General features: G+C 54.8%; 75 protein-coding genes and 1 non-coding gene across 76 annotated transcripts in view; 40 read left to right on the top strand and 36 right to left on the bottom strand.

Annotated features, from left to right (window-relative positions):
• The window catches only part of N0V96_007731 (uncharacterized protein), a gene marked incomplete at both ends in the record, with an annotated part of 1,424 nt that extends 417 nt beyond the window's left edge, over positions 1–1,007 (bottom strand). Inside the window, 2 exons of the mRNA XM_053194619.1 lie at positions 1–829; positions 898–1,007. The exon at positions 1–829 is cut by the window's left edge and continues 417 nt beyond it. Coding sequence (XP_053048115.1) covers positions 1–829; positions 898–1,007 — 939 coding nt within the window. The remainder of the gene's footprint in view (positions 830–897) is intronic.
• Positions 1,008–2,052: 1,045 nt separating this feature from the next.
• Positions 2,053–3,716, top strand: ALG8 (glycosyl transferase; the record flags this gene model as incomplete). Its single annotated transcript, XM_053194618.2, has 4 exons — positions 2,053–2,129; positions 2,182–2,454; positions 2,504–2,997; positions 3,049–3,716. The coding sequence occupies 4 exons, from the start codon at positions 2,053–2,055 to the stop codon at positions 3,714–3,716; spliced, it is 1,512 nt and encodes a 503-aa protein (XP_053048114.1).
• Positions 3,717–5,100: 1,384 nt separating this feature from the next.
• Positions 5,101–8,511, top strand: N0V96_007729 (uncharacterized protein; the record flags this gene model as incomplete). Its single annotated transcript, XM_065758115.1, has 7 exons — positions 5,101–5,103; positions 5,158–5,223; positions 5,278–5,336; positions 5,404–5,422; positions 5,475–5,540; positions 5,592–7,327; positions 7,377–8,511. 7 exons carry the CDS (start codon positions 5,101–5,103, stop codon positions 8,509–8,511), a joined length of 3,084 nt encoding a protein of 1,027 aa, XP_065613257.1.
• An 801-nt stretch (positions 8,512–9,312) lies between these two features.
• Positions 9,313–10,536, bottom strand: N0V96_007728 (uncharacterized protein; the record flags this gene model as incomplete). Its single annotated transcript, XM_053194616.2, has 1 exon — positions 9,313–10,536. The coding sequence occupies one exon, from the start codon at positions 10,534–10,536 to the stop codon at positions 9,313–9,315; it is 1,224 nt and encodes a 407-aa protein (XP_053048112.2).
• Positions 10,537–11,679: 1,143 nt separating this feature from the next.
• On the top strand, positions 11,680–12,642 carry N0V96_007727 (uncharacterized protein; the record flags this gene model as incomplete). The annotated part of the gene is made up of 1 exon (XM_053194615.2): positions 11,680–12,642. One exon carries the CDS (start codon positions 11,680–11,682, stop codon positions 12,640–12,642), a length of 963 nt encoding a protein of 320 aa, XP_053048111.2.
• A 946-nt stretch (positions 12,643–13,588) lies between these two features.
• N0V96_007726 (uncharacterized protein) lies at positions 13,589–16,025 on the bottom strand (the record flags this gene model as incomplete). The annotated part of the gene is made up of 2 exons (XM_053194614.2): positions 13,589–15,513; positions 15,566–16,025. The coding sequence occupies 2 exons, from the start codon at positions 16,023–16,025 to the stop codon at positions 13,589–13,591; spliced, it is 2,385 nt and encodes a 794-aa protein (XP_053048110.2).
• Positions 16,026–16,442: 417 nt separating this feature from the next.
• N0V96_007725 (uncharacterized protein) lies at positions 16,443–17,663 on the bottom strand (the record flags this gene model as incomplete). The annotated part of the gene is made up of 1 exon (XM_053194613.1): positions 16,443–17,663. The coding sequence occupies one exon, from the start codon at positions 17,661–17,663 to the stop codon at positions 16,443–16,445; it is 1,221 nt and encodes a 406-aa protein (XP_053048109.1).
• A 1,297-nt stretch (positions 17,664–18,960) lies between these two features.
• N0V96_007724 (uncharacterized protein) lies at positions 18,961–22,135 on the top strand (the record flags this gene model as incomplete). Its single annotated transcript, XM_053194612.2, has 5 exons — positions 18,961–20,213; positions 20,262–21,465; positions 21,505–21,594; positions 21,645–21,816; positions 21,873–22,135. The coding sequence occupies 5 exons, from the start codon at positions 18,961–18,963 to the stop codon at positions 22,133–22,135; spliced, it is 2,982 nt and encodes a 993-aa protein (XP_053048108.2).
• A 4,893-nt stretch (positions 22,136–27,028) lies between these two features.
• On the top strand, positions 27,029–28,657 carry N0V96_007723 (uncharacterized protein; the record flags this gene model as incomplete). The annotated part of the gene is made up of 2 exons (XM_053194611.2): positions 27,029–27,381; positions 27,430–28,657. 2 exons carry the CDS (start codon positions 27,029–27,031, stop codon positions 28,655–28,657), a joined length of 1,581 nt encoding a protein of 526 aa, XP_053048107.2.
• Positions 28,658–29,523: 866 nt separating this feature from the next.
• N0V96_007722 (uncharacterized protein) lies at positions 29,524–31,289 on the top strand (the record flags this gene model as incomplete). Its single annotated transcript, XM_053194610.2, has 2 exons — positions 29,524–29,724; positions 29,772–31,289. The coding sequence occupies 2 exons, from the start codon at positions 29,524–29,526 to the stop codon at positions 31,287–31,289; spliced, it is 1,719 nt and encodes a 572-aa protein (XP_053048106.1).
• Positions 31,290–32,406: 1,117 nt separating this feature from the next.
• On the top strand, positions 32,407–34,748 carry N0V96_007721 (uncharacterized protein; the record flags this gene model as incomplete). The annotated part of the gene is made up of 7 exons (XM_065758114.1): positions 32,407–32,644; positions 32,702–32,991; positions 33,056–33,122; positions 33,584–33,591; positions 33,647–33,840; positions 33,889–34,243; positions 34,293–34,748. The coding sequence occupies 7 exons, from the start codon at positions 32,407–32,409 to the stop codon at positions 34,746–34,748; spliced, it is 1,608 nt and encodes a 535-aa protein (XP_065613256.1).
• Positions 34,749–34,982: 234 nt separating this feature from the next.
• On the bottom strand, positions 34,983–36,776 carry N0V96_007720 (uncharacterized protein; the record flags this gene model as incomplete). The annotated part of the gene is made up of 2 exons (XM_053194607.2): positions 34,983–36,067; positions 36,116–36,776. The coding sequence occupies 2 exons, from the start codon at positions 36,774–36,776 to the stop codon at positions 34,983–34,985; spliced, it is 1,746 nt and encodes a 581-aa protein (XP_053048103.1).
• A 1,923-nt stretch (positions 36,777–38,699) lies between these two features.
• On the bottom strand, positions 38,700–39,714 carry N0V96_007719 (uncharacterized protein; the record flags this gene model as incomplete). The annotated part of the gene is made up of 2 exons (XM_053194606.1): positions 38,700–39,004; positions 39,051–39,714. The coding sequence occupies 2 exons, from the start codon at positions 39,712–39,714 to the stop codon at positions 38,700–38,702; spliced, it is 969 nt and encodes a 322-aa protein (XP_053048102.1).
• Positions 39,715–40,941: 1,227 nt separating this feature from the next.
• On the bottom strand, positions 40,942–42,237 carry N0V96_007718 (uncharacterized protein; the record flags this gene model as incomplete). The annotated part of the gene is made up of 1 exon (XM_065758113.1): positions 40,942–42,237. The coding sequence occupies one exon, from the start codon at positions 42,235–42,237 to the stop codon at positions 40,942–40,944; it is 1,296 nt and encodes a 431-aa protein (XP_065613255.1).
• A 3,545-nt stretch (positions 42,238–45,782) lies between these two features.
• On the bottom strand, positions 45,783–46,319 carry N0V96_007717 (uncharacterized protein; the record flags this gene model as incomplete). The annotated part of the gene is made up of 2 exons (XM_065758112.1): positions 45,783–45,969; positions 46,081–46,319. The coding sequence occupies 2 exons, from the start codon at positions 46,317–46,319 to the stop codon at positions 45,783–45,785; spliced, it is 426 nt and encodes a 141-aa protein (XP_065613254.1).
• Positions 46,320–46,340: 21 nt separating this feature from the next.
• On the bottom strand, positions 46,341–46,901 carry N0V96_007716 (uncharacterized protein; the record flags this gene model as incomplete). The annotated part of the gene is made up of 1 exon (XM_065758111.1): positions 46,341–46,901. One exon carries the CDS (start codon positions 46,899–46,901, stop codon positions 46,341–46,343), a length of 561 nt encoding a protein of 186 aa, XP_065613253.1.
• A 581-nt stretch (positions 46,902–47,482) lies between these two features.
• Positions 47,483–48,227, bottom strand: N0V96_007715 (uncharacterized protein; the record flags this gene model as incomplete). The annotated part of the gene is made up of 2 exons (XM_065758110.1): positions 47,483–47,822; positions 47,992–48,227. 2 exons carry the CDS (start codon positions 48,225–48,227, stop codon positions 47,483–47,485), a joined length of 576 nt encoding a protein of 191 aa, XP_065613252.1.
• A 739-nt stretch (positions 48,228–48,966) lies between these two features.
• N0V96_007714 (uncharacterized protein) lies at positions 48,967–50,314 on the bottom strand (the record flags this gene model as incomplete). The annotated part of the gene is made up of 3 exons (XM_065758109.1): positions 48,967–49,211; positions 49,258–49,905; positions 49,951–50,314. 3 exons carry the CDS (start codon positions 50,312–50,314, stop codon positions 48,967–48,969), a joined length of 1,257 nt encoding a protein of 418 aa, XP_065613251.1.
• Positions 50,315–61,369: 11,055 nt separating this feature from the next.
• N0V96_007713 (uncharacterized protein) lies at positions 61,370–62,665 on the top strand (the record flags this gene model as incomplete). The annotated part of the gene is made up of 1 exon (XM_053194600.2): positions 61,370–62,665. One exon carries the CDS (start codon positions 61,370–61,372, stop codon positions 62,663–62,665), a length of 1,296 nt encoding a protein of 431 aa, XP_053048096.2.
• A 2,040-nt stretch (positions 62,666–64,705) lies between these two features.
• On the top strand, positions 64,706–66,677 carry N0V96_007712 (uncharacterized protein; the record flags this gene model as incomplete). The annotated part of the gene is made up of 2 exons (XM_053194599.1): positions 64,706–64,878; positions 64,964–66,677. 2 exons carry the CDS (start codon positions 64,706–64,708, stop codon positions 66,675–66,677), a joined length of 1,887 nt encoding a protein of 628 aa, XP_053048095.1.
• Positions 66,678–67,378: 701 nt separating this feature from the next.
• On the top strand, positions 67,379–68,869 carry N0V96_007711 (uncharacterized protein; the record flags this gene model as incomplete). The annotated part of the gene is made up of 1 exon (XM_053194598.1): positions 67,379–68,869. The coding sequence occupies one exon, from the start codon at positions 67,379–67,381 to the stop codon at positions 68,867–68,869; it is 1,491 nt and encodes a 496-aa protein (XP_053048094.1).
• A 645-nt stretch (positions 68,870–69,514) lies between these two features.
• On the top strand, positions 69,515–70,565 carry N0V96_007710 (uncharacterized protein; the record flags this gene model as incomplete). The annotated part of the gene is made up of 2 exons (XM_053194597.1): positions 69,515–70,054; positions 70,116–70,565. 2 exons carry the CDS (start codon positions 69,515–69,517, stop codon positions 70,563–70,565), a joined length of 990 nt encoding a protein of 329 aa, XP_053048093.1.
• A 538-nt stretch (positions 70,566–71,103) lies between these two features.
• On the bottom strand, positions 71,104–72,218 carry N0V96_007709 (uncharacterized protein; the record flags this gene model as incomplete). Its single annotated transcript, XM_053194596.2, has 2 exons — positions 71,104–71,691; positions 71,745–72,218. The coding sequence occupies 2 exons, from the start codon at positions 72,216–72,218 to the stop codon at positions 71,104–71,106; spliced, it is 1,062 nt and encodes a 353-aa protein (XP_053048092.2).
• A 5,701-nt stretch (positions 72,219–77,919) lies between these two features.
• Positions 77,920–79,005, bottom strand: N0V96_007708 (uncharacterized protein; the record flags this gene model as incomplete). Its single annotated transcript, XM_065758108.1, has 1 exon — positions 77,920–79,005. One exon carries the CDS (start codon positions 79,003–79,005, stop codon positions 77,920–77,922), a length of 1,086 nt encoding a protein of 361 aa, XP_065613250.1.
• A 2,121-nt stretch (positions 79,006–81,126) lies between these two features.
• On the top strand, positions 81,127–82,707 carry N0V96_007707 (uncharacterized protein; the record flags this gene model as incomplete). The annotated part of the gene is made up of 1 exon (XM_065758107.1): positions 81,127–82,707. The coding sequence occupies one exon, from the start codon at positions 81,127–81,129 to the stop codon at positions 82,705–82,707; it is 1,581 nt and encodes a 526-aa protein (XP_065613249.1).
• Positions 82,708–83,530: 823 nt separating this feature from the next.
• N0V96_007706 (uncharacterized protein) lies at positions 83,531–87,701 on the bottom strand (the record flags this gene model as incomplete). Its single annotated transcript, XM_053194593.2, has 3 exons — positions 83,531–85,770; positions 85,821–87,086; positions 87,146–87,701. The coding sequence occupies 3 exons, from the start codon at positions 87,699–87,701 to the stop codon at positions 83,531–83,533; spliced, it is 4,062 nt and encodes a 1,353-aa protein (XP_053048089.1).
• Positions 87,702–91,082: 3,381 nt separating this feature from the next.
• N0V96_007705 (uncharacterized protein) lies at positions 91,083–92,153 on the bottom strand (the record flags this gene model as incomplete). Its single annotated transcript, XM_053194592.1, has 1 exon — positions 91,083–92,153. The coding sequence occupies one exon, from the start codon at positions 92,151–92,153 to the stop codon at positions 91,083–91,085; it is 1,071 nt and encodes a 356-aa protein (XP_053048088.1).
• A 2,138-nt stretch (positions 92,154–94,291) lies between these two features.
• On the top strand, positions 94,292–95,260 carry N0V96_007704 (uncharacterized protein; the record flags this gene model as incomplete). Its single annotated transcript, XM_065758106.1, has 1 exon — positions 94,292–95,260. The coding sequence occupies one exon, from the start codon at positions 94,292–94,294 to the stop codon at positions 95,258–95,260; it is 969 nt and encodes a 322-aa protein (XP_065613248.1).
• A 368-nt stretch (positions 95,261–95,628) lies between these two features.
• BRE1 (E3 ubiquitin-protein ligase bre1) lies at positions 95,629–98,204 on the bottom strand (the record flags this gene model as incomplete). Its single annotated transcript, XM_053194590.2, has 5 exons — positions 95,629–95,802; positions 95,856–97,462; positions 97,510–97,567; positions 97,619–97,762; positions 98,073–98,204. The coding sequence occupies 5 exons, from the start codon at positions 98,202–98,204 to the stop codon at positions 95,629–95,631; spliced, it is 2,115 nt and encodes a 704-aa protein (XP_053048086.2).
• A 587-nt stretch (positions 98,205–98,791) lies between these two features.
• N0V96_007702 (uncharacterized protein) lies at positions 98,792–100,687 on the top strand (the record flags this gene model as incomplete). Its single annotated transcript, XM_053194588.1, has 1 exon — positions 98,792–100,687. One exon carries the CDS (start codon positions 98,792–98,794, stop codon positions 100,685–100,687), a length of 1,896 nt encoding a protein of 631 aa, XP_053048084.1.
• A 1,276-nt stretch (positions 100,688–101,963) lies between these two features.
• Positions 101,964–103,562, bottom strand: RAD23 (UV excision repair protein rad23; the record flags this gene model as incomplete). The annotated part of the gene is made up of 7 exons (XM_053194587.1): positions 101,964–102,089; positions 102,140–102,631; positions 102,684–103,016; positions 103,078–103,157; positions 103,216–103,288; positions 103,378–103,425; positions 103,545–103,562. 7 exons carry the CDS (start codon positions 103,560–103,562, stop codon positions 101,964–101,966), a joined length of 1,170 nt encoding a protein of 389 aa, XP_053048083.1.
• A 1,556-nt stretch (positions 103,563–105,118) lies between these two features.
• Positions 105,119–106,603, bottom strand: N0V96_007700 (uncharacterized protein; the record flags this gene model as incomplete). The annotated part of the gene is made up of 1 exon (XM_053194586.1): positions 105,119–106,603. One exon carries the CDS (start codon positions 106,601–106,603, stop codon positions 105,119–105,121), a length of 1,485 nt encoding a protein of 494 aa, XP_053048082.1.
• A 10,250-nt stretch (positions 106,604–116,853) lies between these two features.
• On the top strand, positions 116,854–120,264 carry N0V96_007699 (uncharacterized protein; the record flags this gene model as incomplete). Its single annotated transcript, XM_065758105.1, has 10 exons — positions 116,854–116,990; positions 117,043–117,071; positions 117,128–117,147; positions 117,213–117,244; positions 117,299–117,440; positions 117,488–117,640; positions 117,688–118,065; positions 118,116–118,230; positions 118,277–118,440; positions 118,486–120,264. The coding sequence occupies 10 exons, from the start codon at positions 116,854–116,856 to the stop codon at positions 120,262–120,264; spliced, it is 2,949 nt and encodes a 982-aa protein (XP_065613247.1).
• An 83-nt stretch (positions 120,265–120,347) lies between these two features.
• N0V96_007698 (uncharacterized protein) lies at positions 120,348–121,531 on the bottom strand (the record flags this gene model as incomplete). The annotated part of the gene is made up of 2 exons (XM_053194584.2): positions 120,348–121,075; positions 121,147–121,531. The coding sequence occupies 2 exons, from the start codon at positions 121,529–121,531 to the stop codon at positions 120,348–120,350; spliced, it is 1,113 nt and encodes a 370-aa protein (XP_053048080.1).
• A 604-nt stretch (positions 121,532–122,135) lies between these two features.
• Positions 122,136–123,181, top strand: N0V96_007697 (uncharacterized protein; the record flags this gene model as incomplete). The annotated part of the gene is made up of 2 exons (XM_053194583.2): positions 122,136–122,629; positions 122,686–123,181. 2 exons carry the CDS (start codon positions 122,136–122,138, stop codon positions 123,179–123,181), a joined length of 990 nt encoding a protein of 329 aa, XP_053048079.2.
• A 634-nt stretch (positions 123,182–123,815) lies between these two features.
• N0V96_007696 (uncharacterized protein) lies at positions 123,816–125,374 on the top strand (the record flags this gene model as incomplete). Its single annotated transcript, XM_053194582.2, has 2 exons — positions 123,816–124,069; positions 124,132–125,374. The coding sequence occupies 2 exons, from the start codon at positions 123,816–123,818 to the stop codon at positions 125,372–125,374; spliced, it is 1,497 nt and encodes a 498-aa protein (XP_053048078.2).
• Positions 125,375–125,461: 87 nt separating this feature from the next.
• On the bottom strand, positions 125,462–127,393 carry N0V96_007695 (uncharacterized protein; the record flags this gene model as incomplete). Its single annotated transcript, XM_065758104.1, has 1 exon — positions 125,462–127,393. The coding sequence occupies one exon, from the start codon at positions 127,391–127,393 to the stop codon at positions 125,462–125,464; it is 1,932 nt and encodes a 643-aa protein (XP_065613246.1).
• A 1,233-nt stretch (positions 127,394–128,626) lies between these two features.
• On the bottom strand, positions 128,627–128,708 carry N0V96_007694. Its single transcript has one exon. It is a non-coding gene; the product is annotated as a tRNA-Trp (tRNA).
• An 11,374-nt stretch (positions 128,709–140,082) lies between these two features.
• On the top strand, positions 140,083–143,377 carry N0V96_007693 (uncharacterized protein; the record flags this gene model as incomplete). Its single annotated transcript, XM_053194580.2, has 4 exons — positions 140,083–140,326; positions 140,380–141,082; positions 141,146–141,378; positions 141,432–143,377. 4 exons carry the CDS (start codon positions 140,083–140,085, stop codon positions 143,375–143,377), a joined length of 3,126 nt encoding a protein of 1,041 aa, XP_053048076.2.
• Positions 143,378–144,454: 1,077 nt separating this feature from the next.
• N0V96_007692 (uncharacterized protein) lies at positions 144,455–145,471 on the bottom strand (the record flags this gene model as incomplete). Its single annotated transcript, XM_053194579.1, has 1 exon — positions 144,455–145,471. The coding sequence occupies one exon, from the start codon at positions 145,469–145,471 to the stop codon at positions 144,455–144,457; it is 1,017 nt and encodes a 338-aa protein (XP_053048075.1).
• A 769-nt stretch (positions 145,472–146,240) lies between these two features.
• N0V96_007691 (uncharacterized protein) lies at positions 146,241–146,880 on the top strand (the record flags this gene model as incomplete). Its single annotated transcript, XM_053194578.2, has 2 exons — positions 146,241–146,458; positions 146,523–146,880. 2 exons carry the CDS (start codon positions 146,241–146,243, stop codon positions 146,878–146,880), a joined length of 576 nt encoding a protein of 191 aa, XP_053048074.2.
• A 2,295-nt stretch (positions 146,881–149,175) lies between these two features.
• On the bottom strand, positions 149,176–149,880 carry N0V96_007690 (uncharacterized protein; the record flags this gene model as incomplete). Its single annotated transcript, XM_053194577.2, has 1 exon — positions 149,176–149,880. One exon carries the CDS (start codon positions 149,878–149,880, stop codon positions 149,176–149,178), a length of 705 nt encoding a protein of 234 aa, XP_053048073.1.
• Positions 149,881–153,009: 3,129 nt separating this feature from the next.
• N0V96_007689 (uncharacterized protein) lies at positions 153,010–154,233 on the top strand (the record flags this gene model as incomplete). The annotated part of the gene is made up of 3 exons (XM_053194576.2): positions 153,010–153,130; positions 153,356–153,447; positions 153,502–154,233. 3 exons carry the CDS (start codon positions 153,010–153,012, stop codon positions 154,231–154,233), a joined length of 945 nt encoding a protein of 314 aa, XP_053048072.1.
• A 4,160-nt stretch (positions 154,234–158,393) lies between these two features.
• On the top strand, positions 158,394–159,693 carry N0V96_007688 (uncharacterized protein; the record flags this gene model as incomplete). The annotated part of the gene is made up of 4 exons (XM_065758103.1): positions 158,394–158,442; positions 158,588–158,653; positions 158,986–159,143; positions 159,199–159,693. 4 exons carry the CDS (start codon positions 158,394–158,396, stop codon positions 159,691–159,693), a joined length of 768 nt encoding a protein of 255 aa, XP_065613245.1.
• Positions 159,694–161,506: 1,813 nt separating this feature from the next.
• On the top strand, positions 161,507–163,218 carry FAA2_2 (medium-chain fatty acid-CoA ligase faa2; the record flags this gene model as incomplete). The annotated part of the gene is made up of 2 exons (XM_065758102.1): positions 161,507–161,512; positions 161,998–163,218. The coding sequence occupies 2 exons, from the start codon at positions 161,507–161,509 to the stop codon at positions 163,216–163,218; spliced, it is 1,227 nt and encodes a 408-aa protein (XP_065613244.1).
• A 3,811-nt stretch (positions 163,219–167,029) lies between these two features.
• On the top strand, positions 167,030–168,335 carry N0V96_007686 (uncharacterized protein; the record flags this gene model as incomplete). The annotated part of the gene is made up of 2 exons (XM_053194572.2): positions 167,030–167,083; positions 167,145–168,335. 2 exons carry the CDS (start codon positions 167,030–167,032, stop codon positions 168,333–168,335), a joined length of 1,245 nt encoding a protein of 414 aa, XP_053048068.2.
• A 477-nt stretch (positions 168,336–168,812) lies between these two features.
• N0V96_007685 (uncharacterized protein) lies at positions 168,813–169,904 on the bottom strand (the record flags this gene model as incomplete). The annotated part of the gene is made up of 5 exons (XM_053194571.2): positions 168,813–169,092; positions 169,146–169,243; positions 169,294–169,335; positions 169,389–169,404; positions 169,732–169,904. The coding sequence occupies 5 exons, from the start codon at positions 169,902–169,904 to the stop codon at positions 168,813–168,815; spliced, it is 609 nt and encodes a 202-aa protein (XP_053048067.2).
• A 6,514-nt stretch (positions 169,905–176,418) lies between these two features.
• N0V96_007684 (uncharacterized protein) lies at positions 176,419–177,851 on the top strand (the record flags this gene model as incomplete). Its single annotated transcript, XM_065758101.1, has 3 exons — positions 176,419–176,442; positions 176,513–176,839; positions 176,895–177,851. The coding sequence occupies 3 exons, from the start codon at positions 176,419–176,421 to the stop codon at positions 177,849–177,851; spliced, it is 1,308 nt and encodes a 435-aa protein (XP_065613243.1).
• A 690-nt stretch (positions 177,852–178,541) lies between these two features.
• CCT8 (T-complex protein 1 subunit theta) lies at positions 178,542–180,374 on the bottom strand (the record flags this gene model as incomplete). The annotated part of the gene is made up of 4 exons (XM_053194568.2): positions 178,542–178,559; positions 178,613–178,786; positions 178,838–180,230; positions 180,316–180,374. 4 exons carry the CDS (start codon positions 180,372–180,374, stop codon positions 178,542–178,544), a joined length of 1,644 nt encoding a protein of 547 aa, XP_053048064.1.
• Positions 180,375–181,195: 821 nt separating this feature from the next.
• Positions 181,196–182,143, top strand: N0V96_007682 (uncharacterized protein; the record flags this gene model as incomplete). Its single annotated transcript, XM_053194567.1, has 1 exon — positions 181,196–182,143. The coding sequence occupies one exon, from the start codon at positions 181,196–181,198 to the stop codon at positions 182,141–182,143; it is 948 nt and encodes a 315-aa protein (XP_053048063.1).
• A 360-nt stretch (positions 182,144–182,503) lies between these two features.
• On the bottom strand, positions 182,504–184,167 carry RMD1 (sporulation protein rmd1; the record flags this gene model as incomplete). Its single annotated transcript, XM_053194566.1, has 3 exons — positions 182,504–182,577; positions 182,651–183,002; positions 183,061–184,167. 3 exons carry the CDS (start codon positions 184,165–184,167, stop codon positions 182,504–182,506), a joined length of 1,533 nt encoding a protein of 510 aa, XP_053048062.1.
• A 1,028-nt stretch (positions 184,168–185,195) lies between these two features.
• Positions 185,196–186,961, bottom strand: N0V96_007680 (uncharacterized protein; the record flags this gene model as incomplete). The annotated part of the gene is made up of 5 exons (XM_065758100.1): positions 185,196–185,353; positions 185,424–185,989; positions 186,092–186,437; positions 186,696–186,839; positions 186,907–186,961. The coding sequence occupies 5 exons, from the start codon at positions 186,959–186,961 to the stop codon at positions 185,196–185,198; spliced, it is 1,269 nt and encodes a 422-aa protein (XP_065613242.1).
• An 845-nt stretch (positions 186,962–187,806) lies between these two features.
• On the top strand, positions 187,807–188,687 carry RPL43 (60S ribosomal protein L43; the record flags this gene model as incomplete). Its single annotated transcript, XM_065758099.1, has 2 exons — positions 187,807–187,824; positions 188,367–188,687. 2 exons carry the CDS (start codon positions 187,807–187,809, stop codon positions 188,685–188,687), a joined length of 339 nt encoding a protein of 112 aa, XP_065613241.1.
• A 3,795-nt stretch (positions 188,688–192,482) lies between these two features.
• Positions 192,483–194,653, top strand: N0V96_007678 (uncharacterized protein; the record flags this gene model as incomplete). Its single annotated transcript, XM_053194563.2, has 2 exons — positions 192,483–192,822; positions 192,924–194,653. The coding sequence occupies 2 exons, from the start codon at positions 192,483–192,485 to the stop codon at positions 194,651–194,653; spliced, it is 2,070 nt and encodes a 689-aa protein (XP_053048059.1).
• A 1,057-nt stretch (positions 194,654–195,710) lies between these two features.
• Positions 195,711–196,949, top strand: N0V96_007677 (mitochondrial 54S ribosomal protein mL46; the record flags this gene model as incomplete). The annotated part of the gene is made up of 3 exons (XM_053194562.1): positions 195,711–195,759; positions 195,825–196,564; positions 196,653–196,949. The coding sequence occupies 3 exons, from the start codon at positions 195,711–195,713 to the stop codon at positions 196,947–196,949; spliced, it is 1,086 nt and encodes a 361-aa protein (XP_053048058.1).
• Positions 196,950–199,481: 2,532 nt separating this feature from the next.
• Positions 199,482–200,693, top strand: N0V96_007676 (uncharacterized protein; the record flags this gene model as incomplete). The annotated part of the gene is made up of 2 exons (XM_065758098.1): positions 199,482–199,536; positions 199,660–200,693. 2 exons carry the CDS (start codon positions 199,482–199,484, stop codon positions 200,691–200,693), a joined length of 1,089 nt encoding a protein of 362 aa, XP_065613240.1.
• Positions 200,694–202,539: 1,846 nt separating this feature from the next.
• On the top strand, positions 202,540–204,025 carry N0V96_007675 (uncharacterized protein; the record flags this gene model as incomplete). The annotated part of the gene is made up of 2 exons (XM_053194560.2): positions 202,540–203,054; positions 203,122–204,025. The coding sequence occupies 2 exons, from the start codon at positions 202,540–202,542 to the stop codon at positions 204,023–204,025; spliced, it is 1,419 nt and encodes a 472-aa protein (XP_053048056.2).
• Positions 204,026–204,360: 335 nt separating this feature from the next.
• Positions 204,361–204,754, bottom strand: ini1 (Pre-mRNA-splicing factor ini1; the record flags this gene model as incomplete). Its single annotated transcript, XM_053194559.1, has 2 exons — positions 204,361–204,676; positions 204,738–204,754. The coding sequence occupies 2 exons, from the start codon at positions 204,752–204,754 to the stop codon at positions 204,361–204,363; spliced, it is 333 nt and encodes a 110-aa protein (XP_053048055.1).
• A 422-nt stretch (positions 204,755–205,176) lies between these two features.
• N0V96_007673 (uncharacterized protein) lies at positions 205,177–206,246 on the top strand (the record flags this gene model as incomplete). The annotated part of the gene is made up of 3 exons (XM_065758097.1): positions 205,177–205,707; positions 205,777–205,845; positions 205,902–206,246. The coding sequence occupies 3 exons, from the start codon at positions 205,177–205,179 to the stop codon at positions 206,244–206,246; spliced, it is 945 nt and encodes a 314-aa protein (XP_065613239.1).
• Positions 206,247–207,568: 1,322 nt separating this feature from the next.
• On the top strand, positions 207,569–208,606 carry N0V96_007672 (uncharacterized protein; the record flags this gene model as incomplete). Its single annotated transcript, XM_053194557.1, has 1 exon — positions 207,569–208,606. One exon carries the CDS (start codon positions 207,569–207,571, stop codon positions 208,604–208,606), a length of 1,038 nt encoding a protein of 345 aa, XP_053048053.1.
• A 618-nt stretch (positions 208,607–209,224) lies between these two features.
• Positions 209,225–209,590, bottom strand: N0V96_007671 (uncharacterized protein; the record flags this gene model as incomplete). The annotated part of the gene is made up of 1 exon (XM_053194556.1): positions 209,225–209,590. One exon carries the CDS (start codon positions 209,588–209,590, stop codon positions 209,225–209,227), a length of 366 nt encoding a protein of 121 aa, XP_053048052.1.
• Positions 209,591–212,059: 2,469 nt separating this feature from the next.
• DRS2 (aminophospholipid translocase) lies at positions 212,060–216,296 on the top strand (the record flags this gene model as incomplete). The annotated part of the gene is made up of 3 exons (XM_053194555.2): positions 212,060–215,326; positions 215,389–216,056; positions 216,116–216,296. The coding sequence occupies 3 exons, from the start codon at positions 212,060–212,062 to the stop codon at positions 216,294–216,296; spliced, it is 4,116 nt and encodes a 1,371-aa protein (XP_053048051.2).
• A 1,709-nt stretch (positions 216,297–218,005) lies between these two features.
• N0V96_007669 (uncharacterized protein) lies at positions 218,006–219,793 on the bottom strand (the record flags this gene model as incomplete). The annotated part of the gene is made up of 1 exon (XM_053194554.2): positions 218,006–219,793. One exon carries the CDS (start codon positions 219,791–219,793, stop codon positions 218,006–218,008), a length of 1,788 nt encoding a protein of 595 aa, XP_053048050.2.
• A 1,112-nt stretch (positions 219,794–220,905) lies between these two features.
• Positions 220,906–221,595, bottom strand: N0V96_007668 (uncharacterized protein; the record flags this gene model as incomplete). The annotated part of the gene is made up of 1 exon (XM_053194553.2): positions 220,906–221,595. The coding sequence occupies one exon, from the start codon at positions 221,593–221,595 to the stop codon at positions 220,906–220,908; it is 690 nt and encodes a 229-aa protein (XP_053048049.2).
• A 931-nt stretch (positions 221,596–222,526) lies between these two features.
• Positions 222,527–223,767, bottom strand: N0V96_007667 (uncharacterized protein; the record flags this gene model as incomplete). The annotated part of the gene is made up of 2 exons (XM_065758096.1): positions 222,527–223,208; positions 223,304–223,767. The coding sequence occupies 2 exons, from the start codon at positions 223,765–223,767 to the stop codon at positions 222,527–222,529; spliced, it is 1,146 nt and encodes a 381-aa protein (XP_065613238.1).
• A 2,257-nt stretch (positions 223,768–226,024) lies between these two features.
• On the top strand, positions 226,025–227,542 carry N0V96_007666 (uncharacterized protein; the record flags this gene model as incomplete). The annotated part of the gene is made up of 1 exon (XM_053194551.2): positions 226,025–227,542. One exon carries the CDS (start codon positions 226,025–226,027, stop codon positions 227,540–227,542), a length of 1,518 nt encoding a protein of 505 aa, XP_053048047.2.
• Positions 227,543–228,279: 737 nt separating this feature from the next.
• Positions 228,280–228,866, top strand: PIN4_2 (Peptidyl-prolyl cis-trans isomerase pin4; the record flags this gene model as incomplete). Its single annotated transcript, XM_053194550.1, has 4 exons — positions 228,280–228,423; positions 228,490–228,592; positions 228,656–228,792; positions 228,849–228,866. 4 exons carry the CDS (start codon positions 228,280–228,282, stop codon positions 228,864–228,866), a joined length of 402 nt encoding a protein of 133 aa, XP_053048046.1.
• Positions 228,867–229,151: 285 nt separating this feature from the next.
• RPS12 (40S ribosomal protein eS12) lies at positions 229,152–229,902 on the bottom strand (the record flags this gene model as incomplete). Its single annotated transcript, XM_053194549.1, has 3 exons — positions 229,152–229,276; positions 229,351–229,669; positions 229,900–229,902. 3 exons carry the CDS (start codon positions 229,900–229,902, stop codon positions 229,152–229,154), a joined length of 447 nt encoding a protein of 148 aa, XP_053048045.1.
• Positions 229,903–230,650: 748 nt separating this feature from the next.
• On the top strand, positions 230,651–231,278 carry RPS22 (40S ribosomal protein uS8; the record flags this gene model as incomplete). The annotated part of the gene is made up of 2 exons (XM_053194548.2): positions 230,651–230,783; positions 231,019–231,278. 2 exons carry the CDS (start codon positions 230,651–230,653, stop codon positions 231,276–231,278), a joined length of 393 nt encoding a protein of 130 aa, XP_053048044.1.
• A 4,198-nt stretch (positions 231,279–235,476) lies between these two features.
• On the top strand, positions 235,477–237,983 carry CAT3 (catalase; the record flags this gene model as incomplete). Its single annotated transcript, XM_053194547.2, has 7 exons — positions 235,477–235,758; positions 235,818–236,093; positions 236,188–236,210; positions 236,275–236,419; positions 236,471–236,833; positions 236,880–237,087; positions 237,136–237,983. 7 exons carry the CDS (start codon positions 235,477–235,479, stop codon positions 237,981–237,983), a joined length of 2,145 nt encoding a protein of 714 aa, XP_053048043.2.
• A 458-nt stretch (positions 237,984–238,441) lies between these two features.
• On the bottom strand, positions 238,442–239,710 carry N0V96_007661 (uncharacterized protein; the record flags this gene model as incomplete). The annotated part of the gene is made up of 3 exons (XM_053194546.2): positions 238,442–239,042; positions 239,096–239,600; positions 239,665–239,710. The coding sequence occupies 3 exons, from the start codon at positions 239,708–239,710 to the stop codon at positions 238,442–238,444; spliced, it is 1,152 nt and encodes a 383-aa protein (XP_053048042.2).
• Positions 239,711–243,077: 3,367 nt separating this feature from the next.
• Positions 243,078–243,908, top strand: N0V96_007660 (uncharacterized protein; the record flags this gene model as incomplete). Its single annotated transcript, XM_053194545.2, has 1 exon — positions 243,078–243,908. The coding sequence occupies one exon, from the start codon at positions 243,078–243,080 to the stop codon at positions 243,906–243,908; it is 831 nt and encodes a 276-aa protein (XP_053048041.1).
• Positions 243,909–244,039: 131 nt separating this feature from the next.
• CAF17 (ccr4 associated factor) lies at positions 244,040–245,314 on the bottom strand (the record flags this gene model as incomplete). The annotated part of the gene is made up of 1 exon (XM_053194544.2): positions 244,040–245,314. The coding sequence occupies one exon, from the start codon at positions 245,312–245,314 to the stop codon at positions 244,040–244,042; it is 1,275 nt and encodes a 424-aa protein (XP_053048040.2).
• A 1,855-nt stretch (positions 245,315–247,169) lies between these two features.
• On the top strand, positions 247,170–248,081 carry N0V96_007658 (uncharacterized protein; the record flags this gene model as incomplete). Its single annotated transcript, XM_065758095.1, has 1 exon — positions 247,170–248,081. The coding sequence occupies one exon, from the start codon at positions 247,170–247,172 to the stop codon at positions 248,079–248,081; it is 912 nt and encodes a 303-aa protein (XP_065613237.1).
• Positions 248,082–248,125: 44 nt separating this feature from the next.
• N0V96_007657 (uncharacterized protein) lies at positions 248,126–249,184 on the top strand (the record flags this gene model as incomplete). Its single annotated transcript, XM_053194543.2, has 2 exons — positions 248,126–248,487; positions 248,563–249,184. The coding sequence occupies 2 exons, from the start codon at positions 248,126–248,128 to the stop codon at positions 249,182–249,184; spliced, it is 984 nt and encodes a 327-aa protein (XP_053048039.2).
• Positions 249,185–259,995: 10,811 nt separating this feature from the next.
• On the bottom strand, positions 259,996–260,811 carry N0V96_007656 (uncharacterized protein; the record flags this gene model as incomplete). Its single annotated transcript, XM_053194542.1, has 1 exon — positions 259,996–260,811. The coding sequence occupies one exon, from the start codon at positions 260,809–260,811 to the stop codon at positions 259,996–259,998; it is 816 nt and encodes a 271-aa protein (XP_053048038.1).
• Positions 260,812–269,878: the final 9,067 nt, after the last annotated feature.

The following is a 269,878-nucleotide window of genomic DNA, read 5'->3' as shown; positions in this document are numbered from 1 at the left end:
GGCGAACTGCGCCTTGGACGAGGTGATTGTGTCGGCGTTGGAGTCGGGGATGGCGTTGAGGTCAATGGGCTCGTCGTTGCCGCTGCGCGGGTTGCTGGGCTGGCCGTGGTTGGTCTTTTGCTCGTGTGCCTGCTGTTGCTGCTGGTTCTGCTGTTGGTGTTGTTGTTGCTGCTGCTGCCCTTGGTTCTGCTGCTGCTGCTCCCCGGCGTGGAGGCTATCGGACATGACGACCATTTTGAAAATCTCAAACGAGTCTGGGTTGTCGGCGCTCGCGGCCGTCAGACCAAAAGTGTAGCCGGTGGGGATCTTGACCTTGTCGCTCTCGAAGCACAGGCGGCCGTCAATCTCGACCTTGAAGGCGCGGTCGGTCTGGCGCAGCTTGATCTGGCTGGGACGGCCGAGGTTGCGGTAGTGATACTGGCAGTGGCCAAAGGCAAGGGGGCTAATGTCGCTCTGGGCCTTGTAGTCGGTGGACCGGTCGTTGAGGAAGCCGCGCACCATACCGCCGGTACCGCCGTAGCCGTCGACGACGAGGACGAGACCGTCGAAGCGGCCGGCCGTGTATGCGGAGCTCATGCCGACATCGGCAGAGCCGCCGTTGGTGAGCCAGATGTTGAGGTTGCCGCCAGCGCGCTCGGGGCCGTTGGCTCGGAAGTCAATGTCGGCGATGAAGTTCTGGTGCATCACCTTCTGTGTGCTCCAGATGGAGCCGCGCTGGTTGCCTGGCGCCACGGGTGTCAGGATGACCTTGTTGGAGAGGATCTCGGGCTGGTTCGGTTGTCCCTGGAGGACAAAGTTGGGGACGTGGCCGTCATTGTTTGGTGATATGCTGTTGAGGTTAGCTAGGCCTGCACAGGACCTCGGTGGCGCCAAGGGGGAGGAGATCAGCAGTCCTACCTGCCAGAGTAACCGAAGCTGAGCTCGTTGATGAGATATTGAGCTTGTGTGAAGCTTGCACCGAGCAAGAGGGCGAGCGTCGAGCTCAAGGGAGCTTGCGACACACGCATCGTGGGTGGTTCGAGGCAGCGCGGGAGCTACCTTGTATGTGTGGGGAGATGGGGGTATCAAGTGCAACAACGAAGCCGGCCGTATGCCCACGAGGACGATCAATTGTATATTAAAATACAGGAATGCAAGGTCCTGCAATGCGGGCAGAATGGAAGAAAAATAAAACAGTGCAGACGACGTTGGGATCCAGAAAAGCGTGGGAACAATGTGTGGTTGGAAACCCGCCAAGTCGAGAAACTCCCAAGCAGGGGTTGATGGTGCGTGTCTGTGGGTTGAGGACAGGTTGGCACTAAAAAGCGTTCAAGACAGCAGCAGCAGCAGCAGCAGCAGCAGCAGCCAGCTATGCGGATAAGCTCCTGGACTGCCCTTTTTGGACGGGGCGTTTTAGCGTTATGGGCGTTGGATTCTCAAGGAAAGTCAATTGCACTGTCATCACATCAGCTTCAGCGGTAGGTCGATAGTATCCCTCTGCATCATCTCAATGTCTCTCAGGTCGTGGAGTCTCGTGATGATGGACTCCAAACCACGAGCTTGGATTCTGTTTCGCTGTCTCAGAGCGCGCCCAGGAGCTTTTGCTGGAGACATTGGCGAAAATAAAGGGACCCTGGTCCACCAACCTGGAGTTGCATGGCCCGAGCTGGAATGTGAAAGGGATTCTGGAAAGAAAGACACTTTCTGCTCGGTTCCTTGCAGACGTGGCGGGGAGCTTCTGTCCGACTGTCATTGTGGCTTTCACAATGTGGCTTGTACGGGGTAAGGCAGTACGTATCGTTAAAGAGTTCCGTCGCGTCTCCAAAAGACGGCGACTGGTTTCACCGCGATGTCGCACGGGCCCAACATCAATCCCTGCCCGTGGCCCCTTCTCCAAAAAAAAAATCCCAAGCTGTAGCTCCTTCCCATTGAGCAGGACCCCTGACGACACCGACCAAAGGTGGCCTGTGAAATACCTCCCACCTCCCGACCACTGACCATTTCAGTGAAGCTCTCACGGCACCGCCCAGATCAATGCGGATTACCTACTGACCGGTTCTCGAACGCGCCACAATGGCCGAATCGTATCCGACCCTCACGCAGTGTGCCCTCGTCGCTGGCGCACTCAAAGTCCTCCTCTTCCCGGCCTAGTACGTGGCTGCTCTCCCCTCTCGAGGGAATCCCAGCTGACACGTCGCGCAGCAAATCCACCGATTTCGAAGTCCACCGCAACTGGCTCGCCATCACCAACAGCCTCCCGATATCAGAATGGTACTACGAGAAGACGTCAGAATGGACCCTCGACTACCCTCCCTTCTTCGCCTACTTTGAGTGGGCCATGTCCCAGGTCGCCAAGCTCGTCGACCCGGCCATGCTCAAGCTCTACAACCTGGAATACGATAGCTGGCAGACGGTCTACTTCCAGCGATGGACCGTCATCATTTCTGAGCTGGTGCTCGTCTACGCGCTGCAACGGTAAGTTTGCTTGTGTCCCCGCCGCATCGACTCTAAGCTAAGGTCCAAGGTTCATCGACTCTGCCACCGGTCCCACGAGACGGGCTGCTCAAGCTGCCGCCATCTCCATCCTGTTGTCGCCCGGCCTCCTCATCATTGACCACATTCACTTCCAGTACAACGGCGCCATGTACGGTGTGCTCATTCTGTCTCTCGTGCTGGCCAGGTCCAAGTCGGGGTTGCTGGGCAGCGGATTGGTCTTTGCGGCGTTGCTTTGTATGAAGCACATCTACCTATACCTAGCGCCGGCCTACTTTGTCTTCTTGTTGCGCGCATACTGCCTGTCGCCCAAGTCCATCTTTAGGATTCAGTTCTTCAACTGTGTCAAGCTGGGTGGCGGCATTGCGGCCATCTTTGGTGCTGCCTTTGGCCCGTTTGCCGCCCTGGAACAAATCCCCCAGATGATGAGCCGGCTGTTTCCCTTCTCGCGCGGCCTCTGCCACGCCTACTGGGCTCCGAATATCTGGGCGCTCTACTCGTTTGCCGATCGCGTTCTAATCTACGGTATGTTTGACCACCACAAGACTACCAACGCAATAGACTGACATGTTGCAGCCGCACCCCGCCTCAACCTGCCAGTCAAGGCCGAAGCAATCAACAGCGTCACCAGAGGACTCGTTGGAGACACGGCCTTTGCCGTCTTGCCAGAGATCACCCCGCGGACCTGCTTTGCTCTGACGCTCTTCTTCCAGGTGCTGCCATTGATCAAGCTCTTCTTCCAAGCCCCCCCAACATGGGATGCCTTCATCGGGGCGGTTACGCTCTGCGGCTATGCCTCATTCCTTTTCGGATGGCATGTGCATGAAAAGGCCATTCTCTTGGTCATCATCCCCTTCAGCCTGATCGCGCTCAAAGATCGTCGTTACCTTGGCGCGTTCCGGCCGTTGGCTGTTGCCGGCCACGTATCTCTCTTTCCCCTGCTCTTCACCTCGGCCGAGTTCCCAATCAAGACAGTGTACACCATTTTCTGGTTGATGTTGTTCCTCATGGTATTTGACCGCTTGGCCCCGGCTTCGCGCAAGGCGAGGTTCTTCTTGCTGGACCGCTTCAGCACGTTGTACATTGCCGTCAGCATCCCGCTGATTTTCTACTGCTCGCTGCTTCACCAGGTTGTGTTTGGAAAGCGGTACGAGTTCCTGCCACTCATGTTCACCAGCTCGTACTGCGCTGTAGGCGTGGTCGGTAGCTGGATCGGGTTCATGGTTGTCTATTTCACGTCATAGAATTTGTGTATCTTTACCTTGGGTAGGCATAGAATTACAGTCGAGACAAAATACGGTGAAACTTTTGCGTGCCAGTGCCACTGAGTTGCCGGAGGTCTAAAAGAGACGCTTGGTCCCGTGGGGGCCTAGCTGGCGGGAGCCAATGAAAAGCCCCGTCTCACGTGCCTGGAGGCTGACAGCAGCGCCGGCTCCACTACAAGTACCTTTACCTTACCAGGAGGGAAACTACCATTTTGGAGCTAACGGCTGAGCAGGGGGACCGGGGGTCGTGGGCCATTTGGACACAACCCATTGTATGCCACGAACAAGCCAAAGAACAAAACAGAGACTTGTCGTGCACAGTTTGGGCGATGCACTATCAGAATTTGAGTGATTGACTGTGGTACAAGGCAATTGCGCCAAAATCACTTACACGGAGCCCGGAGGCCCGGAGCGGCCGCGGCGGACCGTCCCGGCGTTGATATCATGACCGAGAGGCCGCGCTGTGTATTGACAACATCTGTAATAACGTGGACGAGTTCGTAATAATGACATGGATTGTATGGGCACGTTGAATCACGTTTATATGTCATGTGGTGGTAGAACGGTGCTCATCCGGAGCTGGCCCCGAGGAGGCAATTAACGAAAACTAGGCTACCCGCAAGGACCGGAAGACGTGCAAGACATATCACGGCATTAATCGGCCAAATCGTGGTGTTCGTGGCTAATTGAGTGCTCAATCGAAAGCCCCAGCCATGGCGAGCCCAACGAGTACAAATTCGCGGGTGGCCGACGCGGTTGTGGGATTCCCGAGGTGGACGGAGTCGTGGCGGGTGGAGGAGGGTAAGGAGGCCTGGTGCGCAGGCGCCTGGGAGATGGGATGCGGAGGCACCGTGGGCCGAACGGGCCAAGCGGGCCAGGACCGCTTTTCACTGGCGCCCTTCTTCTCTTTTTCCCTTTCCTTTCCTCCTCCCCCCCCAAAGCTCACCACTTCCTTTCCCACCTTTTGTTTTTTTTCCCCGTCGTTTCACCCACGACTCGCAGGCTGCACGTTTTCTCACCAACCCGCGACCACAACCACGAACCATCGAAACCGTCATTTATACAGCCATCTCCGACACGTCATCTGCGAGCCGCACCGCGTCCCCCGCGAGTCTCGCGTGTAAGTGCACCCGCCGACCCGTTCTCCCCCTGCCCGACACCCACGACCGCGCCTCCGCTCGCTCCGGCCGCGACCACAACACACCCGCCAGACCGCCACAACGCGTTTCCTTTGCCCAGCAAATGGTCCCCGAGGTTCTATAGGACCACTTGTACGGTTGAAGACAAGGTTGGCTGGATTTCAGCCCCACCGCGCAATCGGAACCTCGAATCTTGGGCCATGCCATTGTAGCCAACCGCCAATATGGTATGGCCTCCCGACGCGCTCTCCGGGGTCGCAGATCGCTGACTTGAGGTACAGGTCCTCTTCAAGCGTAAACCGGTGCAGTTTCTGGCTCCCAAGGACGTCAAGGATGATAATGCAGAGGTTCGCAGAGTGACATTCACCAATGATGCGACGAGTACTGATGCAGGCCCCCAGGTCTGGCATATCCCACAGACCGGCGAGGTCTTTGCCCAATATGAGGATTATCTTACTAGGTGAGTTTATTTATTTTTCGGTCGTCACTTTTCGTTTTCCTTTGCGGCTTCAGCTAATGCGGTGAAGAATGGATTTCTACAAACAGGTACGTCCCAGGCCAGGTGGGGCTACGGGCCAAGACTAACCCCAGCGCGTAGCGGCGCTTCATCTGCCAGATCACAGGGCACTCCGGCCTGACTTTTTTCGAAGCACTCAAGAGCGAAGTCCGTCCCGCCATCTTTCATTGCCGCGCAAACCTGCTGACATGACAATAGCTCGCCGGTGCCGAGGAGGTTGAGCAAGCCTTCCCCGAAGCTCTCAAGGGCCCCGTCCTGCGTCGCGTCCAATTCCAAACAGTGTCCCGAATCGATGCGCTTGTCGACTTGGTGTTTGACGAGTTTAGAGCCGATTACTACCCGGGCGAGGCCGTGACCGTTAGCACGGCGGAGAGCGAGAGGTTGCAGGGCGTCGTGCGAGAAAAGACCCGGTTCGGCGGCAAGATATTGCCAGACGGCACCCAGACCGCCCCCTATACACGCTATACGGTCAGCTTGGAGGAACGCCCGGGTATCGAGGCCGTGGTCGACGATGACCACATCTTTCGCGATCGCAAAATATTTACAAAGTCGGTACTGCGCTCCTTCATCAAGAAGACGGTGACGCGCGAGGCATGGAACGGAGCGCCGTGGCTCGTGAAGCACGATGTAGCGGCTCAGTATCACATCGATTCCCGGGTCCCGCCTCACCTACGCTACGATACCAAGTTGATGGAGAGGAAGCAGCTACAGGCCCAGAAGCGCGCCAGCCAGACTCCGACGCAGGACGGCAACGGCACCAATGGCGTCAACGGCGCCATCCAGAACGGCCCTGCGCGGCTGCCCGAGCTGAAGCCCGCGTTCAAGAGCCAAAAGGGCAAACATCAATCGCCAGAGTTCCCTCAGGGCCAGAATGGCTCGCCAAACATGGCGTCCGAGGCTGGCATCTTCCACGCCCCGCCGCACAAGAACCCCTTTCAGCTGCCGCTCAACTTCCGGAATCAACCGCTACCGCATTCCATGACTGCGCCCGAGCCGCCGCCGCCACCGCCACCGCCAAAGTACCCCATTGAGGATCTCCAGGTGCCTCTGAGAGAGGGCGTCGTCAGACCCGCCCTGGCGTTCCTCTGCAACGACCCCCCGACGGCCTCCGATGTGGCCGTGAATGGCAGCGCCAGCATACGCGACAAGCTGTCGATGAAGTCGATTGGCTCGTTTTTGGAGACGTGGGATACCCTGAATGTGTACTGCGAAATTTTCAAGCTCGACTCCTTTACTTTTGACGACTTTGTGGAGGCCATGTCTGTTGCATCAGAGGAGACCAAGGTCCAGCTGTTTGAGGAAATCCACTGTGCGGTGCTCAAGCAGATTGTGAGTGCCGAGGCAGACGGCGGCAAGGTGAATGTCCAGCTGCCCGAGCTTGAGGACGAAGAGGAGGACTCTGAGGAAGACGAGGATGACGAGGAGACCAAGGAGCCGACCCCGGAAACCGATCGGCCGCCTGCAAGAGCCACACGAAGCAGTCTCGCCAAAGCCGAGGCCGAGAGGCTGCTGGCCGAGGCGCGGGCAGCGGAAAAGGAAAGCCAGAATGTGGAGCCCGAGATCAAGCACCGCGCCGAGGACCTCCTTGAAGAGTACGATTGGATTGAAGAGCTCAGGAAACGCAATTTCCAAAACGGCGGCTGGGAGAGAATCGTCGTCGGTCTGCTGCACCAGCTCTCCAAGAATGAGAGGATGGAGGAGGCGTGCGAAGATTTGCTCGCCCAGCTGTGTCCGCCCGACGAGGACCCCACCCAAGAGACGGTGCAGGAGCATTATGCTCGACTCGACGTCAACTACCGTGTGCAGGCGTTGCAGATCATCTGCATGCTCACAACGCAGACCAAGGCGATGCGTACCTACATGGAGGAATGTAGCGAGCAAATGACGGCGTTCCGCAAGGAAAAGATTGACTGGCAGCGGCAGAGGAAGCAGGCGTACGTGGCATTGAACCGTTTGATCATTGGCATTACTGACCCCTAACAGCATCGAGGAACTGCGTGCTCTCAAGGACCAGCGTAAGATTATGCTCCCCGACAACATGCCGCCGTCGCCGCCTCCCGAGCCAAAGGCAGACGAGGATGTCAAGATGACGGATGCAGACGAGTCGGCAGCTGACGCTGCCGACGCCGAAGACGAAGTGGCCGACTCTGACGAGGAAGGAGCACCCCGCAGGAACTTCCGCCGCGCCAACGACCGCGCCGCGGAGAGGCAACGCAAACGCAAGGAGGAGCTGGAGCGGAAAGAAAAGGCCGCCGAAGCCGCAAAGGCACCCAAGCAGTCAAAGCAGTTCCTCAAGGTTCTCAAGGATATTCGGAAGAAGGAGGACTTTATCAAAAAGTGCGAAGATGAGATCGCCGTGATCGACAACGACCTCCGCGAAGCCGACTGTGGCCGGACCCGTGTCTTGGGTAAGGACCGATTCTGGAACCGGTACTACTGGTTCGAACGCAACGGCATGCCGTACGGGGGGCTCCCAGACAGCTCAACCGCTGCCGCCGAGTACGCCAACGGTTGCATATGGGTGCAAGGTCCCGACGAGCTGGAGCGCCAAGGATACATTGACACCGACCCCGAGTACCAGGCCGAGTACCAGACCAAGTTTTCCATGACGGTGCCGGAGCGGAAGAAGTTGGAGGAGGGCCCCACCAGCGTCTTCAACGCCCACCAGTGGGGCTACTATAGCGAGCCCGAGCAGGTCGATGAACTCCTCAAGTGGCTGGATCCGCGGGGCTTCAACGAGTTGCGGCTTCGGAAAGAAATCGTGGCGTTCCGGGACAAGATCGTTCAGCACATGGAGAACCGCAAGACGTACCTCGCTGCCGCAGAGCCCGAGGAGCAGCAACAGCAGGAGGAGGAAAAGGAAGAGAAGGAGAAGAAGGGCAAGAGGCGCGACTCGAAGCGCATGAGCACCAGAGGCCGCCAACACGAGCCGACGCCCGAACCCACAAACTACCGCTGCCTCGCGTGGGAGAATTCCACGGCCATGGAGGAGCTCGGCCATCTCCACTCGGAGCCGCCGCCGCCTCCGAGACCAAAGAAGCAGACGGCCAAGAAGCGACAGGCCGTGGAGCCGTCGCCTGAACCCGCGCCCGCGCCCAAGACGAGGCGGCGTAAATAGGCAGAGTACCCTGCCAATGATCGACTGCGGGCTGTCACTGTAGGCAGTTTCCGTCTTCTTTTCTTAACTGTAATTATAGACACGACGATACAAGGGACACTGCTGGCGCGCGGGTTGTGTGAGCCGATTTTCCCCCTAACAGTTAGACATGGTTGGAGTTTTACGAGCCGAAAACGGGCCTGGCTGAAACAAAGAAAAAGCGGTGTTGTTTTTTTTTGTGAGCAATTGAAAAGGATGTCGTGTCACACACACACACAGCATGGCCCGACGTTGGTGAAGGGTTTCCATTTAGCATTGGGCGGGCTGGCTGTATCTGGGCGGACGGCGCGCGTGGTCTCTGCATATTCACTATATGGGGCCAGGATTATAGACTCTCCAAAAGAATCATTTTGATGACGATGGTTTTGTAATATTGTTACCAAGTGAGTTTGCTGAGCCCTATTGATGTGTTTTTATCTATAAGTCTGGTGCTGCGATCTTCGCCCGAACCTGGCCCCCAGGTTGGCGAAGCTCCTCACCAAAGATATTTACCGGCATGGGACGTGACATATATCCTGCTAGCGCTCTTGACCTGTCTCCGGAATGAGTCTGTCTGACATGTACCAATGGTCTCGAGGCTTACATGGTAACAAATATTGGTACGTCTGCCGAAGGAGCGACACTAGCTGGGGGGGTTTTCCAAGTTTGCCCACTTGGACGAGGTATCAAAAAAGCTGTGGAGATTTTGACAAGGCGAGGTGTAGTTGCAGTATACTTGTCTTGAAACTTACGCCAACTTCTGAGAGTACGGCGAGCGACACATCAGACTGGAGTCGGAGACCATCCCAGTGTTCTTGACTGCTTGATGCCGTGCTCGGGTCGGCCTGTCCTTTGTCTCTTGTAGGGATGCTCTGGTAGGTCTGACGCCGAACGCCTGCGCTTTCTTGTTTGGCTTTGCGTAGCTGAGGAGTAGCTATACGACGAGAGGGTTGCAAATGCCTCATTGTCGGAGAACTCGTCGTCGGCGTCGTAATTGTAGTCTTCATCGTCGTAGTCTTCATCGTCGTCGTCCTCGTCGTCGTAAATTTGATCGTCGTAAGTTTCATCTTCATAGTCCTCATCTTCAAAGGCTTCATCATATGCCTCGCCGTCGTATGCCACTTCACAGGCCTCCTCGCCGCATCCGCTACTAACAGCCACCGGATAAAACCGCTTGCGAGGCATATTCGCCGTCCACTCAAAGTCAGCCTCATCCTTCCACCAGTGCCCGCGGCGTGCCCTCTCGAGATACTTGAACGGAATCTCGTACCCGCTCACGCGCGTGGGCTGCTCTTTCGGGACCAGGTGCCTAAAGTTGTACCGTCGGATCTCTTTCGATAGCTCGTCAGCCTTTTCGTTGCCAACGATTCTGTCGTGACCGGGACACCAGCACACAGCGACTCTGATGTTTCCGTCGTTCCACAAAAGGTCGCACGCTTCAAAGGCGCGCCTGACGAGGGGATCCGAGGTGGTGGTGTGCCCTCCTTCCGCTACGGCGAGTGTCTGCATGACGGCTTGACAGTCGGAGAAGATCGTCACCCGTTTCAGTTCCGGCATCAGACGGGACAGCAGCGTCGCCGTCTCGAGGGCCGCCACTACGGCGTAGAGCTCCGCTTGGTGGGAGTTGCGGCATGCGAGGATCTGGAACGCGCGCGAGTGCCACGGGTCGATGGGGTCTATACACGGCCATGGCTTCCAGAAGACAGCGGCGCCGGCTGGTAGTGATGGCGTCGAGGGACCGGTCGCGGGGAATGAGGCGTCTGTGAAGAGGTGGAGAGTGTGTTGGCTTGGGTCCCTGAGTGAGGCGCGTATAGGGCTGATGCGGGCTTGCGGGTTTGGCAGAATGACGAGGTCGCCCTTGAATGTGCGACTGGAGGAGGCGGTGGTGTCTCGATCTGGTGACGGGGAGTTGGTGGCATGGTTCTGTTCCGGAGGACTCGGTGTAAGTGTACGTGATTCGATTTCGGTTGACGATGATGACTGAAAGGTATCTTTGTGAAGCTCCATGCTAATCCGTCTTACAAAGATGAATTCAATTACCAGCAGTATTCAATGGCTCTCGGATGATCACTGATGATTTTGGACGGGAATTTTGCGACTTGAAGGACATTGAGAGTGAACACTTTGGGCGTTGGCGAGTGCCCAAAGTCATGGAGTCGAGCCCATGTATCTCCGATTGCAGCCCGTTGGTCTATGATAACCTAAGATGACTGTAAATCTTAACCCAGGCACGGACTCATCACCTTCCACCTCATTGAGGACCGTTGTGTCTTGTAAGCCTCGAGTGAGGTGCACATGGTTTTGAGTTCGATGCTGCCAAGAGGAGGAATCGCTTTGGCGGAACGAGTCCATCATTTAAGCGGATCGAGTACACCGCAATCGTGTCCTTCCAGTATAACGAATCTCATGATAGCCTCATTTCATTAAAGAGGTGATCATACTGATCTTCGACGATGCCTCGCAATGACGTCATGGGTCATGGTCCCCTACTTTGTTGCAGCGAGCTAACCCATTTCCGCTTCCAGACCCGCTTCCATCGCATTCCCTTTTCGGAATGCGAGGTTCAGCTCACTGTCTGATTTCATCTCACTCGTTGACTCTCCGCCATGAGGTAGACTCACTCAATCTCATCCTGTCGACAGCTTCACTGGCCGGATGGGAAATCGTCTCATTCTGAATGACTTTTCTGGCTTATTGGTGCTCAAAACTCTCACTTTATCCCACCCCAGCAACTGCCCCCTGAACCACTACACGGGACGATCTCGACGATGCCAGCATCCAACCCCTCCACTTCCCTAGATGCCACGCCTCTGTCCCTCCGATTCATCGACTCCACTCACCCAGAGCCAAAGAAGAAGAAGGCTCATAGGAAGAGCAGAGGCGGATGCACTCCATGCAAACGGAGAAAGGTGAAGGTGATTTTGTCCCAATGTACACAGTCGAGGTTCCCAGACTCACGTAAGACTTACACGGGAAATCCAGTGCGACGAATCAACCCCCTGCGCAAACTGCACAAGACGCAACGAACCATGCACACGCCCGAAAGAGTCCTCCACTCCAGAGACAGACGCCGCGTCGTCGTCGTTGTCGTCGTCGTCGTGCCCTGTCCCAAAGCCGGTAGACGCCTCGGGACCCGTGAACCTCCTCCACATGCAACTCCTCCACCACTTCCAACACGCGACGGTCCCCACCCTCTGCTTCGCCGATGTCTGGGCGTCCGTCCTCCCGCTCGCATTTCGGGCAGAGTACCTCATGACGGCCATCCTCGCCGTGTCAGCGCGGCACCTCGGCACCCTCAGACCAGAGAATACCGTGTACGGAGAGGCGAGCCTGGCCCTGCTATCTCGTAGCTGCGCGCTCTTCGGCGCCGAGCTCGGCCGGGACGACAGGGCTGGGGAAGGGTACGACTCGCTCTTTTTCACGGCGCAGCTTATACACTATCTCACGTGGTGTAATCTCGAGTTCATCGATGGCACTGGCGACACCGACACCCCTCTAGACCTGTCCCGGGACCAACTCTTCCTCCTCAGCTCCGGCGCACGAGTCTTCCTCTTCGGGACGCGGTCGCAGGAACAAGAAAGCATCTTTGCCAAAGCATGGCAGGACGCCCCGTGCGACGCTCTCGACAAGATTGTAGCGGAACAGAGCATGGATCGTGGTCCGATACAGAGAGCCTTTATGAATCAATACGATGACATGACACCCAGAGGTCAAGGCATCGCCACCCCGGAGCACCACAGCATCGCGGAACGTCAACGCGCCGCCTTCGCCGGCATCGTAGAACGGCTGTCCGTCATCATGGCCCTCTGGCAACACCGCAGCACGAATCCCCAGCCCCCCGCGACGCCCGACCTCGAGCGGTACATCCTCGCCTTCCCGCTCTTCTGCTTCGGCCATCTCCTCGACATGATTGTCGCAAACGATTCGAGGGCGTTGCTTTTACTGTATCACTTTTACGAGACCTCGCGATTGCTTCTCGGCGAGGAGGAGCGGGAAGCCACGTGGTGGGCGTGTGACAGACTCAGTGCCATGCCAAAAATGCTTGAGCAAGAGTTGCGTAGGCGGGGTATACCTACAGTTCCCTTTGGCGATGTGATCCGGGTCTTGGGATGAGCCCGTTGTTGATTCTGGATTGTGGCAACTGAGTCAGGGACAGGACTTTCGTCACAACACATTCCTCGCGCGGGGATCATCAGCCCTGATCAAGAAAGGCGCCACCAGAAAGATAAGCAAGAGAAAACAAGGCGTCACGGGCGTTTACAAGGTGGCGGAAAGGTGAAGAATGTATCGCGGAATGCGGACCCAACCGTCTATCGAAAATCGCATACCAACAACCACAGCAAGGGACGTGAAAAGAATTACCGTCTAAAATCCTCCCCCCTTCTCTACTAGCAAAGAAACTTCGTAAATAGTCCAACAAATCGTTCCATTACCAAGAACGCAATCCTCCGGCTATCCTCCGACTACCAACGAGGCCGTCGCAAACTCCATCCCCTCCCTCCTCTCTTCACGCGCCGCCGCGTCTAAAAGTGTCTGCCAGTCCAATGTGGCGTGCCGGAGCAACCCACCCAAAAGTTGCCAAAACGGGCCAGCTGAGACGCAGGGAGCTCTCCCGATGCGGCTAAAGCGCAGGATAGCTTGGCCACCTAGCTCCCAGGTTAGCGGTACCTCTTCCAACCACCAACAAACAGCAAAACGCACGACCTTTGGAGGTTGCTAAAAACCCTCCCGCCTGAAACTCTTAGCATTTCTGTATCGGTGGCAGGGCGGGCTAGACGGAGCTAGAACGGGGTATCCACATTCGCGGGGTCCAGAACCGCGCCGGCGATCTCTCGACTTACAAGTTAGACTTCTTTTCTTAGCCCGGCGTCCGTGGCGTTGTTTCCCTTTCTTCACAATAGCGGTCTCGAACAAGCAATGTAGAGTGACGCTCCATTTCGGAGACTTGGTGACATGTAGTATTGATGAAAATGTTTCTTCTCTGTGGGTATCAAAATAGATGTGACAAAACAAAACTCCGTTTACACACTTTTCCTTCCCGTGTGCTCCCTATGCAGTTCTACCTCGGCCTGTACCGTTCCCATAACGCTCTTGTAATGAGCCCAGGGGCTCCCAGCCCCAGCTCAAACGGCCCCCTCACCGGCTGGCCTCTGTTGGACGATCTCGCCGGCAGGTATGGCGGCGGCGGCGACGGGCTTCGGGGGGAAGACACCGTCGTAGTGGTGGTTGTTGTTGTCGTGGGGGACGCCGGCGGGGCCCCTTGGAGGTACTCGCTCAGCTCGCTAGTGTCCATCCCAGGCCTAGTGGCGTCCACCACATGGCTCGTTTGGGTGGCCGGTGCCGAAGGGTCCTGTTCGACCGTGCTCGTCGGTGATAGCGGGCTCACACTCGCATACTGATGCGCGGGTGTCTCGTTCCTTTGTGCGGTGCTGGACGAAGCTAGGGCGGCGAGCTCGAGATCCTCCTCTGACCTGCCCGCAGCGCCCCGCACGACGACGCCGAGCAGTCCATCCGTCTCATCCAACGCCCCCATCTCCTCTCGACTGGCCCGGCCTACTAGTGGAAAGTCCATTGAGTCTCTCAAGTGTGCTCCCAGCCTCATCATGGCAAAGGCGTCCAAGGTGTCGGTCCAGGTGGGCAGGCTGTAAATGTAGCAGACGAGGACAACAAGTGCAATGGCTTGCATGCTGATGAGCAGGCTAATGGCAACGGTGGCGCCCACGGTGTACCGCGGTGCGACAAACTCGGTGCCGGCCAAGTTGTAAATGGTCCTCGCCGCATCGTTGGATGCGGCGTCTTGTAGGACGGCCACGTTGGACAAGTACATGCCGACGCCGAGAGTGCTCTGCGCCACCTTGACATACTGAAGGCCTTGTGCGATCCGGAACAGTGTCTTGGGGAGCTCGGCAAGCGAGCATCCCTGGTAGATGGACGAGTACCACGAGTCGTAGTCGTCATTGTGAGAGTTGTATGGCAGCTGCCACGCACCGAGGGGCGTCGGCAAAGAGCACGCCCTGCGTTTTGCATCGCTGTCGGACGTGGTGTTGTCGGGTACTTGGCCGTCCGGGAAGGTCTGACTCAAGAGATCAAGCACAGCCTGTGGGTATGAGCCGTTGCCAAAGAGCGCCTCGGCTGTTGACCGCAACGGGCCTTGTGTAGAGGTCCAGCCGGAAAATCGGTCGCGGTTCCAGTCGTCTTCAGACTCGTTGGTGATGAGGTTACCCTGCCAATCGTAGTCGTGGAAATGCGCTGCCATGTCTTCGTCCGAGGGCCACTCGCTGATGATGTCGGACGGAACAAGTCCCGTTTGAAGGTTGCCAATCTCGAAAAAGGCACGGCTGGTTTTGGCGACACACTTGATGGTGACGTTCTGAGCCGGTTCTGATAAAAAGTCCTGGGTCTTTGCCGCCTCTGGACTAATCTGTGCGTCAATGTAGAGCACTTCATCGACGTCTTGTCGTCGCCTAGGCGGAACTCCACGGGTTGCAGGGCTGGTATTGTTGCGAGGCATGCACGTTCTCACACTGATGCCGAAGCCTTGGAGGGACGTCGCGTACCCGTCGCAGTTGGCGGGGTACTCGTCTGCAACTTGGCAGGCTGCGGTGGAGCTGAGCCGGATCGAGTGCTGTCGGAGAGGTCCCGTCGTGACGCCGGCGGGGATTGCTGATACCCAGAAAGAGTCGTTGTACGTCTGGTCCTCTCCCGTAACGAAGCTCCGGTGGTTGTCGTCGACTCGCCACAGGTTTTCTTGAATGTCGGCTGACGTGATGTTGACCATCTTCGTTCTGACCGTGTTGACGATTTGAGATGCGTTGGCCTCTCGGAGCAAGACGGGCTCGGCGTCCTTGCCAATCGCCTGGGCCGGCTGTCCCTTGCCGTCGCATGTCCGGTCCCACTTGCTCAAAGATCGGAGACTGTCGCATGAGTACACTGGACGGCTCGATGGCGGCATCAGCAGTGACTGCAGTGGCGGCTGTACGGCAGCTATTGCATGTTAGAAAGAGTAGCCCCTCCTCCCAAAAGACTTGTAACGTACTGAGAAGAAGCAGTCCAGTGGCCAACAGGAGATAGGAAGACGATTGGCCGCTGGAGACAAACGCTGTCCATTTCAAGTCGGAAATGGCAAGCAGCTGCCTCACGGTGAGGGTCTGCTGCTTGGATCGTCGCTGCGAGAAGACGACTGCGCCGTAGGCTAACAGAGCGGCAACGCACGGCAGAGCAATAACAGCCGCCACAGTGCTGAAAAACGAAGCTGCAGCGATCCAACGGTGATATGAGTCGAGGTCTTGCCGCATGATAATCCCCCATGGGTCGGAAGTCGTTTTTCGGTTAATAACGCAAACGCAGAGCCATGGTGCGATGAGAAGCACCAGGTAGATGACGAGTATGTAAATCGGGCGGCGAGCGTATCGCAGCGGTTGCCGAGACATGTCGACCGGCTTCGAAGCCGTGTATCTCGGCGGCGGTCCTTCTGTCCGAGTCTGATTCCTGTCCATCGTGACTGTCCTTTTTGGAAATAGAAAGGACGAGGAACACCAGACGAAGGAAGACACAATCGTATTATGGCAATTGCCATGATTGCTTAATTGGCTGTTTGGCGCCTTTTTAGTTTGCCGCGAGGCGTTTGCACGGTCGCCAAGGGCTGGCTGACGGCAGCTGACCGCAGGGCGAATGTTGCAATTTCCCTGCGAGCCTAGAGGAATGCGTGCAGGAATGAAGTGATGGGGCACAGCGTGCACAGCATCCTTCGGGACGACTGCTTGCCACGCATGTTTTGCTTTTGAGACCAGTCAGTGCGACGGAGCGGGACATGGCATAGCTCTGCCGGTGCCAAATAAAGAGTGTGCAGGTCAAGGCCGTCATTCGGACATTGTGTCGCAATGTGCATCCCCCGCCCACATGCGTGTGTTGATTTATTCCCCATTATAAGTGTCCTGGCCGTAGGTCTCGTTGAGTGTTACGCGCGTTATAATTTCTTCGTTTTCCATGCGGACCCAGCTCTCCACCGACATGTCTGGGTCGTCGCCCTGCGTGAAGGACAGCTTAATCATCCGAGCGCCGCGTTCCCAGGTGCCATACCCGCCGTAGCCCGTGTGCTTTGCAAAACAGAGGAATGGGGCCTCGGCGCCGAGTCCGGCCTCATGGCCGGGCCAGGTCGAGCACCACGAGTCGCCGTGGTCGTGCCCAACATAGATGCTGTGGAGACCCTCGGCCTCGAGCAGCGCCTCGACGAAGGGGGCGTCCTCTCCGCCCTCGCCTTGGATGGCTAGCGGGCTGTCGGCATTCAACCCAGGGAACTTGGCAGAGTCGAGGTTGGTCTGCTGGGCAGTCAAAAAGATGTGAGGGGGGATGTGGACAAAGGCGACGCTGGGAATGACACGGCCGTGCTTGTCCTTGAGGTCGTCGTAGGTCTTGGTAAACCATTCGGCCGTCTCGGGGGCAACCCAGTTTGGAATGTCGTCCATGTTATCGGAATCCGTCTGGTAGCTAGTGCCGCCCCGGCTGTCAAAGAACCACAGTAGCAGAATGGGGTCTTTGGAGTCTCCCTCGTAGACAGGGACGTAGTAGTTTGTGATGCCCGGCAGATTGTCGCCCATGGACGTTGTGTAACAGAGGTCGTAGCCTTTTTCGGCACGGAACAGCTGCTCGCGGTCCAACGTGTGCTTGGAGTCGTGGTTGCCGTAGACGGATGCCCACCGCTGGTTCGTCTTGACGAGGGGCGCGACAATCTGGTCAATGTAGAGCGTCGAGTTCTCCTTGTGGGTATCCTCGCCAGTAATGAGATCGCCGTTGAATACGACAAGGTCGGGCTGTTCGCTCTTCATGACAGATTGCATGACTCTGCTGGAATTCTTGTCCTGATCAATGCCCCAGCCAAATTCCTGCTCTCCGTAGTGCAGATCGGAGAAGATGGCAATGAGGTAGTCGCGCTGGCCCGACACCCTGAGCCTGGGCTTGCTTATTGACGGCTCCGTTAAAGGCCACTTGCCAGGCGAAATCTTGGTCATCATCATGAACATGGCCGCGAAGCTGATGGAGAAGACCAGGACGAGCTGACACACCCTCTCGGCCAGTCGAAAGGATGACTGCGGCGGGCGCGGCTGCACCGCCTGCTCCAACTTTGATTCTGGCATGATGGAGTGTTGTACAGTGGCGGGGTATGAAAGAGATGGGAAACTGGTGGAAGACAAATTCGCGCGATGATTGGGGTCCAGCCAAAAAAAACAAAAAAAACAAGAGAAACAATTCAATTGAAGGTAAGGTGGAAATGGAGAAGAAAAGAAAAAAGTTGATGGGATTCTATCAAAGATGATGCCCTGCAGATTGCCAAAGGCGACTTGTCGCCCGGGGAGCTTCGAGTGCTGGATGCAGCTGGGGTTCCAAGGGCCAAACAATCCCAAACAGAGCCAAAACGGGCCCACTGTGGCAGATGCCGTTTTTGGGGGGGCATAGTCCCACCAAAACCGAGGGGCCCAAGCCAACCGGGAAAGACGAGACGAAGACGGGCGGGAAGGACGTGCAGATGGTGCAGAAACATCCACCCGGTGTCACCAAACCAAACCAAACCATATGGATTGTTGGAGACGGAGTAGTGACAAAATCATCAAGTGTAGTCAAGTGCCAGGATGCTCGTCTGTTCTTCGCCTCGCCTCATCTAAATAATCTGCCATGGGCAATTGGCGCTAGGGGATACGACATCACGACAGCTTGGGACTCCAGCTCACAGCCCGCCGACGTGTCCCAAATGAAGTTGTAACAACGTCTATGAAAGTTAAGAAGCCGGTCCGGCGGGTTTCCTCCTATGAGGGTAAACTTTGCTGAACGACCCGACTCGCGAATGATCCGGTGTGTCTGCGCCCCTGTGGTGATCTCGTCTTTTGGAAAAGCCTATCCTGGGCAACATCTTGGTAGTAGCATCCACCAACCAGTGTTCACAGTTCACACAGAGCACCAGAACGATAGCACGCGCCTCTACTCATTTGGACGCGTCGTCTCACGATGCCACTGTTGAGTTGCGTCACCGCATGAGACAGTCACAGAGGCCCCTGAAAGTCGTGAGTCCCTTGCACTTTCCCTGCAACGAAGCTCCTGGTTGACGATAAAGCTTCAGTGGGTCAAAGTATCCTCTCTCGCTGCATGCTAGTTGAATGCATCCGATACCATGGACATCACTAACAAATATCGTCTCTTATCGGACAGAGTACATGCCCCCCGTAACCAAGCTTTCCACAGCTCCAACAGCAACTCAATTGCACCTTCCCAACTCGTCCAAGCTGCCATTACTCCTAACTCGGACTCGCAATCGAAAGTTGTTCCGATCTGACATTTGAGCTCCTGGTAAACAGATAATGTAATGTCCCTCATTCGCATAACTTGACCTCTGTCCCCAATTGTCAGTTACCATTGCTCGCGACATAGCACCGTGTTACAATGGCACAACCACACATCCCCTCCAAGGAGGCGGACCTCTTCCTGGACTCTTTTCAGGTCCCGCCCCCGTACGAAGCCGCCGCGTATCCCCGCATCCGGCCCCGCCGCACTCTCCTCCGAAGCCTCATCTCGCCCCGCGTGCTCGTCTGCGTCTTCATCGGCGGCCTGCTCGCCTGGCACACGTTTCTCATCGAACGAGAGACTGTTATCCGCGATGCTGCAAGACATGCGTCTCCGTCGGCCCATCTGGCTCGCTTTGATGAGTCCTTGAAGCACTGCGCTGCTCTCAAGACATTTCCAAAGAGCCCCGAGCCAGAGACTCGCAAGTCCAACTCGAGATGGAACGCTGTCCGCGGCCAAGATAAGCCGGTGGTGCTGCGCAACATGACCTTCTTTGACGGCGAATCCATTGCGTCCGAGCCAATGGACATTAAGTTTGAAAAGGGCCTGTTCACCGAGCTGGCAACAACGGCTTCCAAGTCCATCAGCTCCGATGGTGCCACCGAACACGACTTGCACGGTCGCTTCGTGACGCCCGGTCTGGTCGACATGCACTCGCATCATGCCGCGAGCCTGTGGCCGGCTCTGTCCGTCACCGAGGACGAGAATGAAATGACAAAGACCTACGGCCCCCTCACCCCGATGCTGCGCATCCTCGACTCGATGAAGGCGTACGATGACGCTACTCGCATCATCATGTCCGGCGGCATCACCACGTCGCTCATCTTGCCCGGGTCCGCCAACATCATGGGCGGAGAGGGTACCGTGATCAAGAACGTCCTCAAGTCGGGAGAGCTGGGCGAGTACGTCGTCGAGGAGCTGCTGCTTGAGCGAGATATCCCTGTCGAGGAGCGCCATCGATACATGAAGCTGGCCTGCGGCGAGAACCCCAAGCGTATCTATGGCCACACCCGCATGGCCAACGCCTTCATCCTCCGCGAGCAGTTTGCCAAGGCCAAGGAGCACATGCAGAAACAAGACGAGTACTGCGAGAGCGTCGCCACCGTGTCGACCTTGTCTGATGAGGTCAAGGACCGCTTCGTCCGAGAGTCTGGCAGCTTTCCCGCCGACCTCAAGCTCGAGTCCACCGTCGGGATGCTCCGCGGCCGGGTCTCCATGCAGAACCACTGCTACCTCCCCGAGGACTTTGAGACCATGCTCCGGGTCACTGGCGAATACGGCGTCCGCGTCCGGGCCTTCCACCACGCCCTCGAAGCCTGGCAGGTTCCTGAGATGCTAAAGGCGTACGGCGAGTAGGTGGCCAGATTTTATTCGTGAGTGAATCATGCTGACCAGCGCAGAAACGTCACGGTCGCTACCTTTGCCGAGTTCAGTCTGTACAAGTTCGAGGCTTACGCACCAAGCCTCTCTGCGGGCAAGATCCTCAACGAGCATGGCATCCCCGTGGCCTACAAGTCAGACCACACCGCACCCGAGACGAACGCAAAGTACATCATGTTCCAAGCGGGCGTCGGCCACGCGTTCCACCTCCCGGAAGAGAAGGCTCTGCAGTCCGTCACCTCCATCCCCGCCAAAGCCATCGACCTGGGCTACCGTGTTGGCTACGCTCGCCCGGGCTACGATGCGGATCTGGTTGTCTGGGATGCCCACCCGCTATCTATCGGAGCGACTCCCCTGCAGGTGTACATTGACGGCAACCCCCAGCTGAAGCACCACATTGTTCAGGAGAGCATGGGCGAGGCCTTTAATGAAGCATCGGCCAAGGAGTCCCGCCCCGTGAAGCCCAACATGAGAACGGAGCTGGCGCCGGAGAAGAGGGAAGCGTTCTGCAGTAAGACCGCCAAGTCAAAGTCCAGTTTCGTCATCAACGGCATCACGAGCACATTTTTGGAAAATCACCCACAGGTGCCCACCGTCTTCCGCGACGTCACCGGCGAAAACTTTACTCTCGTGATCAACAGCGGCAAGGTCGCCTGTCTTAGCACACCCGAGAACTGCTCGTCCGCCGTCGCCAAGGTGGCATCCAAGTCCGACGTCACTACCCTCGACCTCTCCAACGGCCACGTTCTGCCCGGATTGACGGCCCTCACAGCCTCCCTCGGCATGGTTGAGATTGCGACGGAGGATTCCACTGGAGACGGCTTTGCCGACCCGAAGAAGGACGGAAACGACCCAGAGAACCTCGACTACGCAAAGTACGGCGTCCAGCTGGAGGGCAAGGCCTTTGCCCGCGCACGCCTCGGCGGCATCACCCGCGCCATCACGCCACCCCTCAGCTCCGAGGGTGGTGCTTTTGTCAACGGCGTCAGCGTCGGCATCCTCACGCGCACCGATCGTACGCTCCTCGACGGCGGCGTTTTCCGGCCCGAGGTGGCGCTTCACGTCACCATTGACGATAAGGCAAAGGAGAGCGTGGGCACCATTAGCACCGCCGTCAAGAAACTCCGCAAGATTCTCGCCGACGGCCAGGGGAAGCACAATGAGACGACCTTTGGTGAGGTTGCGTCAGGCAAGCTGCCGCTCGTGATCAATGCAAATAACCACGTGGGTCTACATTCAGCATTGCAAAGACGAAGCTAACAGGAGCAGTGGGACATTCAGCAAATCATCAACATCAAAAAGGACTTTCCCGACGTCAACCTCGTCATCCAAGGCGGTGCCGAGGCGCCCCTGGTGAGTCCACACACATATGCTTCAGCACTACAGGTCTAACGCAGATTTAGGTCGCCCTGGAGCTCGCAAAGTCCCAGATCCCCCTCATCCTCACCGAGACTCGTCCCGCGCCCTCCTCCTATAGACACCGCGATGCCGTCGTTGGCCCGCCCCTGACCCCGAGCGTCGCCCGCATCCTCAGCGAGGCGGGCGTCTACTTTGCAGTCGCCATCGTCACGGACAGTGAGTCACATATTGCTGCGGCAATGGGTCTACAGAGAGAGCTAACAAATGGCCAGTCATGCCCGCAGACTACCGCATCCACGACCTCGCCCTTGAAGCCGCGTGGGCCGCCAAGTACGCCAACCTCGACGACAAGGAAGCCATCCGCCTCGTGTCCGGCAACGTCGAGGACATTCTCGGCCTGCCCAAGAGCAGCGACATTGTGGTGTGGGAGGGCAGCCCGCTCGAGTTTGGCGGCACCGTCGCCCTCAGCTTCGAGGTGGACCAGAATGGCGACCTCGAGGTTGCCGCTTGCTGGCCGCACGAGGATGACCGTTAGAGAGGGGTATGACGATGCCGCCTGCCGATGAGTAGAGAGGCACCGTCCCGGTGGAGGGTCGGGTTGGATTATTCGCTGAGTTCGTCTTGGGTTGGGTGCTCATATGGCTGCGTAAAGTATGCAGCTGATATATTGGCGGATGTTTATTTCCATACGATACGCTTCAGGACGAAATATATATCTAGATAGTGTATACTAAAGTACATTCACAGCTTGCTAGGTCGTCGAGTGAGGGGCAGCGTCACACATATACAAGCTATGCGAAGGGCCATGCCACATAGCTCGCTGTGTAACACGTGAAGTTGTCAGATATAGACTACGCGGCACATCTATAGTCTGTCGCCATTGCCACGACTATCCAGAGCCCAAAGCCACAGTGTCACGGGCCAGAACATGACAGAGTCGTCTCTGCAAAGCGATTCGTTCCCGGACCAAGACACTTAAAAGGGGCACAACAACTCAAGACTTTATCCAACCTGCAACCACTAGACGGATAAAGTCTTGCGTCGGGACACATTTTCCCGCAAAACTGGGCAACACTGATTATTGCGCGACCTACGCAGCTACCCGTCGATACTAGGTATCCCCGCGGGACCGTGACTGTCAGCCCTAGCCCCGATGCACGCCCTTATCATCGGAGGCCGGGAACGCGGCACATGGCCAAACAGGCGCGCACGCACAAGCTTGCTCGCAAGATGCACCCGGGGGGAAGGGATTGCCAAGGGAGGTAAACAATGGAGCTAGGCGATTGATGGTGACGTGCTAGCGAGGCCGCACACGCAGGGACGGGAGCAGATGCGATGGCTGATTTCACAAAGCGGCCTCGGCCTCGGATGGCGATTTGAGAGAAATCCCTCACAAGAGATTTGGACACGGGACGGATGTAATTCCGTCATCGTCCCGGGCAGCAGCAAGCCACGTTGATCTTTTCGGCTGTGCTTGCCTGAGAGCTTAGGTCAGTGATGAAGAGGCGACACGTTGCCAGAGATGAGATGACACCGTCTGGCCTTGGTTCGGCTCGGGATGGTGCGGCGCCGTCGATCCGTCCCTGCGGTGCAGACGGGGGCAGACTGACACTTTGGCTAGCAAGGACCATCGCAACTTCCAATAGGAATAAGAAAGCTCAGAGTGCATGACAAACTGCCGGTCGCCGAGAGGTGCGTTGCAAATTGCAACTAGAACGCACAATAAGCTCGCTAGGCGTGCCGCGTTGATGGCGCGCGCAGAGATGCCAGCGATGACCTCGCTGCCTTGATTTCTTTCTAGCCACGGCGTCGAGAGACAATTTGTTTCATCCTCAATTTGCCCAGTTGCGGCGTCTGGCTCACATTTGCCGATTGTCTAATTGAGCGGACCGCCATTGAGGACCAGGCGTTTTGGAAGCGCGCGCCAGCCGATTTCCCGCCAGACGGCGGCTCAGGGGGACTCCCAGGGCGCAAAGGGAGAGAGCCCCTCTGCCCAGGAAAAAGAGCTTGTTACTATATGGGCTATTATGTCAAGAGAATTCGTATCGCCAGGCGCAACCGTCAGTCATCTCGCCTGTTTCCTTGGGACTTACTCGTAACCTGGTTTTCCACCTCTTGGCACTTTGGGACCCCGACGAGAGCCACCGTGGCGCTGCAACACCCCATGCAACCATTGTGAACCCCAGGGTTGGTCAACTTGGACGTACGGAGTAAGCGGGCATCGTTCAATTTGGAGATGAAGAGAGGCGGTGTTGACGATGGTGGACTTGTCGGTGAGCCCTTGCCCAGACAAGGCCGTTGTCATTCCAAGATGCATCGGCGATACTGCTCGAAGAAAATTGAGTCTGTCTCTGATCCAACTGTTTCCGGGGCTGGCTGAAGACAACCTGGCGCGTGTCGAAGTGAGACTGTTGCAATTCAAGACATATGACCAAATGAGGAATATTTGTTTGGAATTATCCCACGAGTGCGCCTAAAAAAGCCCTCGGAACGACATTGTTTCGTCATTCTGAGTGAGTTGCTTGAAGTCAAACAGCTACAGCTGGATTCTCGCCCGGTCGGAGACGCATCACGCTGTCCCCAGCCACTCCGACGACCACCAGCGAGGTGTCATGTGTACTCTCGCGGGACTGTAGATGCAACGCGCGAAGTGGTGGTGGTGGTGTATGCTGTAAATCGGAACAGCCCTCAAGCAGGTTGCCGGAGACATGAATTGTGGCATTCTTCTAGTGCTTGTCGACTCGCCAGCCATGAAAAAATTCGTCGCAGCTGAGTGCCGGTGCGATGGCCGGGGACTGATGCCAGGTTGCAGCCGGAGGCAGCAGTCAATCTCCCCGCAGGAGCGCTGCCGACTCGGGAGGACATGATTCGCCGGGCAGTCCGTGATTGTTTTCTCGAACACACGGGTCAACATGGGATGAGCGCCAGGATCAGGCGTTTCGAAACCCCACCAGCCGCCGACCCAGTCGACTCCTCCAGAGTACGGAGTATAGAGTCCAGAGCTCGTGGGCAGGCCTGTGATCTGTCATGGCCGATCCCCCAGCCTTTGGAGGTATCGACAGAGGTCTGGACTCTGCTAGGGCCGATTGTATCGCAGCTTTTTTGGGCCGGATGGAACCGAGGGAGTGGAATGGTGAGCGACTATTAGATCGCCTTCATTCTCGCTGGAGGATGAATGGGATTGTTCGGTGGTTTGAGTCTGGGAGTTGTGCCCCAATCGAGCGTCGCGCGACCAGAACAGACGTTTTGCGAGGGATGGAGGTGGGGAACGACAAGTTGGATGCATAAGTTATGCAGCTAGAAAACTCTTTTGCCCGGCCAAGGCCAAGAAACCCAGAGTCAAGACAATGGAAAGACATGGCCATTCCGGCGGGAGGCAAGAAAGGGATTGTTCGAAGGGTGGTTCAGTTTGGAAGAATGACCCCGAGATTCCGAATGACAGGTTTGATGTCTCGCAGGTGATGTTGCTGAAGCTCGATACGGTCGGAACTGTGTTCACTCTTTCCAGCCTTTTCGAAAAAGGTCTCAAGTGCCGACTCAGATGCGGTTTCCTATCTTGTCCGTCTCCTACTTCCTGCCCGTTGCTTCTTGGAAAAAAGTCTCAAACCCTGTAATTTAGCAAGGGCGAGCCCCTGCGCAAGTGGGATAAACATGCTGGGTACCGCTTGACCGGATAGGGTTAGCGGGAAATAAGGTAAACCGTAACCTTCTGTTGTCCCTTCCCAAAGACATCGAGGCAGCAACGACAGACGGGACGTTGTCATGTTGTGTGGAAGGCGCTGCTGATATCTGCGCCTTTGGTCTTCCGACAGCATTCCCGAATCATCGGCATCCCGCATTGCTTATTCGAGTCCATGGCAATGTCCACCGTCATTAACACCTCACGACATGCGGGACGGACCAAGAGCTTGTAACTTGCAAGAGGCAGACACTTGACAGGCTGCCAGGACGTCATGGGCCGAATCATGGATGCCCTTTGCCCCTGAAATATAGCAGCGACCCGTGTGCCAACCGCCACCAAGCCCTGAGCGTCGATAGTCGCTGGAGCCTGGTGGTGCTGGCAGCTATGTGTTTCCAAACGGGCGGACGCCTCTGATCCGCCAAATCAAACTTTTGCAGCGCCACAAACGGGCACTTGAAGCCCTTTGCCCAGGAGGCCGGCTGGCAGTTGGGTATTCTCTTCCGTGGTGTGTGGTCTCGGTGAAAGCTGACTGGACGCCACGTCGCGCGGCACAAACGCTAGCGAGAGAAGAAGCCCAGAAACCAGGGGCGAGTCAGCGTGCCTTTTTTTCGTGCTAAGAACAGCTCCGGCGTCACACTGAGCGACAATTGACCTCGGGCCTGCACAATTTTGGCAGTTGAGCTTCGCATTCAGCCAATGGGAAGTCGGCAACGCTTATGCACTATGCAGGAACCAGCCGTGCAGCACACCATCTCAACTTTTGTGCACTCCCGTCTCCTATCCATTGCGTGAGTGCAGACATCAGATGAGCGGGGGGTCCAAGGTCCAAGGGGTCGTCAGCTTGCCGCCGTTTCGTTTCTTCTCAGCTTTTTTGTAGTGGTGCAGTGGTGTAATGTACTCCGGGCGATTCGTCTAGGCTCTTGTCTCCCCGTTCTTTTTCCCTTTTAGAAGAAATGCGGACAGTTTCTTGGTTGTGTCGAACATGTACTCGAAAATAGCAGTCAGAAGGTTACCAGAAATCAAGCATGTCCCTGTTCATCCCATCTCTCGAGTCGATACATCTTATCACAAGGTACCTTCGTCTTGCTTCTGTCCGCCACGTTGTCGAGGTGCAACCCTCCTCACGCTTAACCTACCTTATGTACGGATACTGCTATCGCCCTGTGCTCGAATACTTCATCGCCAGATTGCACTACCACAAACACTCCATGGCGTCACGGCTGAGCGTCCCTGGCCACCCTGCTAGCGCCTTCCTACCACCCGGGCCCCCTTCCCAGATCCAAGGTACCTCGCCGTAGCCTGCCAACTGCCACTCACGGTATGCCCCCCGTCCCGCCCGGGTCTGGGTCCCAGCTGCCGTCCGATGAATATATTACTTCCCACTTCTTCCATCCTCCGCCGTGGATCTACACCCCGACCTCACCTTCTCCATTCCACCACCTTTCCCTGTCGACACTTGCTGGGCATTTTATTCTCTCCTTTCATCATTCCTTTTTCAACCCACAAAACGCTACAGCTTGCTGAGCACGTCCTCTCATTACAACTTCCAGACAGCCTTCTTTGATCTGTCTCATTCCACTCACTCGCCACTTTCGTCACTCACCGAGTTGCGATATACACCCTTCAATTCAACAGGTGCTCCGGTATCAGCACCCACACAGTCCCTACTCAACCAGCAAGAGTCCCAGCGACCACTTTGATACCCGTCTCATATCACACAATCACCCAACCGTACAATCAACCACCATGAAGTTCTCCGCTGCCACTACTTTGGCTGCCCTTCTGGGCGCCGCCTCGGCCGGCTCCAAGTCCGATGACAGAACCTTTGCCGTCCTCCGCTTCAACAACAAGCAGCTCGTCAAGACCCGTGTTGATCCCATCATCAACCCCGGAAAGCCCGCGACCCACGTCCACGGCGTCATGGGAGGAAGCAACTTTGGCATGTCGGCCACTGGCGAGACTCTCTCGCAGTCCAAGTGCACCAACGCCATGATCAACGGCGACAACAGCGCCTACTGGTTCCCGTCTCTTTACTTCCAGGACCCCAAGACCAAGGAGTTTGAGGCTGTCGATGTTTTCTACGTCAACGTCTACTACTTGTGAGTATGGCTGTTTCCTGAACTAGGTTCTCTACTAACACCGCCCAGCTTCGATGGCACCGATGACGAGATCAAGGCCTTCCCCAAGGGTCTGCAGATCTTTAGCGGTAATTCCTCCGCTCGCGTTGCCCCGTCGTCCGGAGGCAAGGAGAACCTCGAGCCCGCGGACGGCCCCATCCAGCCTGTTCAGTGGACTTGCCCCAGATCCAACTACAACCCGCCGTCGTACCCTGCCAACTCTGACGGTACCACGGCCGGCATCGTCGATCCCAACAACGACGGCTCCGGAGTCGGATTCCCCGACCAGAACTGCGACGGCTACGCTTCTCCCCTTCGTGCCGATGTCCATATGCCTTCCTGCTACAACCCCAACGCTGCCCTGACCGACTACGAGAGCATGGCCTGGCCCTCCAACAAGGGCGCGTCGAACAGCCGCCGCAAGAACTGCCCTGCCGGATGGATCCACGTTCCTCACATGTTCTTCGAGGTCTACTGGGACACTCCCAAGTTTGCCAGCCGCTGGACGCCCGGCCAGGGCTCGCAACCCTTTGTCCTCTCCAACGGTGATGCCACTGGTTACAGTCTCCACGCTGACTTCATCGCTGCTTGGGATGAGAGCGTTCTCCAGCAAATCATTGACAACTGCAACGCCGGCTCTTCTGGTATGGACAAGTGCCCTGGTCTTCTCAAGGGCCTCAACACCAACAAGGACTGCACAATCTCCTCTCCCGTTGACGAAGTCGTCGATGGTCTCATGAGCAAGCTCCCCGGCGACAACCTTCTCACCTCCTTCGGTTCTATCGTTGGCGGTGGCAGCAGCGGCGGCAGCGGCAGCGGCAGTGGTTCTGTTGTCAAGCCTTCTGGTTCCTCTACCTCGTCTGCTGCGACGGCTGCTTCTGCCAAGCCCTCTGCCGTTCAACCTTCTGCCAGCAAGCCCGCCACCTCTGGCTACGTCAGCCAGGAGGAAGTCCCGAAGACATCCGCCGTCGTTTCTTCCGAGCTTCCCATTCAGGTCGCCCCTGAGAAGGCCAGCACCAAGGTTGCCGAGACGTCTGCCGCCGCTGCCGTCCCTACCACCAACGCAGTCGCGCCCAAGCCCTCGGCCTCTGGGTGCTCCCGCAAGACCAGGACCGTCTACAAGACCGTCACCGTCACCTCTCCCGCAGAGGAGTCCAAGGCCGCCGCGACCCCCGCCGGCTCTACCGACAGCTACAAGGCTCGTCGCCACGTCCATGAGCACGAGCACCTCCACCGCCACCGCAGCAACCGCAAGTAAACGGTTTGTCCATCGAACCTATGCGCGCCGCCAGCCTTTTTGGTTGCGCCTGTATCAAACTTTTCTTCGTTAGACATTCTAGGGCCGTGGCTGGGATGGGAGTTTGAGACGTTATTTTTTGGACACTGGGACTCGGCGGGGTTGTTTGGAAAAGCATCCCCATTTTTGTGCGCGAGCGTACGCGCGGATTTCTTTTTTTGACGATGATGATGATCAGTTACATACTCACACACCTTTGAACCGGGGGGAAGCAAAGCTTGGGGAACACGAGCAAGCTCAAGGGCAACTGGATTCCGCTTCTTGTTTGCACCTTGGAACACATACATTTCGATTCTTACACGGGTCTCTACAAACGAGGCACCGCATTTGGGAAGGGGTTTTGAGAAGTGGTTATTTGCCTGGTAGTCAGATAGACAATTGAGCCAACCAAGTACCACCACTGACGAGTAAGCCACGTGAGAAGTGTATGTCTGTCATTTGTGCTGGTGCCATTGCATGGACTGCGGCCCACCAAATTGGCGCCTGGACGTCGAAATAAGGTTATTTGGTCCACGCGAAACAAATCGACCTCATTCAACTGCATTGTCAAACCCATGATCCAGATGCCGACTCAAAAGTTAATTTAACAAGTCGCAGTAACCATTTCTCGGCGAAGCAAGGGACACATCGAGACATGCGCGTGTCTGGCAGTCTCAATTGGCCAAGCAATCAGCCCGTCCGTCCACTGCCGCCGGTCCCCACAAATTCTCCGAGCCAGCGGTGCCCACTGTAGAAATTTCTCTTCACCTCATCCGCCGATACCCCACAGCCGCACACCGAGACACGGCTACGGTGACCAACGTCAATACATACGGACAGCCGGCACTATGTCGCTGTATCACGAGGCTGCCGACATTCTCTCAGCGAGCTCCGATCACGGCGGCAGCTTGAAGAGCCGCGTCTTTGGCAAAAAAGGTCTCAAGTCGCCGCCGGCGCAGGTCTACGCCCTCGCACTGGAGACGTGCAAGTGGAGTGCCATCTTGAAGGAGGTCATCGAGGCGGCGGACATTCTGCGCCATGAGCGCAAGGTGAGTCTACCGCATCGTAAGGCCGTTGACTGCCGCTGACTCTGCAGCTCACACCTATGCTAGCGCTACTGCTGGTGCACGACTTCCTCCTGGCCAAGAAGGGTATCGCGCTGCCCCAGTCTCACGGTCTCAGGACAACCATTGAGCGGCACAAGGCAAGACTGACCTCTGAGCTCACGCGTGCCCGTTTGCGGAGGAAGATGTCGTCGTTGGAGCTGCTACGGGCCGACGTTAACGCCAACGCGGACCCTGAAGGAAGACACCCTCGCTGGATCAGGGTGAACGTGCTCAAGAGTACTGTGGAGGACCAGCTTGAGACCACCTTTAAAGGGTACGAGAGGGCGCTTTCCATCGAGGCCGTGACACAGGCAACGGGCAAGGCCATCTTTATCGACACTCACATCCCCTTCCTCCTCGCAGCATCGCCTGGCACGGATGTGACCAAGACGCAGGCCTACCTCAAGGGCGAGATCATTCTACAGGATAAGGCGTCCTGCTTTCCGGCATATCTCCTGGACCCGCACTCCGAAGATGGCGACGTTATCGATTCGTGTGCGGCGCCGGGGAACAAGACAACGCACCTCGCAGCGATTGTCAAGTCGCACGAACCCGAGCAAGCAGCCCAAAAACAGACCATCTTTGCGTTCGAGAGGGACTCCAAGAGGGCCCAGACGCTGGAGAAGATGGTTAGGATTGCTGGCAGTCGAGGCATGACCAAGATCGGTCCTGGCCAGGACTTTTTAGATGTTGATCCCACGTCTGACGCATACAAAGACGTCGGAGCCCTGCTGCTGGACCCCAGCTGCTCTGGCAGCGGTATCGTAGGGCGCGATTCGATGCCAGAGTTGCATCTCCCGGAGGTCCCTGGCCCGCCTGGATCCAAGAACGCAAAGGGAAAGCCGTCGAAACAGGACGACCGTAAGCGCAAGCGGGACGAAAAGGAGGAGCCCGGCGCGGTAATGGTCGATGATGACGGCAATACGGTCGAGGTTCAGTCGGAGCAGGAGCTGCAAAAACGCCTGGACGCGTTAGCCGGCTTCCAATTGACGCTTCTGCTTCACGCCATGACGTTTCCCGCTGCCAAGAAGATTACCTACTCCACCTGCTCGATACACGCAGAGGAGAACGAGGGCGTCGTGATCAAGGCCCTCGCGTCAAAAGTTGCAAAAGAGCGCGGCTGGACGATCCTACCGAGGCAGAAGCAGGTTCGCGGTATGCGGGAGTGGCCCGTCCGTGGACTACCCGAGGCGGCTGGAGGTGATGAGACTGTAGCGGAAGCGTGTATTCGTACATACAAGGGCGACGGTCACGGGGTGATGGGGTTCTTCGTTGCCGCCTTTGCGAGAGAGGAGCCGGTCGACGAGGATGGCCCGTACTTGAGAGACGACGAGGGGCGGATCGTGAGGGATGTGGCCGGGATGCCGATGCTCAAGAGCACAGGAAAGCCTGTGGTGCTGGAGACGCCGAATGTGAGCGCGCCCGAGGAGCAGAACTCAAGTGAAGAGGAGAGCGAGGACGCAAGCGATGAAGGCAGCGGCGAGGACGAGTGGAGCGGGTTTGACTAGGTCAGCTCTATGGAAGAGGTCTGGTGCTTGTAATAGAATAATATGTCAGTCCATTCAGGTCCACCTTCGTACCTGCCACGCCGTGTTTACTTTGACCTGCTCCTTCCTCCTCGAGAGACAACATCTATCGCCAGGAGAGCGGGTCCTCAGCCCTTCCCGGCAACACTTTTGCCTCGAGCCTTCCTTCCCTACTCGGTTTTTCCAACTTGTGTGCCTTTTATTTCTCTCAGCCTCGGGAAATATGCCCTCTGCTCTTCCCTTTCCGTCTGCTGCCTCGTCCAGTCCTTTCCAACTTCTACCCTCCACCTCGCTCTACTTTGGTACCTCGCACCCTCCAACCTTGGCTTCACCTTGCTCGACGTTATCTCGTCGTCTGCTCTGCCTTCCCAGGTTCTGCCTTCCCATCCTTCTTCCTCGACGACCTGGGCCCTTTGCTCGACTGTCAACCTTCCCAGTATCCATTTCACACCGGCGACCGGGGACAATCCCGCCTTCCCAGCTTGTATCTTTCCTACAGCCTGAGCACTTGCTCTTCAGTCAGCCATGGCGTCTCAAAACGAGATTGCCGAGTAAGTGCGACTCAGAAAAGTATGGGTGCAACAAGCTAACGTCTTCAGCCAACCCATCGTGGGCTCACAGCCATTGGCTCATCACAAGGACACATTTGCGTTCAGCACAAAAACATTCGATGACTGGAAGGCCTCCCCGCTGCCATCCATAAGTCTGCCCGAACCTTCTGGTCCTCGGTCTATCAAGTTTCTGAAGTTTAGCGGGGTCGAGATACGTTCGAGCGTTGTGGACTTCAAGCTGTCTCCCGATGAACCTTTGGATATGAATGCGGTACCGGATGGCTACGCTATTCTCAAGGTCACTGGGCGGTGTCCGATGAAGACCCAGGTACTCCAAGTCCGCATGAAGACAGTCTCCGACGCGTCGATTCGATGGGCACATGAATTCAAAAACCCCCCCCAACCAGCGAGCCTGGGAGATTCATGCACGACCTGAGTTCATAAGCGATCTCATGACGATTCTCCATTCTGGTTTCTTGCCTTTTGGTCCACGCAGAAGTTGCCAGGACATTCTCGCTCTGTGCTACCTTGCCCGGCAGCACTTCATAATGGACAGAGTCAGACGAGTCCTGAATACGTTACTGCATGCCAGTACAGCCATGACCAACCAAGAGTTATGGTACATGGTCCTCGCAGCACAGCCACTTTGCTGTGACAACCAGAAAATTGGCCATCTTGCATTCAACATCTTGGTCTGGCGGCAAGCAGGCTCCTTCTACCCCCTCCGCGAGACTCAATTCTTGGAAGGGGACCACCTGTTCCACTATGAAGAGAGCAAACTCATCGGTAGGGCTTTTCCCTTTTCAACACTGACGTCGTGCTTTTGCTAATGCCAAGTTCTAGCGGATATGGAAGAGCATCGGCACTCATTCACCCTTCAGCTTTGTGAGGCGGCGAGCATGATTAACCCGAGTCTGCTGCGGACCATCTTCCTCCGCCCAGGCAAAGATCGGTCGCTGTGGGAGAAGTTCACCTATCTGCAGCACTTTTGCCATCTGAAGTTCCCCAAACTCCCACTCGGAAGCGGAGAGTGGTCCTTTGAGGCTGTTCTCAACCAAGAATCCCTCCAGATGGCTGTCGTCAGGGATGACGTTATCGACGGATCTCATCACTTGTACGGGGGAGAGACTCTGGTCCGTGCTACGTGACATCTGGCTTCACATTGCTCAGATTTCCAACGAATACATCCTCTCGTAGGCGCACCGGGCCACTCTCGGAGACCGCTTTCACATTGTTACGAACACCGCTATTTCCCTTTGTCATGGTATGTAGCAGAGACCGAACGACAAAGGCAACAAGGGCATGAATGTTGAATCACAGTTGATTATTGTACGGTTATTGGGAATGGCGTTTGGATCGGGATTTTCTTCATAGCTGAGGCTAGGCTTGCTTGTCATAATGGAAAAAGTATTGTAAAGTCGTGGTTCCCTGCAATGTGACCTTGAACAAGCCTGGCCCTTGTCCAGGAGTCAATCCCTGTCGCCCATCAGACAGGGGTAACCGACGACATCCCACCCTTTCTATTCCATCAATCTCTTCCTCCCATCCGTCCGAAACCCACCAAGAAAAGAGAAAAATGGTTTCCTGTCGCTTTCTGTGGATGCTCCTGGTGCCTCTGGTACCTGGAGCGGCGGGGCAGGACCAGGTCCCGCTCGGCAACGAGATGAGGTTGATTGCCTGTAAGTACGTCTGACGGATAAAGTAGACATGCGCTGACAGTCCTAGGTGCCAAGGTAGGATGAAGTCGAAAGTTTGTGGTCATATTGCTGACCCAAAGGTTGATGGTAGTCTCCAGAGATCTCCAAGCACCTAGCGGCAGAGTGGGAAGCAGCGCAATCCGCAACCGATCTACCCATGGCCTGGAGCAAGGACGCCGCCGAGGACCACTGCGCAGACGCGCCAGCAACCGCCTACCCCTCCATCAAGCTCCTACGCGACGGCGAGCCGGCGGTAGACTACCTAGGCCCCATAACGAGTGACGAGTGAGTCTGCAGCCCTCCTCGCAGCAAAGCTGACACGTCGACAACCAGAATCCTCCGTTTCATCTACCGCGCCCGACGGCCCCGAGTCTCCAGCGTCTCAACCGAAGAAGCCGAGTCCTTTGGCAACGGCGACGCTTTTGTCTGCGTAGCTCACCTCGGCCCAGACGAGACGGCGCCGCTCCGGCGGGCCTTTGAAGCCGTGGCGCAGAAGCACTGGGCTGAGTTCACCTTTGGCGTCGTCGATACGCCAACATCCAAAGACGCCAAGGTCGTGTGCCGCAAACGCGACGACGAGAGCACGCACACGCGGAGCGCGGCGGACGGGCTCGAGGGCTGGGTCCTGGAAGTGTCCAGGCCCGTCATCGCGGAGCTGACGCCTTTAAACCACCAGCGATTCATCGACGTACGTCTCTCTCCTTGCCACACCAGCAGAAAATACTGACGAAACACAGCGCGCCTGGCCAATCGTCTACATCTTCTCACCTTCACCGCAGACCCGCGCTTCTATCCGCGCAGACCTCTACGACTTTGCAAAGAAGCAGTACGCCTCCCTGACGCCCGTCACAGTCGACCCGAACCGCTTCCCCGACCTCCCCGCCAGGCTCGGCCTCGACGTTCCCACGGAAGACGCGTACCCCGTTGGCGCGGTCCACCAGGTCTCCAACGGGAGGATCTACCCGTACCCCAAGGGCAGGGCTTTTACGCCGCGCGACCTGCAAGAGTGGGGGCTGGACGTGTGGCAGGGACGGGTCAAGCCGTGGACGCCGCCTGGGCAGGAGGCAGTCGAGGACGACAAGGCTGGGTCGGTGAAGAGTAACGTGAGGGTAGTGAGCTCGCACAATCTCAAGGTGAAGAACATTCCGGGGCTGAAGATCAAGATTGGTGGGCGGGAGCGGGATGAACTGTAAGGGCCAGAGGTGACTGTTGTGAGTTGATCTATTACTCTATGATTATACAGATGAGGGGGGTCTATCTGGTATCTAATGTAGGCTCTTGTGGCCTGTCTAGTATGCTCTAAAATGCAAAACTCCTTGTAAATGCTAACATCATGCCGTGACACGTGCCGCTCCGGGTATCATTGTCTATCCATGCTTCCATCTCCAGATTCGTAGTGAAGAAATGTCGTCTATGCGTCGCCTAGATTAAGCCTTGGGGGTCTCAGGCTCACCTTGGACAGTCCGCTCGTCATCAGACAAAACACCGCCGTCGCTGGCAGAGACGGACTTGCTGCGCTTGTGCTCCTTCTCGTGCTCCTGCTCCTCGGCCATGGCGTCGTCCTCGTTGACCTCCTCGTGCGTCTTGCGCATGCGCTCCAGCACGGCAGCGGCCTCGGCGGCGAAGGCGCACTTTGCGCGGATGGCGGGGCCGTACTTGTAAAAGAGGAAGGGGACCGGCAGGCAGGCGAGGGCGAGGAAGGCCGGGATGGTCGAGGCCCAGTGGATGCCGAGGTTCTCGTACATTTGCGTGGTGAAGAGGGGGAAGGCGGCGCCGAAGAGGGATCGCATGACCGAGTTGGCGGCCAGGACGGAGGCGGCGAAGATGACGTACGAGTCGACGAGGTAGTTGAGCAGGCTGAGGAAGACGAGGACGAGACCTGCGGCGAAGAAGCCCGAGGCGATGATGGAGACGACCCAGTGGATCTCGGGGCCGTTGGTCCAGGCGAACCAGAAGAGGCCGATGGGAAGGAGGCAGGCTCCGACCATGGCGGGCGGGAGACGGGCCTCGGGCGGGGCGAAGCCGCCGTGGGCGGCAGAGACCTTGAGGTAGCGGCGGCTGTCGAAGCCGGTGTAGACGACGGCAAAGACCATGCCGACGGCGACGCCGAGGAAGGCCAGGCCGCCGACGCCGGGGGACCAGCCGCGGCCGCGCTGGAAGACGATGGGGAAGGCGGCGAAGAGCATGTACAGGGTGCCGTAGACAATGGCCATGTAGATGGAGGTCAAGAAGACGATGGGCTCCCTAAAGAGCAGGATCCAGGGGCGGGAAAGGGCGACCTTGAACTGCTGGACCGCGGTCTTGCGGGGCGCGTGGGCCTCGTACTTTGAAATGTAGTTCTTGCCCGTGATCTTGGCGAGCTTGTCGGCGCGGCGGCGGAGGAGGACGGGCGCGTACGTCTCGGGGACGGTCAGGGCGACAACGATGAGGACGATGCCGGTGAAGATGGCCATGAGGCCCTCGATCCAGCGCCAGCCTTCCGCGACGCCGAGGAAACCACCAACAATGGGGCCTGACAATTTGTTAGCTGGAACCTACAGACTGGGACAAGGGGACATACCAATGGACGGGCCGAGGAAAGGGGCGGCAGCAAAGATGGCCGTCGCCAGGCCGCGCTCTTGGGCGTTGAACATGTCGGCAATAACACCGCCGGCGTTGGTCATGGGCGAAGCACCAAACGTGCCGGCCAAGAAGCGCAGGATAATGAGCGTCTCAATATTTTGCGCACCGGCGGCACCGGCGTTGAAGGCAGTGAGGGCGATGTAGGTGGCGATGAAGAGGTACTGACGTCCGTACAGCTCAGACAGGGGCGCCCACATGAGGGGACCGACGGCGAAGCCAAGGACAAAGAGGGAGACGCCCAGGATACCAATCAAGGTCGACACGTTGAAGTCGCGAATGACCTCGGCGATACCTCCAGAGAAGGCCGTGCTCACAAAGGCGACGGCCAGGGTGGCGATGGCCTGCTCGATGGTGTAAGTCCACTTCTTCCACTTGGGGAAGGTCTGGGGGTTGCGGGCATCCTCGGGGAGGAAGTCGACGACAAAGGGGGCCTCGTGGGTGCCTTGTCCGGGGTATTTGCGTTGGAGAACGGCCTCTGTCACGCCAGCCTGGTCGAAGAGGAGGTGGAAGTAGTTGGCCTTGTTCACGGGCTTCTGGGCCTCGACATCGGCCTCGGTCGCCGTAATGGACGATGATGATGAGTGCGGCGCCGACGCCATGGTGACTGGCGGCTGGTTGTCCTCGTGGGTATTAAGCTTATTTAGTGCTGGACTGTGCTTGGATGACGATCGTCGTTGATGCTACGATTAGGCGCTGAAGTCTAGGTCGGATGAGCGAGAGATCTTGATCTGGGAACCCGGAGACTTGGGACGGCCCATCGTCTATATACTGCGTAGGCCGGGCGTGGCCTTGGGTGGGGATTTCCAATGTGATTTCCATCCCCTTCGTCGGTGCCCGTATCAACACACACCCATCTCCATCGGCCAGGGGGGGGGGTGGTGATGGATGATCCACCGGTGCAAGCCCACCCGGGCGGTTTGTCTTCCGCACGCCCATTTCCCATGACTAAACCGCACGGAGTCGGTCGTAGACGACGGGGACGAACCAGCGGAGGGTCACTTATCTCCGGCTCGGGTTAGGATCGAACGCTTTGCAGGCAGTCTGATACATACTTGGCGCGGGATCTGACAGGAGTCACAAGACGGGATTGGGCCAGGAGCCGCACGATTTGGCTTTGTCAGATATGCGATGGCAGGTGGTTTGTTGCGCAGGGAATGGACGAACGCAAGCTGAGCCTGCTGAGGTCTGCAGAGTGGATCTCCATGTACTTGGTTCGGAGCAGAGCTTTTCTTCTTTCCTCCGTCCTTTTTTTTTTTTTTTCCTTTCTTTCTTTCAGGTACGTACCTGCTTGCGCCGCATGCACGGCGGAATGACGTGGTTTAGCGAAACCAAGGGACGGCCACACCGGGCCTAGTTCGCCGAGGCAACGTGCCAGAGACGATATTTCATGGGCTGGCGGCTCGCTAACGGGGGCCCACCAGCCGGGATGTCGGCGGACCTGACCACCGTGCCGAGGTGCAGCCCTTCCAACTCCAACGGATTTCGAGACCACTGGCCTCGAGCCCTCGACTAGGTATCACGCTGTTCCCCTATTTTCTCATTACAAAGCCTTGAGACAGGACTTTCCGGACTTTGCTCAACTTCGTCTCACTCTCAAACGAATGCGCACGCACTCGCAGTCGGATTGCTGCGAGGGAGGCCGACTCTTTAACATGTTTGACTGATTCATGGCAAGGGATTCACCAACGCCGTCCGAACGGCATCCCACCAACATACGATGCAGGTGCAGCAAACTACATGACGGATGAACTACCTACTTACCAGGGGCTTATCGTCTGTTGGCGCTACGCTTTACGGACCTCCCAGATCTGGACACCCGGTGATAAGAGGCCGCGGACCAACGAATCGATTCGGGCATTCGGTGCATCGGCCGAGCGACCATCGACAATAGTCGTACGGATATATCGACGCTGTTGACTTGCAGAAATAGGGCTGTTCTTTTGATTTAGCCTTTGACACCTTAATCATACACAGTACACAGTAAAGGCAGTAAAAGGTATTCGGAGCCGGCCCACTACTCCGTACCCATCGGGACCGAATCTACATAGTGCACGCAGTTGTGGCGTCCGGGAGGGCCCCTGCATGTCTGGCCTGCTTGGCTCCCGAGCCGTCGGCTCTTGCGAAAATCTGTAAAATTGCTTGATTGCCTGGACCGCCGCATCCCTCTTCCGGACTGGTCAGCCCATGAAATCTGGGTCTCGAAAGGCCATGCGAGAGTCCCATTCGATCGTGCCGTCACAGATCCACCTTTGGCTTATCAACTCAACCTCGGAACTCGAGACTTGGCACAATTTTCCTGTCTTGTTTTTACGGCCCACGGCCTTTGACCGAGCGGCTGGCAAATCACCAAAGGCGAGCCTCGGCTGTCAATTGTTATGGCCCGCGGTGTCGAAAATAAACTCGAATTTAAATGTCACCCTGCCTAACCCATGCAATCCATGCAATTGGCCCCGCTGAAGCTAAACGACAATCGATGAAAGAACGACATGTTCTAGAACGGCGTCCGTCCAAGATGCACAACCTCAGTCTCGTCCTCGCCGTGCATCCGCAAGGCGTATGCCTCCGCGAGCCTTGAAGTGCCTCATAAAGTCCGAACTGGGTCCGGCAGCGCGACGGCTCCGGTCCGCCAAGACCAACCCTTCGGCGAATTTTGTCGTCTCCTTGAGACTCGCCCCGAACAGCTTCATCAGTTCCGGCCACGCGTCAAAGTGCTCGACCGAGTCGACCTTGATCTCGACGAGCCGGAGTTGGTTACCGGTCGAGATGATGGGCAAGAGGTGCATCAGCAACGACGTCTTCAGGTCCTGTCTCTCCTTTTCAAGGAGATCTGTCACTCGTCAGTCCGAACACCCCCGGGAGAGCACCCAACTTACAGCACATCCGCAGCGCAAACTCGATATCGACCACGTCTTCCGCGTCCACCAATTGTATGTACGGCACCGTGTGGTTCCAGACCAGCATGCGTGTGATCTTCTCAAATGATTTGGCCTCGTTGAGCAGGCCCGCCGCCAAGCCCAGCCTCCACAAGTCGCCGACGGTCAAGTGGTCAATCGACGGCTCGTGGTAGTGCAGCATGGTTTGCGACGCGTACTTGAGCGCGTCAATCAAGTCGTACTTGTCGGCGACGACCGCCACCTCGAGGATCGAGTCCGCCGCCGCGATCTGGCACACGCGCGAGTTCTGGTGGTGCAGGATGTTGAGGATCAGCTCCATGATCTCGGGGTCTTCGTCCGGGAGGCTGATCTTGACGGGTTCGGATCCCCGGTCCAGCAGTTTCTGCCCCTCGGAGAAGCGCGGCCCCAGCATCGCGCCAAACACCCTCGACGCCCGCTTCAGTATGAGTGAGTCTACGCGCAGCTCTGTCGTCTCCTCGCCGAGCCCCACGACGAGGATCACGTCGCCGTCCGGCACAACGGGCACGCCGCTGTAGTTGCGCGACCACATCCGCGCCGCGAAGCTCGCCGGCGACCGCACCTCAAAGAACTTTTCCTGCGTCGGCTTGTCGATCGCCATGTGCTTGCTGAGTGGTTGATCCATTGTCGGTGGTCGGCTGTGAGGAGGACTTTTCTTTTCTTTTTTCGTCTCTGACCTGAGTAAATATTTCCCATCGCCACCGTTTAGCCTTTCCCCTCAAACGTAACTCCTTGTGGAGAGTCAGTTTGGTGGTGTCGTGCCGGGAACATCCACGCCCCTCAGGCTCGGATGAGACGCCCGGCGCAAACGAGATGCCCTTGGTGGTGTTTCCCCCGACTCAGCTCGCGGGCAGTGAGGTGAATGGCGTCAGAACCGAGGCTGCTTTTGGTCGGTTGAGTCTGGAGTTTGGCCGGGTTTCCCCAGCGGGACGGCGTGTGGCCTATGCGGGATGAGGCTGCCCCCTCACGTCTGCACATACCCTACGAGTCCTCCCTGCTGACGCGAGCCTTGTTGGGCCGGTTGGAACTTTCAAGGCGCATTCAGCTCGTGGCCCCCAGTCTTCTGTTTCGGGGTTTATCTGGCTGCCAAGCCCCGTGAGAGTCGTTTGATGGAAGTGTCTTCGGCGAGAGCGAGGAGGTGGTCGTGGTCGTGGCTCGAGCTTGTCGGGAGGGGCAATGATGTCGGCCTTGGTCAGCAACGAAGGCCATCACAAAGGCCTAGTTCGAGTGGCTCAGCCGAGTTGTTTCGGTGAGAAAGTGGTAACACCCAGTCGTCGAATTCTGCTCGGTGTGGCTGAGATTGGGCACTTGGGTAGTGACCAAAGTCAATTCGACTGCGGCTGATCATGCGTTCGCAGTGCTGTCACGGGGGCACGTGTTGGCCGTGGCGGCGGACGTCGTCCCATCTCTTGGTGGTCCGATGGCTGGCGTTGGTCGTGACCCAAAGCCGCATATCCTCTAGCTGTTGCATCGACAATGGTTCTTGCGGCCTCATCATCGAAGCTTCACTATAGATTTGGAAATGATAGAACAGTACCATTGCCGTAATATAAGGGAAGTCATGCTGACGGTCTCTGCTGACAGCTTTTCCAAGAGACGGTTGAAAATCATTACTCTTGAAGAAAACAAACAGCAAGTACTTTGTATTATCATAGACTGTGTATCAAGCACTGGCTCGTTGAGCTCTGTTCATTCTCCTTCTATTCTATGTGGCGAGCTTTCTCATGGCGTCGTCCATTTGACTTGTCTGCTCGTTGAGCTCTGGTCATCCCCATTCTATTCTATACCCCCAACTTGATCAAGGCGTTATTCCCTTGAATTACCTGCTCGTTGAGCTCTTTTTATCCTCCTCCTATTCTAGGCCCAACTTTTTGAAGGCGTCTTCCACTTGTCTCGTCAGGTCGTCGAGCTCTTCCCATAAAGGCTTGGCGTTTGCGACTGCCCGGATAGCTTTGTCAAGTTCATTTTTCCTCTCGGCGAGTTTGGGTTGGAGGACCTGGCTCCACTCATCGGCCAGCTTTTGGATCTGGAGCATGTGTTCTTCCATCTCGACAGCGAGCTTGACGTTCTTCTCTTGGATGGCTTTTGCTTCTTGCAGGTTCTGCAGGCACTGCTTCCGGTCTCGAATGTCCTGTAAGGACGCGGTGAGGTTCTCTTCTATAACAGTGCTATTCACGGCGATTTCGATTTCTGCTTCTATTGAGTGGCTATAGCCCACTTCGTTCGCACCGCCCTCGGCGATATTGAGGCCGTCTTGCCAGACGTATGAGCGTGCCAGGGCACTGACGAGTCTCTCTGCAACGGGCAGCTGGGACCGCTTCCACGTCTTCATGACGACTCTGCGAGTGATTGCTGGCTCCGAGTCCATGTGTCTTAGTGCAGAGATCAATAGGCCAAGGAGGTTGTTGATGCCATCGAGGTTTGTCGAGAGGCTGTACCTGGGGAGCCTCCCGTTGAGCTTCGTAGAGCAGCCGACGTAAAGCGGACATTGTTCTTGGTGTACTGCCGCCTCAACGACCCCTGGGAACATTGGCGCCCTTCTCCGTTGGAGGTTCTCGATGAATGCCAGGACGTGCTGATGTTGTGTGTCGTTGCAAATGAAGCGCGTCTTGGTATCGGTCCATTGTCCGTTGACAGCCAGGTCGATTTCTTTCGCAACGCTGATTTTTACCAACTCCGCCATATTCTTCGGTGTGCCTCTCTTGTGAAGAGTGTAGACGTCTGCATAGTTTTGTAATATCATGATCAATTCGCCCAGTTCCGACCAGTTCAGAAACCTGCCGTCGCCGCCGTCGATACTGACGGCAATCACGTAGATGCCTGCAGCAGTAGAGTCCTCGTCGTAGTCGTGAGGCCGGTTCGGCCCGAAATCCATTGCCACAGTTCCCTTGATAATGGAACGCAAGAGATCGCGCGGTATGATGTGCAGAACCTCTGTCGTTTCCCAGTTACTGCTATGGTCTAGCCGAAGCTGCGCAATCGTACAGTCAGGTTGTTTGGGCATGCCCGCCGCAATGAGCTCGTTGGCTATGTCTGGGAAACGCAGTGTCAGCTCGTAGAGCGAATCGCCACGGTCCAGTACTTTCAACATGTCTACTCTGACACCTTCCATCAGCGGGGTCTTTGAAGAGGGGCTGTAATTCGCCATTGTGCAAATCACTCTGGTGTTGGGGTGTGTTTTGTGGTTGTAGAAGGAAAGTTGGGCTCGCTTGGTACGTTCATAAAGAACGTTGCAGAAGTCATCTGATGACGCAATAGGTACCTTGGTGTCGGGTAGGTCAACATGGGAAGGAAGGAGGTGCGTTTCGGCAAGTAGTCGAGAGTGCCCGCAACGCAACCCCGGTCCTTCCCATTCATTGAGGCAAGGTAAGGTAGTCTCTCGCTCGCGCTTGCCTTCTAATGCCTACCTCATCTTAGAATGGAGGCCATGGGAGCCCTCCAACTTCAAGGAGCACCTTATGCAAAGATGGGGTCCTGTCTTCGTACCTTAGGCGTAGGAGGCTGTCCGTGGTTCCGATTACCCGGGAGGTCGGTTGCGCACGACAGAGGTATATTCTACTGCTCCATAAAGGGTTTATGTCCCTAAGGGGACAGCCTGCTGGTTGCATGTCCCTTCGTATAGCTTGGAGAGATCCGTTAGTGTCCCAAGTGCCTCATCAAACTCTAACATCCTCTGGATCAGAGGTTACGTATTAGTCGCCGTCTGGGTGACTTTGCTATCAATATCCTCAAGAGATCGGGCGAGGCCGTGGAGGAGACCCAGGGTCTTGTTCTTTCAGTTCTACAACTTCGTGTTCTTGAGTTGGTTCTTGTCCCGTTAGTTCTGTCCCCACTGGCACTGGCTCCGTTGACACTGGCCCCGTTGGTTCTTGTACCAGTGGGTATTCACATCGGTATGTATACTGGATAGCTGATCTTGAAGGACGACGAGTATGGAAATAGTCTGAGTGACGAGGTTGCTTGAGTGCTCGGTGACACCGAGCACTGTTGTGATGGTTGTCTACCTCTGTGTCGCAAATTCCTTTATGAGCATTGGGAGTGGATGTGGGTGTGATGTGTGGTGAGCGAGGGTGGGGGACGGGACAGAAAATACAAAAGATTTGCCTAGCGGTCTTTCGTATTCATTTGTAATGTAAGGTACCTACGAGGTGATGTATTGGGATTTCTGGGGTTGCCCAGGCAAAGTCCATCTTTCTGGGGTATACTTTCACAATCTTCACCCATTGTCCATAAGCCGGCGCGGCCAAATGGTTAATCACTTGTGTTCTGGTCTAGATATAGACGGTTTGATTATCTGCGTCTGAGCCCCCATAGGGGTCTCCACGTCTTAATTCTTTTCTTCGCTTTTTTCTATTTCGTAATGAGTCGTTTCATTAGCAAACGTGTTTGGTCTCCGACCGACTTGGACCAGACGCAAAGGCATCGAGACAGACACGATCGGCGACACCGTTCCATGTGCCAAAGTATTTCAACTGACGAGCAATTTTTCCATGAGTCATCTTGATATTAGAGATTCCGTACGAAAGGAAGCGCTGCTGAGAAAACAGCGACTGGATCCGACAACGATGTCAGGTCTCCCGCTAGGGAGTGCGTTTGCTTTTAGGCCACCCAGGGCGGCATTGGAATTCGGACTGAGGCGATGGGTATCAGGTGTCATGTCACATTCGCGTGCAATAGAAAGAGCAAAAGATGAAATGGAACCGTGTACCTTGATTCAAACAGTCTTCACCGAATCCTCCTCTGCCCACTCTCACCCCACCCACATGTCGCTTCATATCAATCTGGTCAAATCTAACCCCGCCTTTTCTAGTTTGGGGAGACTTGAGAGACTTGAGCTATGGCGACTTGAACTATGGCGACTTGAACTTGCTTGTGTCTGCTTCTTAACACACATCCGCTGCACTTGACTGACTGTCGGGATCGGTACTTCCCGGATTTGGCGGGGCCACCGAGCCCGCCTCGGTCCTTTGGGATACTTGAGGATCGCGTGCCTGCGTCACGCATTGCGTGCGCGCATCATAGTCTGTCGTAGGCGAGTGAGCTGGGGTAGTTGATCCTCTTATCAAGCACGTCCTTGATGCCATACAATGTCCTCTGCGAACCCCTCGCGCTCCGGCACCGATTGTTACTGCTTGAATGCCTCCGAAGAGCACATGGCCATGCGCACATCATGGGTGAGCGCCGTCGTCTCGTGAAAACTGTAGGCATAGGATAGAAAACATGAGAAGCCCGGAGCGCCAATGTGACCGGGCCAGGTTCGAAGTGCATGACCTGAAAGCGAAATTAACCAGATGTACTACTCAGCGTGACGATGCCAGGACCCAGATCGATGAATTGAAGCGCGATCTAGCTGCGCGCCCCATTGAGTGAATAGTGCCATGATCAAGATGATCAATTGCATCTCTGAGCGCGACGAGGCTATCATTTCGCGGAACAGAGTGGGCATGAGCTTGAAAGTTGGAAAAGAGGACCATTCCGAGACCTAAAAAGAGCTCGATTCGACCAGAGAACTGAAAGCTGTAAGTGAAGAGTCTCTTGCCAAGGCGGAGAGTGCTGTTACGGCCTCGAAGAAAGAGTTGCAGCGTCAAATTGACATTTCCATTGTCACAGAAAAGGCACTGGATAGGGCCATGTATTTCTGGCAGGGCGATGAAAACCACCTTCTCCAAAGGAACTTCTTGTAGCAGGTCTGCAAGGCCAATCTCGACACGACGACGACCAAGTGCGAGATGTGACTCGTCTCCACAACCTGGAGCAAGGACGCCGTTGAGCATGACTTTTCTCATGACAGCCTCGTGGCCGGCATTTCCAATGTGCTTGAAGTGCTCAGGGCGGAGCTACTACAGGCCTACGTCTCTTCCAGCCTCATGCGCCGGGTCAATGAATGCCTGGCCGAGACCAACACGATCTGCCCCGTCGCGTTGTGATACCTGACGGCCTAGCGCAGGCGTCGTGTCGTTGGCGTTCCCGTGGATCTGCAACGCATTCTAGACGTCCAAATCGATGCAGTGGACGATATGCTCGCGGAACGGTGCCCGGGCTATTCTCTCAAGCCCAGGCGCGGAAGCACCCTGGACAACATGCAGACGTTGCTAAAAACGGGCTCTCTTCCAAGACACTAGGTCGCGTCGTGCCTTACCTTGTGACATGACCGCGACGACGGGCGCCGTCCTTCTTATTAAGAAAGATGATTGGGAAGTGCTCCTGATATGGCGCGTTGGGACAAGGCAATTTTGGTTCGCCAATTTTACCTGCCTAGTGTCTGCCGGTCTCCTCAATGTCAAGCTCCTTGACCCAACGGGACAGCGGCCCATCTGTCGCAGGCTCATTGAAACGGATATCCAATGGTTCTGGTACGATTCCATGTTGTGCGATCAGGTTGTTTAGATAGGAATTGATGTTTTGTTACCGGTTCCTTGTGCTTACCATGCGTCGTGTCAGTGGGCTCCAACTTCAAAATTCACCTTACGCCATATACAACCCATACCTCGCTATTTCATGTCGTCTGGGACATTCGACTCGTATTTGGGAGCGAGGGTGTGGCGGGATGCGCAATTCAACATCTGGGGCTGGAAGTTTCCTTTATATTCTTTGTACATAGCCCACTGGCACGTAGTGCCTCCCACCTCCTCATCTATCCTTTCTCATGCCGTCACTGCGCGTTGCGCATATCAACTGCAATTGTTCCTGCCCTTATAGTTCTGCACGTCGAACGTGATGCTCGTTACCAGCGACGGAGGTGTTCATGACATCCTCCACATTTCCTGTAGTCTCAGGATCTATAGGGAACTCTGCCAGCTCGTCGGGGCCGTACTTTAGCCCTGGCTGGTCTCTTCTCTTCTTGACTAGCATCATCGTGAAGCCCTGGGTCCACGGTAGACTGCTATGGTTTAGCATGCTCCCTAATCCTACCTGCAAAGCCTCCGCTAAAAGTTCTCGTAGAGAAGTCGTAGTGCGAATCATGGGCTTTCTTCTGCGCCTCACCAGTAACAATTGAAGCTGCTGTTTCGTCGTAAGCATCTTCTTCCGTTGACACTGGTCCCAGAAGTGGAGCTTGGTATTGCAGAGCGGACAGCCCATTATGGTGCCTTGGTCATCGGGGAAAGCACAGTCACTAAGCCAGTAGCCAAAGTGACCACAGTTGCCGCATTGGTTATTATCAGCGAAACGGTTCCTCTCAAATACTTCCTTGCCATATAGCTGAAGGTCTTCTTGTTCCTGTTCCGTCATCTTGTACTTGCCTCCGAAAGGCTAGCCCAGCCGCGGGCTATCGACGACCGTGTGCAGAATAGTGTTCTCTTTTTTCGGAAAGCTGATGCGGTCCGCTAGGCTCCTCCCTCGCTGCGCTGGCGGCGACCGACTGCGGTCGTTGCGAGGCTGCGAGTTTTCAGAATCTCTTTCTCTTTCTCTTGGGAACAGCTCTTTCGCCTGGCTGCTTGTCCCTGCTTGGGCTCTAGCCTCGCCGCCGTCACCCCCGTAGGGGGCCTGGTTGCCCTGGAAAGGGGCCTGGTTGCCCTGGAAAGGGGCCTGGTTGCCCTGGAAAGGGGCCTGGTTGCTCTTGAAAGGGGCCTGGGCGTTGCTCTCTGTCCCGTAGGGGTTGCATATGTCGAAGTCGGCACCGGGATATTGATCTTTTTCAATCCACTTGGGACGAGTCTTGCGTTGATTGGATGGTCGCGACTCGTTGGCCACGTTGGTACAAAATCGTTCGTAGATCTCGGCTTGTTCCTTATTTTCGGTGTCTGTGGCCATGTTCATTTCTTTGGTGTAGGTTTCGGCAGGGGTTCCGCTGGTCTGCTGTGGCTTTCTCATTGAATCGTTGTTCTGAGGTGCCCGGGCGTCTTTCTGCCCCATTCTGTCCAGTATTCGCCATTTTTTATCTGACGGAGGTTTGTCGTCCATGCTGTCAATTTCGAGTGAAGTTGGCAAGAGTAAATAAAAAAAAGATGCGCATTGAGTGCGAAGGGGTAAGTGGAAGGAATGAAAGACATCCTCCTCGTCAAGACAATTGGAAGGCAGCCTCTGGAAGTGGGTCTCACGGCCGGGCAGCTAGATACCTTACCTTAGGTAGGTACGGAGCACTTACTCAGATTCTCCACCCACAAACGGTAATGTCAAATAAGGTTATTTGCCTTAGTGTGCCAAGATGCCCACACTGCAAGCATGAACCTTCAGGACATGGGTAAGGTGAGATTGGTTACTCACGGGACGGCCATCATAACTACTTAATCTCCCTCGAGCTGAGGTGAGTTCCTAATTGAGATGTACTGTACATTTCTCCATCCCAATCACCACCCGCCGTCCCCTCTCGTGCAAATTTGAGGACCATGTGCAGTTTCTGTCCACAAGGGTACAGAAGTGAATCGCTATGGAATCGAACGTTACCACCAACTTTAGCTAGCAGCATCAGAAGGAGCGCCAGCGCCAGCGTTTCCATATCTCTCCCGTCTGATGCGAATCTCGTTGAGGAAGAAGGCTGCCGACATCCGCATGCGATCGCCATCGGTTGTAGTCCTCATCTCATCCTGAAGAAAAGCCTGCAGTCTTTCCATCGTGCCGAGGCGGAATTGCTCAGCCGACACGAAGGGAAGCATCGGTGCTGCTGTATAGGCGGTGGTGCCGGGCGGGGGTGGGGCAGGGAAGGCTGAGTTGTGGTCGAGATGTTGCCACAGTGCCGGCGAACGCATTTGCATGGAGAGTGTTGTTCCCGATGGCGGCTGGAAGATTCTGAAACTGCATTACAAAAGCATGTCATGTCGGGGGAAAATTGAACTTACGAGGGTTCTGCCTCTGTCTAACTGGACGATCAACTCGCGGGGGGCCTCTTGGTCCTGGGTACATGACCCCTTTGAGGTCTCGGTCGGCCCTGACACAGTCGTTGCGCTCTCTGAACGAGAGAAACACGACTCCATCATGACCCGACGGGCCACTCGACGGAGGCCAGTTGAAGCTGGCAGAGTCCGGCTTGGCGAGCTTCGACTTGAGGAAGGCCTCGACGCGAACCCTGGTCTCCGCAAACGGGAGGCTCTTGACTCGGAGAAGCCTTCTGTTCTTGCGGTAAGGAGCAAGGACAATGTCGAATCTCTCCTGGTCGTCCTTGTCGTTGGCGTCAATGCCGCGGCTGCCGTTGGATGCCATTCTGCGACATGAATTAGTTACTGAATCAACCTGACATTCTTCGCACTTACCTGAACAGTCTAGCGGACAGCAATTTGTTTGTCCGTTCGTTTGTGTTATTAAAATCTTTCCAGGAAGGGTTGCACCGGAGAAAACCAGATGCGTTGGTGTAAGGTAAGGTAGGTGGATACCTTACCTAGGGGAAGGGAGGTATGGTCAGGCGAGGAAGGTGCATGGGGCAGGTATTTTCGCAGGATAAGGCATCGAACTGAACAGGTAAAAACAAACGCTTGGTGGCAGCCCACACAGCAACAACAGCCTCTGGTTCCGAATGCCCGGTATTCACCTGCTCAATAACCGTAGCAGAGTTCACAGCTTATGAAGGAGCCACGAGGAAAAGCGGGGAACTTCCTTTAGCACAGATCATCGTCGTCGGCATCGTGTTGAGAAACACAGAATCTATTCATTTCTGTTCCCCGGGGTTTCTGACTGATTCGCCCTCTGTCTAGCGCTTTCCTCCAACTTGAGGATGGCACCCTCGATCACATCAGCCTCTTCAAAATGCGCCTCGTAGAAGTCTTCATAAAAGCCTTCTCCGTCAGGATCTTGGTCGCAATCGTCGATGTACTGATCAGAGGCACCAGTAGCTCCGGTAAAAAAACTCATCAGGCCTATGCGGTATACAAAGTCGAGTAGGTCTCAGCTTGGTAGAAGATCTGTCTGAGTAGATAGCTCGAGGTCTACGATACAGGGAAACCACTCAGTACGTCGACATCGCCCTGGCTCTCAGCTGGGCCCCCTTCTTCCAGATGAGAATGGGAAGAGGGACGGCAAGCGTTGCGCCCACAAGTGCCATCAAGCTATTGGCCCAGCCATATCCGAGTGCGTGGTACATACTCGGGGCAAACAAGGGGAACAAGAAAGCGGTCAAGCTCTTAACGAACTGAATCGCTGCCATGGCACTACTAGTATGCTCTGCGTGCGCGTCGATCACGTAGGCTGTCACTGATAACTTGTCAGTCGTGTCGCCAATAGACCGTATCAAACTCACTAGGCATTCCACTTAGCTGCATGCCAAACATCATGACAACAACTCCGACATCGACGACTAGCCAGTAGAGACGATACTGTGCTGTCCAGCCGTAAAATAAAGTCCCCAGCCAGGCCGGAACAATACCAAAGAATGCGAGCATGACTCGAGACTCTGGTGTAGGTTGGTCACTACGTTTATACAAGCGGTCTATCATCAGTCCACCAAATTGGGAGCCAACAAGCTCTCCAAAAGAGCAGGCGATGTAGTGCAATCCGCTGATCTCCACAGACTGGCCGTATTGCTGTTTCCAAATGTCTGCAAAGGTCGACAGCGTGACATACAGGATACCATAGTTGAATCCCGACAGGACGGCCGACACCTGAATAATGGGATGGAAAAGAAGCAGACGAAGCGGCCTTGTCAGGCAGTTTCTGATGACTGCCAAAGTAGACTTGCCAGCGTCGATTCTCTCGCTGAACGTGTAGTATCTCGTGTCGCCGGTTTCCTTGCGGAGACGAGCAGCCCGCCGGCGTAGGATAAGCGGACCGTAGCACTCTGGGAAGCTGAAGAAGGAGACAAAGATCATGACAGCTTGGAATATGGAAGTGGACCAGAACATCCATCGCCACGTCGTGCGCGCCGCAATGAAGCCACCGATGATGGGGCCTAGAAGGTGTTAGCTTGGTTAGGTGCGAAGCTCGACCAACTTACCAACGGCCGCTCCCAACAGGGGTATGAGAAGATAGAACCCCAGAGACTGGCCTCTCTGTTCAGGGCGCCAAATGTCGCCTAGAACCCCGCCTCCAAGTGCGTAGATGGAACTGGCGCCAAAGCCCGCCAGGAAGCGAGCGGCAATAAGCGTTCCCTTTGTGTTTGCGAAACCACAGAGCACGTTCCATATTAAGAACCATACGCTCGAGGTATGGAGCACAACCTGACGGCCGTAGATCTCGGACATTGGTCCCATGACGAGAGGGCCAAATGCGGTGGCAAGGAGGTAGATGGACAACGCCATGGCGGACTCGGTCGAGGTCATGTCGAGCTCCGCCGCAATGTTTGTCAGAGCGGGCGCCATGATTGTTGAAACCATGATGCGATTGAAACCGGTGGCCGAGAGCACATCGGTGACCATCCACTTTCGACCCGCGGGCCAGTTGAGAGGATTCTCGGCGTCATGCGGTTGTGCAAAGGTGACTAAGAAAGGATCCGAGTCCTTTGACGGGATGGGACCGACCGGAGCGGGGGCAGTTGCGGCCGGTGCGGGATCCGGAATGGGGGCTAACTCCAAGTCGACCGACCTCGGTACCTCCAAGATTACACCACAGTCGCGCGGAGGTGGATTGACCATGGCAATGTGTGTTTGGGAAGAGTGTTGATTGAGTTCTGATCCAATGGTAATGGCGCACCGGATATCAAACGACAAGCGACTGAAGGCCGGAAATAGGCCTATCTCTGCAGCCTGGGGAACACGATCGAGCAACGCGTAAACAAAGCTATACGGAGCAGTAGAAATGAACCATTAGATGGAGTTATCCGTCTTTTCTATATGCTAGTGTTGCTCGGTTTCTGGCTGACATACCTCGGAAATAGGAGGTGAGGTCGGATATGCGATCCGCCGACCTACTCAAACAAGATGCGCTAAAGCAGGCAGCAGCACGTAGTACCTTACTGCAAGCGAGAAACAAGACAGCACCATTGCAATGCGCCATTCTTGGGTTCCTACCGACGCAACAAGATTGACTCACTCTGCAGGCTCTTGAACTTTGGTGCGCCTAGAGAGTCAGGTTCTCATGCAGGGAACACCGCGTATCAATTTCATGGACTGGGCTGCATCCACCGCCGTTGCCGGCCCCACTTCCCCGTGCCAAGCCGGCCCCAAGCCTGTCTTCTTGACTACCTGCTTGCCGGATGATGGCCGTGACGAACCAAATTCGTTGCGCAAATAAGGCAAGTTCAGTCGTTTCGGGGCCTAGTCTATTAAAGTGACTTGTGTATGTCGCCCACTCGTAGGATGAACGGAAGAGTAAAAGGATCAGCGTGTGCGCGAGAAGGGCGTACACAATACGTCAATCGTGGCATCGTGTTCTGTATTGGACTCAAGTCGTAAGTACCATATGAGGCTTTGATAGGCCCCTTCGTGGGTGTAATGGGTATCTTCAATCCAAGATTTCCCCGTAGTTCAGGTCACAATGCCGACGACGTTGGCGGGAATCAGCCGTCAACTAATTTCGGTTTTTCGATGAGCGATATCATAGCCTAGAGGGTAAAATGTCTCAATATTAAAGGCAGAAGATTGCAGTTCATCACAAATTTCTCGTTCCCATCTCACCTCCAAGACTTCTGTCCTTCATATCCCTCCCACCCGCTTGACTGGCGCTTGTACACTTCCTAAATCTTTATATCCTCAGGGGCCCCGTTCCCTCGGCGGTACTTACGTTTAACCCTCTAGATATATCCGACCCGGGAAAACGACATGTTCAATGTGGCTCAAAGAAAAAGTCAATTCCATCTATACAACAGAGCAGCAAAAGAGTTCACCCCCCCCGGTGCTGAACTGGGGGCTACATCTCTGGCGCACTTGCTGGGACTCGAACCTGGGTACTCTCGCTAAGCCTGTCGTCGAGTAGGCTGGTTGGCGTAAATTGATTGTTGACCATTGACCATTCCACCACCACGCCACAGTTTGACCTGACCCCCGGCCTAGGGGGCGCCTGCTGTGCTGGTGACAGGAATGGAAACGGTCTGGCCTATATAAGCTTCACCCGTGGCGTCAAGGAACCTTGAGGTATAGGTAGGATGAGGCTGCGTGAGCCGACGAACCAAGTGGAAGGTGCTGGGGTTCTTCCTTCCCCCTTTCCTATCACGTGCCCAGGGAATGAACCGGCCACCACTGAACATCTCAATTGCCCGCCACGCTGCTCGTTCAGCTCATAAGAGAATGAGTTCAAGATGAATGCCTCTTTAAATTATTCCCCCAGCGATGAAAGACAAGGCAATGGCATGAGAGATGTGGATGAGGCGGAGCCACAGATCAAGACAACTGAAGCGTCACTTATCATCATTACGTACCTTAGTTGTGCAAGAATTCGAACACTGTATTCTCTACATCCACTTGGCGAATACGCAACTCACGTGAAGAAAGACCGCCATATTCATATTTTCTTCCACCTGCCAACTTTCACTCTCCCGCCCTCTGGTTTTCTTACTTCTCCCACACTCTGCCTTCACCTCTTTCATCTTTCACAAATCCCAACACTCCCCATCTCGGCTCTTCCCAGCCCAGATTCTGTCCCCCACATCCCAACCCTTCCCAACTGACACAAATACCACGATTTGTTTTGTCAAGTGAAGGTACGTACAACTCGTATGATTCGAAACGAAATGGGTTCTAACTCTGATCGTCTAGTAATTTGGGGCGTGCGTGGATGGAATAGAGACGTAGGAATAGTATCAATACCATTGTGTTCATTGGGGCGTTCATGCTGTGTCTTGCTCCTCGTGACGTCTCACCGTATTCGGACAGGTTTTGTTGTTGTAACTCACAAGAGGTTGTCACCTAGGTATCTAGGATCCCTTTGTCTCTGATTCCATCATCGAACGTGGTCAAGTGGTTTATCACTTGAGGCCCGCCGATATACGGTTTGAAAGCTGGCCACGTTCAAGTCACGATAGTGGCTCTTGATCTTTTTCATTTTTTCATCTTACTGTTTTTTTTCTTTACCAGCCCTGCTAAGGATACATTACTAAAAGAATTTCCTGTTCTTTCCATCCAATACGGCCTCTTTTCTTTCTTACTATGGCCGCCTAGCAAGGACAAACTCGTGCTTCCATTCGTCACTCAACGGCGGCCATGCAGGTTATCGGGTCTGCAAACATGTCGTCAGAAATCCAAAAGGTCCGATGTTTTCACAGGGAACCTAACCAGAGTCGTGCTGTAAACAAAAGCTCCCAGCTCATGACCTCAATTGAGGTCCCAAGCTGCGATACTCTGCCAAAAAAGGCCATGGGCGAGACATTCTCCCCATGTGTTGTTGTGAGCGGTTATCGTAGTGGGCATCAGTCAACCCGAAACATCACCAAACTTCACGTGACCTGACGATTTACAGAGGTCGACCAAACAGCTTGAGGACGGGTTCCCCATTCCCCCTCCTCACGACTAGACCCACGTCCTGTCCATCCATGAGTGATGATGAATCCACCAATGCTCATGAGATGACCCTTGATCAGAGACGAGACACTATGGTGCATCCTAGGCAATGGAACACAGCAAGTGTAAGTCCCTTCATATGAAAAGAGTTTGTTCCTATGGAATAAACAAGCTTCATTCGATAATCTCTTCCGTTCAAGTGTCGCGACAAGCGTACTGGATGGAGTCTATATCTGTCTTGACTACAAATCGTCCCTTCGTTACACAGCCAGATCAGTCTGAGGTACCTGGCGGCAATGATGTACACATTGGTGGCGACCTTCTTTCTTTCTCCCTTCCTGTGTTGTATTTTATTTCATAACGAGCCATTTGATTAGCAACCTTGTTCCGTCTTCCATCGTCTTGGACCAGACATCGAGACAGTCACAACCGGTGACTCGTGGCAGTGGCATTTGGACCCCGGCGACCGGTATCAGGTGTCATTTCACGTTCGCGTGCAGTAGGAAGAGCAACGACCAATGGAACCGTGTATCTTGATTTAGACAGTCTATCCCGCACTCTTCTATTTCTCTTATTAGTATCACTATTATCTCCTTAAATGCCTCTCATTCAAGAGCACACATATAGTCGAGAGGTAGGTAAAGTAGGGCAATGGTAGAAATAGGCAAGTATGTAGGATAGGCGATGAGCGGCAAATCATTGTGCCACCCACTTGGAGGTGTCGGACAACAAAAATGATCCAATTCTATGCCATCTCTTAAACCCCAACAGACCAAGTTCGAGAGACTCACCTCCTCGAAGCGACGGTCAGCATCGTGTCAGTGGTTGGGAGACGACAGGTCTGCGGTGGACATGGCACACAACCGAGCAGAAATGACCGCCGTCCAAAAGCCACGTCAATTATCCCGACTTCGTCATCCAAGGCCATCAACCAGCTTGACCAACGTGACGAATGTCTCGGGAAACGTTCCAGAACAATTCTGCACCTCCTTGCATGTGTCCGCAATCAAAGACTGCCACGCGACAGTGCCCTACCGTGATTCGTTTCAGAAGTCAGGAGTCCGCAAGGGTGCAATGCGGGGGCTGCCAAACGACGGACGCTGGGGAATCGCACAGCCGCGAGCCAAATTGCAATGAAATCGCGCGCTCATTGGATGGTACAGGTCCGTTGATAACCCAGTTCTTTCGGGGATTTGGCAGATGCGCCGTGACAGAGCCAAAATGGCATCGCAGCGTGTCACCTTGGGCGCTAGGAGAAACGGCTACAGCCACACAGAGGAGCGTATGCTTTCAAGGAGACCGGCCGGATTCCGTGATCCACGCCGCTCCGTGAGACGGCGAGTGATGGCGGTAGTTGGAGATTGCGGTGCAGCATCCCGGGCTCGCCTGTGGCACCCACCACCGGCATTGGCGAATTCCATGATGCGTAGATGGCGACGCAAGGCACGCAGATAACCAGCGGCGCCTCGCTGACCTCTTGTGGTCCTCTTTGCGGTGGAGGGTAGGATACAGAGTTGGTGATTGGTGGCGGCTGGGTTGTTGGAAGCGGGCATTTTGCCATTGTAAGGAAATGCATGCGTTGGCAGAGGGCCCTGGTCCGGACCCGAGCGACTGTCACCGGACAGTGCAAAGATGAGATGCGGAAATGAGCCACGACAGGACCGAGGTACGAGAGGTCGGAGCCTTTCCGCTCGTCTTGGTGTAAGCGGGCTATTGTTTGCTGCAGCCTAAGCAGATGTGACAGATGATGTCGAATGGCGGTTCGTATCAGGCACCCAAGGTACCGCCAGCCTGGTTCGTTCGTTGCCGTGTTTCCTCATCGTGATTGACGGCGAGCGAGGCCGACTTCGAAAGCGCGAGAGAGGGGGGTTCGAGACACTGCTCCATCGCAACGGCCGTAGCTATGAGGCATAGTTTACTGAATCGACGCCGTCGTTGGAAGTCAGTGCTGGCCGAAACGGCAAGGCTTACACAGTAGTGTCGTGAAAGGTGAAAAGAATAACAAGAACGCCAGCGTATGGACCGAGCGTTACTGTCAGAGCTAGATTGGCGGGATGACGGACCCGTCGTTTAACCCGTTCTTAGCGGAGGAAAAGCCCTGTGGCGTCGCTGCTGGACCCCTGCGAGAGGTTGAGGTGAACACAATCACCAACAGCTGAGAACCAACAAGAGCGGGGTTGACGGTTGGTGTGTGTGTGGGGACGTCGACATCGAGTGCGAACAGCAACAAGAGGGCGTGGACATATCCGGAAATGACCCCACAATGGAACGAGTCTGAGTCCGCGACCTCGACGCTCTCGCCGCCAAGAAGTACGGCAAGATACGCGAACAGCCAACAGCTGGCGCAGAGTGTCGGTACAGATCGTCTTGGATCGAGTATGGTCGTCACATGCCCATTGTTGGCCGCTACAGGGACAATTCATCGAGTCTCAGTCGTACACACGGGGGACAGCCCTGCAGTTGATAGAGGTTGATTTGACGGCAGCCCAGCTGTACTTGGACGACCAGCACAGAGGCATCTCGCTGCAATCGCCCGCGGTTGGCGATGGGAACCGTCGACTCGGTAGGCGGACGCGGGTGAGAGGTGACCGGCAGGTGGTGGAATGCAGCAGCGCCACTAGAGAAATGTCAGAGAATGGAAAACGAATTGCAAAGGACTGGTCTTGTCTCACCACGCTGGCCGTGTCGACGCCGATTGGCGATGCTCGTTGACAACCGAGACCACCGTCTAAAAGACATGCATATCTGTGTCCCATCCGAACATGTGGCCCGAAATCCAGGTACTCCGTACCGGCCCCGGGGGTTCGCGCCTTCTTCTCATCCGGAGATGTGCACGATATGCTGAACTTTATCCAACTCGATTTGCTGCCACCCACCCCGGTCGCACCCCGGGCGTGCGGCCCTTGCCTTTGACAAGCAAACACGAACCCGGATTCAGCGTCACATATTACCTGCTGGGCGGCGTCCACACCAATGGCCCAAAGCTGTAGAGCTGCAAATAACCGTTCCATCGATTGGTCCATCAATTGGCCTGTATTGGTACGGAGTGTGTCCAGCCACACGTGGAGGTGCACCACAGTCACACAGACGTGACAGACTCGCTGTCCAGCTTCACGGGCGGAAGGTCTACAGACTTTTGTCAATCACAGTGCAAGAGAGGAAAATTCTCCCAGCAGCCGCAATATCGGTTCCGGGTGGCTGCGGGTGCCCGCCACGGCGCATCGGTTTGACGACGAAATGCTTTGTTGTATGCGGCGGGTGCATGCTGGACAATGATTGACCCGAGAACAATCCAAAGGAGCCTCGGTCGTTGGTCTCCACAGAAGGGCACAAGAGACTAACGTGCGCTGACATCAGCCCATAGACTAGTCCCTGGTGGCCCGCTGACTGATTGCGACTTGATTGCCTCGTGTTAGCACTCACGCACTGAGGGCTGGTGTCGGCACGGAGCAGGAACGGAGGCATGAAGATCATTACCAATGGATGATGAACGAGGTTGAGCACTATCGACATGCCGACGGAAGGGATTGAGGAATACAGGGGAACGTGGGCTATTCGCCGATCGGGTGAGCAAGCGGCGCGGGTGAATGCCTCGATTGAGAAGCGTGTTTGCTGGATGGCCGGAGGACGTTGAGAACTGGGGGCGACAAAGCGACGGACGTGGGAACTCGGAGACGATGCATAGCAGGAGCCAGGAGGGCAGAAGGAGCGGGCCGGGCTGGGACGAAAGCCCCCGTCCTCCGGTGCAAAAAGGCGGTCCCCAGGAGATGTCTGATTCTACATGCCTCGGCGGGTATCTCGAATAGTATAAGAGAGTTGCTACGTCTTTGGTAGTATATGTATGGGCCGGGGTGTTCTCCGATCGTGGACGAGACTCGCTCGCGTGGCACAGCAGAGGCAGCGAGGTAGCGAGCGGGCTGCGGCGGATGCAAAGAAAGCGACGAGAAGCTGAGCAGGATCTCGATCTCCACAGTTCACACAGGCATGAGCGAGTGCGAGGCCTGAAAGCAAATGTCAGCAAGCAAACATGCACGTTGGGACACAGAGTGGCCGTAGGATACAGACTACGGAGCAGAAGCTCGCCCGAGGCTCAGTCAGCTGAGGGGCATCAGCAAGGCGGCGCAGTGGAGGCCGCAAGCCCAGAGTGTCTTTGAGGACGGCCGAGTTGTATTCCAGAAGCGTACGAGTGTGTCTGGGTGATGGAGTTGCGGACTTGGATGCGTGGGAAGAGGGAGGGTGGAAAATTGCGTGGGACGGCTGGGATGGTGAGGTGAAGCGCAAGCCCCGGTTCCAATCTCGTTGCAGCAGCAAGGACCCAAGTTCCAACAGAGGCAGGTCCCCTCCCCCCGGCCGTTGCAGATGCTGAGTCTGTCTGCTGCGTACTACGCAGTAACGTACCAAAGGTTGCTAACTTGACCTGCATCGTGCCCGCTGCTGGCCGCACCATCGAAGCCTCGAGAGATTTCCAGGTCTGTTCATGTCATGCCCGCAGAAGAGCTGTCACTAGAGGTTAACGTACCCGCTAATGCCTCGAAGACCTCACAACCTCTATGCGTAGAGGCGTCAGTCGGGCGCTCGTAGCTTCAGCACTAGGATAGCGCGGAAAGGGAGTGTAGGCATGGCCCCTGGCGCCAATCGTCGGCCGCTAGGTATGGATGCACCCGTCGTTTAGCGGGCCCCAAGGCGCGATTACGTCCCCGCAAACTTCCAGGTTTGACGAGATGTTGTTGATTCCGCTACCCATGCTTTTGCTCCTCGAGAACACCTATCTTCCAGCCATGTTGCGGAGGGATACTTCGTCCTCATGGTGCAGGTAAAATACAAGGTAAATATAGACATGTGGCGATTCCGGAACTCGCTCCTGCCGGTCCAGGTCCAGGTCCGGGTTCAGGTCCAGGGGCCCCAAGGCGAGGTGGTCCCCTTCCTGGGCCGTTGGAGTCGACTGCCACTCGGTACAAATACAGAGGCTGTCGGCGAGATATCGCAGCGTCGGGGGAATGTTCAAAGTCGACGAGTTTGCGACTGGCGGCTGGGACCAGGGCTCCCATTTTTCACTCGTCGAGTCTTGTCCCTCGCGGGTTTAAGGCGTGCATGGTCGGGTTGCATTGCCCAAGGCTCCCCGGCACACCCAGGTCCCAAGTTGCAGTTCCGACGAGGCGTCCAACGCCGTCTGATTCGTTGACTCTGTCCACTCTGCTCGACTGGGCGCAGGAGCATCGCATGCGCAGTTCTGCACGCCAATGGAGCCCTTGCTTTGGCACTGTACTCCGTACTCTGTGGTCCGAAAAGGAGGACTGCTGCTGCGTGAGCCTGGTGAATTGCTGGGTGTGTTGCACAACGCTCGCTGCGATGCCTGCGATGGCTGCAATGCATTGTTATGAGAAAAGTGCACCAAGAACCGAGGACCGGTTACCTCACCTCAGGCAGGCACCAATTCGTACTTAGCTAAGGTACCTTACGTGCTTACCTACCTTACCTTACCTTACCTCACTGCGTTGGTATTCGTAGGTACGTACAGTACAGAGTAGGTACCTTAGTCATCAGTGAGGACGTATGGATACGTACCATACTCTGGGCTGGGCCTTCCCCACACACCTCAACCCAAAGTTGGATGTTCCTTCCTCGAGTCCCTCCAGCTTTCTCCTCCTCTTCGTGATCCAATCAGACCCGTTCGTCCAATGAACTGCCCGTCCGATGCTTCAGGAAACGGTACGTATCCTTTCCCCTCGACTGCCTCCAGCCTACTATGTACTACATACTGCGTACAGCTACTCTCCTCCATACTCCTCAGCCCAACTTCATCCAAGTTGCATTCCAAGCTCCGTTCCCATGCACCCGTCGTGCCATCTCTCTTTTTCCCAACTGGACGGAGGCCGAGTGCGATGCGGCACCCTCACGAATCCCCTCGACCGACCATTCACCGGCCAGACTCTCGACAGTCGACAGCCACCGTCCCGACTCCCCCCCCTAAACCCGTCCGCCAATGTCGCCTCCTGTCTTGCGGCTTGCCCTGGTCGAACCCATGACCCCGGTCCTTGTCCTGGTCGCCGGACTGGAACCGCATCCTCGTCCAACTCTTGGCCATGGCTCGCCAGAGCTGGGGTCCCCCTAAGCCCATCCGTTTCCGCGCCGCCTACCAGACCACCCTATCGCGCTACCTCTCTGTGCTGCTCGCCCAAATCTTCCAAACGAATGCCTCCCTCTATCCGTTGGTCTCTCGTTCTTTTTACAGCCAAATCTGCGTGCGATATCCATACTTTGAATAGTACTGATCACTTCTGCACAGTGACCGGAAACCCTATTTCGAATCCTTTTCGGCCATTATCTAGTCTGGAACGGAGTATTCGCTTACCACTCGCTCGCCCTTCGCGTCCAACAAGTCGCAAGGCCCCAATTTCTCTCCCCCATCCATCACATTGTCCGACGTGGGGCCTGATCCTGGTCTCTCCTCGACAGGACAAGACAAGCCAACACTGCACCTGGTGTTTTGCGGATGCCGCGTGCTGATGCTGGTCGGCCCTGATCCTCGCTCGCCTTTTGCTCTTTTCCTCTCCCTCTCCTCTCTCTCTTCCTTCTTCGCCTCTCCTCCTGAGCCAGAAACCATCGTACCTTTGTAGCGGTGCACTTCGCCAGACGGGCAGAGCGAACAGGGAACCTAGACCCATCCTAGCAGTGTGCAGATACTGTACAGCCTCTCGTCTCCGTCCTCCACTCCTTCTCTGGCACCGCAAATCGATTCCTGCAACCGCGGATTGGGCCCTGTTGAGTTGTCCGCAGCTTCATATACATACCTGCCAACAACCCCCCCCACCGCCCACCGTCGCCTTGCCCTCTTCTTCCCTTCACCATACCTGTGCCTCGCTCTGGTCGCACTCCCAACACCGCACATCCTCCCACGCCCACGCCCACGCCCACGCCCACGCCTATCCGACACTGGCCTGATCCGACCGCCAACGTGTACTCACACATCAACATTCATCCGTCTTGCATGCCAAACGACAACGTATTCGACGCCATTCTGTCTCGAACCTCAATCGTCCCGCTGATCGTTCCTCCCGGTTTCTGGGGGCTCCCATCAGACTAAATTCGCTGGTGCCAACTGGGACAAGGATCTCCCCGGCTCGACTCTGACCATCTCTATTCACGCCGACACACCTAGCCGCTCCGATCCATCGAGCAAAAGCCCGCACTTGTTTGTCGCCGATAACGATTAGACCGTGTCTCAACCGCGCGCCTTTGACCAGTGGTCTGGACAGCGAAAAAGGAAAGGGAACGAGGTGTCTCTGTTCTGTTACGAGCCCTGTGTAGAGACGTTTGCCCACGTTCGTCCGCCAAGCTGCGAAGCGCCATTGGGCAAGACAGCGGACAAAAGAGCCCCTCTCTGCTACCGCCCGTCTCTTGGTCCATCTTCAGCATCCAGCACCTCTCAACCTTTGTTTCTTCGCGAGAGAGCTTCCAATGGGCGTGGTCTGAGTTGCATCATCCGACGCCGATTTTTCTCTCTCTCTCTCTCTCTCTCAAAATCTTCAATCAAATCACATTCGGGCCAGCTGACACGCGCCGATCGTGCTGAGCGCATTCGGAGCTGAACGCCTCGCTCGCTCTCTCTCTCTCTCTCTCCCGCGCTTGACTTTGGCCAAGGGCTGAGTACGGATCTGAGACCTCTCCACCTACAGTGAGTTCGCTCCGGCCGCCACACCCCCGAGCCGAGAACGTGGAAGGGTGCCCTCGCGCCGGAACAAGCATTGATGCTAATAAGGGCAGCTCACTCTCAGGAGCAACTACACAAACCGTCTTGGCCGTCTTTTCTCTCTCCGTCTTCACATAGCGGAATCTACTTTTCACCATCATCCAGTTGAAGGACCCAGCATGGCTCAAAGGCACAATTCATGGGCGCCTTCGCCCTCGTCGTATGGCCCGCCACGGCCAGTCATGGACGGACATTACGCCTACGAACCCGAACCAATGCGACTGCCACCTCCAATGCACTCCAATTCGCAACCGAGGCCCGTCGCACAGCAGCAGCCCGAATACCACCAAAACGACTACCATCAAGCCCCCTACTACCGCAGTGATTATCAGCATCAGCGCGAGTACCACCAACCCCCCTCGCCCAGCTACCATCAGCCGCCGCAGTACCAACACTACCAACAACCACCGCCTCAACCGACACAGCTTACCGATCCGTATAGAGCAGCTCCCATGCCCCGCTATCCCCAGGAGTCGCCACGCGAATCACCGACATTGTCCGCGACCAAGAGTGAGCCATACGATGAGTACCAGGCGGCAAGAGAAGCACATTATCTCAAGCGTAACCAGCCTCCGCAGATGCCACACGTGTCGCACGGTGCCCCACGGGTGTTGAACGACAACTACCAGGGCGGAGGAAAAGTCGCCATTCCATTCACGCCACCCAGCCTGAGAATTCCCGCAGTGCGGTCTGGATCTACGATCCCGACGGCCGGAGCACCGTGGAGTGCCACGAGCCAGCACGAAAGGGTCAAGATTGAGGATCTTTTGAGCGGCGGCAGCGACGATCGAAGGATGCTTCAGCGTGTTCCGGAACCAGAAGTCAAGGTGGTGCGAAACGAGTACGAAATCTTTTTCCGCCAACAACCCATGGCGGCCAGATGCTGTGGCTACGGCGAAAGAGACAGAAGAGTCATTGATCCGCCGCCCATTGTCCAGCTGCGGATAAACAATCCCGACCTTACGCCTGACGAGCTGTACAACAAGATTCATCACCCCGCCTACGTTGTTCACTGCAGTATCTGGAACGTGGATGGAGAGACCGACGAAACCAACATGCCCAACGATGGGATGCGGCCAGGCAAGCGGATCATGGGCTCGCTGGTATCATCGCCCTTTGTAGGTCAAGATGAAAACGGCAACGAAGGCTGCTTCTTCTGTTTCCCCGACATGTCAGTCCGCACACCGGGCAGCTTCCGTCTCAAATTTGTGTTGGTTGTCGTCGACCCGACACACATGGCAAGGAAAGCTCCCATCCGGTCAACCATCATGAGCGACATATTTGTCGTCTACAGCGCAAAGGACTTCCCAGGCATGCAGGCCAGCACACCTCTCACCAAGCGTCTCAAAGAGCAGGGATGTCTTATTTCCATCAAAAAGGGCAACGAAAAGTCTAGTGGGAAGAACGCTCGTCGACAAGTAGACAGCGACGACGACGAAGACGAGGAAGACAATGGTGCTGGCGGTGGCGGTGGCGGCGGAGGAGGAACCTCGACGACCAGGCGCAAAAAGACAAGAAAGCAGCGGTGAACGACGAAAGGAAAACCAAAAACTCCCCACCGACTTGGACACGGGATGGCAGCATAATGTAACACGGCGTTTGTTGGAGATTGGTAAATCGGCGACTAGACGGCGGCGATGGTGTTTCAATTGGGAGTTCTCGTCGGGCTTGGGGCCGTTCTTGACGATAGAGGCGTACAAGAACGAGTGTGCAATACTTGTTACACGCCGAAACCATCTCTCCGAGGCCAGGCGGTAATTTATCATCACATCCTAGCAAAGCGAGGAATACCCGCTACGATGGTCGTTTCTTTTTTACATGTGTCTATCCCATTTGTTGCATATTTGTTGCTTTACTTTCTTCTCGATTCACTCATCATTTCTTCGTATCTATATATACCCTTTGTGGCAATTTTATGGGTTATGATCATGGAGAGACGCAAGTTTGATACTGGGTTCGACTTTCGAGGCCTCGGTTGCATCATTGGCGGGAAGGCAGTCTTTTGCTCTATTCCCACACGGGGACGAAGTACAGGCTTTTTGTTGTGACCTCGCTAGGTACGAGATGGATACAAAATTCAAAGTCGGGGCGCCGCCTTGTCGAACTCATTTTACATTGTTCAGCCACCAGTGATGCTGCGCTCAGCCGACACACGTCGGAGCGGACCTCCATTCCAACATGATCTGACTGCACGCCGCGAGCAAGGGAGACACTCCCGTTTGGGCAACCTGTCGCAACGCATGGCCCCATTGCCGCGACTTTGGCGTCGATGGCGCCGACGATCCCCATCCGACAGCCGGGCCATCGTCGCAGGCGTTGCATTCCTCGGCTGGCCAGCGTGAGAGTCTGAGGTTACACGGCCCGACACAGGGTGAAGGGCGAGCCGGGAAACATGAAGGGAGCCAAAAAAAAAAAATAGAAAAAAAAAATGGGTGAGGCCATCCAAGGCATGCGACTTGTCTCTCCAGGGACTTATTCATTCTCTCTCTCTAGCCTTACCGTGTGGCATGTTCTCCGTCCTCGGGCCTTGAGAAATCCTCAGGGCCCGAGGGGTTCATCGTCCTCGTCGTGCCGTCCACGATACTCCCTGGCAAAGCCCTAGCGATCTGCCAGCCGTGCGAGTCAGGGTTCATGGGTCCTTTTTTTTTTTTTTTTTTTTTTGTCCCCTTTCCCCCCTCGTCTTCAACCGTCAGGGTTCGTGGGTTGTGGGCCATTGAACCATTTCACCAATGCAAGGTACGGATACACAGCAATTGGCCCGCGATTCAAGCATCGCAGTAGCCGCCGCCGCCATCATCCAAATAAAGTTTTCGGGAGGGGGGACGGGCGAAACGGGTGACGGGTGACGGGGTCACGGGTGCTTACCCATCGCCTTAGGGAACCCAACCGGCCCATGGTCCACGGAAACGGGTACGCAGTATGCGCGCGCAATCTCGTAAATTTCTTTGCGAGATTTACGGGATGAATGGCCTAGGTACGGATGCACCAAGCGGGAACGATGTCCCGTTCGGCGGGCTCCAGTGGCGCGCGAGCACACGCCGGTCTTGGTCCGGGCTTTTATTTTCCCTCCTTCTTTCCAAGGCACTTTGTCTTTCTTGGACCACCCCAGTCCAATAAGTAGGGAGTACGGAGTACGGAGTACGGGTGTGAGGATATTTTAGGGGACTGAGACACCCGCAGACTTTGTCTTTGGATCGTAGGAAGAAAAGAAACGAAAAATGTGTGGCGCTGTGGTTACTCCCAAGACTCGCGTGGCTTAGAGTCATTGACATCATTGATTTTTTTTTATTTTTTTTTATTCCGCAACACCTACTCAGCCAATCGACCCTTGATGTCTCAATGCGGAACATATTCTCCTTGACGCGCTTCCCTCACGCGACAAGCCTGTCTCCCTTTGCTTAGTGACATGCCAATTGGGACTCCATCCTAGGTTTTAGGTGAAAGTATCTCGTGATTTCGTGATTCGCGTTACACAGCGTTCGTGACCTACCGTCTCACTCAACCCAATATTTCTCAGTCACATACCTCGCCCTCACTCACTCGCACGCACGCACTCACTCACATCCACCATGGCACCCGGCCCGCGCGTGATATACTGGTTCCGGACCGACCTTCGACTCCACGACTCGCCCGCCCTTGCGGCAGCGCTCGCGCTCGAGCCGGCCGCCCTGTGGCCCATCTTCACCTGGGATCCGCACTACGTGTACCGCGCCCGAGGCGGCCTGAACCGGTGGCAGTTTCTGTTTGTTTTCCCCCACGCCCCCCTTCCCCCTTGCGGAGGGAGTAACGAGCAAGAAACAATGACTTACACAAACCGTTGTGCCCAGACTGGACTGCCAGAATGACCTATCAGAGAGCATCACCAAGCTCAACCCAAAATCCAAGCTCTTTGTGCTACGCGAGGGCCCGCAGACGCTGTTCCCCAAGCTCTTCAAGGCGTGGAAGGTGACGCACCTCGTCTTTGAAAAGGACACGGACGCGTACGGCCGCGAGCGGGACGAGGTGGTCATCAAGGCCGCCCAGGATGCCGGGGTGGAGGTGATCATCAAGAGCGGGCGGACGCTGTGGGATAGCGACGCCGTGGTTGAGAAGCACGGAGGCAAGCCGACCATGTCCATGGCGCAGCTGCAGGCGGCCGGCGCCAAGGTCGGGCCCATTGCGAAGCCAGTGGCGGCGCCGGAGTCGCTGCCGGATCCGGGTGAGATGCCGGTGGACTTTGAGCAGACGCCGCCCGAGACGAGGCCCGATTTCAACGCGGAGAACCGCACCGAGGGCGGGGACGCGGCGTACAAGAAGATTGCGGGGCCCAAGGGGGACTTTGCGATTGAGACGATGGAGGAGCTCGGGTTTCCGTCGGCGACGACGCCTCACAAGGGCGGAGAGACGAGGGCGCTGGCGATGCTCGAGGAGATTCTGGCCGACAAAAAGTACACGGCCACCTTTGAAAAGCCAAAGACGAGCCCCGCGGCATTCGAGCCGCAGTCGACGACCTTTCTATCGCCGTTTTTGCACTTTGGGGCCCTGTCGGTGCGCGAGTTCTACTGGAAGGTGCAGGACGTCGTGACAAAGTACGGCAAGGGGGCTTCCAAGGTGCCGGAGAGCTTGCTGGGGCAGCTGCTCTTCCGCGACATGTACTTTGCGGCGCACGCGGCACTGGGCTACCAGTTCACGCAGACCGCCAACAACCCTTACTGCCGCTTCATCCCGTGGCATTTGCCGTCCAAGGTCAACCACGAGACAGGCCTCGTGACGGGCGAGTACCACGTCGACTCGGCGGAGGCGGACGAGTGGTTCCGGCGGTGGAAGTACGGCGTGACGGGATTCCCGTGGATCGACGCCCTGATGCGGCAGCTTCGCGAGGAGGGGTGGATTCATCACCTGGGGCGCCACTCGGTCGCCTGTTTCCTGACGAGAGGTGGTTGCTACATTGACTGGGAGCGCGGCTGTGAAGTGTTTGAGGAGTGGCTGCTCGACCACGAGCCCGCGTGTAACGCCGGCAACTGGCAATGGCTGAGCTGCACGGCCTTCTTCTCGCAATACTTTCGGTGCTACAGCCCCGTGTCGTTTGGGCAAAAGTGGGACAAGCAGGGCGCCTTTGTGCGGCGATGGGTGCCGGAACTCAAGGACTTGGACGCCAAGTACATTTACGAGCCGTGGAAAGCCCCGCTGCCGGACCAGAAAAAAGCCGGGGTCAGGGTGACGGGTCGTGGAGAGAAGCAGGAAAAGGGCGTGTACCCGAAGCCAATGTTTGACTTCAACGAGAGGAGGACGGCGTGTCTGGCGGCGATGAAGCAGGCGTACGGAGTCGGCCTCCACGGGAACGACGAAAAGGTGCGGGACGGCAGCTGGCGCGAGCTCTTTGCGGGCCAGGACACAGAGATGATGGACGAGTTTGAGAGCGACGACGGCGAGCACGCTGATCACGGCGAGGACCATAAAACGGCGCGACCCAAGGGAGACGAGATCACGCCGGCCAAGCGCGCTGCCGACGAAGGTAGCGCCGAACAGCACGCCGACAAGAAGAAGAAGAAAAGGTTGTAGCCCACTCGTAAGTCTGGCCGTACATAACGGCGTCGGTCAGAATGTGTAGCTCAGCTGTCTGGACGGTGCCGTTCGTAAAAGAGAAAGATAATGTTGTCTTTTTCTATGACTGCGTCCCATAACAAAGCGACTGGTATTCTATTCAGGTTGTAAAGACAATCTGCAACGCTGTGATACGTGTCGTTGACGGCATGTTGTTGAATGTTTCATGGGCAAGTCCAGGTCAGTAATACGCCGCTGCGTAAAACACGCTGGAGTGACGTCGCCCCCCGGTCCTTGGCTTGGCGCACGGCCCCAGGCAGCGGGGTCCAGCAGCCCGATCTGGAAATCGCGACCAATCACCAGCCACGGTCTGTGGAGGCAGCCAACTTCAAGGCAGGAGCACCAATTGCGGCTTGCCGTTGCTCCCTCCACCCTTGACGGTCGTACCTTCCCGATTAGTGTCACGATGAGGCTGAACCACAAGGACCTCTCCTCACCACGTCCGACTGCCTGCATGGCACCTAGAATTTGACTCAGACGATTAAAAAAAAAAATACCGTCTACCTTGCCGTCTATAAGAACCTCCAGTCCCTCAGGTTGTAGAGTCAACACATCCGACTCACCACCCACACCACCATTCACTCAACTCACCATACCACATACCAGAGAACAGTCGTTCACTCATCTCCACCACCCGACACCCAGCACCGCAACACAAGATGACCAAGACAAGCGACCCCGAGACCGTCGAGGTCATGCCCGAGATTCGTTCCCAAGAGCACGCCATTGCCAGCAGCCGCAGAGTGACGGTGCGCCTGGGAGACGACGGTCCTAACTCGACACGATCAGACATCCGCATCTCCCACGGCAGCAAAAAAGACGCCCTCTCTATCCAGCTCAACCGCACGATCCGCGTCCCCGACAACAGGGACACCAACAGCCTTCCCCCCGGTCTCGGAACCTTTCCCCTATTCAAGGTCCACGACTACGCACACAACATGCCCGCGGGCATGGCCAAGAAGGGTGGCATTTTCTTCCCAATGTACCAGCGCGAGGCCATGTGGGTCAACTTCTCGGCCCAGGCCCCTTTCGCCATCAAGATCTACGTTGGCGGGGTCAATGCGGTTTCCGGCCTGCCCATGACGGAGAACGAAAAGACGCTGGAGAAGCGCGTGCGGATGCTCAACAGCGGCAAGCAGATCCAGGACTACATGGTGGTGCCTGACCAGAACTGGCTGGACGGCATCGTATCAGAGGACGGCAAGATTCGGCAGTTCGTCGCGCAGCCCAAGGGATCGGGCTTTTCAGTCGAGGCCCAGGTCACCGGGGAGGAGAACATTGGCGGCATCCAGATTGAAGTGATTCCCATCAAGAAGAATCTCCCGACCGAGTTTGACGTCCGCTACGAGAACAAGGAGCACAAGGTCGTCACTCGGACCTTCAACGTTGCGGAAAAGGGCCTCACCGGTGAGAGCACCTGGCTGGATGTCAAGAAGCTCATCCGCGACGAGTTTGACATAGCCGTCGACCAACAGCGTCTCAGCGACCACGGCAACCGCTCGGGCTTTGACAAGTACCGAATCGACTTTTCCGACGATACCAAGCTTGGCGACACCTACTTCCCACCAAACTTTTCGACCGTCAACGTCGGGCATGATACGCCAATGCGGGGACGGATGCGCATGATGGGAGGGCTCAAGTCCATGGCGGCTCCTGGCGGCGGTCCCGAGATGATGATGTGCGCAGCTTCCGTCTCCAGTGCCATGGCGGCACCACCTCCGGAAGTCGAGGAGATGGGGCTCGCGGCTGGTGGTCTCATCACCCAAACGATCGAGGCAGACAAGTACCCGGCCGACGTTTGGGACGTCGAGGCCTCGGTGATGATGAACCTTCAGATCCTGAGCGTCGAGTCCTTCTGTGCCGTGACGGGACAGCCGGCTCCCGACACCCCCGTCAACGCCCAGTCGTACGCCAACCACGGCTATCCATTTTTTGAGATTTGGGGAGAGGAGAAGACGGGCATCAAGGGGGACTTTTCCGACGTGAAGAGCGTGGCGCAGATTGAGGCCGAGAGAGCTGCAGCAGCCGGCGAGGAGTACAAGGAGGAGGAGAGCGTATTGGTGAGGATTTTGCAGCTTGGCCCATTCCGAAGCACCTTCCGTCCTGTGGAAGTGCTGAAGAAGGAGCTCGAAGGGCTACGCTTGGAGTGATGATTGTATGACATTTTAATGATGATTGAAAGGAGGCATGGCACAGGATATCAGGTTTTCGGCAGAAAGAAATGATTTGCACTCTGTCCCAAGTCACAAGCTAGATTAGGATACATGGGTAGGACTGAAAAACAAAAAGGCAGTAACAGTTTCTGCACTAGGTAGCCCAGATGAAAAAGAGCCACTTCACTTGCATGCAGTCAAAATCCCGGGCTAAAGTGGGGCGATCGGAGCTGTCCAAGCTTTCCGTCAGTGCGGACCCCTCCGGCCGACGTCAGGCCGGAAACAAAACGATAAGTAACGGAATCGTCCGTCTTGTGAAGTCAACAGCAGAACAGCGACATCCATCCGTTCAATCCGGCTAGTAAGTCCTCATCACAAAACCTCGGCAGCCCCGCACTCCATCTCCAAGTTCAACCCATCATTTTAGATTTTGGAGTTATCTACCTCTTCCCCGCGTTCAAGTCGCATCTCCCGGGACCTCGGCGGACCCACATCTTACCGAGTAACACCACATCCAACGACAGGTGTATATGTCGCGGCCCCCTCAGGGTCTCCAACAATGCATCTTCCACTCTGCCCAAGAGAAGTAGTATTGGTAGCACACTCGTAGAGAAAGAGACGCACGCACAGAGAGAAACAACAATGCCATTCCAATCTCGAGCCCAAGCCCTCGTCAACGCGCAAACCGGCGCCGACGCCCGTCTATCCCGGCACACCACCCCCACCTCTTCTTCGTCTTCGCCCGCCGTGCCCAACATTGAAACCCTCATCGCCCACGTAGAACAGCACGGCTACGTAATCATCCCCTCCGCCTTCTCCGCCCCGGAAGTAGATGAAGCCCACGCCGAGATCGTGCGCCTGACATCCTCGCCCAAGACAGCCGGGCCAGCCGGGGGGTTTTCCGCCGGTGCCAATGACAAGGACAGCACCACCACAGGCGGCAGAAACAGCTTCGAAGGCTTCAAAACCCACCGCATCTACGCCCTCCTCAACAAGTCCCCCGTCTTCCACAAGTTCCCCACCCATCCGGCCCTCCTCGCGCTCAACAACCACTTCCTCGACCCGGGCTTCCTCCTCAACGCCTTCCACAGCGTCTACATCCAGCCCGGCGAGGCCCCGCAGGCGCTGCACCACGACGACGGCTACGTCGGGGTGCCGAGGCCCCATCGGTCCTTTGGGACGGTAATGCCCCTCCCCCTTGCACACCACAGCTGCCTCCTCCATGACTGACACAGCCCAACAGGGCGTAATGGTCGCTCTCGACGACTTCACCCCCTCAAACGGCGCGACCGTCATCATCCCAGGCTCCCACACCTGGGGCCCCGACACCGGCGCCGCCGACACGGCCCACCTCCCCCAGCGCAAAGACGCCATCCCCGTTGTCATGGACAAGGGCAGCGCCGTCTTCTTCCTCGGCACCCTCTGGCACGGCGGCGGGGAAAACACCTCGCCCGACCCAAGAAGGGCGCTGACGATCCAGTACTGCCAGCCCTGGATGCGGCCCCTCGAGAACCAGATCCTCGCCGTCGAGTGGGACAAGCTGGCCGGGATGCCGAGGCGGCTGGTGGACTTGCTCGGGTACGAGCCCGGGGCCCCGTTTGTCGGGTACGCGGATGGGGTTCACCCGTGGAAGGTTGTCCAGAGGAGGCTGAGGGAGCAGGAGGAAAGGGGTCGCAGGCAGGGGAAACTGTAAATGGCTTCCGACCCTGTGTGTGGCATCGTGCGGTGTCACTGAGCGAATGAGTCGAGTGTTGACTACATATTGTATTGACGTGACCCTGAAAGGCCGCCGTATCCATCCCCGCACCAATGTGAATCCACCACTAAAAAAATATCTACGAGAAGAGTATCAACAGTCGCACCATGCGAAGATTACAGTATATAGAGCATCTCGTCAGATGCCAGTGGTTGCCATCGTATATGACAATGTATGCCGCCAAGTCAGCGGATGCGCCATGCCCAAATCCCGGCTGCTGCCAATAATCACGAAACCGCCATCCGATGCCGTCCCTTGGGACCCGGCTCTTTTTTTCTTTTACCCAAAATCCGGCCGTGAATAGAAATAAGACTAAATACTAAGTGTAATGTGAAGACCGACAAGGTCGGATGCCGGGTGCGGCATTAGAAGTAGAAATAAATACGAGAGAATGTCGAGGGTATCATGGCGCTTGCTGAAAATCAAATAACTCAAAACATGACTCGTTATGGATCAGTGCAGTCTGCCGACCGCTCTACAACATGTTGTAAAGCAGAGCCAGGGTCATGGTCGTTGCCGCCAGAGCCCAGGAGGGCACCGACAGCCCTGCCGTGCTGACCGCGGCCAGAAGCGTGTCGTTGACGTACTCTGGTCCGCATATGGTATTGACTTGCGACGCGGCGTCCTCGTAGGTTGACGAGATGGCGAGTTTGCGATTCGTGGTGAAGGTCTGGTAAATCTCCATGGTCTGTCGGAGACACGTGCCGCAGGTGGGGTTTGCACTGGCGGGCAAAGTCATGTTGAGTGGGAGGTAGTAAAAGTAGACGTTGGAGGGCGTGGTGAGGTTGGTGACGGCGTTGGCAAAGCAGTACATGGACGTGTCGGGGTCGGTAAGGCAGGTAGCCTTGTACAGCATCTCATACGATTTCAAGCCGAGATAGGCCTGCATGACGATTGGGTTGCCGGCCTGGTAGTCGGAGCCGCAGTTGGCGTCCAACGTTAGGTTACCGGCCACACCGGTGAGGAACTCTGTGCAGTACTCGACGTCAGCGCCGCAGGTGGCGTCGAGCACTCTCACAATACTCAAAAGCTTCTTTTCAGCCTCAAAGAAGGATCTCGAGCCCTGGACGAGAGAGTCAGCTCTTATACAACACCGACAGACAACAACAAACATACCTGGAGCAGCATCGACAACGGGTAGCATTTTTTAAAGTTCTGGTTGGTGAGGAGCGAGTTGATGAAGCGAGGACAGGACGCGCCGTCGTTGCTGGTAAAGTTGAAGGCGAGACTGGTGTCGAAAGGCGACGGCAGGGGTGAAGCTGAGTCCACAGTCGCAGCGGGCACCGTGACGGAAACGGTCAGCGTAGTCGAGGCCGCAGTAGCTGACGCCTTGTCGGTTGTGCTGGGCGTCAACGTAATGCCTTCGTCGTCTCGCTTCTTGAGTTCGTCATACCCAGGCGGAACCATGGTCCACCGGCCCTTGATCATCGTAGGCGTGCGATCGTCAATGACGAGGGCGTCCATGGGAGGAAGCACTGCGGGTGCAGTAATCTGAGCGGGAAGAACCTCCAGCACGGGTTCGGAGCCGGCCAACACCACGGAGGCAATGGTGAGGCATAGGAGAAGCCATAGTGACCGTGGCCGGGTCATGGATGACAACGACATGATGGCCATCATGGGAATACTGCGACACGCAGGTTGCCAAGACCAAACATAATCTAGTCCCTCTTGCAGCGGTTCTGGCGAGTCGAGAAGAGCAGTCCTCGACGACGGAGTTTTGATGGGGTAGAAAAAGGCAATTATTGCTGGTGTTTGCCGAGAGAACCCCACGTTGGATCGGCGGCGAATGTCTCTAGCCGGTGATCGACCAGATCACGCACGCGATGGTGGATATATTATAGCACCAAGGAAAAACAAGATCACCACTCCACTGGCTGCACGGGTGGAACACTTTTGCGGTCGGGGTTGTGTTGATGCAGATGCGACTACCAATGAAGGCAACGGTGAGGATGTGCGGTCAAACGAATGGAATCGGTCCAAATGGCCGAAAAGATGACGGGTCGACGATGCTGCAGTCGACGAAAAGACTTGGGAAGGCTGGTCGCGTTCACAATTGAGGTGATTCGGGGCGATTGAGGTCGAGTTGAACGATGTCCAGTTACTCCCAAGCTTGCAGTTTTTGTCGGTCGCCAGTAGGTGGGCCGTAGCACTCGATAGCTGGTTTAGAAGTTGCCCGCCGTGGTCGAGTCGTCGAGACGATCAGCTCTGTCGGATCTGGTCTGGCGAAGGGGCGAGACGAGGCAAGGTGAGGCTCTTGGAAGGCGGCGACGATCCCTGGCTCTGGCTGGGGGGGGAGGACGAGGTTAAGAAGGAGCAACGAGTGGACGAGCGCGGGTGAGATGGGACGGGATGGATGGTCGATTTGGGGGGAAGCTGGCAGCAATATTGGCTTGGCTTGGCTCGCTCGCGTAGTAGGAGGCGCGCACACTTAGTCGGCCGGACAGGGTAGCAGGGGTCCAGGGGAAGTTGGATGGCGACGGTGCAAGTGAAGTGGACTTGAGCTTGCGGCATTGGGGGCCCAAAACGTAGTCGCGTAAGAATCCTCGGTACGGAGTGACTACTGCGCAGTAGTGTAGGTAGGAAGTACTTTGTATTTCGTGTGTAGGCTGGTGGGTAGCAGCAAAACAAAAGACAACCTACTGCATTATTCACGGGCAGCTCCTGTTCGGGTTCAGGTGGATTGTGAACGGGCTTCTTCAGTGGAGCGTGTGCGATGCATGGACGGCAGCTGGGGGGTCCAGGTCGGGCTGGGTCGTATTCTCGCAGCAGCGACAGGATGGAGTCATGGGCGACGGTTGAGCCTTGAGGACGAGGTGCATGTTGGGTCCGCCGAGGGAGACGGAGACCTGGTTCTGCCCTGAAGTGGGAACTTGGTGAGTGGGCACTTGGACTGGTTCGTGGACCGCGGCGTGGCCCCATGGGCCATGGGTCCAGCAGAACTTCAAAGAAGGAACCGGCCACCCTTGGCAGGGACAGGGGAAGGAGGCAGGGTAACTCCGACCGGGAAGGGGAAGGTCCAAGGAGGAGATTTGGCGTCAAGCCACTCAGCCAGCAAGAGCCAATATTTGCGCCTGCCGCCCTCCTGGCCAGTCCAATGGAACCGTCACCTGGGTCACCACCACCAGAAGGCGCGCACTTGCACCTGTGCCTGCCTGCACTTTCGATCCTCTGCACCTGCCTCTGCACCTGCCTCTACACTTTATCCGTCCCGCAACCACAACAGCAACTGCCAACCACAGCCAACCTGCATCTGCGCCTGCACCCCGCTTCTCTGCTGAGGTCGGGTGCTCACGAGAGCGCGGGTCGCTAGGTACCTAGGTAGGTAGGCAACTACAGGTAGGGCGCTCGCAGTACGTACCTAGTCAATCCATGGAAGGGAGATGTTTCCCGGTCGAAGCTTGAGTCCTGGGTCACTAGACTGACAGGTTTCGCTTCCTTGAACTTGCGGGTTGACATCGCAACGTCGGCTTTGGGATCCGCTAAGAAAAGCAACTCTTCAATTTCATGTGCCGGGCGGGAGTCCGGGATACCTCGAAAGTATCCGTAGTGTACGGATATGGAGCACTGGAGTGAGCTTGAATAAACACAAAAGTCTGATAGTTCATCGCATATAGGCAGGTAGGGAGATAGCATGAACAAAGGGAAAACAACCTTATCATCTCGCAATCTCAAGCGTCGACCAACCGGACTGCACCGGGAGGGTGTCCTGTGTCGCATCGACCCAGGCGTAGACCGTACTTTGTCGTGAACTATCCGTACGTTTCTCTGGTAGCGTTGCAGCGATTATGTACGGGATGCCTCAATGGATAAGACGGAACGAGGTCGTCTTGATGTGAACGAGGTTTCCTCCCACACTGCGTATCTACACGGCACACCGTAGTGACCACGGACAGTGAGGGAAAGCATCTGAACGGGCGGCTGACTGAACATGCCAGCCAGTGGTCTAGAACGGCGGGCATTACAGGGTAGCAACGAGGGATGAGCAGCTACGGCCATCGATTGGCACCGGCTTGGAACGGGCAGCACGTCAGACTGGATTATTGTCTCTGATGCGAGGCCGGATCTGTGGTTCTGGTTCACTACTTGCGTGTGTGTCCGCACTTTGAGCCAAGCCAGCCCCAGGTGGGCGGGAGATGACCACCTCAGTGTCCCTATTGGGAATCCCCTCCCCTGCAAGTGTTGACCTGTTGTGTGCGTCTCTTGGGTCCCGACTTTTGAGGTCCCTCGTCTGGGCTTGGTGCGTGTGGTGGTGTGCGGCGTGCGCATTGCGTTCCAATGTCCGGCTCGCGGTGCTGCGCCTGGAGTTGTGGGGGCCATACGTTCGTCTGTCTTCAGGTGAGAGCCCACATGGTTGATCTTCTCTCTCACCTGGCACAATTCTTTCGACAAGCATTCGCGATTCTATTTCCAGTCTGTCGTCACTCGCCAACAGCCCGCAGAAGCTTTTGTACTCCGTACCGACAACTTGTACGCTGCAGACCCCAGAAAGAGAGCAACATACCCCTCGCGGCGGGACGGGCGAATGACGGAATGCAAACGGGGGCCCACCGCCTGGCATTATCCAGATGAACGTGCATGCACATCCATCTCGTGTGCATCGCCAAGGAGAGGGATTTTGTGAAATGTTGGCAGGTGCAATTAATTGACCTGTCCTGTACGGGCAGATGCAAAGGGCCAATCATGGACAATGTCGGTCCTGGAAAAGGGGCCAAGGTGGACTCTGCAGATTGGTTCCCAGTGCTTTGCCCACCCCCACAAAACGAAAAAGACCAGAAAGTTGATGCCATGGCAAGAACCAGATGAACACATTGGCCCATTCTTCCTTCCTCGTGCAGTTGATCCAGTTGGCAGTCGCTCTTGCCCTGACCATAGGTTGCCCGCCACGGTAAACGGCGGGACACGACGCTGTCTGTGTCCAGTCATCTTCCCGGCTGTCAGAATGTGCTCGTCCGTCCTTCCCGGTAAAAATAGCGACTCGTGGCCGGGCCATCCATGGTGCCAGGCCGGAATGCCGTCTGTTCCCCATTCTGCAGTCTTCTTTCCGTCTTCACTTTGCATCCATGCTTCGGCTTCCCCTATCCAACTTCCGTGCGCCCTTTTCTCATTGATCCCATTAAACATTTTTGACACAATTTCCCGATTCGACCAGCCTCTGTTGCCCGAGTCGTCGTCACCCGCTGCCCTACGTGGCCCGAAGAAGGAATTTCGCCTGCGTCTAGACTGAATCCGTCTCAATAATCGACCGATAGAGGCCGTCGCTTCCATGCACCCGACCGTGTCTCTCATCACCAACGTCGCCCGGGAAAAGAGCATACAAGTAGCACACAACACCACAAACAGTTCGCCTCAAGGGAGGGTTCCAAGCACGTCTGCTGCCCAGTAGGCCCCGACCATCAAACGTGCTGGAAAGCCATGGCGAGAACCTGGAGTCGACCGGATCTACGAGGCACCACCAGCCTCGGCCGGGAAGCTGGGACTCACAGCGGCTGTCATCCACCACCGCTCATTTCCAGCCGCGCATTCCACGAGGGAGTCCCCTGTCCACAGCCGCCGCCTCCCCAATCCTGCCAGGCCACCACATGTAGACGTGAAATCTGCAACCAAGAACCCTACCATAACCGCGTCGGTCTTTGCGGAGGCGCCACTACAACCTGCAGCATAAACTTCATTCAAAGTCAAATACATGGAGAGGAGAAGGGATTCGTGCAATGCCCCGGATCCAGCGGCCCGGCGGCAACCTCAAAAATTTTCCTCGCTCGTAAACGGTGAGACTGCGCTCCTTGGTTCCTTGCAGAAGGGATGCTCCCTTCAGACATTGCCAGGTCTCGGCCGCGACTCACTTGGCTACCACTGTGCATGCGCGAGAGTTCGATATTTGGCCCAAAGTGGTCTCATTCAACTGGGTCTCATTTCCTCCGTGCCGGTACGCCGCTCAGCCCGGAGCGCACCATGTCTCCCGCTTCCGCATGCCCAATTGCCACGCGGTGTTGACGACCGTCCTGTGTTATCCTATCGTCTACCACGTCCACAACGCCCTCCCAGCTCGTTGGGCTAGCGCCCCGCCGGTGCGAGGTCTATTGCTTTGGCTTTCGCCGCGCTTTCTGCTAGTCGACGGGTACCTGCGCCTCCCTACATAACGCCCACATACCGCCGCATGGGAAATGGTCAAGCTCCAGACGGCGCGGTGGCGGCTCGTACAACGGCGCCACAGATCGAATGAATACAATCCAGAGGAAAATTGTGCAACGGGCGGGCGCTTTCGGCCTGGCTGGCCATTGAGTGATATCATGACCCCCCTTTGCGTTAGCATCTCCATGCCAACATCATGGACGCAGCGGAGAGTAATTGACCAAGCCAAGCATGAGCGTGAACGTGTGGCTAGATACATCAATGAAGCCCCGGCGTGCAAATCGTCCATCAAATGATACCAGAGGCAATGAGTTGGCCAGTCCGAGGTTGCTCAGCGACAACCAACCTCTCTGCGATACGAAGCCTGGTAGCGTGTCGCACAACCTAGACCCCATTTAGTTGCAATGAAACCATGGCAGTACAGAGGACAGGACACCGAGACAATGGGTAACGTAGCCTAGATCCTCCACCACCTGCTCAGAGCCTCAGACCGGCCACGCTCTCCTCCCGGGTTGCACAGCATGTAGTCTTCACTTCAGTAACTCCGAGACAAGTCTCAGCATTCCGCCATGCTCGTAAAAACAAGACTCCGCTTCCTCTAGCAGTTGGTGTTGGCTTGACCCCAAATCTCAGCCTGGAATCATGACTCAGCTTGCCGAGAGGTTGTTGTTGGCAAGCACCACAGCAGGGCAGCTTTATGGTCGGTACGAAGCTCGATAATTGTACCTTGTGGTGCGTAGACTTGGAGATGGAAGCAGTCGTGTTGGCAGCGCCAGTGAACTGCTCGTTTCTTTCCAGACGCTGCCTTCTAACAAACGGGTTTGCTCTTATGCTCGATGCCCCCAAGACTTAGGCTGCCGTAGTTAGGAAAATTACAATCATAGCTAGGAGCTCTTTGACATACTAGGAGCTCTATCAATAGTCCTGCTCTCTCTATCTCTCTATTTTCATCTCTCTCTCCGTCCCTATCTTGGTCTCTTTTTCTCTTAATGTAGCCTCTACACGCTTGAAAAGCACCTCTTATTCGTGAGTGAAGAAGACGAGAATGGGGATGAGTGCTCAGGAAAGATGCTTAGTGGGGTGTGTCATGTCCATCTATTCAGTGCAAAACATATCATCTTCAAGTCCTCTGTCTATTACGTTCCTAACAAAATGATTGCTATCACAGCCCAACGTTGAAACGGCCGGTTTCCTGGAGATCCTTCAAAGCCTCGATATTGGCGCCAAGGAAGGCAGCCCGCATCTTCTCACTATCGCCTTCCTCCAGTATAGCCACTTCCATCAAGTCACCAACTCCGTGTTCCCAGAGCTCATTGATTGGAAGGTCGAGTGGCATCTTTGGGAATCGCAGGAAGAATGCAACGCCAAACTCGGAGAGCACAATGTTCCTGACCCGGTGTGTAAGGCAATAACAAATCCCCTGCTTCGAGAGATTGCTCGATCCCACATCGAGCTTAATCGCCTCCGGCGTATTGACGCGCGAACCCTCCACTATCATGCGGTTAGGGACGGCGACCGGGAGGGGAAGAGATGCCGCTGCTGCCTTGATGTTGTTGACGCGGGAGGCCAGAACACCCGTTCGCTTCATCTCAACGCAAGTGAGGCATACAGATTTCGCCCCGAGACTCGCTTGTTTGAGATCAATCTTTCGGGCGTGGGCGGGATCCAGGACAACAATCATGTCCGGGCGAACCTCGACGTGCGACCTGGCAACGGGGCTTACTCGGACACTGTGTAGCGACGAGACCCGTTTTCTCTTGGTCGGTCTGGTGCTGCGTTTGCTCGTCGTCGCCTTGTTGGCGTCGCTCTTGGCCTTGCCGCTGGCGGCGGCGGCGGGATCAGGCTGGGGCTTGGGGATGGACGGGAGGCGTAGTTGGTGCTCCCACGTGCATTTGACGTCGTGGGTGTCCGATTCTATGATATGGACGAGGCACTCCAGAGTCGGGTGGGCAATATGGGTGTGAAAAAGCACCACGTTGTCCTGCTCGGCGTTCCTCGGTAAGACGCTGCCACCCTCGGCGACCAGGTTCTGGTTGATACCCGATTCCAGGACCTTGTCCTTGTAATCTCCTGCAAGCTGAGTGTACTTGGATATGTCCACCAACTTGATATTCTGCGGTATGGTCCGAGTTGTCGCTGTGTAGCTGATGGATGTTGGAGTAGTCTTTCGAGCTCCAACGGAATAGCGGGGGAGACGGTGCTCATGCGAGAAAACGGCATCTGTCGTGCTGAGCGGTGCGGATGACATTGCGAATAAGGGTTTGAGTGAAGGTTTGGTACCAGTCGTACTAGGGTTGGGATGACGAATTATAAAGTCAGATAAAATGACGAGGAGAGACTGACGGTAAGGTGAAGATGGCAAGATGATGAAGTTGTCGAGATGGTGAACTTGGCAAGAAGGTGAACTCGGCAAGAAGGCCTGCGGGAAGGTTCGGTAGAGTAAAGATGAAAAAGCGGTAAGTACTGGCAACGAGCAGATTTTGACGCCGGGCAGCCTCCTTCCTATCTTGAGAACGTCTGTGGACTCAAATCCCTACTGTTTGGCCATGCCATGAATTCTGTGTTCGTGGCCTAAGGACTTACAAGACAGATACTCAAAGTAAATCGCAACACTCCCCTCAAACGCAGTCAAACTGGAAGAAAAAGGAATGTAAGTGAACGTCACCATCAGAGACCCCATTGTGAGAATAGTAAACAGAACGAAGAACAGTAAATAGAAGCGAATAATCTCACCAAATCCACCAAGAACGGTGAGGCTTGTCGGCTGGCATCCGTATCTGCGCATACCCTTTACCGACATGAAGTTCTAGGAGAATTTCAAATCCAGCCTTGAGATGGGCTCAGGCACTTGATGCATCACGATTCGCTGGGCGGCAGACAAAGAGACGGTGAGCCGCGCAGGACGAAGTGTTCCGGGACGCGTCTCGTCTATTCCACAGGTCGCAGATGTTTGCCATCCACCATGCACACGTGTGTTAGTTTTGTCTATCACCACGGTAGACATCAGCATTTTCTGGCCCGGCAATTTATGAAGCCCAGGGTGACCGAGTTGAAGCGGGTCTTGTATCCACGATCCTGTCTCTTACGACGTGTCTCTGCTAGGCAAGGCCATCCTACCTGTTGGTACAAACGAGAGATACGACTAGTCTAATAACACAACAAAAGACAGGTAGCAGACGGGTTGCAGCGGAAGAATGCCGAAGAGAGTGTTTTCCATGTCCTTTGCCGCTTTGGTGAAGATAATACATAGATGGCATGGCAATATGCTTGCCACGCTTTCTCATACTCAAAGATCTCCCCAAATCATTCTTTGCTCGGCAATTCAACTACTCAATGGGGGGCCCAGTCTTCGTCACTGTTTTCATCGTCAATTACGTTGCGCTCTTCTAAGCCGGTCTCGGCTTCATTTCCATCATTATTTGTGTCGTTGGATTCAATATCTACACTTACACGGGTTATTCCGTGTAGAGTACGCATGGGGTCATGAAATATTTGGGGAGCATGCTCTACTTTACACATTTGTTCTGGAAAGATTCCTTTAGCATCCAACTCGACATGTCGAAACACAATAGCTGGCAGTTGATCCAGTGGGCCATCGACACCCACAAGATCAACGGTAAGCCAAAGCAGCACTCTTACACGGCTGTCGGTAGCAATTCCGTAAGAGTCACTGCAATGCAATGCAATATGGGTCTCCAGAGCAATCACGGCATCTCAACGTATCGCGTCACGTGCGCAGGGTCCTTCCAGTATTGAAGGCTGCGAGCTGTGGTACCGCCACCACCGGCGCCAGCGCTGTCACTTGCCTGGCCGCATCCTGACGAGATGAGACTTGCGCACATGTAGACAAGACACCACTGCGGTCTGTCTGAGCCTGTCTGGCTCCGCCAGAGCCTTATGGCGTGGTAACAAACGACATTGTCGGCCGTGCTTTGACAAACAGACCAAGGTACCTTAATGGGTTTGAGATGACAAAGTGAAGTAACGACCAAGAGATCTGGTAATTGAGTTGATCTCCTCTTCCTCTGTGTAACTTTCACGGCTGGCTGCATCTGGGTGGACGGTAAGCTAACGTGCGAAAACTTTTTAAAGTTGCAGTATATACGTGGGAATACAGCGGCACCCAGAGTCCGGCACGTCCACACGGCCAATATTTTTGGAGAGCAAAAAACAAGCCACCAAGGAGTTATCTCCGTTTGCTTCGCCCAGATCCTCAATTGGGGCCACCCGCACCCAGTCTTTCATCCTGCCATTCCATCTCAACTCCCACTCTATCTTTCTCTTCTGACCACGCCTCTTCTACCTATTTTTACTTGACTCCATACCAGCCTCTATCCGTTCCTCATCCTTACTGTCGATACTGCCCATCATGGTCATGTCCGCCTTTGACAGATTCATAGACTCGCAGTTCGCCAAATATGATCCAGGAAAAACGTTGACGCTCTATCCCCACAAGGTAGTCGATCCATATGGCCTGGAGCATTACGATAATCCACCGAAACTGGCTGTTCCAGAGGGCCACCTCCGTGACTTCGACCCCAAGGCTCACAGCCCCAAGACACACGGCTCTGTTGAAGTCATCAAGCTTCTATCAGGTGGCATCGGCGGCGGCGCTCAAGTCCTGCTGTGCAAAGTTTCGAAACAACCCGCTGAATACAGACCGTCCCACGCCCCGTTCCCGGAGCCGCAAAGATACGTCGTCGCCAAAATCTTCGATCCCATGTTCTTCCCGGGCGACGACGAAGTCCTCTCTGCGCTGGTAGGGAACGATGTTTTCGCCGAGCAGCTCCTGAGCCGCGAGTCCGGAGCGTACGAGTACCTCTACGACAGGGGAAAGCCCAAAGCCCCTCCATCCGATTCCAAGGGAAAGGGCAAGAAGCAGGAAACCAGGAACACAATTACCGGTCACCCCAATCTCATCCCCCAGTACTACGGAACCTGGGCCATCAGGTTTAGGATGGGCAACGGCAAGTACAGGGAGGCCGGCCTGGTTCTGATGGAGTACATTGAGGGCCACGCCATCGAAGAGCTTTGCGATAGGGACGAAGACAACGGCTATCTCCTCCCGGTCACCGAAGAGGTCATCTTCCACGATCTCGCCGGCTCGGCAAGCACGACCCAGGCCAGGAAGGTAAAGTTGACCGAGCCTTTCCGGCTGAAGGCCTTTCGCGAGATACTCCACCAACTCGCGGTCCACATGCACATCAGCGTCGAACACGCCGACTTCATCCCGGCAAACGTCATCATCACCCTTCGCAATCACGGGGGAATCAATGGTGTACGCGAGCTAGATGAACCGCGGCCCGTCTTGCTCGATCTCACCCTCACAAAGGTATGGCGCAAGACAAAGTATGCGCAAGGCCCCGGCAGGGAGCGGCACTGTCTCGAGTGGCTTCCCAACCCCCCTCACCCAATGGAACGAACATCTCCCCAGGGTATGGAGCTGTACATTGGCTGGTTCGACGCCGAGTGGTCGGAAGAGCGGTTCGACGAGTGGTTGGTGCAAGAGTTTGGCCCTCTGGAGGAAGGCTCGGAGGATGGCTCGAATGGAAAGTACTCTACGTTTGCCACGCTGGATAAGTTAGAGGCCGATTATTTCAAGAAGAAAGATGAGGAGGCGAAGGAGGAGATAAGAGCTCAGCAGGACGAGGCAATCAGGCTCATGGCTTCTGCGAGTCGCAAGGCCAGCGACGAGCGCGCGCAAGACTCGCAAAGCCGAGCAAACCCTCCCTCCACAAGCCGTCGACAGCAGAACCGATCCGACGAGTCCACCTCGACGGAGAGTGGCGAAGAAGGCATTCCACGCAGCTTGTACCGGAAGCTCCAGGAAGCGAAACTCGCAGCCAGCGAGAGCAGTTTTGGCGACTCGCCCTCCCCTCGGTTGACACCCCGCTCGGCGCAGAAGTCGGCGGAGAACGAGGAGGAGATGGATACCATTGAAGAGGAATAGGAAAGCTACGCAGGTACTTTGGGTTGGGAATAAAGGACTTGGATTGGATCGGATCGGATTAGATTGGGTGGCCATGTTCATGTTGTCTCCAGATTGACCAAATTATTGAGACGTGGGTTTTCGTTGCCTTGCGATTTTGAGAGGTAGACAAAAATGAAAGGTTCTATCACCAGTGCATCCTCTTTCCTACTGCCGTTCAAGAAAAGTGCAATCACCAAACGCGTGGCCACCACGTCTACCTCCCCACCAATGCCACACACCACCTCGTCCATGTTAGAGCGTGCTACCAGTTGGCTCGACGTCTCAGCACCATCACATGTAACAGGGTACAGTCCCGACAAGACCAGAGGCATGTTATCGAGCCAGTGTCCTGATACAGCAAGGGCAAGCATCATATCTCCAGCGTCTACATCGACCCTGGTCCCGCCACCACACCACATACAGTCACACGCAGGAAAGAAACGAAAGCTTCTGAAAGATTGGAATTACTTCTAAGCGAGTAGGCACCCCGAGTACCCACGGAGGGGAGTCTATTCTCTCAACCCTGCCCATTAAACCAAAGGCTACATACAGAACCCCGACATTTCTCATCCATCTAACCCCCTTTTTGTTTTGACGTCGACGAACGTCTTTGGCAAATCTCTCTTTTGAACGAGTTAAAACGCCAAGTGATGCAGGGAAAAAAAAAAAAAAAAAGACATGGACCAGTGTCATGATCCGGATATCTCTAGAGGCAACGCCATGAGGCCTCAGCAAGCAAATACAGCACTCGCGACAAAACAAGTAAACGACTTCTCCAGCGTCACGCACACCCTTCCGATATCTAGCTGTTCTTCTCCAGACTCTGGAGGTTGACCAGCTCGGCATAGCGGCCATTCTTCTTCATGAGCTCGGCGTGCGTACCTTGCTCGACAATGCGACCCTGGTCAAACACGTAGATGATGTCGGCCTTCTGGATGGTACTGAGACGATGCGCGACGGCAATGGTTGTGCGGCCCTTGGCGGCTTTGTCGAGGGCAGCCTGGACGACGTGCTCGGACTCGGAGTCGAGGGCAGATGTTGCCTCGTCCAACAGCAGGATCTTGGGATCACGGATGAGGGCGCGGGCAATGGCAATACGCTGCTTCTGACCTCCAGACAAAAGAGCGCCCTTGCTTCCGACAACCGTGTTGAAACCCTCGGGCATTGAGACGATAAAGTCGTAAATGTTGGCCTCGCGACAGGCAAACTCAATGGCCTCGTCGGTGACCTCTGTGTGGGCACCGAGCAGAATGTTCTCTCTGATTGTGCCCTGGTACAGGGTAGGCTCCTGGCTGACGAGGGCGATGAATGAGCGGTACTCGTTGACGTTGAGTGTGCTAATCTCCTTGCCGTCGACAAAGATGGCGCCGGAAAGCGGGTCGTAGAAACGCTCGAGAAGGGCAATCGTGGTAGACTTGCCGCAGCCGGACGCTCCGACAAGTGCGACGTACTGGCCGGGGCGAATGACGAGGTTGAGCCCGCGGAGGACGGGCTGCTCGGGTCTGGTCGGGTACCGGAAGTGGACGTCGCGGAACTCGAGGGTGCCGTCGACGGCGTCTAGCGAAGCGCCCTCCTTGGACCAGGTGTCGATGGTCGGCTTGCGGTCAAAGAGAATCTTGAGCTCGTTGGCGGCCTGGTGAGCCTTGCCCATGTCGGGAGCAAACGAGAAGATGGAGCCGGCCGACTGCGCACCAAAGATGACGGCAGAGAAGCAGACGAAGAACTGGAACATGTTGTACTCTCCATTGGCGATGAGCGTACCACCGTACCAGAAACCGAGGGCAAAGGCCAGAAACATGAAGGACTGGGACGCGGCGAACAGCAAGCTCGACTTGAGGATCGAGATGAGACTGGCACGCTGTTGGATGGCCAGGGAAGTCTGGTACTGGCGGATGACGTCGTCCTCGCGCGTGAGCGAGGCAACGGTGCGGATGGCCGAGATGGCCTCGGATGCGTAGCTTGCCGAGTTAGAGTAGGCCGTCTTGGAGCGGCGCTGGAAGTGGGCGAGCATCCAGAAACGGAAGAAACCACAGCCAATGAGGATCGGGATGGTTGCAGTACAGACGAGGGCGAGCTTCCAGCCAATGGCGATGGCGAGCGCCAGCGCAGCAACCAAGGTTGTCGTGACCATGAGCAGGGTGCCGAGGGTGACGCCGCTAAGCCCGGCTAAGTGGGTGGTCTCGGTGGACAGGAACGAGGTGAGCGCGCCGGCCGTGTTGGAGTCCTTGTCGAAAAAGGCAACGTCTTGGCGAAGCATGGTGCGGAAGGCCTGGTCACGGACGCGGTGGATGAGGCGCTCAGAGCACTTTGCAAAGGCTATTCCCTGGATGACAAAGGCAATGAACTGGACGCCGGCGAGCATCAGGTACATGGCGCTCCAAAAGTCAGAATCCTTCTTCATCTGGTGAAGGGTCTCCTGGGTAGTCTGCGGGGTGATGGGGACCGACAGGGTCATAATCTGCTTGGCGAAGAAGACGGCCTGGGTAGGGTTGCCGCCACCGCAAATGATGGAGAAGAAGAGACCGATAAGCATGAGCTTCCACTCCTTTTGGTTGAACGAGGCGATGAGCTTAATGAGAGTCCACAGACCGTACTTGACCTCACCATCGTCCTTTCGGTTCTGGAGGGCGATGCTGGACAGAGACTTGGAGGTGCTTGTTCGCTGCAGCTTGGCGGCCATGTTGTCTTCCGGGTCAGCAACGTAACCCTTGTCGGAGGCGCGCGAGGCCTTGCGGATAATCTCGTCGTCTTCGGCGTCAATGGCTTCTTCCTCCTCGGCGTCCATCTCGTTGACGCGGGCAATGTTCTGGGCCGTGACGAGGTTGTAGTAGGCGCCCTGCTTGGCGAGGAGGTCGTTGTGGGTACCCTGCTCGACGATGCGGCCGCTGGACATGACGACAATGTTGTGGGCATCCTTGATGGTGGACAGACGGTGGGCAATGGTGATGGTGGTTCGGCCCTGGGAGGCGACTTCGAGAGCGGCTTGCACAACACCCTCGGACTTGGTGTCAAGGGCAGAGGTGGCCTCGTCGAGAAGCAGAACTAGGGGGGATTAGCAAAGGGCACTATTAAGAGGTGCAGGGCCGACGTACTCTTGGGGTTGGACACGACCGCTCGCGCAATGGCAATGCGCTGCTTTTGGCCACCGGAAAGGAGGAAACCGCGCTCGCCGACGTTGGTGAGGTAGCCTTCGGGGAGACCGCTAATGAAGTCGTGAGCGTTTGCCATTTTCGCCGCCTCCTCGATGAGCTTCTTTTGCTCCTCCTCGGACGCGTTCTCGTGCTGGGTACCGATGAGACCGTATCGGATATTCTGGTAGATGGTGGTCGCGAACAGAGTGGGCTCCTGGCTGACGAGTGCCATTTGCTGACGCAGCCAGCGTAGGTTCAGGGTGCTGATGTCGTGGCCGTCCAGAAACACTGATCCGCGGACGGGGTCGTAGAACCGTTCAACAAGACCGACAATGGTACTCTTGCCGGAGCCCGAGGCGCCAACTAAAGCCGTGGTCTTACCCGCAGGAATGGTCAAGCTCACGTCGTCCATGACCGTGACCTCTGGGCGAGACGGGTAGATGTGCTTGATGTTCTCGAGGCGGATGGTGCCTTCGACCTGCTCGAGCTTGGTTCCGTCGTCGCGGGAAGGGTCCAGGGGAGAGACGCGGTCAATGGTGTTGTAGATCTTGGCGGCCGCCGCAATGGCAGTGGTGAAGGCCTGGACATTGGGGGCGACGTTTCCGAGGTTAAAGGCACCAATCATGATGGACATCATGATGATGAGAATGTTGGACAGTTTGATGCCGTCGTCGATGAGGAACTTGCTTCCCTGCCAGAACGCGAGACCGTAATTGAGGTACAGAATGGTCATCATCAGCGCGACCATGACGCCAATGGCGGACTTGACCTTGTAGCCAAAGAACTCGGCCTTTGTCAAGTGCGCATCGTACTGCTTGGCAAGACGGTCCTGGGTGCCAAAGGCGACGGCGTTGCGGATGGAGCTAATGACCTCGTCGGCCAGACTGCCTCCATGGGCGTACGACTCGATGGACTGCTTGCTGTACTTGACGATAAAGGTCGAGCCGCCTCCCATGCTCAGGAGAAGGGCGACAACAGTAGACAAGAGGATCAGGGTGAGCTTCCAGTAGTGGACGAAACCAATGACGAAGGCCGAGATGAAGGTGGCGATGGCGGCAAGCGTGAGGCCGACCTTTTCCGAGATGCCGTCCTGGATCAGGTTGGTGTCGGCGGTGATTCGGGTCGTCACCTCGCCGGCGCCCAATTTGTCGAAGAAACCAATGTTCTGGCGCATGCAGCTCTGGAGGTAGTGCTCGCGAATCTTTGCGCTAATGTGCTCTCCCGTGTCTAATTTTGGTCTTGCGTCAGATTTAGACTCGCATCCTCCCGCCGCGGCGCAAACTTACAGATGAATCCAACCGTGGTGATGTACTGGCACACGAAAACACCAATGGCGAGGTAGACAAAGTACAAGACGAGGCTCGCCATCTCGCTGTTAAAATCGTCCTTGGACGTCGTGCCGGCAAAGTAGTTTTGAAAAGTGCCCTGCAGGTTACCAAAGATGACCGTCATGAGCGGCAGTGCGGCGCCGACCACGATGGACGTGAAGGCGGAGAGGGAGAGGATGAGCAGGTCATTAGTCGAAGAATACCGGTACAGAGTCATGATGCCGGCCTTGACTTCGGGAGTGAAGACCTGACGCTTGAGGATCGCAGCCTCATGGGCGGGTAGGTGCTCGTAGGGATCATCGCTGGGGTCTCTTGGTGCGATAGCCTTGGAGTCGGCCTTTTCGAGGTTGTTGGTGGTGTTGGCCGTCTGGTTCTTGGGCTGGATCGATGCGTCCACTTCGGTCGAGTCGCCATGGGACGATGCCCTGTCAGAGTGGCCGTTGCTGGCTGTCTTCTCAGCCACCTCTGTTGACTTTTCGCTGGCCCCGACGGGCTTCTCGCTCTCGAGAGACATGCTGGCGCCGTGGCTCCTGACAGAGCTGTGCGCAGTGGGTGGGGGAAAGCTTGTTGCGCCGGTATGCGCTGCGCGCAAGCTTGCTGGGATGCGAATGTCGGTTTCCTATACGTGAGGTGCCGTCGCTGGTGTAGCTTGTGTACTATGGCTTGGGTAGGTTGGTCCGACGACGAGATCCAAATTGTTCTCCCCCAAATTACAATCAATCCTAATGGTATATAGACAGACCGGCGAATGGAAGAGCAAAGAAAATCGACCACGGCGAAGGCCAAGAAAGAGTTTGCGGCGATCGGGTTCGGGATCGTCGTTGTCGCGCGCAAACAAGTGAAAGGGCGGGAAAAAAACAACTGCAGTCGATTTGACGTGCCTCCCTCGACAATTAATAAAGAAAAAGACGAGGATGGATAGAGAAAAGAGGCGTTACCAGTCGGGTTGCAGGTCAGGATAGGGATTAGTGGAATTCGTCTCGTAGGCGTGGACTGGAGAATAAAAAAAAGTACCCAGGACCTTGGCGAGGGACGGACTGGGGTGTGCACATTTGATATAGATGGACGGCGGGCCTAGTGGTAGGAGGTGACCGGGGGGCACGCCGCAGGAGAGAAGGAGAAGGAGACGATTACTGGCACAAGGACGAAATGGGAGCAACCGACTGGGACGAGATTCGACGGAATGCAGCCGACCCGTTCTGACCTCGCTCTTGTCAACTTCCCGAACTGTGACTAGCTCGGTTCCTTGCGTACCTCTACCATGCCCGAACCGCGCCGCCTACATGCGTGTTTATCGTCCATCTCATGTTGACTCACTGGCCCATCATCAGACGAGAGACACGAACGGGGAGGGACTTTGGTACGGTTGGCTATGAAGAGGTGCGCTTGTTTCGTGCGATCCCTTCCCTGTTGGGCACGCCGATATCCAACACCGGTGACAGTCATCCGGGAATGATTATGCCTATCTTGGACTCTATAGGGCTTTCTCACCACATACATTAGTTGGTGAGTACAAGATACTCGTACCATACAAAGTACTCACATTGGCCTATTCGGTCTTGCTAGCTGGATTCGCAGAGCATTGAGTGCGAAGTGCGAGCTGTGGGACCGATGAGCAGCAGCCGCAGCACGTTGCAACGCACTGATGATTGCAGCCAAGGTTGTGATACCGCAGCTTGCGCAGTAAACCAACGCTGCACATCAGGCCTGACCCGGGGTTCAAGAGCCATGAGAGACCGGGATTCAACAGTTGGCGCACACAGCTCTCTGTCTCAAGGTAGGTGCGGATACTTCATTGTTCAGTAAACTTGGACACGTTGTCGGCAGGCTTCAGCTCTCTCCATCCCCTTCTCCGCTCCTTCTTTCCTGTCTTGGTATACTTTTGCCCAGGCCGCCTTCCGCGAGATATTCTGGGGAAAGAGCCTTGGAGACGGGAGGCAAGTACAAAAGTACAAAGTACATGCACGCACCTTAGTCATACGCAGAAACGGGTAAGCACTGCGTCCTCTTAGGTTGTGAATCGACGCTACCGTTTTGTGGACCTCCCAAGGTACTTGCCTTCCAAAGTTCCTCCTTTCTTCCATCAGACTCGAATGATTACGATTGATCCTTCGTATCTCGCTTCATCCACGTCCCCGATAGACACGCCTCGAGATATACGTGTAATGGATAAAAGTCAAAACTCAGCTTTTACCGGGCCCCAACGCTTCTAACCAGCAACCGATCATGTTTCGTCCGTATACTCGACAAACAATCCCAGCACGCCGGTCCAGCAATCGAGAAAGAACGCAGTCTCGGAGAAGCCGTGCTTTGGGCTTCCGACCTGCACGTCATGTTCGGATCATCCACCGGCCAAAACAATAGGTAGGGAGCCAGGCAGCTGCTGTCGAGGTAAGCACTGGCAAGCAGGTACATGCGACAGTGTACTTCGTACCCGTCTTAACCCGTTCTGTCTCACCGTAGTCCAAGTCAGGCCCGTGTCTCGCTGCCGCCCCCGGTCGAGTCAGCCGGCGTGGTAGAACCCAACCCAGCGCCTCGCTTAACGACCTACGCCGCTGCGCTTTCCCCCCCCGCCAGCAATACTATTCTGCGGCTTTGCCCCTCCCTCGGGTTTCTTCAGCAGTCCGAATTCCGATCCATTTCATTTCCTATCCACGGTTCCTCTAACAGCTTCCAGAACATGACTGCGTACCCATCCCTTGCGGCTGCTCTTTCAGCTTAGAGGGGTGTCGCTACGTGTTACAGCGAGTATACCCCGCCATACGCACATACGCGACTGACGAATAATCTACCGTTACCAATACTAGTTTGATGACAATGGCAATCCCTCTCATCTTTCGCCCAGTCTGACGGTGACAAGGGCATAGCGGGCCGGGTCCCTATCCCACCTATGTCCGGACCAGTTCTGAGGCGCCGGCGATAACGTCCCCTCGGGCCCCGATCCTGTGGGTCTGCGGAGGGGAGTGCGAGCGATTCAATAGGGGGCCCAGCGGATAAACCGTAAACGGTCCTTGGCCTTGGGGGTCGGGTATTCGTGCCGGGCTCTCTCGTTCCGGCGGCTGGACGATTACGACGCTTCATTACTCTGCCATGGGCATAGGTGTCGTTGAAAACGAGATACGAAATGCAAGTGCTTACAATCTAAAAGGTACAGAGTTCAGACTGCGATTCGTGATGGCTGCCAGGAATGCGCTTCGGCCAATGAGTCGTCTTCCAGTGTTGTGGACGGGACGATCTGGACTCGGTCCAAAGTTCCCTGGTTCCCAGGAGCGGTGTACTGCCGCCGTCACCTATGGAACAGGTCGTCTCAAACACTTGTTGGTTTAGACGAGCTGCTGGATTTCAGACTTTGAAGGGTCCCCGCAGCCCTCTCACGCTCACACCAACAGGGGTGAGCCTTGGACAGAACGCGGATGCTGTCATTGATCGAGGTCTCATGCCAGCAAAAGGGCACGCGTAACGTTTGAATACGCGGGCTCGGATATGGTCGATAGAGACGGCAATTGATTACTAGGCAAACTACTTGGACGACAGACAATGCCAGCCGGATCGCGGAGTGCATTGTCGCCGCCGTAGCTAATGTACCTATGATAGGGGCCTCACGCTAAACTGAATCGCGGGCGTAACACAGCTACTCTCTCCCGTATGGCGGGAATTTTGGCGCCGTCCCCCGATCGACCAGTCAGGCCGTATTTGCTCGCATTCTCTTAGAAGATGCGAGCCGTCGCTTGTTTCAACAACCCACTATCCCACGGTGGTCAGCAATCGTCGGTCTCCCGGGACGCCACAAGACACCGCCAAATTCTCCGAGCCCTACCCTGGCCGGATGACTTCCACAGACGTACCGCAACCCCGGGACGCATCAAACGTGGAGTGACAGTGACACGTGTGCCATCTACATCTTGAGGCGTGTGGAAGCCTGGTGCAGCACGGCCAGTTGAGCCTCAAGCACCGCTGTTACGAATTCTTCCGGTTTGCCTTCGCCGGCGCCGTCGATCATCCGCAGGTAGTCTTCCCGCTTCAAGTCCCGGATGACGAAGGGAACGTAGCCCTGACGCGCCAGGTAATCCTGCTTGACCATGCGACTGGTACGCCAATTGCCATCGGGAAACGGATGAACGAGAACAAAGTAAGCCGTCATCTGACAAGCCAGAAACAGCGGGTGCAGCGCCTTCTCTCGATGCTGCAGGTCTCGCCATTGGAAGAACCTCTCCATGCAGGCCGGGACCTCTCGCGGGTACGGAAAGATCCGAAGACGATTACTGCGAACGCTGATGGGCAGATTACGGTACTCTCCCAGCGGGACTCTCGATCCCCATATCAAGTCGCCGCCAGCCTTTTTTGAGACTGTTCTCCAGGTGTCATAGGCTGACTCGGAGTCCGTGTTAACGACGGACACCACAGCAAGGTCTCGTACTTCGGCTTCGCATAGTCCCGCGGTATCAGCCTTGGCCGCCGCGTTCTCTGCGATCCATTGCGATGCGATGATGTGGTTCTGCAGCTCATTTGTGGCCGACTCGGTGACGCCTGCGCCTCTTGGAGCAGTCCATGTCGTCACAAGCCTGGCAAGCTCGCTGCTGGGCGTGGAGGCAAGGTCAGCTTGTTCAAGATCACCTCGCAGGCGGTCTAAAATGCGGATCGCGTCTGTCATTGAAAGAGGGTTGTTTTCAATCATTACGGACTGCTGGGCGTACTCGGCAATCAGGGTTTTCCCCAGGTCCTTTACTGGCAGCCTCCCTCTGAGGTGATCGATTTCATTTAACAGGCCCGTCATTTTCCGCTGCACATCGACGTGCCCCATCTTGAGGCTGTTGCCGGGCATAAAGTAATCTTCCCATACCCGTCCGGAGCGCGCCAGCCTTTCGTACTCGATAGATCCTTTCTGCAAGTGGGCGTCTGGTTTGTAAATCTTCTTGAGGAGGGCAAGACGCGCCTGCTGCGTGCTGGATAGAATCCGATTAGACATGGCGAGGTGCTCAGTAGGTTCAGCAGCTTTGCAATGCTTGAATTTTTGTAAGTTGGGGGCGCTGATCAAGGGTGGTCCTGGTAGGTTGCATGGTGATTCATCCGGTGTGTGTGTGTGTGTGTGTTCACAATCTTTTCCCAAGTAATGGACGCAGAGGTGAACCTGCCTGAACATGTGAACCTTGTGGCATCCGAAGCGCGCAAGGTGTTGGCACTCGACATGGGAAACCACGGGTCAGCGCTCAACTCCGGAGTCTCTTGCCGACGGGTCGCCGTCGTCGGTGCCGAGTTGCAGAGATCCAGACACCGCTCAAAGTCTATCGCACACGACTGAAGACGTGCCTTTTGTTTCTGCTATAGTCGGGAGTGTCTGTTGTCGGCACTCTTGGTCATGCCATACCTAGAAAACCGTTGGATTACGGGAGCGAGAATCGCTACAAAGTAGCAGAGCTGGACCGACGTCAAATGCCCGTGTGACGAACCCCAACATCAGCCTCGGACCACGCCCAAACAGGCGGGAGGTTCACAGGCCAAAGAAAGGCTCCGCGGAGGCCCAACAGGTAGGAGGGGGAAAGGTACCAGAGCACGGTCCCTCAGTCCCTTTTCGCTATGCATATGTTGGAGGACGAAGAGAAAAGAAGTAACGGGCAGTGGGAATAGTCCGACCTGCATTATCTGATCTGATTTCGACCAAAAGCTTCCTTGTCTTGATGGGCCACGTCCAAATGCCGAGAGGATTTTCCATGTTCCACAGGTCCGGCTGACGCGTTCCCGCCGCCGGTCGTCGTTTGACGGTACCGTCCAAGAAGACAGCCGCGATGTTTGGTGGGAGCCGTATGGATCTGGGACACGATGGAAAAGACGAGCTGAACTGCGCTTGGCGCCCGAAACCGAGCCGAACGCGAGACGGTCTCCATGTCGGGACCCCTTGGTCTGGTTCTGGTCGTTTCACTGGCAGACTGACTGTATGGAGTACAGAGTACATGTGGGGAGCTCTGGGGCAGAACGGCATTGACTCAGGTGAATCCGCAGGTTCCCCTTTTTTCTTCTTATATTGGAACGATGCGTCTCCTGCGACAATGATATTGTCTTGTAGAAAAGAGTGTCTGTCCTTTGATGCTGTGGCCTTTTACCTGGAATCCGTGGTGTCTTTTCCTCCGTCCGTAGAGCGAACTTCATGCTGATCTGCCCATATGCTTCATACCAAAGTATCCGTAGTGTATCCGTAAAAAATCAGAAGCATGTGGGGCCGTACCTTGCAGGTTTAGTATTCCCATGCTTAAGTGTGCCAGCCTATCACGGTGGGCAGTGATACTGCGAAATTAGATTAACTTCCCTTGGTCGGAGATTCGCTACTTCGTAGTCGCCATCATGCAAAATGAGCCTCGAGGCTCTGGTTCACTGAGTCCAGCAAAGGTAAAACCATGGGCAAGCACCGACCATGCAGGAGAGACGTACCTGGTTGTCATTAACTTTGCTGCGATTGACCCGTCAAATATGCTATTGCGGCATACCTCAAAAAGTAAGTCGTGCAAATCAATTTACCCAAAGGAGAAAAAAAAAAAAAAAGACTGTGTCACCCGTCTTGGCGATGCACGACAATGCTTGCCAAGCTTTTTCTTCTTTTTTCCTTCTGCGAGATGGGGAAGCCCCCCCCCCAAAAAAGCTCGGACGCATCAACTTGACCCGACGGCTCAGGACAGAAAAGGTGGAGAATGATTACACCAGATCAGGCACGTGACCAAGACGGAAAAAGGTCTGTGGGAGCGCCACAATACACACTCGCCACTGCTGCGCCACCCTCTTCACCAAAGAGCACCCAATCCCACATCACCGCTGCCAGGCTCGTCACTTGGCGGCCCAGTGAGGTTCATTTGAGCCTCACCTCATACCTGTCCTCTTCGGAGATAAAACCTTGCTGCCTGGTTTTATCAAAAACCCAGACATCAGTCTTTACTCACTTATAGCCAAACCTTCTCATCACCAGGACCGCCGCGAAGCACATTGTCTACCTTCCATCGCGGCGAACCACGTAACCCGCCACCACGCGGGACAAACTCGAAAGCGACGTCACATTACAGAAAGTAACAACATCAACACTCATACCATCAATCCATATCTCACATCACTTATCAGAAAATGCATCTCTCACACCTCCTCGCCCTGAGCATGGCAGGCCTCGCCGCCGCCGCCGCCAAACCTCCCTCCAAAGACGCAATCCTCCTCTCCAAAGTCCAATCTCTCACCCTCCGCGGCGCCGGCGCAACAACAACCCACCGCCGCGTCCCCGCCGCGCCCCAGCTCAAGTGCCTCTCCCACCCGTCCCTCTGCAACCTCCACGCCATCGACGTGATGCGCTGCACCAACAACGGCGCCGGCTATGGCCCCGAAGACATCCAGTGGTCCTGCGTCGCCTCGCTGCCCGAGGAGCTCAAGCTCGGGTCCACGGACGTCGTGTGCGAAGGGTACGCCCACTCCGACGACCCTTATGTCCTTCGCGGTAGCTGCGGCGTCGAGTACCGTCTCGCTCTCACGGACAAGGGCGAGAGGCGGTATCCGAACCTGGGCAAGGGACGCGGCGGCGGCGGTGGTGGCGGCGGCCGTGGTGACGACGACGACGGGACGGACTGGGGAGCCTACCTCTTTGGCGTCATCTTCTTTTCCGTCTTGGCTTGGATTCTCTACTCGGCGTGCGTGGCCGGCACTCAAAATCGAAGGACCGGTGGAACCGGTCGGCGCCGTGGAGGCGGCGGCGGTGGCGGTGGGCCCGGAGGAGGTGGCGGGGGTGGATGGAACCCCGGCTTCGGTCAGGATGACGATCCTCCCCCGCCGTACCCAGGCACCAAACCATCCAGCTCAAGCAACCAGCAGGGATGGCGCCCTGGCTTCTGGACTGGCGCGGGGGCTGGCGGTGCCGCGGGGTATGGCGCGGGTTACTACCAAGGCAGGAACAGCGCGCGGAACCAGCAGAACTACGGCTCGGGATGGGGCGGCGATACGACCAGCGGTTCCGGCTCCTATGGGGCTGGCCCGTCGAGATCAACCAGCTCCTCCTCAAGCTCGACCCGTCACGAAAGCACCGGGTTTGGGTCGACCAGTAGGAGATAGTAAACTTGAAAGTAGGCAAAGAGTAATTTGAACGTCATGTGAGCCAGCTCGACTCTAGGTCTATCCTGTCCTCCACGTGGTCTCGTACATGCTCCTCTCGCCCGCCTCCTACAACTAACTAGTTTGTGATCAGCCCCAAAGGGGGGTGGGGGACATGACATTATGTACATTTTCCGAGGTCCAGGCCGTCTTCCATACACGTAAAAGTACAACGATCCATCATTTCCAATCGCGAGCGTCTTAAAGGTATCATACCATGAAATCCCCTGCCACGGAAGCAAACTCCAAGCTGCGCAAACGTCTTTGAAGCATATCAAAACAGCAGCCGACACGGGAGCCGAGTCGGGTAGTAGGCCGCACAGGAGCGGCTAGTGGTGAACAGACATGACGTCCAGCCGGTCAAAGGCCCTCGAGCAGTTGGGGCACTTGCGCATTCGGTTGCTGATCCGGTCGTCCACGCACTGGTGACAGAAAAGATGCCCGCACGTCTTCAAGGCCGTATCTTTGAAGTTGTTGCGACACACTGTGCAGAGTGCAAAGGTCTGCATACAGTTAGCTTTCGTTCTGTCTTCAGCATGTGGGGGGAGGGACTTACTCTGAGCATCTCTTCTTCTTCCGACGAGTTGCTCAACGCCTTGCGTTTCCATTCGTCCTTTTCCTTTTGCATCATGTCGGCGCGGACTTTGAGGCGCTCAACGTCCGCCTCCTGGGTTGTGGTGCGCTCCCTGGCCGCAGCCATGGCAGCGTCGCGCGACTTGACCAAGCTGGTCAATTCGCCAATCTGGTTCTTGTAGGAATCGACCCGGCGCGCCGCGTCGGAACTGCTCGACTCCATCTTCTTGTGCTCTGCAGCCATTGCCGCGTTGGCCTGCTTCAGGTCCGAGAGCTGCTTCTCCAGGTTGCTAATCAGTATCCGGTTTTGCGCCTCCACCTCCTTGAGCTGCGCAACAATCTCGGAACTCTTGCGGTTCTGGCTTCGGAGCACGCCAAGTTCGCGGTCTCTCATGTCCGCATCCTTCTTTACCGCAAAGTACTTTTGGTCGACCTTTTGCTTCTCGGCGAGTGCGGCCGCTGCCCGGTCTTCGAGAACCGTGTACTCCATCACCTTCTTTTGTGCGAGACCCATCGATCGCTTGTACGCCTGCTGGAGAGCGGGCAACTCCTTGTTGATCGACTCGAAATCCTGCTGCAGCTTCTTGTACTTTGAAATGAGGTCGTCCGCGGGCATGCTTTCTAGTTCGGGATCGGGGTCCGCCATCGGCTGGTCTTCGGGCTTCAGACGCTGCAGCTCCAATTCCAAGGATGCGATTCGGTCCTCCTGGGCACCCGTGAGCTCCTTGAGGTGCTGCAGCGCCTGCTTCTCCTCCTTTTCTCGGGTTTCTAGCATGTTGGCCTTGGCGTACCACTCGTCTCGGGCGGCGCGGATCCGTGTCAGGTCTGCGTCACGCTCCTCGACTTGGCGCTCCAGGTCCGATGTTATCGTCTGCGCCTCGTCGTGAAGCTTGGTCCGGAAGGCTGTTCGCTCCGAGTGCAGTTTTTCGGCCTCTTCTCGCAACTGCTTGTTCGTGGCTTCCAGGTGGTTGACGCGCTTGATCAGGTCTTCGTTCTGGTTCTTGAACTGCTTGAACACGTCGGTCCGGATGAAATCTTCGTCAGTGAGGCCTTCGCGTCGTGCCTTTAGCGCTGAGTTCTCCTCCTGCAGGGTCTTGATATCGGCTTGCGCAGATTCCAGCTGCTCCTTCTGCTTATTGACGACGGCCGACGCCTCTTCAAACTTGAGCAGTGCCTCGGCAGCGTTACCGTTTGCCTCGGCGGCATCCTGTCCGTTCTCCCCCGCGGCGATTGTCGGCTTGGCGCTGGCGATGAATTGCTGCTCGAGCTTCTGGACCTGCGCGCTCTTTAATCTGTCCATGCGCTTTTCGGCCTTGAAGAAGCGAAGGCTGGCCTTGTTGAGGTCTTCCGATAGCTGCTCATTCTCTTGCTGTGCACGGTCCAACTTGACCAGATACTCCTTTTGCTGCGCAAGCAGGCTATTGACCCGAGTCTCAAGGTCAGCAATATTTGGCGTAATTTCTCCCCTAGCGTTTGCGATGCGACTGAGCACAGCTTCGGCTCGCTTCTTGATATCAGAGGCTGTCTCGTCAAGATGCCTTTGGAACTCGTCGTTATCTTTAAAGTGCGTGCTGGTAATGTACGGAGGGTCTGGACTGTCAGTCTCATGTCGGTATGGATGCGACAAGGGGACTCACTTGTTGGGCCGGAGGGGGGTGTTGCAGGGTCCACGAGCTGCTCCATCTCCTCTAGAACCTAGTGAGGGGGTCAGCCAGGCGACCGAGTCAAGGGATCAATCAAACTGACCTGCTTCCACCATGCTTCAATGATGCGGATATGATCCTCGCGATATACAATACTCTTTTGCAATTGCTCGACGCGTGACTCAAACTCTTGCTTTTCCCTTTTTGTTTCTAAAAGTTGCCGATAAATGGCGCCCTTTTGGTAATTCTGAACTCATCATCAGCTCGCGCCCTCTCCATGTATTCTTTTCGCACCAGGCGATGAAAAGCGTGTGGGACAGTCGGATGCGTGGACAGGGAGACGGATATAACCGTCAGGCAGCCTCGTCGCCCTCAACGGCGGATCGAAAGGCCATTCCAGGCCAGTCGATCGTAGTCCGCCAGTGTTGAGCGTGGCTGGGGGCAGTCGATGATCGAGATGTCGCGTCGCCATTGATGGCACAAGGGAATCGCGTAGGGGTCCATTGATTGTTGAGAAAACTTGATGTGTTGGGGAATACGTGTCTCGTGACACTTACCTCGATCCAGTGTTCCTCGGCGTGGTCGCCACTATCGCCCTTGGACTTGCTTCCATTGACGGATTGATGTCGCTTGCTCGGAGGAGCGAGGTCCTCGGCGGTGCTGATGGGGGGTCTCTTCCTGTCCTCCATCTTGGTCAAGGTGGACGGACGCGGAGAGGCAGTCGGGGCTGAGGTCGCTACAGGCATGAGAAAGGTAGGAAGATGCAGAGACGATGTATGCGTCCGAGGGTCGGGCAAGGGCGATAAAATGCGCTGCGTGGGACAGCTGAACGTGCTTAGGGATTGATCCGAGCCATGCGAAGGTCGACAGAGTCGTGCTGTGCTGATTCGGCGCTGGCGATGAGTGAGGAATACTTGGGGCAAGGAGGTTGAATTTTCGAGGTTGAACGCCGACGCTTCACGTTCAAATCAAGCCAGCCGGTCCACTCCCCAAACAGGTCTAGCGCTGCGTAGGCCATCCATGGCCTTATCAACCAGTAGGGCGCCCCGCCGCGCTGGACAGCACAGCGCACGTACCGGCTAATTGTCGGGTCCCGCACCTACTTATCAGAAGCACTTTTTCTCTGCATCCCACCCACTTCAGTCACTGTCCCGCCGCGATTGGCAAAAAGTCTGGCTCGCAAGTGACAATCCACCAGATCCAACTTCAGCCTCAGCTCCGATCATGAGGATATTGCCGCAACGATAAACAAGAAAGACTAGACACAATCGCCATCATGAGTTCCATGTTCAAGAAAAAGGCCGGCATGGCTTTCAAGCCAAAAATGCCCATGGCCCGTCCTCGAGCGCCTGGAGCAGGAGCAGCAGCAGCAGCAGCAGCAGCACCGCAGCCATCAAGGGCCCCGTCGACGACTGCCGCCGCGATTGCAACCACAGCAGAGAGTAGCGCAAGCGAACCTACCGAGATAACAGCGCCGTCGGCCGCCGAGAAACGAGCCGATTCGAGAGATACGCCCAGAGACGTGCCTACGAGTACCCCGCCATCGACCGAGCCGAGAACGACGAAGGCTGCTACGCCCCAGACGCAACCCACGACGAGCGAGTCCTCTGCGAAACCTGCTTCCACAGTGGAACCAGCTGGGGCAAATCAGTCAACAGAGCCGCCAACACAAAGCCGCCCACAGCCACCGTCCGTGACGCCCGCTCCTGCTGTAGAGGCCATCGCCAACGAGGCCTCGACACTAGCTCAACTCCAGACTCCGCCCGCTACTGCTCCCTCGGCCGACGTAGTGCCTTCAACAGAGGGCGCAGCGCAGACAGCAACAACAGACGATACATCAAAGACTACCGCCAAGAAGGCACCTGCCAAGCGACCTCGAAAACGAGTAACCCAGACGAGCGAGACCGCCGAAGAGGGCGAAGACGGTGCTGGGGCCCCTAAACCCAAAAGACCACGAAAGCAGCCGGCAGATGGGGACGCCGCGCCGAAACGACCGCCTCGGCCGAGAAAGAAGAAGACCACAGAAGAAGGAGACACGGATGCCGCTACTACTGCCAACAAGCCAGCACGACCTCGGCAAGCCCGCTCAGTGACGCCAGATGATGCGGAGGACCAGGAGGCCGACCTCGCCACACTGACCATGGGCGATTTGACACGAGACTTGCGCATCGGCAAGAAGTTCAGCAGACACGACGAGCTCCTCCAGCGCCACCGCGAGAAGCAGGCAAAGTCCAGAGAGAGACTCAAGGCGAAGAGGAACGGCTCGGAGGATGTGGCTTCGGAGAGCGGGACACCGGCACCGACGAGCGACCAGGTCACGCCGGCAGCTCCTCCCCCGCCGAAACCGACCAGCATGGCCTCCACTGGGCCCCAATTCCAAATTATTGACGGACAGATTGTGGTGGACCAAAACTCCCTCAGCCTCGACCGACACGCCATCGCCGCCGCCGCCGCCGAGGGCGAGGACATGCTCGAGATTGAAGAAAACGACTTCACGACGCTTACGACGCAGAACAGCTACCGCACGGGCTCCAAGCTCAAGGGACCCAACGTCTGGAACGAGGAGGAGACGGAGCTGTTTTACCGCGGGCTGCGCATGTTTGGCACCGACTTCCAGATGATCAGCGGCATGTTCCCCGGCAAGAACCGGCGGCACGTCAAGATGAAGTTCAACCGCGAGGAGCGCCACAGGCCCGCGCGCATCGACGCCATCCTCGTCGGCAAGAAGGAGCTGCAGATCGACCTGGACGAGTACAAGACGTGGACAAAGGCCGAGTACGAACCCGTCGAGGCCATCATGGCGGCGCAGCGCGCGCAGCAGGCCGAGTTCGACGCCGAGCAGGCCAAGATCAAGGCGGCCAAGGACGCCATCAATGCCAGGAACCTCGCTTCGCTGCAGGACAAGCGCGAGGGTGGAGGAGATGCCGAAGGCGAGGGGTCCGCAGCGGGTGCTGCTGCTGGCGGCGGCGGCGGCGGTAGTGGTGGAAGCGGCGGCGCCAAGCCCAAGAGGCAGCAGGCCAACGTCGGTCCTCAGATCACGGTCGACGCGGACGGCATGATTACCATTGACGAGACGAACATGGACCCCGACGCGGGACGCAAGAAGCGGGGCGCGGGCAAGACGAAGAAGAAGGCCGTGGAATATAACATGCGTGGCGAGATCATTCACTGAGCACACAGAGGTGTACACATTACGCACAATCGGGGGGCCGGGGAGCCAAGGTTCATGGCAGTGTGGACAGAGGGGCGGACGGCTGGTTTCCCCCCCTTGGTCCTACTAGACAGATACCCCTTTTTTTTTTTTTTGCTATTACACCAGGGGCCCTATGGGCAATGAGGCGGCGTTTGGTACTTTCGTAGTTCTTTTATTATTGCAGCGAAGGATTTCAAGGCGAAAGGACGGCTAGGGAATCGAGACATTGTCGTCTCCGAAGTACATTCCCAAAAATTAAAATCATTTTAAAAAAATTTGACAGAAGTACCCTGCTTGTGGTGTAATACCATACCTCCCAGAATGCATCTGTAAGCACCTAATCACGACAAACCCAACCCCATCATCGTAAGCTACCCACACCTCCTCCGTGGACACCTCCCCCGTATCAAAATCAAAACACCAATACACATACACACCCTTCTTCCTCATACCACCGCCCAAGGCGCCAGCCACAATGAAAAGGGGAAAAAAGACAACAACAGTGTTTTTCAACGTGAAAAAAACGTCAAAAACGAGAATGGAATCAAAAATTATACCTCGTACGGTTCCCGCAAAGGAGCCCCACACGGCGAGGGGCACGGCCGCGATGTTTGTGTGTGTGCAATGCAGGTCCCCCTCCTCCACGACCCGGTACTCTTGATCTCCGAAGGTCGTCAGGCAGGTAAGTATACAGAAGAAACAGAAACTAACATTTGGAAAGGCGAGGTCTGGGTGTTCTTTTATAGTCCCCCACGAGGCGTGAGGCCAACTGCCAAGAGTGAGGCCAACCCCTTGGACCGACCCCATTCACTTTGGCCTCACTCACACAACCAAATTGCGCCACAGACCGAAAGATGGCACTGAAGAGTTGAATTACCCGGTACTACCCGGCCTGGCTACCGAGGACTGACGCCACGCTCTCTCCCAAGCCAGAACAGGAATAATCCTGGTCAAGCACAAGCATGAGCAGTTGTAACCGCGAGTAGCTTGCGACCTCCGTATGCGTCCAGGTCATTTTACGCATATTTTCCTCAGACTGCTTGCCTCCACGCCAGCTCTACCGACAAAAGAATTGCATCATCTACTTCCACGCGGCCACATGCCCGCCTTACTGATGGGGATACCGCCCTTCTGGACCAGGTATCCTGAGGTCTTTTCCTCACGTCAATGTCGTCGAGCCAACCCCGTCCGGTAATTCCTGAGCCCTGCGTTTCTGTCATAGATTGTGTCGTCATGCGGTCGTTGCGAGTCGGGCTTAGTTCTGGGGCGCATCGTCGTCATCGGGCTGATCGAAGAGGAAGTTTGCGGCAAGCTCCTCGTTCTTGTCACAGGCAAAGTAGGCCTGGATGGCAGCATCGCGGTCGAAGCCGAGACGGCATAACTTAAAGTAGTCAGCATCGTGATCCCCATACAATGTCAAGAGAAACCCACCCGCTCAATGGCGTCGCGCTCCTCCTCGGTGACCTGAATGGCCTGCGCACCGGGTGGCAGAGGCACGTCGTCGTCAACCTCCTCGCCGAGAAGCTGCAGGAACTGGTCGGGGTTGTTGGCGATCAGCTGAGCAAGCTGGGGGTTGCCGGCACCGAGCTGCTGGAGAATAGGCTCCAGCATCTGGGGCTGTTGCTGGACGACCTGACGGAGCTGCTGGAACTGAGCGTTGTTTCTGAGGAAGTCCAGGTTGCCGAAGCCACCCTGGGCGGCGGCAGCGGCAGCTGCAGCGGCGGCGGCCTGGGTGTTGCCGGCGGAGGCGCCACGTCCACCACCGCCGCCACCACCACTACCACCACGCGACTGGGCAGCAAGATCGAAGAGGTTGACGTTGCCGTCATCACCGCCGGCGGGCGCACCACCGGAAGGCTGAGCGGGCGCCGCAGCAGCGGCCTGTCGCTGTGCTTGCTCCTCCTGGACGTCTTCGGGGATGCCCTAGTCGTTGTCAGCGTCCAGCGAACCAAGTCCTCGAGGTATCGGAACTCACGCTGAGCAGGTACTCGACGGCTCTGTCGGGGTTGTAAAAGGCGGCACGCATGGCGGCGTCAATCTGAGCGCGCTCGAAACCCATGGCCTCCATGTTGGCAATCACCTCCTGGCGCTGGGCGCCCATGGCCATTGACGGGTCGTTGTTGCCGGCATCGCCACCGGTGGATCTAGCAGCCGGAGTCGGCGTAGCGGGAGCCGCGGCCGGGGCAGCAGCCTGGGCAGCGGGAGCGGGAGGAGCGGCGGGCGTGGCGGCGACACGTTGAGCGGGCGTGGCGGGGACGGCAGGCGCAGACGAGGACTCGGCGGCCGGAGCGGGCTTGGGTGCCTTGGGCTGTTGAGTCGTCAGTAGGGTAGACTCGGGCAAGCGCGGGTATTGTCGTCGGGCTACGGACCTTGTTGACCATGCAGACGACGAAGCCCTTCTCCTCAATCTTGTAGGACTCGACCGTGTCGTCGTCCTTCAGGATCTTGCCTAGTGTAGCTGTCAGCCGGAGCCATCGCCTTCCTTTAGGTGGCGTGGGGTTGCCTACCAGAGTAGATAAGCTTCTGGTCCTTGGGGTCCCATCCCTTCTCTCCAGCAATCTTCTGCTTGACAACCGAGATCTGTTTATCTCGTCAGTTTTCGAGGTCGGACATCGCAAGGCAGCCGTGGAGGGTCCATCTCGGAGGCGGAAGTGGGGGTGAGGACGCACAGGGTCGGTGGGCTCAACGTCAAGCGTGAACTTTTGTTGCTTCAAGTCCTGGAAAGCAGCCAATATGATTAGTATAAGCTCGAGGTTGAAGCTATGGTAAGGCGCAATGCCATCATGGCCCCCCCGTGGTGGTAGTGGTGGGGGAGGAGGCTCGGAGCTGGGCATACCTTGAATGTGACCTTCATCTTGGCTAGCTTCGGGGCAGCAAAAAGGCTGCAATCACAAGAGAAGAGCTGAGGGTGCTGATTTGATGGGGGGGAAATAAAAGAATAGATTGAGAGCGCTGATGGGGGATGGGTGCGCTGGGGATCGATGCGCAGTTGCAAGTGGGTGAAAGATAGAGAAACCCGTCACCTTGGTGTTTTGTTGTGTGCGCGGGAAAGACTGCAAAGGTACAGAATTAATGGAGATGACGAAGGTGAGTGGTGACCTGAAGTCAGTGTTTGGTTGCTGCGCAGTGGGGGAAGGCGGCGGGCAGGCGGTTCTAGTTGGTTGGCTGAGGTACCTTCCACAACTCCCACGTCCTTTCTCTGCTGTCCCATCCACAGTGGTAGGTGGTCAGTAGGTGGTCAGTGGTGGTGAACAAGCAATGGGCCTTGTCCCGCCCGCTTCTCCACTCCATGTCACCACCACCAGCCAGGCAAGAGCACCAACAACGGGCCTAGCGCATCGGTCTCTCTGGGTCGGGTGGCTTCTCTCCTAGCCAAACTCTGTTTTTTTTGTTGTTTTTTCCCCCTACACAAGTGGCGGTGCAACTTGATCTCAAGGTGCTGTGGCACTGCGTGGGTGACTAACTGGCTGGTGGTTTGCTTAGGCATCCAAGATGAGGTAAGAAAGATGAGGGGATCAAAAGACCTGCCCTGGTCCAGAACCCCCCCAAAGAAGCCATTGGATGACAGGCAACGAGAATATGGTACTCGAGCTTCCTTTCCGCTTTGCCTCGCGCTCCCATTCATTCGCCCATGTACGGATACCTGCCCAGCAGCCAGGCCGTCTGCATAGTCTGCAGAAATTTTCGGTGACAGCTACCTTACCTCACGGAAAGCGGGGTGTTGCACCAGCTTCTGGGGTTCGCTTCGTAGCCACGTCGACGATTGACACCGACCGTTGAAGAGCAACACACAAAGACTCGATCAAAGGTGGTTATATCCATAGGACTAGAGCCCGTAGCCTGTAGGCCCTTCGTCGCCTCGCATGGTATCACAGGCCACTCCCTGAGCTGCCCTGCCTGCCGGCTTACATAAAGCATCTGTCTCCCGCCTGGATACTTGCACGAACGCCTGGGACCATCGTTGAGGTCCGTGCCTACCCCCGGGCCGGGTCCGCAACGGGAAGGTCATGCGTCGCGGCGCGGGATCATCCATATTCCGACATGTCCAAGGTCCATTTGCCCGGCATCATTTCAAACGTTCACAAAAGGCCTACACACCACTCATAGCACATCATGTTTCGTTACTCGTTACATTGTTTTCAGCTGCTGTAGCCATCTATCCTAGCTTGTCGGCGGCTTCTCTGGCCGCTCGATGTTGGATCTTTTTGTTTTCCTACTCTGCCTCCCAGGACAACGCCGCGCTGGACAAAGAAAATAAAATCCCTCAAATATGGTATCACCGCCCGAGTTCGTACTCCCCTTGTTGTGTCGTCGAGGACAAAATAGCAATTAGACATTCATGAAGACCACGCCGGGTCAGGTATTCTCCGTGGACACACCTCTTGTTGCCGTTGGTGCATCCCTCCTTCATCATGATTGCTCTTGCTCGGCGTCCCCGTCGATGCGGAGCTTCCGACTTTGGTACCCGTTCAGGCTCGTCCTGGCTCCGGCGGTTAGGATCCACTCCGGGATCGGGGGCGTCATCTGTCTCTCACCGAGTGTCTCGTCCTCCTCTTGGGGTGATGGGAGCTCCTCCTTCTCTTCTTTCACGGGCGGCTGGCCGTTGGGGAAAAAGTTGTCATAACTGCTGGTGCGGCTGAGGGGGCTAGGCCCTCCGGGCAGACTGCCACTGCGCATGCGGCGGACGCTGTGTCGGTCCGAGATGACGCGGCCGGCATCTGGCGCCGCGGTGACGACCGTGCCGGGGGTCACCATCGGCGGCGGGTCTGGGGAGTCAGACCGGAATAGGGGGTGAATGTGCGATTCGCTGGCCGAGCCCTGCATGGTAAAGGCGGGCTCGGGACGACGCAGAGAGCACTCGCTGGCAGAAGTCTGCAGCGTAAAGGTAGGCTCCGGGTTGCGAAGGCTTCCCATGGGGCTGGGGCTGTAGCTGCGGCTCCGGCGACGAGTGCGCGGAGCTTCCAGGTCCAGGTCCAACGGCGTGCCAGGGCTGGGACTGCGGCTGGTAGTAGGGCTGGCAGGGATCGTTTCCAAAAACCTGCCGGGGGGAGAGGACGTGCCGAGGACGGTCATGCGGCTCTGCATGTCGACCGAAGACGTGTCCCACGAGTCAAAGGACGAGTCCTCGTTGACGCTGCTCGATCGCGAGCGGTAGTGGTTCGAGTCAATCGACTCTGCCCGACGCTTCTCCCGCAGAGGAAGCAGGCGGGTTCGGGAGGAGATGGGCCGGACGACGTTGGACAACGAGGAGCGGAACGAGCTCAGCGTGTCGGTGGCGGAACGGCCGCTGCTCGACTGAGGCGGACTTTGCGAGCCCATGGAGGTGGACCGGCTCCTGCCGTCAAAGGTGGGCGAAGTACGGTGGTAGGGAACCGACTTGATATGGACGTTGGGAGATCTCTGGGACTCCTCGTCCGTGTGCATGGAACCGGACTCGTCGCGGGCAACGAGGCGGGCCAAGACGAAATGTATGACAATGAAGATGAGCTGACAAGCAAAGCAGAGACCAAGAGCGACGGACGAAGCGATGAGGAAGCTCGTCTGGGTCGCACCGAGAACGGTACCCGCCAGGTCCCTCGTCGCGTTGCTGAGGCAGATCATGGTGGCTACCGACGCAGCAGTGGCCATGGTGCAGACGAGGACACTCGCACCAAACATGGCGCTGATGAAGCGCTTTGAAGAATTCCTAAACTTGGCAACCAAGTTGGTTGACAACATCCACCCCAAGAATACCAAAAGAATGCTTTCCAAAATCGAAGACAGAATCGAGGAAGTGCGGACAGGCGCCGCATCGGCGATATGAGCGGCGAGGACGACGTGGATGATGACAATCGTAATGGTGGCAATCAGAGCCAGCGCGCCGGCCGCAACGGGGAGAGCTCGAGGCAGGCCCATGGTGAAGTTGGGGCTTTCAAAGCCGAAGGGGGAATCGAATACGAGCGGGAAATGAAAGTTGGGGTTTCCTCCTCCGCCGCTTACACGGAGACCGGTTCGGCTGAGGCGTTGCAGATGGTCTGCCAGAGACCGGCGGATCGGTTTGTTTGTTCTCGACGGCGGACAAACGGCTCGTCAAGACCAGAGACTGATGAATCGATGAGGACTAGGCCCCGATGAGGCTGGGTTCCTGGTGTGAGTTGACGGCGGGTGTAAGTGACGTGTCGACGACTTGATTCCAGAGAGTTTATGACTAGACGAGGTGAGATCGGGACGCGGTTGACCAGCCGTGTACATGAGCACTGTTGATGGTTCGATCTGTAGGAGAGCTCCGTATAGAAACTCTCTCTCCAGGGCGAGTAAAGAATGGGGTGTTGTCGTTTGCGTTGACGAATAGAATGCCGAGCACTGGGCAGCGAGGCTTTACTATGGAACCGGGTTGGTTGAGATGGTCCAGATGGCCGGTGTAATGGGCCCAAGGTTCAAGATTGTCGATGGGGATTGGGTGAAGCAAATGTTCAAGTCGTGGGTTTAACGAGAGAATAGTAGTTGGTGAGAAAGAACGGAAGGGGGTTGAGGGAAGAGGTGTAGGTGTAAGTAGAGGGGACGAAGGACGAAACCTGGGAACCAAACGAATAAAGTACGGCAGGCGGTCGTGGTCGCGTTTTTGTGTGCGGTGCGGTGCGGTGCGGTACGGTGCCTGGGTTGGGGGTTAGATGGCATTCCCTGTCGGGGGGAGGGGTGGGTGAGGGTAGAGAGGTCCAGCGTCGCGTGGTCAAACGGCAGACCGAGCGAGTTTATTCGTACCTTACGCACACGCCTCGGCCGGCCGGTGGATTCTTCTACTCTTTTTTTTTTTTGTCCCTCTCCTCTGGTCTCTGGGTCTCTGGTCTCTGTACCCAGGTCATAAGTATCGAGTGAACGAAAGGACGGCAGTGACAAGGATGTGGGAGGGATGCCGTGGTGGAGCGCTCGGAACGAAACACTGGCAGCTACCCTTGTCCGTGCCGGGGGGCGTGTGCTCCTGGGACGCTGGACAGAGTCCGGGTCTGGTGTGGTCTGGGATCCTGACTGGAGACCTGGGAGTCTGGGACCAGGACTGGGAGCCCGCGGCGGCAGGGGACTGAGGCCCGCGGTGACGAGATGATTCGGGATCTGTGATGCTGCTGCTGCTGCCGTGCCGTGTCAATGTGTGTCCAGCGCGTGCACTCCCATGTGCTGGACCGTAGAATTGCGCTGGTGGTGGACAAAGTACCAATACTGCAGGACACGAACAAGTTAAATGCAGGGCTCTGTCGTCCCATTCATCAGCTGCCGCGCCGCTGTCGCTGTATGTACATGTCTGTTCTGCCAGTGCACAGAGCCAGTCAGAGAATTGGATCATGACCAGATGATACGACGGCTATGTATGTACTCTCTGACCTCGTCGTTCCTTGTGTTGCTTGTACTTGTAGCACCTCACCAGATGTCGTGCTGCCTGTGGCTGTCAAACTCGACTTTCCAATCGACCACGTTGATTCGATTGTGTCTCCATGTTGTGCAGGCTAGACTCGATAATTCCTCCCCGTAAACTCTCGTAGCTAGCCGTAGACGAAAAGAATCTTGGGTCGAGAGGCTCTGGCTACCTTAGTTTCCGATGGTAGCATGAGATGGCGAGGGCTGACACCGGAGCTGCGGGGGATTATTGGCCACGCCGTCCCCGATTAGATGAAAAAAAAAGACAAGCCACAAGCGCGATATAAAACATGGGAAAAACGAAGGTCCAGAGACAATGGCGTGAGGAAAGGGAGGGGGATCATCCGTCATCCCACCCGGCGGCTTCTGGAAGAAGAAACAAGAGGGAACGAAGCATCGTCAGCCACAGTACTCCGTAGGATTGCACAAGAAAAAGAAAAAAACGTCCGGCGCACCATGGGCCATGGCTGACTGGCAGACGGCATATGCTGTGGCAGCAGCAGTCTACGAAGTGACGGACCACTCTCGAAATGCGTGGTTTTTGGCGTCTCGTCTTCTTTGCCAAGCGCCGTCACTCATCTCCTTTCTGATATAGGTTGCTGTCCCCGATAAGCCCAGAGTTGGAGCGCGAGCCGTCTTTTCCCTGGTTATCCCTGGTCCGTGTTGTTGTTGACCAGCACGGCTAATGTCGCTTTTGCTCCAGCTCCGGCGCAATCGACGATGCTCGTCTTGCCTTTCCCATCATTGACACGGCCTGGGTCCATCCAGGCTACCAGGAACAATCGCAAGTGAGGTTTCCACTCGGCGATTGCTTTGCACCATGGTTTGCGACATGACGGCGCTGAAAAGACCCCGTAGTTGATCAAGTGAGGCTCTGGGCCGTGCTAGTTTTGTTTACATCGTGTCGCTTTCGGCATGGTCGCAGCGACGTGTCGAGATGGGCACAATGTAGGCAGTAGATACTCACTAGCCGACCACGACGGCGCAGGGTAAGGCTGGACTCGAGAGCTGCGGTTGCATCGTATGTGAGGGGGTTGTGCAGGTACAATCTCCGGTCCTCTTTGCTATCGCCCGAAGCTGCCAATCGAAGGTGCTCCCTTGCATCCGTGAATCAACACAACGAGCCATCAATTGTCCCGTCAAATCCGTTCTGGCCACCAGGTGTCCTGGCGCGAGCTACGGCATTGCTGCCCCTCAATGGGCCATGGCGCTGTGCCTTCTTCTTCTATCCCAAAGCAGAAGGCCATGATCGACGAGGCTAGCGATGAGATGCGTGGCGTCTCTTTGGACTGGTTGTTTGTTTTTGGGTGAGACACGCGAATCCCTGTCGGTTGGTCGCGAGCAGAGGGAGACAGAATCGCTCTTCCAATCCAAGACAAGCTGACACTTTTCCCTCTTGGACGAGTGGCCGTCATGCGCAGTCGGCGATAGCTTCAAGACAGTTGCGACCTTGGACGGGGTTCAAACTTTGGTCAATCAACTGCTGAGTCGCCGGGTGTCAACAAATTGAGGGCACCTCCCAGCTAGAGGTAGTGAGCCATCCACCCGTTGGCATGGCAATTGACTGGTGCCAGGAGAAAGCGGAGGCAAAAAGCCAGTGCTCTCTCTTGTTTCGACAGAGGGGTGTTCCCTCTTGAGTGTCTCTCTTCCTCCGTACCTTACACTAGGTACTGAATAGCGGCTTCCGGCTGCCTTCAGTGGAGAGCTGGCGGCGTACCTGAGGGGGTGGAGAGGGGCGAGAAGGGGTCGAGAGAGAGACCTGAGGGGTCTTGCTTTGACCAACAGGCGACGGGGGACCTTGGTCGCATGGGTGGTCCATGTTCTGCAGAGGGGAAGTTTGCATAACAAGAGGGCGGTTGTGCCGTTTCCCCGGTGCGCTTTGGCTTTGACCTTGTGCAGACGGTCAGATAAACATTGGTAGCTGGAGCTGGAGCTGTATCCGTACCAGAAATGGTGTTCTCTGGTTGAAGAGTTCTACCAGACTCCCAGCCCAGTTGCCAGTGACGCAGAGCGCATCTAGATTCCGAACCTGGCCGAACTGACTCGGCCCCCAAAGAGGGCCTGCCCGGCTGCCCGAGTTTGGAAAAAGAGATTTTCGAGATTTTCTGGGGAGACACTACTCACTTTTGTCGATGGAATGTAACCGTCTAACCTCCATTGGGACACAAGAGACTTGACAACGACTCGCAAAAAAAGAAGAAGAAGAACCAGGTTTAGCACTGGCAGAGACAGGGAAGGCGATCTATCGACGAAGAGTTTTCCATGGGTGCAAAAAGCGTAAAATGATACAATATCAGAGGTACCTTGGGTACATGAAGATGTGCAGCAAGGCACCAGGGACGGAAGTACCTCGAGATTTTCCTGCCGCCTTAATTCCCGATGGACCCAAATGACTGGGCAGGAACCCGGGGGTGTCTGCTCCTGCTGCTGCTCCTCGCGAGTCGCCAGGGACCTGTCTCAAGTCTTCTATTCTCGGCTCCTGCTAGAGTTGGGAAATCTCGGAGGACGAAAATGACGCACGCCTGCCAGTAATGGGATGCCTCCCCGCTCAGCTCTACCACCTGCGGGAGTCCATTCGTACCTCACCTTGGGAGAGGGTCTCGAGTGCAAATCAGGAGAACGTTGCCAGGTCAGATACTGACACTGGAAAGGACAAGGCCAATGCGAGGCGAGCCAAGTGCATAGTGCACTCCGTATATACCAATGCTCAACCTCTTCTCGGCGCAATGGAATCCATTCTCCATCCAAAGGTCCAAAAGGAGCAAGGAAGATTCTGATGAAGGGATGAGAAAAGACCTTGAAACAATGGCAGATGCTACAGTGCCATACTCCGTACCTACCTTCCCTTACCTCGAGGTACCTCCTTAGCCATGTCGTCAGGGACACGTACCGCATGTCTCTGCCTGAGGGCCAGACGACTACCTTTCATGCCTATCTACCACAGACTACAGTCTACCTACCAGGTAACGGAGTACCTGCACAGGTATGGAGTTAGTACACACTGCCTGAGGTAGAAATGTAGTGTACCTCACACAGGAGGTTCACAAGGAAAGACCTTCCAGGCTCCTTCCAACGTCTTTTCTGACTCCAAGGCGTCCCTGCCTTCCCGGCCAAGTTCCCGCACACACCTCATGCCAGCCGTGGGCCCCAGCTCCCTTCCCGCTGTTACCAACCCGCTTCCTTGATTCGACGACTTTTCATTTCCTCCTCTCCACCAAATTTCGCTCCATGTTGTTCTGAACTATCCGTACCTTACTACACAGTAAGTCCTGACTCCTGACTCCTGGATCTTGACTTGGGAAGCCTGGGGCCATGGCCCACCACGGCTTCCACTCCTCGACTCCGTGTCTCTCCACACGGCCACACTTTTCCACGACACTGCCCTGGCCGAGAATGGGCCTCGCTGTCCCAGCCAGGCACAGGCTGCAGCAGGCTTGCAAATTGCCTTTTCCCCGGCAAGCGAGAGGACGGCACGACAGGGCAGGGCACGACATTGACAAGGCTCGACAAGGCCTGACACGAGCGACAAGGCCGGAGGACCGCCAGGATCCAACGTGCTCGACGGGGCCTGCGGGAATTAGATCCACGGCCAGAAGCCTGGAACTCCTTGGGCCTTGGAACAAGTGGAAGAAGCGGCGCCGATGACGAAAGAACGCATCTGAGATTCATCTCGGAGAATCAATCTACGGAGTATACTGCACACCTACTCATGTGAGGACGGAGCAAGGTACGGAGTACGAAGTACTGCGTCCTCTCTGCAGACCTCTTGCAGTGCTGATCAATCCCCGGCCGCCAGCGGCAGCCAGCCTGTTGGGCGCACGCCGGCGCTCTTTTGGGGGCTGACGGCGCATTTCCACATCTTCTATTCCTGCTTCCTTTTTCTCCGACGCTTTCCAATCAGAGAACGCCCAGCCTACGCCTCCCCCGCTGCTCGTCATCTCTCACGTCGATGGGAGATGGATTAGAGATGAGACAGGCCCTGCGGTTGGCATGTTGGTGCTTCGCCATTGGGCCGGCCGGCATTGCTAAGTCTCTGTCTCTCGTCTAATTCTGCCCCAGCCCCGTACGAATACAACAAAGGGTGAGTGCTCTTGCGATGGAGGGTCGGAAGATGGCCATTGACTGACACACAATGTGCCCAGTGTCTCTTGAGCTCGACGTCTCCGTCCTACACCCGTATACAGAGTTTGTGCCCTGCGTCTAAGGAGTACCTACCATCCTGCGAATGCAGAGTTCTCGTCAACGATACGTACCGCATGTACCTGACCCTACCTTAGTCCCGATGTGCTGCGATGTGATGCTGAGGCGACCGCTCGCCGCTCCGCGGCCCCATGGGATCGCAGCAAATTCGTCGCATCTCATTCGTCGCATCTCGTTCAGACGAAGAATGCCGGGTCCAGATGTGCCTTGTACCTGCGTTTAGGGCTCACGCTGCCGCACCCCTGGTGGAGTGGCGGTCCAGTCTTTTTGCCCATTTACAGCGTTGCGCCCATTCTGTATCTTTCCAAAGTACCTTTAGCCGGCTGCTTTGTCATTCTGAGTCCTTTTCTGCCCAGATCAACTTTTTGCCCGCCCCTTCTGTTCCCACCACGCGAACGGCGACGTCAAGAGGGGAAGCGGACGCCAAAGAGTCATTAATTCCACTTGTTGCGGAGTACGGCCCAGATTTCAAACTTCTTCGCAGCAATCAGCACCGAGAAGAAGCAATCTTGTCAAGAACCGGTCGTTACGCCTTGCCGAGTGTTCCCATTCGCAGTCGGCTCTAGGATCTTGCTTGGAAAAGCCGCTGTCAGAAGAGGGGCTCATCTGCACAAACCACAAGCAGTCACAGCTCGGGCAGCCAAGTGAAAAAATCGGCTTTTGCTGGCAATGACTCGGTGTTATTCTGGGGGTTCGAGGGGATATCCCCGCCATGACCGCACCTTGGACAAAACGTTAAACCCTCGGTGCAGACGGCATCACTGCGCGCCCACGTCTGTCTGCCGTCCGTCCGCCTGCTCTTCTGCGAACCGCTTCCAGGTCCACCCACAACGTGTCAGCCCGCACACATGTTTGACGGGGTTGAAACGAAAAGAAAAGAGGCCAGAAAAAATTCTGCTTCTCCATGTTCTTTCGACAGCACTTGTCAACGGCTCCGATCCTTCTGTTGCCAATTTTGGAAAGAAAGAAAAAGGTTCGCACGGCGCTCCAGCACCAGAGTTTCGTCTTAGTCGGCGCCCCAAAAAGGGTCAAAGTCTGGCTAGGCCAGTGGCCGTTTGCGGCTTGCGTGCGCGCACAACGGGCGAGCGTTGCAACTCACCACAGGTAGCTTGATGCTACCGTTGTCTTCTTTATCCAGGAACAACTGAAACGGCACGATGGTAAGCAGCGCGCGCCCGCCACGTGGGGATCTACCAGACTTGTTGAGCTTCCGGTTCATGGTTCCTGTTTCGTTTCTCCCATTCCGGAAGCATCTTGTATTTCGATGGCCGAATTGATGCAACTACACGTGGTCGACAGTTTCTAGGTGGCGCCATATGTGATTGACTTCACTTCTTTAGTAGTTGGATGCAGGCGAGGTCATACTGTGGCCGAGGGTGGATGCGCTGGCAACATCTCATTACGTACTGATAGGTGTCTATTTCGATGCCAACCGTGCAGCCATCGTCAAGTGATGCTCGGGAGCACATGTCGGTGACCAAGCAGGCAGTTCAAGAACACTTCATCCCGCCATCGCTCGCGGTAACCTGCAGACCCGTCGGGTAGATCCCACGATGGTCCAGCCAGTCCAGTTGTATCGGCGCGCCGGGACGTTGCCCAAGTCTGTGCCTCCTGCTCCGCCATGGCACGGTGGTGGCCACCGCCGGCGGCTCGTCATCGGTCACAACCATTGTGGACGGCCAGCACCTGTTTGCCCGCGGCTGGTGCATACTGCATGCGACCGAGCACATGCGCTCTGTTTTTCGAGGTCGGCGACTCACCGGTGGCCCCCCACAGTCGGTCAAGTTCGTCGTAGGGGTTCGAATCTCTTTTGAATCGAGGTTGAGGCCGAAGTCGCACGACGGACATCACCCGACATCTTCCGCCTTTGCTCTTGCGGCGCTGCTGCACAATTCCCGTACGGATATGCGTGTGCATGCGATATTCTCCGGCTCCCGCGCGGCATCCAAGGGTGCTGCGTATCAGAGTTGGGAATCCGGGGCGAGGCAAATTGACCAAATGGCAGCGGCTTCGGGGAGTTGATATTAAGATTTGATAAAGGGGATTGGCCTACCGGGTTCCATCATCGCTTGGAAAGGGGGGCTAAAATGCATCCCTTTGCCGTTACATTTCGCTTCCCTTTGTATTTCGCCTACCCCGGTCCGTCGCCCTCGGCACGACCAGCCCCTGCTCCCCCGAGGGAAAGAAAACGTACGAAGCATCTCGCATCAAGTTTCTGCTTGATTGGCCGCAAAAGTTGTTAAGGAGGCCGGTGCAAGGTGTACTCATCCCCTCAGGGGTTCGCCGAAGCTTTGGCGCTATCGATTCACCAGTGAAGTCAACCAGGGAGGAGGATATGCAGGGCTGTGGTTGACAGGTTCTAGCTTGCCGTTGCAGCTTGCAGCCTTGCAGTCCAAGTGTGGTTTTGCAACGGCCAAGATATGCCTCGAGTCAGTTACAAGCCGCCCTGCTTGGAGGTAGGAGTACGGCGTCGCCCGGCTGCCGTATGAATGGGAGATGAGAGTTCATCGTGAATCCGGAACGGGATTGAGGAGCCCAGAAGAGGTATACCGTGGCTGGCTATAGCCAGGGACAGGTGGCAGCTCGAGCTCAGCACGTCATGATAGACGGAGAGTCGGGCCTCTGATGCTTTTTGCGACGCGTTCTTGAGTGGTACCGGAGTCATCATTGCGATCTTGTCCTGTTGTTTCAGCTGAGACTGCGACCATGGTTCCGTGAAGCTCGCCAACCTTGATAGCGAAGCGCCTGGACGGGCTCGGTCAGCCTTGGTCGTTCACGTTTGCAAAAGATGGAATGCCGGAGGGATGGGGTGTTGCTTGTAAGTCAACAAGACGGCCTCAAGGACCAGGCATGACGCAGCGCTGAGTGAACCACCCAGAGCATTTCTGCAATACTGACCATGCGCGAGAACACCGCCCTACAATCTACGATGCCGTCGGCCATTTTGCGAGTGTCCAGAGAGAATTGCTCTGCTAGCAGAGACAACAGTTCATCGTGACGTTGGCTAGCAGAGAGATTGGCTCCTTCCAGCCCTCCGACCATCAATCACAAGACCTGGCAGTATACGCTCCTCGGCATGCGTTCTGGAAACCTCGCGGTTATGCTCGTGGACTGGTGTTCTGCATTCTGGTCTGGAAAGGGGACTCCCAGCTGAAGACGTGAGCCCGGCCGGCGCATCGACTATTCACTGCAGACCGTCAGCCTCCCCTTCAAGTGCTCGTTCGGCCCGTCGGCTGGAGATGAAGCTGGGCGTAATTGTGCGCACTACGCCGTGGAAGTGGTGAATCTTGTTCACGTCGTTCCAGCTGGACCCGGGCTCGAATGCTGCGCAGAGTCGTCTCCTGCACGGCTACTGCGCCTTCAAATCCGATGTGCTGTCGAACATTGCTTTCACGAGGATCGCGGCTTCAACAAAGAAGCGATTGGTTTGACTCGAGAAGCTCCCGCCATCGATGGACTGTGTTTAGAGGGCTTGTTGAGGCCCGAGAGGATGGTTTCTTTGTAGAGTCGTGACTAGGGGATGAGAGGTGTAGGCATCGAAACGTGGTTCCCCAAGTGCTGTACAACATGAGATGGCCTCAGAAGGTTGATTGCGAAACCAGATGCAGACATAGCCAGCGCCTTTTGCTTGGGTCTTGCCATTGTCCGACGAAGAGGATGGTTCCTCGAGGTAAGCCTGGGAGGATGTTTTGAGCCGCCCCAAGTGCCACGATCAAGGACAGTCCACAAAATAATCTCGTAATGCCCGACAATGGGCGGTAAGAAGTCTTACTGGCCCAGGTTCAGATATATGTGATGCACACGTACGGAAAGGGATGATCAGATCAGATTCAACTTGGTGCTTGGGTTGCCCGGAAAGACCGGCCGAGAGACATCGGGGTGATGTCCCCAAAAAGCTTGTCTGCGTCGCTTTCCCGCATTCTGACAGGCACGCTTCCATTGGCATCTGGGGGAAAGCTCGGGTCGCCCCTCTGATCTCCAGCTGATCATTGGGCGACCCCGCAATCGACCAGACATTTCGGCCAAAGCAACGCCGAGCTCTCATCGTTTTTTTCTTTCTCTTTCTGAGCAATGGTCCAAACGGGCAGCTCGACATGGCAACTTCCCTTGCGCCGGACACGTGCGGCTTGCCGTTTGATTACACTTTGCAAGGTCCAGCGGAAGAATTGCGCGACAATACGGGCGAGGCCACCACGGTTCCTGCGTTACTCTCACGCGAGGCACGCAGTCTATACAGGAACGGCGACTGGGATACCCCGCAATGAAGTAATGACGGCCAGACCTCGAGCATCTGATTGCTGGAAACTAGAATGAAGAGCTGGTGGTCTGCGCCTGTGTGAGGAAAGCCATGCAGCTCTTCGTGGTGTCGCATTCGGTCCTCATTTCCGCGACTAGGATTAATGGCCGGCGGCCTGTAATTAACAGTGATGGGCTCACGATCGTTTATCAGTCGGCTCGTTCCCGCGTGGTTCGCAGCAGAGCAGATCTAGAATGCTACGCCATTCTCACTCGATCCGCACATCTACGAATCTGGATCCTACCGAGGTGGTGCTGTCATGCGTTTTCACCGAGCTTTGACGGCCTTGATCTGGCTGTTTGCATCCGGGGCTTGGGCAACTGACAATGGCCTTACCGATGTGGTGTCGTGGGACAAGTACAGTCTCGTTATAAACGACACCCGGACGTATATCCTGTTCGTGTAGCCCTATCAATCGTATCTAGGGTTAGGTACTGACTGATCACAGCTCTGCCGAATTCCACTACCAGAGAACGCGTAAGAAACCCTGACCTCAGGTCTCGATTCGCAACTGACTCTTTTCTCCCACACAGCCGTCCCTGAATTGTGGCCCGTGAGTTGAGCCTGTTGAGGATCTCAGTTCAAAAACTAACCCTCGACGTAAAGGATATTCTGCAGAAATTCAAGGCCAATGGCTTCAACACCGTGAGGTGAGTACCGGCCGCATGTAAACAAAAACCCAGAACGCTCACCTTGCCTCTTAGCATCTACTTCTTCTGGTCGTACCACTCGGCTGCCGAGGGCGTCTACGACTTTGAGACGGCGGGCAAAAACATTCAGCGACTGTTCGACTACTGCAAAGAGGCTGGACTCTATGTCATCGCCAGAGCCGGCCCCTACTGCAATGTGAGAACCTAGTTTGTTCGACCATGTTAAGAGGCTAACACGTCCAGGCCGAAACCAATGGCGGCGGCCTCGCTCTCTGGGGCTCCGACGGGCGCTTCGGCAAGATCAGAACCTCTGACGAGCGGTACCAAGCCGGGTGGCTCCCCTTCATCACGCAAGTGGGCAAGATTATCGCCGCAAACCAAATCACCAATGGCGGCGTAGGTGCCTTCGTCCCCGTTCATCTACAAGCCGCTGACAAGCCCAGCCCGTTATTCTGAACCAGGTCGAGAACGAGTACCAGGAGAGCGTCTACTCCCCCGATCACACCTCGGTCATCTACATGGAACAGCTGAAAAAGGCATTCCACGACGCCGGCATCGTAGTTCCCCTGACGCACAATGAAAAGGGCATGCGTTCCCGTTCGTGGTCCACAGACTACAACAACGTCGGCGGCGCCGTTAACGTCTACGGACTCGACAGCTACCCAGGCGCCCTCTCCTGCACTGACCCGACGGTTGGCTTCAACGTCGTCCGGACCTACTTTCAGTGGTTCTCCAACTACTCCTTCACGCAGCCGAGCTACCTTGCCGAGTTTGAGGGCGGTTGGTTTTCCAACTGGGGAAGCCCGACTTTCTACGATCAGGTACGTGTGCTCTGAAATGTGGGAGGGCTGCGTGCTGACGTGCAGAACAGTGTGCCTCGGAGCACGACCCGGCATTTGCGGACGTTTACTACAAGAATAATATTGGCCAGCGCGTGACCCTGCTGAGCATCTACATGAGCTATGGTGGAACGAATTGGGGACACTGTGAGTCCTACGTGGATATAAGCACTGCAGAGACTAATAAGAGCAGCCGCCGCACCTCAGGTTTACACGAGTTACGACTACAGCGCCCCTCTCCGCGAGACCCGCGAGCAGTGGACCAAGCTCTTCCAGACGAAGCTCATCGGACTCTTCACCCGAGTCTCGTCCGATCTGCTCAAGGTTGAGATGATTGGGAACGGGACTGGCTACAGTGTACGTCGCGCGTACTCTCAATAATACCCCTGCTAACGCCCGTAGCTCTCATCATCCTCGGCCTTTAGCTGGGTTCTCCGTAATCCTGATACCCAGGCCGGTTTCACCGTTGTGCAGCAAGCCAGCACCAAGTCCATGACTCCCATCCAGTTCGATGTCACCCTCAACACGACAGCCGGACCCGTTACCGTCCCGAACGTCGTGCTCAACGGCCGCCAGAGCAAGATTCTCGTCACCGATTACGTCTTTGGAAAGCACACTTTGCTGTACGCCTCGGCGGACATTGCTACCTATGGCCTCTTCGACACTGAGGTGCTCGTCTTCTACCTCCAAGAGGGCCAGACGGGAGAGTTCGCCTTCAGGGACTCAGGCGACCTCACATTTGAGGTGTTCGGCGACACGGACTTGCAGGAGACGACCAACGGTAACTATTCGGCTTTTACGTGGAAGCAGGTCGCCGGCTCCACGGTGGTCAAGTTTTCCAACGGCGCTCTTGTCTACCTCCTTGAGCAAAAGTCGGCGTGGCGTTTCTGGGCGCCCCCGACAACGTCAAACCCTACTGTGAAGCCCGACGAGCAGCTCTTCATCCAGGGTCCCTACCTTGTCAGAAGCGCCAGCATCTCTCACGGTGTCCTCCACGTCTCTGGTGACAGCGACAAGGCCACGACGATTGAGGCCTACGTCGGCGACAAGCCCATCGAAACCATTGACTGGAATGGCCTGCGCTTGGCCGCCACAAAGACTGCGTACGGCTCCTTCACTGCTCAGATCCCCGGCGCCGAGGACCGTGCTGTGACCCTTCCCGAGCTGTCAAATTGGCGCGCGGCCGAAGCCCTTCCCGAAGCGGCGCCTGACTATGACGATTCCCGATGGACTGTCTGCAACAAGACAACGACGCCCAGCCCGTATGCTCCAGTCACTCTACCGGTGCTCTACAGCTCTGACTATGGCTTCTACTCGGGTGCCAAGATCTATCGTGGGTACTTTGACGGCGCCAACGCCACCTCGGTCAATATCACGGCCTCGGGCGGTTTGGCGTTCGGATGGTCGGCTTGGGTGAATGGACAGTTCCTTGGCGGCGATGTTGGGTCCGCTTCGGCAACGACAACCAACAAGACCCTCACGTTCCCTCGGGCCGCGTTGGGTGAGAAAAACAACGTCGTCACGGTTGTGGTCGACTACCATGGCCACGACCAGGCCTCGACGGCTCAGGGTATCAACAACCCACGCGGCATCCTCGGCGCCCAGTTGCAGCCCGGCAGCACACGCACCAACACGGGCTTCAAGCTGTGGAAGTTGGCGGGCGCAGCCGGCGGCGAGGCCAATATCGATCCCGTCCGCGGACCCATGAACGAGGGCGGTCTGTACCCTGAGCGCCTGGGCTGGCACCTTCCCGGCTTTGCGCCCACTGGCTCCTCTTGGAAGCCCGAGTCCCCGCTCGTCGGCCTCTCTGGCGCGGGCATCCGGTTCTACGTAACGGATTTCACGCTCAACATCGACTCGGACCTGGACGCGCCGCTGGGCATCGAGTTCTCCGCGCCTGCGGGAACGACCGCACGCGTCATGTTCTGGATCAACGGGTACCAGTATGGCAAGTACGTCCCGCACATTGGGCCGCAGACACGGTTCCCCGTGCCGCCGGGCGTGCTCAACAACCGCGGCCGCAACACCCTGGCCGTCAGCCTGTGGGCGCAGACTGACGCGGGCGCCAAGCTGGATGGGCTGAAGCTGGTGCGGTACGGGCAGTACCAGACGGATTTCAAGTTCAACCGCGACTGGAGCTACCTCCAGCCCGGGTGGGAGGACAGGCAGGAGTATGCTTAGTTTAATAATTCACGGGCAAAATATGCCGACGTGAGTAGATTTTTAGTTGTACATATTTTGATACACACAACCTCGTGAAGTACCTATTTCGATTGATACAGCTTGTTTTTGGCGATTGAGGCCTTTAATATCCGCGTCCACTCCGAAGCGTGACGCTCCCAATAGTCTGCCCACTTCTCGTCCCCGGCGCAAGACTCGCGGTTCTTCTCGCACCGCTCCACTAGCTTCTGGTGCGAGCCGGGGATGCCCGCCCCGGCCGCCTTGAACAGCCACCCCAAGGCGCCCGGGTCGTCCGGGTACATCTCAGCCAGGCGCGACCACCCCCGCGCGTAGCCCAGCTGGCCCAGGTGGGAAAAGGCGTCCTTGGCCTTCTCCTTCTCGCCGAGCCGCAGGTACGCGTCGCCCTGGCCCTCGAGCGCGGTGCACCGCCAGTCAAAGTGGGCGGCGTCCTTGCTGAGCTCGAGGGCCTGCGAGAAGGCCTCGAGGGCGAGGTAGTCGTCGCGCTCCGTCTTACGGCGGAGGTGGCGGAGGCCGGCGAAGACCATGGCGTTTGCGTCGCGGCCCTCTTCGATGAGGGCCAGGCACCGCGTACGGGTGTGTTGCCACCGCGGGTTGTCCCAGTCGTAGTAGTTTTTCGTGCCCTCGGCCTTGTAGAGGCGGCGGCCGAGGGTCAGGGCGGACGGATCGTAGCCGAGGCCGGCGGCCGTCTCCATCATGTTGCACTGCAGGATGAGTTCGGACTCGGTGCCGTTCCTCATGAAGTAGAGGAGGCCGGCGGTCTCGTGCAGTTCCCCCGCCGTGAGGTTGTTTTCTGCGGGGCTCGTTGGCATTGGTGCACACGGGAGTGAAGTGATGAGTGGGCAAAGGGGGGAGATCACTAACCTTTGATGAATGCCTTTTGCCAGTCTTGTGGTTTATCGGGCCGGGCGAGGGCCTTCATGTACTTCATGTAGACGTCGTGGGCTCGTTCTGCCGTGACGTTCATGTAGTTGAGCTCGCGGAGCAGAATCTTGAACTCGGTGAGGGACCGGGGCTCGAAGACGACGTCTCGGGGCTTTGGCTTCTCCTGTTTGGCGACGCCCGACTTTTTGAGGCCCGGAAGGGGCCGGAGTCTGGCCTTTGTCTTTAGTGTCCTCGCTGGCCTCGATGCTGGCGGTGGTGACGGTGCCGCAGGGGCCCATGGTAATGACGACGGCGTGGAGAGGCCGGCTAGGAGATGCCTGCTGACGCCGCTGGTGCGGGAGGGAGCTGTCGCGAGGCGGAACATGGTTGGCGATGGTGTTGGGGAGGAGAGGTTCCCTCAGCGTCTAATGGGGAGGGGAGTGCGAGATGAGATGGGACGTGGCACGATCGCCAGTGATTTATCGGCTGTCCAAGTGCGAGCCAATACACGTTTGAGAATCTACAAATACAGATAATAATGAATTCTATGAGCTGAAACGTCGCTTTCACACTCTTTTTGAGGACCCTTTGCCATGTCGTGAATTGAGGCTGGTGATGATGAGTGAGAAGGTGAGAGTGAAGCTCCGGGGAAGCTCGAGTGAGGTCCACGTTGTGAAGTGGGTCTTTGACTACCAACCAATCGAATCCCATCTGCTTGACGGCAGTCTCCACCTCCGAAAAAAAAAAGTTGCGACTACACCTTTTCGCGACGACATTTCATCGACATTTCAGACTTCACTCATCACCTCACTGACAAAAGTTCACATCCCGACTCACCGACGACTGGTCGCCTTCTTGCAGGAGTATATATTGAACGACATTGATTGTTTAAGAAACGACCCATCAATCGCTAAATCTAACGGCGGATTCTCGGCCAGCTGCTCACAACGAGCAATCGCCCTCGACAGATTCAAGGGTTCACATTCACAATGGTTACCACACGGAACGGGAAGCGCACAGCCGCCGAGGCGCCCGCCGCAGCTGCGAACACCAAGAAGCAGAAGCTCCCGGTCCGGGCAAAGGAGGGCAAGACGGCCGCCAGCAAGAAGGATGAGACCAGCCGATCGTCATCGTCATCAAAAAAGAGGTCCTCCTTTGTCGTGGAGCTGAAATCGGAAGCCGGCGCGGCCAAGGGCGCGCAGGACGTCAAGGAGCAGCAGATCATCACAGGCGCTGAGCAACCCGCGCCCAGAACGGACGCTGATGAGATTGGGGATTCTGATGCCTCGCCCGAGTCGGTCGGCGATGATGCGCACGAGGCTGCAGAACAGCTTGCGGCGGAGGCCAATACGGCGCTTGTTGCCGAAGGGGGAGGCGACGACGACGATTCCGACTCGGATGCGGCGCCTGAGGCTGTTTCTACGTCCAAGGCTGCCGTGCAGGCCAAGAAGTCTGCGCAGGCTGCCAACAAGGCCATTGCAGAGTGAGTTTCGCTATCTTGTGTGATTTGTATTTCAGGGGTTCTAACCAAAAGTGCAGACAACAAGCCAACCAGAAGCGCAAGCGCCAAGAGCGCAACGCCAGGCTCCAAGAACAAGCCGCGGCGCGCAAGGCCCAAGAGGACGCGGCACCGGTGAAGAAGTCGAGTGACGACGAGGAGGAGGAGGGCGAGGAAAAGACCGAGACCCCGGCACGGGAGGCCACCACCACGGGACGCAGGAAGAGACTGGATCTCCCTTCGGAGCTCCCGGCCGAGTTCCTCGAGTCCGACTCGGAGGACGACGGCGAGAGCGAGGACGGGGCGGGGGATCGCAAGCCCCGCAAGGCACGGAAGCTCGAGACGGCGGAGGCGCAGCTCCTGCGCGAGGCCCGCGCGCCCAGGGACGAGGTCGTCGGCACGACCGTGTTCCGGACCGTCAAGAAGGAGGACCAGAGGCTGGCGCCCAAGGCGCAGAAATATTCTGTCAATGCTAAGAAGGCGTTGCTGGCCCGCGGTAGGGCGCCGGTGAAGGCGCGCAGGGGGTTTTTGGTTTAGGATGTTGTAGCGAAGGGGGGCTGAGAGGTGCTGCTTAATTGATGGATGTCCAGGGATATGCCCCGGGGGCAACGGATGATATACAAAAGTTTTTGGGTTTGCGGTTCATCAAGCGGAGTCTATTTGCACGTCTCTCCAAGTGAAGTTGCTCAATCGGCCGTAGGTCTCGAGATCCGGCTCCGAACAACGGCGCTCATAGTACCGGTGTCTCCACTTTGGCCATCGGTCCAGACGCCAGAAAAGCTTAGTCTGGTTGGATCGATTTTCAGGGTTCTTTATGAAGGATCTTATCATAACTCCACCCTACGACCCAGAGCATGACCCTCAGGAAAGCTGCAGAGACGGTAGCATTGCAGAGAAGGAGGACAGCTGGGATTGGACCATGTGCCATAGTGGGCTACCATTGCGCCATTGTCGCAACCCAACCAACGGCGCGGATGTTGGCCGAAACGGGCAAACGAGTTGTTTATTGCCGGGACTGATGCGATCGGTTATATTGCGAGTACCGATGATTCTGCGACCTCGCAGCAGGCTCAGGTCGTCGGTCATAAGAAGCATTTTTCTTTTTTTTGGCGATGGGCTCGGATCTGAAACTTGGAATTGCTCCCTCTAGTCTGTGCTTAAAACAATGGCGATGGCTTCACTCGAGGAAAAATCACCTCCCGCGGCGGCCACAGGCCCAGCCGACAACCACGATGAAAGCCGGGAGACGTCCCGCGACGGCCCGTGGATTCGCTTCATGACGGCGATCCGTTGGTACTCCAACGACACGCCCAGCGAGGAGAAGAAACTCGTCCTCCGTCTGGACCTGTTGATCCTCGTCTTTGGCTGTCTCTGCTTCTTCACAAAGTACCTCGACCAGTCCTCCCTCACCAATGCCTACGTCAGGTAACCTCTTCACTCCGCATCGCAACCCTCTTTTCAATACCACAAGACTAACAGGTTCACAGCGGCATGAAGGAGGATCTCAACCTCCAGGGAAACGAGCTCAACTACATGACCATCGTCTTCTGGTCCTCGTACTGCACCTCCATGATCCCCGCCTGCTACTACCTCACCCGCCACCCCATCAACATCGTCCTCCCCGTCCTCGAAATCGGCTGGGGCCTCTCCACCCTCGGCCTCGCTTGGGCGCGTAACGTGCAGACAGTCTACGCCATGCGCTTCTTCACCGGCCTCTTCGAGTCTTCCTCCTTCACCGGCATCATCTACGTCATCGGGTCCTGGTACAAGCCCGCCGAGATTGGCCGCCGCGTCGCCCTCTTCTACGTCGCCGCGCCCCTCGGCACAATGTTCGCCGGCTACCTCCAGGCCGCCGCCTACACCAACCTCCACCGCGCCCACGGCCTCGCCGGCTGGCGCTGGCTCTTCGTCGTCGACGCCGTCATCACCATTCCCATCGCCCTCGTCGGCTTCTTCGTCTTCCCGGACGTCCCCGCGCGGTCGAGACCGAGGCTGCTCCCGCCGCGCCTCTACGCCCTCGCGCGGGACCGCCTCCGGGGCCTGACGGCGCCGCCGCGGCTCAAGGTCTCGCGGGACATTTTCGGGCGCGTGTTCCGCCGCTGGCACTGGTACCTCTTCGTCGCGCAGTGGACCATTATGAACGAGAACCTGCAGCCCAGCGGGTCCCCCTTCTCTCTCTACCTCAAGGCCTTCCCCGCGACCTACTCCGTGACGCGGATCAACACCCTGCCCACCGTCGCGACGGCCATCTCCGTCGTCTCGGCCTTTGCCGCGGGCGCCGTGGCCGATCGCACGGGCTGGTTCGCGGGGTTATCCGTCGCCGCCACCGTACCGTCGCTGGTTGGCGTGATTCTGCTCGTCGCGTGGGACGTCGGCGAGCGCGGTCGTCTGGCGGCGTTTATGCTCAACGGGTTCGAGGGCGCGATCCCCTCGCTGACGATGGCGTGGGCTACGATTACCATGGCCGGGGATGCCGAGGAGCGCGCCATTGTGACGGCGTCGATGAATGCCATTGGGCAGGCCATTGTTGCCTGGGCGCAGCTGCTGCAGTTCCCTGCTGTTGAGGCGCCGCACTTTCGGCGTGGGTTTAGGAGTGTTGTGGCGACAATGATAGTGCAGTTTCTCATTACTGGTGCGATTTGGTTCTTGGTTAGGAAGGATCGGAGGAAGCAGAAGGATGCTGTGGAAGACATTGGCGAGCCGATTCAGGAGGCAAAGCAAGGGGTTTAGGAAAGTGTACACCGATATGATTTGTTGGATAAGGGGTGTGGTTTGGCACTGATCTGTTACTACGCAACATGGTATCGTGCATATACATCAACGCGACCGAGCCTTCTTCTTGGGGGCAGACTCTATAATCTCCAGGTCAGAGTCAGGCTCCTCGATGGCTCGCTTCTTCTCCTGCTTCCATTCCTTCATCTTGGCCTCTATGGCCTGCAGACAAGCCTCCTTCAGCTCCTCTCGATCCAGCCCCCCCACATTATCATGTTCATCTTCCCACCACTTGCGAAGAGTATCGCTCCAAGCCTCTCGAGACGTATACTGAGTCTTGTATCCGCTCCTTTCCATCCAGTCCTTGATGCGCTCCACCACCATGTCGAATTGCGAACACCGGGGCGCCAGCCTCTCAATCTGCTTCTCCAGCTCAGCCATCTCCTTGATGCGCATTGCGCCCGCCGCAAAGCTCTCCGTCATTGCATTGCAGCCGTCAAAAGCGCTGCGAAGAGAGAAGCTGACGCCGTCTTTATCGACCTTGGACGCCCAGCAGACGGCCATGTCGTAGGCCTGGAGCAGTCCAAGCCGGGAGAAGCGCAGCATGGAGGTCGCCTTAGTCAGGCCAAGTACTAGTACGTGAACGGTCTCGCCGTCGGGTCGCTCTCGCTGGGTGATGCTGATGGTGACATGGGGGTGGATGTAGTGTGCCAGAGGGAGTCGCTTGCCCGAATTTCCGTTCGAGTTGTTGTCCTCCAGATCGTCAATCACATGAGCCTTGAGTTGAGCAATCGGAGGTATGGGAACCTCAAAGGGGTATCCACCAACGCACTGCCTGTCTGGGCACAGCGCCGCCCAGATTCGCTGGCGAACTCGGAGAGGCGTTGATGAAGATGTCGGAAACCTTTCGCTGGTGCGAGGCTCTGGACTGGCTGCCTGACGCTTGCGCTTCGGTGATGCTCGCTTCGTTTGCGATTCCTGGGTAGGTGGCGGTGTAGAGATCGTCACTGCCTCTTCAGCGCGAGACCGCGGAGAAGAAAGCAGACACATCTCGCTGTCTGATGGTAAATCTTGTCTGGGCGGTGGCTGTCGTTTCGGTGTCTTGGGTGTACTGGGCGGTGACTCTGCCCTTTGTGGTGACTCTCTCTTCGGCAGGGACTGTTTGGAAGTTTGTTCTTGCGGCGGCGGAGACTGAGATTGACCCGCGGCTCGGCTTGCTGCTTGATCTCTGAGCTCCCTGAAGAAAGTCACATCATCCACACCGCCAGGCTTGTCGTGAAGAAGGAAGTCGCCGAATGCTCGAGCCCATGCACTGCTTTCCTTCGTAAAGATTGCTGGATATGTAGCCCCAGTCCACAAAACCCTCAGCCGCCGTACCGACTGGAAATCGTCATATACATTTTCGTTTCTCTGCTGCACAATCTTGTTGAAAGCTAAAGTGTACTCGGCGTTGGCATCTTGATTGTTCTCCCAGACTTGATTTTCGGCTGTATAATTCTGTCCCACCAGGTTGGTAGCAAGATGAAAGTCGTTACTCTTACTTGTAATAGTAAAGTTGATGCGGCGCTTGATTTCAGAAAGAGATTCGGTCGACTTGTCAGACAAATCACCAGCTGCGGCGACTTCTTTGAGATCGTGCGGGGCCCCGGTCTTGGGGAGTCGTTTTCTCAGACTTCTGGTGAATGAACGGGACCACGGATATCCGCATCCGTCCTCTGGGAAACCCAAGACGAGAATCCAGATATCAACGGTCGTAAATATGAGAGGCATATGACGGCGGCGCCGAACGAGCCATTCCATATGGTGTTGTAGTAGCTCGTCGCCACCAGCAGGCAGTAGCTTGCAGTCATCGTAGAAATGGTTGGTACTGTTGCACATCGGACATCCCTTCATGTATCCATCTTTTAGGGCGTTGGAGCCCATGTAAGAACAATCTGCCAACTCGTGGCCCGGTTTATTGCATCTGCCACAAGAGATGCTCGGCTTCGTCTCCTCACCATGGCCAGCATCGTCGGGGTGCCCATCGTCGGAAGACATCGTCGCGAATCTGGAAAGAAAGTCAGTGATACTCACATGAATACGGAGTCATCGCGGGAATTTGGAGAAGGACTGACTTACCTCGCCTAGAAGTTGCAGCCTTCCAGGTGGTAGCTGGACTCGAGTTTCAGTCGTCAAGAAGACAGAGGCTATTGAAGTGGCGGCGTCGATGTGATGAAATTAGGGTAGAGAATTGAGTTTGAGGATTGGAGTGAAAGGAAGAAAGTGTTGTTTTTTGGGTAAAGGTCTTCTTGAGAGGTGAAAATTTGAAAAAAGGTGAAAGGTGTAGAGGCAGGAGAGCAGGTCCATGGCGACTCACAAAAAGGAAGGAGCGACCCTCAGCTTCCTTCCTTCCAGGAAGGTCGACTTCACTTTTCATAGCAGATGATGCATCACACGAATATACCCTAGAAAGTGAAAGCTAGAAACTGTGCCGTCAGCTTCGGAATCTCGCCCTCCCTCACCTCACCCTCTCTCTTTGGGACCAAGTCGACCACCGAGTGCGGGAAAGCAGGTAAACATCTTCTCACTGCATCTGATAGAAGGCGCATAAAACGACCTCGAAGATGCCAGGGGCTTCCATCTCGAGAGCACATGCCCCTATACAATACCTGTCTTTGTTCTTGACCATTGTTGAGGCTCGCCAACATCTCAGTCCAGATACTGCAATGCTCTGCTTAAGAGAAGGCCGTGGTATGTGACGGATGCATGGCTGTTGATAGATATTCTTTACTGAATCATGACATCTAGGCTCATACAGCAGTATCAAGGTGTTCATCTGCGTCTAGCAGTATTTGTTGCTTGAGGTTAGGCATTCTGCCCTCCTCTTATTGATGACACGATGCCGGAATCTATTCAGGACAGTCCGATAATGACTCAGGAACAAGAAAAGAAAAGCGATATGGGCCTAGGCAGCATTCCCATGACAGTTTAGTCCATGGTAAACCTCTTCAAGTGAATGCGATTCTTGATAGAGTCCAACCCATTCTTGTGAGTGTCTCGGGCAAACAAATAATCTCTTTTTCCGACAACAAATGTGGTGCGTTGCACGGAAAAGAAGGCATCGGTTTCCACTTTCACCTTCACACCGGCGGTCACCTACCGTCTTCATCTCACTCATATCACAACCCATAGCTCTCAAACACCGCAAAACTCATCCTCAGCATCCTTCAACTCAAGATAAATAAACATTACTGAAAATGATGAGAAACACAAAAAGAATGCGTGAGGCATTGAACCACACCCGATTTGAACGGATAACCTTTCGATTGAGCCACTGCTGGAGTCGAACGCGCTACCGTTGCGCCAGCGGTCCTATTGGATGAGAATAACGGCCGTGATGAAACTTAAGACCTGTAAAGCGCGAGCCCTCCGTCCGGTGGCCCGCATGATTGGCTGTCCAGGGACAAGAGCCCCCACACCACCTTGCTTTAAGCATTGCGGAATGGGCCGACGCATGTTCTCACTTCAGCTCTCACACACAATTCCGGGCCCTCCCACACAGTCCAGTCTGAGAAGGAGAGTCATGATGCTGCAGGAACCGCACCACCGCCAACATGACTTCCAGAGCGGAGCAAGGTGGGCTCGTGACGACCCTCCCTCGCCCCGTGAAAACCAAGAAATCAAGGACACCACATGCAGAACGTGTGTCTCGTCATGCGAGACAAGCGCGCTTGCCATCCCCAGACGCCCAGAGGGGCTCTAGAGGAAACGTCTGGAGTCCTGGACTCTGGCCCTCTTGCCCATTCTGTGATGGTAGAACGTAGCGAGTACCGTAGATCAGCGTTCTCTAGTGATCTAAAGCCGGGGAGCCGCGAGTCGACGACGGCAACCCCAATGCGACAGACCTTGCGGACCCTGACCGCGCACCAGAGTGTCAGAGAGAAAGAGACCTCTACGCCGAAGCCGGGTCACGGCGTTAAGTGAGTGGAGACGCTTTCTGCGGCAGGCGGGGGAGGTTGTTGCAACAGGACTGGGTCTTAATGGTCCTCTGATAACACCCATCCAAACGCTTCCGAGGGTCGATGCCGCCTGCTGCCCCTCGTTTTCTCTTCTCTTTTTTCGCATGCATCCGGTACATACGGTGACATCGGTCTATTGCCCTGTACTGTGGACGAGAGTGGGAGAGCACAGACTTTTGAAACAAAAAATCCTTCTTCACCTTCTGTATCCGTCCCATGTGGGAATGAATTGGCCGCTGCGATAAGAGGATTCGCCGCTTGTGGCGCCCTGCTCGTGTCTGTGAGCTCGATTTTGACAACTTTGACAGAACCCGTACAGCGGGCTGCGCGGCCGTCCAGAAGCAGCCCGCTCGTCTGTGCGACAAGGTTACCTGATCAGCATGTCGTCTGATCCAAGAGGCGCCATCAGTGACCTGCCTGACACAGCGGATCTCCCAAACGCGCGCAACAATATGGGATGCCTCAACCATCGAGCATACTTGCGTACGCAGTACATACTTGCGTACCCCGCCCTTGAACGAGCGGGAAAGACGAGATGGACCTGGGCCAACGGAAGCGTACTAAGGCAGAACCTCGGCGCGGATGATGGATCTGCGCTGGGGGGATTGGTCTGAGGAGTGGTTTCCCCGACACCAGGATGGGCCGTCTTGGACATGTTTGAAAATAAGTGTGAAACACTCCAATCGTGTGGGACGCGATCAAGATCCAACGCTGGACTGCATGAGCCCTGGCCGAGTCGTCGATTTGGAATGGACGACTTGTTTCGCCGTTCACTCGCCATCATCCGACCAAGGCAGGTCGCAGAGGATGAAGCCGTATCTGCAGACCCGAGGCCCCTTCTCACCATTCCCAAGTCGGAGTGTGATGATCCTCCAGGTTGGACGGAGATCGGCTTGAGGTCGATCCCACACGATGCCGCCGAATCGCTCCCGGAATCCCGCTACGTGCCGTCTTCTCATCCGATACTGTCCGTCTCAAGGAAGCCACCGCGTCACCCCGTATGCCAACTTACTTTTGTTGGCAGTAGGTATACTGCATCTGCCTTCCTCAAACGGACGAGCAGGATACATCTTGTGGTCGCTCGGCTTTTCCGATAAGCTTGGCCATTGTAGTGTGGATGGCCGAGTCAGCCAACAAGACTTGTTCCACGGACAATTGCACGCTGTGGTTGCATGGGACCCGCTTCGTCCCATTTCTGCACTGGTCTCTGGTAGATTCTGCGGGTTGAGCCTTTTCGGATCCGACTTGTGGATGAACAGACACAGCATGAAGAGCGCTCACTTGCCCGTTTGATCGACACCCGCAGCGGAAGACGCAAGACTGACTCAACGGCCGTGGAAGCAGGAGAAACCACGTGTAGACTAGGCCAAATGTTAATTGAGGTCGGGAGCCGTTGATGAGGACAAGTGGCTGCGGACAAGACAGCGCTAGAGCGGTAGTCGGCGTTCTTCTAGAACTATATCGGCAGATGCTCCGGACCTGTCTATAGTAGGCTGGCGATCGACATCACCAACGCACGCCCCATCAACGACGGACCGGTGACGAGGCGGCAGTAGTCGGATAGCTTGTCGCTTGACAGTCTGCCGACGACCATACAGACCGCGTTGCGCCGTTCAGACCAGTGAGCTATTCGACTAGCCACATGAACTTCTCGTGTTTGAAGCAACGTTGAGAACGCCATCGGCCGACGTCGTCACACGTCGTGAAGCCAGCAACTGGCAAATACGAGCCAACCCCGGCCTGTCCTGTCCACCTTGGGCATGAGTGTTTGAGGTTGGCACTGACGCTGAGCAGAATTCCCAAGACCGCGGTTGAGGATGCCTGGTCCGCCTGGCCCAGCTATTGAAACCTCCTTCATAGAATCTGTCCTTGTGAGAACGACCCGATGATGTGTCGCAAGCATGTTGGCAATTCACATCTCAGGATCGGTCTGGCTTTTCTTCGAGTCCGACGCTAGCGCGTTCTGGACCGTCTGATGTGTCCGATGAGATGTCTCTATTCTCTTTCCAAATCGACCCGAATGTCTGATAAGCTCTAGAAGTTGACTGGCGTTCGCGAAGCATGTTCGGGGGGCTTGCAGCGCGGAGACGAGCCGCAGGAATGGTGAGACGTGAATCAGTCTTGGCTCCGTCCCAAAACATGGCAATCCAAGCTCCAGTTTTTCCATCATCCTCTCCTGCACGCCACCTATCCCGGGGTACCTCCCACCGCAGAGGCATCTGTTTGCATTGCCGATGTCTTGCTAGACCGTTGGCGGATAACAAGATGCGCAAGTCGGTTCTGCAAGAGTCTAGGAAAGGTAGCCCAGGCACTGCACTTTGCTATAGCCGGCAGTCCAACCAGAGGTGTCATGGCTTGAGCCGGCAAACTTGAGACTCAAGTTGAATGTAGTCGACCATCTGCATAGGGACCGCATGGTCGCAGCCAGTCACACCTACCGAGAGGGCCCGTGCGAGACCGGTCTTCAACGAAAGAGTTGGTACGGAGTACTGCAGCTCGGTTGAGTTGGGTTGTGATCTGCAGGCTTGACACGGTGCAAAGTCAGTCGCCGCACACTTCAATAACTGCAACGTTCAACGACGATTACAATACCCGGCAGTCACCGCCCTTTTGGCGAAGCCTGGGCTAGGCCTGGGGCGGTTATCGCCTATTCTCCGTAGGCCTCCTAGCGATGCCTTCACAAAACGCCCAGAGACGGCATTTTGAACCAGGCCACACGTGGCGCAGGGGGGGTGAAAATTGGACCTGGCTGAGCACTCGCCGCGCAGCTCACGTCAATCGTTACTGGACTGAGCAATCACGTCGCCAGACCTGGGGATATCTTCAATCCTTTGCGTGAGTGAGACACACCAGGGGTTGCACCCTGGCCCGAATGCACCGTCCCGCCAGCCAAACGCACCGTGGCTGGAGTCTTGGACGGGACGCGTGAACAAACCAGCCGAGCCGTTTGTGCGCCCTGAAAGTGGACGTCGGCCATCCGGGCGAATGGGTCTCGCGGCACGCCCGGCCGCTTCACGGCAAGACAGGGGCCCGATCTGGCTTTCGATGGTGATGTGCTGAACTGGCAGGGCATCGAAACTTGTCCAGGAGATGGATGAGCACACCACCGAGGCAGTTGACAAGTCGGTGACAGAGAAAAAGAAAGCGCAGTCGGTAGAGAGATCATTGTGAACGCAGTTTCCTTCTTCCTGATCGGTCCTGTGGGCTGAATCGGGATGCATGTCCGTATCGCTGCAAGACTGGCGGCGAACCATAATAAAACTTTGATATCGTTACGTATCCATTTTCTTTCTCGGGGTGCTGGTCGACTTGACGCCAGCCAACGATCACGGCGACCGCCACGGCGCATCTCGTTGAGCTTTGGCCATGCAGGAGCGAGGCCGTTCACGCCGTCCATCTTTGGACATCATTTGCCTCTGTAATGCGAAAGCTCGTGATGCAATATAGAGCGTGCCTGCGCCTGGCCAAGCTAGGTCGTCGCTACCTGGATCCGTATCTTCTCGCGATTCATCAATCGCAAAGGCAGGGCCGTGCCAGCGAGACGATATCTCGAATGGTGATCGCGAGCTGTTAGCTTGGAGATTCGGCGGCGGTCGCTACTCCTCTCTGGTCTTTGGACAATTTCCGATTCGGCCCCCGTTTTGTGCAATGAGCCGGACCAGGATCATCCTCCTATCGATGCAAGCACTGGCAAGGAAGACTCTGCCAACAAAAGGCTTTGGTTGGAAGTCATCAATGGACAACCGTCCCCCCCTGTTTTGCCAGTGATGTAACTTCAAAGGGGGACTCCCTTGTAATTCGATATGGAGAATGCTCCCACTATGAATTGTATCCTGCTATACGGAATAGGCTGTAGCAGAACCTACATACCTCCTGGACGCGCTGGTATCTGTGAAAGACCTGAGCTGCCGAACAAATCTGCCATTGTATGACGGCAGGTATTGTCTTTCGTGCGTAATCAATTAGACGGCCGAAGAGCATTTCGTGCGATTCGGGTCGGCTCAGCGAGGCCCCACGTTGGCCCACAGGCTGGTTACAGCAGCAAGAATCTGGGCAAGGCAGGGCGGTGACCCCTCGTCGACGGGGAATTTGATGCACATATCCGTCCCCACGAGCTAATTAAGCGTCCCCTTTATTGTGCGTCGGTCATGTTACGGCAGACCGTCTTGTCCGACGGTTACGCAGCAGTCTCGGTCCGTAATGGCAGATGCCGACAAGACACTCGCGGATGGGTATGACGAGGCAGTAGCCGATGAAGGAAAGCGCTGCAACGACCCGAATATCTTCAGATGAGCACGTCGCCGAATGAATGCATCTGCTGTCCGGCTGTTGATTTCAGCAAAGTGGTTGGTTAGAGTCCGTCTTACTTAACGGCTGCCCGTTTCACCAACGCTCCCGCCAACCGTATGTGTAGCCAGTCGATTGGAACGATCTTGCTCCCTAATACTAACTGCATCGTGGATCCCTAGGATAACGAGATACTTGGGCTGTAGAGGCGCTGCAGACCTAGCGCCACTCGTGCAGCAACGGCGCCTTAGCTTCAATTGTTCTAGGCACGCTAGCCTGGCTTCTGGAAGCAGCCTGGTCCTCGTTGGAAAGCCGCTGCGTATCGCCCATTGGTGTGACTGTCAACTAACTAGCATCCTGTGTATGGATGAGTGATCTCGGCCGCGTCGACTGGGAAGTTTGTTGGTCTTGGAGTACGTGTCGCTGTGCCCCCTCGAGTATTGGCAACAATGTAGCAGCTTGCTTGAGACTTCGTGAGGAGCGGGTGACGGAGCGGCAGAGTATGGTTGCGTTTCGACTCCTGACTCTTCCGTTAGTTATTCCGATAAGCATCGCGGGTACCAAGATGGGGACGTTTTGGTAGTGGGCGATCCCTTGATGCCACCTCAGGCCATACGGTCTCACTCTTGACGGCAGGGTTTGCTCCGTCAAGCAACGACCTGTTCAAGCAATAACCAACTACTATTGAAATGCTCAATTCAGAGTTCAACCCACGTATACGCACGAATACCTGGGCCGAGGGTGACCGGGCAGAAGAAGGTTTGAACCAGACTGGGTACGTCGTAGGGGTCCTGTTGGGGCTGGCTTTTTGGTTTCTTCAGTGAGATTCCGGCTCCCAGGCCCTTCCATGCCACGTGCCGTGTGGCTGGTAGTGCAGAGCGGGCGGTCGACCCTGGTGTTCCCCCTGCCAATCGTGCCATTTCGACGGTATTTCCAAAGTACGAAGGTCAAATGTTCCAACGGCATGGGAAACGAGATGAGTGTCTGTTGCCATCTCATGGCGGAGAATGCTTGCCCCGGGGTTGTCTATTGGATTCTACGGCGTGTATCCGTACCCGTGCGGATAAAGAAGAAAGCCGAAGCAGGCACATGCGGCGTGTATCGCATCCCGCATATCAACGAGCTCGACACCCTCTTCTGCGGTCTGCGGCCTAGTGCTTCACTCAAAGAATAGGTTGTTTAGCATAGCCATCGCAAGCCCATCATCACTAGAGAAGGCCTCCAATAAGCGGCGTGTGTGCTGGGGCGGACGGGAGCCATCAGGGATGACATCCAGAGGAGGGACGGGAAGACCCAATCGAAATGGAGGGACTGGGTAACCCAATGACGAAGGCGGTTTGCAAAGTGCTTCTGCTGACGATGATGCTTCCTGAGTCGAGGCGGTTGGGCATTTCCGTATCGAAGCGAATGGTGGCAGAAGGTGAGCCGCGAACCAAATTGGCAGCAGTCAAACCCAGCAGTTCAGCGCAGTGTATCCGTAGTCTCGTGGACGATGGGGAATTGGATTCTCTGGTGGTGAGTGTTTGTCATCGGCGTAATGGGGCAAACTTGTCGACATTTGGCTGCTGGCCGTGGCCGTCATTGACAAGAATAGAGTCACAGTGCAGTGGGATCCCTTGTCTTGTGCAATAGAAAGAGAGGGGGCGGGGTCCCTACGAGGAGGGATGAGCTCTGGCGTGTCCGAACTTTATGAAGCGGTGTCCCAGAATTCCAAGTATCGACGGCTTCATTTTGATCAACCCCAATCCAGGACACCACGACGAATGGTGGATAGATTGGGATGGTGGTGGGTGGGTGGGATTTGTTGCATGCCAGGGTCCAGAAAGGAAGGGCGAAAAAGAGCACTGAAAAAGAGAAAGAGAGAGAGACTGAGAGGAAGGAAGTTGGAAACCCAGACGGCCGTTTCCTTCCATTTGGAGAGACCCACCTGCTGGGTTCAAGGAAGAAGGAAGGAACTTTGGACCGGGGCAGGAAGAACACCCATTTTCTCGAACGGGGGTCCATCGGCGGGGCAGGTCGGCTGGGAAGAGGTTGTGGGAAGAGGCCGGTTCGGGGGCTCCCTGGCCCTGCCGGAGCAGTGCGACTGGCTGAGAATGGCAGGCGTGGAAATTCGAACCTGCCATCCGGTGGCCCAAAGCCCTGGCTGGTGGAGGCGATTGAGTCGCGGGTACATGATCACACGCAGAGTAAGGCTTGCAGAGGGAGGTACCTCACCTGGCGGGGCAGGATCAACTTGGTCGAGTAGGTACTTTTCAAGGTACGAACCTAGCATGGAAGAGCAGGAGGCAGGAGCAGCATTACCCGTAGGAGCAGGAACAAGTGTCAAGAGTCAAGACGGCCCGGTCTAAGGTGTGTGGGATGTTGGCAGGAGGTTTCGAGCAGACGTTGGCGGCAAAGAGGGAAATTCTACAAGGCGCTGGATGCTGTGCCAACAAAAAGACCATTTTTGAGTTGTTGAACCTGGCCGTGGGAAACATATCCGCCATGGGTTGCTCACAGTGATGAAATATGGGTGCCGATATTGCTGCAAACCTCACTCACAAACATGACCCGGCACCACCCATCGAGACCCCTCGCAAAAAAAGAAGTAGGCTTAGCATTGGAGGGGCAAATCGTTGACAAGCAAGGCAATAAACAAGTCCTTGCGTTTTTTGCCCACGCACGCCACGCCTTCAAGAAGCCCTTGGGTTGGACCAAGGTAACTCGAGCTGTGGTCACTGGTGACGGGCAACCATTAGAGATCCAATGCACAGCACAGGCACCTCTGTACTGCGTGGTGCGTAGTGTACATATGCTGCGCTGCTGGCTGCTGGCTGCTGCATAATGTACCTTAGCTCGACGGACAACCCGCGCAGGGTCATGTACCGTTGGAAGATGATGAGAGTACCAGTCGAATACCGCACCTAATGTGGACGCCCCATGAGAAGACGGGGTAGATTTTCGTATCCGAGCCGGGGTCTGGTAGTATAACGCACGGATCTCTCGCCAAACTCTGTCTCTCTCTCTTTCGCTCTGCTGCGTACAGGGTTGACACGGTCGATAACCAGAAATGAACTTGACAGGCCGCATCCAAAAAGGAAAAAACAGAAAGAGGCTGACGTGCAAGATGGCGAGAGGAGAGGGAAAAAAAGGAACCAAGGAGGCGAAAAGTGCATCACCACCATGCCCATGCAAAGTGGACTATTGCTCGTATGGGAAAGTCGATCTGCCCCGTTTGGTTTGGCTGTCAATCAACTCTGCAATGCGTAACGCAGCACTGAGTCTCGACAGGGCGAGCACGGGAGCGGCCAATAACGGTGAAAATGATGATGGTGCAGGAACATTGTGGGAGGCGAGGTTAGCCAGATGAGAATCTAATAAAAATACAAGTCTTTGAGCGGGGGCCCGGATTTTCTCTCATCTGTTGTCTCCGTCTTCATCAAGGCGATCAATGTTTAACAGCCGTATTGATCCAAAGTCGGTAAATCCCCTATTTGATCCATTCTGGCGCGTTTGATTGCCACCAAGATGAAGAGATATGTCCAGGTTAGTGCCAGGAAATAAGACTTGCCGTCGGCCGCTTAATCCAGCTCTGAGCGTGGTGGCATCACTAGTTCTTGACAAGACACCACAATTGACCAACGCCTCCTATTTTCTTTCTTTAATTCTCCGTGACGGACACCATCTGTCTGCCTTGTGCAGATTGGATTGGATCGGTCATCTCCCCCTGGAACCACCACCACGACCGTCTCGACGGATCTGGGTCGTCTGTATTCCGTAGTGTATCCGTAGTGTTACGAAATCAACGAGACGGGGCCCAATGGCAGTTGTTAACAGCAAGTCGAGATCCATCTGAACCTGAACTTCAGGCTTCAGCTGCTCCGTCCCTACCTTGTACTTCGTACCCGAAGGTACGTTATGGCGTCGGCCCCACGACTTCAATCTTGAGAGTCTGTTCTCAATGCGCAAGGCCATCATCTGGGCGTATGGCGTACCTCGCTCCCAAAGCCCGCGCGTCCATGCTGCACGGCACATGCAAAAGCCGCCAAACCACCATCGCCTTCCCACGGTCTGAGCTGGCCGTCTGGTCTTTACTTTACCTTACTCTGTCGTACGTACATGCATGTTTTGCGCAGCGCCTGCATGACTCCCCCACCACATCTCCCGCTTCTGTTCCGCCGAGCAAACAAACAAGCCCGATTCGCAATAATGACAATGCGAACTTGGCCATTCTAGAAGAGCGGGTTGGGGCAACTGGGGCACGTACCAACTCCTTTCGAATCGCTTTCTCCCCAATATCCGTTTCCATCCCAGGGGCCTACGGAGTACCTACGGCTACACATTGCGAGCCTGAGATAGGAGTCAGAAAAGAGAGTAAATAGCGAGGAGGGGGGAACCAGCCGAAGCTACCTACCTTACCTAGGCCGTTGTTAGCCCCCAGGAACCCTGCCCCTCAATGTACCATCGCGGCCTCCTTAAGTAGTTTACCCTGATCTTATTACAGAGTACGTAGGTACATCACGGACCTTGTACCTGAGAAAGCCCGTCGACCTCACACCAACAACGAAGAAGCCCAGGACTAGCAATCCCCATCCATTTATCCACCTGCAAGTCCACCCACGCTAGGTTACCGTACCTACATACATGACATGGTGCCTACAGTGCACCGCATGCTCTCTCTAGTGTAGATTCTCGCTGCAAGCCCAGGGCCTCCATCTTGCGCTGCCCTCTGGGATTGGGATTGCCAGGGCCAGAGGTACAGGTACAGGTACAGAGGTACAGGGACCAGGCCCAGGTTTAGCCGAACAAAGAAAAGGGAAAACGTGCAGAGGTCCCCACCAGCAGAGACGCCTCTCTTGCTGCTTTCTCTCTCTTCCCCTTCCACGTCCCTCTTCCTCCCCGTCAGTCACGTCTTGCACACACACACACACACACACACACTCTTCCTCTCGACTGTGACCTGCAAAGGTATATACTTGGTCCCTTCCCCATTTTCCGCCCTCCTTGCCAGACGCAGTATACCGTGCTGGCGGGCGCTCCCGACAAGACATACCCAAACCTCTCCCGTCTACCGTCTTTCTTTGTCGACTTGCTCCTCGGATAGGTAGGAAGCGGAAGCCACTGGACGTCTTTTCCAATTGCGGCCCTGAATCAAACGGCGCACACCAACGACCGCTACCAAAGGGGGGAAAAGCAGCGCTACTTTTGCTCTCTCATCTTACCTAAGGGTAGGCTAGTAGTTCTCCGACACCAATCGACTAATTCTTGTTACGACCGAGACAAGACGACGCATCATCCCATCCCACACACTCACACACACATACCTACACACTGCGAAAGGAGGGAAAAAAAAAAGAGGATAGGAGAGCCACGCCATCGTCCTGCCATCTCCAAAACATACCGGGACCTGTCGAACCTTGAACTTGCGACGACACGCGAACTTGCCGCAAACGTGTACTTGCAACCTACCTGTACACGCATCTGCCCAGCAACCCAATTCCTGCTGAACTCCGACGGTCTCGAACTTTTTTTTTCTCTCCCCTTCATCGGCCGTTCTCTGGATTGCAGTTTATCCGTCCTCTCGTCGCCAACTCTCACACCATCCTTTTTTCGACACCCTGCAATCATGCATGTTCAGCCTGCTTTCCATCCGACCCAGCATTGTTGATACAACCATTTGAAACACCCTGCCAGGCTTCCCAGGTCCTTGTGTGACAACCCGCCACAGCCACATACCCGGGACCGACCTCTGCCTTCTTGTTCGCTTTCCTGTTGGCATTACCAGTCACACGGGTGGATCCCAGATCCCCATCGCCTATACCGTCCCTATTCTGATATCACCTTTCCAATTCTTAAAATATACTTCACACCCAGCCCTCTCCTACATTACGAGGTGCTCCACGATTTGACGATTCGCGCCCTCCGATTCGAACGAGCCGCCGACTACTTCACCCCTTCACGGCACCTTTGCCTCCCCCCGCTGCCGACCTCATCTGATCGCGCAGTCTTGGACGCGGCGCTTTCCTAATGTTCAGTCGGTCTCGGAAGGGTTCGAAAGGGTTCGGCTTTGGATCTTCAAGCACCAAAGACAGTCAGGTTAACCACCTTCTCGATCTTGGTCTTGTGAGCCCCAAGGCCATTCAAGACCCCTACCGTCCTGGTACCGCTACAACAACAAGGACAAATAACACGTGGACGGATGCGCCGTCCTTTCCAGAGAAGAGTACGTAGGCCCCCATTTGACTCCGACCGTGACTGCTTGAGCGTCGCGAATTGACTTTCCGTCCGAACGGCCGGCCGTCAAATTTGCTGCTTGACGTCCAAACTTGGTAAAAGTTACTCTTGTTAATCAATCTACACACAGACGTCTCAATAGCTCGCGGCACAGGACAGCGCTCCAACGCCTCAGTTCGATCCGGAGACAGTGCACACCGAAGAGGCGACAGCTACTCATCCAACAACATGGCATCCGGCGCCGGCCGCAACAGGAGGGAGCGCACCTTTGTAGGGAGCGAATGCGCAGTGTGCGAGGAGCCGCTGGAGCACACCCTGCGCGGAGAGCGCATTCTACAATTTTCATGCTCGCACGTATCTCACGAAGCTTGCTTCTACGAGTTTATTCGCGAATTCGAATCGCAATACTGCCCCTCGTGCGATGCGCCTCTCCATCTCGACACTAGCCGGGGCGGCAATGTCTTGGATATTGGTAAGCGCAGTTCCATGTCTTGCTCGCCTGAGACACGACTAATTCTTTTGCAGAAAAAATCAGCAACCTCGTTCGATCTGTCTCATCCACCGACACTAGGTCAAATCACACCCCTACGCCCACGGCTACGCCATGGGACAACAACCCAACGCCCACTCCGCGCCCCACCAGCATCGAGTCGAACCAGCGAAACATGGCCAGCACCCACACCCGCGAAAGCGCGCCTCGAAGCACTGGACGCGACAGGGAGAGCAGCCAGCCACCGACTTCCGAGAGGTACGGCCCTTCAAGGCACGCTCGCAGCGATAGCGAGGCCACCGGCGTCGCATCGTCTGGTGGCTACCCCGAAACGACCCAAAGCGGCCCGCCGCGCAGACACGATTATGACGTCCAGGCAATGGAGACCACACCGGGCAGCCCCCGCGCGATAACGAGGAATCCGATCCCGGCACCGACTGTGACAGTTCGATCCGAGTTCCCCACCATCAACAGGTCTCGGCAGCAGCAGACCTTGACCTGCCTTATTACCGTAGAAGTACCCGACAACAAGTGGCGGCCCGATCCCGAAGATCTTGGGTCAGCCCCGCCAGCCCCGCCTGCAGTGAATGCCCGAATCGACGAGGCGTTTGCGCGACCACCATCCCCGGCCCGAAGTGCGCCTCGATTCTATCCCTACGAGTCTCGGGAAGTGCTGGAGGAACAAACCGAAAATCTGAGAAACCGTGTGGACAACTGGCATGGACTCGATTTCAGCAGGTGAGATTTTGGCACACATTCCTTGCATGACCAACGGCCAATGACATGACTGACACACTCCAGATTCGGCAAACTGCGGCTGTATGGCACACTACGCGTCGGCAAGGATAAGGCATCCTGGCAGGAGCTGGAATGCTTTCTGTTCGCTGAAATGTTGATTTGCGTAAAGGAGAAGAAGGTAGCCCTCGCACGGCAATGGGACGAGAACGGCATGCCCAAGAAGACCACCCGCTGCACACTCAAAGGATCCATCCTCATCAAGAAGCACCTCAATGAGGTCTCGGAAACGGGCAACAGTGAGACACATTCCTTCTTTCCACCCAGGTTTTGACGTTAACCATTCACGCAGTTGATGAGAACATTCTTACACTAAACCTCTCTGTCGCGGAGCTGCCTCAGTTCCACCTCCGGTTCGAGAACCGCAACCAGCTCAAGCTTTGGCACCAAGCACTGCTCGACTTGAACGCTGTCGAAACGTCGCCAGTCCGCAGCCCAGAGTACGACCGAGGAGAATTCTCCGAGACGGACGAGGATGACTGGCAGCGTGGATCGCGACAGCAAAGGGTGTCGTCGATTGCCTCGTCCTGGGGCGGCCCTAAATCCACCACAACGGCGCCCACCGAGTACACCAACTTCCAGAGGAGCCCGACAATGCCGGCTTCCATCCACGTACCCATCGACGTGGTTGTGGTCGTCCCCATCTCATCGTCGATGCAGGGCGTCAAGATCAACCTTGTTCGCGATGCCCTCAAATTCATGGTCAACACCCTCGGCGAGAGAGATAGGATGGGACTCGTCACCTTTGGATCGGGCGGCGGCGGTGTACCCATTGTGGGCATGACCACAAAGGCGTGGCCCGGTTGGGGCAACGTATTGGGCTCCATCAAGCCGGTTGGGCAAAAGAGCCACCGCGCCGATGTGGTGGAGGGTGCCAATGTCGCCATGGACTTGCTCATGCAGCGCAAGTACAACAACCCGATCGCCACCATTATGCTCATCAGCGACGCTTCTACTTCGGACGCCGACAGTGTCGACTTTGTCGTGTCGAGAGCCGAAGCAGCCAAGATCACCATTCACTCCTTTGGCCTCGGCATGACGCACAAGCCCGATACCATGATTGAGCTCTCTACCCGCACCAAGGCGTCTTATACCTACGTCAAGGACTGGATGATGCTTCGCGAGTGCCTTGCCGGCTGCCTCGGCGCCATGCAGACGCTCTCTCACCAAAACGTGAAGCTCAAGCTGAAGCTGCCTGAAGGATCTCCGGCCAAGTTCCACAAGATCAGCGGTGCCTTGCAGATTACCAAGCGCGCCACGGGTCGTGACGCTGAGGCCTCCCTGGGCGATCTTAGATTCGGTGACAAGCGCGACGTCTTGGTGCAGCTCGTCATTGTGCCGGACAACACGTCCCAAGAACAACTGCCGCAGGATCCTTGGGATAACATTGTCTCGGGTCTGGAGGCGCTCGGTGGAGCTGGCGATGGGGACGACCAGCGGGTGACTTCAGTCGAGGAGGTGCCTCTCATCCAGGCTGACCTTACATGGGGTGACATTCTCCGGGATGGCACGCTCTCCCATCTCCCCCGCCCTTCTCTGCTTGCCATCACTATGCTTCCGGCCCAGGCGAAAAACAAGAATTCGTGGGCAGGATCGCCCCCGATCCCCCCTCACCCGCACATCGTCCAGCGGCGCATGGAGCTGCTAACGTCGGATATGCTAACCCGCGCCTTGACCCTCGTGTCGCGCGGTCAGCACGACCGAGCGCACACCCTACTCAACGAGACCCGATCTATTTTGAAGGGTCTTGGAAAAGGTGGTCTGCCTCCGATTCCTCCACCGACGGCACCGCCAACGAGATCCCTCCCTTCCACCCCGCACCCCGGGAACGATGCCTCACCCTCCATCACCCCCGACAGAAAACAGACTCCATCGCCCACTCAATCGGCCAACTCGTCCGCCGTCAACGGCTACCAGGCCACTGGCATCGGGCGCAGTCGGTCCAACGATGGCCTCGGTCTCGGTGCGGGTATCGATGCCAATACCGTTGCCGCTCTGGACCACGAGCTCGAGAGCAGTCTCGAATGGATCAGCCATCCTGCCGTCTTTGGCCGCGACAGCCGCAAAGCTGTTCTCCAAGCGATTGGAGTAATCAGCTCCCAGCGAGCCTTCACCTTCCGTACGCCGATTGAATCCCTGTGGTCTGGTCGCGTGGCGGGTGTGAAGAAGCTCACCAGCAAGAGTCGTGAGTGGCGCGAAGAGGGTGGCGGCGAGGGCGGCATCATGGAGGAGGCCTAAGTGGCCTCCTCGATATGCCATACTTTTCTCTGACTTACTGGGAACTCTTGGACTGCCTGAACGACCAGGCGGCGGCGTATTGGTTCCTTGGGAAACACATTCTTACGGTCGTTACTTGGCACGGGCTCGTCTTTGCCAATCATCATACCCCCTGATCTACAGCTGATTTGTTTTTTTGTTACCGATATAGCTGCTTTGCTCACGTCTTTACCGCACCGCAGCATGCTTTGCCGGAAAGATACCACACATGTTTTTGCTATTTTATTCCTTTCTTACCTACTATGTCTTCGAGCACGCGTGTCTTGTCTTGCGAGACGACTCGTCGTGCCGTCGCATCTCATGAAAGCTTTCTCGCGCTGCCACGTCACCGAGAGCCTTACAAATCATGTAATTTCGCTTCTTATTGTCATGTCACTGATGTCTGGAGAACTGGATGACGGGAGAGGGTTGTGGGCTCGGCTGCGAAAAAGCATGCTTCTTGTACATGTTTGGGAATGAACGACACGGACGTGCGGAAGAGTAGAGCAATACTACTTGCTGTTGACATGCCATATCAGATCATTGTCTTTTGTGACCGCTTCTGGGTTGATGAGTCTTTTGAATTTCGGCAACTACACCGAGTGTCTGTTGGTACGACTGTCTGGATTTACACGTAGCCTTGCCTTGACAACTTTCCCGAATTGAAATGAGTTGGGGTGATGGCGTAAAACAGCTCCTGTCCCAACTGCGATGAGCCAACACTGACCAACAGTTAGAATCCGAGTCACTTTGGCATGGACATCACGGGAAAGGACTTGTTTGAAAGACACAACACGAGTTCCGATCTATATCTGCGAGCTAGGCACACGTAACTCCAGGACATACTCCCCCATCCCCCATCCAAAACCTGTTTTTTCTCCCCTTTTCCTATTTTACTTCTTCTCGTTGTCGCCGCGAGACTCCATGTAGCTTCCGACTCTAGATCATGGATTCAAACTCGTGAAGGTGGTGAGAAGCTGCAGAGTTTGATTCATTGCGTTAGACGGAAAGGCCGTGGTGTAGGAAACTTGTAAGGGAAGGGCGATGAGGAAACTCACTCTATTGCTTCTTGTCGTTGGCTTCGTACTTGTCCTCGGGATAGGGTCCGAACTCCGTAGTCTGGCGCTTGGAGTTGGTGGTCTCGTACTTGTCCTCTGGATAAGGCCCAAACTCGGTGGTCTGGCGTCTAGAGTTCTTGGCTTCGTACTTGTCCTCGGGGTAAGGACCGAACTCGGTAGTCTGACGCTTTTCCTTCATGTTGCTGCTCTCGTACTTGTCTTCGGGGTAGGGTCCGAATTCTGTAGTCTGGCGCTTGGAATTGGTCGACTCGTACTTGTCTTCGGGGTAGGGACCGAACTCGGTAGTTTGCCGCTTCTCCTTCATGCTGTTGCCCTCGTACTTGTCCTCGGGATAGGGCCCAAATTCGGTGGTCTGACGCTTCGAGCTCTTGCCCTGGTAGCTATCCTCTGGGTAGGGCCCAAATTCGGTAGTCTGACGCTTCGAGCTCTGGCCCTGGTAGCTATCCTCTGGGTAGGGACCAAACTCCGTAGTCTGACGCCTTGCCTTGCCCTCGTACTTGTCTTCAGGGTAGGGGCCAAACTCCGTGGTCTGACGCTTGCTGTTCTCCTTGCCCTGGTAGCTGTCCTCTGGGTACGGACCGAACTCTGTGGTCTGGCGTTTCGTGTTGCCCTCGTACTTGTCCTCAGGGTACGGGCCGAATTCAGTCGTCTGGCGTCTTTGGTTCTCCTTGCCCTGGTAGTTATCTTCAGGGTAAGGACCAAATTCTGTGGTCTGGCGCTTTCCATTCTCCTTCCCCTGGTAGCTATCCTCGGGGTAGGGACCAAACTCGGTCGTCTGGCGCCTCTGGCTCGCCTTGCCCTGGTAGCTATCCTCGGGGTAGGGGCCGAACTCGGTCGTCTGGCGCTTGCCGTTCTCCTTGCCCTGGTAGCTGTCCTCAGGATAGGGACCAAACTCGGTGGTTTGGCGCTTCTCCGGAACGGCGAGCTTGGCACCCGGAGCGGCGGCGGCAAGGCTTGCGGCGAAGGCAAGGATGGCAGTGACCTTTGTCATATGCATGATGGCGTTTGGAGTTGTGAGAGGAGGGATGAATGTGTTGTGAAGAAGAGTGCTAGAGGCAAGGTGAAGACTGGAGATATTGAAGAAGCTTGTAGAACTGTGAAGGTGTTTGACTTGATGAGTGAGTGAGGAGAATGTTCGCTTTTTCCGGAACGAAATGCACCCTTAAATATCCATTTTTTCTGTTCAACTTGGTTGTCAACTCGACTGACAACTCATCAGTGAAGTTGCCATTTCGTTCAAGATTCAGAGGCCTCGCCATCGGTCCGACGGATACGGGTGCTTTCGTCACTCGACGCCCTGTCGTGAACTTCTTGTTCGTGATAGCGTCAACGCGTCGTCACTCTTGTTGTTCGTGATGCGCCATACTTTCGAGTCCGCAGCAGAACTAGAGCTCGATCGTATGACTCGTTGATCCGTTCAACCTTTTCCGAAGATCAGAAGGCAACGCATCGCCGCCCGCTAGCGAGAACAAGTCGAGATGATTGCGTCTCCCATCGGGAACTTCAAGTTGACAAAGTTTGAACCTCGGGGATCGAGATCATCATGAACTAACCTTTGAAGAATCTCGGAGTTTCTTGTGGTCCAAGGAATCATCTCTAGGCATGAGTCGTCAACTTCCTTCTCATTTCCAGTGGGAAGCCTCTCCATCGGGCATATAAGGCGGATATCCGTCGGGCCCACGATGTTGGTCTTAGCGTTTGCGATTCCTGGCACAAACTTCTTCTCTAACCTCTTTCAGTCAATCCCGTTCTAACCTCTTTACACAATGTCTCTCAAGCAATTCTTGTCCATGTCCTTCGCCGCGGCCCTCCTGGCGGCACTCTTCTCCGCAAAGTCTCGGTCCCAGACGGAGCTCCAGATCCCACTCGGCAACTCTTGCCCGCGCCCGCGCTATACGGTACGGACGTTGTCGTATGATCCACTCATTCAGCACATTGAGAACTTTATCACTCAAGAGGAGTCCCAGTACCTGCTGCAGATTGCGTACGTCAGAGCTCCTCCCTATTGCTGAAGATTCGGGGTATACGTGCTGACTGACTCGGTACAGGCATCCTAGGTTCCAGCGGTCTCGCGCCATCGGCACTGACGGGCGATCCATTGCTGCACAAGAACGAACCAGTTCCACGGCGTACCTGCCTTCGGATGATTCTGTCGTCCAATGCATCAGATCCCGCGCTTCGGAGTTTCAGGGCTACGTAGACCTTGACATGATGGAGGATCTGCAAGTGACGCGGTACTTGGAGGGGCAGCAGTACACGAATCACTATGACTGGGCAGCGAACCCCGCGGCGAGAAATCAGACGACAAACAGGGGAAACGACCTTCTTTGCCGTTCTCGATGTGGAGTGTGCCAGCTGCGGGACACGGTTTCCCAAGATTTCGGTGGACTGGGGTGTCGAGGATGAGCGGTGGTGCAACCTGGTCGACTGCGCGGCCCAGACAGAGCTGACAGTGCGAGCGGTCGCCGGTAGTGCCGTCTTCTGGCGGAATCTCCATTCCGATGGGACCGGAGATGCTCGAACGCTACATGCCGGCCTGCCGGCGGTAGGCGGCAAAAAGATCGGGTTGAATATCTGGACACGCCGGGAGGTTTAGTGCGCCTGCGAGGGGGGAGACTGTCTCCCGGGGATATTGGACGTTTCGAAATAGCGCACCAATCATCTTTCACTCTTTTGACTCCGCTTTGTCACACGTTCTATTAGTCTTTAGACCTTGTTTTGTTCTGGTGAATCGAGATCTATCTGCAAGGGCCACAAAGTCTACATGCTTATATTCATACTCCTCCCACGCGGCACCTGCTGGTCACTGACACAACTGGGGCTGTCTCTAAAGACTCCGGTAAAGGTTCACACTAGCGCTTTGTAGATCATGGCCAACTACACGCGGAAGACGACAGCCGCTTTTTTTAGACTTTTGACTCAAATATGCCAAAAAGCCGGTGGCATGAACCATGATGTGATTCAGCGCGTAGTCTGTCAAGTGCAATGCCCCATTGGGTACATCGGTAATGGCGGCTAATTTCGCTGGAATCATTGGACGCGGCCGCTAGAACCAACTCTTCCGGAGCCCAAAGCTTGTCTGTGGTTCCCGAAAGCTTCTTTCAGGTAGACGTACACGCTAGCAGGCATCAGATTCATGGTCGATGGCGAAGGGACCAGGGCCATATCGCACCCGAGTAGCTCGGTAGATCAACACGTACTAGAGAGAGCTCGGATCGCGAGGACAGGAACCACCTCGCGACCTGCCTTGCCGACATCTGCACAGCAGCAACAACAACAATCTGAAGGAATCTGCTCCACTCTGTGGTCTCCCACCTCTCCAGGCCTACCTCATCTTTCAAACTGGCATTGATCATTCTCCATATCGTAGAACACCTACATCTCACTTTTGCAATGGAAGAAAGCAAGCTCCTTAGGCGCAACTCCTCCTCGGACGGTGATACGGATTCTACTGGATTTGCTGACACCTTGGAGCGGGGCTCTATCCGCAAGACCGTCATGTCACGTTGTGAGCTGTTTCGTTGCTGTCTTGACATTATCCTCATTCTTTGTCTTCTTGGGACGACCGCTGCGATTCTCAAGAAGGACGCCGGGCGACACGACAAAACGGTCTGGCCGGCGGGAAGCGACTACAATCACTTTGTCCCACATGGCAAGCCGCACCTCTTCACCTTGTGAACGCCGCTGACCTGCAGGGTAGATGTGAGCTCGAGAGGCGTTCCGAAGCCGTCGGGCCCTGACCAGTACGAGGTCACCGCCCATGCGTTTCATGACCAGAGTGTCCTGAACGAGACTCTTGATTCTTGGCAAGGTCTCTCCCACGGCAAGCATCCATTGAATCAGGATTTTATCACCGACTAACGAGATTGCCAGCCTTTGTCCGAGCCTCCCCATATGACGGTAGTGGGCCTCAGAAGCTGTTTTCAGGTGACTTGTTTGAGATTGCCGCTTTCCATCAGATCCACTGTCTGGTAAGTCATCTGATCAATCTTTTCGTTCTTCGCACTTCTGACGCCCGGGTCACTAGACATCCATCCTGGAGGATTTTGGTCTCTTGGCTGCCGGTGTTCCCAAGGAGGAGCTGCCTGGGTACCACAGCGGGGTCACACTAACGTGGGAGGAGCACAAGGCGCACTGCTTCAACTACGTCCGGCAGGCCCTAATGTGCTTTGCTGACTCCACCGCCGAGGGCCACATTGAGGGTGACACGCATCGGGTCGCTGATCATGGGGTAATGCATGTTTGCAATGATTTTGATGCTCTGCTGGCGTGGTCGAAGGAGCCCGAGCGGGCACTGCCCAAAAGTTGGAGGGTGACAGATTAAGAAGAAGAGACTTGCCCGTTTGTAGCAGATAGATTTGTAGTTGTAGCACAACTGACATACATTCTCTTATCTGACTTACTATGCGCATTGTGGCATATCGATCTTGCTACGAAAATTACGAGTCAAGTTTGATATAATGGAAATGACGGAATGCAGACCATGGTGTTCAAGAGCTTGTCCAATAGCCGTTTAGAGGTTTAGATTAGCGCCTATTAGATGACAAAACCGAGTGGCTCAGTGACACTCTCATTTCCCCTATATGAGAGCACATCAGGCATATGCAGTCACAGTGAAGATTCTCGTTTGTACAGCCAGATGAAAGCTTTGTTGTACTAGTCTCAGTATAGGCACTCTGTCTGGTTGTACTATCTCTAGTCTCACCCCATGTGGGAGTGTCCATGGCCGTGACCAGGCACACCTTCCTTCGCCTTTCCCGGAAACATTTTTGAAAAGTGCCCGCAGTCAGGGTATTGGATCTTTGCTCTGACCTCAATGTCATCCGGCTCATTGATCCTCGTCAGAACCTGAGTACAGTGTTGCGTGTGCGTCAAGACGTCTTCGCGGTGAACCATGCGATTCTCAGTCAACGCCTTGTGGAATCGGAGGATGTTGTAGGCGCAGTGCGTCTTGTGAAGCCTGTTGGTGAGGTATACAGGCTGGGTATCAGAGCCGAACTGCTCCTCAGTCACGGACGCCGTCTTGTTCTGGTCGGTGTAGAACACCCACGGCCCGGCGTTGCGGAATTTGTCCGTCAGCTCACGGTCGAAGCACTCCTCCGGCACCCAGCAGAATGAGAGCACGTCAAAGTGGCAACCGAGTGCTTGGGCCTCGCTGGACGAGTTGCCGCAGGGGTTCTCTATGATGCCCTGGGCGTTGGTGCGGGAAGGCGGGACGATGGACTGGAAGACCCAGGTGACGGAGAAGGCAAAGATGACGCTCAAGGCTAGACCGATGAGGAGCTTGGAGAGAACCTCGCGCTGGTAGCGGCGCTGCACCTCTGGTGAGGGAAAAAGAGGAGTTCCCTTTTCTTGCTCATCCTCGGTGAGCATGGGGCGGGTGCTATCCTCGCTATCGTAAGACATGGTGTTTTTGGAATGATGAGAATGAATTTAGGTGTGTAAGTGATGTTCCTGAAAATCCTTTGCAGAGACGATGTGAGACCTAGGCTTTGAGATTGTCTACTGCGACGAGACGGTGAGGTGACCTTTGGCATTTGGGCCCAGGGGCATTGCATCTACCCGACTTGAGTCTACTTGGCCGTGAGACTCATTTGGTGACTTTCTATGATATCTCATGACTCTTGCACGGCTCGGAAGATGAGAAAATCATCTACAAGCGTACGATGTGGGGTTTTAGACTTTGGTTACGTCTCCTCGCAATGAAGCTTAGCGCATAAATGCGCCGTGTACAAGATCCTAAGTCTAGGCTTCAGTAAATTCCGCCGTTTCGTCGTTGAAATGGAATATCACCATGGAGGAGTACGATCGGCGATGGACTCCTATCCGAGGACCGAAGTCGAGTGCCGAACAGAGTCAACTTGACGATGTCAAGATCAACTCACCTCTGCCATTGAGTTTATGTCGGTCCCATGTTTTGACTTTTGGCAGTCAAAGCTTCGACGGGAGGGAGTCGTCACTTGCACCCGAACAGCTCCACCCCGGACTGAGTCGCCAGCCAGAGAGGGAAAAATCCAACAACACCTGCGGGCGTTCGGCGAACCCGTTTTCGAAATAGTGCCTATTTTGAGTTGTGACTCTAGCAATTTACACTCGAACGGCATTCTTTTGCCGGCATTGCAGTCGACCGGACGATCTTGCCATTGGATGGCACATTAGTCGTAGGGCACCTTATGGTCGTTGCAGTCGGGGTTCATTAATCCCCAAGTCCAGAGCCTCCCTTGATGAATCAGATGGTCACCCGTAACTCCTCTACTCACCCAACACAAAGTTGAGTCACTATGAACTTCTTCAAGGCAGACAAGTCAACGCAGTATGTGTCTGTAGAGGAGAGCTCCGAGTGTAGCGAAGACCAGCTGCCTTTGCGAAGGAGGCCCTCGTCGCCGATTGTGTCGGTTTCCAGGTCTTACTACTTCATTTCGTTGCTGTTGTTTGCCATTTTCCCCGTACTTGTCGTTGCCTTGTTTGTTCTTCACACTCGGCTAGAGGGCGCTCGCATCGACAGCGGCTTTCTCAAAGGCTTCCCTACCGAACTAGGTATGCCAGACAGTGCTCTCAAACAAAGGGCAGACAACGAGCTGACATTAAGAGCTACATAGAACCAATCAAAGGTGTACTTGCCAGTGAAACAGTACGTTTCACTGGAGGCCTTCACTTCTACAAGAATGGGACCTTGTACCGTGAGGTAATTGAGGGACAACCGCAATACGTCGGGCCTCCATCACCAGCGATTGATGCAGCGTGGAAGAGTCTGCTAAAAGGTGATTTGGCCAAGGGAGTTCGACCTAAAACCACACTGACCAAGTTCAGGCCAATACATGAACCTTGTTGGGAGCGAAGCATCGAGCATGGTTGGGCGCACGTGGAAAGACAGCCACGGCAACTACGAAGTGGCGTAAGTTTCGCATTCTTACGAGTAGAGTTTTAAGCAATGAACTAAGACTTGTCTAGTCTAGATGTGATGCATACCCTCCATTGCGTGGTAAAGTACCTCTGGCCCGTGGTTTGTCTGCAATGACGACTAATTCGTTGAAGAACAAAGTGAGGATGGCTCTGGATCCAGATTACTACAGGGAGGAAGAGAGCCCCCGAATTCACAGGATGCACGTCGGTAAGCCATGCTTCTTTCTCAAACTTCAAAAAACAGTGCGGCTAATTACAGCCCTAGACCACTGTCTTGACTATCTTAGGCAGACGGTACAATGCCACGGTGACCTGACTCCCATGGTTTTCAGCTGGTCGGAGGATGCCGGAAGGGTTGTTGCCGACTGGAAAGAACCTCATACATGCCGCAACTTTAACCGTGTTCGCAGTTGGGCTGAAGACCACTTTCGGCCATGAACTACGTATTATACACGTGTTACTCAACCCATTCATGCGGTTTATTTTGAAGCAACTTTTCCCCTAAGACTGTTAAGAGGCTCTAGTTTAGAACTCAAGATCTAGGAACGAATCTTTTGTAGACAGTGTATTGGTAGAACGGAATAGTATTCGGGTTTGAGTTTATAATTCTTACCAAACTCTTATCCTGCTTCTTTGTACTCGCACTGTCTTGATATCATTGCTGTCTTTGTGTTTATACTGCATGGTGTATGTCATTTGCATTTTTCAAGTAAACGCTTAGATCACTTTGTTCACAGTTCGTAATACGGGGGAGATACGCCTATTGGTTTGTCTTGAATAAAAGCCACGGTTTAAGCACAAGATGTACCGAATCTTGTAGGATAGATGAGATAAATATTGGACAAGACACGATAAGATCAAGTATGGCCATACCGAAAGCTGGGTTTGGAGATCTGCCATGGCGACAAGTCACATAAACCTATCAGATTGACAGAGAGCTGACCTCTACTACTCTACCTTATTCATCCAGGTACGTCGGCATTTTCGACAGCCGTCCCCACCCATGCACATTCGAAGTCTGATGGAGTATTCGCAAAGGTTCTACTTTCCTTGACCTCTTTCTGTCATCTATGTGGTCATGGCTAGGATGAGATTTTGAGTTTTGCTCTCAATCAACCCCCCTTTCCGGTGCCGTGCTCCAACCTCCGAGTAGGTCTGTCCAAAGAAATTCGTTTGTTTCTCCGATTATAACTCCCATGTAGCATTCTAATTCTTGAAGAAGAGCGTCCGACAGGACTCGTTAGGGTCTATAGGATACTCCATACCGGAAGAAGCTTAATCTCCACTCTAGCCCATCGTGTCCTCCTCTACCTCCGACTTGACCAGGCACACACTGGCTCGCAAGCTCTGGGAGAACATTGCTCAGTATAAGCACGAGAATACTTAGCTTTTCGCGATTCGAGCGAACTATGACACATTCCCAACCAAAAGGGAATGAGCGACGAACATCTCCAAGAGGTGGACGATCCTCACAAATCTTCCTGGTCATCCGTGAAGCCAAAGCTCTATCTGAGTAATTGTAAGGCTCGAGTGGGAATCTTGAGAGAAATCAAGCGCATGACATATCTCGACGGAAACACCACTAGTTCCCTATCCGACGACCTCCATACGCCTTACCTTTGGGCGGCTTGCATGAGTACCGACTTATCCGAGCTTGAGAAGTTCAGGGATATCCTGAAAGAGTCGTCCATGGAAGATGCTGGTCCGTCTCTGATGCTTATCAGCGCGGCGGTCCAACAGCTTGTGGCATTGTGTAAGTTCTATGTCCTAGGCTATTGAGGGCCATTCATGGCGCTAATAAATTGAACCAAAGACAAAACTCCCGACCATGTTGAGGTGGACTCCGCTGCGTCGTCTCCAAGTGCCAAGTCTCCACGAAGAGAACCGGCAACCTGTAATTCAAAAACCATCCCCACAAAGAGCAGCAACACCCCACGACCACTCTCATCACCTCTGCAGCATTCTCCTGGGAAGACAGGTTCCGGAGGCCGACAGCAGTCTGCGGAATCCGGTTCGCCAAATTCGCCGGGCAACCAGGAGAAGTACAGGAACAAACGAGCGGTCCAAATGGTGAGCCAGACAACATTCTCTCAATTCAGTAAGTAGTTAGCTAATTCTCGATAGGCAAAGCAGCGGGACAATGCAACATGCCCTTTGCTAGGCACCAGATACTGTGAAGCTGCTCATATCTATCCATTTGCCTCCATCGAGAAGAAGGGCACGATCGTGACGAGCGTGCACGCTCTAATGAAAGTTTTCGGACGGGGGACAGCTCAAAGATTCACTGATGCTCTCAGTATGGTCAACCTGGACTCGTGCGCCAATATGATCTGCCTGGATCGTATTCCGCATAGAATGTTTGACGACGGCCGACTAGCCTTGCAGCCAATTGATAGAGGCACCTACACGAATGGCAAACACTTCATTCGCTTGCGCGTGCATTTTCTGCAGACACAGGCGAGGCAACACGAACCACGCGCATGGAGAAATGATCTGGCGCAGGATCCTTATGAGCTGCTGGAGAATTTCCAGCTCGGCGACGACGAGACTCAAGGAATCCGCCTCGTTTCTTCCGTGACTCAGCGCGAAATTAGTGATGGCCACGAGTTTGATATCACTGCAAAGACGCAAGAAGATCTTCCAAATTGGGACCTTTTCGATCTCAGGTACCGCATTAGTCTGATGAACCATCTGATCGGCGCTGCTGGTATTTCAGAAGAGGAGATTGGTGAATCCGATAAAGAGGTATCTGATGAGGAATTCGAAGATATTGATGTGGTCGAAGGCGCCATCACGAAATTGGAGGAAATCGCGGAGCAGAGGCCGGAGGAGGTGGATGAGGATGATATTGCCTGAGTATCGAGATATATGTACCTAGGCTTGGCGGGGCTTTTGATAGATAGTCGTAGTGTACTCATCGATGACCACCGAGCAACGTGATTGTTCCGAAACGTATTGGCCGTCCTATTTCCTGTCCTAACGCTTCTGTGGTGTCGTGATGTTTAGGCAGATGGAGTGGGGCCAGCTGGCTTGGGAACAGGCAGCACCCGCTAATGGCTACCAGAACAAGGATTAGATGCAGCCCATCGTCGGATACAAAAGCTTGTAAATTGAACCTCACTTTCTGTGAGCTTTCCGAGAATTAGTCTGCACTGCCATACAAATTATTGTTAAGCTACCATCTCTTTGATATTTCCGACCTTTGAATATCTTGACACCATCTCAGCCTCTTGAACCATGTCCGGAAAAAGCGCCCCAGTCAACTCTTCCCAACCACTTACACAATTCTCATTCGCCATCTTCACCAAACTCCCACCCGAGCTTCAACTTGAGATCCTTTCACACTGCCAGCAAAACGACCTCATCTGCATATCCCTTGCATCACACTCTCTCCGCGCCATGATGCTTCCACTCATCCCGGCAAAACCCTCGCTACTCTCATACGACCAAGTACACCCCCCAGAAGCGCTCAAGTGCGAGTGCGGCGACACTTCAGCAATCGGCGTTGTCCAGGACAAGTACTGGCATAGGAGGAAACGTCATGTCTACAAGTACGCCGAGCCCCCGAGAAGATGCTCAAATTGGACGCCCTGTCGATCGTATGCCACCGACCACGCCATGTGCCGGCGGCAGTGGTGTAGGCACTGCTCGTGTACCACGTGCCCGCTCTATGCAAGACTCCGCAGGTCGATGGGAGACCTGAGATACTGTGCCGAGTGCCAAAAGTTTACGAAGCGCCCACAGACGAAGAAGTACAAGGGGAGATGTGAGTCTAAAATAGAGTGACGCGAGTCTGAGGAGCTGATCGCTGACACATGCCAGGTTTGCATGGCCGCCCCCGGGTTCGACGGAATCCAGACAATCACTGGACAGCCAAAAAGGGAGTGTCGTATGGGTATCGCTGGTGGCGAAGATGGGGCACTTGCGGTGTCGATGCCTGGGGGTATCCAGACGGGGACAAAACGGCGGATATTAGCAGAAGGAGAAATGCGAGAGTTGTGTAGACTGTAGAGAGTTGTTGGCCTTTCAATTGATTAGGTCTCTCATCAAGGGTGTAAACTTGCTTGTGTTATTGGGGTCCCCGAGCGGCACATTGTGCCATGTACAGCGAGACTTGAGAGCTCCGCACCGTCAGATGCTTGTACACTATTTTAGACATTTGCTTACTGCAACCAGGTTTCCATAACTCTTTGAATGACGTCAAATTGACTCTAATATCCAACAAACTAAACAATTGAGGCAGCGTATACTCTCCAGAGAACTGCGGATGAAGTCCATTCCCGAGACTTGGCGACAACGCGTCGCTTTGAATGACGTTCTGAAATGCAGTGACTACTTATAGGGAGTTCATCACTGCTCATCATATCAATACTACCACCATCAGCAGCAACTACTCTTCCTCACAAGCCCGAACGTTTCGCGGACAATGTTGGTTCTTTGAAGGAATTTCCCATCCAAGATACCTAACGATCTAGTGGGTTATCCCGTAGCACTCGTGAAGCCTTTTGCTTTCCCTAGATTGTATTGTCTCTTTGTCGTCGTTTGGTCTCAGCAACTTACGCTAACTTACACCTAGTAGGTAATTGGGGTCAAGCTCCACTTACCGCGGCACCGTCCCCAGACCCACACCCTGCTACCGACTGGCTGGCGAAAGCTTCTGCTGATTTTGATGAACAAGCACTTGCCCGAGCGATGGTAGAATACATGTATAATCTGGGAAATTTTGCGCGTAGAAGTTTCCTGGGATCGCCCGGCATCGAAGACGAGTTTTCTCAAGCTATTGAAAAAAGACTGCTGCTGTGTCTGGGAAAAGCATAGCACAGCAAGGAGCTCAGAGCTCAAGGTCCCTCAAGCTCGGCACACTCTGAGACTACCGATTGGCTCGGCGCATGCAAACCGTTCATGTCGAGCTACCTAAGTCGAATTCTCTACTTCATCCCTACGGTCGATTGGAGGACTCTCCCAGTGCGACTATTCTCTAAAGGGCCAAAGAAAGGAAGAAAAGACAATTTTTTTTTAGTTATTATTATCATTTCCTGAAACCTCAGTGACTCGGAATGGAGTGGAGATCCGGGGTATGCGTAATGACGAGGGCCCGGCCACGCACCTCGTGCGGCTGGCAACCCCTCACCGGGAAAAGACAGGCGCTGGTGCCGTCATAGTTCCAGCCCCGTATCAGGGCTGGTATGCTTCGTAAATTCATAACTCACTACTTCATCCTCTGAGCCAGCGACCTACATTTCTAAAATATCTCTTTTGGCTATATGCTTTCTCCATTACTACCTTGTCGCTCGAAATCTACCATTATCAACCATGGCGCCCTCTCAAGATACCGAGCGTGTTCAACTGCCCGAGACCTGGAACCCCGAAAGTATATCTTTTCCACTCCGACGAGACTTGCCTAGCATTCCGGGAGCCCCAAAAGATGCTGCCTGGGTTTGGGGCGCTGAAGATAATGTACCTGCCATATTTCCCTTTGAAGAAGAGTATTAGTGAGCTCATCAGCCGTCAGGTCGGCCGCCTCAACCTTCTCACCCGCACCCGTGTGCTGGCTGCATCAACAGCAATCGAAAGTGGCGAGGTCATACCGGTAAAGTACGGAACCCTCGAGTCCTACCGGCACAATTGTATCTCAACACGCTGGTAGCCTGCCTCTCAATGTCCCAGGCCAGCCTGCCTTCAATCGAGAGCCGTTTGTCCACCATATCAAGACTCTGATTCCAGGGTTATGTTACGACGACAACTACTACATGAATACCCAGAGCGGCACTCAGTGGGACGGCTTCAGACATGTACCTATCATCCGCCCCCATAGGAGTACCACCTCTTGAATGCTAATACAGACCAGTTTGCTCATTTACCTTCGGGGACGTTTTACAACAATGTAAGGCGCTCATACCCCTCCTGCTCTGTGAGTCGTGGTGAAATTAATCGAATCAACTGCCACAACAGACCAAGGGACAAGACATCGAGGGAGCAGCTAGCAATCTAAAATGCTCCATCCACCACTGGGCTGAGCGCGGCATCGCTGGCCGCGGTGTGCTTTTGGATTTCTGCTCTTATGCGCACGCCAAGGGTCTCAATTTTGATCCATACGACACTTGCAGCATATCTTACCAAGACTTGCTCGAATGTGGCCGAGAGCAGGGCATAGACATTCGGCCTAGGGCGCAAGGAGGCGAAATCGATATTGGCGACATCCTCTTCATCCGGAGTGGGTGGGTCGAGGCTTATTACAGCAAGAGTCCAACCGAACGCGCCCATCTGGGACTCAGGGGTCACAATGACATCAAATTTGGCGGCCTGGCTCAAGAGGAGTCTATACTTGACTGGCTGCATGACTGCTACTTTGCTGCTGTTGCTGGGGACTCGCCCACGTTTGAAGCTTGGCCAACCAAGGCGGGTTAGTTGTGCTTTTCTTGCCCCATTCTTCCAATCAGGGGAGTGCGTGTGCTTACGGCTGGGGATTTGCTGACTGGAAATGTCAGAATACCACCTTCACGAGTATATCCTGTCACTATGGGGGATGCCTTTGGGCGAGATGCTCAACCTAGAAACATTGGCTCGTCGATGTCGCGAAATGAACAAGTGGACATTCTTCTTCACAAGCGCTCCAGCAAATTGTCCACGTAAGCATCTTGTTCCCCTTCAAAAACGACCATCTTACTCACACAGCTTCAAGAGGGCGTTAGCAGCCATGTTAATGGCACTGCGATTTTGTAGTCGTGTTCGCTGTACGACTGAACTGATTTCAACATGTTTCAAGCAGTATGGACTGTTTCAGAAGAGAAGGAATTTCAAAGCTACCTTTACTTGCACTGCATGATTTCCTGTTATCAGTTTTGTCTGTCCTGTGGCAGTAGACAACGCCTTGTTGGAATATTGTATATGGACGATGGTACAACGTTCTCTTCCTTTAATGTAGGTTTCCAAGAGAACACTTATTATCCGCTCCCTGATGTCCAAATTTCCTAAATCATACATATCAGCCTGTGACATCGTATTCGCCAATCAAAATGCAAGAAGTTCGAGACACGGCTATTGTCCATACGCAAGAGAAACGGAGTAAGCCTAGGACCATTGGACAGCTTTTTGCGCCCGGCGGTCCATGACTTACACATCCGACGCTTTCATCTGGCCCATTGCGTGACCGAGGCGCGGCAAGTTGGGGTGGATTCGTTGCCGGCGGCCGTTCGCCAGCTTGGCACAGGTACCGAGGCGTCCAAGGCGACCCGGCTGTCTTTGGTTCCTTGCGGCTTCAAGGTTGGCTTAGTCGGTACGTTCGGGTAGTTGAGCGGTTCGTGCTTAGACCACCGAAAGCGCATAATAATTTCAAGTGCAGTTCTGAGTCCTGATAGCTGTGGCCTGCTGACCAGTGTCCTTCTGATCCATATTTGTAACATCTGAACATCGCAAAATGAGAATTGAGGGAAGGACGTTTATCGTATCCGGCGGGTAAGACAGGGCATTTCTCAGAGTTTTGAACCACGATTACTGACCTCTGGCATATCGCATCCTGGCTGGGACAGGTCTGCGTTGAGCATCTGGTCGAGAAAGGCGGGCATGTGTCTATCTTGGACATATCTCAAGAAGCCGGTGCCGTTCTAGTGGACAAGCTGGGCTCGCAAACGATATTCTTCCAGTGCGATGTGACGCAGACCGAGACTGTCACAGAAGCAGTCAATGGTGCTGCACAATGGAGTGCGTCAACCAAGATGCCGCTTGGCGGTGTCGTTGCCGCTGCGGGTGTAGGCGGCCCTGCCACTGTGAGCTGCCCTTCATCAACTGCAAGGAATGGAGTACTGACGCGACCTTTGACAGATCCTAGACAGACATGGTGCCCCTTTCGACCTCAACTTGGTCGATTGGGTGCTGAACGTTAACCTTCGAGGCACTATTGATCTAGTACGGCAGTCGGTAGCGCAACTGGCCAAGCTTGAGCCGATTGAACCTGATGGAGAGCGTGGAATCGTCATCATGGTTGCCTCATCAGCCGCTTTTGACGGTCAGAAGGGACAGGTGTCGTACGCGGCCTCTAAGGGCGCAATCACGGCAATGACACTACTCATGACCCGGGATCTCGCCCGATTTGGTATTTGGGTTGCTACTATTGCTCCTTCGCTTTTTGATAGCGCCATGACATTGCGCATGAGTGGCAAAGTTCGGATAAGCTCGGAGTCTGCCATGGAGCTCCCCAAGCGAGCAGGACAGCCAGACGAGTTTGCAACACTCGCCGTACAGCTGATTGAGAACATTATGCTCAACGGGACGGTGATCAGACTCGATGGCGGGATGAGAATGCCGAGCAAAATGTAACTTGACAGCCAGTATGCAAATGGTTCGCTTGTGGTACGCTGAGGAACGAACGCAGTCTACCCTACAAGCAAGAATCATACAGTCCGAATGGATGAAGCTACCGTGATGTCAGACAAGGGTGCAGAAAACATGCGTAATTGAGAACAACGCTTCGAACGGCAGAATAGCCTTGGAAGGAAGATGAAGCGTACCAGTACTTTTCATCCACTCTGCCAAATGCCATAACACATAGTTCTCACATTCACTCGGTGAATAGCCTGCGTGCTTATGTTTGCTGGGTGGCCCTGGTGGAATACCTGATTGCGAACTATGATTGGCTATAGAAATAATTTCTCGCCCTAATAGGTAATTCCTTATCCTAGAATTTACAGTAATATTGATAACACATGTTGGATGTGACTATCGCTCGATCGTTGTTTTGTGACGTACCTTGTTGTATTCAAAATAATTCTAGCTTTATCGCGAATCGCATATTAATTGACTCACGTCCGGCTGCAGTGGTACGGCATTCAATCGGATGGTATAAGCTCGCCAAAGTAAGAGCAATCCGTAGCAAGTGCTGAGTCTTGCGCGGTGCCGCGGTTCCCTCAGCGGCCCCACTCAAATTCGGTCAAGGCCTCCGACAGTGGTGGACTTGGGAACCGATTCTGCACCTCTCGGCATCCAGCCCGCCGGCCGAGTCTGATCCTTACCTGGACTGAGATGGGCCGAACCTCGGCAGGACAACGGATGATTGAGCTTACCAGGGATCGCGGCTAAGGAACGAAGCTGCCGAGCACAATGGGACGAAACCCCTCTCTGCAGCTGCTCTGGTCATTGGCAGATCAGAAATCTGGCTGCTTGCAAATTTGATAACCTTTGCGATGAAGCAGCTAGCCAATCCGAAATTCTAAACCAACACAACCAAACATCACAGCATTTCAAGTGTTCCCTGAAACATTTGCTTAGCAAATAAGCCCGAGGCCTGGTAGATTGGGCAATAGCATAATCATTAGGTCCAACAAGGTTGCACATCCCAGTGAATACCTAAGGTAGTAATCAATTGGTAGCATTTTGCAGCGGTAGATCCTCCAAGCCGAGGCTTTATACAAAAGTCCTTTTGCCTCTTCTGGCGTGCACAGGCGATTCCTAGTTAGCAACATCATGGGGTAGATGAAAGGTTCCGTTGTCCACCTTACCTAACCGAGTACTCGCATAACCGTCAAGGGTATCATTATCCGTGCTTCCATGTCTACCTACTATTTATTCATGCCGCCGGTCTGCACCGCTCCCGCACCCGCATGACCCCTTCGACGAACCCTCTCTATCCCCCGGTGTTGTCTGAATCTCGTTCAATTCCCCACCTTCAGAAGTGCACTCGTTGCCTCGAAGCCAGCATGGTGTTTTCAACATCTTACCCGTCGCATGTCCAAAGAATACTCGACCTGCGGGAAACGCGACCCAAGCACCAACCATACTCGGTCGCACTTCCTGGTACAAGCCAACCCGGCCGCTCAAATGTGTACAGACATTGGCAATTTGTGGATGGATTGCTGGAAGGCATCGGCCCGGATATATTGACTGCTCACGACATGTTCGAGGCCACTGTGAAGAGCAATCCAAAGTCAGACTATCTGGGCCGCCGACCATACGACCCCATTCGGCGATGCCATCTTCCTTGGGAATGGCTGAGTTTCAAGACCGTCCAGCAACGCAGGAACAACATCGGAAAGGGCCTTGCAGAAATCCACGAGCGGGCCGGTAAGGTCGGGACACAATTTGGCATTGGATTGTGGTGCGAAAACCGACCTGAGTGGTCAATCGTCGATCTCGCATGCATGTCGCAATCACTCTTTAGCGTCTCGTTATACGATACACTGGGCCCCGATGCATCAGAGTACATTATTCGTCACGCCGAGTTGACATGCGTTGTTACTTCTGTCAGTCATGTTCCAGCACTGATCGCTCTCAAGCCGAATTTGCCTGGGCTCAAGTGTTTGGTGATACTGGACGATGCTCAGCCCCGCTCAGACAATCAAGACTTTTTGTCGCGCAACCGGCTGTTAGTACCCATCGCAGAAGCACTCAAGCTGGACCTTCAGATCTACTCGCTAAAAGAAATTGAGCAATTGGGCGCAGCCTCTTCCAGGTCGTTGCGGTCCCCACAGCCGGACGATATAGCCACCATCAACTACACCTCGGGAACTACTGGAGCGCCCAAAGGCGTAGTCTTGACACACAAGGGCTCGGTCGCAGCAACAGTTTGCTCTCTCCTTGATGCGGGACTCCCGGGTAACGATGTCATGATCTCCTATTTACCACTAGCTCACGTCTATGGCCGACTTTTGGGAACATGTCGGCGCTTTCAGCGGGACCAAGATGGGATATTTCAGCGGCGACATTTCCAACCTTGTGGACGGTCTGCAGTCCCTCCGGCCAACAGTCTTCCCATCGGTTCCGAGGATTTACAACCGATTCGGCGGTATCCTCAAGTCGGCTACACTCGAAGCTTCCGGGATCCAAGGGGCTGTGAGCAGGTACATTGTGGCAACCAAATTGGCGAACCTGGAAGACAAAGAAGCTCCTACTAACAAGCACCTGCTTCACGATAGGATCTGGGGCCGGCAGATCATGGCCACACTGGGCCTCGACCGCGCACACACAATGATTACCGGTTCTGCGCCACTGGATCCAGCATTGCACAAGTTCTTGAGTGTCGTGAGTGGATCTAGCGTGGTTCAGGGTTACGGTATGACCGAGACGTACGCTTGTGCATTGGCACAAAATCGGGCTGATGCCAGCACGGGACACTGCGGGGGTCTCGTGCCGTCGACAGAAGCCTGCTTGCTCTCCGTGCCTGAGATGGGCTACACCATCGAAGATGTCCCATGCCCACGTGGTGAACTGCTGCTGAGGGGACCCAACTTGTTCAAAGAGTATCTGAAGAACCCGGAGCAAACAGCTGAGAGCTTCACCGAAGACGGTTGGTTCCGCACGGGCGATATCGCATCAATTGACGATATGGGTCGCTTTACCATTGTCGACCGTCACAAGAACCTTCTCAAGCTCGCTCAAGGCGAGTACGTATCGCCAGAGCGCCTCGAAGGCATCTATCTGTCCGGCTGCAGATACATCGCACAGGCCTTTGTTCATGGTGACAGTCTGCAGGCATTCACCATCGGCATGTTTGGTGTAGACCCCGGGCTCTTTGCGCCTTTTGCATCCCAGGTCCTCGGCCGTGTGGTTTCATCGTCGGACTTGCCAGCCATCAGAGAGGCGTGCGCGGATGCTGCGGTGCGTGCTCGGGTATTCCAGGATCTCGAGGCGGTGGGCAAGGCCAACAAGTTTGCGAGCTACGAGCGTGTCAAGAATTTTGACCTCTCCATCGAACCATTCTCGGTAGGCAACGAAACCCTCACACCGACTCTCAAACTTCAGCGGAAGAAAGTAGGGGACTTGTATCGAGACCGGCTCTCGGAATTATATGCTCAAGTCTTGGAGGGTCGCGAGGATCACACGACGGCTCAACCTGTACCCAAGCTGTGAGGTAGAATCAAGCATGTTGAGGACACCCTCGCTTGCCAGAGACATGCGGAGTCGGGACACTTGAAATGATGATGGGGGAACGAGATAGAGGTTTTCAACGCTCTCAAATTTCCGTAGTCGGGGCATGGTCTCTCCACACAATACAGCTACCAATAGAACGAGCGTCACTCATCATTCAGCCCACGTTACGAGGCGAAAGGTATGTTAATGACAGTGCTTAGATCTTTTTCTACAAATTTGTCAGACCCCATTGCTTATAGAAGTCCATCTCCTCCTCGGAGAAAGGAGTTGAGTCAATATTGAATAAAGTAGAGGGCAAAAAGAAATCGTGATCAATGTTTGCGTCTTCCAAGAGCGCATCTCCTTCGCTATTACAGGGTGTTTGGAGATGAACAGCGTCTTGGCACTCCCTGGGTGCCGGCTGCGCAGACACTGGAGTGGCCGCGTCATAGGCGGTTGTTTCGTGGGTAGCATCCTGCGGCTCACTAGCTTGCAGGGGTCCTACGGTTGCAGTTCCTGCACGACTACAACTTCCTCTACGAGATGTCCTTGTGTTTTGAGCCGAGGGAAGAGGCTCGGCCGTCTTCATGATCTGGAGAAAGAACCGATACTGTATCTCGGCGGAACAGTAAATCTTGCCGAGATGGGAAAGGACAAGCATGTGGAGGTTTACGTTATGCAACGCGAGCTGGCGGCCGATGCCCTCTGAACGGCACGCTTCGTGGAGGTGTACCCCGATGGCGGAGTTGATACAGGTTGGGAGCGTGGGGGGTGAAACATTAAGTAGGTCAGCGCATACAAGGTCGTTGACGGACTTTGTGATGGCCGAAGCGGCTGTGGTATACCTGTCCATCGCGAGCGATTGGATGTTGCTTTCCCCGAGAGGCGTTGTTGAGCTTTGCGTTGACGGAATGAGGTACGGCCGGTGCAGAGCAATCAGCACAGTCCCGTGGTAAATCTTGAGAACACTGCTATGTAATAACAAGAGTGGTGTTTCTCCCGTCACCTCTACACAGACTTTCCTCTGCATTGCCTGAAGAGTACTGTGGTGTAATTCGAGAGCCGCGAGCGACGCGGGTGGTTGACCAGGCCGAAAATTGAGCCGTAAGATTGTTTCCAGTTCAACAGACAGTTGCAGTAACTCTATCCATAGAGGTACAAGTGTTTCAAACTCGCGGGGAATGAAGGTTTCCCGCAGTGTAGCTGGAAGGCTGTCAATATCGTTCAGTACTGCGGCGGGTTCTGGCATTGGCAAGTCGCAATCTTCCGAGTTGATTCGGAGTGGCCTGCCAAAACCGAGACCGAGCCAGACCTCGCGAGAGTAAAGACTCCACCAAATACGTGCCCAAATATTACACTGTGATTGGGAAAATGGAGAGGATTGGACGCGCTCGCATGTTGGTTTTCGGTGGAAACCGATGCTATGTGCTAGACCGGTTGCCACTCCGATCCAGTAGCATGGCCCGTCCAAATCTTCTCGGTCAACAAGGTGATAGGAGAGGAGTATGCAAGCCTGTATTATGGTCGGCTTGTCTACCTCGATTTGGCTGTCGTAGAGCGCCTTTTCGCAAGTTTGTCAGCAATTGTGTTGTCGCATGCCTTATAACATTGATTTTTGTCTGGCGGCATGCTATAGGATGGACGTTGCCCATCCGAAGAAAAAGGCTTACCTTGGCATGTCGGTAGATATCCTCTTGGTATTCCTTCCTGGTCCTGAACTCGGCAGCTTGCCAATGCTCTGGCTTGACGAACTTCATAAGTGTCACGTTAGAATATTGCCATTCTGGTCACGAATAGGAACAGGGTAAGAGAGAGGTGCAGGTTCATACTGTAGCGGCAGCAAATAAGACGCTCCACAGCAGGAGGGGGCTGATGCTGCTTGGCTGGTTGGCGAATGCTGAAATAAAACGGCCCGCATCGATGACAGGCAAATACGGATGAAGGTAACGGAAGTAGCAGCAAATCATGTCATGAAGGGCCGCCGGCGCAGGCAGCGGGCGCGCCATCAGGGGAGAGGTAATATGTGCCGGGGGAAAGTAACGACGCTGTCGCTGAATGATGTAAAAGTTGCCTGGCAAAGGACGAGAAGGATAGCAAATGTCGAAGAGCAAAGCCATGCCAGCAGACTCGCCTGTAACCTCAAGTGCGTCAGTCTTGAGAGTGCTTGCCTGCAAGCCAGGAGAGATAGACAACAAACCAATATAATAGTGAACAGGAGCATTCGGGGTGCCATGTGCATAACTTGGGTCATGTGCGGTACACAGCAAGTTTTCAATGCTGGTCGGGCGATACTGCCGCTTCGAAGATGGGCCCGGGTCCGGTTCCAGATCGAGGCTGGAGTGCTCGTCTCCTCGGCCAGGCAGACGCTGTGAAGAGCTGGAGGGCGACGGCATGGCCGGAGATATCGGAGGCGGCGGCGGCGGCGGCGGGACATCAGGTGGGGCATCAGGCGGGGCCCGGCTACCGTATACGTGGCAGGTTACATTGCCATCCTCCGAGCAGTTTGTGCAGGGCGGGCCCTGAGCGGCGAGATTGCAACGGACCTTGCGCTGATGGCAGGCGATGCATGCGATAGCAGAGCGCTTCCTCTTGGTGCTGCCGGCCATTGCTGCTGCAGCCAGTGTAGACCTGGCGGCGGTGGACGTCTTCGGAGCCGAACTCATCTCATCGTCTTGTCGTCAATCATGGGGTTGGGAAGAGACAGGCAAGGGGGGAGTGCAGTGTGTTCGGCAAGCGGCAGCAGGCCGAGGCACATATGTAGTAGGTAGGTGCCGCGGATCTGGCCTTATGCAAGCATTTGCCATCTAAGCTTGCCGCTTTACCCCAGATTCCTTCCCCGCACTCGTCCCCGCAATTTTCCGTCTCCGCAACTATGGAACCGGCGCGGCCCCACGCTAAGCCAAAGGTAGAAATTGGTTCGATGTCTAGCGGTTCGGTGTAATTGTACACATACTATCCACAGTATGATCAGGTCCAGGAGCCGGTGGGAGACATCGAGTAGATGTTACCTTTGAAAATCGATCAACTTTGCCGTCTTCACTAACGTAGTCACCTCGGTCTCGACCCGAGCTGAACTGCCTTTGAGGGGTTGGCCCATGCCAGAAATGCCTTTCACCATTCCCCTCATCGCTGCTACCTTGCCTTAATACTGAAGAGAGCTGGGCTGGGTTCATTGATAAGAAGCGTTCTCCAGCCATGAATGAAGTGAATGGGTCACACTTGTCAACTCCTCATTGCTTTTGACAACCACTCAATCAATTACCTTCTATCTTGTCCGTGCCTAATCCTTTACCCTGCTCTTGTAGCTGCCATGGCTCAATTCATTCCAAACGTCTTCAACTTCTGGGTTGTAGTGTTTGTTGCAATCGGCTCCATTGCCTGCTCCTACGGCCTCGCAATTATGGGGTGAGCTTCGGTCCTCTTCATTCCCTACATGGTTTTCGGTCTTATCTCTGAGAATACCAAGTCGCTGACGAGGTGGAATCATAGAGCCATCATAGGGCAGCCATCTTTCTATATATCACTAAACCTGGCACCACCAGGCACCCCCGGCTATGAAACCACAAGCGCCTTGATCGGAGCCTTTAACGGTACGACCTATGGCTCTCTCCAAGAACGTCGCGCAAGGCTTTCAACCCAAAATGACTAATTATTATTCGCTGTCAAAGGCCTAGGTTCTGCAGGCGCCGTTCTTGGGGCAATTTTTAGTGCCTGGTCTGCAGATCGCTTCTCTCGCAAACACAGCATGCAGCTCGGATCCGCGATCATGAGCGTTGGATCTGGTCTCTGTGCTGGATCAATCAATACCACAATGTTCTTGATCGCACGTTTCATTGCAGGATTCGGCCTCGGCATGTTGTTCAGCGTTCGTTTCCACTCAAGCACAACTACAGGTCCGAACTTTGCTAAGCAACAGTCATCAACAGATCATCCCCATGTACCAGAGCGAGATCAGCACGCCAGAGACCCGCGGGTTCATGGTGTCGATACACGGTATAATGATTGGCGTGGGCTATTCTCTGAGCTCTTGGATCAATTTCGGCGTGTACTTCACCACGGCATCCGGCTCTACATCGAGCTTTCCTTGGCGCTTTCCCATGGCTTTCCAGGCAGCGCCCGTTATAGTCCTTCTTGCTGGGTCATTTATGCTACCCTACTCTCCAAGATGGCTCATGCGAAAGGGGCGATTCGAAGAAGCCCAGACCGTGTTGAAACGCTTGCATGCATCCAACGACGAAGCCTCCATCGAGCGCGTTGCCAAGGAATTTCACCAAATTCGACGGCAAGTCGAAGAAGATCAGAAGAGCCAGGATGGCATCGTCTGGTACGAGCTTTTGCGGACCGCACCAAATCGCAAGAGGACCACCATCGCCATGGTTCTCATGTGGGGGGCTCAGCTCACCGGAACCCTTGTTCTGGCTAATTATGGCGTTCTCCTGTTCATCAGTCTTGGCCTTGAGGGTTATATGCCATTGCTCCTTCTCGGAATCTGGGTCACAGTCGGCTTTCTCGGTAATATTATTACGGCGCTTTTCCTCGACCGCTTCGGCCGCCGCAAGTTTCTTCTCGTAGGAATCTCTGGCATCTTGGTCTCGCTCATCTGCGAGTGCGCCTTGCAGGCCAAATATCTCGGTACAAACAACATTGCAGGTCTGAATGCTGCCGTATTCTTCATCTACCTCTTCATCGCGTTCTTTGGCTGCTGCATAGATGCGACGCAGTTCGTGTATCTGACAGATATCTTCCCGAACCACATTCGCAGTCAGGGAAGCGCCTTTGGAATCGTTAACAGCGCTCTGGCATCATTCGTCATGCTCATGTCCGCACCGACTGCTCTCGAGAAAATCACTTGGAGGTTCTTCCTCGTGCTCATCGTACCCACGGCATGCTACTTGTTGGTTATTTATTTCTTCTTCCCCGAGACTTCCAAAAAGTCTCTCGAGGATATCAACGAGGCCTTTGGCGAGAAAGTGGCTGTGCACTACAGCCATGCTACCCAGGCTGAGGAAGAGGAGTACAGAAAGGCGGCAGACCACGAGATGGATTCTAACCTCAAGATTGCGCCAAAAGATAATGGCGTCGTACAGCATATAGAAAAGTCTTCAGGCTATATTTAATGGCCCAAGGTTGAAGGACTGAGATGGAATGACTTTCCACGCTTGATGTTTGGAAGAGTAAAGGTTTGAACATAGTTGAAGACTTGTTGATATGGTCGTATGGTTTCGTTGACACTATTTTGGACTAGAAGGTTCGGGAAATGTACTTCTACTGTTTCAACTACCTTCTAATACGGTTGATTAAAGAATTTGAAAAAGGATCAGCGTTGAAGAAAAGCGGAGATCGACGTACAGTCGCCAGACAGCACTTGATGTGACAGCCATTGTGAAATCAAATGTAAACTAGAAGTAGACAATATTTGCGGGTGTGAAGAAGGTCTCACACCTACAACAAATTGTTAACCACGATTGGGATCACATAAAATAATTTACCTACATACATGTTTAGAAGGAAACCAAGAAAGCACCCTTTGCTGCGCTGAAGAGTCACACAGCGAGCAAACCATCACATAGTGTTACGTCCATACATCATGCCGTTCAAAGCTTCGCAAACATGCCGGGACCCTTCTCAGCAGTTGAAGATCCTTTTGTCTGCACAGGATCGGCAGCGTCAGGTAGTCCCGACGGCTCATGATGAATCTGATGGAATATTGGATCCCAGACGAAACAAGCGCCCGTAGATGTCTCGCCGTTCAAAGGTTTAGGGTCAGGGGTCAGAAGAACCTTGTCAACTGAGCACTCGAGAGCTGCACCTGATAGCGACTCATCTGTGATAATTCTGTCCAGGGCATTGACGACGGTGGACATTGGGGTAATGCTGCTACTGTTAGTATCAAAACTGCAGCCCTAATCTACAGCGTTGGCACTCACCCTGATCCTGCGGCCGCCGCCATAGCCGCGGGCATCAGCGGGGTTGCGATTGACCCTGGACGAATGCAGTTGATGCGGATGTTTTCTTTCTGGTAGGACTTTAAGCAGATGATTTACGTGAAATTGCAAAAGAGCCCACTTCACATACCATCTGTAGAATTTGAGCGCTGGCGCGGACAAATTGCCAGACCTAACGGCCGCGTAAGTGTGCCGTCAAGAAACCAAGGTCTGGAGCGCACTTACCGCTGCCTTGCTGCCACTGTATTCAGGAAACCCTCGATGGGGATAAAGACTAGCGGCGCTCGCAGTGGCGACAATCGTCCCGCCTGGCACCTTGTTCTTTCTCATGAAATGAATCGCCAGCTGAGTTCCGTAGTAAACCCCCTTCACGTTGATGTCCGTGCACTTTAGATTCGGCTTCGGAGGGATGCTGAATGACTTGTGAGACGAGATGTAATCAGAGAGAATCTGAGAAGCTTACATATCAGAATGTCGATGATCTAAGATATACAGTGAACTGGCGGAAGGGGCATTAGCTCGCAACGTCTAGGCACCTGAGAAATATGGTTCGCTCAAGCCAATTTACCTTTGGTCAAAGATACCAGCATTGGTGCACACCAGGTCAAGGCGGCCATACTTGTTCCAAGTTTCTTGGAAGCACCTCGCCTGGCTCTCGTACTCCGCAACGTCAACCTGATGGAAGATTACGGGGCCTCCAAGCTTTTCAATTAGATCCGGATTGGGCTTGATATCGAACATGGCAACTCGCCAGCCTTTGCTGACGAGATCCAGGGTAAAGGCTTCGCCTATGCCTGACTATGAGAAGTTAGCAGCCACAGCAAAGAAGGCAAAGAAGGCCAGAAAGCGACGTACACATGCCCCAGTGATGATTGCGACGGGTCCTGATGTCATTATGTGATTTATGTCTGAAATAGATAAGTATCAAGGGTTGTAGAAGGAAAATCGTCTAAGAAGCCGATTTTGAGGTGTTTTCTAGGCTCTCTCAAGGACAGCTTTGTTGTTCCCAGCCTCATTGATCACAACTCCTACTTTCATGGACGCGTAATGGTCCTTAAGTGGGAAAAGGGCCGCAACCTTCTGGAGGCAGAGTGGGTTGCCGAGTTGCCAAATTGCTTTTTCCATGGAGATCACAGACGAATCGAGGCTGTTTGCCCCTCGGTCAGATGAGATTACCGCAGCGTCTTTCGCTATGACATGACCTTTACGGCGATTGGTGTTATCCCATCGGCTGCTGACATGCATCTTGTGATGATCTTGGACTTGGTACTGATGGCTGGGAGGGCCGGTGGTTTTCCCTCCAAACATATTGTTGATAGCTTGTCAGATGTGGAGAAAACAAGGACCTCCAAGGTCTCGATCGGGCTTTCTGCATTACATAGGCAATGCAATCATCTATTCGTGATCGTAACCGGATCTTATCCTCGGTTTAGTCTCTCGCATTTTTCTTTCGATCTTTCTAATACACCTCAAAGCCTAATACTTCGAGCTCGAACTACTAACCAAAGGAGTAGGATAAAAGTCGCTCGGAAGCTCTCAACATAAATATTCTAGATAGTAAAGCTAATGTGACAGGGCAGACCAAGGCCATGAGTGAAGGGGAAGCGCGGGAGCCAGCCCTCAGGTGTGGCGGGAGCTCGGCGGGGGCTGAGGTCGCAGTTCGACCAGGCGCATTCGGGCCCTCTTGGTTAAGCCAGCTCGTGCCTCAGCCAGAGAGCCACCTCCCGAAGATACACCGTGTCGGAACTTGCAGGACTCATATTTGCGCTCGGATGCACTTTCGTTATCGTCAAGTGTTTCGAACCAATGAATGGTTCTTTTCATGATATAGACTTCGATTTATAGCGAAGATCAGCGAATCGGGCGTACCAAGAACAGCTCAAAGCGTCGAGTGCACGGGCTGGTGTAAATTCGAGTATGGAGAGTTTATACTTCGTATAGTATCAGCCATATCTTTTCCTCGCTGGCTTGTAATAGACTTCAACGAATGGGGACCGCCCAAACCGATTCTGGAACCCCCCCCTTTAGAAGAGATGGCTCGGGCCAATTCAGGAACGCTGGGCTTATGGCGGCCCCTAAAAAGTAGCTCACTGGCGTAGATGTTATGCACCATTGCCAGTTTGTTCACACTCCTCTGCGGGCTTCATTCCTTAGGCTAACCTGGTATAGCAGTGCCAACCCATATAAGGTTCTGGTAGGGTGCACTACGGAGTCTCCTCGGCCAAGACGATTACCATGATTGTGCCTCGAGTGCTGCGACCACCAACGGTAGCCACGCATGTGTGGCTTGCTTTATCTTCTCAATGCCCTGTGGATGTCGTGTTTCACCTTTTGCCACCCTCTTCGCCCGATAGCCAAGGCTTCGCGCGGATGATGGCGTGACTGAACACGAGACGACTTGCTTAATTGGACATCTCGATTCAAAGATTGAAATACTGTGGCCCATTTCGCTCTCTGCCAATTCCACCCTAGCGAAGGGGATACCGAATGCTACTAGCGTCGTGTTCCGCCTGCGAAACTTTCCGTAAAGATGACAAAAGCGCGGCATCCCTGCCAGTTCGTCCGCACCTCAGCCCTACCGCATTAGACAAGATGGATTCTCAGGAATGAATTTCTGCTCGACCCTGCGTGCCTGCCTTTGTCTACCACGTCTAGCCTCGCGAGGCAGCTGTCGCTATCAGACTAGGGCAACAGACGAACGTGGTGTCGACAGGCGACGGTGAGTGTTTCGCGACTAGCGCCATGGCTCTTGGATGCAGATACACTACTCGAAGCAACGTCTAATGCCGCTCTAACCTGCTTCGGCGAGGCGACCGGTCGTGTGAACCTCTTGAAGAGAGCGATACTGCAGACCTTGGGGGCCGCACCGCAGAACGACTCCCGAGGTAGAACGAAGTCCATATCAAGCTTGCCAGGACCTTTCCACAAAAGCACACAGGTCTCATTCTGTATCCCCTACTCCCCAAAGTTTCTTTCCCCTGATGAAAGACTTTGCCTTGGCTGCCGATTTTCGAGTTCACAATCACCAAAAGAGTCGACTAGGACAGCTTGATCGCGGCGATGAAATCTATGCTGTTGAGGATAGGCATCTTGGCGGCCTTTGCGATAGTGGCAGGGGCAGAGTCGATCTTCGATACAAATTCAACGGCACTCACCCAGTGGCTCGCTACAACGCCGAAATGCTCGGTACGTGATGATCCCCTTAACTCGGTACATGGTTCCTTTGTCGTGGACTTTTCAACACGGGTTCAACGTCCCACATGAACAAATCCTTACACAAATCGCCTCAGATGTCATGCTTCTCCGAGGTCCTCTCATTCGGAAGATGCCACCTTAACGGACTTGCGAAATGCGCCTGTACAAACGACGAACTCCAACTTCGAGTCTCTACGTGCGTACAACTATCCTGCGACTTTCCAGATCAAGTTGGTGAGTAATACCGCTACCCGACACTTTCGAGCTCTATACTAACATTCAGCTTATCCAGACGCTTCACGGAAATCCCAAAGTCTGTGTTATAAATACCCAAATAATAATCAAAAGGGAAATGCTCCTCTCTATGCTATCGCGCTGCCTTCTATCACATCGGTAATTGTACTATTAAGATGTTTTGCTCGCTGGACCGTTGCCCATAAGTTATGGTGGGACGACTATGTCACATTACTGGCCTTGGTATGTTCGTCGGTACTCTTATCCCGTGACTCTTTCCTAAGGGCTAACAATCTCAGGTCTTACTTGGTGTTCTTTCGGCATGTGGTGTGGCCAGTAAGACAATTACGATCCCGCCTTCAGGCAGTAGGGGGCGATGTTTGCTGACTTTACTCTGCAGTCTGTGCTCTGGGGTTTGGGAAGCATTACTGGGCCATTGACCCCGGTTCGGCAAAGACGCTTCTACAGGTAAATAAGCCTTTGCATAGTGTACTTTGACGATTGAGTAGCCGACCAGCATCACAAGTCGTTTTACGCTATGCAGATTCTTTACAGTCTTGTGAAGTCAGTTCTTGAAGCCTAGTCGGGGGAATTTCTAAGCTAAACCTCACCAGCGTTGTCGCAAAAATCGCAATTTGCTGTTTTTATATCCGAATTTTCCCTAAACAACGATTCCAGCTGGTTACGAAGGCCGTTATCGGCCTACTTATCGTCCGCAGTCTTATCATCGTCTTCCTAATTACGTTTCAATGCGTCCCGATTACTGCGATCTGGGATAAATCGGCTCAAGGAAAGTGTCTTAACCTGACGGCTATCGGGTATGCGGGTGCTATTGCTAGTATTACTGAGGATGTGGTATTGCTTATTATGCCAATCCCAGAGCTTCTACCATTGCAGCTTGGACTTAAGAAGAAGCTGGGACTAGTCTTTATGTTCTCCCTCGGCTCATTGTAAGGAAACCGCTGCTGGTTCGATTGAGATACTAACGAGGCGCTTAGTGGGTGTATTGCAAGCATCATTCGACTAAAATACCTGGTCTCTTTTGCGAATAGCTTCGACCCAACATGTCAGTCACTACCCTAAGGAAGTACAACTACCTTTGAGCGGCAGTGGATGCTGACCATTTTCATCCGACAGGGGACAACTCAGACATCATCAGCTGGAGTGGCATCGAGGTCAACATTGCTATCATTTGCGGTAGCTTGCCAGCGTTGCGGGTCCTGTTCAAGTATCTACCAAACCCTTTTACCACAAGCGAGAAAGCTGGAAGTGAGAGAATTCACTCGCTACAAAGAGTAACAGAACAGGATGTACATAAGGTTTGAGGGGAGTCTCTAAACCATTCTATTAATGGCTGTGCCACGGTGCTAGAACTGTTGTGGCGTTAGCCAAATTCCTTACTGCACCTCATCGGCCCATCCCTTCCCCGCGTTTTGACCCTGAATTCGTCTCATTGTCTTTCCTATGAATGGTTAAGGCTGGCGTTGATGTATCCCCGTTGGGAAACGAGGGGAGAGATAGAGAGGAGTGCAGGTGACAATTAAGTAGGTAGCAAAGACTATGATATCGACCGCAAGCTCTCATCCCCGAGTCACGCCAAAGTGAAGAAAACGGCCAAGGGTCAAGATTCGAGAGGTATGTGTATCTATTACTTTGCACGCTACGCGAGCCATGCCTGTCTTCTAGATGTCATCCTTATAAACTGAAGCTTCGGACTCGACAGCAACTACATGCTGTTGTCCCAGTGGTCTTTGGAAAACTTTGCATCTCAACCTACTCAGATATTTCGGAGCAGAGGTGAACCAAGACTGATATTCACTTATCGCTGCATAGCTCACCCGAACGAACCCGGCAGCGTCATGCATAGCGGCGGAGAATCGTCAGTTAGGTAATACATCATGAGGTGTCATGTCGTAAGGCTCGATTAATATCGCAGAAAAGCACGGTGAACTTGCGCCGTCCAGCTAGTTGCAGAAGCACGGGTCCGCTTTTTGAACGGTGACCCTCTTCAAACTTACGGCAGTTATCTGCAAACCATGCGGCTCTCATTTGTTACGTTCGTGGCCCGCAGCTTTTGGCTGACAATCGTGTGGCAATTGCTTTGTCGACGAGAAACCTATCTCTTCACTTTATTTCTAGAGGCTCCTCAAACACCACACCCACAGCCTCAGAAAATTCCAACACTTCCATGTCAATCACATTACGTCTCTGGGCATAGTTCCTCCCTCATCTGCTGGTCGCTTGCATAGAATCAACCTGAATAGCCATTTGCAACCCCATCGCTTGACACGACTCTACGAACCTAACAATCTCTTTCGGTAATTCTTTGATGTTACCATTAGAGCGACCTCATCAAAGTTGAACTAGACATGGCACTCCCGCTGCGGAAGACCCTCGGGCACCGAGGTAACCCCATCATACAGTGGCGTGGTGGTCTCAGAAATTTCCTAATCAATGCGGTATCTAAGAAAGGCGTCTGTAGGCTGCGACTGGGCCGGGGCAATTGGATTCTGTGATACATGCAAAAGAGCTAGAGATATATTAATACTAACGAGAAGTAAAGTCGCCAATATCAAGTAACTTTATTTTGCAAAGTATCGGATGAACTCGAAAGAGTTGTCCACAATAATTGTGAGTTGAATCAAGTGCAAAGACGCGGCATCGGCCCAATTGCTAGCCCGATACGGGACATATATGAAATGCCAAGACAACCCTGCCCGACCAAGGTCGTACTACTTTTTTTCGACGAGCCTTTCGGGTTCGCGTTCGTTCTTCGTCATCGTATACGGACTTCACTCGACTCGGGTCCCATAGCCAGCTCTTCAAAATACAACCGAGCGCCCTGAAGTGTTGTATTAAATGAGCAGACGAGATAATGCATGGATCTACATTTACAGGTAGGCATTTGAAGGGCAGTGCAGCCCGGTGGGCGCTACGCTGAAACTTCTAGTCCGATAATTGGCCAATTTAACTCTATGGGGATTGTTCCTGGTAGCAGAGATGATGTTTCTGGCACCCAAGAGTCTCTCGGGTTTTCTCGTTTGATGCATATGGTTCTTCGCAAGCTTCTAGCTAACTATCGTCCATGGCAAAGAGTAAAGTATGTATTAACTGTCTTCCAGAGATGTACATGAAGCTGCTACAAACTTCAAGTGCCCCTTGTGCTCACTGGCACATGCCCAACTCTTTTGTCGGAATTGAAGATATGTGCGGGCCAGAGCAGTATTGATATCGACTTTTCTAGTTAGAGATTGCTTGGCCGACGACTACCGCCCTGTGGATCTCGGCTTCACTGTAGTCTGTAGCTGACAGCTAGTCAAGTATCCGACATGATATGCTTAGTTTACTAGTAAGATGATTAAATTGGGCCATTGAAATTGCTTCTTTCCCCTTCGCCACTTGAGCTACTACATGGAGCGATGATATCCCGCCGGAGCAACTGCCTACCGGCGGTATGATCGGACAGTTGACGAGATCAACGCGCTGCCGAAAAGAAATAAAATCTCCAGAGTTGTCGTTAGACGTCATGGCTGTCCATAGCTTGACACCATTGTCCGGTTATTCTATTCTGACCTACTACGGCGGCGTCTCTATCTTACACGATGCATGCTCTTTACTTCTTACTGACGGGCTTGGCCACGGCGGCTGCTGCCACAGAGACACCATGCGCAGAGAAGGCGACCAAGATCTGCCAGGGCCTCAGGGGTGATTTTGGTAACTCAACTCTTCTCTCTGACGACGGAGCTTACACCCAGGAAGTCCAAGGTGAGTTGAACGTCCTGTGAAATCTTTGAAGCCCAGTAGTTCCACTCTAACATGGCACCCAATGTCCAGTACCGTGGTCCGCGAGGTCTTGGCTCCGACCGGCCTGCATATTTGCACCGCTCGACGCTCAGCAACTATCATCTGGGCTCAAACAGATCGTGGATCAGCAAGTCGAATTCGCCATGCGTGGAGGCGGGCACATGCCCATATCCAACGCAAGCAGCATCGACGCCACCGGTATCCTGATATCGAGCAGGAATATGAGGACCCTCCAACTCTCCGACGACCGCGACACGTTGACCATCGGCCCTGGTCTCCGGTGGTCCGACGTATACACGGCGCTCGACGGTACGGAAGTCACTGTCCTCGGCGGTCGCGGCAGCCCGATCGGCGTGTCCGGTCTCTTGCTGGGAGGCGGCATTTCCTTCTTCAGCTACGAGTATGGACTGGCGTCGACCAACGGCAACATCAAGGCATATGAGGTGTGTGAAACACACCGCGCGAGCACTCCGAGTTTTGAGATTACTGACACAATAGGGCAAGTGCGTCTTGGCTGATGGCAGCATCGTGCAAGCTACCCCATCCAACGACCACGCGGATCTCTTCTGGGCGCTCCAGGGAGGCGGGAACTCGTTCTGTCTGGTCACCAGCTTCGATCTTCAGACACACCACTCCCCGTCCGTGATGATCGCGTCGCCTTCGTACGGCGGCGAAGAGGCCAAGCAACAATTCATCGACAGTGTATATAATTTCGCCGTCAACGGGCACAATGATCCCAAGGCTGCTGTTCTGCCCGTCATTACCTACGTCAGCGGAACGGCTGGGCCGACGTACTCCTCGACGCTCTTCTACAACGGAAACGCCACTCATCCGGCCGTCTTGGGAGACTTCCTCGGTGACATACTCACCCCAGACAACAGCTCAAGGTCCCTCGTACCGTTTCCCATGGGCCGTTACCACCAGGCCATCAAACCATCCTTCCAAGAGGGCGGCCGCTCCTACGGTTCCAGACAGCGGTTCCACATGCTCCCCATCTACGCCAACAAGGAGGCCATGCTCATCGCCCACGACATGTACTTCGAGCTCGCGAACGCCACCTTTAAGGATACGCGTGGCGGCATCATCGGCTTCGCCTTCAACCCCATCACGTCGGCCTTTCTCGCAGCCACAAACGCCCGGCCGGGTGCCTTGCAGGGCATCGACGAGTCACCTGCGTGCTGGATCGAGCAGACGTACAGCTGGACGGACGAGGCGGACGACCAAGTCTTTAATACCTTTATCAGCGAGTTCAACGCCAGAGTCAGGGAGAGATTGGAACCCATGGGCGCGCTGTATCCGTTCTACTATCTGAACGAGGCAGACGTCGGCCAGCCTGTCTTTGAGAGCTATCCCGCGGGGAACCTGGCCCGCCTAAAGGAGATTCGCGACAAGTATGATCCTGCTAGGGTATTTACGGATCTGATGCCGGGAGGTTTCAAGGTTGCCGACGCTTGAGGGGTGGCTGGCACATGCGAAAGTAGAACTAGCGCGTTTGGCTCTGATGAACAGCCTCAGAACAGGACACGTCGGTTAGAATCTGCGACTGGGCCAAACCGTTATTGCATCATCCATAATCTTATCTACCATGCAAGATGCTCCATGGCGCCGATGTAAGCTTGGTTGGCGATCCCATCTCCCCCTTTGGGCGAGGTGAGTCAGGGGCTGCATAAGAGCTCATTAGTCTGAACACTTTCCTAGCCATTGATCTCCTAAAGTAATAACAAAACCGGTCTGGCGATATCCCAAGGACCCCTGCCCTGAACGTTCTGATCTATGCACTGCTCAAAGAGCCGAATCTTCGGTGTTAATGTCTGCAGGAAGAAGGAGCCGATGGGCCGATGTCCAGGTGTATTAAGGTGGCGACTGTCTGGTACAGTCATTCCCTACCCTTGACCGGATGATGGCGAGTGCCTAATCTTCGTGAACCAAGCGATACGTCATACTTACTATTCTCTTGCCTTGTACCTCAGTTGTCACGTCCACTGGGCTCTAACCTGACCCATTGGGAAGCATCACTGTGGGCGTGCTCACGCACTTGCACTTGTCTTTAGGACTCTATTCGGGATATCTCGACGTGACTTTTGGGTTGGTCTATGATCATCAAAACCGACATGAACTCCATTACCAGCCGCCGTATATACCCATTTAGTCCTCATCCCAGTTCTGCACTTATTGTCAGCACGTTGTATTCGATGTATGCACAAAATAGGACTTACAGGGTTGGGGCCAGGAGGCTTGGGGCCACCTGCCCGACGAGCCACAATAATCTGATCAACGGAAAGGACGGTACGGGCCGCCTCGGTGGCGAGCTTGATTGCCCATGACTTGGAGACCAATAGGTCCAAGATGCCCTCATCGCGGGCGTCAAGGGTGCCAGAGCCGTCGTCATTCTAGAAAAGTTAGCGTTGACATTCGAGAAAAAAAGAAACCACTGCGCTTACCTCGACATCGACACCGGTGGCCCAGTCATCCTTCTTGTGGTGAGCGCCGTACAGCCTGCTGAGAACCTCTGTGGCATCCAAGCCGGCACTCTCTGCAATCGTTCTCGGAATGACCTCAAAGGCCTCGCCGTACTTGCGAATGGCGTATTGCGACAAGCCAGGGGTCTTCTCGCCGAGAGCGTTCAGCCTCTCAACGAGCTGGATCTCCGTGGCTCCCGCGCCGGGCACAAGACGAGGGTCTCTAGTGATAGCCTTGACGACATTGACGCCGTCGTCAACAGCGCGCTCGACGTCGTCCAGGTGGTTCTGGGTAGCTCCTCTGAGGACCAGAGTCGCTGTTCTTGTGGCCTCGTTCTCTTGTCTGAACACGGTCACGCGGTCTCCACCAATCTCGAGGGTCTCGACGACGTCGATGGAACCCATCTCGTCGGGCATCGGCGCACCTAACCGGGCAAGGGGGGTTGCGCCAACCACTCTGCAAATTCTTCGCAGCTCAAACTTGCTGAGAATCTTGATGACAAGGATGCCGAATCTGTTAAGGTAGTGGAGGGCCAACTCGCCGACGGTTGAGCCGGCAATGACCACTCTGATGCCAACATCGTGGAGCTCCTTGATGGCAGCCTCGAGGTGCGATTCCTCGCCCTTGGTGAAGTCCATCATCTCCTTGGCGTTGTGGAGGAGAACGGTTCCCTTGGTCTCGGTCTGGCTGGTATCGATGGGGCAGGAGAAGACTCCGACCTTGGCACGCTGCGCCTTCTTGATCGATCCATCCGGCTCTTTGGGGAAGACCATACCCTTAACTACCCGACTCTGCTCCAAAGCACCACCCATGATCTTGACGACTCTGATGTTGTCGACGTTGAATCCGACGGGGTTCTTGGGCAGCACTGCCAGGACGGCCTCGGCGACAAGGTCAGCCAAGAAGTCCTCACTGCCGTTCTGCTTGCTGGCGACGACGGTGCGGATAGCCTTGCTGAGCTCCTCTTGCGAGCGGATATCCTCCACCTTGTCGACAGAAAGCTCCTCGAGCGTCTCGAGAGCGAACTTTTGTGCACGCTCGTAACCGGTAACGATATCTGACGTCTTCAAGCCCATACGCAGCAGGTCCTCGGCCTTCTTCAACAGCTCGCCAGCGAGGACGATGACCAGGTTGGTGGCATCACCCATCTCGGCCTCCTGCTGTTGACTGGCCATGACCAGGAGCTTGGCTGCCGGGTGGACGACATCAAGTTCTCTGAGGATGGTGGCGGCGTCTGAGGTGAGGATCATCTTCTGAAGGTGGTTGATGACGATCTTGTTGCGGCCGTAGGGACCAAGGGACGTCTGAACGGTCGAGGAGATGGCCCGGCAGGCGTCGATGTTGCGAAGGACGGCTCCATCTTCGGAATCGTAGCTGGTTACGAGGGGTCAGTGTCGGTGACGGGCATCCAAGGCGGGGGAGGGGAAGGGGAGCTCCAGATTGCAAAAAGGGGACTCACTTGTTGTACCCCTGCTTGAACAGGTTGGCGTTCGGTGCGTTGGGAATGTTGAGAGACATGATGGGCCGCCGACCTGATGCGCTTCGAAAATCGGGGCGGTGTCAGTCGTGAGGCTCAAAAACAACAGTGTAAAATATACCCTGTGTGTTGATGATGTGGTTGCGGGAGCTCCTCCTCTACGGCAGGCCTTTCGAAAAAAAGTCTGGGTGCAAGGCGTGTGTGGTGCTGGAGCGTATTGCTGCAGCCTTGGTGGGCTGGTAGGGGGAATGACCAATCACGACGCTATAGGCGCGCCATTGTTCCGATCCGGCGCATCTGGTGCATTCTAAACTTTGGGCCACAGCTTAACAGGTGCTGGAGCCACCCCCCGTCTGGACGGAGAAAGAAACACTGGAACCCCTGCTTCCAAGCACCCAAGGTTCAGGTGCGTGCCTGTTGTCTGTGTGAGACAGCAGCAGCTGCCAGCCTCGCACTTCCCAGCTGGCGTGTTTGCTGCGTGCTGGTTTCTGACGACAATCGCCCATTCCCTCGCGCGCTCTTTTGTCCAATTCCAACTCTGCAATCTTTAGCAGATCCGCGTCGCAATCGAGCCTCAGCACATCTCCTTCGTCCGTTTGGCGTGCCCTGTACTACCCTCATCACTCTTGACCTTTGCAGATACGTAATAATGGCTCCGCAATCCGGTACGTTTGTAAACTCCCTTGGAAAATCAATGAACCTACCACCCTCGCAAAGCTCCGCTTGACATCCGCCGCGAACCCCATCTCGTCGCAACTCATTCCCCCCGTACCTTGTCCTTGAGGAAAAAAAGCCAATTCTCTCTTCCACCCCTTCACACTCGATACGATTGGGACATCGCCGGATAGCCCACGCACGCACAATGCCTCCCAAAAAGATCATTCGAGCTAACCCCCCCGCGATCGACCTCTCAGCGATTCCGCCTTCCCTACCTCCCTCCGTCGAAGAGGCCTATCGGCGAAAATGCATCCAGCTCAAGCAGCGCACCGGCGAGGTCGAAGAGGAAAACGACGCGACCCGAGTCCGCCTAGCCCGGATTCGACGACAAATTGAGAAGCTGCGGATGGAGAGAGCCTTCCTGCTCGAACAGCTGGCCAAGAGAACGAGCGCCAACGTGGAGGATTCAGACGGCAGCCCGAGCCCGCCCCCGACTGTAGGCCCTCCGCCAAGCCCACCTCGACGACAAAGCAGGATGCTGACACCATCTCAGCCGCAAGAAAAGCCTCTGCGTACGAAACGCGGTCACCGCAAGCCCTCCGTCCTGGCCGAGATCGACTCGGCCGCAAAGGCCAACTCCAGGCCCCTCAGCCAGACCGCCGCCACCGTCTCGCCCAGCTCCGAGACCTTCTCCCACACTCAAGGCGGCGACGCGACCCAGGGCGCCGATACCCAGGCGTCGGCCCGCACCAACGGCGTCGCGAAGCCACCCAAGCGCCCCGGCAACGCGTTCGAGATGTACTGCGCCGACACGCGGCCCGCTCTCGAGGAGAAGAACAAGGACGACGCCGATGCCAACATCGAGGAGGAGCTCGCCCGCGGTTGGAAGGATCTCCCCGAGGGCGAAAAGGAGGAATTCCAGACCCGCTCTGAGGAGGAAATGGCCAAGTACCAAAAGGAAAAGGATGCATTTGCGGCCAAGAGCAAGAGCGCCGAGGCCAAGGACGAGGACGAGGAAGAGCGCGACAAGTCACCAGAGCCCGCACCAGCTGCGTCACAGGATGAGGACGTGGAGATGACCAACTACGATACCGAGGAGCAGGCAGACGACACGCCCGCGGCCGACGACAAGGACGACAAGGCGGACGATTGACGAGCACGTAGCACATCGTCCTTGTAAACAGGTATTATGGCGTTGGGGAGGGACTTTGCGGGTAGAACATTCCTTATTTATTTGTACAATACGAGAGACACCATAATCGACTCCTGGGAAACGGAGTGGTTTGTTGCTGCTGCTGACTAGGATAACATCCTCACCCTCCAGCTACGTGATCTGCGCTGTGAAGCTCATTCTCTATTGCACCACTTTGACGGGGCTCATGGATGTTCTGTGTGCCCTGTTTTGTGTGAATTACCTTCCCCATTGCTGAGCTTTTCCCTCCGCCTGTGAAGACCCCGCTGTGCAAAAAAAGAGAATCCTAATTCCTACTTTGTATGCGTCCCATAAATGTTACTAATCCGATGCATACAAATCCACCACGATATTGATGGCTGCGACGACAATCTCAGCCGCAATGAGTACAATTACTATGAGCAGCGCTGTCAGCAAAAAAGACCTCGCAGCAAGCAAGAAAAAAAGGGCGCGGGGGGGTCGGCCTACCAATCCACTCCAGTTTCTCTCCGTGTCCGTGACTGAGCTGGTCTTTGAGGACCGCCAGCAGGTCTGCAATGACGTCCAGACGTTCGTTCAGGAGTCCGACGCGCTGGTCCATCTCGAGGTAGGTTCGGACGGCCTGGTACACCGGCTCCAGCTGCGGCTCGACCCAGAACAGCTCCGGCGTGTCGAGGACGGAGCCGTTGAGATGGATGTTGATGCGGAGGATGAAGAGCTCGCCGATCTGCATGTTGATTTGCGTGCGGCTGAGGGCGATCTTGCCCGTCAGCGCGATCTGCGTGGGGATATCTTTACAGGTGTCGACGGTTGAAGCAATCAGTTCCTCGAAAAGCGATGTCTATCCCGGACAATGTCAGTCACCAAGCAATCTCGTCGTTTGGCAATAATTCCCTTACCTTGACACTCTGAGCTAGGGCATGGGAAATGGCCAGCTTGGTCATGTAGTTCCTCTTGTCCCTTAAAGTGATGAAGTCATTGTAAATACGGGCCTGATACTCCTTTGTGTAGTAAAAGTTAAAGTGCTCCGTCTCGACGTCGTCCGGCGACAGCTTCTCCGTCTCGAACTTGGCAAGCTCCTTGAGGAACCTCTGCTCTTGGGCCAGAGTCATGCCCCATATCACAACAACTCCGTAGTCAAAGAGGAAAACCTCGGGGGTGTGGATTTGCGTGTCAAAGTCCGGATTGGTCTCGACCATCGCGTGCTCGTTATTGGCGCCCTCGAACCCGTCGGCGAAGCCAGAGTCGTGCCGGCCCTCAGATTGAAGATCGATGAGGTTGTCCCGAGCAAAGCCGTTGTCCGAGACGTCGCCCGTCGAGTGCCGCCTCTCGTACGCCTGGACCGGGTCAGGCTGCGCGCCAACTCTACGATCGTGCCTGTTCTCGACCGTCTTGCTATAGTCGTACGCCGTGTAGATGCACTCGTCAATGAGCTTGGGGTTGGCGCCCCTCGACTTGCCGCGGCCCTTGAGGAAGCGCATGAGCCCTTCCATCTGGTACTTGTTCGCCGTGCAGTACGCCGTCACCCTGGGCAGCCTGTCGCGGTCCGCCTTGCCCAGCCGGGCGGCATCCCTACGCGCCGTGGGGTCCTTGATCCTGGTGTACTGCGAGTACACGTCCCTCCCGCTCTCCTCGTCGGGGCTTTCTTCGTTGAGCTCGGGGTTGGGCAGGAGCTTCAGCTTCTGCGCGTTCTTGGTACTCCGTTGGGGACCGATCTTGGGCACCATCTGCGGCGGCAGGCTCTGTACGGCGCCATGGCTGTTTCTCCTGCGCAGCTTGTTGTTGATGGAGGAGAGGGCCGAGCTCTGCCCGGGGCTCGTCGCCAGGCTGTTGCCATGGCTTGATTTTGATCGTTGAAAATTGGGCTCCGGCTCAATGGTCTTGGATACGGGGTTCGGGTTGAACGTGACGGTTCGCGATGACTTGGGGCGGAGTTCTGTCGTTGGTAGTAGTGGCGTGTTCTCGGTGGCCGAGGCCGATGCGGTTGTTGTCGTTGTCTGATCCATCCTCGGGAAAAGCTTTCTTCTTCTCTTTCTCTCTCCGCGCGCGCTCTCTCTCGCTCTCTCGCTCTCTCGCTCTCTCACTCTTTTCCTCTACCTCTCTCACAGCTCAGGGGGGGTATCACAGATAGGGAAGCAGAAAAGAAACGAAGAAAAAACTATGATTCGGTTCGACTTGAACAGCGGAAGAGAATGTCGTTGGTTCGTGAGTTATCGCATGTCGCAACTGAGTACAGGGTGTTGTAGATGATTATTGTCCACGGCTGGACGGGTTCCGGAGAAAGGTCACTGCTGCGTGTGGATGATGTGGAAAGCGACCGAGACTGCCCTGTGCTTTGCTTGCTGGGTCCGGCCAGTGCTGGATTTGCACCTCACCTCATGCAACATGGACTGATGACGTCCTGAGTTTTGCACGAATTGGGGAGCCTCCTGGGCCTGGCCATTCGAGCTGCGTGCTCCTCTGATTCTGCGGGGAAAGCTGCTTTCGGGGCGCTAATTACCCGACGTCTGCCAAATGGAATGCACTATCCGTACCTACGGTGCCTTAGGTGCCTACCTTAGGTACGGAGTACCTCACTTTTGTAGGTATGCGCCCAGTTGCGCTCTCCAGGCCGCTTAGGTCGGTCCAGCGCGCCGGCGACAACTCCACAATGGGAAGTTGGGAACATATGGGATACATCTCCAGTGCCAACCTAATTGGTAGCATCACGCTGCAAGTGCTGTCAATTGGATCAAGTTGCAACCCTAAACCCCTGGCCCATTTGCTTACCTTAGGTAGCTGTTGTAAGCTCCCCCGGCTATCATCGACATTTGACGTTGCATCCTACTGTCAGCTTGTTTCGCGGGCAGATAGTTTATGCGGTAACGATCGTCACGCACAAGAACCCGTTCTTTCAAATTTAAGTAGGGAGTATACGTTTCGATAATTACAGCATACGTTTGAACAATCCGTTTACATCGAAGCGAAAACCCTCCTTAAGTCATCATCGGTGAATAACACAACACTGTTGAGAACCAACAGCTCCGCTGGCCCGTCAATGCTCCAGGATCTTCTCTTCAAAGTTGAAGCCAACCCCCTGCAACCGATCAATGAACGGCTGTCCCAAGCACGACGGAGTAAAGACACCGCCGGGCAGGTCGACGTCTTCCTCCAACAGCGTTGACGCAGCTTGAGCCAACAGAACAGCCGTCACTATTTGTGCGTGTGTCCAGTCAGCATTTCGTCATTCTCGACCAATTGGAGAAACCCAAATTCAACTCACAGTAATACATGCTGCCATCGTACCAAGCACGACAGTAAGCCTTGGGAAACTCTGTGGGGGACTCCTTGTCCGGGCTGGCAATGCCACGATACTCAATCTTGTCCTTCTTTGACAGCTCCTTGTCCGGGCCCTGGCCAGGTTCGTACACAAATCTCTTCACCAACTTGCGGAACGGCGCAGCAGTCGCAAGCAGCAAGCCAAAGAACGCCAGCCCCCAGTGAATAGCCATCCCCTGGAGGTACCCCTTTGCTCTCATGTACTCGTGGAACGAAAAGTTTGGCCCGTAGAACTGTTTCTCGCGCGAAGGCACTGATGCCAAGAGACCCCACGTTCTTTGGATGATGGGCGTATCCGTCATCCCAGCAATGGACGTAGTCATCAGTCCCAGGCTGGGGACGTTTCGCAATCCCACCAACTTGGTCAGCAGGGACGTCTGCGACTGAACCTTGTTGTTGTTTGGAACGGGCGAGAGAGCATATGGTTTGTGCTGGTCTCTTACTTGCTGAATCGTGAATGACTCAAACAAGTTGAGGACCGTCGCCAGGGTACCGCCAGACGGAGCCGAACTAACAAACAAATTTCGGCGTTAGAGCAACGTTCTGTCAATGTTTCACCAGCACCCCAGTCCAACAATCATCAATGGAATGGCAAGATGAAAAAGAACCTACTCCAACTTGTGGATGGAGACCGTCACGGCGCCCGTCTTGGCCGAGAGCTTCTCGCGGACCTGCTTGGCCAACGACCAGGTGACGAGGTCTGGCGGGGCCGATTCGATTCCAATCTGGGGAAACATCATGGCGCCTGTTTCTTGTGCCGCACTTTCATATTTGCCAATCATTGTGCCGGTCCAAGGGGTCTCGCCGGTAACATCGAGATAATGCGTGCCGTTCTCGGCGCAGGCTCGGAAGGCGAACTCGCCATACTTTGCATACGGGCCGACGGTGGTGATGAGAATATAAGTCTTTTTGGCGAGCGCCTCAAGGTCCTCGTGGTTGAGACCGCAGATTTCGATTTCTATGAAACTGGTTAGTACTTCTGAGTGATGACTTATTTGGTTAGGCCTGCATGACAAGTCCAGCCCCTCTCTCGAGCACCTCGTCACCACTTCCCCCTCTTCAATACAGGCTGTTTCTCGGCGTGCCATCTCCAGCGCGTGGTAGACTCATCCGTTGCGAAGCACAATTGAGTATGGAAGACGCCGAGACAGCCACTTCATTGGTGAAGATCAGACACTCATCTGATCTCAGCATAACCTAAAATCCTTCTACGTACCAGGCTGCAATCTGTCGGGGCTCTGCTTCTTGCACTCGGCAACAAGACCTTGGAGCTTCGTCTCCGATCGACCTGCAACTGCCCATTTCAAATTGGTCGGCAGATGGGTTGTAATGTGCTCTGCTACGAATGTACCGGTATAGCCTTTTTGCAGTTGTCAGCGGTTGGACGTTGAGTTGCATCATCACTGCACTCCTCGACTTATACACACCGGTAGCACCAAAAACGATCAGGTCGTACTGACGGCCGTGTTGCTTGAAAGGCATCTCTGACGCTTGCACGACGTTTCCTGTCAACACTAAGTCTGGCCTTGAAGGTAGACAGGCGAAGCAAGTGCAGTTGCAGAATTGAAGAGGAAAAAAAAATAAAAAAGAGTCAGGGTGCGAGAGTCTCAGACATCAATGATTACACTCAAAAGTCATGCGGCAGCTGGCCATCTTTACATATCCCAGCACGCCACGAAAAGTGGCACCAATGTCCGGCCCCTTTCACAGATGCACGATGATCCGTCGAAAATGTGTCCGTTTCGCTGTCCATTGAGGTGACACATTCCACGCTGCGGCCGTCGAGAGCGCAAACTTTGTGATGTAGCAAACGGCGATATCAACTGTTCAAGGCATCTGGTCCGCGCTGCCTCGGCGGTCTAGCGTCTTCGTGACAACCACCCGGGCGCTGTGCTTTCCACTTACGGCTTAGAAGGGCCGAGCGGACAGCTGTGACGCCGATCTCCCGGCCTCCTCCCCTGGCGTTTGAAGAGGCCCTTCAGTGCAACCTCTCGAACAATGCGCCAAGTCCATCATTAGGTAAGCCGCAGCCGTTAGTCAGGTGTAGGATCACGTGGGGTGATGAGGGTCAAGATTTGGCGATTCGTGAGAATGGACCCGGGGGTTGCGTCAGGGCGGGTGCAAACCCCACTGCCGGAGTTCTGCCGCATTCTTTTTTTCGCGTCAACTGTGGTCCGTGCTCGCTTTCCCAGCGCACAAACGGAGTCGGCAAGCCCTGACAAAATTCAACACCATCCTCTAGAAATTTCAACCGCCTTGGAGGAACCGTCAACACCACTCGTCGCACTTCAAGTCAACGAACCCGTTCCCCCCCAAAATTCGACAAAATGGCCAAGCGCACGAAGGTTCGTAATGCTCTACTATCCCATCCAGGACGAATGGCTTCATCGACTTTCCCGTCATTGCTTGGACTTCCCTACCCCGCGTCGAAACCGGCCCACGATTTTCCCTCATTGGCGACAATGGCATACATCACGGGCCCGGTTTGGTGGTTGGGTTAGGGAGGGACATGTAGGCCGCCTACGCAATAGCCCCGAGCGCAACGCGAGACGATGACGAGAGAGAGACACATATACGAGACGAGCGAACGACAATAGACGCCAGCTTTGACGAAATCTCACGACTCCGGGAAGGCAGACGCTATCAACAATTGATGTCGAAAGCCATCCAACTTGCTTATGCACTAGAAGCTGTACGCAAACGTCGACAATTTGGCAATCTCGATTCTTGGACGAACAACAGCGACACTTCGACCAAAACTCGAACCTCTCTCTCGTCTCGACTCCCAGCTCGGGGCTGCTTGCTGCTGGGCGGCTCTCTCTGACGCGATCGTGGATAGGCCAGGAACCATGAACATTGAAGACACAGATTTCTAACAACCTCACAGAAGGTCGGAGTGACCGGAAAGTACGGTACCCGTTACGGTGCCTCCCTGCGTAAGCAGGTCAAGAAGATGGAAATCTCCCAGCACGCCAAGTACACCTGCACCTTCTGCGGCAAGCCTACCGTCAAGCGCCACTCCACCGGCATCTGGAACTGCAGAGGCTGCAACAAGACCGTTGCTGGCGGTGCCTACACTGTCGCGTATGTTGACACACCGCGAGACGTCGGACTAGAAACTGAACGGCTAACACTGTACAACAGCACACCCGCCGCTGCTGCCATGCGCTCCACTCTCCGTCGTCTGAGAGAGATTGCTGAGGTTTAAGGGACGGGATTACGAATGGTGGATGGTTTCTGCTTTGTATTTCGGGCGGTGTTGGGAAAATCGGATATCGTGCCTACATCCTGACGATGGCCATAACGGAACGGGTCTTCGGTCAGCTGCCAGAGGGACCATTTGGTCAGCAATGAAAAGAACTTGACGTACAAACAAAACGTCCCCCTCCCGACCACTTGACCCTCCAAGTCCGTCCCAGAGATACGCCCACCGACCTGCTCAGGCAAGTCACATCGTGAAGTGGTGAAGAGCGTTGCGAGGACAAGCATTTGGCAGGGCGTGTGGAGTTAGTTGGCATGGATAGAGTCATCGACCCCGTCATATCCAGCCGCATGGTTGAAGCGTCAAAGCGGGCCACCCAACGTCAAAACAAAAAAAGATTTGCTCCATTCGTCATGGCAAATACCCTCGCCAGTCTACGTAACCGTGATCCAGCATAGAGAACTGCTCCGTAAAGGTGTCCATGTTGAGGCCGGGTCATCTCTAGGTTAGGCCAGGCAGGAGATCCGCTTGGGTGCCTGGGTAAGGGTGCGTGTTCCAACAAGGTTCCCACAGTCCAGTAGTCATGTCGATGTTTGGAGGCGGGTTGAACCGTCCACGGATGCCATTCTCGAAGCAAAGCGAACAAGTGCGCGGCAGTCGTTACGGTAATGATGCCACGTCGAATCACAACTTGCCTCATCCCGGTGTTCTAGACTTACAAGGCGCGAATGCAGCTGGGGGTCAGGCGGCGGGCCAATGAGGCAGCCCGGCTGTCGCGGTGAAGACGAGTTAACCAAAAAGCACAGTGGGTTTCCGTGTCCCATGTAAGTCGGTGAGTTGAGCTTCTCACATCGACCCTGCTTTTTGGTAACGCTGCGCGTATGCCATCTTGACCAAAAAAAAAACCCCCCAATTTAAATACATACATAGACGCCCGCCCGCGAGCCGAGGATCTCACGAAAGTTCAAAGTGCCAAAGAGTATCCACGCCCGCAATACTACGCAAAGTAAGCAGTACATTTTGGGTGGCTGAAGGATGACGGGCTGTGAGCCTATGCTGCGCGGAAATGCCGCCGTAAACGAGAGCAGGCTCACATGGGTATAAAATGCCGTAAACATCCGCAGCAAATTGGCCGGCTCTGATCGTTGCGACTGGCTTTCCTGCCCTTCCCGTGTCTTGTTCCCTCCTTTGGCAATTAAATGTGGGAAAAGGCAAAGTAACATCCAGCCGGGACGAGCGGCCGTCAACGAACAATCAATGATTTAATGGAAAGTAAGTCGCTCGGGCACACCAAGCACCAAGGAAGAGACCGGACTCTGGGCTTGGGGTCGCAACCTGACGCAGGCCAGGCTCCATGGAACCAATCTCGTCGGCCTCCGAGAAACGAGGGGCATGAAGGTCTCACGTGTACCTGGCTTTACGGACACAGCGCCGTACCTTAGTTTCCCTTCCCAATGGGCAGTTGCCCATTTGCCTGCCACTGCCATTGCCGCTGCCCCCCCGACTCCCGTCATCCGTGTTGGGTGCAACCCATTTCTGGAAGCGGAGATAGCACCCATTGTCGACCTGACCCATTCCAGCGCCGAATACTTACGCCCCTGCGCCCCGACTTTACCTCTTCAGCTATCATCATTCTTCCGCCCTCGACCGCTTCCCACCGTTGCACGTTCTTATTGCTTCTGCTTGTCCCGCGGTTGTCTCTGGATTCCCACCTCCTGTTAGGTACTCGGGCTGACGTTGCGATCGTTGCACGACAACTCGGAACACTACCTCCTTGTCTTTCCTTGCCTTGCCTTGCCTTGCCTTGCCTTGCCTTGCCTCACCTCACACTCACATCAAGAACACTTGGGACTACCTACCACAAAGTACGCTTTACGCAGTACACCTGACAGGAGGGCCTGACGTAGACGCCCTTACACCTCGCCCTCCATCAAAGGCGTCTCAAGTTCTTAACGCCATCCGCCACTTAGGTACCTACATACCTATTCGAACCGACCTAAGACTCTCTCCATGATCCATCACACCCACGCTCAGCTGGATCGAGGTACCTGACCAAAAAGTCACCAAATAACGTCGCACGAGCCAAGTAGCCAACCCATTGAGTGTTTGACTCGCCGCCCAATTTTACCACCTTCCCCCTTCCCACCGTCTCCCCCCTGGACACATAACTCTTTTACTCTCTGTTGTTTCTGGCACTCTGGCACTCTTGTCATTCAGTAGCTACCTGATTGGAAGGTTGGCCAATAGACAATTGAGAGGAGCTGTCGAATCGTGAGGAGAAAGGCCCGGCAAACGCAGATTCGAAGTAACGCAACCACGCAAGCTCCCAGCCGTTGTCTGAGTTCTACCGCCAAGTCCAGGTACGTACCGAATCGTTTTGCTTTTGTTCTTCCCGCTAGAGGCAGGTAGGAATCCCGTACGTACCTACGTGCCTACACTTCCAGATGGAAATTGTTACCGAGTAGGAGGAGTTGTTGCTGCTGCAGTACCATCTCTCAACGGACCATCCTTTTCCCCCGAGGGTCTTTGTGTGTTTCCTCGGCGTGGGATGTCCGTGAGGTGAGATGTTGCCTCCGGCTCCTGCATCGATCCATGGAGAGTATGTGCTCTTGCAGGCTTGCAGCGGCCCTAGTGGGCTAGTCCGGTCCGTCTCAGTGCGTCGACCTGCCTCGAGCATGCGTCTAGATGCACGTTTGTGTCCACGGGTGTGTGTGAGTGACAGAGTGTGACTGTGAGGGTGCTGCCGTTGCTGGCGGAGGCATGGGATGCAGTTCCATGAGGTCCCTGTCCACAGTCCAGCCCAGTGGGCCGTCGACTGGGAAGCCCGCGAAGTGTAAGGTGCAAAGGACCAAGGACCAAGGTGCAAGGAGCGTGGCGCACCGCTGCATCAGCCGGTCGTTGATTGGCTCCAGCTGAGACCAGCTGCAGGCGTGCGCTAAGCTCGCAAAAAACCGCCTTGGGGGTCCTGGCCTCTCCAAACCTTTCCTCTTACAATTCCCGTCCAGTTCTCCAATCTCTCTCAGCCCAGCACCACCACTTTACCACCCAAGACTCCCATACCGCCCCCGTCCACCAGTGGGCACACCTCACCCACGAACATACCTCATCTGCACTTTGAAAGAAAAGCGACCAAACCAGATCTTTTTCTCTCCCTTCTCACTCTTCCTGCTTGCCTCGCCTCATCAGAAAGCACTGCCAGCCAAAGTTTGAAGTCCCCCTTCTTCTCTCCACCTCACACCGGCCACTTTATTTCATCGTATATCTTACTCGTCTTTTTTTTTTTTTTTGCTGCTTGGTTTCCCTGCTTAGCGCAGCGGCGAAACGTCCCCCGAACCGACTGACAGTCCATCTCCCGCCAGAAACGCAGGACATACCGAACTCACCTACCAAACCTGGGCCACCTTCCATTTTCCCCTCCAACCCCCAAAGTTGCCCCCCTTGGTACCCTTCCCACTCTTCAGCAACCTGCCCAGTTGGTCGTGCGTTGGTGCACTCAACTGATAGCGACCCGACAGCCGTTCAGTTCAGTCGCCTCAGCACTCCCACCTCAGGCCTGCCACTACCACCACCAGACACTGAACGACTCGGCACCTCTCTTTTTTTTCCCTCTACCTACCACCTGCCACCCCACGACCGACACAACAAGGCAATAAAGCCCATAAACAAGTTGGCACAATCACGGCTACAACAACAAGATCCACGTACATATTCCTGCAATCTCAAAGCCATCCGTTGGCCCTGCTCAAAGACGTTTTTTTATGAATTCATCAAACCTCAAGCGATACTACCACAGTTGCCACAATGACTGAACCGGATCAGTGCATCATATGCCTGGAGTCGCTGCAGCACCCCTCGTTCCAGCAACATCAACAGGACGCTGCTGCTGGAAACGGAGCGGGCCCAGCTGCTGCAAAAGCAACAGCAGCCACTACAACCACCACAACAACACAACCAACATATCGTGCCATCGACTCAGACCTCGAAATACTGGAAGAACCAGAGTCAAATTACATTGCTACCCTCGTTGGCTGCAATCACGTTGTTCATGATCAGTGCATCAGAAGTTGGGCCAAGAACTCCAATACTTGCCCCATTTGCCGTACACCCTTCAATGAGGTCAGCCTCTCATCTGAGCTCAACGGTACGTATCAAAGCATCCCGCCTCGCAACGGACGCTCGCAGCAGCAGCAGCAGCAGTAGCAGTTTTAGCAACAAGAAACTAACGCTGGTGATCACAAACAGGCCCCCCTATCGATTCATACGCTGTACAAGACAAGAAGCAAGAGCAGGAATTTGATATCCACAGATGGCTTCAGGAGAACCCCGAGGGCGAGGGCGAGGAACCGAGCCCTGCCTGTCCCATTTGCGAGTCGTCGGATCATGAAGAGGTGCTGCTCCTCTGCGATGGCTGCAATGCGGCCTACCATACACACTGCATCGGCCTGTCTGGTGTCCCCCAGACCGAGTCCTGGTACTGCTTTGAGTGTGATGAGAACAACAACGCCAGCCGATCCAGCCCTAGTGAGGCTTCGGATGTCGAAGTGATCCAGTCACGGCCTTTGAACCCATCTGCACGCTCGGCAAACCGACGAAACGTTACCGCTCAAAGAGGCCTGTTGCGAACCCAGTTGCAAGCTAGAAACGCACGCCGCGAGGCAAGATCCCTCGAGTGGCAGGGTGCCTGGGACCGGATTGCGAGTCGCATTTACGATGCTACTGACATCGACCTTGACAACCACGAAGACGAAGATTTATTCCAGGGCTTTCGCCGCGCCCAGGCCCAGAGAGGACACTTTCGCGATACTCAAGAACATCAAGACTGGGAGCAGCGCATGAGTATCGCCAGTCGTCTAGGCGCCAGAGACATCTTTGCAAGAAATATTCGCCCAACCGTCGGTCATCGCCTTGACGGTGGCCCAGTCGAACCCGTCATGCAACCCCCTCCGCCGGCTCCCGAGACGAGAGAGGAGCAGCAGGCTTGGGGCGCCCTCGAGAGGGCTCGCGAAGCTGAGACGAGCGCTCCCAATCCCCGCAAGAGAAAGTCGAGATCTACCACGGCTTCTCCTCAAGAACCCGCTCAGGAACCCGAGCGCAAGCTGAAGCGACCTCGCACACGCCGATTGCCTTTACAGGGAGAAGGCTCCGGATCGGGCTCTGCCTCGGCCTCGGTGTCGGGATCTGGATCTGTATCTGGCACCGCATCAGGCGCCGGCCCTGCCACTGTGTCCGCACTCGCCCCCGCACCTACGATAACTTCGTCACCCGCGCCGACGAGTGTTCTGGCGTCGAGGCCTCAGACGAACGGCGCTACGCAGCGCGTCCAGTATCCCGTCAACACAGAACCCGGACCATCTTTCCTGTCGTCGCTGCTCAAGGAGGTGGAGATGAGCGCACCCTCCGACGACGAGACTGTGCGGAACTACTTCGGCACTCACTCTGGTGTTGACCCCTCTTCACCAGTCACATCCCCCTCACCATCATCACGAAACTCACCGCGGGCGCTTTCCCTCACTCCGCCACCTCATCCCCGGCCCAGCTCACCAACGCTATCTCTAAGCTCTTATGTGGAACCGCGGTTCCCCAAGGCCAACTATTCGCCGACTCGAAACGCTGGGGACAGTAGTGACTCTGACAGTCGATCGAACGGCGCGGAAATTCGCCAGCCTCGCCCACAGCGGCCGAACCGTCAGCGACCGACCTTTGCTCGGTCGCAGGACTCGTCGCCTACGCGATCTGCCATCCCCTTTGAGACCAAGGAAAGAATCAGCGGCATCGTCCGGGCTGCCCTCAAACCGCACTGGCGCGCAAAGGAGCTCACCACCGATCAATATGCAAACATCAACCGAGATGTTTCTCGCAAGCTGTACGAGGGCCTTCGCGATCCACAGACGCTGGACGATGATGCCAAAAAGACTTGCGAAAAGATCGCTACCAAAGAGGTGGCTCGTGCGATTGAGGAACTCAAGGCCTGATCGGCATTCTGCAGCATAAACGAACGAACGGTACCGGGCATTAGGCGTTATTGGTGTTTGGCAGCGAACCAAGCGGTCTAATACCCCAACACTCCATTCCACAAAGGAGGCTTATTTTTGCAAAATTTCAACTTTGAATTTCCCGTGTCTCTGGGATTGGGCGGATGAGAGGCACAGGTGTATCTTAGGGGCGGGGGTCTCGTAGTAGCTCGAATCGCTCGGATCTCTTGGGAAGAGGCTCCGTCAAGGGCGAGATCCAAGATTAGGCCGGAGAGGCTTTCTGTACTGTAGTAGGTAGATAGACGACGACACGACGAATGCACATTACGACTCTCAATGAGAAGCTCAGCGCGCGTGAACACGCTCGGACTATAAGTGCGACAGTAGAGTCAGCAGCACCAAGTAACGTGGAAAGCAGAAAATTCACGTGTGCGATCATCGCGACGCATTGCTTGCCACATAGCGCGAGTCCACTCTGGACTCTGCTGATGCGGCAGCAGAAGCCAGCCGTTCTTAAACAGCGGTCAAGGGCGCTGATGTGTTTGCAGTAACTATCTAACATGAACCCAGTAAGAATAATTGCAGGTGCTGCTAGCGAAAAAAGACTGCTTTTTACTCTGGGCACCGTAATAAATGATCAGGACGTTCTGGAGGCGGAACAGGTCTCGACGATAAGGAAATGGTGCCGTGAAGAGAAAAGAGAAGTAGAAGTGAAAGAGTTGGCGGCAGGGCGTCGGGTTGATAAAGGCTCTGCGCGGTCCCACCGCTACCCCTGCTTACGTGATTGGGACCCGCGCTTGTCAGGCGCGATGTTGACCCGGGCGCCTGTCAAGATCGACCTTGCTTTTCAGGTACAATATGAGGCACCACAAGATTTAGCTTGTGCTGCACCGGTGCACGGTGCACCTCGTCGGGCGTCTGACCTTAGGTAAGCGCCGCCCCGGCCATCCGGTACGTACCTCTGCTGAGCTTGAACAGCAAAAAAGTTCAATTCCCATCTGGAGATTCTCGACTGAGGTGTCAAGGAGGAGACCCCGTACACCCAGCGATTTCCACGATGACAGCTTCCAGCAGAGGCGCATTCGCCGCCCTCGGGCGCATACAATGTATGTTTACGTTTCAGATCAACACTGAGATCATTGGCTAACTTTGAGTTCCCCCCCCCCTACAGCAACCCCCAGAGTCTGCAGACAATGCGCGAGGGTCCAGATTAGAGCTCCAGCTCCCTCGCGGGCGTACTCGGGTGCTGCCGCCGCCGCAACGAACACGACCACGTCCGACGCTCCCCCTCCTCCTCCTCCTTCTTCGAGAGTCAGCAAACCAACCGACTCCAAGGCCGCAGCGGCAGACATTACGATCCCGCCACCCTCGATCCGAGCAGGCGTGATCCTCACGCGGGCGCCGCTCCTGACGCGGCCCCTGGCGGACTTTGAGCAGTCCTACTTCTTCTACCAGAAGCGCCTCAACGAGCGTCTGACGATGCCCTTTATCACGTCCGTCTACTTTAAGCCCGACACGCCGGCGCTGATTGACTGGAACATGAAGGTCAAGGACCGCAAGGGCACCGTCGCCAAGGAGCTGGGCGTGTACAACGGGAAAGCGTCGACGGCGTGGGACGACGAGCTGGCCGTCGGCGACGGGCTGAGCAAGCACGACAAGGCGGTGGAGCTGCTGCTCAAGGACGCCGTGATGCGCGTGAGCGACGACGCGGAGATTATTCCCGAGGAGGATCGGGCGCCGCCCGAGGCGTTGGCGCCGCGGGTGTCGGAGGCGGATATCAAAGGGGACCAGACGAGGTTGGATCGCGCCATGGAGAGGACGCTGTACCTCGTCGTCAGGAAGGCCGGTCGCAAGAAGGATGTCTGGGAGTTTCCTGCGGCGGGCTTGTCTACGGAGGAGAACCTCCACGAGGTGAGTTTTGTCCCATCACTCCCTACACTACCCTACTCCCCCTTTCCCTTCCCCATGCTTCGATATTTGATATATATGCTGACATCAGGAACAGGCTGCGCAGAGAATTCTCGACGACACGGCGGGCGTCAACATGAACACGTGGATGGTCGGCCGCGGCCCGGCCGCCGTGCACGTGGCCAAGACGCAGGTCCGGCGCGGCGAGCTGTTTGAGCGCGGCAGCAAGACCTTCTTCCTCAAGGGCCGCATCATGGCGGGCCAGGCGGACCTGACGGCCAACAAGTTTGGGTACAAGGAGTTCAAGTGGCTGACCAAGGAGGAGCTCGCCGAGGTGCTGGAGCCGGGTTACTACAACAATGTGCGGGGCATGATGGTGGACCGGTAGAGGTATGCTCCATATTTGGTTTGGCCGGCCGGGCATGTGTCAAGTTGAACTCTCTCAAGTGGTGAAAATGGGGGGAGCAGACAAAGTGTTGTCGGGGAACTGTTCAGAGGACGTGTAACGCTGTTGTATCATAGATAAACTTGTACAATCAAATCTTTCACTGGATGTTGTGTCTGCCTGGCCCGGGCTTGATTGTGTCGGGTTGTGCTTTCGGCGTTGGGCTTGACTGGGGCGTTAGATGCGCATTTCCATGTAATTCTGCTCCCTGAACTAGAGAACCGTAGTCAGTTCGAGATGGTTTTGCCTCGGAAGCATGCGAACATGGCCTGTTGCCTACGAGATACCATATCATCCTCCATTAACTTGAGAGAATTGAGACCTTTCTCTCTATACATGCTGGTCTTACCGCTAATCAAGAGTAGATAAATCTACCAGCAATAATGGAATGTCGTTCGAGATATCACATAGTTTGTCAAGTTGCTGAAACATTGGGTCTTTACATACCCACATGAGTTACCATTACTCATAAAGCCATCGATGCCACGGGAATTCAAGTAGATATGTAGAGAAACACAATTCAAATTGGTAGAAGCAACCTTGCATTGCGCAAGAAAGCATATCATCTTCACAGTTCCAGTTTTGACACGTATTATGCCTTCTTACGCAATGCAAGGTTGCTTCTACCAATTTGATATCGTGTCCAATTACGTCGTATAACCATAAACAGTAATCTCTGGAGGTGAGGTCGCAAAGACAAACGCATAGCAGCGTTTCTCAAGCTCCCCCCTCTTTAACCTCACCCCGCGCCTTCCTTCCTCTCGTGGACTTGACCTCCCACGTCCAGCCACAAGCCTCAACCCCACCTCTTCTAAACTCTTTTGAATTTCTTCAATAGTCTGTGGCGTAATGGGATCAGAGAGGCACTGCTTTGACGAGGAGCGTCCCCTTGCGCCACGGGTGCGTGGGTTTGAATCCCACCGCCGTTAGAAAACCTCCATCGTTACACTTGAGGCTGGTAAGAGTCTCGGGGTGTTCATAGATTCGCTGTTCGCAAGGATAGGAGTTGAACTTTTTGATCTTTTTCTCATTAAGGCGGAGATAATTTCTCAACTTGACAATATGTACGTATCATTTACACATGGAAATAGACATGAAGTATATGTGATGGTGATATATCAGCTACAGGCGTTACGTGTTTGGCACCTCAAATCAAAAACCTCAATGAGAAGGGCATTTATTCCTTTCAGATCTTCATCTTGCTACGGCCATGCGAGAGTTCAACGACCTTCGGCCTTTTTAGTAGGGTATCTCTCATTTGTTAGGGTTCCCATTCGACCTTCATCAACGAACCAGGAAGGAACATACGGACAAATACTCCGCTGAAGGACCTGCCCTGCCAAAGTGATCAAGTGCTCTTGCCCTATTTTCTTGCAGACATGGGGAGCTCCTTCCTAAGTCAATCTTCTCTTGATGGGTTTTGTTTTTTTCCCCCCATGTGAGCCGCCCATACCTTCCCTTATTCCTCCTCTTCTTCTTCTACGCCAACGTATTCATCCTTCCGCTCTTCTTCTACCTTTCCTTTCCAACCACTAATCGACGACTGGGAGCCAGGAAATCGACAGCATCTCGGCGCCCAACATGGAAGTCTCGTCAGAGAACTTCTGGCGGCAGCTGCCGAAGATTCTGCTCTCAATCGCGAAGTCTCGATACGTTGCCATCGACGTCGAGATGACCGGCATCATGGACAAGGGCTCGGAAAACAGACACGACAATCCAACCAACCAGCAGACCTATGAATCAGCCAAGAACATTGCATCCAAATTCAACGTCTTCGAACTGGGGATCACCTGTGTTGAAAAATCGTCGGGTTTGTATTTCCACCGTCCACACAGAAACCGGCATCGTATTCTGACAGATCCGCAGATGGCACATACAAGACCGAGACCTACAGCTTCACTGTCAGCCCCTACCTCCATACTGAAACACGGGCTGATGAGACATTCGTCAAAGGCTTGGACAGGAGCCTTTCTGTATCATACAACACACTCAAGTTTCTTCGATCGGAAGGCATCCGGCTGGAAAAGACCTATGAAGACTGCGTTCCGTACCTCAGCCGCGAAGAGGCACACATGGCAACTCAACAGATGGAGCGCCGACAAGAGCCTTGGGAAGCCAGAGATCATGGATACAACGAGCATGACGAAGGCCTGACTACGTTTTCCATTTACGTCCATAATACGATTGTAAATTGGCTTTACACCGATCCATGGATGGTAAGTAGCACTTATTCCTTTCTTGTGTGCCCGAAAAAGACACTTCCTCTCAAGTTCTCGTCCCCTTCTATCGTACATACTAATCTCAAGATTGGATAGCGAACTGCAGAGATCAAATTACTCTTACCCAACTCCGAAAGCAAGAAACGTATGAGCGTCTACGAACAGATCGTTCGCAGAAAGGCCCGAGAGCTTGTGCCACGAATGGGTTGCCATCTTTGGAATCACGGCACGACCGTGATCATCTCTCAGCGGGACGATGGACAAGAAGCCGAGGTTCGTTTACACCAGCGCGGATGACGATGATGAGAACAGTGATAGCTGAAATTGCGAAGAGGCGCGAGTCCCTAGAGAACGATCTCAACGCATCGTTGAGCAAGTACACAGGTGGGCTCCCCTTAACGTGTGATGTTTCACCGGCGACTGACTGGTATAAGGCATTCGACTGATTATCGAAGCCCTTGTCGGCGGCAAATTTGCCGACCTGATTAACCCCGACCTCATTGTCGAAGCCATGTCTGGATGGCCTGGCGAAGCACAAGCCTTTTGTCACGAGGTTCATGATTACCTTCATCCCGCGTCACCAGAACACTCGGAAGGATATTCAGAGGGAGAAGTTGGTGATCGCTACTGTCACTTATGCTGCGCAGATCACGATCCTGGCACAGGCTGCTCTAGTACGTGCTCAGGACAGAACGTCGAAGTCGCATTCCAAACAAACGTGGCCACTAGAGACAAGTGCCCTTGTATGAAGAAGCGAGGCTCATCCAGACGTCGAGTTGGAGATGAACAGCGGACGCCCTGGGTGTACGATGTTCACTGCGAGCGTTGCTACCCAGATCTTGGCAGCGGCCAGCCCGGGACTGACTCTTCCCCTCTCCATAACGTCCGCTCACAGACCACCGATACTCAAGGAGCTCACTCGGCTCTCCACAGCAGCGAATCTTCAAGCAATTCGTGGGGAGCGGCCGATGACGAGGGCGAAGAGGACGACACCGGTACCCGGAATACCACGGCTGGGACATCTAGCTGGTATGAGACGACTGGTTGGGACAATTTATGTCAAGATCTCGAGGAACTGTCAACCGAAACACTCAAAAACGAAGTAGCAGATGCCCTCAAGGAGCTGGAGGCTTTTGGTCGAAGATCCGAGCCAATCATCATTGGACACAACCAATTCATGGACCTTTTGTTCCTTTACAACACCTTCATCGACAACCTCCCTGATACTTTGGATGAGTTTCGGGCAAAGCTACATAACCTATTCCCATCCATCATAGACACGAAGTTGTTGGCCATCAAGGACGACACGATCGAGGGCGAAGACCCATTGATGGATCTATATAACAGGTTCGATGACAATAGAACGCAGCCAAGCATCCATTGGGATGCAGCTTATGGTTATGGACGTCGTGGAACAGCCCATCAGGCTGGCTTCGATAGTGAGTTGGTAGAACAAGCAGAACCGTAAGTGATTCGACTAATGAGACTAGGCCACATGACGGCAGTTGTTTTTCTGCGAATTGCCCACAAACTCGCCCGTGAGGAATCGGCCAGGCTCGGGGGCCGAGGCGCCTCATACGAGAGCAAGATGAAGAGATTGTACGACAGAGAATGGCTATCAGCGGTTGGGTACGATCCACGATTCCTGGGTTACCCGCAAGACTTCCACATTGGCACACGGGTAGATCACAACATCCAGGAAGAGCACGTGGGTCTACTCAGTTGGCGGATGAAGATATTCGACAGCATTCGCAACCGGGTCAGGATCGCACCCCGCAAGACAGTTCACATAGGAAGGGACTAATGAGTCGAGCTGGCGACGGAGCGTGATTGCCCTTGGATTGAAGAGTCTGCGGTACGCGCCAACGCGAAATCGCGCCTTGGCTGTTGGTGGTGGCAGAGGCCTCATGAACAGGGAGACGCGTTTGTGAGTAGGACAATGAATTTTGCAATGTCGTTGAGGACGGATGACCCTTGGTGGATTTCTGGAGACGCCCCGCAAAACTATGTTTCGATAGATGAACCTATCCATACTCGATTGAAAGCACAATAAGAGCACGTCGGCACTCAGCAGATCGTTTCACATTTTGTCCCAAGGTCACCCTTTTCCATCAGCTTATACGCCTTGCATGTTGAAGCTGCTCGGCGATTCCTAGCACGCAAGATGATCCGGTTCTAGAACCCCGCGACGAAGACAATTCCACGTGTGCTGCGCACCATAAAGACACTTTGGTGCCAGCCATGAGAGGTGGACGGTCACTTGATGACTATAATAGGAAATACACCGATGTAAGCGTCAGGGGCTAAATGGCGATGACATTCTCCTCGGGAGCCGGGTGGTTCTGCCTCCCGCGAGATGCCTCGGAACAATCTGGGGAAGCACAGGGGGGCCAGAAAAGTCTAAACCCTGAACGCGTTCGCGCAAACTTGCGATTGACAATTGAGAGGGGTAATTAATAGGATATCATAATAGACGCAGCTAAGCAAAGCAGTGATCGAGAAGGGAGTCCCGACTTGGCGGGTTGTATACAACACGAAGATTTGAAATGACAGGCCGCAGCGAGCATGAGACGATCGTCTCTAAATGGTTGGTGATCTCCGGGAGGTGAGATGAAAGCTCGGCCGGTCGTCGAGGGCAACCCCTGTTTCTCCGACCCAGGCACAGCGTCCTCCCCGATCAGGAAATTCCATCCAATGAAAAGTTCAAGAAGGCCGGACGCCGGGAGAAGGCCACGCTCGTGGAGGCTAAAGAGGTACTTGACATGTGAGCTGTCCAGCAACAACGTCACCGGTACTCGCTTATCGCTCGCTCCCTCCTGCTCTGGCGGTCAGCTGGCTAGCCCCCTCTCCCCCAGCGGCAGCATACAACGCAGCAACGCAGAAGCTGGGGGGGAACCCACTAAGAAACAAACCGAGGCTAAACTTGGGCCATGGCCGAAAAGTGTAACAGTGCCGGTACGTGCCTGTCCCGGGCAGCTGTGCAGGTGCTGCGGTAATCGGCATGTTTGTCTGTCAGCAGACTCCAATTCCATTCTCCAGCAACCCCCAGCTACCTCAGCACCACCACTACCACACACCACACACCACCACCACAACGCCCAGGAATCCGAATCTAACCACATCCACATGTCGCGGCTCTTTTCACAACCCGCAGGTGGCATTTGAGCAGGAACGCGTATGATGGCCGCCATTCTCCGCACGTCGGATACATAACAATAGTCCCCGTTCTTTTTTCCCTCATTTCCCTCTGCCTGGGGCTCTTCAATGCCGACAAATTGACCCCGTTGCATGTTGCTGTTGCCTCCCGCTCCTAAATGCCCGCCAACATGTCGTCCCTCAATGGCTCCTACACGGCGACCTTGAGTCCCACGGTCGCTTCTTCCGAGACCACCGCTACATTCCCACCGCATATGCTCGCGAGCTCTATCTCGTCTCTATCCTCATCGACCTCAGCGCGCCATACCTCGCAAATCTCAAAGACCTACCGCCAGGCCTCAACTCTCTTCCTCACCCGCCGTCTACCCGAGGCACTATCAACCATCTTGCCATTGATCACCCCGCCCTCGGGACAGTCGGAAAACGGCGCAGAAGAACCAGCGCCCGTCGCCAGAGCATCACGATCCACGAGGATCAAGGTCTGGAGCTTGTACCTGACGACGCTCAACGCCATCGTCGAACTGGAGCCGGACGAAGGAAAGGATGCGTTTGGGAGCCAGGAGTGGAGAGCGCTGTGCACCAAAGTCAGAGAAGGAGACGTCTGGGAGGAGGTCGTACGCAACGGATACCACGGCGTCGAGAGCGACGTCGATTCGGACGTTGTCATTAATCTGTAAGATGCCTTCTCTGTCGTTATTTTTTTCCCTTCCTGTCGCAAACATACACTAACAACAACGTAGCGCCACACTTTTACTAGCCCACGCCCGGACACAAGAATTGAACCAAAGGAAGCTCGAGAGCTATCTCGCAGCCGCCACATCACCAAATCTGGACTTCTCCAAGAGATTTTCCGACTCGCCGTCGCCGTCACCACGGCTGAACCGGCATAGGTCTCCGGCTAAGGCCACCAGTGGAGCGGATACACCGAGGGATCTGAATGCGAGGGTCAAGATTCTTGAGCTGTACACGCTCCACGTACTTATCCGCAATAACGAATGGGATTATGCCCGAGAATTTATCAGCGTTAGCTCGGTATTAGATGACGAGCGCCGCGAGGCGTTTTTGCAAGCTCTGCAAAGCCTGCAGGAGGAACAGCAGGAAGCCGAGAGGCGAGAGACGGAAGAGCGACGCGAGCAGGAAGAGCAGCTTCGGCGTGATATTGAGGAGGCGAAGAAGTTGAGAGCCGAAAATGAAGAGAGGGAACGACGGAGGTTAGAGGAAGAGAGGGCACGAAGAGAAGGCGCCGAAGGGGACTACGGCATCGAAAAGACACCGAGTAAAGCAGGCTCGAGCAAGGCGGGGTCAAGCAAGGGACGTCACGCCAGGGCCGTTTCCAACACATCAGGGTCCAACTCTAATTCGAAGATGCCCGTCTCTAGGGCCAAAGGGAAATCATCAGCTCCGCCGACCTTTGGAACGAGGGCGTCAATGGTCATCTCCCGGATGCGCGAGGTGATTGACCAGCTGGGAGCATCATTTAAGACGAACCCGATGCTGCTGATGCGGCTCGTGGCCTTTATTTTGGGTTTGGTCGTCATGTTTGGGCAGAAGAACGTCCGCGAACGGATACAGCGAGTGCTTGGTAATGGTTGGAATAAGGTCAAGGCGACCGCGGGAATGGGAGTCAAGGTTAGCTACATATGATTACGACGCGGGTACTTGGCTAGCTTTGACCTCACTGTACTATACGAACTTGGATGAACATTGGCCTAATTTTTTGGCCATTCTTTTTGATATTTATGCAAAATGAAGCATTTCTTTTGTTTGGTGAAACCGTTTCATGCCGCTTTAGAAAGAGATCATCATGTCTGGCTTGTTCCCAATTATGCCGCAAAACCCTTGTCCCATATCTGTGAATCAAAACACACCAAACGCCGCAGGCAATGCGATACCTGTTCCACGGAAACGTTGTAGTCTTCCCGTCTCCTCGTAACCAAAACAACATATCAAATTTGCCCATATCCCGGGCGACGCAGGGGCTAGTACGTCGCCGTCCGATTGGTTTTCTTCTGGTAGAACAGATCGGTCCTGGAGCTGCCGAGGTTTATAATCTTGGGGCACCCGTCGCGGTCCTTTTCGAGGCGCGTGCACTCGAAGCAGTAAAAGGCGTCCGAGATGCCCTCGCCGCCGCAGACGACGCACTTGTTTTGGTAGTTTCCGAACGAGCACTCGTCGCAGATGCGGACGAGGGTCGTGGGGCGGACGTAGGAGTCGCAGACGGGGCACTTGCCGTCGCACTTGTCGCAGAGGCGGCCGATGGCGATGCCGGCTTGCTTGCGGCACATTACGAGATCGCTGGCGGGAATTGTTAGCTTGTGAATTTAATTTTGAGGAGAATGACTGGGGAATGGCTCACGGGTGATGGCGCGACATGAAGGGCAATCTGTGAGAGAAGCGCCTCCGGTATGTATAAGGTTTGGTTGAAGCTGTCTTGCGGGTCGCGGGAGGTGATAGTTATCGTACCCTCTCTTTACCAGGAACCTTTGGAGAAAAGACGTTCGCGCCTGTCAGCCTCGCCACTTCTTCCTCTCGGTTCTCTGTCAGTCATTGGTGCGGACCCTTGTCTGATCCGGCCGAAGTGGGGTAGTCTGTGGGTTCGTCCCTCCGAGTGGCTAGACCCCGCTGACAAACCTCAGCCTTGGAGCTCGGGTTGGAGCTGTCAAGCTCTGGGATACCTACCATGAGACCGAGGCGGATTCACTTCCTTTCGTACACACCGCATTCCTTCGCATTCTGCCTTCTTTGACATTGTTGCCGAGAAGACAGCGACTGCGGCTGTGGGAAGCGACAACATCATGGCCACTGTTACGGAGTACAGCAAAAACGGCTCCCTTCGGACCGAGCAAGAGAAGCTTACAGATTTCAGGGCACCTGCCGACACCATCAACCCCGAACCCGCGGGCTCTGAAATGGAGGTTACACAAAAGCGTAAAGCGTCTATAGAGTCCCTTGATGGAGCGGAAGAATCGTCAAAAAGAGCAAAATTCGATGATGGTGACCACGGCGACCACGGCGACCCACCCGCACAAGATTCGGCACAGGACTCGAGGCCGCGCGACGAAGATCCCCGAGCCAGTACCGCCCGACGAGCGCCTTTATCAAGGGATGAAGAGAAGAAGCGGGGTAAGCGGTTGTTCGGGGGTCTCCTAAGCACCCTCAGCCAGACCAACTCCAGCTCGCAGCACAAGAAGAGGAGGGAGATTGAGCAGCGACAGCAGGAGAAGGCGCAGAAACAGAGGGCAGAAGACGAGAAGAGACGGACGGAGAAGCTCGCGCGGATCACCGAGGCGCGGTGGAAGGAGCAGATCTGGTTTGACGAGAAAGTCGTACGTGCTTGCCCCTCTCTTCCCCTTGAGAGCCTCGTCCAAGTGCTTATAAGCTTTCCTTTACCGCAGATGAAAACCCGCCATGCCAACATGCTCGCAAAGGCACAATCTCTCCGGACGAAGGCAGGACCGTCAATTGTGCGTATTGCACGTTGCGCAAGGGGGGGGGGAAGCCATCAGCTGACGTGTTGCAGTACTATCGGCCGTGGAAGCTTACCAAAGAACAAGAGGACGAGATTGACGACCAGGTGCAAGACGCCAAGAACGCCATCGCGAGAGAACTCGAAGCGTTCAAAGATCGGAAAGAAGAACACGAGAGACGTCACGGCCGCGCCAGGCCGCCGACCATGGTCCAGGAGGAGCCTATGACAATGGTCACAGAAGAACAACCAGCAGAGGCTCCGCCAGCGGTTTCTGCTGATCCTCCCGCAGCTACCGAGCACATAGTTGCGTCTCCCGACAGAGACAGACATGAGCGGGAGACACACGACGAACCTGGTGATGTCGTGGAAAACGACGAAGATATGGTTATCTACTAATGCCTGACAAAAGCAAGCGGTGGTTTCCCATCTTTTCTACCCCGGCGTTTCATTGTAGAAGACGCCAATACCGCGGTAGTTTGTGTGATTGTTATAACATTCGGCGATATGGGAGGCATGTTATTTTCTCTGGCTTCGCGCGCGAGTTTGAAGGCGGAGTTGGGGTTTTTATGATACCAATTGGAATTTAAAGCGGCGTTTACTTGGGAAAGGTGCCCATGGTGATATTTGAAAAAAAAAAAAAAAGAAGCTTGGGTCCAGAACCGGGATTTAGACCAACTTTGTTCGCTGTTCGCCGACTGAAAGGTTTACTTCGTCGAGCCATGCTCTCTGACTCAAGCATAAGACCGGTGACGTTCTCCTGCTTTAGCTTGGTGGGACCTCTTAATCCAGAACAGCTGCTGTTCCTCGCCGTTGAAGAATCGTAGTCCTCCGTCTGGACTAGCAGCTTACGCTTTCGGGTGAAGAGAATACGATCTCCAACTCTGAACTATGCGATTTGTTGGAGAAGATAATACTGATCAACCCCCGTTTCGAGTACCGTCCGACAATGGCGAGTCCCCTTGTCTCAAGTTGTCCCTGGACCGAGGCATCGCAACAGCACGGACGGGGCCCGCTAGGACGATTCCATCAAGGGACTCCGATGGACAGCAAAGGCGATGCCCCGCGCGGGTGGATTCCCGGCCACGCCGTTCGCCAATGCCGCCGCTCGCCGCACGTTAGATCCCCTGTCAACTCAAGCCGTGCCCCTCACCATGCGACCCATACGCTGGACCCAGAGCTTGGTGCAGACAGGTCGATGATATCCTGTGTGCGAAGTACTGCATAGAGGTAGAGCCCGAAAATGGGACAAGCCATGCCGAGGCTTAAAGTACACCGCTCGTATGTTTTCTCTTAGGTGGCCAGTTTCTGTAGCTTTCTAAGCAATCTGGCGAGTTTCAAAGTGCAATACTTGTCTCCATAACTCGGAGACTCGGCGATACCTCGAATGGTATAAGTAGTTTTACCTTTCCAACAAGTCTAGTGTGATAGGTGTCGGTGAAGCTGCACATACACACTCACACAAACACGCATATACAGCTTGTCTTGCATTATCCCCCGCAATAGCATTGTGAGAAAGCTTACAATCAGTACCTGAGCTGTAATAGCAAGGGTCTCTTTCTTGGCAGACGTCGAGCGCCAACGTGAGTATAAGACTACCGCGGGCCCCGCCATTCACTAGCTGCCCCTCCTTCTCTCCTCCCGCTCTTCGCTACGGCCTCTGACAGCTCTCACTCCAGACGGAAATCTCGCATACCGATATCCGGATACACACACCAACGATGGCCGTCGATAAGATCGCCCCCAACGACCCGCGCGTCGAGCGCAAGCAGGCCGAGGTCAGGGGCAAGACCTACTCCTACCTCTTCAGCAAGCCCGAGGGCGATGCCACCCCCAAGGGCTCCGTCGTCCTCATCCACGGCTTCCCCGACATCTCGCTCGGCTGGCGCTACCAGGTCCCCATGTTCCTCGCCCAGGGATACCAGGTCATCGTCCCGGACACCCTGGGCTACGGCCAGACGTCCTCCCCGGCCGAGCTCGAGGCCTTTTCCCTCAAGAGCATGTCGGACGACATCAAGGCGCTCTGCGACAGCATCATCCCGGGCGAGCAGATCATCCTCGGCGGCCACGACTGGGGCGGAGCGCTCGTCTGGCGCCTCGCCATGTGGCACCCGTCCCTGATCAAGGGCGTCTTCAGCGTCTGCACGCCCTACAACGCGCCCACGACGGCCTGGTTCGACCTCGCCGACGTCATCGCCGCGGGCCGCCTGACCAACTTCAAGTACCAGCTCCAGCTGCGCAGCGAAGAGGTGCCCGAGAAGCTCACCAAGCCCGAGGACATTCGGCAGTTTTTGCAGGGCATCTACGGCGGTAAAGGCCCCGCGGGCGAGCTCGTCTTCAACACGGAGAGGGGCATCATCTGGGAGAACATCGGCAAGATCGGCCCCACGCCGCTGCTGTCCGAGGAGGAGATTGCGTACTACGCCGACAACTTTAGCACGTCGGGCATGCGCGGCCCCACCAACTGGTACCGCACGCGCAAGATCAACCACGACGAGGAGCTGCCGCTCGCCGAGGCGGCGGAGAAGAGCGGCGAGGCGTACAAGGTGACGCCGCCCAGTCTCTTCATCTCGGCGACAAAGGACGCGGCGCTGCCGCCGGCCATGGCGGCGGGCATGGACAAGCACTTTGAGGACCTGTCGAGGGGCGAGGTGACGGCTACGCACTGGGCGTTGTGGGAGGCGCCCGAGGAGGTGAATAAGCAGATCAAGGCGTGGATCGAGAGCAAGGTCGACAAGAAGCCAACAGCGTCGTTGTGAGTTTGTTTCTTGAAGCAAGACAGCTAAAAGAAGAAATGTGGCTCTTGAAGGAAGGACCGCAGGAGGTTGGATTTGACGTTAACGTTTATATTTATGACAGACTGGGATGAACCACAGTTTCGGGCACGATTAGTGAACGGCCAATGTAGAATGAATTCATAATTTGACCAAACAAAGTCATTGTGGTGATTCATCGTTCAAGGTCTCTTTTGCAGCTATGCCTATCTGTATCTCGCACTGTTGTTACCTTGTGATTGGGATGAAGCAGTGATGTCAGATGTCGTGGGACTGTCTGTCGTGCTTGGCCTTCTTGATTCGTGCCAGATTCCTACCCTCAACTAGACTAGTATTGAGGGCCTGCCACCTATTGTATCCCGTCAGACCTGGCGCACAATGAGCCGCGCACCGCGATGTGAGTGAGCTTTTTAATGGCGCAGAGTCTAGGCCGCAGTGCAATGCCTCGTCGTTGCGGCTCTTTGCCCCAGCAGACCACTGGGCTCCTATCTTCTGGTTGCAGGCAAGGTGCGCGTCGCCAGGGCATCGTCTTAGGTTGTTTCGACAATATTGGTTCGTTATGATGTACGCAATGGCACGTTTCGTCCATAATCTGTCGCCCTTTCACTTCAACGTAAACTTTTGTCCAGCAATCGAAGGGGCAGCCCCCTTGGCCTTCTTGTTCGGCTTCCCGCACGAGGCGCACGAATCGGCTCGGTAGGCGCACGACTGGCAGAGTGAGTGGCCCTGGGAAACCTTTGTCTTGCACTTTGAGCAAGCGCTCGAGTACTGGGCATAGGGGTTCTTGGCAGCTTTGGAGAGGAGCTTGCTCTTGCCGATGCCAGTCGTGCCCAGCGTAGCGGACTTGGTGGCGGAGGAAGACGAGGACGAGGACGAGGAGCCGTGGTAGATTTCGCTCTTCTTCTTGACGGAGGGCGTCGCGAGGGTCGTGGAGCCCTTGCCGAGCTTTTGGCACTTTGTGCAGACCATTGTGGGGATGGGTTTGGATTCGGTGGGTAGATCTGTCGTCGGTAGTGTTGAAGTCGCAATTGCTAAAGGCTGCCCGTATTGATGATGCTAGAGGGAACTGGGAGGCAGAGAGGGACGAGTGGCTGGTGTCGCAAGTGATAAGGCCGAGATAAGATATGATAATAGGTGTGGCTGAAAAGGGCGGCAGCTGGAAGTGACGCAACGTCGCAGGGCGGCGAGTCGTTGGTCAGTGCTGAAGAGTGAAGTTTCCCCCGGTGGGTCCGTCTAGATTCGGGTGGGTCCAGCACCGGGCCGGGCTGGGATTGGAATGTCTGCCCTGGAGAACGAGTGGACGACATTGGACGTTCGGATTGTCTGGACCACTGGCTCTACAAGTAGGACCGTTGGCCCAGCACACGCGGTAGCCACAATAGGGGGGACACTGTGTTATCGAGTTGTTTCCTCGCTATACGCATACGGGGACCCCAGCCACTGTTGGAATTGAAAATGGATCTTGTTTGATCAGGTTCTTCAGCATCTTGGAGAATGCCGGGGGCTACTGGGGTGAAAGAATATGCCGTGGTTGGGTCAAATTTCGTCTGTTCACTTGGGATGAGCGAGAGTATCCGTAGCATATCCGTACTCCACAGGTAATCACAGATCATCGGGGGGAAACGACTCAGAAGAGGTAACTGGCCAAGGGGAAACAGGTTCTGTCATCGAACGGGAGATGATGCTTAAGTCCTACCCTGATCAAACCTTGCTCAATAGCCCGGGCATTGCTGCGTGGTCTCCATTGTTATCGTCCGTCCTCGTGTATTGGTGTATTGGCCGTTTTACACGCTGGCCCTGGCGTCGGCTAAGTGGTCGTCGGAGCCACTGGGGTCTGAGCGGGCATACAGTACGGGTGCAGATACTCTGTGCCCTATGACTTGCCTATCCGTATGGGCATTGAGCAGAGGCGGACTCTGAAGTTGGCTCGTGTCAGAGGAGGCTAAATGTGACGGGGTCCCGAGATTCCGTGCGAGACGTCCGTCCGCCCCTTACGTCTCGATTGAAGGTTCGATTGGCGACTGTGTCTAGCGTTGAGGGGAAAATGCAGGCAGGCTGCAGGCTGACTGACCGAGAGTGGCGTAGCGGGCATTCCTGCCGACATCCACCAACTTCGCCCTGTCGTCGTAGGTTGGTGTGTGGCTGGAGGTCGACGCAGCTTTTTAAACTTCTCGCTGTCGCTGTCAGCTTTGGGTCTCGCATCCGGTACGAAGAGAGGCAGAGAGAGGATCAGGACGTGGAGGAAGAGACGCAGCCAATACTAGGCCCAGCCAGTTAAACGTCCTTCCAAGGATTCAGAATAGCAACAGGCCCACACGTGCCCCCTTCTGGTGGAGCTGCGGTCCCAAAACCAAGTCCACCCAATCCTATTGCCCAGCCGTAGTCTCACAGCAAAATAGCCCAGGAAAGTACGGAAAATGAGGATACCTGCCACATCTGCCATACCTGCCTGAGGAAGCTTGCCAGCTGCGGCCAGTCGTTATAGGCCAGTCAAGTACCTTGGTACCGCAAGCAAGGCGCCCGGATTCAAGCCAACAAGACCCTTTCGACCCTTCCCGTCCCGTCCATTGAGGTTTGGTGTCTTCAACCTGCACTGTTTGATGCTGCTACTGCTGCTGCTGCTACTGCTGCCCTGCGCCTCCCCGAAAAACCCACGCTACCAACCTTACAAGTTACGCACAGTCTAACGCCTTGCTGCTCCATGCTGCTGCTGCTGCTGCGTGTCTAGCTTCCAGTCTCATCCGGCCGGCTCCCTAGCACTGTCTCCCGAGTTCCCCCCAATCCAACCCCATTCAAGCACCACCAACACCTCAAACACGACTTTCCGCAGATCCCACCCTTCCCGCGGACGACACCTCACATCACCTTACTTCTTGGCCTCTCGATAGTCTCCAAGACGCCCTCTCCTGTTGTGAAATTCTTCGACCGTTGCAAGCCAATCATAGCGACTGCGTTGCTTTGCCTCTTGAGCCACTGCCACCGGGGACCGTCTTTCGGCCAGGGACCAACTAATTACTCCGTACCTACGGTACACTTGCGCACTCAGCCCGTTGACGTAGCGCAAGCCGACCACTGTGTAATCCTAATCCTGCGCCAGAAGGAGGCTGTGCTGCAACAAATACGGATTGCTGGGCCACTTCTTTTTTTCCCACCACATCAGCTACCCTCAGCAAACGCCCAGCTGCGGCGTCGCTTTCATTGCCGATTGTCGTTGTCGTCGTCGTCGCCTCTAGCTACACTACTGCTGTCGATACGAATCTCCATCATCCACCGATCAGGCTGCCAAATTGTCCGCGCGACCACACCCTCTCGACTGCATCGCTTCTTCCCTTCATGTGTCCGGAAACACGACGGTAATCCAATCACCTCGAAATTCGCATGCTGGCCATTCCGACACTTGCAACTTGATCGCCTTGCAACGCTACTAGCCTTCCCGGCATGACTGGACGACCTACGGGTGGTCCTCCAGGAGGGCCCTCGAATAACGACCTGCTACTAGACTTGGATAGCGAGCAACCGACTTACAATGCTGGACAGCGATCGAACATGAACGACGACGACCTTTTACGCTCCTACAATCACGATCAAGACCAGGCCCAAGGCCGACCCTCCGTTTCGTACGATGACTTTGTGGGCGGCGGAGGAGGAGGAGGAGGAGGAGGAGGAGGGAATCACACACAGCAACCCTCAGCACTGAGACCGTTACCTGGAGGCCCTCAATCGCCTGGTGTCTCTGGCGGCGCATCTTCCGGCCCATACATGCAGAGACACTACAGTCAAACATCAGAACTAAACAATTACCAGCGATACGCCGACGACTTTGACGACTACTCGGCCGAAGGCGAATCATACTACCAACAAGGCGGCGCCGCGACGAGTACGAACAACGTCGGGGACCCCTCTGCGAGGTCCAATGCTCGGAACCGTAACAGCGTCCTAAGTTTGGGTGGAGGCTTCTTTGGTCGCATGAAGAACAAGCTTGGGATGGGCCAAGGATACTCGGAGATGGACTTGCCCTTGACGGAGGCCGGCGGCAACGGACGGACAGACTCTGGCATCGATGCGCAAGCCAAGGGGGGAAAGAAGTTCGACATGGGTAACTTCAAGTTTGGATTTGGAGGAAAGAAGCCGGATCCTTCGACACTGGGCCCGAGATTGATCCATCTCAACAACCCGCCCGCGAACGCAGCGAACAAGTACGTCGACAACCACATTTCGACGGCCAAGTACAATGTCGCAACCTTCCTCCCGAAATTCCTCTTCGAACAGTTTTCAAAGTTTGCCAACATCTTCTTCTTGTTCACGGCTGCGCTGCAACAAATCCCCAACCTCTCGCCCACCAACAGATACACTACCATCATTCCGCTCTTCATCGTCATGATGGTATCGGCAGGCAAGGAGCTGGTGGAGGATTACCGAAGAAAACAAGCCGACCACCAGTTGAACACATCCAAGGCCCGCATTCTGCGCGGAACCGCCTTCCAGGAATCCAAGTGGATCAATGTTGCGGTCGGAGACATTATCCGCGTCGAATCTGAAGAGCCCTTCCCTGCCGATCTGGTCCTGCTTGCAAGCTCCGAGCCCGAGGGACTTTGCTACATCGAAACAGCCAACCTCGACGGAGAAACAAACTTGAAGATCAAGCAGGCGTTACCAGAGACATGTACGATGGTCAGCTCCAGCGATCTGAGCCGACTCGGAGGAAGAATCAAGTCTGAACAGCCCAACAGCAGTCTGTACACGTATGAGGCCACCCTGACGATGCAGGCTGGTGGCGGTGAAAAAGAGCTGCCCCTCAACCCCGAGCAGCTTCTCCTTCGAGGTGCCACTCTTCGTAATACACCCTGGATCCATGGTGTGGTTGTCTTCACTGGACACGAGACAAAGCTCATGCGTAACGCCACTGCTGCACCCATCAAGCGCACAAAGGTCGAAAAGAAGCTGAACATTCTTGTTCTCGTGCTGGTCGGTATCCTCCTTGTGCTTAGCGTCATTTGCACAGTAGGCGATCTTGTTCAGCGCAAGGTTGAGGGCCAAGCTCTCCAGTACCTGATGCTTGACTCTACCGGCTCTGCCAACGATATCATCAAGACCTTCTTCAAGGATATGGTCACATATTGGGTTTTGTTCTCCTCCCTTGTGCCCATCTCTCTGTTTGTCACGCTGGAAATGGTCAAGTACTGGCATGGAATCCTCATCAACGACGATCTCGATATCTACTACGACAGAACGGATACTCCGGCAAACTGCAGAACATCGAGTTTGGTTGAGGAATTGGGCATGGTTGAGTATGTCTTCTCCGACAAGACGGGCACATTGACTTGCAATATGATGGAATTCAAACAGGCCTCAATTGGCGGTATTCAATATGCCGAAGATGTTCCCGAGGACCTCAGGGCGACGATTCAGGATGGTGTCGAGGTTGGAATCCACGATTATAAGAGATTGGCGGAGAACCTCAAGAGCCACGAGACGGCTCCCGTGATTGATCATTTCCTGGCGTTGCTGGCTACTTGCCACACAGTCATTCCCGAGAGAAGCGAGGAAAAGGGCGGCAAGATCAAGTATCAAGCCGCTTCACCCGATGAGGGTGCGCTCGTCGAGGGCGCGGCTGAACTTGGATACGTCTTCACCGATCGCAAGCCGAGGTCGGTCTTCATCGAAGCTGGAGGACGCGAGCTTGAGTACGAACTTCTGGCCGTTTGCGAGTTCAACTCTACCCGAAAGCGCATGTCAACCATTTATCGATGCCCTGACGGAAAGGTCCGCGTATACTGCAAGGGTGCCGATACTGTCATTCTCGAGCGCCTGAACGATCAGAACCCCCACGTTGAAGCCACCCTACGCCACCTGGAAGAGTACGCTTCCGAAGGTCTCCGAACGCTCTGCCTTGCCATGCGTGAAGTTCCCGAGCAGGAGTTCCAGGAATGGTTCCAGGTCTTTGAAAAGGCCGGTATGACCGTTGGCGGCAACCGTGCCGATGAGCTGGACAAGGCAGCAGAACTTATTGAGCACGACTTTTACCTCCTTGGAGCGACTGCTATTGAAGATCGCCTTCAGGACGGTGTTCCCGAGACCATTCACACGCTTCAGCAGGCCGGCATCAAAGTATGGGTCCTGACGGGCGATCGTCAGGAGACCGCCATCAACATTGGAATGAGTTGCAAGCTGCTTAGCGAGGATATGATGCTCTTGATTGTGAACGAGGAAAGTGCCGAGGCAACTCGTGACAACATACAAAAGAAGCTCGAAGCTATTCGTACTCAGGGAGACGGAACGATTGAAACGGAAACTCTCGCCCTCGTCATCGATGGCAAGTCTTTGACGTACGCCTTGGAGAAGGACCTCGAGAAGCAATTCCTTGACCTTGCCATCATGTGCAAGGCCGTCATCTGCTGCCGTGTCTCTCCCCTTCAAAAGGCTCTTGTCGTCAAGTTGGTCAAAAAGTATCAAAAGGAGGCCATCTCGCTGGCTATTGGTGACGGTGCCAACGATGTGTCAATGATTCAAGCTGCCCATATCGGTGTGGGCATCAGCGGTATGGAAGGTCTACAGGCCGCCCGAAGCGCCGACGTATCCATCGGCCAGTTCCGGTATCTCAGAAAGCTACTACTCGTTCACGGCGCTTGGAGCTACCAGCGCGTTGCCAAGACCATTCTGTTCTCCTTCTACAAGAACATCACCTTGTACATGACACAGTTTTGGGTAAGTTTATTGACGGATGAGTGGCGGATGAGTTGCGGACTTTAGATTGCTAACTTGACCAGTACACTTTCCAAAATGTCTTCTCTGGAGCCGTCATTTACGAGTCTTGGACGCTTTCGTTCTATAACGTCTTTTATACTGTCCTTCCTCCCCTCGCCCTAGGTATTCTTGACCAGTTCATTTCCGCCAGACTCCTCGACCGCTACCCGCAGTTGTACAACATGGGTCAGCAAAACCAGTTTTTCAAAATCAAGGTTTTTGCCGAGTGGGTTGCCAACGCTGTGTATCACTCCATCATCCTCTACGTCTTTGGCCAACTCATCTGGTATGGTGAACTCATCCAAGGCGATGGACAAATCGCCGGTCACTGGGTCTGGGGCACGGCCATGTACGCTGCGGTTCTGCTCACCGTTCTCGGCAAGGCGGCTCTAATCACGAACAACTGGACCAAGTACCACGTCATGGCCATTCCCGGCAGTATGCTCTTCTGGTGGGGCTTCATCGCTCTATACGGCACCGTCGCCCCCATGATCCCCTTCTCGGCCGAGTACCACGGTGTCATTCCCAAGCTGTACAGCAGCCCGGTGTTCTGGTTGCAAACTTTCGCGCTCGCGATTATGTGTCTTATGCGCGATTTTGCCTGGAAGTTTGCCAAGCGCATGTACATGCCGCAGACATACCATCACATTCAGGAGATTCAAAAGTACAACATCCAAGATTACAGACCAAGGTATGTTACTCCCTAATACTCACAGCCCTCCTCGGTGACAGCCCACTAATCCATCCCAGAATGGAGCAATTCCAAAAGGCAATTCGCAAGGTGCGACAAGTGCAACGCATGCGTAAGCAGCGCGGGTACGCATTCTCCCAAGCAGATGAGAGTCAATCGAGAGTGCTTCAGGCATACGACACAACCCAGCACCGTGGACGACACGGCGAGATGGCCAGTTCGAGACCCCAAGGCAGGTAGTCACTACGCCGCCAAATGTCTCAAGAAAGGAGGGGGCAAATACGCATGTCCCATGATTATCACGACTCGAAAGGGGGTTGGCTGCGTTGAATTTTGATTCCTTGGGGATGATGATTCCCATACGAAATGGTAATGCAACGGAAGCGACGACAGCACGATGTAAAGTTTTGTGTCTTTTTTTTTTTTTTTACTATTATCATATGCATGGTCGGGAGCCTCCTCGTTATCCGGGGGGGAAACATCATCCCACGGGCTGGCGTTTATTTTCAAGCTGTTCAATAGCTTTGTTTGTGTAACTACTCCGTGTAGGGGCTTTTTATCTTCTCTTCCTCTTCTTTGACAAAAAAAAACCAAACATTGGACGGCCACGTCGCAGGAGGGGCGATGATGATGATGTTGGGGGAAAGGGAGGTGGCGAGGAGGCAGGGAGGCAGGCTAGGCTGGCAGGCAGTTGATACGAAGCAAAAAGAAAACCAACCTCATGTCACACGATGCGGCAGGTCCGAGATGGAAAGAAGGGTAGAGATATTCAACGTGGGAGTTGAGAAGACTCACAGCAATTAAGCAGATCGTAGGGAGTGCAACATCTCTCAAGAGGCAAGGTCCATGGGATGGAGGGGAAGGGGGATAGATAGGAGAAACCCTTGAGAATAAAGAGTTGCTGATTTGTGAAGAATTTTTCGACTACTATTGCCGTCCTAACCCGTGTCTCTTGTCTTTTCTTCTCCTTTGCCAAAAAGTCTACAAAAGTCTATTCCCGGCTTCCTTGGGGTTGGCCGGCTTTGTGATGTGTCTAATTGTTGGGGTCTTCGCGCCTGATAGATTGAACTCTCGACATCGTCAGTGGCTATCAATGCCCTTGATCTCCTTGAGCTCAGCCAGTCACCTCAGTTGTCACTGGTCCACAAAATAACTACACCTCCGGCCCGGCTGCGGGCCCGCTCCTGGGCGTTTTGTACTGGTACAGAGAGGCTCTTGAAGACCACGGCTACCCCTCCTGGAACCAGCGTTGACCAATACATCTTGCGAAATAACAAGGTCAAACCGGTTGGCGACACCATCCTAACATGTCGCCGAATCGTCAACTTGCAGATTTGCGGGCACACTAAGTGGATAGATCGTGGTCGATATCGCTCTCAGTGGATATTCTGGTCATTTGCAGGCAAGAACTGTCCTGGTTTGTCACAGCCTGTACCTCACTGCTGATTCCCCAATGGTTCACCCGAAAACACGATCAGAGAAAGGTACTTTCCGGTGGACTTGAATGAAGGGGAAATGATCGCACCTGGGCTCTGGAATACGCTGAGGAATAGCGGCTGGTGTGAGGCGCCAGGGCCAGAAGCGGAAGTAGGTAGCGATGGCGAGGTGTTTCTGATCATTTCAAGGGACTTTGAGAGAAAATGGATCGGAGAATTTTCGTTTGGGGGTGTCCTTCTGGATCCTTGTTGATCCAAGAACCTTCAACCCTCGGGTTCATTAGACTACAATCGATGTTGTGATCAAGTACAGATGCAACTTTCTCTATACAGGAGGCCACCAGCCTGGTCGCGCACCACATCTGCTAGATCCAGCTTGCGGCTCAGTTTATTTCAGAATTTAGGTAGAGTGATAGAGACTATCCTGCAACTAATGGACAGACATACTTGGTATGTGCAGTGTAATGTGCTATCTGGTAGAAAAGTGACGCTATCTATATGCATGATACTACTTTACATTGACACCGCAAAGCGGCTCTTGGCTCGAAGCCAGTGGCCGTAGTAATACAAAACATACGGGATCGGCGCAAGCACGGCCGATATACAGGCGAGGATAGTCAGAGTGTAGTGCGTTCCCATCTTCTCAAAAAAGGGGATTCCTACCACGGTCATGCCGCCCGCAACCATGTACCTAATGAGCGCGACGAAGGTAAGCGCAGAGGCCGAGTAGATCTCGTACGAGTCGATTATGTACATGTATACGCACATGAAGATGCCGGTGACGCCGTACCCAAACACAGCGACCGCGAAGATGACAGACCAGACGCTGATGCTGGCGAAGTTTGTCCAGCCGAGCCAGAAAAGCGATATGGGGACGGAGACGGCCGCGCCGGAGGTGGCGTACCACAGACGGATCTCCGGTTTGAAGCTCGCTTTTCCACCATCTCTTTTGACTCGTTTCGCTGTCTTGGCGTAGATGAAGGGCACAAAGAGGAAATTGACCTGCGTGCCGACGAACATGGAGATGAAGATGATGTTGGCGAGCCCTTGGTCGAGACCATAGGTATACTCAAAGATGTAGGGCCACCCGACGAGAAAGGTGAAAAGGACGATGTAGACGACGGTGATGTACAGCGTCATGGCGATGATGATGGGCTCCGTCAGCATGAGGAACGGCCTTGTCATGCTCGTCTTGAGACGGCTGAAGAGCGTGGCATCGACAATCTCGTGCTCGGAGCGGAAGCGGTCATCGCCCGTGATGCGACGGTAGTGTGCGGCCTTCCACTGCAGGAGCAGCGGGCCGTACGTCTCGGGCATGAAGAGCAGGACAAGCACCAGCACGAGCCCGGAGGAGATGAGGGTCGTCCACTCTACCCAGCGCCAGCTCACGGCGTTGGAAGGCCCGATGTAGGCGCCCATGACGGCGCCGATCATGGGGCCGCCGAAGCACGTTATCGCGTACAAGGGGAAACTCCACGTCTTTTCGAGGCGGTTGTACATGTCTGCGATGGAACCGCCGGAGCAGACGAGGGGCGTCGAGGCGGAGCATCCCGCCAGGAACCGGAACACGATTTGCGCGCCAAAGTTGGGCGCCAGGCCGGACGCCATGATCCAGATCATGAAGACGGCCATGGAAGCCGCGTACACGGCGTTACGACCAAAGGTTTCTGAAAAGGGCCCTGCGATGAGGGAGCCCAGGCCCATGCCGACAAGGTAGAGGCCCGTGGCGAGCGACTCGGCGACCTGGCTGACGCCGAGATCCTGCGCGGCCTGCGGGAGCACCGTGGCGTCGATGCCGGACGCGGAGCCGACGAAGAGGGCGATGAGGGAGATTTGCAGCGTCACGCCGATGCGCTTCGCCGTGGGCCAGTTGTGCGGGTCCAGGGGGTCGTCCGGCCCCGCCCAGCCGACGACGAAGACACGGCCGCCGTGACCTTCTTCGCCGGTCCGGTCCCGGACGTGGATGCCGGTTAGGACGCGGCCGAGGGCCGTGCCTTCGGAATGTCCTGTCCGTGCCGTCTGACTCCGTTCGACCGTCGTACCGGCGGCATCGTACTCCCCGTCATGATTCCGGTGCTCGTTGCTTTCGGGTTTGGTGATGGCAGTGTCGCCTGGTGATTCCAGAAGTGGACTTGCTCGCTTCTCTTCCTCCTGTGACGAAGAAGATTGGTTCTCGAGATCCCTGCCTGTGTCGTCGTGCCGCCTGCTTGGCGCTGTTGAGGACTGTGCTTTTCCAATGTCTCTGTCGATTTGCGCTTGGGCTTCAACGCCCGCGCGCCGGCGTTGTAGAAAAGATTGCATCCTGTTTCCCAATAGGTTTCTCCTCAGGTATACCTAGTAGAGCGCCAAGGGAACACACTTCCTGGATATCGGACTTCGACTGATATGGGTGTGATGTCTCTTTAGAGTTGGGACTGTAACAGACGGCAGCGGAAGAAACACCGAGTAAGTTACGACATTGAGTCATTGAGGATTAGCAAGACTGATACGTGACTTCATACCAGGTGCGACAGGGAAGTTGCCTTTCTCTCTCTCTCCCGCTTTGCATCCTACTAGCTCCCGGTTTATTCCCACAAGGCTAACGATAGAAAGCCCCATCAATGACGGTGAGGTAACCTTTGCCAGCGATAACACTGAGCTCCTTGGTGCCGAGCTAAGAGAAAATTCCAGCACTCGGAGATCTCGGTTTTACACAGAAATTGGGTCCAATACGTGCCTGTGTGTGCGTAGGTAGGGTGTTCAAACTTCATGGTTCGTAAGCTGCAGGTTGCAGGTAGCCCCAGAAATTCCACTCTTTTTCAACGCGCGAGGACGCGAGCCGTGAATAATCGACTCTGCATCGACGCTGATTTGCCATGTGCCAAAACGCAAGTGTACTGTCCTGTTCCCACTCGTCCGGAAAAGGCAAGTATACCAGTCTGAAGCAAGACACACATCAATGATCTCAAGGTTGCAATCGGCTCCGAGCGGTATTTGTCCCCCGCCCGCTCCCGTCTCCTCCAATTACGTTTACTGCTGCGGGTACAATGGCACCTGCCAACCTCGTTCTTCTGGGCCGTTGTGCTCTCGCTTCCCCACTGTAGCGGACGAGAGACGGATACAGAGATCGCAAACAATGGGAAGGCGAGATGAAAGCGGGCTTTTGTCCGGCTTCTCGGACGAGCCGCTGAGAGATCTGAACGAGAGTCGCCCGTCCGGGTCGATCTCGGGCTTGTTTGGGCTGACAAAAAGCGGCCCGGAGGCGGGCCCGGCTGGCTCTTCCGCAAATAGTGGGGGCCTCGGACCGAGATGTCTCTATGTCGTAATGTGCAGCACGTCACAACGCATTTGCTCTTATACGCGCTCACTCAAACACTGACTTGCTTTTCTCATTTGACTCCAGTAACGGATAACTTTCTAACTTTTTTCTTCTTTTACAGAGTTTCCGCTCTCTTCTTCAAGGTCTCCGCAATGATAGGCTGAGCTCTGAGCCTATCCATCCATGCGGCCGTGTTCGGGAACTCCTTTGCAAAATCGATCTGGTCCGCAAAAGCACCAGGAACCTTCATGTTGTACCACGGGTAGAATGCGACATTGAACCAGGGGATAAAGGCAATATCCGCATACGAGTATTTGTCGCCCACCAGGAACTCGCGTCCCTCGAGAGCTCGGTCCAGCACCCAGGAAACCCTCCGAATCTCCTTGATGTACCGGTCTTTGGCGCTCTGCACGTCTTCGGAGTGGTAGCGGTGGAACCAGATGGCCTGGCCAAAGTACGGGCCCTGACCGGACATTTGGAAGTGCAGCCACTGCTTGGCGTGGAAGTAGTCGGCCGTGCCCGGCTCAAAGCTGATTGACCTCTTCTCCTTGTCGTACGTCTCGACGAGGTACTCGAGGATAGCACCGGACTCCCACAACGTGATGCCCGTGCTGTCGTCCTCGATGGCGGGTACGCGCCCGTTGATGTTGATCGCTTCAAAAGGCGGCTTCTTCATGTCGGGGAAGTCAATGTACTTTTCTTCGTAGGGGATCCCAAGCTCCTCGAGGACGAAGTGAACTTTCCACGGGTTCGGGCCATTCTTGGACGTCCAGACCCTGATCGGTTGAAGCTTCTCAGATGCCATTTTGGTTTTGTTGGTGCGGCTTTTTGTGGAGATTTGTTGGGATGGTTGTCAACTAGATTGGATACAACTAAACAATAATTGATGTCTACTGAAATTCCACGTCTCGGTCGTTATTTGCAGTTAATCTGACCAGTTATCTTCAGATCGGTGGCAAGAGGGACTCTGGCAAGCTCTTTTATGAGTAGGTAGGAAACCCTAGGAGTTACGTTGCGCTTAGCTTGCACTCAACTTGGAAGCTGTTTCCGGTGCTACGGTCTGCCTGCCGCGAACCCCGCATTCACTGAAACTTAAGACACGGACGGACAAATTGGCTCCGAGGAAGGACTGACATTGTTCAGCTGTGTTTGATAAGCTAAATGGCATTTTTGCTTACAAAGTAATTGAGAGGGGGTTTTGAAGATCTATGACAAATCGTGAGTTTGCCGTGGGATAGTGATCCCTTTTCCCCGAATCGGAATAGATCCTAGGCCGCCTTGCAAGACAAGAATAGCCAACCTTGTTTAGACATCAATCCAATCTTCAGTCTTCCAAGTTACTGCGAATTGACTTGTTTCCTTTCCGACCACTTTTCAGTGGGATTACAAATGCCAGACTTCACAATCACTCAGTTATGGCCGCGGGGTCAGTAGACCGCTTACAAGGCCCGTGCGCCTCCTACTCAACTAACCTCGCAGACCAACGATGTCTTCACAACCGAAACACCAAAAACATAGAAATACTCCGTACAGCACCAAGTACTGGTTGTCGCCGAGGATGATATACCGACTTGGCTCACTTAAAGAGTCACACTCGAGCATAAGAGAAGGATAGAGTGTTCATGAGGTATAATACAAAATAGATTCTACAGCTGAAAAAGAAAAGCAGCTCCCCTTCGAACGTCATCCATATGTAATATTACTTCTGGCACCACTGTGTCGGCCCTCATTACTATCTAGCCCGCCATCTCATACCGCCGGAAGGTTGGAGTATCTCCATTATCCAGTTCGCACGTTGGTGGTGTCTTTGGGGGAAGGTCTTGGCCCGGAGGTTCTGGCAGCCATGATGTGTTCTGCCCCATGCCCGGCGAGGGTATTGAAGGAGCCCTCGACTTCTTTCTCTTGAGAAACCATACCACAGCTCCGATGATGAGGGCTAGAACTGCGGCTCCGCCAACGGCAATTCCGGAGATAGCTCCGCGTGAGAGACCGGGGGAGCTTGTGCTTGCCGACGAGTCGTTTCCGCTGCCCTCCCCGCTGCCACCCACGTCTCCACCGCCGTTCACAGTCTTATTGCCGTCGTTAGACTGGGAAGAACAGAATTCGGTGACGTCATTGTTGCTGGAGTCTAGAGCCACGATATCTTGGCTCCATGTGGGGTTTGCCTGCCAGAGCGAGAACTCGGACGTGTCGTGGTTGACTTGAAGGTAGGCGGCGGAGAGGAACTGCCAGCCGAGCTGCGCCATGTCATTCTTGTTGACATCCTGCATTGAGTCGATGAGCATGTCCTTCTCTGTTGCATTGACGAGCATCTCCCCTGTTTGCTCGTCGAGTAATACGTGTGGTAGAACGAGGTTGTCGCGGTCCACACGGATTTTTAAACCGGATGAGAGTGTAATTGTCAGAGCACCGTCGTATCTATGGTCGTAAGTTCTGTCAGCATGCTGAAGTGAATAGTCGACCCGAGTCGCTTGGAGGGGTGTACACAACTTGGGGAAAAAGGGGGGGCATACGGCTTTTGGTTGGGAAGATATTTCATGTTCCAGTAGTGATACCCGAGGGAGCGAGTCATGTTCTCGATGGTATTTTCCGTGTAGTCAAGGAAGTTATAGAAGTAAGGATCCAGAGGCATCCTCATCATTACCGGAAGCGTTGGGTTGATGCAGGTGGAGATGGCGCTCGACTTTGACGGGAAAATGCTGACGTCTGTACCATTATCGAAGTTCATGGTCAGATCCGTGACCGTCACCACGAGTTGCGACTTGCATTGAGCAATGTTGGGCGTCAGGGGCTGGGTGTACCTCTTTCCAGATACTTTTGCTCGGTCGTAGCCTCCATAGATGAGATGGCCGTCCAGCTGAGAGGACATCCCAAAGCCACGGCCCCAAAAGAGACTCCACGTTCGTGAGGCAATCTTGCCTGACTCTCTCAGGACCCTCAATATGGTAGAGTTGGACCCTAAACCTAGCCCCATCATGGCGTAATAGCCTTGAGTATCCCAATCGCTCAACGCTACGCCCATTGCCAGGCTATCGAGCGTAAGGTTGCTATTGAGTTTCATCGTATCAACGACAGGGTTGATGTCTGGCCACCCGTCATCTTCGGGGATAGCATCTTGTGATGTCGTTTTACTTGTCTTGGATGCGAGTGAATTATAAGAACCTCCTCGAAAGGAGGTGCAGCCGTTCTTCGACCATTTGTCGGAGCCGCGAAGAGTACAAACACCGTTGGTGCCGTACAACAACGTGCCATTTTGGCCACTGAGTCAATATGTTCGTTAGCAACGTGCCACAGATTCCGCAAAGAAAACAATAGACGTTTAGGTTGAATACCTCTGCGGGATGAAAGCGAATTTCTGCTTGGGTTCCCCAACGGCTAGTTCTAAGCCTCTCGCTACCTGGCCGTTTGACAATGAAACATTGCCCAGTCGTATGGGAACAGGATATGGTGCACAAGCTGCCTGAACCAGTGTCGCGAGATATGCTGGCAGAATCAACAGAACGGCTAGCGAGCCATGAGCAGCCAGAGTTGAAGGCTCCATCGCTTACACGAGTCGCCGGACGGTAGCGAAAAACAAGCAGATCACAGCTTGACCCCCTTAACGCTCTATCAAGCCAAGGTGATGATGGTAAACAACAGGGAGAATAGTTCCTCCGCTGACTTCGGAAGATGGCTGTGAACCCATCGAGTCTTTCGGAGACTCGGGTTTGGTACAGGGGAGTGGCCGGGCTTATGTTGCGCTGCAGTCTGCCGTTCTCTCATTACAGCCTGCTTCTGAGGATCCTGGTTCAAGATACGAACCCACAACTTTTAGCCCTTGTATAGCTTCCAAATAGGTGACACTACAGTCGCCCGGCCATATTATACATACAGGCATACTGCCCTTGTTTTGCCTCAGTCATTACCGTTAAGCCTCTTAATGACATTTTTCAAAATTTCTATTCTAGAGTAAATGGTACATGATATATCCATTCGTCACAATATTACTTAGAGCGAGTATTGATAGTGGTAGTAATGATAGTGCAAACGTTGGCGGATGTGCTGAGCAGAGACTGCTGTCATCCTCATGGCTTCTCAGTAGTTCAGTGAGTACGTACTTCAGCAAAAAACGAAAAAAATCATCGCCAGGTTTTCTGCCATATCCGCCTGATAATCCTGGTCAGCGACAACGAGCTGCTACCAACAGCAGCTCGAACAGATCTACCATTGGCCTGCGCCGCCCAAGAGCTGGGTACTGATACTCTCTCATCACATCCTCTCATACAGATCCTGGTCAGATTTGGCGGGATGCTACTCTGTACCAACAGCACCTTAAAGCTAATAAACCATTGGTCTGTGCCCCAAAATAAATGGGTCGATAGGACGTTGGCAAAATGATATATGACCCAGGCGATTCGGACCCGACAAAGCCCGACGATTCACCGCAACATATCTCCTTGGACAAGAATATTGAGTTCTGGCGAGAATACCGGATCATACGGACTCGAGGATGGGAGAATTTTCTGGGAAAAGCGCCACGTTAGGAGTAAGATGGTTGGTTGGTTGGTTTGTCCGGTGATACAACGGAAGCGCCCCACTTTCGTCGTTGGATGCGCCGACGACCACCCGTATTAGAGTATTGTGATGGGACAGTTTGCCGCCACAAGAGGCCAGCCATATGCCAACTTACCTTCTGCGGGCGGCAAACGGTCCAACGCAACTCAAATCCGTATCCGGAGGCCATCTTGCCTATGCCTTGTAAGACCTCATGGCCCCCTGCAGGAGACCGGGGGGTCGGGTACCTTCTCCGTCCAACAGAAAGTTATCAGCGGCTAAGTGCATGGGGGCAACTACTGGAAGATGCACATGAGTGGAGAGGGAACAAATTATACACACTGTCTTCCAACGGCTGGGAGGCCGCGCGGATAGAGCGCACCTTTCTTGTCGTCCGCCCGCCCCTGAGCCTTTGTTGGTCAGGCATGCAGCATGTTGGTGGTGATTCCGAACGGGGCTCAGGCTGCCTTCCTTGCACACAAGAGCTGAACCCATCCTCCAGCCTTGTTGGTTTGCCTACTTGCTTTGTCTGCCGGGAAGAGAGCAAGTTTATCAGCCATTCCCTCCTCCCCACCGGCGGGACTCACGTCACGTATTCCCTCTTCCTGACCTCCTTTTGATTTATCATGCCCGCTATCAAGTATCAACCGAACAACCTTCGGCGCTCGGCTTCTTATGGGCTCTCCGTATGTCTGCTCACCATGCGTTCGCGTCTATTACCAAAGAGCAAGCGGGCCGGGGCGGCGGCGCTGCTTGTAATGATCCTTCTTCACCTTCTTGTGTCGTCGTCGCAGTCTACACAAACTGGCGGCAGGCTGTCGTTTCTCCACAACCCATTCCACCCCACACCACGGCCGCCAAAGCAAGAGGTTCCGACTTCTCTACCAGAAATCGCGACGTTGAGCAAGCCGGACCTGCCAGAGTCGGAGTTCTGCGCCAAACGCTTCGGCCCTCGATACCTCAACGAACTCCGCGACCAGAGGATTCAGTACTGTTCGGCAGAGTCAAGCGCAAACCTGACATGTTTCCATAGTCATACACAATCCAACGATAACCGCGACTCGTTTTGCATCGGCCAGGGCGCCGTACTGGACCGCGAAAGCGGTAAATTTCATGTGGACTGCGATGTGCGACAACCTACCGGCAACGAAACATCGAATGGCATCATTCCTTTTTCAAGTATCAGAAACTACTGGTACGATACCGGCCCGGGTTTCCTATTCCAGAACTTCGTCAATGTCAAAGCCGGGGCATCGCCGTCCTCGGTCACACAAGCGTCAAGCTCCCACGATAGCCGTCCGTTCACAATCCTCGTGAAGAGAGAAGGCCATTCCAACATCTGGCACTCTCTCATGGAGATATGGTCAATGGTTATGTCCCTCGACGTCTTGCGGCTCAGTCGCGAGGGCGGCGATCCTAATAAACCTTTCTTTACCATCCCCGGGGACGTCCCACGAACCCAGGTAGTCTTCTTGGACAACCAAGAAGAAGGACCTCTATACCCATTGTGGGGAATGTTTGCAGGTCGTGAGCCACTTCGCCTCAGCAAGGCCTTGGAAGACTCAACACAAGCGCAAGCCCTCGCCGAGACGCCTCAGAACATTATTGTCCCACTTGCCGGAGGGAGCAACCCTCTATGGCAGAACGACTGGGAGGAAAGAGACTGCAAAGACGCACCGCTACTAAAGGTCTTTACACGACGAGTGATGCAGCAATTCGGCGTCGAATTCGAGACGGGGCGGCGACAAGGCAAACCACTCAACGTCACCCTCATCGATCGAAGGGGCTCTCGCAAGCTCCTGGACCAGGACGTCCTACTAGACGCAGCACGGGAAGCGTTCCCCGACGCCAACTTTCAGGCAATCGACTTGGGAGCGGTGAACTTCTCCGAACAGCTTCGAATCGTACAGTCCACCGATATCCTGGTAGGCGTCCACGGCGCGGGGCTGACGCACACAATGTTCCTCCGGGAGAACGGCGCCGCTGTCGTTGAGATACAACCGTCGAGCATGTCTCACAAGGGATTCAGGAATGTGGCGCAGATGTTGGGCCACAAGTACTTTAGCACCCACGCCGAGATGGTAGGACACGAGGATGATGATAAGGGCAGGAAGAGAGGTCTTGTGCGACGAGACCGTTGGCACTGGGCCGATATCCGGATCGAGGAGGGTGCCTTTCTCGAGTTGATTGGACAAGCTGTAGAGGCCGTGAGAGAGTAGTGTATTGATACCCGTAGAAAAGAATTTCCATCTACTAGACTTTTCAAAATGTCATTCAAGATGATGATCGAGGCGTTGCCGAATCTGCAAAATTTTGGTGCGTGGCCTGAGTACACCTTAGCTCACACTTCAAACATTAAACGTACTACTGATTCGAGTAAGGTTGTTTCTCAGTTTCTCTTCATTGAAATAGAGTATCGATGCCTCGCGTAGACACCTGCCCTCCTCACCACTCACTGCGGAATGGCGAGTACCGACTTGTAGGACGAAAGTAGGCAAGCCTATTTCATCATGACGGAATGAAGATAGCTCATTTATATGGCTGAGATGTCGTCTCTGGTTACAAATTTGAGAATCAGCTGTGAACCTTTACCATGTAAGCTCTGAGAAAACAGTGCTTGACGAGGGCGACCGTCAACTAATCCATGGTTTTGGTCATTCAAAATCTAGGTAATGGCATGGGAAAGAATAGTGAGTTCAATCAAACGACATGAAGCAAAAAAATTCGTGAAAAGCCGCGGAATTTCCACTCTGGGCGAAGTTAAGATGCTGCCGGATGATCAGACGTGGTGTTGAAGTTGGCTTCCCCGCACTCCATTGGTCGCAGCCGCCGTTGACAGAGTCTTTTCATGGTGGGGGTTGCTGCCATGGTCGATTCCCCCCCCACTATCCAACCCCTCCAGTCCAAATTTCATCGTCCGCATCACGCCTACACAGCACCCCACAGCTACCTCAAGATGGGCAAAAACGACAAGAAGCCGGCCGAAAAGAAGGACGGGGGCAAGTCTGCCGGAGGGAAGAAGGGTGCCAAGGGTGAGAGCGACGACAAGGGCGGCAAGGCGGCCAAGGGCGCGCAGTCCATCAATGTCCGGCACATCTTGGTGAGCATCGTCTTCTCTGGTTGTGGGATTTTTCTTGGGACTTTAGTAGCTGACAGTAAAAATCAGTGTGAGAAGCATGCCAAGAAGGAGGAGGCATTGGCTAAGCTGAGAGACGGAACCAAGTTTGATGAGGTGGCGAGGGAGTTCTCTGAGGACAAGGCAAGACAAGGTGAGTGATGCCCATCGCGCGCAGCTTCATCGAGGGCGAGGGCCCATGCTGATTGGTTCACAGGTGGTGCTCTGGGCTGGAAGACAAAGGGAAGCCTGGACCCAAAGTTCGAGGACGTTGCGTTTGCTCTGAGCGCTAGTACAACGGCGAGCCCCGTCTACGGAGAGGCCAAGACGGAGTTTGGATACCACATCATCATGGTAGGACTCAATTACACCACAGCTCAAGCCAGATTTGTACTGACTCGCGCACACAGGTTGAAGGAAGGAAATAGGCAGACCCCGCTACGTTCTCGTCAATCGCCTCACAATATCAATATTGCACATATTTGTTTGGTTCAAGAGTGCCCAATGCCGTTTCTCTTTATTTGTCCTTGATGCATGTTGACCTGACCTCCAGAGGGAGTCCTCCATTTTTTGTTTCGAGATGCCAGCTGAAGAAGCTAGAGTACAACCGAAAGATCGTTCATAGCGACGGTTCCAGATTTCCCCGCCACCCCTCTAAAAATCCTTCTCCCCATAGTGACGCCCAAATTCAAATCATGAAGTCATACCCAAATTTACTGCTCGGTCTGGAAGTAGTTGAGAAGGATGGAGCGCTCCTGGGACTCTTCACCCCAGTCCTTGACGACGACGCAAGAGCAGTTGACGACCTTGCGGGCGTTACCCTCACGGTCCAACACGCCTGTGGAGTATATGTTAGCTGTAATTCGTCTCTCGATACGGATATATGGCAACATATGCCATAGGTGTACTCACAAAGACCAGCCCACTCGCCGAGCTGCTTTCCGTCGGGCACCTTGATCAGGGGGATCTTGTGCTCGGAGCAGAGAGCGATGACAAGCTTCTTGTAGGCCTCCTCCTCGCAAGCCTCGTTGAGGACGCACATGTGGGCCTGGCGGCGGTCGAGGGCCTTGGAAGCCTCACGGAGACCGCGGGCAAGACCGTCGTGCATGAGGGCGAGCTTCAGGACACCCTTGAGGGCGTCAAGAACGGACATCTGGCCCTTGGAGCCGGCATCGGCGGAAACCTCGACCTCCTCGGCCACCTCGGGGGCGTTGTTCTCTTCTACGTCCGACTGTACGATGCGCAAGGGCAATGGTTAGCCAAAGTGTGTCCCTCCGAGGTTCAAGTCGTCATCGTCGTCGTCGTTATCCCCACAGAGTGGGATGAGCCCAATTGGCCTGCGCGCACGCGACAATTTCCAAGCACCCGGATAATCCCAATTGAAGGCATTCGCGGGCAGCCGGGAGACGTCCGTCATTCGAGGGGGGCCATGTTGGGGGGGGGTTCTCGGTGTGAACTCACCATCTTGAAAGTTGTTGGTCAAGTTCCTGTCGGTTCGATCCTCGAAGAGTTATGTTGTGTTGTAATTTGGGTAGTGTATGAATAAAGTGAACTTTTGGCGTGATGCGAGGGCACAAGCAGAAAATGCGCTGAAAGATCATTCGTGGAAGGGTCACTTCGCCCGTGCCCTTTCGAGGGTTAGAAATTGTGGGTGGTCCGTGCACCCACAAGCGACCAATTTTTTTCGTTGCAGTGTGGGGATTCCTCCCACAGCCTTTTGGACTTTTCTGCGCCCCAAGTCTTCCATCACGATCTTCTCACCGACAAACTTGCCAATCAACCCCTTCAGCGGCACCGTTCAATCCACGAGGTAAGTCGAAACAAGGCACAAATCACCTTGTTCGCCCGTGATGGCGACTTGATTCAACAGGAACTTCTTGCCTTTTCCTTGATGCCGGAGGAGAGCAATCAGACGAGTCGTGCGATCTACGAGATACCGATTTGATATTTTTTTTTTGACCTCCATCTTCGCCTTGACGGACGATGCGGTAGCCCCCTTGGCTGGCGGCTACCCGACGCCGAACGACGATGACATCTGATACGCTCTCCTCTTCAGCAACGAGCTGGCGGAACCCTCCTGTCGGTCGATTGTCGCCTGGGAGGGCACTCTCCACGCTCAACAGGCCATTGGAAGGCTAACATGCAATTTTCTTCGCTGGCAGATACCTCATTTCCCGAGACTTGAGAATCTCCGCATACATCAACCGCCAAGATGGTCCGCACTTCCGTTCTCCACGATGCTCTCAAGAGCATGAACAACGCCGAGAAGGCCGGCAAGCGCCAGGTGCTCATCCGCCCCAGCTCCAAGGTCATCGTCAAGTTCCTCCAGGTCATGCAGCGCCACGGTATGTCAACACAACACAATCTTCTTTCTCCTTTCTTTCTTCAACTCGGAGGACATTTTTGGATGGATGTACATTCGGCATGATAACTAGGGCGACCGTCTTCTATTCCCACGACTCAGCCCCTATAAGATGCCGATAGATAAATAGCGGAGGTCTTACAACTTTTTCGGATTTTTTCTCCTGATGTCTAAGCTTTAAACCACCGCGACACCATCGCTAAACAGCAACAATACAGGTTACATCTCTAGCTTCGAGGAGGTCGATGACCACCGCTCCGGCAAGATCGTTGTCCAGCTCAACGGCCGCCTCAACAAGTGCGGTGTCATCTCCCCCCGCTACAACGTCCGTCTCTCCGACCTCGAGAAGTGGGTTGTCAAGCTGCTCCCTGCCCGTCAGTTCGGCTACGTCATCCTCACCACCTCTGCTGGTATCATGGACCACGAGGAGGCTCGTCGCAAGCACGTTGCCGGCAAGGTCATCGGCTTCTTCTACTAAGCGTTGGGAAAACCAAAAAGTTTTGATGGAAGAATAAAAAAAGATGAGGGGCGTGGGACATTTGGCGTTTGGGGGAACAACTTGGGTTAGCCATGGCCGATACCAGAGGATGCCATTGAGCTAGGATCTCATTTACACCAAAAGCAATGAACTTCAACCAAGACCCCACCAATACGAGCCAGTTCTCATGTGTCAACCCAAAGTGTGCAATGTGTGCTACGCAAGTGCTGTGCAAAGGCTGAAATGTGCATGTCCGCCTTTTTCCGCGACAAGACATCTGCATATAGCAGTGTTACGCTGTAATTCTCAACCTTGAGCTCTGAGATCTTGAGAAGCCACACTCTTAGTCTTCATGTTCGTGTACAATGGCTCAAGTATGGCGAGTTCGTATAGCTACACCTCTGTCACAAGAGGCATATCATATGACAGGTTGATTGCGAAAAAGGCAAGGTCCAAATAGAACCGCGTTCCCTCTCATTCTTAAATCGTCTATGAAGGAGGGCAAATGCGTGGAGGGGGACGACGGCTTCGCAACCGTTGAAGATAAAAGAAAAGAATGTGAGACAAATGGCTTGCTGTCCCGAGCTCGGCTTGGGCCCAGTATGAGATCGATCTGCTGGTCCTGCTCGACCAATGCAAATGCCTCGATTACTTTGATCCCCCGTACAATGTTTAAGAGGCACGAGAGAGGGTCTTGCTGGATTCTCCATGATTTGAAATCAACTTGCAGATTCCATTGTCTTTGACAGGTACAAGGTCCACAGGCCTCGGGAATCCGGCCGTCGGCTCAGTAGAGGAATGGAGCAGGTTCCTCCCCAAGATACACGAAGCGAACCGGCCTTGTGGGAATCGTGGCTAAACGAGTGGTGGATGCTCAACGGCGGTACATTCTGCCTACCTATTTAACCTGTCACTCACCTGGCGAATTGCTTTCTCTGTGTGTTTTTAGAAACGGCTGGGGTCTGGTTTTTTGTAGAATCTGCATCTAGCTGCAACGCTACGAAGATCATGTTGTTTCTCTTTCACAGAAGAAGGAAACACAATGCTGTGGGGCATCGACGCTGCCTGTGAATTCAGTGATGGTCAGAAATTCTCAAGTAGGCTGATTGAATCTTTAACTTCTACCCTGCTTATGAAGATAGCATGGCAGGGCTATAAATAATGATGCATGAGGGAACACACACGCACGCAGTGTGGGTATATGCAGTGTGAAGAGAACAAGTCAATTTCAGAAAAACTCAATGCTATCAGCGGCGAATGTGGGAAGAGCCTGATGCAGAATGAGATGACAGCAAAGCCAACTGCCCAACACGGTGCCGAGACAACTAACATCCCATGGTAATTGGTAGGTCAGAATAGACCCTTACTGCGTGTCGTCAGAGTAGGAAGCTCTGAGTAAAATGAGAGATATAGTCAACAAGAGAAGGTGTTACCGTCGCGTGCCATGTTACGTGCTTTTTTTTGGAGCCCCCCCAGCAACACACACACCCCGGCTCCGAGCCGGACATACCTCCGGATAGCCTGCAGCGGCTCCCCTGTACCCGGACAGGGCACGTTTCAAGGATTTGTCTCTTTGTTCAGACTTTTGGACTTTTGTACTTTCGTTCTGCTCTCGTTTTGCAAGCCATGAAAATGCCATGCTAGCTGAAAACCCGATTTCCCGATTATTGGACGGAGAGCTTTCCCTCATGATGAACAGATGACGGAGAGTGGGCGGGGGACCTCGGGATTTGCTTCATCAGCAACAAACCATGGGTTTAGAACTTCGGACAGTACGGGAATCTTCAGAATTGACTGATTTACTCCCTTGGTCGCACAAGGCAACCCGTGAAGGCCTTCTCCCGTGTCTGATCTTCCCGCACTCGCTTCCGCCTCGCCGATAAGTGCCGAATCGTCTCGTCTTTCTGTGACAGCGGAAAGGGTCCTGGAAAGTCATCGTCTCATTTCTCCCTGCGAGGGAATGGAAAAAAAAGAGGTAGGCTCCATGCAAAAGAATGCACATTTGTGGTGCACCTGGAGCCTGTCCGCCTGCAAAGGGCCCCAGGTGAATGAGCCTCAAGCCCGGAAACTCGCAGAACTCACCTTACTCGCTGGGAAGGTGAAGAGAAAGATGTGATCGAGAGGCATATCATGGCGGGCTGCGCTGTAACCCACTAGCCCACCTCGTCTGCGAAAAGGCCCCCCCATGTCGACCGGCCTCGCTTGGCGACTGAGGTGATTTGTATTACAGAGGCATGAGAGGCTGCTGCTGGTGTTTCTTCCCGGGTGATCAGCGAAGCACGGCCCCACACGAGGGCCCGCCCGATGACGATGATGGCTCGGCATTCTCGAACTTCACACTCACGCCTCAACCTCAACCTCACGCACAGCTCTCTGTCTCTTTTCCTCTTCCATCCCAGCGCCGGGGACTCGTACTACATCCGGATGCCCTGCTTCTGATCCCATTCGTCTCTCTCTCGTTTCTTTGGGACTGGGGAGAAATGCTACGGATACGCAAAGCCCTTTTTCCGTCACAACCGACCTCTTTTCTAGACTGCAGGACAAAGACTGTGTTTCGACATGGGTAATCCGGAGCTACTGTAGGTAGTTCATCTCAACAACAACAAACCCTGGTCTATCAATTCAAATTGAACCTGCCCGCCTCAACTGTCGTCATAGATGAGATGAAAGTGGATTGGCAAACAGTGACTCTTTCCCCCCCCGCCGCGAAGTTCTCTTTCTTGTCATTTTCCCCCAATTCCTGTGGAACACGGCAATAATTATGGGAGCTATTTTCGACATGCGGCTTTCGTCTCTCCAACGTCGCACAAGAGTTTTTGTTTCCATTATACAAGGCTACAGAACCAAGAAGACTATTTGAAGAGACGAACCACCAACCCTTTAATGAAGCACGGGCTTGCACAGACTTGGGATGATGGCATCCTTCGCCCGCCCAAGTGGCTTTCTTATTTTTTGCGATCTTCCGCAAGCCACATCTACTTTTCGGGGGTTGCTTCACTTCGCTAGTGATATTGGAGCCCCCCGCCGCCGCCCCCAACTGCCGTGCCGTTCCTCGCCAACCACGTTTGTTCCCATGGCCCCTTTGTGCACCATCGAGCTCTGGCCCTCGTTAGATCCCCCATTAGCCCATGTCGTCTAGATGTAACCTTGTTTCGTAAGGTGTCAGCACGTGGGAGAAGAAAGAAAAGAAAGGAAAGAAAAGTATGGCAAGCATTCTTAGCGGAGGAAACGGCGCACGATATCGAAGTTTTCTATTCCCTTTTCTCCTGCTCTGGAGGCTGTGTTTCTAGTGAACCATACCGCTCGACCCCCACTGTATGAGAAAAAGAAACTCATCGTTTGAAAGAGAGGAAAGGTCTCCGCGGGCAAGAGTGTTCCCAGATGTCTTAGCCAGCAGCGTGGCTGGCTCTTGTTGCCCATCTAGTGGTACGGTACGCCGTCGACGTTTTGTCGGCCTCGGCCGTGAGACACAAATGCAGGCCAAGGCAAGCTACCAGGACACAACATCAGAGCTCCCGGGACCGTGGGCGCTTCTCCATTGAATCACACCAGAGGATTTCTAATCTGACAGCGCTTCTTGCAAGCCCCTCCTCTTCCTTTCACTCTGGCCCCTCTCTTTAGTGTAGTGGAGAAAGTACCTGAGATGATTATGATGCTATCACTCCTTATCCTACCTGACGTCCCGGCACACCTATTTGGAAGAAGCAGCGGCGCGTTGTGCTCGCCTCTTCCTCCTGCTCGGGATGTGGATGGGGATTTGTTCTGGGCAAGCGTTACTAGTCTGCTTTCCCCGGTCCGTTCTGGAAAAAGATGCTCTCCTGCCATGGTTACCTTCCTGTGTCCAGGATTAGCAGGAGCAGTAGCTAATCCTTGAAGCTTGTGCGCCGACCAGTGGTCTTTCTCCTCCCAGATCGGGGTTTTCTTGTTGACTTCATCGGGCTCCCTGCCTTCCCCTTTGCTGCTGTTATTCTGTAGAATACATCGGCAGCTCAGACAAAGCTCCGCCTGTCAACCCAAACCTCTGGAGCTCTTAAGTAGCCTCCCGTCCCTCGGCATTATTGACTTTTTCCAAAGGCTGTCCCCTTTCTTTAACCCTTCGAGACTAGGAAGTGCTTGTCTAGCCTACTCAATCTTTCATCATCAACCGAGGGGACATTTCATGCAGGCATACAGACATCATTCTGATCGCTAGCCCAACATGCATACCACCCTCTTGTTGGCCGGTCTCGGCCTGGCTACCCTCTCTTCTGCCGGCTGTCCCTTTGCAGACCCCTCCAATATCAAAGCTCGAACCGAAGACGGCTCTCGCGGCCATGTCTCCGGCTACGAGATCGACGACTCTACGGGCGATCCATACCTCACATCCGATGTCGGCGGCCCAATCGAGGACCAAGTCAGCTTGAAGGCCGGCGTCCGTGGCTCGACTCTGTTGGAGGATTTCATCTTCCGCCAAAAGATTACACATTTTGACCACGAGAGGGTGCGTCCCATATCTATTCGGCTGTAATTGGGATCTCCTGACTGACTATTCCCGCTTAGGTACCCGAACGAGCTGTCCACGCCCGCGGCGCCGGTGCCTATGGAACCTTTACGAGCTATGGTGACTACAGCAATCTCACGGCCGCTTCCTTCTTGGGCGCGGCGGGGAAGCAAACGTCGACGTTTGTGCGGTTCTCTACCGTTGCCGGGTCAAGGGGAAGTGCGGACACTGCCAGAGATGTTCACGGCTTCGCCACCCGGTTCTTCACTGACGAGGGCAACTTTGATATTGTGGGAAACAACATTCCGGTGTTCTTCATCCAAGACGCGATTCAGGTACGCCAATCATACCTCACAGGGGAGCTCTATCACGGACTGAACTCGAGAACCCTCGATCCTTTAACGAGCACCATGAGCTAACTTCATAAAGTTCCCAGACTTGATTCACGCAGTGTAAGACTTGTTGTGGCCTTTTCAACATGCACCGTCTCAAATACTGACACCACGACCCTCGCAGAAAACCTCGCGGGGATAATGAGATCCCGCAAGCTGCGACAGCCCATGATTCCGCATGGGACTTCTTCAGCTCTCAGACGACAACTCTTCACACCTTGTTCTGGGCTATGGCTGGCTACGGTATCCCGAGAAGTTACCGACACATGGTGAGTAGAGCTGCAATTTCTGTGTCGCTAAACACTGACCAACGCTCCTAGGATGGCTTTGGTGTACACACTTTCCGCGCGGTCACGGACGACGGCAAGTCAAAGCTTATCAAGTGGCACTGGAAGACACAACAGGGCAAGGCCAGCTTGGTTTGGGAGGAAGCCCAGATCGTTTCGGGCAAGAATGCCGACTATCACCGCCAGGACCTATGGGATGCGATTGAATCTGGAAACGGACCTGAATGGGAGCTCTGTGTACAGGTTGTCGACGAGGAGGATACCCTCAAGTTTGGATTTGACCTTTTGGACCCAACAAAGATCATCCCCGAGGAGATTGCGCCCCTCCAAAAGCTCGGCAAGATGAAGTTGGATGCAAACCCGGTCAACTACTTTGCCGAGACCGAACAGATCATGGTGAGTTCCTCAGTCAAAGTGTCCGAGCACAGCTAACTTGTCTCAGTTTCAACCCGGACACATCGTCAGAGGCATCGACTTCACAGAAGACCCTCTTCTGCAGGGCCGTATCTTTTCGTACCTCGATACTCAAATCAACCGCCACGGCGGACCCAACTTTGAACAGTTGCCGATCAACCGTCCAATCGGCTCCATTCACAACAACAACCGAGATGGAGCTGGCCAGAACTTTATCCATCGCAACCGCAACTCCTGTAAGTCATCTCGCCATGTTTATCGACTCTAACTAATTGAAATGTCAGACACCCCGAACACTCTCAACAAGGGCTTCCCCAAGCAAGCCAACCAGACTCAGGGTAACGGCTTCTTCACCGCACCTGGCCGCACCAACAATGGCCACCTGGTCCGCGAAATCTCCGACAGCTTCTCGGATCACTGGTCTCAGCCGCGCCTCTTCTACAACTCCCTGACGCCTATCGAGCAGCAGTTCCTCATCAACGCCATTCGCTTTGAAACCAGCCACCTTGAATCCACCGAGGTTAAGCAGAACGTTCTCACACAGTTGAACAAGGTCAGCAACGACATTGCCAACCGTGTTGCAGATGCACTGGGCATGGAGCATTTGCAGCCCGATGCGCAGTACTACCACAACAAGACGACTCAGGGGCTCTCCATCTTTGGAAACAAGCTGCCCTCGATCGCGACCCTGAAGGTCGGTGTCCTTGCCAGCCTATCAGCTAACGGCTCTGTAAGCCAAGGCAAGGAGTTGAAGGACGCTTTCGCCGCTGACGGTGTCTTGGTGACTGTCATCGCCGAGAAGCTGACTGACGGCGTCGACATGACGTACGCTCAGGCTGATGCCACGTCATTCGACGGTGTCATTTTGGCCCGTAATGCTGACGGCCTCTTCAATGGCAACATCAAGCCGTCTCCGTTGTATCCAGCCGGTAGACCTGCACAGCTTGTCATCGACTCTTACAGGTGGGGGAAGCCGGTGGGCAGTGTCAGTTCGGCTCTCACCAAGTCGGCAACGCTGGGCGTCAAGGCTGGCGAGGGCGTGTACTCTGCCGCCGATGTCAACAATGTCGTGAACAGCTTCAAGGAGGGCTTGGCGACATTTAGATTCACTGACCGTTTTGCAACGGACTAGGATTGCGCTGCGTAAGCGCGATGTTTTTTTTTCATGTCCATAGTTTTATGCCCCCTGGGTTACCCGGGCTACGGCAAAGTAAGGCTTCTTAGATATCAATACAACATGTTTACTACCGTATACTGCAGCTCGGTGTCTAGATGTTTGGGGGGAAACCACGGTAAGGAGGAAACGTGTTTTTTAGTGACATGTGCTGCATAGTTGCGGAGGCACGGGTCAATCTCAGCGCAGATGCCAGCCTGCAAAAGGCGGGACCTTACGTCAATGGGAAACATTATGTTCTTGCTCGTCATGCATTATCATTATTCGTAAGGTAGTGGTACAGGTAGACTAGGTAGTACAGGGTATCTCTGCGAATCATCCTGGAAAGCGTGTCCCTTTCGGACCGCCAGTTTTTTGTCTCTTCTTTTCCCTCTTTCCTTCCCCCTGCTGTCACCTCCCCCCGTCTGGTCACTCGATCAGACAGACATGATCAGCCCCAGCCCGCATCCTTCCTGTCCCAACGAGGCCTTGAACTCGCTCGCGCGCCGCCAGTGCTCGCGATCGATGCGCTCCTCCTCCTTGCGCATCTTGAAGTCGAGCAGGCCGTCGTCGCCCTTGCGCTGGCGCACCATCTCGGCCTCGACCTTCTTAAAGGCGTGCCAGTCGTCCAGCTGGGAGGGCAAGGGCACCTGCTGCACCTCGTCGAGGCTCTTTTGGCCGTCGATGCGTTCAAGGAGGAGCTCGAGGCGGTACTTGTCCGTGGTGGCGTCGAGCTTGTTGCCGTACTGGCGGATCGTGTACAGGCCGTCGTAGCGCACGCCGGCTTGGGGCGCGAGCGTGCTCTTGAGGCGGTAGCCCCGGAGGATGCGGATCTGGGTGCCGACGCGGGTGAGGAGGGAGACGTGCATGTCGGAGAGCCGGCCTTCGCGGACGTAGCGGTAGAGGTTGCCGCGGATGTGCTCCTCGCTTCCGGTGAGGAGGGGCAGGGCGGTGACGCCGTATTTCCCCTTTGTGGGCTTCTCGACTGCGGTGCCGATGACGCCGTCGCGGTGTGCGCAGGCGAGGTTCAACCACCAGCTTTAGGACGTTAGCAAATGATCTCATAAAGTTGCAGTAGGGGAAGAACCTACTGGCCGGGCTCGAACTGCTGGTTTCCCTCCAGTTCCGAGATGGGGTCGCGGCAGCTGTTGCTGACGGCCCAGGACTCGAGGGGGTCCATGCCGGACGCGGTGAAGTGGATGTCGCGCATCTCGCCGCCGACAGACAAGCTGCGCTGGCGGACCTGGTCGAGGGAGAAGTACTGGTCGCAGAAGCGGGCCCGCCACATCTTTTGCAAGCTCTCGCATAAGGCCATGTCGGCGCGGAAGCGGAGCGGAAGCGGGCTGGGCCGGTGGGCAGGGTCGAGGACGTCGGCGAGGAGCTTGTCTAGGCGGGCGTACTGGAGGGTCTCAAAGTCGAGGGATTGGGTGTGGTTCAGCTCGTCCTTGAGGGCTCTCTCCAGGAGGCTTTGAATCCTGTCCGCATGGGGGCCGAGGCTCTTTGAGTGGCGGAGGGAGGTCCGTACTGAGTCGCAGAGCTCGAGGAGCTGTTCCTTTGTGGGCAGCGGCTCTGCCGCGGGAGTCGATGGGGAATCACCTGAAGTTGGTGTTAGAGTACTGCTGGAAATGGCTGTTGCTCGATTGGTTGAATTAATGCTGACCTGATCCAGGATATCTCATAAAGTATGTCTCTGTTGTTCCGTCCATCTGGAATGGTGAACGGCAAGGCCTAGTCATGATTTGGGTGGGCGACATGGTCGTTGAATTTGAGAGAACCGGTCTTTCAAGTTGAGGGAGTCGCTATGTGATCCGTTTTAGAGTAGAAAGTGGCATCTACACGTTGCAAGATCTCCGAGTCGTTTCGCCAATGTCTCCGGGACTAGTGGCTGAGCTTTTGTTGTGTGTTCGTTGGTTGGTGGCTCCTCCGTGTTCGTTTGAGTGCGTATCTTGCAAATGAAACTTCCAAGATTGGGGGGAAACGAAGAAGGACTTATATGAAGATGAGGAGACGAGGAGATGCGGTGGATGGCTTGGAAAGAAGCATGGTATCCGAGCTAGCCAAGATATGCACCCCTGGACCAGCGGAACCCAAGGGTGTAAGGTACAATACTAGCTGAAAGTACCATGCGAGGCAGGAGATGGCCGGAATTAGACACGGCGCGGGGTTTTCCCGTGAGACACAACGTGCAGAAAGGGGGAAAGTTCTGTCCCGTTGGAACCATTCGACTGGGAAGAGTCAAGGTTCCGAGGAGGAAGGACGATGAGTTCATCGCGCCTCTCAGGTGGTGGCGTGCGCTACCGAGTGTTTGGTTTAGGCCGGCGATCGGAGGTGGTGGATTTCTCGTACTCAAACCGAGAGCGAGATGGGCTTCCTGGGCCTTCTGGCGGAAACAGCTGCCTGCAAGGTGAGTAGGCTAGCTGCTAGGGTCCGCCAAGCCGGGCGATCGGTGGCAGAGGGAATCTGTCAGCTCAAGCTGCCTGGAAAGGACGAGCTAGTCTGACGGAGACGGGGGGGATTAGCATGATGCGGAAGGCGCTCTGGAGGCTGAGGACGTTCCAGACTTGTGGCCGTGGTGGACGACGGCCGAATCTCAAAGTAGGCATGGTCGAAGTGGACGTAAAGTGGACAGAATTGTGACATCGGGCAACTCGGGTCAGAGTATTGTCCGTTAACCAATGACATGTCGACGTGGGCAGGAAATTTCTTCAGTAATTATACCAAGTCCGGCGATGTTTCGAGACATTCTGTTACAGATCAAATCCGTCGACCGTCTGAATGGCATAGTGCCGACAGACCCAAGCTGTCGGCGTCTCGTTGAGCCATGTGGCATCCGTCCGGAATTGTCGTAGCCGCTTCCGGCCGGCGTTTTTCTCGGCAGTGGTTAACCTCTTCCGGCGCTCAGTCGGAGCATGCTTGCTCCCCGATGTCCTAGCGTCCACCAGATTTCTTTGACAACCCGGGCCCAAGGTTCAGGTAGTCCGCAATCTGACTTTACGCCGCTCTACCCAGCTCCGTCGGCGGTGCAACGTTTTTGGTAGAGGCCTGCGAATTCGCAACAACACACTCAATCAGTGGCGGTCACCGCATTTAGGTGCGCCAGCTTCAGGGTCAGACACCCATTCAATCGGCCTCATCGAATCCATCCAGGGACTTGGAATCGTGGTGTGCCGTTATTCATGCCGACCAAACGCATTGTTGATCCAACGGTTGTCATCACACCCAGACCGGACAAGGTGGTGGAGGAGAGCCCCGTCGCCCTCATGTTGCCCGTCATCCGCCGCCATTCCTTGGCAGGCAGGAGTGTCAGCGTCAATCTGTCTCAACTTGAGACGTGGCGTTGAACAGAAGTTCTGAAACCAGGTTTTTGACCTGTTGTGACGCTTCATCAACTGCTCCGAAGCCAACGAGCCATACACCTTGTGGTAGGTCCACTGTAGCCTCAAAGACGACTATGACCGCATCTGGGATGCCGTTTTGACATAGGTACTTGGGCGAGAGACGTAGATGGACTCAAGTTAGACATGAACGGACGCGTGATTCGAGCTGAATGCTCTCTTGAATGGGTTGATGAAGAGGCGCTCTACCAGCATACTGGCGGTCCCCAGTGTGCCCATTGCTCTCTCAAAGCCATGGAGAGCGGTGGAACGATCGAAAGCCTCGAGGCTAGCCACATGGAGCTGCGCTCTGGCTGTAAGCGCTCCAGTCTCGGCGAGAATAGCCTCTGAGCAGAGGCTATTCTGTCCTCTGGCGCTGACCAAGATAGCTGACAGAATTGAGCGGAGGAGCTGCGGCCTGTGAGTGGCTGGCTCTCCACTTCGTATGACATTCCGGTTCCCCAAGACAATTCGAGTTAGCTATCCGTGGTCCGTAAAGTCCCTCCTAAGCGGTCAGCTCGGGCAATGCACTTTAGATGCTTTCGGTTAGGTCTTGGAGGTTGAACTCGTGGGAGGAAACAAAGGCTAGGGCATTCAGCAAAGGAACGCCACAACCAAGATTCATGTGGATTTTGTCGAGCAGTCCAAGTTGAAAATTTGCTCACAGGATGGAGTGAAGGGAGCGGAAGATGTGAACACACTTGTGCCCTTTTGGTGAGCTCTGCTGCTTGCTCGCTTGCCTTAGTGAAGTCATATATGTGGCCATGTAGGTACGATACGCGAGGCATGATACTGAATAGGTGTGCTCCTGAGCCCTATGATAGAGTGCGAGGATCCGTTGTGTGAGCAGAGATACCCTAAGCAGATGTACGACAGACAAAAATTGAGGGTCTCTGACCAGCAAACAAAGTGCGAGCTGATAGACTAGAAATTGAGTATTCTGGCCCTGTCGAATCCTTGCAGAACGGTTGAGAATGCCATGTGGTGTCAAGATCCGAATGGCCGCCAAGCAACGGGAGCATTTGTGTGTACGGACGTAAAATCGAGCAAGCCACGCGCGACGCCTACTAGCTAACCGTCTGTCGTCTTCATAGCCAACTCAACCCAGGAACCCGGGAGGAGAATGGGATATTCTTAATGACGGAAAAAGATTAAAGTCGGATTTGTAGATCCAGAAAGCCGGTAGCAAGTCTTCTCTTCATAAATTGGTTGGCTGAAAAGCGAGGACAGTCGGACATATCGAAGAAAGATCACTGCGGGCGCACTATTTCTTTGGCTGCCGTTACTAGGCGATGTTTCTTGGCTTTTGCTTCTGTCTCGCTTGCCATTTTAGGTCTCATGGTGGCATACTTCTCGCCATTTCCTCACAATAAGGAGTTTGAGGCTGAATGGCGGGCACTCTGAAGGTGAAAACGGCGAGATCGACGAAAAGGGAACCTAATAGAGGAGAAATGACATAGACAGAGAAAGGTGACTGACGATGGTTCTGCGGTTGGAGTTGAGAAGAATCAAAGTTGGAGTACGGGCGTAAAAGCGCGTCCCCACTTTCCCCGACGTCCACCCAGTGCCATCATTCTCCACGCGCGACCTACCTTAGCAGCAGCCTCTGGGGACCACATGCAAAACTGCAACTTGCCACTTCCATCCCACCAACAGAATCCCGTACACGTCACGAAACCAGCACGAAATTCCGCCGAAAATGGACAACAACAAAGACCTCCTCGCCAAAGCAAAGGAGTACTCGTCCAACAACGTGGACCTCTACGACCTGCTGCAGATCGACAGCACCGTCACCGAGGAAAAGGACGTCCGCCGCGCGTGGCGCAAACAGTCGCTCAACTACCACCCGGACAAGCTCAAGGACGCCTTTGACCCCGAGAAATGGGAGCTCATCGAGACGGCCCGCGACATCCTGCTCGACGCCGCCGCCCGCGCCGCATACGACAACGCCCGCAAGGCCGTCCTCCTGCGCAAGGCCGAGCGCGACCGCGTCCAGGGCCAGCGCAAGCGTCTCATTGACGAGCTCGAGGCCGCGGAGCAGGAGGGCAAGAGGCAGAAGCTCGCAGAGCAGGAAAAGGCGCGCGAGTTGGAGCGGGAGAGGGCGCGGCTCGCCGAAGAGGGACGCCGGCGCATGGCGGAGGAGTCGGAGAGGTTCAAGCGGGAGAACCTGGAACGGCTGCAAAGAGAAAGGGAGCCTGATGAATACGATGAGAAGCTGGCCGAGCTGCAACAACGGCTGGACGAGAAGAGGCGACTCAAGGCCGAGAAGAAGGCGAAGAAAAAGGGCGGTGCGGTGGGCGACGCGGCTGCCGATGCAACTACGCCTGCGGCAGCGAACACGCCAGAAGCAGCACCGAAGCCGGCCCCATCAGCAGCACCTCCTAAATGGGAGGATCTCAAGGCACGAATGATTGCAGCCCAAAGACTCAAAGAGGCGAGAAAAGCTGCCGAGGCAGGGCAGGCGACTGAGGAAGAGGTCAAACAAAAATACGAGACTGTTCAGGCTCTCGACCCGAGGAATAAAGTCTAGACAGGTTGGGATTGATTCGGCTTGCGTTTGGTGGAGGAGATGATGGCGGACGAGGCCGCGACGATTCAATTACGCGATTATACCCCTTTTTTACTTTCTATGTTACAATACGAGCGGCACTGACTTCTCAGTTACCCAGATGCCTCGTTCAACCCGTTCCTCAACCACTCGGGCACGAATGCCTTGATCTTCACTGCGTTGTTCTGCTCACCGTCTCCCTCGCCCTCGCCCCACTTCAGCAAGAACTCGTTGGCGGGGTCAAACGTGGAAGCGGCCGTCTCCCCAGGTAAGACGACGTCCGTCATGATCTCCAGACGGCACAGGCCCAGGCCGACGTTCCCAATGCCCTTGAGCCACTTGCCCGCGCTCCGCCCCTTCTTGCCAGACCTCCCGATGCTCGTCTCGCGCGGGATCGATTCCGCGGGCAGCCCGCCCTCGGGTCCGTGATTCGCCGCGTCTTGATCTGCCTCTGGCCGGTACTGCAGCGTCTGGGGCGCCGCCCTATCCACATCGTAAACCATGCACGGCAGGATCCGCTTGCGCACCACGCCGCGGTGCTTTGTCCGGATCGTGAGCTCCTGCCCAACGTAGCAGCCCTTGTGATAGTCGATCCCGTTCATGTAGTCCATATTCGTCTCCTGCGGCAGCGCGTGCTCCCGAATGACCTCGTCCTGGCCCTCGGCGACACCCTGCAGGTACCGCCTGATTGTGTAGCTGTCCTCCGTCGTCACGTCCAGATCCAGCCCCAACCCGGGCGGCGGAGCGGCCGCGTCTCCGCCCTGCACCACGCGGTACCCAAGCCCAGGCGTCCGCGGATCCTTTGTCATCATGTCCAGCAGCGCAGTATCCGTCGTAATCGGCTTCCCGCTATCATTCCAGGCATGCCACACCGTCGTCTCGTCCGCCGCGAGCAGGCGCACGGTGAGCTTGGCGCGCAGCTTGTACCGCTTGATGTGCTTCGCCAGCCTCTCCGCCTCATTGGCGTCTACCTCAACGAGGAACCGCGTGCCGGCCTGCTCCGACTCTGCCGCCGCGGCGCTGCCGCCGAGGCCCGCAAGGTCTGGGTATATGAATACATCATGTAGGACGCGGCCCGTCGCGTTGAGGAATGCGGCGTAGAAGCCCGTCTTTCGCGCGCGGGCGGCCTCGGAGGCGATGTTGCCCGTGATGACGCCCTGGAGGAACTTGGCGGCGTCGGCGCCGGCTACGGAGATGAGGCGGCGCGAGGGGAGGGCGGCGTAAGCAGCGGAGGGAGGCGCTGGGGGTGGAGATGTCGTCGTCGTTGAGTTTGTGCTCGAGTATTGTCGGCGCTGCTGTTGTTGGCGGCAGGTGCGGCAGACGAAGGATGTGGCGGACAGATGCTTGCGTGCTGCTGTGAGCGTCGCGTTGCGGGTTACGGTGTTCATCGTTGTAGGTTGGGTGCCCTCTCGAGCTAGAGATGCGTCGACACCAAGAGAAGAAGGGATGAAAGAATAGCAAAAAAAAGAGTGCAAGATATGTTGGACTCAATCGGCGACCGAGCTCGCTGTGCGGCTATCTCAAACACGCCCGCGCGAGGATATGGAATGGGAAAATTGTTTGGTTTGTCATGACGTCCTAGTTCCGGGACGCACGGGACTCTCGGCCCGGGGTTAGGCCCATGGTACTGGGCAATGTCCAATGCCAGGGGCGGAGGGTCGGACGGCGTTGCTCCGAGTCTTTGCCCCACTGACGGAAGAGACCTGTACTTTCAGTGGAGACTGGAGAGGTTCGTCCCACATTCAACCTGAAAGGAAGGAAGGGTTCCCCTCTATGTGGCCTATGCTTTCCGAAGCTAAAGTGCTGCCTAGGGACGAAGCTTTTCTTGCAACATCATTCTCGGACTACCTACAACCATGTTCAATGTTTGTCATCCAAGTGGGTTTGCAGTCACTGGGGACAATGTACGAATTTCCAGGTGGAACTGTTACTGAAAAGGACTGACGACGCGCTGCTGCGGGTCATGTCGACTGGTGCCGGCAATGCTTACACTCGTTGCCTGGACGCACTAACTTGATGTGGAATACGATTCGACACAGCGCGCTTAGATAAAGCCAGCGATTACAACGTTTATATCCGTCCTCGCTCGGCAAGAGTCAATACAAAGCCATCATTACCAGAATTGGGTTCCTTGTATCAATCTCAAGGCCCATGGAAGCCATCGTGGCTTTACCAAACTTGACCGGCGAATTGGTCTGGTGGCGGACGATCTCACGTCTCTCTCGCCCACCGCCATACGATCTGGAACGTTGTCTTCCCTCTCCATGTCTCAAAATCATCACTGCCGGCCACCCGATATCCATGACGCAAATGCCCAACAATGTCGAGCAACACCTTCGCGGCAGTGAGGCACGGGCGCAGCACTCAGCGGGAGAGGCGTGCATTCCTCCTGGCAAGGCTGAAGGCACAGAGGCAATCGGAAGTGGGATTGCGACCCCGGTGGACTCCCAAATTTCCCAGGAATAACGAACCCCAGCAGGCACCCGCCAATGACAGCCATGTTGCCAGCGGTCCCAAGTAAGCACTAATGCTCGACGCCGCCCCGTGGCAGTGAGGGTGCCAAGGACGAGTGCGACAGACTGCCAGTGTCGCACCTATCCGCACCAAATCAGCCAATTTTTCCCGTGCCGAATACCAGTTGAAACCCCCATACATCGGTGTACGGGGATCAGCAACCTGGAGGGGGCCGGGCCACTGGGGTTCATCACTAAAGAGAGTCGAGGTTGACTGGAGGATCAGGGGTATGAAGAGCATTTGCTGTTGGGTAGGTGGGCTCAATGATCAATCCCGTCACCTCGAGCGGATCCCCGAATCCTACGGATATCAGGTGTCTGGCCCGATGCTACCCTCCCTTGTCTTGCAGAAAAGCATCGAGACAATTGGGACATGTTCTTCTCGCGCTCCTTCCCGCTCGCGCCACACTTTCGTCTCTAACCATCTTTTTCTCTCTGTCGATTTCGTCCGTGATCGTCACTTGGGAATGACTTGATCTCGCGTCTGAAGGATTTTCTCTCGTTTTGTGGCACGGGCACTCACTCTCTAGCGGCGGCGACCTTCATTACACACCATAGTCTGCGCGCATCGACCAGGTTGAGAAGCGGCGAGTCGATCGCGGTACAATATCGAGGATCATCCCGACATTCACAGCAAGTTCTTTGACTGTAGCCATCATGGTGTCGCGGTCATGGCTGGCGACGTTTCTCGTCGTCGGGCAGCTTTCCTCCATCTGTAGCGCGCAAGTAGATGTTCCCTCAGTCAACAACTTTCGCAGAAGAGTCTTTGCTCGAGGTTAGCATCAGTCTGTGCCTCTCTCAAGACACACAGGACCTCATTAACGATTGCTTAGCGTCGGTCATTGGCGACTGGGTCTATTACGATGGAGGTGAAGTATCACAGGTCATCAGCGGGTTGAGTCCCCAGTCACAATGGCGGCCCTCCAACCCGACAAACACGACGCTCTCAATCGACCTCACCAAATCATGGACGCCAGAAGACGTGGAAATCAAAGAAACCTCCAAATCGGCCCCAAAGATGATGAGGCAGGCCATCTTCACCGACAACTCATCCGATTCCTTTTACATCTGGGGCGGTTTCACCTCGTACGGCGCCACAATCCCAGACGCGAAACTCTGGCACTTCACCCCGGACGGCAGCGGCGGCGGCCAATGGGGCACCGTCCTCCCGCACGGCAACACCGCCTTCACGGCCCTCACCCGCTCGCAGGGCGGCGCCTTCGTCAGCACCAAGGACTCTGGGTTCTACTTTGGAGGCTTCTCCGATTCCGGGTCCGACCCGAAACCCAACGGCCCCGTGCCGGGCTTTTTGCAGTTCAACTACACGGCGACAGACACGGCGTGGACGAACAACTCGGACAGCGTGCCGTACTCCGACTACGGCACTCTCGTGGGCGCCACGGCGCACTACGCGCCGTATGGGCCAAACGGTCTGATTATGATCTTTGGCGGAGGATCGCACGTCATTGGAACCGGCCAGAGCGTGGATAACGTCGGCTATCTGAGCTTCAGCACGATCTACTTCATGGATCCCGTCACCAAGGTGTGGTATACCCAACAGACGAGCGGAAACGCACCCGGACCGCGCATGTGGCACTGCACCGTCGGAGCCCAAGGTCCCAACAACACATACGAGATGTAGGTTCCTCGTTAACTCTGTCAGAAAAAACGAATCTCTCTTCAAAGATGCTGACCAGAGTGATCAGATTCATGTACGGCGGCAGCAACATCGCCAACAAGGAAACTTTTGACGAGGTCTACATCCTCTCGCTCCCCGGCTTCGTCTGGCAAAAGGCAAACTACACCTCCGCGGCCCCGCGCGACACGCAGTCGTGCATCGTCGCTGGCCAGCGCCAGATGATCACGTTCGGCGGCGTCAACAGGATGGCCAATAACGCCAACTCGACCCTCTTCTTCAACGAGGAGGATTCCTTCCGCCAGGGCGTGGGCGTCTTCGACCTCACGGCGCTGGCGTGGAAGGACGCATACGAGCCCACGGCCGCCGCGTACGATTCTCCTGACGTCGTCAAGGCTTGGTACAATGAGGGGTGAGTTTTGATCTCATTATCTCTTTGACAACAGATTATATCTAGAGTGTAGTCCCACTGACTTTTTTGTCGCAGCAACCTCGCCAGCGTCAAGTACGGCTCGGGCGTCGAAGCCCTCATAAACTACGGCAAATCAGGATCAGGCTCGAGCTCAGGCTCAGGTTCCAGCTCCGGCTCCGACGGCTCCAGCTCCAGCTCCGACTCGAAATCCTCCAACACGGGCGCCATCGCCGGCGGCGTGGTAGGCGGCGTAGCGGGCGTCGCCCTCATCGGCCTAGCCGCATTCTTCCTCATGAGGCGGCGGAAGCACAAGAAGGTCCCGACGGAAGAAACCGGCCCCAACGCCGTCGAAGCCCCGGGCTCGGCCGCCTACTATAATAACCACAACAACAATGCCGGAATGCAGCAACACCAGCAGGCGGCCTACTCGCCCGGCCCCGCCCCGTCAATGACGACGGCGCCGTCGGAGCTCCAGGGGGAGTACAGGGACCACTCGCCGTTCTCGGGCAGCGACGTGCCGCCCAAGATGATGCAGCCTCCCGAGATGGATGCAGGGGGAGCCGCGGCACTATTACGCGGCGGAGCTGGATGGGACGGAGGCGCGGAAGTGAGGTTGGTTAGCCCTGAGGGATGGCTGACTGAATATTTTGGGTACCGTTTGAGGGGAGGAAAGGCACCTGGACTGGAAGAGATATAATTCATGATGAGATGTGACAATATCCAAGTCCGAAGTAATGTTTCTAGGAAAATATAGACTGTATAGTATACACTGTCGATAATACCCTGCCCGAAGAGAAGTTACACGATGAGACTTGCGTTTTCTGGAATTCATGTAGCTTGCCCGTGGTTCGTGGAAATTTGGATAGAACAACCATCACTCCCGACGTCCAGCTGGGCATGAAGGGAGGAGGTAAAGAGAACCAGCCCGCTTGGGACAGGCTTAGGACACCCAGATAGCTTTGCGGCGTAGCTACCTAAATGCTGCGTTCTTCCCGCCAGGCCTCTGTTGCGTTTCTGTATGTCTATTCTGCATTTCTAGACCGTAGAAAATCGCGCTATTCGTACTTGCCCCAACCCGCGCTCTCGCTCTTGAGCTCAACTAATAAAAGCGACCAGCGGGCATATAGCACCAGACATAATGAGAGAGGCATAGCCCCTTCGAGTACAGGGGCTAGAACAAATATGGACAGACTATTTTTTACGTTACAACGTCGTCTTCTGTATAAGTGGTAGCATTTTGTATCCTCAGGAACAAGGGTCTGGCTACCTATGTAACTAAACCGCAATCAACCAGAGCGCCCTCTGGGCATATGATGTGCCGTGCTGCCACTGGAGTAACGTGTGACAAGTCAGACAATGTTTACACAACTTTTTCTTCTTATGCCTGGAGGAATTGATAGTAGGGTTGTGAAGAAGCGTTATCTTCGGGCAGCGGTCCCTTTCCAGTCGACGTTGCCGCCTTTGTACCTATCGTTGTGATTCGTCACCAATCTCACAGGAGTTTTGGTCAACTAAATTATAGGCCTTCAGGAACCACTTGGCATAGTCGAGCAGAAGCTGCCTCTTTTGTGTCCTGTAGCATACCTGAAGTTGTGGGGCGACACGATGTGTACAGCAATCCCAGTTAGGTATTGCGATGCGCTGCGGGAGAACGAGATCAGCGAGGCGAGACTCAGGGGAACGGCATCATGTTTTGTGGCCTCCCTTCTGTTGCAAACGGAGTTTCCGGGCCTATGATGAGATGTTGTGGACGTGAAGAATGGCCTTCACAGGCTGAATCAGTATATTCGTTTACGCTGGAGTCCATGGAGTCTGGGCAACGGAAATGGCCGGAAACGTCGTTCGGCGCATCTTGTATGTTTCTGTTTAGCCCAGACGGAGCAGGTTCAAACGCGGAATTGCACACATGAGGTTCCCTGGCAGGAACTCGTGATCTAACGCCTCCCCGGCGTTGGGGCCGACCAAGACCAGCTGAACCGTAAATCGCTGTGGCCTTTACCTATCATTCCGAAATTAATGTCTAGGGTTTTGGGTCATGTTGGATCATGCGACCTTGCAGGAATTTGACCAGCCATCGTGAATGATGCCAGACGCGGATCACTCTGAGCCAAAGGGTATGTGGGAGGTTCAGCTCTGCGCACTAAGTCTTCAGCTATGAGCAAAAAGATCGGATGCGTATGCTTACCTGAAAATCGCCTATGCTTTTCACATAAGTGAAATCTGCTGAAAAGGGGGAAGAATGTGCTTGTAAGCCACATAACTCAAGAGCAGATCACCATTGTCTTTTGGTCACTTATCACATTGACGACCAGTCAACATCGCGTGGTTGAATGGTGTAAGTGAATTTACGCTTAGGGATTGGCGACCCAACGGGAACCGAGAATCCTCATGCTTCGAGACAAAACATCCCGCTCGTTCCCCGCGTCAAGATCAAGTCACTAATGGTCTAGGGACGGGCCGCACGCTATATTGAGGATGTTAGCTTCCGAGTATTTAACAAGGTGGCAGACGCAACTCTCACCGTTATGAAGAGCCAGAGTTTGTTGACATTTGACCTGATACTACATTATCATCCGAATCTTTTGCTACGACGCTTCCCGACTTTACGGTTCAATTATTCTCTATCTACATCCACTTATCACCAGACTTGTCACCATGAGCAATAACAGCCAGCCTCAGCCTGATTGGAGTAAGGTGCCTCTGAGGGACGAGATAACCTGGACAGACGTCACGAGCGCCAATGGCCGGTATTGTTAGTGGGAGTGGGAGTTTTGGGGTATGGGGCAGTAAGATGGAGAAGAGTTGGATGGTGAAGGTAGTAAAAGTCTGCTTGTCCACGCGGAATTAGCGTGATTGTTCATCCACTGTCAGGACGAAGAGACTTCAACATTCGATTGACTACATTTTGAGTCCGTGGTCACGGACTAGCTCGTCAGACTGCCGGTTTATGAGCAAATCAAGGACTCTAGGGCATGGTCCTGCGAGATCAGACCGTTGAGAAACGTTTATATTTTAGTATCGAAAGTGCGCATAGATGCCTTGATTCATGCCTACTATCCCACGTAGGTATTCATAAAACAGTATAATAACGGCCAGCAGTTCACCGGCAACCGTTACTTTTGTGTCGGTAGGGGTTGACTTCTTAACACGAGGCGAAGTTGGAGAACCTCAGAGCCTCTGATGCTAATTTACTTCGGACATGAGAGACTTCTTATCTGAAAGACACATATCCAACATCTAGGGAAAGTGGACATCTCAATCAACCTCCTGCATCCAATACAACTACTACTTCAGAGTTGAATGAGGGAACGGACTTTGATTCAGGGCAAAATGCTCATCCTCAAATAGGAACTAGCAACGATTCAGGGAAAGGATATATTGCATATACTAGAGACTATACAACGACATAAAGGCTCAGGTTTAGGAAGCGTGGTAGCTGAGATTCTCTTCCCCGCCGATTACATGCTCGTAGGCAAGCAGGCTATGAGGACCGATTATCGTACAACCGGATCCAAATCGTCCACTCCTATCGACGTCCTTGACCTGGCTGGTGGTAAGGACTAAGAGGATGCATGGGAGACAAAACATCGCCCTGATGACGAATAATTCAAATACAAAAAGAATAGGCAAGGAAGGAGGGGGAATACTGACCCTACAACTCGGGCCCCTGCCCGGAATCGAACAGGGCGCTCCTCAATTAATCCGTACTCTGACTTCGTTGGAGTATCTGTTTATTCTACCATTTAACTACCTAGTACATAGTTTTGACCTGACCGCCAACCGCAGGCGGGCGCTCCCGTTGTGCTGGTAACAGGAACCGACGTTGAGGGGGTATAAGTAAGGCTGAGCGAAGGTGAATGGTTCATCCGCGGGTGGGAGGAGCTAGAGGGCTTAGGAAGGAAGGACGAAAGACGCAGAGATGGGAAGGAGCGAGGCTGGTGCCGCTGGCCGAAGTTGTAGTCGAACACCACCATCGACTGCTACTACAGGCTTGACGGTCTTTCACCCGCGAAACATAGCCTCGGCCACAGGCCACTCGGCCGGGTAAACGGGATGACGGAAACCCTACCTAAAAAGGACCCTGACGACCCTGTCGAGACGGGACCCAGAGCCTTGGATCCTAAAGCTCATCGGGCGAAAGAAGTTACGTCAAGTCTCATCGCCGTTCATCGAGGAAGCATGCCGGCGATCCATGGTTTCGATCCCCAACGTGTTCTCCGTAGGGATACACCGCGCACCAAACTAGTACACACCACCTCGCGGATCACCCTTTCGCCTCATCACCGCAAATCATGACAGCATCACTCCCGCCTCGGCGCCGAAAGGGATGAGCTAGTTCACCTTGGACGCCCGACCTCCGTGCCCATAACGTGGAATGAATCTAGCCCGCCGTCCGAACCACCCCTCGTTGGAATCATCTCTCATCAAACCCAAGTAAGAGGATCAACACCTCTAAAGCTCTAATGACTTCATCACTTTTAGGGGTCCAAAAAAACGGGACCCGCGGGAAGGGGAGCTCATCTGAGTGGTGAACGTCTAAAATATGGGTCCAAGGGAGGTGTGAGTGCGGAGTGTGTTGGGTCCCGGACTTTGGCTTCTCCCCGAAGAGCCGGGTTCCTTGCGCTGTGTGGCGTGCCGCTCTCAAACCCGCGGGCTTACACTCTACAGTATAACCTGAAGGCTGAGAGATAAATACTCATGACCTAGGACGGAGCTAGGGTGAGCTGAGGTAAGCGGATGGTAGTAGAGCGGAGAATCGATGGCCGTGGGATGGAGCTTCTCTGGCGCATCACTCTTTGGGTGTGTATGTCTCTTCTGTGCGTTTGTCGGGGTTGGACAGGTCTGCGAACTCCGCTCCGCGCCGAGAGTTCCTTCGATGCCTACGCTTGTCTATTGTGCACCCCACGCGGGGTTAAGAGCGAGTGCGAAAACGCGGCGCACGCCCACACTACACGAACCTGTAGTGGTCTTTGAGGTGTATGGAGTATGAACGCAGAGTACGGGTATGCTGTCTCTGGATAGAGGTGTAAGATGGTGAGGTTTGCAGCCATAGGTAGAGTTGTAAGCTACGCCATCATGGGACGTAAGTCAGGTCGTCGAACGGCGCGGTCACGTTCATCCAGTCAGGCGGTCGCTGTATCGCGTCCCAGTACCACCCATCCATCCATCATCCCATCTCATCGGACACACCAGTCTCTGCTTGAGACGACCAACCTGGTGGGAGCTTGACTCTGGAACTCATCAGATGACTGGTGTACGGATGCGCACTTGACTTTCTTCCACGGCAGACCGTTTCGTTTCCGAGAGAGACATGCAGACGCAAACCAATGTCAGGAACCCGGGCTGGAAGGGGGGACGGCATCTTCAACACGGGCCAACTCTTGTTTCCTCCCGACGGAGAGAGACAGTGTGCTCATTGCGTGAACCGCTGGTCTGGACAGTCGAAAGGCAATTTGTCTCGTGATCCGGACGGTCTTGACGATTGTGGAGCTGGCCCGTCCTTCGGTGCCGAGGGCGGAGTGGAAATAGATCTCTTGAGCTTCCTCGGGTGAAGTGGGCCACCTGGAGCATGGCGCAGCGAGCCACGCACTACTGTTTTGCTTCAGAAATGCGAGATCTCCCCGTTTGAAAATATTTTCTGGAGACACACGGCCGATGAAGCCCTCGTGGCCTTCTCAGATCGTAGACTCTGTTTGGCTCACGAGACTGCGATTCCGGTACAGTCTGGCTGTCAACGATGATAGATGCCTATTGCTTGGCAGCCCGGAGAGGTTTCCACACGAACTGACAAATCCGCCCTAGTGAACTCGGCCGCGAGCAACAAACACAAATCCAGCACGTTCTGCGGATCTTTGCAACAGACAGGTGCGGCCCGCTGCTTGCATTTCCTCAGGTTTCGCAAGGGAGGGGTGTGGGTGTATGCATGTCGAGTTTTGTCTCTGATTTCCAAGCTAACAGTCCTTCCTCCTTCGACCAGTCATCGGACGCTCGGACAAAGTGTGGGAGATTCCTTGGCAGCCGTGGCAGGAACGGACTTACTGCGTATAGTCGCTGGACACCTGGATGACTGATGAATAATTCGGCTTCGGCTTACGATATCAGCCCCCACGGCGTTGCACAATTATGGGCCCACTTGGTACTATGCTCACCCCCTTCTTATGCACAAAGCGGATAAGGTAGAACGATCCATAATTCTCGGCCCTCGGGCTCCAGCCGTCCAAGGGGAAAGAGATGGACCCCGCCAGGTTCTGGACTTACGGATTACAATATGAGATTAACTCCAATGCCAAGCAATCACCCATCTGCACCTGGCACCACAGGCAGAGCGGGCGGCGGTGGGGATAGGTAAGCGGAGGGAGAGGAGAGAGATGCGGCGGCGCAGGCAGCACGAATCCAAGACAAGGCCACCACCATTGCGAAATTTCAGGGCCGGCCGCGGTGAGTGACTCAAAAACTCCCGAATAGGGTGGGGGTGACAGCCTCGCTTCCCTTGACCAGATTGGAATTTGCCATCTCTTCATCGAACGACTCATCAGTCAATAGTCACGATCGAACACTCACGATCTTTCTTGCATCAAAGTTTTCTGATTCTTACCCCTGCGATAATTATCTGCAACTATTCGTCCCCTTGCTTTGAGAAAAAAGAAGAAAAAAAGAAACTCCACCATACTGCGTATAGATGCCCCCGCCGTGCCGAAGGACTCACAGTCACAGGCTTCTGGGCTCGCCGCACTCCCCTTCCGCACCGCCGCCCGCCCGAAACCCAATCCATCCACCGCACCCCGGCGGAGACGGGGGTGGGAATCGTCGTGGAGCGGCGGTTTGTTAGAGAACGATGGATCCTCGCGGTGCGGGTACAGGTTGCGGGCGAACTCCTCATCCAGTCGTCCAACTTTGAAGCGAGCACTCACTGATTATCCTTACTCTTGTGAAGAGAGTCGAGACCTTTTTTCGTTATCCACAATAGAGTTGATCTTGATTATTCTGGACCTTGGATTTTCTCTCTCACTTGCCCGCTTTCCCACTGTACAGCCGTGACAGCGTAATCCAGTGGACCCGGATTGTGCCAGATCCATCCCCCCCCCCCCTCCTTATCAATGGAAGCAGATCATGGACCCCAGGAAGGCTGGAGTAAGGTAATCGTAGGAATGATATGATTGCATACGCGCGTGAAGATCTTTCCCAGTCTTCGGAAGCCGTGGCCGTAGCCTACCTTATGGCCTCAAAAACCCCTCTTCACACACGATCTTCCTCTTATCTGATCTTCCTTATCGATAAGACTCAATGATTCCCATGCAATGGAAGATCAGATCGCCTTTCTCAAAATTCGCCATCGTGACCTCAGTATTCCCCATGTGCGGGCCGCCGCCACCCCCCTCATGCTCTAAGGTAGAGTAACGACGTGATCGATATCGACAATCACAGGTCGTCATCACGCGATCTTCCGGTACGCTGCGGAGTAGACAGACGCGATTGCGTGCGCGCGAGGCGAGACAGAAGGACTCGATCTCTGTCCCTGGCTCATCTATGCCATTGTGCACAATTGACACTTTGTCGAGGGGTAAACTCCCCTTCCCCCGCTCCCTACTCTCGCCTACAGCCTCAAATGATCGACGGGGAGGGGGGGAACACACAAGCAAAGGCAGATAGGGTCCAGGACTCCAGGACTCCAGATTACAGCCCCCTTCACTCCTGAAGTCTGGCCCCCTTCACGCCCTCGCGCCCTGAACCGAAAAAACCCCACGCCCGTAGGACTTTCAGGCCCCCAGGCCCCCGGGGCGGTGATTGATATCAATCCCCGTCAAATGATGCCCTGCTCGCCAGCGTGTCTTTTGTCTCATCCAGGGTAATTTGAGATGAGGTGTCAATCCTCCCCCAACCTGCACGCACTTTGCAAGTTCTGTGCAGGGCACCGCTTTGACCATTTTCCCCTTCGCCTTGCTCTACGAGAAATAAGAAAAGAGTTATCCCCAGTCAGTTCACCCAGTCAAAAACCTCAAGAGCCCAGCGAAGAGGTTGGGCTAATTTCCCATAATGCTTGTAAACCTGTACGTGCCTGTCTAGGGCCGCCCCAAAATCCATCCCCAGGAACTAAACCCAACCCTCCAAGGCTTCACCGCCCTGCCTTACCTTTGGTTTGTATTTTTTTTTTCCTCCCCAACTTTCCCATGCTGCCTGCCGTGTTGAGGCCCTCCCTCTCCCACAGCCGCAGGTAAGGTAGACTTGGGTAAAGTAACCCCCGGGATTGATAAAAGGGACAGCAGATACTTCGTACCCCGAACGAGGGGCGGTCAAGCAAAAAAAGACATTACACATCGTGGGTTCATGGGATTGTAACTCTCCCACCGCTGCCAAGTGTGACGGAAGGGGTGGTGTTTGTCAGACCTAGACCATCTAGGCCGGTACGCTACTCTCACAAAGGTGCATCCGATAATTTTTCCATCCATCCAACTCCGTACACCAACAAAAATACACGGAATCTTGCCGAGAAGTTTTGTATTGACTCGGGTCGGGGCATATACTATCTAGATAGTCTGTAAAATCTGCAAACCAACTCACAGGTGCATATCCGCTGGTTGCCGTGTGTCACGATAGAGAGAACCATCTACCCGAACCACCCCTCACAAAACCCCAACCTAACCCGCGGGATTCAAACGTCCTGAATCAGGAAGAACAACGCAAGTGAAACAGAAACAAGCGTGCCCGCTGTCTCGTCACACTCGAGTTCTGCGTTATCCGTACCTACTTTACCTTTACTCCCACCAGTCTGAATTAGGCTTTCCGTAGCCGAGACTGGCGATCAAAAAAATTGGATTCGACTGCACGCATAGTAATTGACTGCATGCTAATATGCCTGCCGTTAGCTACTACTACTCCCGCCGACGCTGCCGGCTCGGCCAAGGCTTCCGACGGGCAGGCGGGAAAGACTGGATCGGCAGAGTGCACCACCACCACCAACACTACCTTTAAGCCGTCCCGGCAGCGTGCATGTCTCTCACACTCTTTGCCCTTATCGCCGGCCGTGTCGGCTCAATCGTGAACCTGCCGACCCGCGTACCAGCGAAGTCGGACGCTGAAGGCGTGGTGGTTGCCGGCGTATGTCTGAAGACCGGATGGATAGACCGGATGAATCATTTCAAATGGCGGCAGGCAAAAGACACACACCCTCCTTCTGTGGCCTCATCGCTTCCATTTGCCAGTCCTAGTATTTCCTGCATATTACCGTGTGAGATTCGAGCATTTGGTTCTGGAGGGTACTTGGCGTGTCCGCATCGTGGATAGGGCAAATGGGGATGCCCAGCGAACAGGCCGGTTCGCCGACGAAGCCGTAAAAGTACGGTAGTCAAGGACTCCGGGCGACCCTCGCCAAAGACTTTCACAAGCCAAGTCCAATTGTGGTGCCATTTCAATCCTGCCTTTGATCTGCCAATCTTAAAATCTGGCAGTTCAGATCTCCGTTGGGGTCTTTCGGTTGCTGGCTGCGCCTTATGTCAGCGCGGGATGACGGTGGCCTCGGCCTCGAAAAAGGGCCGCGCTCGGGCCCCTATGCGCACCACGTGTCTCCACGTTCGGGTTCCGAGGGAACAGTCTGGCACCGTCCACGGGTGGAAGGGCGGATTTCTGGCAGGGCAATTGCGGGTGGTTGTCTTCTCCGTCGGTTCCTTTGGTGTCCCTGGGGCTTATCTCCTTTGGGTTCGCCGTCTCCAGTCGGACGGGATTCGTCCGTCCGCGCGCCCTGATGACTGTCATTGATTTTTCCTCTGTTTTGGCCTCGGTGACTCGCATTCGCTGTCGCGGCCGCGTTGCACACCCCCTCCCCAGCGTACCGTAATTGTGTACGCGGGATGCCACACCGTACACGCCTTTTCCGCTCGCTCGTGGGCTTCGTATCGTCGTAATCGTTCTTTTTTCGCGTCGTCTTCATTTTTTTCTGCCTCTTGATTTCCACTCCAACGTCCCAGCTGCGCCATGCTTGCCTCGCAATCGTTTTTCTTTTCGGTGTCAATCGAAAATCCATCAGACCAGTTCAAATCAGATCATCGTCGCCGTTCATCGTTCACCAGCGGCGTTCATCCGTAAAACTCGGGTGAATAAAATATCGTGACATCGGGTTCGTCGGCGACTATCCGTACATATCCTCGGTGACATTCTTTTGTGCAAGTCGCTTCGGGTGCGACGGCGCGGAATATGTGATGAATAATTCGAATCGCTGGCGTCGGCTTTTTCGCTGTTTGCTCTTCACCTGCACCATTAACCACGGGCCTAACCTAACCTCCAGGCAGCCTAATTATTAATTCCGTCTTTTTGCGGTCAAGAAAAGGACTGTACGGCGGTAGCCCGGTAGGGGAGGGTAGTTAAAACACACCGCCAAAATCCGAATGCCATGAGGAACCCCCTCGTGATTCGTCCACGATACGGGCAAGGCAGCGGCGTTAGTGAACAACGGAAATCTGTAAGACGGTGACTGTCCTGAAAGATGACTAGATGGGAAGGCAGGGGGGGCGTGTCGATAAAATGTCGGGGCGCGGAAATCGGTCGCTCGTCGTCGTGGAATTTGCTTTGTAACCCCCATTCGTGGCAGGCAGGCAGCTCGGCTTCGAAGGGTGAGGTAAGCGAGCGAGGGGTTGGCGGGCGGGCACCTGAGCAGCTGGAGCGAAAGTGCAGGTTGCAGGTCCACGGGTGCTTGGAAAGACCGGAGGTTGAGCGACGCCGATCTGCCGAGATCGCAGGGCGCATCCACCAACCCTCTTCGGGTACCTGGGCGAAAATGGTAGGCCTACGCAGTACCTACTCCGTCAGAGAAGAAAAAAAAAAAGTCGATTTTTGTGAGGTGCGCGGTTGGAGTCGTCGTAACGCGCAGCGGCGCATTGTAACGGCAGGTCTTTGCTGAATCATGTGGTCTGCCTAAATGACTCGGTCAGCGCGCAAGTTTCATCCAACACTCCTACTGCCGCCCCGACATGAGGCGAATGGAGAAGCAATGATGATGCAATCGTGACTTACTTTTGTTGTCGTGTTGTTTTTTGCTCCAAGTCCTCGAAACCAGTTGATCACAGTACTGCAGAGGACAGGGGGTTTGATTTGATTGATTTTTCAATTGGTTGTTTTGAAGCTTCGCTTTTGAATAGGGCACTGTTTGACCCTTAAGCGGCTATCTATCTGGTTTCTGTAACACATGTTGCTGGTACCACTCAACCGCGGACTGGAGCCCGGGAGCGGGAAGACAGCTGAAGAAAAGAAAAAATTCCAGTTCCATTATCCATCAGGGTCCTCCAAATAGGCACCCCATGCTTTCTCATTGCGACATATAGGAAAGTAAGATGAGAGAGAAGAGTTGAGAAGACATTGCTGTCGTTTTGTAATCCAAGTAATTCGTAACCCATGCCGTTGTAATTTGGTATCGGTGACAAATGATAAACGCCGTGATATATGCAAACGCTCGCTGATGTAAAAGCCAAAGAAGAGATCATGTTTACAAGGTAGTGTGTGTGCTCTCGAGTGTAAGACTTAGTACACTGAGATGGCAGACACGAGCCTTGCTGGGTTGCGGGCCGGCAGGTAGTAGCCTTCAGAGTAGAAGGTGCCGTCGCCCTGTTGTGATTGTTGTTGAGAGATCTCTTCCTTGGCCTCCTTCTCGTTGAAGGTGAGCACTGCGTTTGGCGGTGATGGGGGCATCGACTCGTCGTCTGAGATGTCAGAGTCGTGCTCGTGCTCGAGCTCTGGTGGTGAGCTGGAGCTGGAGTGGGATGGTGTGCGGACGAGCTCGAGCTGTGCGTAATCCTCCTCGAGGTCGTCCTCCTCCATGTCGTAGTCTTCCGAGACCTCGATGGTAGATGTTCTCGGAGAAGCGGGGGCGGCGGAGGGCATGCGGCGGAGGGAGACGGTGTCGGCCATCTCAATATCATCCTCCTCGTAGTCGTCGTCAGAGGAGACGGAAGAGTCGTCCGAGTCGGAGGAGTCATCCTCGTAGAGGTCCTCCGAGTCCTCGGCGATGGAGTCGGCCCATTGGATGTGACGGTCCTTGGTGGCAGCGGGAGCGGACTCGGTCTTGGTGGCACCGCGGACGGACTGGTTGAACCAGCTCTCTTGTTCCCGCTCGGCATCGGCGAGCTCAAGCATGAGGGAGTCGAGGAGATTGGCGTGGCCGACGAGAAGGCGGAGGTCGTGGTCAGCGCGGGCAGCCTCAGAGGAGAGCTTGGCCCGGGCCTTGTGGGCGAGGTAGTAAGTCTGGGTGATGCTCATCTTCTTCTTTTGGACGGCAAGGCGGAGGGGTTGTTGTGTGTGAGGAGCAGTGAAGGTGGAAGTTGTGGTAGTTGTCGACATTTTGTATGACTGTGCACCAATGGTGACTGATATGTCGCGATTTTGGCTGGTATGACTCAAAGCGAGATCGGGGGGTGCAAGATGCAGTGGGGCAGGGATGCCTGGGCTAGTTGGCTTGGTCTGTGATGATGCTTTGGTAATCTTTTTGGAGTATACCAGATGAGGCGGCGAGATGGGATGGCAAAGAGGCAAGGTCGATGATGGTTATATAATAGTTCAGGTTGGAAGATGTTTCTTCTTGAGAGGAGTTAGTATCGATCTTGTGTCTTGGTCTGTTGAAGCTGAGGCTGGATGATGGGATTTCTCTACATCTGGTTGGGAAGGGGAAACACATTTCTTTTAACTCAGGTTGCTCCGCTGTGCTGGCTGACCTGGACTTGTCGGGCTCGGAGAGAAGAAAAGTGAGGGAGGAGCGGTGACAAGGGGAGGGGTGTGGGAGCGAAGGGTGTGCAGGTGCAGGGGGTGGATGACCCATCGGGGGGTGTAAATGGTGGGGTGGGGTGTGGATGTGGGTGTGGGCGGGAGTTTTGCGCGATTGCGAGGTGCGAAGTGCGAACCTTCCTAAGCAGAAAAATTATGAAAGCGATGAGTCTTTCGCTGTGCCTGCAGAAAGTGGGGCTTCTCTAAGCTCCGTACCACGGTACCCGTTCCTCCATCGTGGACTTTGGGCGGCGTTTGTCATCAGCAAGGCCGAGGGTGCTTCCCGAGCCTCCGCCAGCTGGAGATTTGTCGCTGCGGGCTGCGGATGGTGTTCGGACTTTTGGAGCTTACCTACGCTGCCGCCGGTCGGTGCGGCGTAAGTGTACGGTTGCCCGTCACTAGCAAGCCCAAGACGCTAATCCGGTTGTCGTCGTTGTCGTCGTCGACGCTACCAAAGGGCGCCCAGAAGAAGTCTTGGACTCTCTCTGCGAGGTCTCGAGGGTCTGACGCACTCGGCGGAAACAACACGACGACTAACCGCGGACTGAGTACGTACCCCGAAGATCCGTAACATTCTACCCGTACATTATTGCTCTGCACTTTGTGCTTATTCGTCAGGTCACTAGGTACCTACCTCGCGTCTGATGGGATTAGCGTCCACGTTTGTCAGCCTGTTCTCGCTATTCTCTGTAATCAATCAATCAAGTCTTCCATCAGAATCGGCCACTAGACTTCTCCAGCGAAGCACGCACTCCCGCTAGTCTCGTCTCATCCTCACCCTCTCTTCCCATACAGATTACAGAGTACCTTAGCGAGTAGAGTTTGTATTCATCATCACCAAAACGGAGACAGGAATTAGGCATAACTCCCATAACTCCGCACCGACCAGCAGCTGGATTCATCACCAACCTTACTCTACCTACCACCCACCGCAGCCTGGCCTCTACACCTTTCACCCTGTCCGTCAGGCGCGTCATCTCTTGGTCGCTAGCTAGCTTCGTCTCGTCTGCCTCAATTTCCAATCTGACACGCCGTATCATCGTGAACACGCAGAGGTTATGCTTATGGTTCGCTTGCTGGCCTTGGCTCTCGGCCGCAGTCGCACGCGCACGCCTTACCAATTACCATAACCCGCCCGCTGCCTACAATCGCAATTACACACACACTCAGAAAAAGGGATGATGGCTCATTTCCTATACTCTGTAACTCGCACCATGCACGCAATCTGCGACAAGCTGAGGCCAGCAAGCGAGAATAGAAAGAAAAGGGAACGGGCCTCGTAATGTCAATAGCGGGATTCCAGCTCACTCACGACGGGGGTATGTTTTGCTTAACCCCGTCCCAAGGTGCCATCCCAAGAATTCCCAATTCCCCTTGATTGTCACAATTGCCAATGTAATACCCCGGGGCCAAGGCTGAAGGGACCTGATCTGATGTCGCTCCCGTTCCCCCTTTGGGATAATGACAGTTCACAGTACTCCGTACCCCCCGGCATTCTGTACGGATCACCTGGGGTGAGAGAATGGATAAGTTGGGAAGCCTAAAAGTACTGCGCCGAGAGCCGTTGCTACCTCAACACCTCACAGGCTCACCCTCAACCCCGGTCGACCGCCAGGGCCTCATGCTTTACGGCGCCGAGACAAGGGATTACAGTACGGCCGCGAATTGTGCGAGTGCGCGCGGGGGTTAAGCACAGCACAACACAGCTTGGTACGAATCCCCTGGCCGCTGCTCCTGCTGCTGCTGCTGCTGCTGCTGCACCGCCTCCTCCGCCGTCGGCTCCGTCCACGTCCTCCTGCGAGTGCGAGCAGTGCGAGCTTGCGAACCGGGGGCCAGACGACGGGGGATAGAAATCTGCGGAGAGATTAGATGCTGGCCAGCTGACTGCCTTTCTCGCGCGGACACGCGCCAATCAAAGGCCCTTGCGAGCTGGACACTAGAGACTGAAAGTACGAAAGTACGAATTCCATCTGTAGGGATACACGGAGTAGATCCGTACGGATTTACGAATGGCCCCGAGCCACACACTCGTTTTGTAGGGCTGAGCCTTGAGGAGAGACTGAGAGAGCAACGTAGCAGGAGTCTCATCGCCCTGCCTTTTACACGTATTACATTACGGGACCCTTACTTTCCTCTTACTCGGCCGGGTTAGGCCTAACGCCCTTCGCTCTCGGCATAACTTGCTTAACTTTTTTGCTGCCTTTTCTCAGACAGAAAGTACCTTACAGTTGGTGCCTGGAGTCCACGTCTTGGGGAGACGCGGGCAACCCAGCCACAGGACCCGGAAAGGCCCATGATAAGTCGGAGCCTGAAAGCAAGGTACGGGGTACTCTAACTCCACAGCCCGGACCATCGCGAAGAACTATTGCCCCGGGCGACGGGGTTCATTCGAACGGGGGGCCACCGCAGCAGGGCGGGAAAGCGACCATACTTTGGACGAAAAGCCTGATCGGCCGGGCCTGAAACTTTTTTGTCTAGATACCCAAAATTGCCTAATACAGTCCAACATACCTAAGGTAAATAATTTGGCTTCTCGGGCTCGAATCGATCTATTCGATCTACAGAGTGGAAAGATCAATCAAGTATCAGGAACAAGCCATTGCGCATCGCCGACTTGTTCCTGTTTCCACGGGGACCATAAGCCAGCAAGATGAGGGAAGGGAAAAAAGCAAGGATGGTGACGATGATGACCCGGGAATCACGAAGCCCGCACCGCCCGGGGGAGCTCTGAAAGGCATCAAGTGATGAACCATAGGAAGAAAACCCACCCCGCCGAAGTTTCCCTCCGACTTTGCCCATACCGAAAAGACAAAGGGCCGCATTCTGGGCATTAGACGTGCCCGAGAAAGATTGGGGGAGAAGCGTCGGAGACGTTTCGGCACCGCGAATCGGGGCACGGAGCAAATGCCAAACTGAAGGGGCAGACCAACTCTAAAAGATTACGCTCACCACTTGACACCTAAACAGCCACAGATTGACGGTGGAAATCAGGTAACATGGCTCATCTTTTGGTCATCGAGTCATCAGTCATCCGGGCAGATCTGGCTGGGCTGGGCTGGGGCACCACGCGAATGGCAGGCAGGGGTTGGGCGGTCTTCAAGCCACGAAAACGCAATTCCCATTCTCACACACCCCTCCTGAGTTTCTGTAGGGCAGTCGGTCGGTCAGTTGAAATCGCCGTGCTCCGCTCCGCTCTGAGTCGAGATGAGCCATCGATTCTACTCTACTCTACTCTACTCCGTCCTGCCAGTGGCTCAGTCCCAGTCTGCCAGTCAGTCTGCCTACATACGACTTACTTCCGCCTATACGTTCATACGTGGACGCGGGGGAGACGAGGATATGGTGCTGTTCAGGTCAGATCAGAACCCACGGCATCCTTGAGAGCGTGGCTTGCTGCATGCATGCCCCGTAACCTTCTTACACCACCACCACCACCGTACTTCTTCTCTTTCGCTTTCGCCGTTCAGGTTTTACCCGTGAGATTGGTTCATCCAATCGCGAGGCCGTTTGACAGAGACGCAACCCTCGATTGGGCCTGCCCTATGTACTCTCAGTCTCGCGTGAGATGGGACCATCGATTCCAGTGTTACACACACGCACATGAAGCATCACGACGAAGCTCTTACAAGTACCCTACCATTGACAAGCGGAGGCCGGCGAAGGGGAATCGGAAGGGGGCGTGGGATCAAGACCCGCCCGGCCGCTTCTGCTTTTTGTGTGCGCGCGTGATCGCCAACTTCTTGATGTTATTCCGGCTTCCCCAGTGTTGCGGGATTTGGGGGCCGGCTGTGCCTGGGCGGGAAAGCTTCCAAGCTTACTCCGTAGTACGGAGTATCTACAGCTTACAGGCTACCGTACCAAACCCCACGATCTGCACAAAATCCCGGATTGGGACGAGTAACGGCGGAATACGGGCGCCTACGCGGTGCGTGTGTAACGAAATCCATTCGTAAACCCCCCTTCCCGCAGCCCGTGCCGTATGGCAGTAGGTAGACGGGTAGCGATCCCTAAAGCTTTTCGTAGACGGGATGAAAGCATTTACTGTTATTGTCCCGGTGTCTACCGGTCTTCATCTCCTTCCTACCTTTAATTCTCCCGATTTCCTCCGTTGGGAACGGAGGAAACAATAAAGACGTGGGGGGTTCCCAGAAAGAACGGTCCCGTGTCGTCCGAAAGATAATGAGCGGAAGGGGTGCTTTGACGATGAATCCGGATTTAATGCGGAGGATAACGGGAGAGAGAGAAGAGAGAAGGGGGAGGAGCTCGGCATCTTTGAAAAGCGGCCGTCTGATGAAGCGTGACTGTTTTCTGTTTTGGACTCTTCAAGACCCTTGAGTCTCATACTTTCGAGCCCTTTCGAACTACCCGCACGGTTCACTTGTTGCCGTGGCCCCGACGGCCGGACGGACGGTCACCTATGAAGTAGATCGGCGAGTAGAGGAGAAAGCTGGACCCCGCCAAACCAACACTCTTTCACACGTGAGAGAGAGAGAAATGTGCAGCCGGGGCTCTACGGAGTAGGACAGGTGAAAGAGCCATCAGTAATCAGTGAAATCCGTGAACGGGAATCCAGCCCACGCCCACATCCACACGTCCACTCCCGCGCTCTCGCGTCATTGATACTGGACTGAAAACTTGCCGAATGGGACCTAAAAGCTTCTTTCATTCTGTTGTCCCATGATTTCCAATCCCAACTCCGCGATAACGGCCAGCTGGTCTATGCTCCCTCTCCCGCCTCTTCACAATCACATACACACTCCCATCATCTTTATTCCCACACCGCGGGATGACGAGATCAGGGGGTCCTTTGGTGCATAGGTATACAAATCATCAGACTGCCCCCAATGCTCATAAGTCCGCCCGTTCTCATATGTCAGCGTCGTGGAATCGCCGAAGAAGCGAGAACTGAGAACTGCAGCCCTGCAAGCGGAGGGGGCTTCGTTAAGGTGGGGCTCGGATGAGGTAATCCACAGTTTGACAAATGAATGAAAGTCTCTGAACGGGCAGATGGAGACTCGGAGGAACCTGAAGGCAGCTTACTTTGCCTACAACAGCAGCAGCAGCAGCAACAACAGCAATGGATTCATCGCATTTGGATATCCCACAATGCACTGCGTCTCCATTGGTAAGCCTGTTGTAGAACACATCACAGCACATCATCGCATAACATCATCGCCGCCATGCGCAATGGAACGTAGCAGCCAGCTCGCCGATTCCCTAGCTGCAGGGTTGGATTACCAGATAGGGCTGGATGGGATGCGAAAGAGAATCCCGTACCACATCGTAAGAGACCGAGGGTATGCAGAAAGCTCGGACTCGCTCGCGGAACGAGGCCGGGGGTGTCTGCGTGGATTTTGCTGTGCAGCAACCAATACCCATTCCGCACTCGCTGACATGCATCCCTCCATCCGAATGAGTCCAATAGCACACGCAGTGAGCCGTCAAATCACCAATCAGAGAGCAGGGAACACGATAGCACTTTCTCAATTCCCAAAGTTCAATATGGACAAGTCCTATGAGACGTGAGGCGGTGCTTGCTTACTTTGCCTACTACAGAGCTGTTATGCTCACCGCTCGTAGCTTGTGCCACCAGGGGCCACATCGTACCATTGGTTAAAGGGACGCGCATACCGGATGACTCTTTGGTATGTATGTAGTAGGTATGGTCTTCGCTCCACATCTGCGTGTGTAGTTTGCGTGTGTGCCACGCGAGCTCGGACGAGGCTTTGTGGCTTTGCGACTTTTGCCTACACGGCTGCTGTATGTGCTTCGACTTGCAGCGGCGCTAACAAGCCTCCCAAGCCTCTGCGGGCTGCCCCGTCTAGCTTCGAATACCCGCAGCCGTGGAGGGCAGTCGGTTCGGCGATGTGCGGCCGGAATGTCGCCGTGATGGGGGTTTTCAGTTGGGACAAGGCCCCGGGGTGCCTCACGGGGGTGTGGCTTGCAAGGGGCTTCTTGTCTTTTTTCACGTCTTCTCGGCTTGCACCGAAGGCGCCCTGTAGTTTACGGAATTCCTGTGTGGAATCGCTGCACGATGTCGTCGTTCAAGGCTGAGGGTTTAGCTCGATCCGACATTTCGGGGTTATCTTCTCAAGGTACGGACTTGCATCGGATGGTTCGTAGGGACGTCTGCCGGGGTTCATCGACAACTTCAATACTGGTGCTGACTCACTGATTAATATCGATATGCACGACAAACCAGAAACAGGGTGCCCTTTCGAATACCCCTTGCGGAGGAACTGCATCTCCACGGAAATAAGAACGAGATATGTCCAGAGGAAGGGGGTTAGTGGTTAGAGCCTCTCAAACTCTTCACGCACGGTACCCCTGTCGCCTCGCGGTCTTCTCCCGGCCTTCTAGCGCCCTTCCATTTGGCGGAGTCCCACTGCACATGAACCGTGCACAGAATCCCGTAACCTTCTAGCGTGCTTCTAGCTCGGAAGACAGTGGTTCCTACGCTCCTGCGCTCCTGATTTTCACATTTGCGGAGCCTTGCTTGCCGTCTCGGTGTGTTGCTCCTGTCAATCAGCCTGATGGACCACATGGTGCCATGGTATGAGAGATGGTGGGCTGCCAGGGCTGATGTGCGACAGGGCTCATGGCTGTCAATTGTCAGAGCCTTCAGGCACACATCTCCACGGCGTCCAACCAGAGCCGCGCGACGAAGTTTTTCACTCTTTTCGTTCGTTAGGCGTTGGGTAACGCGGGAAAGCGAACTGGTGGATCAATCACAGAAAATCTAACACCAAGTGGACTTCAGGTATCCAAAAGGTTAGGATGGAGAAAATTTTCTTCCCTTCTTTTCTTCTTCTCCCCCTTCTTCACAGGCATTTCCCACGTATTCTTGACGTCAACTAGACCCGAACCGCTTTCCATCGGGTAGGCGTTCGGAGCTTACATTGGCGACTGATTGTGGATCTGTTGGTCACGGTGGATATGGACAAGGGGAAATTTTTCTACCCTTTTTTTTCTGCCTTTTTTTTTTTTCCCTGCTCCCATTTCTGAAAGTCGCTGCAAGTGATTCTTCTCGTTGCCAGTAGGTTCGCGATTTTCGCCCAATCAAGTGGGGTCGCTTCTCTACCATGGTCTAGATCCTCTGCTTGCTTGGAAATCTCTTCAGCCACACGCCCACGTGGAGAACTATGAGAACTGCTAAGCATGTGGATCTACGGAAAGGGGGGGTGTGGACGTAAAGCAGTATGGAACGCGGAATGGATGACTGATGAGAAAAAGAGCGGACGCCGGACGGGATTCGATGCAGGCCGTGGTCTTTTCTCGGCAATGGGTTCTTGCTGTGAGCTTGTGAACAGTGAGGACGGTGGGCCGGAGACCGGAGATATGCTCTCTCACCAAGCCCGGCGCCGATGAAACTGCTATGACTCCAGGTCCAACTGTCCAAGTCCATGCGGCTCTGATTTTAGTTCAGAGACGGATGATGTGACGAACATTTTTGTTCCCAAACTGCTGTGGTTCATGAGGCGTTCCTGAACCCACCCGGGTCTTTTTTTGACTCGTCTGAACTGCGTTTCAACGCCGGGGAGCGTTCCCGCTGTCGGACATGGCTGCGGAATGTTGCTGTTCTCCATCGGTTTCGAGATCGCCCGGGGGGTCGCACGGGACGGACGGGGGGTCCACATTTGTAGCAAGGGACGGAAGCTGTATAACCTCAAACTTGTTTGCCATCTAAAGAAAAGATTCTTGACCAAGCCCACGGGTCTCAAATCATGTCCTGAGGTGGTGGACAGAAGAGATGTCTATCCCGAGACGTCTCTCACGGCCGGCCGGATAGATTTCGACTTGGGCTTGGCTGATCTTTCAGCTGAGGCTCAGCTATCAGGGGTTCTGGTTTGGAAATCTGGTCCGGGGAATGTGGATTGGGGTTCTGGTTCGGGGCTGCTCCGCGAACCTGGATCAGGTCCATGTCGGGTATCATGCTTTCTTCTTCTTATTACGTGAGACGTCTTGCTTCAGAGCGCCCCATGTCTTTGCACTTAATCTGGCTCCGGGGCCGCGGTTCAATGTCTGAGAGAAGTAAAATGGCAAAGAAGTAATGCAGAGGTACATCGAAAGCGTGGGAATGAAATTCGAAAAAGAGAGAAAAGAAAGAAAATCAACAAACTACAGTATCGCAAGCATTCCTCTCCATTGCAGAGCAGACGTCCTGAGTGGTCGAGCACCCGAACAGCAGTCCGGATCCCCGGTCTCTCCCTCTCTCCCTCCCTGCGGTGCGCCCGTTGCTTATTTTGGTACACGAGGCTAGCTGACTTTTGTCCCGCGTTCTGATTCAGTGGTTCCAGGTTGTCGGGAGCACTACTGCTTGTGTGTTTTTGTGTGTAACATCCCATCTGCGGGCTTGTGCCTGTACATCTCGGCCGATGGCGGGCGGCAGGTTCCTTCCAAAGTAAGTAGCTGAGGGCTTCTATTCCCAGAGATGGCGACACGTCGTTTGTCCCTAGGAGATGGAAGGTGCAAGACTGAGCTAAATGATATTCTTGTGTTGCAGCCGGCGGTGAACGCCTACTTGAGTCCGCGGTTAAGTAAGGTAGCTCGTCAAATTGTAACAAGGCTAGCTAGACTACGGTTACACAGACATGGTCATTGCAAAGGCCGCTGCTGTATTCCCTGGTATGACGACATCGCTAATCAT

Source organism: Colletotrichum fioriniae, assembly GCF_027942845.1.
Source record: "Colletotrichum fioriniae strain IMI 355084 chromosome Unknown scaffold_9, whole genome shotgun sequence".
Taxonomy (NCBI): domain Eukaryota; kingdom Fungi; phylum Ascomycota; class Sordariomycetes; order Glomerellales; family Glomerellaceae; genus Colletotrichum; species Colletotrichum fioriniae.
Note: the sequence above shows the minus strand (reverse complement) of the source record. Positions and strands in the feature narration are given on the sequence as shown.